At 44.4% G+C, this 285292-nt stretch overlaps 2 protein-coding genes and 1 pseudogene across 29 annotated transcripts; 2 read left to right on the top strand and 1 right to left on the bottom strand.

The window, feature by feature from the left end:
• Positions 1-63887: 63887 nt before the first annotated feature.
• SLC23A2 (solute carrier family 23 member 2) lies at positions 63888-199084 on the top strand. 26 transcript variants are annotated; one of them, XM_072736307.1, is made up of 18 exons: positions 64118-64376; positions 93405-93531; positions 123686-123746; positions 124996-125257; positions 140866-140964; positions 148532-148648; positions 150598-150755; positions 165957-166045; positions 167054-167124; positions 168048-168229; positions 176853-176973; positions 177742-177898; positions 181644-181791; positions 182930-183035; positions 188696-188825; positions 189700-189837; positions 192529-192624; positions 194402-199084. In XM_072736307.1, exons 4-18 carry the CDS (start codon positions 125150-125152, stop codon positions 194632-194634), a joined length of 1953 nt encoding a protein of 650 aa, XP_072592408.1. In that variant the 5' UTR covers positions 64118-64376; positions 93405-93531; positions 123686-123746; positions 124996-125149; the 3' UTR covers positions 194635-199084. The 26 variants fall into 26 exon arrangements, with proteins under 26 accessions (XP_072592427.1, XP_072592411.1, XP_072592408.1 ...); XM_072736304.1 differs by having other exon boundaries at positions 123686-123774; XM_072736313.1 differs by having other exon boundaries at positions 64131-64376; positions 93409-93531; positions 123686-123774.
• Positions 199085-227090: 28006 nt separating this feature from the next.
• On the top strand, positions 227091-270368 carry RASSF2 (Ras association domain family member 2). 3 transcript variants are annotated; one of them, XM_072736301.1, is made up of 12 exons: positions 227091-227171; positions 228338-228399; positions 252149-252239; positions 254821-254896; positions 256856-257007; positions 259438-259526; positions 260426-260586; positions 261382-261483; positions 262368-262419; positions 262893-263014; positions 264444-264541; positions 266389-270368. In XM_072736301.1, exons 3-12 carry the CDS (start codon positions 252181-252183, stop codon positions 266456-266458), a joined length of 981 nt encoding a protein of 326 aa, XP_072592402.1. In that variant the 5' UTR covers positions 227091-227171; positions 228338-228399; positions 252149-252180; the 3' UTR covers positions 266459-270368. The 3 variants fall into 3 exon arrangements, with proteins under 3 accessions (XP_072592402.1, XP_072592401.1, XP_025868112.1); XM_072736300.1 differs by lacking the exon at positions 227091-227171 and adding an exon at positions 227252-227412; XM_026012327.2 differs by lacking the exon at positions 227091-227171 and adding an exon at positions 227545-227563.
• LOC112930019 (F-box only protein 44-like) lies at positions 266799-278253 on the bottom strand (annotated as a pseudogene).
• Between the last annotated feature and the right edge of the window lie 7039 nt (positions 278254-285292).

Raw genomic sequence — 285292 nt, 5'->3', positions numbered from 1 at the left:
GCAAAGCAGGTGCTGCCTGAGAACCACCTGACTCCGTTATGGCTGGTACATTGTAATAGGAGGGGCCTGAGAGGGGATACAGGCAGGTGAGATCTTGGAGAGTCCTTTGTGCCAGGGGAAAGAGGGGAGCCTCCCATCTCTGACCCCAGATAGGGGTCCAGCCCTTCTCTTCACTCTCAGCTCATCTTCTAAATCTGGCAAATAACCCACAGAAAGTATGATGTTCCTTCTCTGAGGCTAGAAGATTAGAATAGAAAATCCCAGCTTTTGATCAAGCACATAAAACTCCTGACACTGGATAAAAATAGACTCTTTTAGGTAAAGATGAAAAGATTTGGGAACACAAAAGAAAATGGAGCGAGAAAATGAGAGGAACATTGCTTCCAGTAACAGGAAATGTATGCCAAGAGGAGTTTCATGTTTGTGGCGAGATTGGAGAGGACATCAGAGGGGCCACTTGGAGTCCAGGAATACTGCTTTCAGATGAACTCAGGACTCAGAGGTAAGCACTCAGAAAAGAGAATGTTAGGTATAACTTTTTATTTTAATTTTTTTTAAGATGTATTTATTCATGGGAGATACACAGAGAGAAAGGGAGAGACACAGGCAGAGGGAGAAGCAGGCTCCATGCAGGGAGCCCGATGTGGGACCCAATCCCGGATCCTGGGATCACATCCTGAGCCAAAGCAGACTTGAGCTCAACCGGTGAGCCACCCAGGCATCCCTTAATTTATTTTTTAGAATAGTCTCTTAAAAAAAAAAAAAGATTAGTCTCTTAATTATTAAAGAAGTCACAACCCCAAAGTCAAGAGTCACGTGTTCTACCAACTGAGCCAGCTAGGTGCCCCAAGAATGTTAGGTACAGCTTGATGTGAGATTTAAACATGAAAATGAAATATCCTTTTAGAATAAAATATAAGTTACTAAAATTGGGGGCACCTGGGTGGCTCAGTTGGTTAAGCATCTGACTTTGGCTCAGGTCATGATCCTGGGGTCCTGGGATAGAGCCTCTAGTGGGGTTCCCTGCTCAGTGGGAAGTTTCCTCCCTCTCCCTTTGCCCCTCGCCCTGCTCATGCGCTCTCTCTCTCTCTCTCTCTCTCAAATGGGTAACACTTCTAAAAATCTTCTTTTTAAAGTTACTAAAATTGACTCAAAAGGAAATGGAAAACCCGAATAAACCCACTAACTCTAGAGGACAGGAGGAAGGTCCTCAAAGGTCTTATTTACCCAAATTTTGGACCCAGACGGACAATAGTATGGAAATCTAGCTAATCTTCAAAAAGGCTGTTGATAATTTTTACATTCTAGAATCTAGAGCATGAGAAAATGTTATAAACCTAGTATAGGGATCCCTGGGTGTCTCAGCGGTTTAGCACCTGCCTTTGGCCCAGGGTGTGATCCTGGAGTCCCGGGATGGTCTCACGTCAGGCTCCCTGCATGGAGCTTGCTTCTCCTTCTGCCTATGTCTCTGCCTCTCTCTCTGTCTCTCATGAATAAATAATTAAAATCTTAAAAAAAATAAACCTAGTATAACCCCCTTATCACAGCTTGTCCAAATGAATGATTTTTTTAAAAAGATTTTGTCTATTTATTCATGAGAGACACAGAAAGAGAGAAGCAGAGACATAGGCAGAGGGAGAAGAGACTCCCTATGGGGGAGCCCAATGTAGGACTCAATCCCAGGATCCCGGGATCACGCCCTGAGCCGAAGGCAGACACTCAACCACTGAGTCACCCAGGTGTCCCCAAATGAATGTTTCTTTTAAAGATTTTATTTATTTATTCATGAGCAACACACAGAGAGAGGGAGAGACATAGGTAGAGGGAGGAGAAGTAAGCTCCCCACGGGAAGCTCAATGCGAGACTCGATTCCAGGACTCCAGGATCACACCCTGAGCCAAAGGCAGACGCTCAACTGCTGAGCCACCCAGGCGTCCCTGACTTCAACATCTATTCCTGACTTAATAACAAAACTCCAGAGCCATCTTCAAATAGATAAATCTTAACATTACAAAAAACTTTGAAGAGGAGGCACCGGACTGGCTCAGTGGGTAGAGCTCAGTGGGTAGAACTCACAACCCCTTTATCGCGGGGTTGTGAGTTCAAACCCCATGATAGACATAGAGATTACTTAAAAACAAGATCTTTGGGGCATCTGAGTGGGCTCAGTCAGTTAAGCATCTGCCTTTGGTTCGAGTCATGATGTCAGCATCCTAGGATCGAGCCTGGGCTCCCTGCTCGGGGGGATGGGGGGGGTTGCTTCTCTGTCCCTCTACTGCTCCCTCTGCTTATGATCTCTTGCCCTCTCTCAAATAAATAAATAAAATCTTTTTAAAAATCAAAAGATCTTTAAAGACATGAAGAATCAAATACCAAATGCCATACCATCAAATACCAGATTTATTCCCATTAAAATCAGGAGCAAGGGAGAGGTATCCACTAACACCTGTCATTGTGGTTAAACAAAATGAACATGGGCATGGATCTCCATCCATTGACTAAAGTTTGCAGGAAGTAGCATGCTCAATTTTTTTCTGCTTTTTAAATAATCCCCTTGAATTTTTGCAGTGAGTCCTCATTTCGCCAGGCAATTGAAGTTTACTCTTGGCCATTACGGGAGCCTCCTTGCTGCCAGCGTTTACCATCTCAGTTGCAGGAGGGGAGTGTCCAGAGGTGCCAAAGTCTCCGGGGAGGGGAAGCAGGTGGCCGGGGTTTCAACATAGTATCTGCGGAGATGTACTTTGGTCTAGTCATTAAGTGTTGGTCTCTACATGTAGCTGTGGTGTTGTCCGTTGTTCTTAGCTGCACATTTCCTTGCTTTTTTAAACTGAGGTGTAGTTGACACACAACGTTTCAGTTGTACAACATAGCAATTCAACAATTCTATGCATCATGCAATGCTTGCCGTGAATGTAGCGGCTGCATATTTTCTTTTTTAAGATTTTATTTATTTATCATGATAGACACAGAGAGAGCCAGAGATATAGTCAGAGGGAGAAGCAGGCTCCCAGCAGGACCGTCCTGTGGGACTCGATCCCAGGACCCTAGGATAATGATCTGAGTCGAAGGCAGATGCTTAAGTGACTGAGCCACCCAGGCACCCCAAGATCTTATTTTTAAGTAATCTCTACACCTATCATGGGGTTTGAACTCACAACCTCGAGATCAAGAGTTGCACGCTCTACCTACTGAGGTGCCCCTGCATATGTTCTTAAGGTCTCTGTCACTTAGCCCCTTCTGCACCCCATTTGGGCACATGAGGACATGAGGCGGCCCTGGTGCCTACCTAGTGGGAGTGTTCAAGGCTCTCCACTGCCTTTGGGCTCCTTCTGGACATACAGTAAATTATTCCCCTGCTCCCCGCGGCATGCTGGGGTGTGTGGGAACTGTATGGGCTGTCTCCAGTCCAACTGTCTGGCTCTGCTGAAAGCCCTTTCATTGCTCAAAGAAATGATAGAATCTTGCTGCTTCTCAGGCCCTCCTTAGAAAAGGGCAGGGGCCCCTTCCAATTCCAGCTGCCCAGGCTGTCAAGGATCTCCGTTGTTCTCCTGCTGGCAGCTTTCCTCTTCCACCCCCCTGCCCTCTACTGGGGGCAGTGCTTCTGGAGGTGGGGGTCAGATACAGCCACACACTGAGGCTCCAGACCCACTTGCTTCCCTCCAACTCTCCTCTTTTCTCTCCATCTGGAGCCTTTTGGTTAAAGAAACACTAAACTATAGCACATCAACTAAAGAAGCAAATCTAAAGAGCAACAACTCATGTTGAAGAATCTTTCTTTTTACTTCTGGGTGTCATGGATCAGTATTTGCCATCAACACACCGCTCAAGGAAGCCAGTGGTCTGGATCTGGGTATCGTGATGACATCAGATTGCTTTAAAAGTTTCTAAATGAAAAAAAATAAAAATAAAAATAAAAATAAAAGTTTCTAAATGATCTGTACTTAATTCATTGTGGGCCAGCGTCAACCAGCTCATGGGCCAGCAGTGCTCAGAAGCCTCTCTGAGGAACCTGGTATAAAGGCTTAGTTACCTCCTCCTCTGTTCTTCTAAATCTAGTCAAGACATTCAAAACAAAAATTCCAAAAACTTGGGGCCCCTGGGTGGCTCAGTTGGTTCGACTCTGGGATTCGGCTCAGGTCATGATCTTGGGGTCTGGGTCATGGGATCAAGCCCCAGGGAGTCTGCTTGTCTCTCTCCCTCTGCTCCTCCTCCTGCACTTATGCGCTCATGCACCCACGCTCTCTCTCTCTCTCTCTCTCTCAAATAAATAAAGTCTTAAAAAAATTCCAAGAACTTGACTTCCTTTTCCCGTGCATTCTGCTATGTCACCCATTCCCTAAGCCAATGGGCACAGAACACCCTAGCTGCTGCCAGGCTGGAGAGAAGTGCTCATAAGGTTACAGAAAATAGTGGAAACGAAAATTGCATCAGTTCATGCAGCAAATTTCTCTCTTGCTGCCAAAATGAGAAGGAAGATTGGGTTGTTGGTGGTGTTTTAATGAAGAAGTGAGAGATTAATCATAATTTATAAATAAACAGATTACAACCTACAAAACATTTGTAATAAAGTTCAATAGGATAAAATGGCTACAAAGAAGATCAAGATCAAGAGCCCTTCACCTGAGCTAGAATAATAATTAGAAAACAATATAGCAAGGGTCTTATTCACAGTAACTATAGAACAAAATGCTAAGAGGTCAAATTAGTAGGAAGTGACTGAATATTCTTGGGAAACATCATTAAGACCTTACTGAGACAGATTTTCTTACTAGTAACTCTATATTGTGAAGCGATGCAAATTTGTCTCCAATGCAATCCCTTTCTAATCAAAATCACACAGGAGGGGTAAAGAGGATTTGACAAAGGGATTCTCAACTCAGTCTAGAAATTAAAGGTTGACAATAGCCAGAAAAAATGTCAAAGGAGAACCTTGGAGAAGTACTTACCCTCTTTGATATTCAATGGCATTACAAAGCTATGGAAATTGAAACAGTACTCTGCGCAGCCATGGAAAGGGAAATCAGTGGAGCAGAAAGACAATCCAAAAAGAGGCCTGAAGATCAATAAAAATTTAGTATGTGATAAATAGACCATGAAAATTAAGAGAGAAAGGATGGATTATTTAATAAATGGTGTCCAAACAACAGATTAACAAATCTGCCTAATTCTCCTGGGTCCCTCCCTGTTTGGATTGGATTTCCTCTTCCCTTCAGGCTGGATGTTGTCATGTGATCAGCATTGGCCAATGAAATGTGAGTTTGAGTGATGGGTGTCACTTTTTGCTGGGAGGAGGAGGGGCAGAGAGAGAGGGAGAGAATCTTAAGCAGGCTCTATACACATCCAGCCGGGAGAGGATGTGGGGCTCCATCTCAGAAGATGGGTGTCACTTCTGAGAAGAAGTTGTAAGAGCCATTACATATTTTCCCATGTCTTCACTTTCCCTCTGCCCCAGTCGGGGAGTGAAGATGATACACAGCAGAGCCCCCAGCTGACCCACGAGGAGTACGTAGTGTGAGAGGGGAATAAACCTTTGCTGTTTAGGGACACATGGATGGCCCAGCGGTTGAGTGTCTGCCTTTGGACCAGGGCGTGATCCTGGGGTTCTGGGATCGAGTCCCGCATGGAGCCTGCTTCTCCTGTTGGATTCCTGCATGGAGCCTGCTGGGCTCCTGTTGGGTTCCTGCATGGAGCCTGCTTCTCCCTCTGCCTGTGTCTCTGCCTCTCTCTCTCTCTGTGTGTCTCTCATGGATAAATAAATAAAATCTTTAAAAACAAATAAATAAAGTGCTCTATACAGGGCCAGCTACATAATCCGTGCACCCCAGTGCAAAATGAAAATACAGGCCCCTTGAGGAGCACCTGGCTGGCTCAGTCAGAAGAACATGTGACTCTTGGCCTCAGAGTTGTGAGTTCAAGTCCCATGTTGAGTGTAGAGATGACTTAAAAATAAAATCTTAAAAAAAAAAAAAAAGAAAATACAGGAAAACACAGGTCCTGTATTGAAAAACTATTAAAAATGGTCAAGATGGTGACAGCAGAGCATTAAAGCATGCATGGGGTCCTTCTGAGCCTGGGTCCCTGTGTGGCTACACATGCACAGATCGCACACCCACGAAGCTTGTCCTGGCCCTATGTAACTGATGTTTCTGCATCCTCCCTTTCTTCCTGGAACAATTTCCTCCCTGCTCTGCCTCACATTACACTTCCACCATCTTGCAAAACTGAAACTCTAGACCCATTAAACACGATTTCCCTCCTTCCCCCAGGGGAAAGTTTTCTTCTACTTCACCCTTCAGAATGTGTAAGGAACTTCTAAATCTCAAAATAGGGCCACTTCCAGAAACAGTCAATGAATCATTAAGGTGCAAATAAGGGCTCTCAAGGATGCAAATAAAAGAAAAACAATCCAACTTAAATTGGCTAGATAGTAAAAAGAAATTTGGAGACTCCCTAACAGAACGTTCTTCTACGGGGGCTCTAATGATGTGACCTGACCTAGCTTCTCTTCCTTCACCTCTCAGCTCTGTCCCTGGGTGTTGGGTCCCTTCCTAGATAGGCAAGAGCACCACCAGCCCACCCTCTTTTTCTGGGCCTTGGGACAGGAACCTCTTCCTTCCTGGCAACCCAAGCAGATGCCTCCTCAGGTCCCCATTGGATCAGTTTGGGTTTCCTGCCCACAACAAAACTAATCTCTATAATTAGAAAATGGAGTAGGTTGATTATCTCAAACTAATTGGGGTCCATGTGGGAGCTCAGGTAGGGATTGATCCCCCAAAGCTGCATGCTTGAGAATGAGAGAGTGACAATTTAACCAAGGAAAATTGGGTGCAGGTGAAAAAGGGGGAATGTGGGCAGCCCAGGTGGTTCAGCAGTTTAGCACCGCCTTCGGCCCAGGGCATGATCCTGGAGACCCGGGCTCCCTGCACAGAGCCTGCTTCTCCTTCTGCCATGTCTCTGCCTGTCTCTCTGACTCTCGTGAATAAATAAATAAAATCTAAAAAAACAAAAAAGAAAAAGGGGGAATGTATGCTGGGGCAACACTGTGATGTCATCACTGACATCATTATATATCATCGGATCAGTCAATGATTCAGTATTCAGTGAGTTCCAGTAACAAAGTGAGCATCCTGATGAACCTTTGGATCAGGTCGATCCTGAATCAAGGATTCAGGTGCCAGTGATTTATGAAGAAGGTGCTCCCAGGAGAACCCTGTAAGGGGATGAGGTAGGGGGATCAAGACCGGGAAGGAGAGGAGGCCCAGCAAGGATGCCACTGGGGGACATTTCAGCCCCAGCCTGTTCCCTCCAGTACTGAGTATAAAGTTATACCCCCAAGAAAAGGAATTGAGCTGTCATCAGACTTTCACCCCAATCTGTAGCTACTTGGCCTTGGTGAAGGGAGATTTAAAGCTTTCAGATACTTTCCCGTCCTCCAAGCAATCAGGGAGGCTCCTATGCCCAAGGGTGGTGTTATGCAGTTTGCTGGTGGCAGCCCCCTCAGAAAAGCTGGCAAGATATGGATGCACAGAGCCCATCAAAGGTGGGCCTTCGACAGAGTCCACTGCAAAGCAGCTGTGACCAGGATCTGCTGTGAAAGCTGATGCCAGATGGACAGGGAGCCTGTGAGCGGGGCAGGGACAAGTGGTGTACTCTGAGGGCAGTTGCTGCCAGAAGCTCCACACGAAGCAGTAAGCTGCAGGTATGGCCAAGGACCACCCACTCTGGGCCTGGAAGAACGTAGCTATGGAAAGAAGATCAGGGATGCCCGGGTGGCTCAGCGGTTAACCTCTGCTTTCGGCTCTGGGCGAGATCCTGGAGTCCTGAAATCGGGTCCCGCATCGGGCTCCCCGCATGGGGCCTGCTTCTCCCTCTGCCTGTGTCTCTGTCTCTCTTTGTGTGTGTGTCTCTCATGAGTAAGTAGACAAAATCTTTTTTTTTTTTTTTAAAGGTTTTATTTATTCATGGGAGACACACAGAGAGGCAGAGGGAGAAGCAGGCTCCATGCGGGGAGCCCGACGTGGGACTCGATCCCGGGTCTCCAGGATCAGGTCCTGGGCCGAAGGTGGCGCTAAACTGCTGACCCACCCGGGCTGCCCCAATAGATAAAAATCTTTAGAAGGAAAAGAAAAAAAATCTCTAGTGCACACAGATCCTCATTTCTGGGGATGTTTCTGGGTAATCCGACCTAAATTGCTATGCCAGTTGGCCCAGGTTACTCAGGCCATCAGTCCCAGGAGGCTGGAACTAGATCTTTAGGAGGCTCCAAGTTCATGTGCTTACAGCCTCATGACCAGCAAAGAAAAAAGCTCTTCCCTGTCAGCTCCAAATAGAAAAATTCTAGAGAGAGTTCTGCTTGGCCAACATGGATCACGTGTCCATCCTGGCAACCATCACCATGGACAGGAAAATGGGGTTCTGCAAATTCCCCAAGAACTGAGTGGCTCAGTCAGTAGAGCAGCTGACTCTTGATTTCAGCTCAGGTCATGGTCTCAGGGTTGTGGGATTTAGCCCCGAGTCAGGCTTCCACACTCTGCATGTAGTCTGCTTGAGATTCTCTCTCCTTTTCCCTCTGCTCCCCTATTCTGTCTCTCTCTCTCTCTCATAAATAAATACAATCTTAAAAAAAAAATAATGAAGAAGCATTTCCTAAATGACAGAGATACTGTTCCAGTCACACAAAGCAATAAACAGTGATTGCATTTGTAAGAATATAGTTTGCGGGGGGGGGGGGGGGCATCTGGGTGGCTTAGTTGGTTAAATGTCTGGCTCTTAATTTCAGCTCAGGTCTTGATTTCAGGGTCCTGGGATTGAGCCCAGTGTTGGGCTCTATGCTCAATGGGGAGTCTGCCTGAGATTCTCTCCCCCTGCCTCTCACCCTTCTGTCTCCCTAAAATATATATAGGTTTGGTTGCATGTGACAGAGACCAAAAATAATACCACCTTACACAAGATAGAAACAGTTTTTTCCTCTCACATAGAGGTACAAGGTGGTCTAGCATCTTAGCTCAGTAATGCTGCCAGAAGCTTCGGCTCCTTCTGTCTTCCTGCTCTATGTTGCTTTTAACTGCATGATTCGATATGGTTCCTTATGCCTCTGCATTGCAATCACTGTGCAGGAGGAATGGGAAAAAAGAGGGGAGACCATATTCCTTTTCTTTGTGTGAATATAACCAGAAACCTACAACCTTTTCTCTCATGTTCCATACACCAGAACTTAATCCCATGGCCATATCTAGCCCCAAGGGAGGCTGAGCAGAGTCAATTTTATTTTTGACAGCCACGTGCCCAGCTAAAATATCATGATTCTGGAAGAAAGGGAAAAGAAACTTTGGGAGACAACTGGTCTTCCAAGACTCCCTTCAAATACTCTATTTACGGGCATATAAGAAAAAAGCGACTGAGACTTAAAAAACAAAACAAAACAAAACAAAAAATGGTGAGCAGGCCACCGTGAAAAAGGAACAACTTGAAAGAATGCTTCTCAGTCATTTTCTCCAAAACGTTTTTTAAAAAATTTTCCCCCAATGGATGCTGATGGGTGTAGCTGAAAATTGAAGTTCCCCAATCAAATGCATTTGGGATGTGCGGGGATAAATGCAAGATATTTTTGTAAGTTCTGTGGTTGTGCTTATTTTAAATCGCAGGACTTCTCAGAATTGGAAATGTGAGCATGCACTCTAGGACACTCCCACTCCCACAGGCGACACGGATGGCATTCACACCCTCTGACACTTCCGGGAGGGCGGAGTGTTTCAGGGAACCCATCAGAAATAGTACCTTCAACAGGTGTTATCTCTTCCTCAGCTCTCTCACTGGCATTTTTCTACCATAACCCCGTTTGCAAAGGTGTCTGCTATATATTTCACCATTCTTCAGTTTGTTTCTACTACAACTTTTGTCATAGGACCCAAACCCAGTCAGCTCTGGGGAAGCAGAGGGACCTGTGTCCTCACAGTCACAACATTGGGAGGCACTGACATTCACCTCTATGGGGTGTTGATTAGGTTGATTTGTGTGAAGTCAGGTAGCTAGAAAATTAGTGTCAGCTGATGACAGACTAGGAATAAAAAATTGACAATCCAGCAGGGGATGGGGAGTACTTAAAGGTTTTTGAAAGGGAAGCAACATAAATAAATGTGTATTTTAGCAAGAGTATTGCAAGATGGTAGGTATGACTAACTGGGGATGAGGAGAGGATATGAGATCAATGAAAGTCACGTTATTAATTTTTAAAAATATTTATTTATTTATTTATTCATGAGAGACACAGAGAAGCAAAGACATAGGCAGAGGGAGAAGCAGAGGGAGCCCAATGCGGACTCAATACCAGGATCCCAGGATCATGACCTGAGCCAAAGGCAGATGCTCAACCACTGAACTACCCAGACATCCAGTTTATTAATTTTTTAAAAGATTTTATTTATTATTTAATCATGAGAGACAGAGGAATAGAGAGAGGCAGAGACACAGGCAGAGGGAGAAGCAGGCTCCTCGCAGGGATCCCAGTGTGCGACTCGATCCCCTGAAAGTCACTTTAGAAGCCAACTAAGTCCCTGTGGTACAGTGGCCCAAATGTTTCTCTGTACCTTCCAGCAGTTCAGGCAGATTGGGGGGGAAGGGTGGGGCTTGAGCACAGGTGGCAATACAACTCAGCAGGTTCGAGCCACAGCCCTTTAAAAACATCCTCAGACAGGGATCCTGGGTGGCTCAGGGTGTGATCCTGGGGTCCAGGGATTGTCTCCTGCATCAAGCTCCCTGCGTGGAGCCTGCTTCTCCCTCTGCCTGTGTCTCTGCCTCTCTCTCTCTCTCTGTGTCTCTCATGAATAAATAAATAAAATCTTTAAAAAAAGAACATCCTCAGGCTTCTATCCCCTGGAATTAAAGTAGACCTCGGTCCTGTTCCTCCCACCATTCTTAGTCTCAGCTCCTACTCATAGCTCTGTCTCTGCAAGAACCCCAGGGCTCCACAAGGACGGGCAGCCCAAGAGCATCCTGGGCATGTAGATGCTCCCGGCATAGACCACAGAGGACCACGCTTCCTGGCTTTTCGCAGCCCAAGCAGGAGGCTGTCAGGCCTCCTTAAATGAGGGAGCAAGGGCATGAGTGAATCAGTTCTTTCTCGTGTTTACTTTCTGGCCTGGTTTCCTACAGAAGGACTCAGAGAACCTCCACATGGCCAGCATCCACACATCATGATGCTGAAGTTCTGCCAGTGAAATAAGAGGCCAATCCTAGTGTCCTTTCATCTTGAGACACCATAGAGGTAGCATCGAGGCAGGCCACTGTCCCTGCTTGTGAGCCAGCTTTTTATATTTCAATACTTAATTCTCCCTCCCTTTTCTTCTTGACTTTTCCTTTTCAAATGTTATTGAAAAATAGGACAGCCCGGGTGGCTCAGTGGTTGAGCGCCACCTTCAGCCCAGGGTGTGACCCTGGAGACCCAGGTGCGAGTCCCACATTGGGCTTCCTGCATGGAGCCTGCTTCTCCTTCTGCCTGTGTCTCTGCCTCTCTTTTTCTCTGTGTCTCTTAGGAATAAATAAATAAAATCTTTTTTATAAAGTTATTGAAAAAGAATGCAAACATAACATTAAAAAAATTATAAGTAATCCCCAACAACCCACTCCCTGAACCTGACCTTCATACATTTCACACACTTCATTCCAGATCTTGCCATTTCAGTATGAGGTTTTTGTATATAATTTGAATGCATTTTGTATGTAATTGTACACATGCTATTCTATATATCAATTTTCAAATTTGACGATAATTAATTTACAGGTTGTTTGACAGTTTTTATAACCCTAGTTTTTATTAATAAGATAACCTAACAACAATAATGAAATTTATAGGAATACTTTAAAAATGAGCAGCCCTCTTTGGGGCGCCTGAGTGGTTCAGTCAGTTAAGCATCTGCCTTCGGCTCAGGTCATGATCTCAGGAGCCTGGGATCAAGCCCCACGTCCATCCCAGCTCTCTGCTCAGTGGGGAGTCTGCTTCTCTCTCTGCTTCCTCCCCTCCCCTGCTCATCCTCCCTCTCTCTTTCTCTCTGAAATAAACAAAACCTTTAAAAAATTATAAAATGACCAACTCTCTTCATAGTCTAGCCCATCTTGTCTCACCAGGCTCAATAATTTATGTTCTAGAGTCAATTGTTCCATGCTTCAAATTCAGGATCTGCTGCTTAACTCTCGGTGTGAAGTTATAGAAATGACTTAAGATCAGATGTAAATTGGAGTAAAATTATGGTTGTAGTGAAGAGCAACTAAGATAACACACCTAAAGTATCTGGCACCTGCTCGGTCATCATAGATTTTCAAAAATATTAGTTCTTTTTCTTTATCCTTCCCCTACACCTATATTTCTGCCTAGTGACAATCATGGGGTGCTGTCTCCCCACTGAAATCATTTCTTTTTTTTTAAATTTTTTAATTTACTTATGATAGTCACAGAGAGAGAGAGAGAGGCAGAGACACAGGCAGAGGGAGAAGCAGGCTCCATGCACCGGGAGCCCGATGTGGGATTTGATCCTGGGTCTCCAGGATCGCACCCTGGGTCAAAGGCAGGCGCCAAACCGCTGCGCCACCCAGGGATCCCCCACTGAAATCATTTCAATAAGTAATCTCTGTTTCTGCGGTCTTCAGATTTATTATTTGGAAGTGGCAAGGCCACAGTTTGAAGTTAAACAATTCAAATCTTGCTGACAAGCAGTATTTGTCTCCACCCTTAATTTTTCCCCCCATCAAGTAATTTGGAAGTTGTATTTCTCATCCTGGTTTAAGTGTGACCCTTAATGTAGAGACATTTGAACTTACCTTCTTGACCAGATGTCATCAATGAAATCAAACCTATGGACTCCTATTTATTTTTTAAGGTAGTGGAAGGACAAGTTTTCTTTCTCCTCTCTCACCTTCCTGTTTCTATTTAATCATTTGAACTTTTAGATATTATTATTTGTAATGAGTTATTTTTATTTTTATTATTTAAATTTTATTTATTTAAGTCCCCTCCACACCCCATGTAGGGCTTAAACTCACGGTCCCCGAGATCAAGAGTTGCATGCTCCACCAACTGAGTCAGCTGGGAACCCCTGTAATGAGTTATTTTTAAATTCTAATTATTAAAAAAATAATAATAAATTCTAATTATTTTAGTAACTTTTTACATCAGTCATGTTTTGTAATAATATAAACAAGAATCACTTAGACTTAGTTTAAGATTTTATCAATTTCGGGATCCCTGGGTGGCGCAGCAGTTTGGCACCTGCCTTTGGCCCAGGGCGCGATCCTGGAGACCTGGGATCGAGTCCCACGTCGGGCTCCCAGTGCATGGAGCCTGCTTCTCCCTCTGCCTGTGTCTCTGACTCTCTCTCTCTGTGACTATGATAAATAAATAAATAGAAAAAAAATTAAAAAAAAAAAGATTTTATCAATTTCATTGCTCACCACTATTTTTTTTTCTTTTTCACTATGTCTTTTATACAACTTTTTCTTTTTTTCATTTTTAATCATGGGAAGATATCTGTAACATAAAATATGCCATCTTAACCATTTTTCAATATACAGTTCAGTGGTTTTAAGGACATTCACATTGTTGTTTTTAAAAAAAAAGATTTTATTTATTTATTCATGAGAGAGAGAGAGAGAGAGAGAGAGAGAGAAGCAGAGACACAGGCAGAGGGAGAAGCAGGCTCCAGGCAGGGAGCCCGACGCGGAACTCGATCTTGGGACTCCAGGATCAGGCCCTGGGCCTAGGGCAGGGCTAAACCGCTGAGCCACTCAGGGATCCCGAGGACATTCACGTGATTGTGCTCCCATCCTCACTGTCCGCCTCCAGAGATCTTTTTATCTTCAGTTGAAACTGCACCCACTGCGTACTAGTTCCCCAAGCCTCCCTTCCTCCAGCCCTGGCACCCACCACTTTGCCCTTTGGCTCTGTTACTTCCGCTGCTCTGAGTACCTCCTATTAGAGGAATCAGATAATACTGATCTTTCTGTGGCTGGCTTATGTCACTTAGCATAATGTCCTTAAGGTTTATCCTGTCATAGCATGTGTCAGAACTTCCTTCCTGTTTAAGGCTGAATAATATCCATTGCACACACACACACACACACACACATGTACCACATTTTGTTCATCCATGTACAACTCTTTCTTAAGCTCTTTCCTTTTTATTTATTTTTTTAAGATTTTATTTATTTATTCATAGAGACACACACAGAGAGAGGGAGAGAGAGAGAGAGAGAGAGAGGCAGAGACACAGGCAGAGGGAGAAGCAGGCTCCATGCAGGGAGCCCCACGTGGGACTCGATCCGAGACTCCAGGATCACACCTCAGGCTGCAGGCTGCGCCAAACCGCTGCGCCACGGGGGCTGCCCAAGCTCTTTCCTTTTTTAAAAAAGATTATTTATTTATTTATTTATTTATTTATTTATTTATTTATTTATTTATTTAGGGGGTGGTAAGGGCCAGAGGGAGAAGGTGTGAGAATCCCAAGCAGACTCCATGCCAGTGCAAAGCCCAACATGGGGCTCAATTCCAGGACCCTGAGATCATGACTGGAGCCAAAACCAAGAGTTGGAGGCTTAACCTACTGCACCACATAGGCACCCCAAGGTCTTTTTTTTTTAAACATAAATTTACGGGTGCCTGGGTGGCTCAATTGGTTAAGTGGCTGCCTTCAGCTCAGATCATGATCCCAGGGTCTTGGGATCAAGCCCCACATCGGGCTCCCTGCTCAGCGGGGAGTCTGCCTCTTCTCTTCCCCCTGCTCATGCTCTCTCTTGCTCTCTCTCTCAAATAAATAAATTTATCTGCTGAACTAATAGCAGACAAATACATTACTTAAAAAGTACAATTCATATTTAAATTATATGTAATATTCATAACTGACATTAATATTTAAATTATAACATATATTAAAGGTTTTTTTTAGATTTTATTTATTTATTTATTCATGAGAGACACAGAAAGAGAGGCAGAGACATAGGCAGAGGGAGGAGCAGGCTCCATGCAGGGAGCCCAATGTGGGACTCGGGGATCAGGCCCTGAGCCAAAGGCAGATGCTAAATCATTGACCCACCCAGGTGTTCCTACTTTAGGTTTTAACATTAGTTAACATGGGCGGGGGTTGGATTTTTTTAAAGATTTTATTTATTTATCCATTAGAGACAGAGAGAGAGAGAGGCAGAGACACAGGCAGAGACACAGGCAGAGGGAGAAGCAGGCTCCATGCAAGGAGCCCGACATGGGCCTCCATCACAGGTCTCCAAGGATCAGGCCCTGGGCCGAAGGTGGCGCTAAACTGCTGAGCCACCTGGGCTGCCCATATTAGTTAACATTGTTTTAATAATTTCTCTGTATGCTGGAAATAACACTCCAAGTTATGTTTTCCAGTGGGACATTTGATCCATCTTCAAGTGTCTATTTTATGCCAATAGTAGGCACAATTCTAAAGATGGAGTCTCTCCACATCACATTCTCACCTCTCATTAGCCAGACACTAACCTAGGTACTGCTGTCAAGGATTTTTGCAATTGTACTTAAAGTTCTTAGTCCATTGATGTTAACACATGGAGGTTCTCTGGGTTCGGCTGATCTAATCACCATGAGCGTATTGCAAAGCATCAGAAGAAGGCAGAAGATTCACAGCGGGAGAATGACTTGATATGTCATTCCTGGTGTGAAGATTCTGAGGACCCCATAAGAAGGGATGTGGGCAACATTAAGGAACCAGTAAGAGAGAGGCCTTCAGTCAATGGCCAGTGAGGAATGGGGTGCTCAGTCCTGCAACAAGAAGGAATTGAATTTTGCCGACACCTAGCAGGACCTGGAAGTAGATTCTGCCTCAGTAGAGCCTCCAGGGAGGAATGTATCCCTACCCATACTTTGATTTCAACCTTGTGAGACTCTAAGCAGAGGACCTGGCCAAGTGTCCCTGGATATCTGATCTCCAGAAGTATGAGATAATAAGTAGGTGTATTTGTGTGTTCGTTTTTTTAATTAAATGCTATGCCCAATGGGAGGCTCAAACTCCCAACTCCAAAATCAAGAGTTGCATGCTCCACGGACTGAGCCAGCCAGGTGTCCCTACCCAGGTGTAGTTATGAGCTGCTAAGTTTATGATAATTTTTACACAGCAACAAACAACGAATACAATGCCTCTCCTAAACTATCTCAGTCCCCACATATGGCTAGCAATAACTTTTGATGCTTCATCTTTCAAATCCTCTCTCAAAGAATGAAAGGTTGTTCACAATAAAATGAGTCTGTGTAATTATGGACATATTCATGTGATTTATTTAAAGGATGTGCCACAGGCTTTGAAAGCAATGTGCAAGTGAAAAGCTGTCGGGATCAGGAATACACACAAGGAATCACTACTGTCCTCCTCAAACAGCTGGGTTGCAAACTGGATATTCATCAAAGTCTGCTGCTTTGAAAGAAAGAAACATAGCCAGGAACATTATTAGCTGTTTGGACCATGGACATAGCTTTTGATTTTTTCCAGGGTAACTAATTCTCTCTTCTCCCTGATGCTGGAAACCCAATAGGCCTCAACACTAACTAGGTGGGAATAACTGAAAGTTATCCACCAGTCTGAAGCCTTCCTACAAGCTGTTTATACGTTTTCAATATCTTCAGTCTTAAAAAACAAAATCAAAACCTTCTTTTTGTACAAATGATGCAAGTTCATTTTGGAAAAAGCAGAATAGGGCACCCCGGTGGCTCAGCTGTTTAGCGCCGCCTTCAGCCCAGGGTGTGATCCTGGAGACCCAGGATTGAGTCCCGTGTTGGGCTCCCTGCGCGGAGCCTGCTTCTCCCTCTGCCTGTGTCTCTGCCTCTCTCTCCCTTTGTCTCTCATGAATAAATAAATTAAAAAAAAGGGGGGGGGGGGGAAAGCAGAATATATTAGATAAGCCAAAAGGAAAAACATCCATGAATCTCACCAGACACAGGTAAATAAACTCCTATATATTTGTAACACCTTTTTGTATTTTTCTGGGTATCTTTTCCTCTAAATGTGCATATTGGTGTCTTTATTCATCTTGTTATTTATGTCACTATAATTAAAAGCCTGTATTTCCGGGACACCTGGGTGGCTCAGCGGTTGATCATCTGCCTTTGGCTCCAGGCCTGATCCTGGAGTCCCAGGATCGAGTCCCGCATTGGGCTCCCTGCATGGAGCCTGCTTCTCCCTCTGCCTATGTCTTTGCCTCTCTCTGTGTCTTTCATAAATAAATAAAATCTAAAAAAAACAAAAACAACCCACAAAACCCTGTATTTCCTTATATGTATATTTATGTCCCATCTTTCTCCGGCTCCCCATATCCCCATACCCATATTGTTTCTGTCAGTGTGTTTGTGAATTTTTTTTTTTTAAGAGAAAGAGAGGTGGGGAAGGCCAGAAGGAGAGAGAGAGAAAGAATCTTAAGCAGGTTCTACATCCAGGGGAGAGCCTGATGTGGGGCTGGATCTCATGGCCCGGAGATCATGACCTGAGCTGAAATCGAAAGCCTGATGCTAAGCTGACTGAGCCACCCAGGCGCTCCTGTTTGTGTAATCTTGACTTGCCCCGGCCCTGCAATAAGCCACAGAGCACAGTGATGCATATTTCCTGAGCCCAGACAGTCACTAATGACTGGAATCAAATGCATTCCCACTCCCAAGTTTTCCTATCATTTCTGGGGCATCAAAGTATATGATCATCTGACTTTTGAGTACCTCCTGACAGCCACTCTGTTGCCATTCACTGAGGAACAGGGCACTGACGGCTCCTACCAAGTAAGAAAAAACAAACACAAACAAAAAAGTCCCCAGCATCTTCTGAGAAGCCTGTTTCTCTGTCCCCTGGCACAGTTCAGAGCAAACACCATCACCACCACCACTCACAGCAAACGGACAAAACCTCCTGGGTGATTTGCCCAGGATGAACAAAAATCCTTTATGCAAATATTTGTTGAGTCCTCTCCCACTCAATAATTAAATACTCCCTTCCACCTACACCTGGCTGAGTAGAACCACTGTGGCGGAAGGGTGCCACCTGCCACCTGCCGTGGCCCTTGGCTCCCCTGGAACGAGAGTGCAGTGTCGTGGGCAGCTGTGATTCTGCACCGGTGAGATTCCTAGGCATTCCTGGGTTCTCTTCCTTGGATTTCCTTCCTTGCATCACTTCCAAACTATGAGTACCCAGACTCTACCTCTGTTGGAACTCGAAGGAAGACCAGCTCAAATATTAGCTTCATGTGAGGTCAACGGGAACACCTAGCCACTGGAAACCGGGCCTCAGATCCGTAGGGGTTGGCAGCTGGGGACCCTGGTCGGGGGCAGAGATTGCAAACAAAGAAGTCACGGGGCGATGAGCACACTTGTGTGACGTTCCGTCTGATTCCAGAGACGTTCCTGGCGTAAGCTCCGTGAACCACAGGTGTTAGTAACACCGAAAGAAGGTTCTTTGGATATATTTGGGGTTTTGACATTTTTTGTTTTTAAAGAAAGGTTCTTTTCTCTACTGCCACCCTTGCCCCCTCTGGGATGCTTCCAGAACTCTAGGAGGACAGAGAAGCATTTCACATCCTCCAGGACAGAGAAGCATTTCACATCCTCCATTAGGGAAGGCAGTGTCCTTCAGGGAAGAGTGACTCCACCCTGACAGGCTGACGAAATGGCCCAAGGCCAGTACCCAGGACTTGGCTGGCCAGTCCCAGCCCAATGCAGGCGGCCTGCCAGTGTGGCAGTGATGCGTCACCTGCTTGGTGTGCTGGCCATGACTGGCTTGACCATGACTGGGCAAGTCTGTGAGGTTTTCCAGTCTGGGTCAGTGTGGGTGTGTGGAGGTAAGGGTGAGGGCAGAGGCCAAAGCCAGGAAACTTTGTAGGCTCCTTCCATTGCATGGCAGTTCCTCTCCCCCTTGCTCAGATCAGTTCCTGCTTCTCTGGTCCTCACAGGGATGGAGGTTTCCAGTGCAGCCCAGCCCTCATACTGGTTCTGCCCACCTCTGGTGCAACTCCAATCTGACCTACAATTGTGGTATCTTGCCTATCAGGGCGTGATCTGCATCCCACACAACCAGTGAGTCACAGCCTCTGTGGTCCAGTCTGTGGGCTGGTCACTTCCTGCCCTTCAGGCCAGAGCCCTGCTCCGGAGCCCAGTCATTACACAGGCCCTGACTTTAACCCAATTATTTCAGAAGCATCCCCACATGTGTCCTGGGAATCTGGGAAGCTGATGGTAGTAAGAGACCTCTGCTCTGGCCTCCTGGCCATACCCACTGCCTCACTGCTGCCTACTGGTCTCCGAGAGATTATCAGAACAACTCTGCTGCCCATAACAAGGGCCACTAGAAAAAACAACAAATGGTTAAGGGAAGTGGGTCATGCAAATCAAAGACACAGAGAATTCCCTGCTCTAGTCCCTGTTAACAGCACCAACTTCATCACTTCTGACAACTGGTCAACCTGTATCTAAGCCTAGGATATTCCCTTCCTAGAGACATAGGTCATGCCATTCATGGAGCATTCCAATTCATTGGGAAATTATTGCACATGATGAAACCAAACCTGCTTTCCGATATTTTCCATCTTTCATATGTTTATTGGATATTTGAATTTCATTCACAAAAATCATAGCTTTTGTCTAAATTTTCAAAATTATTGCCGTAGAGTTATACCTAATCTTTTTTTATTTTTTTAAGAGAAGACCTAAATCTTGCTTTCGTTTATTTATTCATGAGAGACACAGAGAGAGAGAGAGAGGCAGAGACACAGGCAGAGAGAGAAGCAGGCTCCACGCAGGAAACCTGATGTGGGACTCGATCCCAGGACTCCAGGATCATGCCCTGGGTCAAAAGCAAGCGCTAAACCACTGAGCCACACAGGGATCCCCCCTAATCCTTTTTTTAATTTATTCAAATGTCTAGGCTTTTTTGTTCTTATTACAAATGTTAATTTTTATTGTCTTTTTTTCTTTAATAGCGCTTTTTATCAAACTCATTGTTCTGCTTCATTTGTTTTTTCTTTTATTTATTTCTGCTTTTATCTTAAATAATTTCTGCTTATACTTCCTCTGGGTTTATTTTGCTGTTCACCTACTAGGTTTTTTTTGTTTTTTTTTAAGATTTATTCATTAGAGACACAGAGACAGAGAGAGAGAGAGAGAGAGAGAAATTGGAGAGAGAGGCAGAGACACAGGCAGAGGGAGAAGCAGGCTCCATGCAGGGAGCCCAACGTGGGACTCCATCCCGGGTCTCCAGGATCAGGCCCTGGCCGGAAGGCAGCGCTAAACCGCGAAGCCACCTGGGCTGCCGCCCGGCCTATCAGATTCTTAAGCTGAAACTCAATTGACTTAATATCAGTCTTTCAGGGATCCCTGGGTGGCGCAGTGGTTTGGCGCCTGCCTTTGGCCCAGGGCGCGACCCTGGAGACCCGGGATCGAATCCCACATCGGGCTCCCGGTGCATGGAGCCTGCTTCTCCCTCCGCCTGTGTCTCTGCCTCTCTCTCTCTCTCTCTCTGTGACTATCATAAATAAATAAAAAAAAAAATTTTTTTTTAAAAAAAAAAAAAAAAAAAAAATATCAGTCTTTCAGTTCTGTTTTCAGTGAACCTGTGGGTGTGCATTGTCCCGAGTGTGCTTTGAGCACATCTCCCAGATTTTGACATGTAGCTCTCTAATTATTATTTCTGAATAGTTTATAATTTTTTAAAATTTCCTTTTGAAACCAAGAATCATTTAGTAAGCTTTCATAAGATTTTTCAAGTTAACAAATTTTTGGTTAAATTTTTCTCATTATTTTGTAATGCTATTGCCTAGTGGTCGGAAGATACAACTTGTATGACTTTTCACTTTTCACTTAATTCTTATCTACCTGTCTCTGGTCTGTTCTCTGGTCTCTCTTAAAGACATTTTAATTCCTCTTTCACAAGATGCTCTAGTAAAAATTTGATAGCAGTTACTTAGCAATCCTCAGGAGGAAGGGGATCCCCCAGAGCAGTTCATCTTCTGGGAGCTTCTTAAGCTGTTCAGATGCCCTTGCCGTTCCGTCTCCCACCCTATCACTGTCATCATGTGTTGAGGCAGGAAAGGAAAATCTGCTCTGAGTTAGATATTCACAGTAGGACAGTTGTGGCCTGCCCATCCTGTCCTGGGGTTCATCTCTGGAGATGTTTGAACCTTTAGTGTCCCTCTTTAGCAAACCTTTGAAGTCAACATGGTGCTCATCAGACTGTAGGGAGCTGTGCACTTCCTCTCTCCCTGAAAGCATACTTCCCTTTGTGTGTTTCAAAGCCAGCTTTGTCTTTCTCACAGACTGTAAACTAAGCTCCAAACCAGAGTTTCCCATACTGGGTTCCATAGAACATCAATTCTGTAGGTATTAATAGGTGATACACAAGAAAGGTTCTGTTTGGGGACTGTTGAATTAAACAAAGAGAACTGATTGCTATGGCATCTCAGGGCCTCTGTATCTGCTAGTGTGTTAACTGACTTTATAAGAGGAGGGAAAAGCATGATTGTGTTCCGCAATCTAATCTGGAATGGAACACTTCTGTGGGACACAAAGTTAATGCTCCAGAACAGATACAATATGCCATGCTGCCCTTTCTCAATGTGCTCCTATGAAGGCTTTTGTCTTGGTCAAATTTTATTCTGCCTAATGGTTAGAGTCAGTCCTTCCTTTGACTTTTCAGTAAGTTTGTATTTTATTCTGCAATCCAGTGTTTCTTACCATCAGCAGATCAGAGCAGCCTTCCCCCTGTGTATTATGCCATGCAGATAAGTGCCTGGAAAGGACCAAAGACAGAGCCTTGAATTGTGCCTCTAGATTAGGGAGGACATATTTATTTCATCCAACAACTTTGACAGACGCTGCCTACCCTAGCCCATCTTAGGCTTCCTTGTGTAAGCAAACCACCTGGAAATATTGCTAAAATGCAGAATCTGATTCAGTGAATTTAAAGCAAGGTCTGAGATCCTGCATTTCCAACAAAAGCTCCCAAGTGATGCTGACGCTGCCAGTCCTGGAACTACATTTTGAGTAGGAAGGTATTAGAGCACTGTGCTGAGAAAGACTCTGAGGCCCCATTTGTGCTCAGTGGGAAAGAGTGCCATGATCAATTAGTAATGCCTGCCATGGGCAGAGGAGTGAGCTGTGAATACAGGCCATCTTTGCCCTATAAGTCTCTATGTAGAAAATTATTTATTATTTAAGACTAGAGAAAAAAGGATCATTTAAATGATAGAGTATTATAAAAGCATGAAAATGGATGCTATGTCTTCTATACGGCATAAATTCCAAGACATATTGTTATATTTTTAAAAAGATAAGGTTGGAGAATAAACTATATGCTACTCTACCATTTGTGTAAAATAATCAGTAATCATATACCCTGATAACCTCAAGACTTGATAAAGCTTTAGAAAACAAGAATGTTGTTGCATGGCTGGCGGGAATGTAAACAGGTATAACCGCTTTGGAAGATTGTGTGGCACTATAATTGGAATTGAGGACATCCAACTCTAGCACACTTACCTTCTTCTGGGCACACATATGAGAGAAACTCAGGTGCTCGTGCACTGAGACCCATGGACTGAAATATTCATAGCAGCATTTTATGTACTATCCCCAAATTGAAAACAACTCAAATATCTCTGAAGAGGAAAATGGGTAAATTGTGGCAAATTCCAAATGAAATACTATGTGATCATAGAAATAACAAAACTATAGGCATGTGCAGATAAATATCACAAACAAAATACTGACAAGCAAGACACAAAAGAGAATACATATATCCTTTTACTCCATAAGTTTCAGAAACAGGAAACACTAAATTATATCATTTAAGGACACTAAAGGTGTGAAAGCTTTTTTAAGTCTCTAGAAACACTTTATTTTTTTCTTTTCCACATTTAGATGACTTTTAAATTTATGATTTATTTTTTAAATTCTAGTATAATTAACATACAGTATTATATTAATTTCAGGTGTACAATATAGTGATTCAACAACTCTATACATTCCTCAGTGCTCATCACAATAATGCGTCCTCTTAATCCCCTTCACCTATTTCCCCCATCCTTTCATCCACCTCCCCTCAGGTAACCATCAGTTTGTTCTCCATATTTAAGAGTCTGTATTTTTAGTTTGTCTCTTTTTCCCTTTCTTTCTTTGTTCTGTTTCTTATATTCCACATATGAGTGAAATTATATGGTATTTGTCTTTCTCTGACTGACTTATTTCACTTAGCATTATAGCCTCTAGCTCCATCCATGTTGTTGCAATGACAAGATATCATTCTTTTTTATGGCTGAGTAACATCCCACTGTGTACATGGATATCATGTCTTCTTTATCATTCATCTATGGATGGACACTTGGGTTGCTTCCATCTTTGCTATTGTAAGCAATGTTACGATAAACATAAAAGTGCATATATCTTTTTGAATTAATGTTTTCATTTTCTTTGGGTAAATACCCACTAGTAGAGTTACTGGATCATACAGTATTTCTATTCTTAATTTTTTGAGAAACCTCGAAACTGTCTTTCACAGTGGCTGTATCAGTTTGCATTTCCACCAACGGAGCTTGAGGGTTTCTTTTTCTCCACATCCTTGCCAACACTTATTTCTTGTGTTTTTCTTTTTTTTAATTTTAGCCATTCTAACAGATGTGAAGTAATATCTAATCAGGCTCCTTCTCCCCCTAAGATATGTTCAGTTCAATTCATCAGAAATTTAGTGAGTACCTGCTGTTTGTCAGGCCCTGTGCTAGGTTCTGAGAGTTCAAGGACAAAATGTATTGCTTCTCCTCCTCCAAGAGCCCACATTTTAGCAGTAAAGGCTCACATACGAGTAACAGAGCAGTGAAGCGGAAGTTGCTGGTATGCTATGACAGTGGGAGGAGGGGGAACAGACAAGAGTGGGGGCACAAAGAGGTGGTGAGTCCTTGGAAACAAAGCAAAACTTTTCCCAGTGAGGATGCAAGGGTAGGAAAAAAGCATTCATTCTAGATAGAGAGGGCAGGTGACATGAATTAATACCACATCTGCTGAGTCTAGGGACTGGAAAGGTGAGGAGGGGTCAGCTGGGAAGAGCTTTGAAGGCTATGCTAAGGAATATGGACTCTCCTGTAGGCAGAAAAGGGTAAGTGATGGAGGGTGGTGTCAGGAGGAAGCTGGGTAGGTATTAAAAGGTTTTAAGCCAGACTAAAGTTAATCCTAATAGTTTTACAAAAACACACTCTGAAAAAAATATGCAGAAACAGAGGCAGGGAGCCTTGCTGTGAGCTATTGCCCTGGCAAGAGGTGACGATGCCCTGACTTAGGATAGTGGTTGTAGGAGTGAAGAGGAAAGGCCAGATTCAAGGTCCATTTCAAGGGCCATTCAAAGATGGAAGAGACAAAATACAGTGGCAGTTACTTCCATTTCCCATTCTTAGATTCTAGGGTTAAAATGGGAATAACCCTAAAGAAGATCTAAGGTAACACTGTCTTAAATCAAATCCCCTAGAAGCAGAGCCTGAGGCAGGGATTCAGGTATACATGATGACTGGAGGAGTGCTCCCAGAGGAAGAGGAGTGAGGGAAGCAGAATCGTGAGGAGGAAGAAGCTGGAAGGGTGTGTGTGGTTTCATACACAATGGTGTAACAATAACCACTCAGGAAGGGGACCCTGGTTGGCCAAAAGCAATTCTCTGGAGGAGACAGCTGTAGTTGTGAGCTGAATTGTATCCAGCCCTCAAGTTCATACACTCAAGCATGAACCCCCAGAACCTCAGAATGTGACTGTATTTAGAGATAGGGCCTATAAGGAGATGATTAAGCTAAAATAAGGCCAGTATTGTGGACCCTAGTCCAATCTGACTGGCATCCTGTTAAGAAGAGGAGACCAGGACCCTCAGAGAACACTGGGGACCTGCACATGTGGAGAGAAGGCCATTGTGAGAGCACGGTGGGAAGGCAGCCGTTGGCAAACCAAGGAGAAGAGGCCTCTGAAGAAACCACTCCTGCTTGATGTCAGACACCTTGATGTCAGACTTCCCAGCCTCCAGAGCTGTGAGAAAATACATTTCTATTGTTGAAGCCCCCGCCCCCCCCTCCCCCCAGCCTATGGTATTCTGTTATGGCTGCCCCAGAGAACTAAGAAGTAGGTAAGTGGGATAGGGATGGTGCCAGCAACATTCACTACATCTTCATTTACGCTCTTCACCCAAACCATCTCTCCTTTCCTTCCCCGCCTCCCTCCCCAGAACAGTTCATTTAGATCTGTCTTCCCTCTTCTCATTAAGAGCAACAGCACCATTGGCAAGAACCAGCTAATTTCCTGGATGGAATACTGGCCGCCTGCCCCAGACAGGAGTCGCCAGCACAGCCTCCCTAAAGTGGTTGTGACATCTCAGTGGAAACAGTGCAACCAGGTAGAGATTTATGGTCCTTCAGTTAAAATGAGCAATCGCATATGTTGCTATATTTCAGCCCTTAACCCACCATCAATATCCAGTGCCAATGAAAAGGGCGATCTGTGTGGTCCTACGTCATCTACGAAGAGCTAAAAGAATTGTTTCCAATATTTGCAGTGAACAGTGGAAAAGGGAGGAGGCTGAGCTGGTTAAGCTTCCTGAGATGAAACTTTAATTGATGTGACCATCAATTATATTAAGGTTAACATTTGTTGATGAGTAATTTTCCTTCCACCTCTGGATTTTTCCTGTGGCAACAGTAACCGTGTCGATCTTATTTCCATGTAACAATGGTAATTCCTCAGCCTTCCAGTTTGCTGAAAGGAGTTCCCAAGCAGTGGGCACCTAGTCTGGCAGATTTGTCATTTAGGGCTTGGTAGGTTTGAGGAAGACTTTTGACTTTTTCTCTAGGTGAGATCAGGAGCCATTCTCCAGTGGCATATTTGTTTGCTAGTTACCACAGCAAAGTATCACAGACTGGGGAGGTTAACAACAAAAATGAGTTTTCTCACAATTCTGGAGGCTGGAAGTCTGAGATCGAGGCGTAGGCTGGCTGGTTGTTCCCGAAGCCTCTTTCCTTGGCTTGCAGACGGCTGTCTTCTCACTGTGACTTCACATGGTCCTCTGTGTGTGTGTCCTTGTCCACATTTCCTCTTTCCACCCTAAGGACCACATTTTAACTTAATTACCTCTTTAACAGTCACATTCTGAGGCACTGGGGATTAGGGCTTCCATATAGGCACTTTAAAGAGACATAATTCAGCCTCTAACAGAGGATTTTAAACAGGAGAGAGATGGTATCTGATTTTTTTGAAGGGCCAGTATAGCTGGGTCCAGCAGGAGGCTCCGGCAATAATTGAGAGGACAGAAGAATGTGTCTCGGCTAGGGTGGTAGCAGTGGATTTGGTGAGGAAGGATCAGACCCAATATACTTTGAAGGTAGAGCTGAGAGGATTTGCTGATGGCCTAGAGGATGACGCAAAGAGAAATCCTTGAGAATCCTTCAGAATGCTGATAGATCGCCAAGCGCTCTGTGTGATTCACTTACCTAAAGATCCCCACCTGTCTTTTTCAAATGTATCAAATGTCAGAACTACTCAGATGGTTGTTAAAATACAGATTCCTGGGCACCTGAGTGGCTCAGTTGGTTAAGCGTCTGCCTTCGGCTCAGGTCATGATCCCAGAGCCCTAGGAGCCCCCCTACTCAGCTTCTTCCTCTCAGTGCTCTCTTTCTTTCTCTGTCAAATTAATTAATTAATATTTTTTTAAAAAACAGAGATTCCTGGAGTCTACTCTGAACCTGGTGTTCAAAAAGTAGTACAGAGAAAAGATTGCTGGGCCAATGAAAAATAAAACTGAGGAAAGGGAGTGACTTTGGGGGACTCACAAAAAGCATGACTGGAATTGGGCCCACCAGACAAAGGAAACTGCAATTGTGTTACACATTGTTCTGGTTGTAAACTTGAACAGCTTAAAGTAGGAAAGGAGTCTTTCCTGGGCATCTGGATTAATTCATTTGTGACATCTGAGGCCCCCCAGGATTTCTCAATAGAGGAAAGTATAAGAATACTAAGGATGACTGGCTGGCTCGGTGGGAGGAGCATGCAACTCTCCATCTCAGGATTGTGGGTTCGAGCCCCACGAAGGGTGTAGAGAATACTAAAAAATAAATAAATAAATACAACTTGAGTAAAAGAGAATATTATGCTAATATTCAGTGCAACCACATAAAACAAATTAAGAGTAGAAATGCATTTTTTAAATAACTTGTGGGTGAAAATGACATTATGTCTGACATTTGCTTTACAGTAATCTGGGGTGGAAGAGTCTATATGAAGCAAAATGGACCAGGAGTTAGTAATTGTTAAAGATAGATGATATGTACATGTGTACTCATTAAACTCATCTTTCACTTAAGAACAAAAACCTCACCATTTTATCTTTTCACACAAATCTGACAACTCCCCTCTAAAGGAAAGATTTTAATTTTGACAATGGAATTTGTACACAATTTCGACTAAAATCAAGTGTAACATCTTATAGTCATCACTAAACATAGCTGCAAATATATGTAAAAAACAAACTAGAAAACTCGACCTCATTCTACACTGCCCTTCCATACACCTCTGAACTAGTTGAAATCAAGAAAAAATTCATGAACAGAAAGATTTATTTAAGTGCTAAGTTATTTTGTTTTGTTTTGTTTTGTTTTGTTTTGGTTTTTGGTTTTTTTGATCCACAAATCAATATCAAGAAGGCACATGAATAGTAAGCTCTGGTGTTACAGTCAAGCACTATACACGTCGTATAGTACTTCAGGTCAAAAGCATTTAGGGAAGTCTACATCCCAGTTGCTATGGTTGTACCTCTAAATATTAATTGATATAAATATTTTATCCTCAAAAAATCTTTTAAAAAATCCTCAACATGGAGATCCCTGGGTGGCTCAGTGGTTTAGCACCTGCCTTTGGCCCAGGGCATGATCCTGGAGTCCCGGGATCGAGTCCCACATCAGGCTCCCTGCACAGAGCCTGCTTCTCCCTCTGCCTGTGTCTCAGCCTCTGTCTCTCTGTCTCTCGTGAATAAATAAATAAAATCTTAATAAATAAATAAGTAAGTAAGTAAATAAATAAATAAATAAATATCCTCAACATATAATTCAGTGCAAAAACAGCAATTATTAACCTTAGGTTGGTTTGGATTCAGCAAATTGTTTTTAATAATGTGTAAAAAACACAAGAAAAAATAATTTATGACAAGGGTCTGGAGTACATCTCTATAATAGAGAAATGCAGAAGTGTTCCAGGGCTGCAGGAGGCACTGGAATCAAGTAGTTGGACAAGTCAGGAATCGGGGCCAGCCCCCCCCCCCACACACACACAACTCTCTTCTTCACTTTTCTTTGCATTCTTGCTTTGTTCTCATTCTCCTTTTTCTCCTTTTCTTCCTCCTCCTTCTTCTCCCCCCTCATCCCTCCTCTTCCCCTGGTGATGGCAGACTGACCTTCTCTGCTTCCTGGGCCTGTGGCAGTGAATGGCTGTAGTGGGGTGCTGGAGCTGGCTCTCGGAGACTCTTGAAAACTGATTGTTGTTTGCAGGAATTTTGTTAGGCCAGCTGTTAAGCATGCCTATAATTAAAAATTGAATGATATAGGGATGCCTGGGTGCTGCAGTGGTTGAGTGTCTGCCTTCCACTCAGGTCATGATCCCAGGGTCCTAGGACTGAGTCCCACATCAGGCTCACTGTGGGGAGCCTGCTTCTCCCTCTGCCTATGTCTCTGCCTCTCTCTCTCTGTGTCTCTCATGAATAAATAAATAAAATCTTTTTAAAAAATGATATAAATTCAAGCTAAATAAATTATATTAAAACAGAGTAATAAGCACTCAAAACTAATCATTTTTAATTATGTATTTTACTACATTTTCTCTTATCTGGAGGCTGTGTATGTCGGTTGTGTCCATATGTTAGAAATACTGTCATTGTGCATCTCTTTCCAACTCTGCATTTGGTTACCTCATGTTGGGAGTTTGACCTCAGCCACGGTGGGAATATTTACACCACAGAAATTGGCAGATATTATGAGTCAAGGCTTGTTATTTTTTTGACCGTCCAAAATTTAAGAAAGTAATGGTGAAATCTCAATAATGCAGGGTAGACTTTAAAATACACCATAGCCTTTGCTTTGGGAATAGCACAAAAATTTGAGGAAACATTCAGTCCGTGTTCAAAAACTACTACCTTCTTCATCAAAGAAGTCCTCATACCATTGACTAACAAGAAAAGTTTTATTTATTTATTTATTTATTTATTTTTTAAATTTTATTTATGATAGTCACAGAGAAAGAGAGAGAGAGAGAGAGGCAGAGACACAGGCAGAGGGAGAAGCAGGCTCCATGCACCGGGAGCCCGATGTGGGATTCGATCCCGGGTCTCCAGGATCACGCCCTGGGCCAAAGGCAGGCACCAAACTGCTGCGCCACCCAGGGATCCCAACAAGAAAAGTTTTAATATATGCCTTTGTCGTTTTACTTTGGTCCTCCTAAGATAACAACATAAATGAGAATTTATGTTCATAACATTCATGGTGGAACTATCTTCAACTCATCATTTGTGACTGAAGTTTTGCTGTAAATACAGAAATTCAGCAAAAATCAACAAAGACTTTCCATTAGAATCAATTCACTACATGGGATTTGCAACAGAGTATTATATATTTTATTATATACAAATTGTATGCTACACATCAGTAAGATTGGTTATATATATATATATATATATATATATATATATATACCCGTTTACCCACTTGTTATATATATACATAACAAATTATATTTATATATAAAATATGTTATATATTTAAATATATATATATATAAATAGGTGTGTGTGTGTATATATATATATATATATATATATATATATATACCCACTTATTTTTCATGAAGAGTTGGCTGTTAAACAACTAAAAGCATCCCACTGGATGGTTGCCTCACACTCTTAAAATAGCATCTCTTTTTTTTCCCAACCAGATTAAAATACTGCTTTTAAATTCCAATTCTGCATTCCCAGGGGAGATCATCTAATCTGATAGCGTGCGTCAATTGGATGTCCTTGGTCCATTCAGCGAGAGCCAAGGATGCAGGATCACACAGTATTTAACTTGTCCTCCAAGGCCCAGGAGCCTATTCTTAGACAAGAGGGTAGGGCAATGGGCTGAGCAGGCATCCCAGAGAAGTGTCCACTATAATGATAGACGTGGAGAAACTATGGCTTCTTTGTTGTTTTTTTTTTTTAATTTAATTTTATTTATTTATGATAGGCACACAGTGAGAGAGAGAGAAAGGCAGAGACATAGGCAGAGGGAGAAGCAGGCTCCATGCACCGGGAGCCTGACGTGGGATTCGATCCCGAGTCTCCAGGATCGCGCCCTGGGCCAAAGGCAGGCGCCAAACCGCAGCACCACCCAGGGATCCCTGGCTTCTTTGAAAAGCAAGCAAAAAGTCACACAGAGAAAAGACCAAGATGAAAGAGTAGGAAGTTGGAAGGGAAAAAAATGAATGAGATCAGAGACTATGATAGAAAAATGAAAATTCAAGAACAGAATTAAAATCCATTTTGGAAGATGCCTTTTAAAAGTTCACCTAGAATGCAAAAAGAGACCCAGGAAGATGATAGCTACAAAGAATTAGAGGCCAGAGAACTCATGGCTGTACCGGAGGCACAATAGAACTATCCATGCTCTCCTTTTCTGTACTGACAAAGTCCTAGTTTTGTTGGAAGTGGCATTGAAAACAACATTCACCATCTCTCCTGCACATAAAAGTGGACTTGTGGGGGATCCCTGGGTGGCGCAGCGGTTTAGCGCCGCCTTTGGCCCAGGGAGCGATCCTGGAGACCCGGGATCGAATCCCACATCGGGCTCCCGGTGCATGGAGCCTGCTTCTCCCTCTGCCTGTGTCTCTGCTCCTCTCTCTCTCTCTCTCTCTCTCTGTGTGTGTGACTATCATAAAAAAAAAAAAAAAAAGTGGACTTGTGACATAGTTCTACCCAGTAGATATTAAGTTAAACTCTGCTGAGGATTGCTGGGACAGTTTTGTTTTTCTGATACAGGTGCCATCCTTTCCTCCCTCTGGCTTCTTTCACCTTTCTTTTCACTGGATCATGGATGCAATGGCTGGTGCTGGAACAGCCATATTTTGGTCATGAGGGAAAAGGGCAAGGAAATCAGGGCTTTAGATTCCAACATCCTTAAAACACTGAACCAAGACTAGTAACCTCCTATCCTTGGACATTTCATTATGTGAACAAAACAAACCTCTATTTTATTTAAGCCATTGAAAATCTGGGTTTTCTGAAATAAGAACCCCAGATCCCTAGCATGCGGGGCTAGCATGAGTATGATTAGTGTTTCTCAGGAGGAGAGCAGAATAAGTGAATTAGACCTAATAATTGAAGTTATATGAGAATAAAATTATCCTTAGATGAAAAAACATGCAGATAAAAATCCTTACTGTCTTCCGAATAGAATCAGCAAAAAGATCTAAAGACATCCCATTCAAGTACCTAAACTATGACGAAAAAGATAGGATCTAGATAGAAAACATGGGGATACTAACAAAGAAAGAAGGATCAACCTGGTCTTAATAGCAGCATCTATAGAGTTCTAGTAAGGAATACATTGGGACCCAAGGATTTCATATGTGTGGGAGGAAAAGAAAGACATTCTCGGACATGCCAGAGCTAAAAAATACACCATACCTAACATCCAGTGAAATGCTATGCAATTATTTTCTTGAAAAGAACATGGAAGTTTTCTCAGTAGCGATATGGAAAGACTATTGATCTATGAGAGAAGGAAATTGCTGAACAGTATTATAATATGCTACTTTAGGGGTTAAAATGGTAGGAAAATAAGAATCTGTATCAATATTGGCTCCTTTATTTGTAAAGAAGTAAAGGGAAACATAAGAAATTAGGAACTGTGGGTAATGGTTGTTGGGAGAGATTATACAGGGGGGTGGGGGACAAAAATGGGGAGAGCCTGAGTAATTCTTCATATATACTAATTTGGTTAAGCCATGTGAAAGTATTACCCATTGAAAAATTAAACTTGGGGCACCTGGGTGGCTCAGTGGTTGAGGTCTGCCCCCTTGCTCAGCATGGAATCTGCTTGAGATTCTTTCCCCCTCCTTCTCTCTCCTCCTCTGTGCTTCCCCTTGCCACTACTCCCCCCACCCACTCAAATAAATAAATAAATACAATCTTAAAAAAATTCAAAATCTTAAGAGAAAGTAAACAAAACAGATATTATAGGAATTTTATTTACTTTCAGTATTTACTTACCAAAGAGTTTAAGAAATAAATAACCCTAAAGAAGTTCTGAATAATATAATTAATAAAACTGATTTATTAATTTTAAATCAAAGCATATCCTCTAGAACATAGAATATACCATTATATTCTCAGCACTCAAAGGACACTGAAAACATGCGCTTTTTATTAAACTAAAAAAAAAAATGGAAAGAGATTAAAAAGTCCATATATTTGCCAAAGCAGAAAACATCCAGATCATTTTCTCTGACCATAATGCAATCAAATCTGCAGATGAAAAATAAAAGTTTAGGAACACCTCGGTAGCTCAGCGGTTGAGCGTCTGCCTTCAGCTCAGGTCGTGATCCTGGGTCCAGGGATCATATCCCACATCGGGTTCCCCAAAGGGAGCCTGCTTCTCCCTCTGCCTGTGTCTCTCATAAATAAGTAAATAAAATATTTTTCTTTTTAAAGAAAAGTTTAAATTAAAAAAATAAAAGTTAACTACTTGGGAAATTTTAGAAAGCACCCTTCTAAATAACACTAAAGACAACAAAGAAAAACCAAAACCACAACTTTGAGAAAATAAAAATGATAAAATTATCAAAATTTATGTGGTGGGGCCAAAGCTTTAGTTAGAGGAAAATTCATACCTTTATAAGTTTTCAACATTGACAAGACATAATAAAAATTAAGTAATATAATTCAAGAAGTTGAGAAAATTGCAATGAGATAAAACTAGGAAACACAAAGGAAATTGATCAGTTAAAAGCAACACCTAATAAAATAAGGCAGCACCTAATAAAAAAAAGCAACACCTAATAAAAAAAGAATTTTTAAGAATACAAAATAAATTTCTCATTACTGTTGATATTAATTTTTAAACAAAGGATCAAATTTGCCACTGTTAAATAATATTTATTATGATGGTGTTTTTCAGGGGCTCTGTGAGGAGTTATATGGCATGAGGTCACCAGGATAATCTGATTATCATTTACCTCACACTGGTCTGAATTAAGAATGAAGGCATGGTTGAGTCTACAGAACTTTTTACTAAAAAAAAATATTTTCAGGGGCACCTGGATGGCTCAGTGGTTGAGCATCTGCTTTTGGGTCAGGTTGTGATCCTGCTATTGAGTCTTGCTCCCTGTGGGGAGCCTGCTTCTCCCTCTGCCTATGTTTCTGCCTTTTTCTCTGTGTCTCTCATGAATAAATAAATAAAATATTTTTTTAAAAATGAAGCTTGTTAAACAAGTTAAAAAAAATAGATTATTTGAAGGGTGCCTGGCTGGCTCAGTGAGAAGAGCATACGACTCTAAATCTCAGAGTCATGAGCTCAAGTTTCACATTCGGCATAGAGATTAATAAAAAAAATAAACAAAATAGGGTAGCTCCGGTGGCTCAGCGGTTTAGCGCTGCCTTGGGCCCAGGGTGTGATCCCAGAGTGCCGTGTGGGGCTGCCTGATTGGAGCCTGTTTCTCCCTCTGCCTGTGATTGTTCCTCTCTCTCTCTGTGTCTCTCATGAAAGAATAAATAAAATCTTTTTTAAAATAAATAAATAAATAAATAAATAAATAAATAAATAAACTTTTAAAAAGGAATTATTTGAAGATATTAATGGAATAGACAAGTCTAACAAGTGTATCATTAAGGAGTAATCACATAAATATCCAAGACTTTAAGGATTAAAGGATTTAAAAGACCAGGGATTTATAAAAGAATTCACAGATTCAAAGAAGAATTTTTTTTAAATTAAGGAAATAACACATTCAACAAAATAACACAAAGAATAGAGAAGGATTTTTTAATAAATCACAGTAGGATAACTGATTAGTAATGCCGGGAATATATTTAATTTCTCCTTTCACATAATTCACCAAAAATCAATTTACAGCACATTATACATTCTCTCTAGGGTTGATTATTTAAGTTTTCTTTAAAATTTTTTCCTCTGTATCTGTTGGACACTTGGGTTGCTCCTATGTCTCTGTTTTAGCTATTATGAATAATGCTGCTATGAACATGGGTATAATAACTCTTCAAGACACCATTTTCAATTATTTTTGTTATATAGCCAGAAATGAAATGTCTAGATCCTTTTCTTTTTTAAGATTTTATTTATTTATTCATGAGAGACACAGAGACATAGGCAGAGGGAGAAGCACACTCTCCCTTGAGCAGGGAGCCTGATGCAGGACTCGATCCCAGAACCCTGGGATTACAACCTGAGCCAAAGGCAGAGGCTCAATGACTGACCAACCCAGGTGCCCCAAAATGGCTGGATGCTATGGTCATTTTATTTTTTAATTTTTTGAAGAGTCAATATAAAATTTTCCATGGTGGCTGCATCATTTTACATTTTCATCAATAATGCACAAGGGTTCAAGTTTCTCCACATCCTCACCAACACTTGTTTTCCATTTTTTATAGCCATCCCAGTGGGTGGGAAGTGGTATATCACTATGGTTTTGATTTCCATTTCCCTAGTGATTAGTGATGGTGAGCATCTTTTCATGTGCATATTCTAATGGCCATTTGTATATATTTTTTGGAGAGTGTTCAAGTTGGTTTTTTGTTGTGGAGTTGTTCCCTATATCTTCTGGGTATGAATCCTTTTCATATATGTGATTTTCAAATATCTTCACCTACCCTATGGGGTAGGTGATATAATATATATATATATATATTATTGTATTTATTTGAGAAAGACAGTGAAAACATAGACTGATGAGCAGAAGGGAGGGACAGAGGGAGAGGATCTCAAGCAGACTGCCCTCTGAGCTTAGAGCCCAACCTGTGGCTCATCTCACAACCCTAGATCTGAACCAAAATCAAGAATCTGATGCTTAAATGACTGAGCCACCCAGGTGCCCCCTTAGCTCTTTTTTTTTTTTTAAGATTTTTATTTATTTATTCATGAGAGACCCAGAGAGAGAGAGAGAGAGAGGCAGAGACATAGGCAGAGGCAGAAGCAGGCTCCATGTAGGGAGCTGGATGCAGGACTCGATTCTGGGTCTCCAGGATCATGCCCTGGGCTGAAGGCGGCGCTAAACTGCTGAGCCACCCAGGCTACCCACGCTTAGCTCTTATATTTGGGTCTCTGATCCACTTTGAGCTAATTTTTGTATATAGTGTTAGGTAAGGGTCTAACTTCATTTTTTGGCATGTGGTTATCCAGTTGTCCCAGCACCATATTTTGAAAAGACTGTCCTTCCCCCTTTGAATGGTCTTGGCACCCTTGTCAAAACCATTTGACTATATATGTGCGGGTCTATTTTCAGGCTCTCTCTTCACAATGGAATCATCACCTGTGGAGCTTTAAAAAACTGCTGAAGCCCGGGCCCCCATCCCCTGATCTAAGTGCAGCCTGAGCTCAGGGAGGTTTTAACCATCCACAAGTGCTTCTGGTGTGCACCCAAGGTTGAGTAATGAAGCGCTAACATTGGCTGAGCACTCATGCTGAGTCAAGATCCGTTCTACGTGTTTTATATCCTTGAAACCTCACATGATAACCTTATGAGATTGATCTATTTTTTTCCCATATAGAGAGGGGACAGTGAGTCACAAAGAGTTAAGTACTTGCCAAGAACACACAGGTCACAAGTGGTAGAGTCTCCACTTGAACTCGAGAGTCTGGGCCCCTTATTACTGTGCTGTGCTGCCAAGGGTCACATGCTGGTCTCAGCCATGATCCCTGCCTCAAGATTTCCCTGGGTGGAAAGAGGGATCATCATCTAAAAAGGCAGGGATATGTGCACCCCTGATAGACTAGTCTGGCAGCCAAGGTCACTAAAGAGAATCAGGAGAACCGTTTTATTTTATTTTTTTATTTTTTTTAAGATTTAATTTATTTATTCATGAGAGACACAGAAAGAAAGGCAGAGACACAGGCAGAGGGAGAAGCAGGCTCCATGCAGGGAGCCCAATGTGGGACTAGATCCCAGGACTCTGGTATCACAACCTGAGCCAAAGGCAGATGCTCAACCACTGAGCTACCCAGGCGCCCAGGAGAACTCTTTTAAATGCCTGAGGCCAACTCCTGCATAGACCGTTCCAGGATGTGACCCCAAGTCCCTGGGCTGCCTCCCAGATGTCTGAGCTGAGGTCCCTGGCTCCTCTCTGGTCCCTCTGGACTCTTACTACTGGCATCCCCGATTTAGCAACTCAACACTACTAAAAACATTCATTATCTCACATCGTTTCTTGGGTGGGTCAGGGATTTGGGGGCAGCTTACCTGGATATTTCTGCCTCAGTCTTTCAGGGGTCTGAAGAAGTCTTAGTGGAGCAGGAGGATCCACTTTCGTGGTTTACGTGGCAATTGGCACAAGGCCACAGTCCCCCAGGTCATGGCAGCTGGCTCCCTCCAGAGTGAGTGACACAAGGTGTCTGAGATGACATAAGCTGTCCGCCATCATTTTTGTAATGTCCTATTCCTTCCACAGGTCACCCCCACCCCATTCGATAGGAGGGACCGCACAGGACTGGAATTCCAGGAGGCAAGGATCACTGGGGACAATCTAGGTGCCATACTATATAAACACAAACAGGAGGTAATGTGTCTGTGGTGCTTATTCTGAGCAAGGCACTGTCCTCATGTAGTAACACATTTAATTCTCCTTCTAACCCTCTATGGTAAATAGGTTCTTATTCTTGTTTTACACGAGGAAACAGGCACAGAAAATTTCAGCCACTGGCCCAACGCTTCACAGCCAGTGGGGATGGAGGCAGAAATTGAACTCAAATAACCTGGTGCTGAAGTCACGCTGTCACCCCGTGTACCCCACTACCTCCATGGGGCACCGGTGGGTGGGCATGAAAAAAATGAGGATTAAATCAGAAGAGCTAGAGAGAAAAGGGAAACTAAAAAAAAAAAAAAAAAGAAAGAAAGAAATAGAGCAGGAAAAAGGAAGCTGGGAGTGGGGGAGAGAAAGCAGTGAGAATAAAGGGATAAAGTAGATCAATAAAACAGTGAGGTTTCAAATGGAAGCCAAGGAAGGCCAGGAAGGAAGACAAAGCCGGGTGAGACTAGAGTTTAAAATCCTGCAAAGTAAGATTAGGAGTTTTAAAAAAAGAACAATCAAGTGAGAAACACAAAGGTAAAGCACAATGAAAGGAGGGTTTACAAAGATATAAAAGAAACCGAAGCCAAACCCATGCATGAAAAAATAATCCATGAGCAGGTTAAAAAGAAGAGAGAGTGGAAAAATCTCACTGGAGGCAGCTGAGCAGAGATTGAAAGAGGGTTTTTAGGACACGTCAAGCTTCTAGCTTGTCCTAAAATAGGCAAGAAGGCCGCAGGCATCCTCTGCATCTGCAGCCTCTCATCTCTGGGCTGGGCCCCTCACTTCCACTTCAGGACACCTGGGGCAGAATTTTCTAGAACACCTCTTCTCAAAGTGGGGCCCTTGACCAGCAACACCCCATCACTGGAGCTTGTTAGGAAAGTAAGAACCTCAGGCCCCAACCCCAGGCCCACTGATTCAGCATCTGCATTTTAGCAAGATGGGGGCGGGGAGGGATTTTGAGTGCCTGTGAAAGATTGAGAAGTGCTGCTTTGCAAGAAATGTCACATTTCTTCCCTTGAGTTTTAGTTTATGAAGTATTTTAAATCTCCAAAGAAGTATAAAAATAATGCAGCAAGCACTTAAGAACATACAACTCAGATATAACAAATGTTAGCATATTGACAAATTTGCTTCATATCTATTTTTTTTTCCTAAAAAGAAAGGTTAAAAAAAAAAAAAAGAAAGGTATACTTTTTCCTCCCATGCCACCCCCTCACCTCCATTCTCTTCCCTTTCCCAGAGATAGCTGCTGCTATGAAATTAGTATTTCTGGGATCCCCGGGTGGCTCAGCGGTTGAGCACCTGCCTTCAGCCCAGGGAGTGATCCTGGAGTCACAGGATTGAGTCCCACATTGAGCTCCTTGCATGGAGCCTGCTTCTCCCTCTGCCTGTGTCTCTGCCTCTCTCTGTGTGTCTCATGAATAAATGAATAAAATCTTTGAAAAAAAAAAAAGCTGGTGTTTTCTCTCCTATATTTTATTTACACCTTTATTGCAGATGTAGGGATGCAGAAACAATTATTTTATGTGCATTTAATTTTACATGAATAGTATCATACCCTATGCATCTTTCTGCAACTTGCCTCTGTAATTCAGCATGGAGTCTTTTTTTTTTAAAGATTTATTTATTTAGGGGATCCCTGGGTGGCTCAGCGGTTTAGCGCCTGCCTTTGGCCCGGGGCGTGATCCTGGAGTCCCAGGATCAAGTCCCACATCAGGCTCCCGGCATGGAGCCTGCTTCTCCCTTGCATTTGTGCTCTCTCTCAAATAAGTAAAATCTTAAAAAAAAACCCAACTCAACATAGTGTGATACTATTTACATCCTCAGACTGGCAAAAACTAGCAAGCTTGACTGTATTAATCAGGAATGCATTAGGCTACAAGTAACAGAAGATCTAACAGTAACTCAGACAATTATGAGATTCTTTTTCTCATATAACAAGAAGTCTGGAGAAGTCTGGAGGTAACCAACTGTGGGCACCAGTTCAGTAGCTCAATTCCATGATTGTAAGGTAGCTCGTGTGCCTTCCGGCATTTCACCCAGTTTTGAAGCCAGAATCAAAGAAGAAAGAACAAAGCAAATCACTAATCCTCTGTCAGAAAAGCAAAAGCTTTAAAATCCATCCAGCCAACTTTTGCTGTATGAAGTATTTCAAACACCCACAAAAGAAGAGAGTGATGTGACAACACTTTTGCACCTGCAATCAATTCTTCATGTTGACATTTTGCCAATTTTGCTTCTTATTCTTTTCCTTTGATAAAGCATAGGAGGTATAGTGTCCAAAGCTATGTTCCATGGTCACCACAGACAAAAGGGTGTTGAGGAGGTGGGTATTTGGTTGTCTCATTTCTGCAATAGAGATAAAGCAGGTGGAAAGGGCTAGAACACTACTCGGTTAGCCAGCAACCAGTGTCCAAAACACCAACATAATCAAAGGTGGTGAGGACTTGAATACAGAAGAATGCTAGCACACAGTTGGCATGAGTGTGAACTAGCTCTGAAAACCCTCTCCTCGGTATATGCCTTGTGAAACACACCTGTACACAAAGACCTGCAAATGTTCATTTCAACTTTTCTTTGGGTCATAGCAAAAAATTGGAAAGAGGCTAAATGTTACTCAACAGGAGAGCAAATAAATACATTTCACAATATGCCATCAAAGGAATACAACACGGCTTTTAAAATGAGTGAACTCAGCCCCGGTCCGGTCAGTTAACACAGATCAACCCTTAAAACTCAATGCTGAGTTATAAGGGCATTGGGATGGCTCAGTGGATTGAGCATCAGACTCTTGATTCGGCTCAGATCATGATCTCAGAGTCGTGAGATGGAGCTGTATTGGGCTCCATGCTCAGCAGGAAGTCTACTTGAGATTCTCTCCCTCTCCCTCTGCCCTCCTCTGCCAACTCCTGCATAGACCGTTCCAGGATGTGACCCCAAGTCCTTGGGCTGCCTCCCAGATGTCTGAGCTGAGGTCCCTGGCTCCTCTCTGGTCCCTCTGGACTCTTACTACTGGCATCCCCGATTTAGCAACTCAACACTACTATACTAATATACTTCCTCACCCCATCCCCCTGCTCTCCTGCTCAAATAAATAAATAAATCTTTTTTTCTAAAGATTTGTTTGTTTGTTTGTTTGTTTGTTTGTTTATGATAGAGAGAGAGACAGAGACACAGGAGACAGGCTCCCTGTGGGGAGCATGATGCAGGACTCAATCCCTGGACCTGGGATCACTAACTGAGCCAAAGGCAGATGCTCAACTACTGAGCCACCCAGGTGTCCCGGTATTCAGGTCCGTATCAGTCCCCTCCTCTTCGGGGTGAGCTGGATGGAGTGACTCATTTGGAATGAATGGAAAATGGCAGTAATGAGAGTATGTCACTTTTGAAACTAGGTTATGATAAGAAGATTGTGGCTTTCATCTTGGCCTTTCTATCTTTCTCACTTTCTCAAATCACTCACTCTGAAGGAGGCCAGTTACCATGTTGTGTGAGCAGCCCTCTCTATGGGTAGCCCCATATGGTGAAAAACAGAAGCGTCTTGCCCATAACTATGTGAATAAGCTTAGAAGCAGATTTTCCTCCCTTCGTATTATTACAACCCTGGCCAACAACTAGCTTACAGCCTCAGGAAAGACCCTGAGCCAGGACCATTTTGTCACTCTGGACTGCTAATCTTCAGAAAGTGTATGAGATAATGAATGTTTGTGGTTTTAAACTGCTAAGGATTGGGATAATTTGTGACGCAGCATTACTTGAGTATTATCTGCAGATAGTAACAGATTTTTTTGTTTTCTTACCAATTCTTTCTCTTTTCTTCATTTTCTTTTTTTTAAGATTTGATTTATTTATTCATGAGAGACAGAGAGAGAGAGAGAGAGAGAGAGAGAGGCAGAGACACAGGCAGAGGGAGAAGCAGGCTCCATGCAGGGAGCCCAAAGTGGGACTCGATCCTGGGTCTCCAGGATCAGGCCCTGGGCTGAAGACAGCGCTAAACTGCTGAGCCACCGGGACTGCCCTGCTTGGCAAATTTCCTAACAACAAACAGGTTAAAGTAATTCTTTTCTTTAAAAAAATATACTTTTTTTTTTTTTTATTTTAGAGAGAGACAAGCAGGGACAAGCAGACTCTGCTGAGCACAGAGCCCAATGTGGGGCTCAATCCACGACCCTGAGACCATGACCCGAGCCGAAATCAAGAGTTGGCAGCGGTTTGGTGCCTGCTTTTGGCCCAGGGCGAGATCCTGGAGACCTGGGATGGAGTCCCACATTGGGCTCCCTGCAGGTAGCCTGCTTCTCCCTCTGCCTGTGTCTTTGCCCCACCCCCCCTCTTTCTCTCTCTCTCTCTCTCTCTGTGTGTCTCTCATGAATAAATAAATAAAATCTTAAAAAAAAAAAAAAAGAGTTGGCAGCTTGACCAACTGAACCACCCAGGAGCCCCAGAGTAATTCTCTTCTGAGTGCTGAGTGTGCCCCACCGGTATCTTAGATCCCCCTTTAGGATGACTGGACCCATATTCAAATGCCAGAATCCGCTTCTCTGGGCCAGAGGCCTCCTCTGATCCTCCCCAAACTGGAGAAGGCCACTGTGCTCCCAGTGAAGGGAAGGCTGAACACGCTGGGGAATCAAGAACTCCAGAGTCACTTCTCAGTAATGACTTTCTCTTGAGAACCAGAAAATAAATTCCCCAGCTCACTCACCCCTCTGCCCTCTGGTGGGATAATTGTGCGGGTCTGCTTCTAGGGGAACCCAGAAGAAGACTGTGCTTTCATAAAATGATTGTGGGACTTATCACTTATTTGTTTTTCTGAATCTATGGAGATGAGCAGATGGTTTTTGCTGCTTTAATCTATAGCAGTGTGAGCTATATTGCTATTTTTTAATGGTCAAATGACATCCTTTCTTCCTGGGATGAACACTACCTGGTAATGTTTTTTCCCACATTGCTGCATTCCATTAGGTAATGGATTTTTCATAATTGTTGCATCTATATACATGAAGTTAGACAATTTGCTACTTCCACTGTCCTTGCTGGCTTGGTGTCAGGGTTACACTGGCAGCAGCCAGTGACTAGCTTTGTACAAACTGATGAAGCTTGTTTCTGAGCTTGAGTGAGATAGAGGTTTTCTGCTCCCTGAGGGTCATGAAAATGCCTGCGAGGACAGGCAGGCCTGGTGCAGTATTTTGTAGAATTTTAAAATTTGGATTCAATCTTTACTATACAAGTATATTTGGGTTTTCGGTTTCTTGAACAATTTGGTAATTGATATTTTTCCAGATAATTGTCCATTTTCTCTCATTTTTCAAATGCATAGTTTAACATGCAAAGTTCAGAATTTGAGGTCACCTGTCTCTTCCCCACCCCTGCCCCTGACAAAATTGTGCAGACACAGAAAGGTACAAGGACCAAAGATACTTTCATTCACCCCTGATGACCGGAAAGCTTAAAAGAAATGGGGGAGGAGCTGATAATTTCTCTAAAGACTTTTCATCGTGATTTTTATTTTTATTATTTTTTATTTTTTTCATCATGATTTTTAAAAAGCTCATTGAATAACACAGATGTTCTTGGTGGGTAGCTTTACTCTCAGGGGCCCACAGGCTAGGCAAGAGCCCCAAAGGTGATTTCAGGTGAAGGTGAGAACCAATGGGGGGAAGAGGAAGCTTTCCTGGCACAGGCACCAGATAAGGCAAGAGGTTTATCTCACACCAAGCCTGTGGCCACATGATGGAGACCTGGAGGCTAAGCCAAGGAGGTAGAACTTTACCCTAAAGTCACCAGGTCTCCTGTCTTTTGCCAAATGCACCGTTTTGGAAAGAACTGCAGGGTGGGGGTGGGGACACAGACCTTTTCTTACTATTTTAAAGCCCTATTTTCAAAGACAGCTTGGGAGTGGAGGAGAGATAAGGCGGGAGAGGCTGAAGCTTAGAGGCGATGTCTCCCCACCCCCACTTCCACTTCCCCAGAGGAGAGGAGTCTCAGGCGTGACCAGGGCTAGAAAAGCCTGCAATCAGGTGGGATGATTTTGCCTGGTGTTGGGAGGAAAGGGTGTGAAAGTGGCCTTGGGACAAGAATGCACAGCGGTTGGGAAAATCCAGAGCTTTGCAGCTGTGTGACCTCGGGCAAGTTACTTAACTCCTACAGCCTTGGAACATCAGAAAATGGTCTCTGAGTAGCAACAGAATTTCCTGCAATTTTATATTTCTTTGGCTTAGCCACAAGGATCTGGGGATCCATGGAGTTTGGCTTGGCCACAATCTGGGGATCCATGGAGGAAACTTCAGGTCCTATTTTCCAAGGCCCTCTCTCCAACCTCAGTGACCCCTCTGTTCTATCTCCCCGGTATACTGTACACTGGGGACTGAGCGAGCGCTTTGTGCTGAGGAAGCCAAAATATTCTGTGGTTTAAAAAATTAAATAGTAGGGGTGTCGTGTCGGTGCCTGGGTGGCTCAGTCAGTTAAGTGTTTGACACTTGATCTCAGTTTGGGTCTCTGGGTCTTGGGTTTAAGCCTCATGTTGGGCTCCAAGCTGGACATGGAGCCTGCTTAAAAAAGAAAATCAAATAGTAAAAAGGACCTGTGTGGATATTCAACAACCACTGGGATTTGAACAGAGAAAAATAATGTTCAAAAAAAGAAATGCACAATGATGTGCAAAATGGACTGGGGAGAGACTAGACCCTTGGTCCTGAAGGAATGGTTTGTAGACTAGGAAATGTCAGCATCACCCCGAAGTTTGTCAGAACCGCAGAATCTCCAGCCCTGACTCAGACCTACTGAATCAGAATTTGCATTTTAACTTTAGGGGATTTAGAAGTACCTCAAGCCTGTGTCAGTGAGGGCCCAAACCAGGGGTTTCAAACCCAGTCACCCAAATAAATGAGCCCACTGTGAGGAGAGAGCAGATGGCAGAACGACCCTGCCTCTTCTTGCTCCCGTGGGGGCGGGACCCTCAGGTGCAGCCCTGAAGATTGTGGTCATGTCAGAACAGAGGCATTGCCAGGACTTCTGATTTGCCAAGAGAAGCGTGAGATCCAGAGTACAATGTGAAATCTCCTGACTTCTTAATCTGACAAGTTTTTAAATTGTGCTTAATTTTGAGAATTTTTTTTTAAGATTTTATTTATTTATTCATGAGAGACACAGAGAGAGGCAGAGACACAAGCAGAGGGAGAAGCAGGCTCCATGTAGGGAGCCCAATGCGGGACTCAATCCCAGGACTCCAGGATCACGCCTTGGGCTGAAGGCAGGCACTCAACCGCTGAGTCACCCAGGTGTCCTGAGAATTAAAAAATAAATAAATAAATAAAACAGAAAAAAAATAAAACAAGTCTTTTTTCCTCTAACCAGAGAGGAAAGGAAGGGAGGAAGGAAAGATGAAAAGAAGGAAGGAAAGAAAGAAAGAAAGAAAGAAAGAAAGAAAGAAAGAAAGAAAGAAAGAGAAAGAAAAAGAAAAGAAGAGAGGACTCTAGAACTCCATAGGCTAAAGCGGAAGCATCTGGGAGTAGCAATTTGTAGATCTGATAATTTATATATTATTATGGAGCAGCAGAGTGAGAGAGGGGTTAGGTTAGGACTGCCTCCCAGACTTTGGGAGCAGTGCCTGGGAGAATCATGGAAGCAGGAAAGAGTGGAGAGAGAGCAGGCCAGCCTCCAGAAAAGTTGGCTAGTCCTGTTTCTGATATGATGAGTTACTTGGAGGCTTCTCTTACCCATGGCCATGGAGGGGGATATACCATGTTGCCCTCAGTAAGAATGAGGAAGGCTTGGTGTACGTAGGGATATGGGACTATCTCCAGGTTATGTTCATCAAACCAAGCAGGCTATGAAATAGTGTGTATGGTATACTGTGGGTCTTGGTTGAGACAAGGACTTGAGAGCAGGTAGTTTGTTTGGGAAGTGAGCTAGAGACACTAGAAAAGTAATGAAGAAGTGAGACAGGGAAGAGCAGCCTATAATAAGTGGCTTATTCAACCAACTACTATTGCAGACAACTGAAGCTGAATCCTGCTGAGGAGCTCTGGAACCAGCGTAGAACTCCCACTCTGAATTATCCTACCAGATGGATGGGTGGAGAGTCAGTGTTAAGACTTTAATTCAAATCTAAGCATTAGGAAACATCAACAAACCCAAATAGAGGGACACTACAAAACAAGTGACTTGAATTCTTCAAACATATCCACAACATGAAAAATAAAAAGAGGCAAAGAACCTCCTCCAGATTGAGAGAGATTAAAGGGACGTGACATGCAAATGCAACTCCTGATCCTTAGTTGGACTCAGGATCAAAAAGAAAAAAATAGGGGTGCTTGGGTGGCTCAGTTGGTTGAGCACCCACCCGATTCTCCTCTCTGGGCTCTGGTATCTCAGAGTCAAGATGGAAAACACAATGCCAAAAAAAAAAAAAAAGAAAAGAAAAAGAAAAACACAATGCCTCCCTGCGGCGTGAGAGTGAGAAGCATGTGGCACAAAGAGCATCTGGCACCTGGTCAGAGACACACGTACATGTTCACTTGAACTTCAGTTTCACAATTTTGCCTTCAGCCAATATATACATGTGAGAAAGGAGTGGGTATCCAGAATATATGAAGAATTCTTTTTTTCTCACCATGATGAAATGCTTTTTATTATCATTGAAAACCACTTATTACTTGTCTATAGGCACATAGCATACATTTCCATATCTAAAGTTTATCTGTTGGGTATTTTACATGAAAAAGCTTTATTGATGGCCTACCTCCTAGGTTGTGGTGAGGATGAATGAGAATAACAATTGCAACCTCTTTGGAAGAAGCAGTATCTTTTTTTTTTTTTTTTTTTTAAAGATTTTATTTATTTATTCATGAGAGACACAGAGAGAGAGACAGAGACAAAGGGAGAGTGAGAAGCAGGCTCCATGCAGGTTATCCAATGTGGGACTTGATCCCGGGACCCGGGGACCATGACCTGAGCCAAAGGCAGATGCTCAACCACTGAGCCACCCAGGTACCCCTGGAACAAGCAGTGTCTTGAGAAGAGTGAAGTGCTCAGGAAATGTTACTACCCCTACTCTTATTTTTTCACTATTATTATAATGGACTCAGAGAGGTTAAGCAATTCTTCAAAGCTCACAGAGCTGGGTTTTTCCAGCCTGGCTCTGGGTGTGTATCCTCACTGCCTTGGCACTCATTACTTCTTATCCAGACTTTTCATCACCTTCTAAGTAGTCTTTCTCTCCATCTCTTTGCACACTGCTCCATCTTCCACACTTAGTGACAATGAGTTTCTTAACAAACATCTTAAAAATGCCCACATGGGGTATTAGTAGGCTCACTCAGTGAGCCACCCAGGGGCTCAAGAGTCCCATTGACTGCTTCTGTATGCCACTCACCTGGCTTCTCTGTGCTTTTGTTTCTAGTGGCCTATACTGCACAGCTGACCTTGGAAGGCACACATTGTCATTTCTTCAACATTTTTTGATTACATAGGTCTGCCCTATTCATTATGGGGGAGAACTACCCTGTAAACCATTGATCTACCTGTAAACCATTCCTAAGTGTGTGAATAACAGGAAATGAGATCATTGGGGGCCATAGAGAAGGTTGGCTATCACAATCCCCTTCCAGTCTTCTCTCTCATCTACTATTTTTCTCTCTTACTAAATATATTGTCTTTTGTAGGAAATGATACTGGTTGCTAACCCAACTGCCATTCCCCCTTGTTAAGAGAACACCAGTTCATTCAAATTTCATTATTCAGGATTCTTAGTGGCAGGCAACATAGTCTATACTCTAGCAGAAAATGATATGTATTGCTCACAGAATCATTGGCAGGGCTGAAGAAACATGATCTGTGCTAGTGGTGGGCAAATTATGGCCAGTACTAGATAGCTTTGTCGGTTAATCATCCGGTTCTTTTTCTTTTTTTTTGTAAAGATTTTATTTATTTATTCATGAGAGAGAGAGAGAGAGAGAGAGAGAGGCAGAGACACAGGCAGAGGGAGAAAGCAGGCTCCATGCAGAGAGCCTCATGTGGAACTCGATCTCAGGACTCTGGGATCATGCCCTGAGCCGAAGGCAGACACTCAACCACTGAGCCACCCAGGCATCCCATGAGCCATCCAGGTGTCCCAAGCATCTGGTTCTTGATTTCGGCTCGGGTCATGATCTCAGAGTCCTGAGATTGAGCCCTATATTGGACTCCACACTCAGTGAGGGGTTTGCTTGAGATTCACTACTTCTGCCCCTCTCCTCACTCATGTTCTCTCTCTGTCTCTCTCTAAATTAATAAATACAATATTTAAGAAAATGGTTAAGAGGGCAGCCCCGGTGGCACAGCGGTTTAGGGCTGCCTGCAGCCTGGGGTGTGATCCTGGAGACCCCGGATCGAGTCCCACATCGGGCTCCCTGCATGAAGCCTGTTTCTCCCTCTGCCTGTCTTTCTCTCTCTCTCTCTCTCTCTCTCTCTCTGAATAAATAAATAAATAATCTTTAAAAAAAGAAAAGAAAATGGTTAAGACGACAAATTTAATGCTGTGTGTTTTTTACTGCAATGAAAAAGAAGTTACAGAATGACCCCCCAGACCACACAGAACTGGGGTGCCAAGAGTTCTGTTGTCCTTGCCACAGTCAGGATGTTGCAAATGAAGAAGCTGCTGCCATACCTACCACCTCCAGGACCCCAACCTCAATGCCAAGTTCACACTAGCAAGTCACTATTCTCTGAGTATTGTCTCTCCTCCACGTGACTCAGCTTTCATAGAGAAAATCACATGAGCATTTTGACAGGTCGAAATGTTGTTTTAGCTTCCAGCCTTTGTCGTCCAGGAAGATGCACTAGAAAATGAATCCCGAAATCAACCAGCAAAAGGCATCTTTTCAGGTATTCCCAATGTAAGAGCAAATCCTGAATAGTCCAACTCCATGGTTTTCAAACATTATAATAACCCAGATGGTTTGTTAAAACACTGATTCCTGGGTCCCACCCCCAGAGTTTCAGAATTAGAAAATCTGGGGGTGGGGCCCACTCCACGGATTTGTCTTTTATTTTTATTTTTTTTTATTTTTTTAATTTAATTTTTTTTTTTTTTTTTTTTGGATTTGTCTTTTAAAACAATTCCCAGTTGATGCTGCTGGCTTAAGGATTACCCTTTGAGGGGCCTTTCTGATCAGTTGAGCTGATATATGAGGTTCTTCTTCTCCCTCTTTTTCCTCCTTTCCTCCCCCTCCTCCTCCCCCTCCTCCTTCTCCTCCTCCTCTCCACTTCTTCTTCTTCTTCTTCTTCTTCTTCTTCTTCTTCTTCTTCTTCTTCTTCTTCTTCTTCTTCTTCTTCCCTTTCTCCTTCTCCTCCTTCTCCTTCCCTCCTCCTCCTCCTCCTCCTCCTCTTTAAGATTTTGCTTTTTAGGGGCACCTGGGTGGCTCAGTGGTTGAGTGTCTGCCTTTGGCTCAGGTCATGATCCTGGAGTCCTGAGATCGAGTCCCCCATCAGGCTCTCCACAGGGAGCCTGCTTCTCCCTCTACCTATGTCTCTGTCTCTCTCTGTGTGTCTCATGAATAAATCAAAATAAAATCTTAAAAAAAAAAAAGATTTTAAATAATCTCTACCCCCACCACAGGGCTACTCATAACCCTGAGATCAAGAGTCGCAGGCTCCCCTGACTGAGCCAGCCAGGCATCCCTAGTTGTGAGGTTCTGGTGATGACCATTGGAAAAGAGTTCCTTGCTCCGAAAAAATAAAATGCATAGGATAAAATGGTCACTCTTCTTCGGTTGGGCATTGCTGTCACCTGCATATGACACTAGGAGCTGTGGAGCCATCTTGCAACCCTGAGGGGAGGTAGGCTGCTTTGTTGATGAGATGGGACAACAGATGAAAAGAACCTGGGTCTTTGAAGATGTCATCAAGCCACTCATCAGCACAAACCCATCCTTACCTCTGGGCTTCTGGCTGTCAGACAGAACACATTTTCCTTACCTTCTTATATTCATTATCTCTTCCACAGAAGTAGAACTCAGCATTCTGTGTGAGTTTCAGCCCAAAGCAATCTAGTACATATACATTTTAATCTACTTTTCACTTACATTCCGGGAACGCTTTTTCCTGTCATTTGCTATTTCTGTACATCATCAAACAGAATGGTTGTAGAACACTTGTGCTGCAATGTATTTAACAATTTTCTCTTATTAGACACTCGGGAGACTTCCAAATTTTTATCAGTATAAACCATGCTACGACAGACATCAATGGCCATAAATCTTTGCATACATCTCTAATGATTTCCTTAGGATAAAGTTCAATGAGTAGTCTTGAAAGATTAAAAGGCAGACATGTTTTCAAAGTTTTACAATGTGTATTACTAAGGTTTTCAGAAAGGTTGTACCAATTTAACACTATCATCAGGAATGTGGGAGAGTTTTCACCTCCTCTCATTGTCACCAGCACAATGTGTCGCGCTTTCGGACAGTTTTGCCGATTTGAGAGGCAAAACATGCTTCCTTGTTTTGATTTACATTTTCTATAACCAGTATTTGTCATGATATAAATTAAAGATAAAAAAGTTGTATCGGAAAAAAAAAAAAAAAAACTTTGAGAAAAAGGTTGTATCGGGATCCTTGGGTGGTGCAGCGGTTTGGTGCCTGCCTTTGGCCCAGGACGCGATCCTGGAGATCCGGGATCGAATCCCACGTCGGGCTCCGGGTGCATGGAGCTGCTTCTCCCTCTGCCTGTGTCTCTGCTTCTGTCTCTCTCTCTGTGTGACTATCATAAATAAATAAAAATTAAAAAAAAAAAAGTTGTATCTTGGGACACCTGAGTGGCTCAGCAGTTGAGCGTCTGCCTTCAGCTCAGGGCGTGATCCCAGGGTCCCTGCATGGAGCCTGCTTCTTCTTCTGCCTGTGTCTCTGCCTCTCTCTCTCTCTCTGTCTCTCATGAATAAATAAATAAAATCTTAAAAAAAAAAGTTGTATCTTAATTATCTATATCACTTCAAGTCTGTATTTAAAAAATTGATTTGTGGACTCTATTTTTATGCCCTGAATAAGCTGATAAGCTATTTCCACATATAATTTCCATTTAAAGAAATTAGGTAGGGAAGACATGATGGGGAGCAAATGGCAGGTAGCAGCTTGGGGACAGTATTTTGTTTTTATTTTTTATTTTTATTTATTTTATTTTTTATTTTTTGAGGGGACAGTATTTTGAAGTGTGGTGACAAGGGTTGCTCTAGCAGAGGCTGTCCTAAGAGGCTGTCTGCTTGTCCAAATAAGTGTCTGCAGAACTGTGGTGAGGCAGCCCCAAAGAGCAGGCACCTATAAACACCAGAAGAAGAAATAATCCATTTCAAAATCAGATTTTTCGGCAGTGATCAGCATTTTCTGACACACAGTTCCACACCTCTATATGTTGGATCTAGATTCTAGAAAAACTTGTTATTAGGGGATCCCTGGGTGGCTCAATGGTTTGGCGCCTGCCTTTGGCCCAGGGTGTGATCCTGGAGCCCTGGAGCCCCAGGATCGGGTCCCACGTCAGGCTCCCGGCATGGAGCCTGCTTCTCCCTCCCTCTGCCTCTCTCTCTCTATCATAAATAAATAAATCTTAAAAAAAACCAAACTTGTTATTAAAAGAAAATCAGAACAAGCAAATATAGATCCCACCTCTCCAGAGGATGGCCAACACTGGGCTAAATGCCTCAGAAGGTTTTTTTCCTTTGTTTTTAATTGAAGTATAGTTGACACACAATGTTACATGAGTTTAAGATGTACAACATAGTGATTTGACAGGTCTACATGTTATGCTGTGCTCTCCATAAGTATAACTCCTGTCTGTCACTGCACCATGCTACTGCAATACCATTGACTATATTCCCTATGCTGTACCAATTGTCTAATTGCAGTTAGACAGGAAAATGTTAAAATATTAAAATGAAAATAAAATTTTCCAACAAAGAGCTCAGTGATTAATATAACAAGATATGTGCTTGTTAGAAATAAAGCATATATAAGCCAAATTACCAAATAAAGCAATTTACTGCTGAGTTTTTATTCTAATTATAATGATTGATTTGTATTGACACCAAGGGTAGGTTTTTACATCAATTTGTAAACAGACAGCTAATTTTCACAAGAGGTTACGACTTAATTTTTAAATCCTATCCAAAATTTTTATGATTCTATGAGATTTAGAATTCAAACATTAGAGGCTAAGAAGATCTAGCACAGTCATACCCCCCCGCCCCCCCGGTTTGGCTTCATTTATAGACACTATGAATTTTAGCTAAAATGTTTGGAACAGTTTTTCTCCTTTATGATCATAACTAGCTCGGTCATGAAAATATAGATTACTAAAAAAAAAAAAAAAAGTCTTATTGACTTTTATGTCTTTTATGTCTTTTATGTCTTTTATGACTTATTAATTCCGTAACTGGGAGCCTGTATCTCCCACTGCCCTTCACCCATTTTTCCCATAAGCCTACCCTCTGGCAACCCCAGTTTTCCTCTGAATGAGTCTTCTATCTGTTTTGCTTGTTTGTTGTTTTGTCTTTTAGATTCCACATGTAAATTATATGGTACTTATTTCTCTCTGACTTATTTCACTTAGCATAATACCCTCAGTCTATCCATGTTTTCATGAATAGGAAGATCTCATCCTTTTTATGGCTGAGCAATATTCCATTGCATGTATATATCACATTTTCTTTATCCATTCATCTATTGATAGACACTTAGGTTGCTTCCATATCGTGGCTATTGTAAATAATGCTGCAATAAATGTAGGAGTGCATGTTATCTTTTTGTGTTTTTTTTTCTTGAGTGTCCTTTTTTTTTTTTTTTTAAGTTTTATTTATTTAGGTAATCTCTACACCCAACATGGGGCTTGAACTCATGACATCAAGAATACCAAGGGGCGGGCAGCCCCAGTGGCGCAGCGGTTTAGCACCGTCTGCAGCTCAGGGCGTGATCCTGGAGACCCTGGATCCAGTCCCACGTCCGGCTCTCCGCATGGGGCCTGCTTCTCCCTTTGCCTGTGTCTCTGCCTCTCATTCTCTCTCTGTGTTTCTATGAATAAATAAAATCTTAAAAAAAAAAAAAGAATAGCAAGGGGCAGGCACCCCTTTTTGTTTGTTTTTTCTTTAAAAAATTTTTAAATTCAATTAATTAACATAATGTATTATTGGTTTCAGAAGTAGAGGTTAATGAATCATCAGTCTTATATAATATCCAGTACTCATTATATCATGTGCCCTCCTTAATGTCCATCACCCAGTTACCCTATCCCCATCCCCTCCCCTGCATCAACCCTCTGTTTCCTATGAATAAGAGTCTCTTACAATTTGTCTCCCTCTCTGATTTTGTCTTATTTTTTCCTCTCTTCCCCTATGATCCTCTGTTTTGTTTCTTAAATTCCACATATGAGAGCTTGTGATAATTGTCTTTCTCTGATTGACTTATTTCACTTAGCATAATATCCTCTAGTTCCATTCATTTCACTGCAAATGGCAAGATTTCATTTTTTGATGGCAGAGTAGTATTCTATTGTGTATATATATATATACATACCACATTTTCTTTATCCATTCATCTGTCGAGGGACATCTGGGTTCTTTCCATAGTTTGGCTATTGCAGGCACCCTTTTTGAATTAGTTTTTAAATTTTCTTTGGGTAAAGATATCCAGGAGGCTTTTTTACATGGGAGATCTAGTTAGCATGAGTTCATGGGAGAGACACATCCAGGTGCACTCTTGTCCATTAAAAATATCTTATTAAAAACCTACCATATACAAAAATGAGGCCAGGTCTGACAGGGTTACCAGACTTAGTAAATAAAAATACATGATGCCCAATTAAATGTGAACTTCAGATATATAATGAATATTTTTTTAGTATATGGATGTTCCAAACATATATGGCAACTCTAGCTGGAAGGATTCCTTCTTTCTATCTCCTTGAGTTTTAACAAAACTCTTCTGGTACTTATCTGAGGCTATTCTTAGAACCACACAGAAACTTAAATGTAAACCTTTTACAAAATACTTGTATATAAATGCTCATAGCATAGAATATTCCCAACTGGGAGTAATCCCAATGTCCATCTGTGGCAGAAAGAGTAAATAAATGATGGTCTTCATGCAATAGAAGTCTGTGTGCAGCAGCGAAAAGGATTGAATTTCTGTCACTTTGAACAACGTGAATCAATGTCAGACATTATGTTGAGTTAAAGCCACCAGACACAAAAGAGGACATGCTGCACAATTCTGTATATACAAAGTTCAGGGCAGCCTGGATGGCTCAGCAGTTTAGTGCTGCCTTCAGCTCCGGGGCCTGATCCTGGAGACCTGGGATCGAGTCCCACGTTGGGCTCCCTGCATGGAGCCTGCTTCTCTGCCTGTGTCTCTGCCTCTCTGTGTGTGTGTGTGCCTCTCATGAATAAATAAATAAAATCTTAAAAAAAAAAATCTGGAAATAGCCTGTATATAGGAGGCTATTTCCAGACTCCTATAAAGTGTATCTGTGTATATAAATACATATATATTTACACACACACATATGTATATGTACATTTTAGCTTATACTTACACAAGTGCATATAGGTAGAAATTCATCAATCAGCTCACTAAGCTGTGTGCTCTATTGTAGGTATTATGCTCTAGTTTTGCTTTCTTTTAAAGCTCATTTATTGCATCAACATGGCCTTTTTTTTAACTGTCCATCTTAAGTCCCTTTTTAAAAATTGTATTTATTTATTTATTCAGGAAAGACAGAGACAGAGAGGCAAAGGAGAAGCGGGCTCCTTGTCCAAGCCCGATGAGGGACTCAATCCCAGGACCCTAGGAACATGCCCTGGTCTGAGGGCAAATGCTCAACCACTGAGCCACCCAGGCATCCCGATGCCCCATTTTTTTTAAAAAAGGATCTAACCCCCCTCAGACCAAGATCTCTGGTTTTCTCCAGGCCAATCTCATGCATGAACCTGTTTTGCATCATAATTTTCCTCTCTATGCCCTCCAACTGGGCTGAGTATGATTTATTAAGGGATGTGTTACTGCTGGGGGGTTCCCATCAACTATAAGACAATGTTCTGTGTCCTCTTCACCCGCTCTCTTCTCTTGCTTTAGATGCAGTCTCCTGTGCTGGAGGAGCCCCCAGGCCCCACTCCTACTCCTTTCCCTTTATGCTCTTTCCCTCCATGGTCCTAGTGAATCCATTGGCTTTAAATATCACATAGCACTGCTGGCTCGGATGTGCACAACTCCAGCCCTATCCTTCTCCTTGAGGCTAGTAAGGGAATCTGGAGGCAGCTATGCAACTGTTTCCTCTGGGGATGTCACAGATGGAAGTCTTTCCACCCCAGCCCCTCCTCCATCCATCCCCCATCGACAGAGTGGCCCTTCACCTATTGGCTGCCTAAGCTCCAAGCTCAGGCACCCCCTGATTCTACTCTTTCCTCTGTGCTCCATATGCAGCCCATTAGCAAGCCCCGTCACTTTTATATCCGAAGTATTTTGATCTGTTCCTCATCTCCATTTTTCCTGCTCTCATCCCAGGGCAAGCTACCATCTTCCACCTAAACTGTAATTCCTCCATGTTTGATTTGCTCAACACTTGGGCCTCCTATCCATTCTCCACAGGGCAGTGGAGTGATCTTAAAACAGAAATGAAAAAAATAATAATAAAATAAAATAAAATAGAACAGAAATGAGGTCATCAGGAGGTCTGGGTGGCTCAACGGTTAAGTGCCTGCCTTCAGCTCAGGTTGTGATCTTGGGGTCAGAGGATTGAGTCCTACATCAAGCTCCCTGTGTGGAGCCTGCTTCTCCCTCTGCCTGTGTCTCTGCCTCTCTCTCTCTCTGTGTATCTCATGAATAAATAAATAAAATCTTAAAAAAAAAAAAAAAGAAATGAGGTCGTGTCACTTTTGCTGGAACCCTCTGATGATTTCCCATCATACTTAGAAGGCCTGCTCCATCTAGCCCCCTCATGACCTCCTCTTCAATCTCATTCATTTCGTTTGTCCTCCTACTGTCCACATCCCAATCATATCAGTGGCTCCTCAGTTTCTCAAATGTGATAAGTTCTTTCCTGCCCTAGGACCTTTGTACTTGTTGCCTCCTCTTTCTGGAAAGTTCTTTTCCCAGCTCTTTGCATAATTGGCTTCTTCAAAGCTCAGGAATAATGTCTCCTTTTTAGTACTTCTTCATTACCTTACCTCTGATGTCACCCCAATCTGGATCATAGCTTTTTTTATGACTCCTTTTTAGCACTTACCACAGACATAATTAATTTTTATTTACTTATTTACTGGTTGCCATCTCATGTCTTTAAAAAAAGTCCACTGAACTGCAACCAGGAACCCAGCCAGACACTGGGCAGACGATTTCTCCTCTATTCTCCATACTTACCAGTATACAGAGTCACTTGGTGCAGGTGAGATGAATTTCCTATCTATCGTTCTGTCAATGGTGTCTAGCCCCATGCCTACCAGGCTACATGTGATCATCAGCATGTGATCAAGAATGGCTGTATGAACTTATATCAGATGAGTGAGTGGTGTAGCCAACAGTCTGGACACAAAGGACCTAAATTCCAAGTGAGCTTACATAGCTGGAGACCTTATCAAAAACAAAGAGAATGAAATTTCAAATAAATGAAGTGTAAACATACTCTAGGGAAAGATTGAGTGTGTGATTATGGGCTCAAAACCAACTGTGGACTCAGTCCTGCAACTAGATTAGGCCTCTTATACTAATACTTTGTATTTGTAAAGGGATATAGAAAACATTTGCAGAAAACATGTTCACAGTAATGATATCATTCAATGCTTATTCCAGCCGAGGTGGTGGATGGGGCAGACAGAATTATCTTGACTTTGCATATTGGGAGACCTACATATAGGCTGGTAAAATGATTTCCCCAAGGTCATCCGTAAGGCAAAGGTGGAGTTGGGACCCTGTGCCTTTCCAAGGCTGCGTGAGTTGTATGGCACGTTTGTTTGAAGATCAAAGGAATATTCTAAATTAAACCTTCACATCCCATAGTATATATGCATGTCTTTGTTTCCTAAAGTACACATTCCTGGCTACAGTAGCTTGGACCAATTCACCTCCCTGAGCCTCACTTTCCACCTCAGGGCCCGCTCTAGGTAGGGGCTTCATCTCCACTTTTCTTCTTTTCTTTTCTTTTCTTTTCTTTTCTTTTCTTTTCTTTTTTTTCATCTCCACTTTCTTCTGGAGATGGGCCATGTTATTTAAAACAGGCAGTACCCAATTTGGGATGCCTGGTGGCTCAGTGGTTGAGCATCTGCCTTTGGCTCAGGTCATGATCCCAGGGTCCTGGGATCAAGTCCCACCTGCTTCTCCCTCTGCCTATTTCTCTGCCTCTCCCTTTGTGTGTCTCATGAATAAATAAAATCTAAAACAAACAAACGAAACAAACAAACAAACAAAAAACCCCAAACACACCCTATGTATTGAACATAATTTTTTTCTGTCTAGTTATTGCACTTATTACTTAATAAAAATGCTTTGTAATAGACATACAGAAAAACACACATAAGTGTGCAGCCTAATGAAATCTCACAAAGTGAATATGGCTGCATGCCTAGTGCCCAGATCAAGGCATAGAACGTGATCAGCCCCTCAGAAGACCCTGTGGGGTCTCTCTCCTTAGTCTCTGTCCCCTGCACAGAGGTGACAGCATCCTGAATTCCAACAGCTTGGGTTAATTTTACCTCTTTCCTACTTTATGTAATTACTGATGGAATTTTGTCCCTTCACTTACCCTTCCCCTCCAGAGACTAAGACCATGAGGTTCTAGGCTCAAAAGACTCCTTTACTGAACAAAAGCATTTCCCCAGGCATTTGAGGCCTTTGTGTTTTGCCTCTCCCTCTTGGTTTCCAATTCTTCAGGAACCTAGAGTTAATCCTGAGACAAGCAGAGACAGAGGCAGAGGGAGAAGCAGACTCTCTGTGGGGAGCCCGATGTGGGACTCCATCCCAGGACCCCAAGATCAGAGCCACCCAGGCGACCCCATACTGCATCTTTCATCAGTGCTCAGGCCGGAGTGTTTCCCTCCAACAGCTGAAATCCTTACTACTTACTGAGCATCTACTATGTGGCAGGTATCAAGTGAGGAGCAGCATGCAGTTACACAAATCAAGATATCTGCCCTGGAGGAGCTATCAATTAGTGAGGCAGGGGAACAAGACAGGAAAACAAATTGTTTCAATATAGTTTCATTCTAAATCCCGGGAGGTATGCAGGGGTACATTTACACCAACCTAGGAGCTCAGGGGGTAGATTTCCAGGAGAGGCCAAGGTGGTGGGACTTAAACAATGGGCAAGAATGATCCTGAGGAAAGGTTAAGATGATCGAAGCAGAAGGAACAGCCAAGGCCCTAAAGGGATTTTTGAGGAGAAAACAGAAATGGACACACTCTCCCTCTCCTGACACACTCTCCCTCTCTTGTCCCTCCCCTGTCTGAAGGGATAGGAGGAATTGGAGTCTGAGAAGGAGGTGAGGGGACAATACATGACCAGAGACAGAAGAACCAGTAGGAAGTGCAGCCACAAAGCCAAGAGAGGAGAGGTTTTTCCTGACAGAACACAGCACCAGTTGTGCCAAATGCCTCCAGAAAGTTCCAGTAAGTTACACACAGAAAAGATGCCCTAGATTGTGCAATTTGGAGGAAATGGCTAGTTTACCTGTGTAGATTCAGAGGACAGAAGCCAGAGTGCCAGGAGAAGTGAGAGGACGTCAGGACTGAGACAGGGACTGGAGGTGGCTCTTCACTTCTAGAAGGTGAGTGGAGAAGGGGAGAGAGGTACTAGAATGGTTAGGATGTGGGCAGTAGAAAGGGTGGTGAGTGCTGAGATGCATAGGAGGCTGCCTGAGGGGGGGGCATCTCTGGGGAGGCTGGAAGGAGGAAGGGTCCCTCACTGGCAGGTGGGGCTGAGGGACCACATGGTTAGACAGGGACTTTGAGGTTATTGGTGGGGGTGGGGGAGTGCAGGTAGGAGAGGTCACTTGTGAAGGATAAATAAAGGGCAGAGGGCTGTTCAGATGGGAGACCCCTCTGGTGTCCTGGTGCAGGCCTTCGTGGCTGACCAGGCTGGGCTTCAGTTGGTTCAGGTGGGCCTGCACGGCTCAGCTAGAGCACAGTGAGAGGGTTGGGGAAAGAGAGCCAGGAGGCCAGGAATGGGCTGAGGAGTGAGGTCAGGGGGTATGGAGGAGGCTCAAGGGGCACAGAAGTTTGCTTCCTTGAGCACAATGTGCATAAAGCCCTGTGCTCTCCAATGTGGACTTGTGTCAGACCCATTCCCAGAACTGGTATTCTGGGGTAAGGGTGTGTACATTTATTTATTATTATTTTTACTAAAAAAATGTTATTCATTCATTCATGAGAGACACACAGAGAGAGGCAGAGACACTGGCAGAGGGAGAAGCAGGCTCCCCTCAGGAAGCCCGACGTGGGACTTGATCCTGGGACTCTGGGATCATGCCCTGGGCCCAAGGCAGACACTCAACCCCTGAGCCATCGGGGAATCCCTGGATATGTACATTTAAATAGACATTTTAGCAGATACAGGTTGTGCATTGAAACAGAGAGATATTGTGAAATTATATTCCCAAAAGATAGACCAACTTAGACTCCTTCCCACAGATTTTGAGAAAGTCTGCACATTGTGCTCTTACCAGCCTTGGATGTTATTAATTTGTTAGTGTTTCATGGGGACATAGTTTCAGTTTGGGATAATGAATTCATTCTGGAGGTAGATAGTGACAATGATTACGAAACAGTGTGAATGGACTTAATACCCCTGAACTGTATACTTCAATGGTTAAAATGGTAAATTTTATGTTACAGACACAAATATAAAAAGAAACAAGAGGTGCTTGGGTAGTGCAGTCATGTGAGTGTCAGACTCTTGGTTTCAGGTTGGGAAGTAATCTCAGCTAATCCAGCGGTTGCTGGGCCACCAGGGCTACCCAATAAATAATTTTTCAAAAAATATTTTATTGGGTAGCCTGGGTGGCTCAGCGGTTTAGCGCCTGCCTTCGGCCTGGGCCATGATCCTGGGAACCCAGGATCGAGTCCCATGTTGGGCTCCCAGGATGGAGCCTGCTTCTCCCTCTGCCTGTGTCTCTGACTCTCTCTCTCAAGAAAAAATAAATAAAAATCTTTAAAAAAAAAAGATTTTATTTATCAATTTGACAGAGCAAGAGCACAAGCAGGGGGAGCAGCAGAGGGAGAGGGAGAAGCAGGTTTGCCTTGGAGCAGGGAGCCTGATGCAGGGCTCAATCCCAGGTCCTTGGGATTACTACCTGAGTCAAAGGCAGATGCCTAACTGACTGAGCAACCTAGGCACCCCTGAATAAATAAATCTTAAAAAAAAAAAAATGAAAGAAAGTGTTGACACAGCTACAAATGCATGAACCTTGAAAACATTGTACTGGGTGAAAAAAGCTGATTGCAGAGGACCACATATTAATATGATTTTATTTATTCAATGCCCAGAATAGGCAAATCCATAGCAATAGAGTGTAGATTAGTGGCTGCCAGGGGCTGGAGGGAGGGGGAAAGTGGGGGTAAAATGCTAATAATAGGTATAAGGTTTCTTTTTGGGGTGATGAAATATTCTGAAGTTACATAGTGGTAACAGCCTTACAGCTTTGCCAATATAGTAAAAACCACTGAACTGTATACTTTAAATGGTGAATACTATGGTATGTGAATTATATCATAATTTTAAAAAGATCATGGACTCCTGAGTGGCTCAGTTTGTAAGCATCTGCCTTCAGCTCAGGTAGTGATGAGATCTAGCTCCATGTTGAGCTCCCTGCTCGGTGGAGAGCCTGCTTCTCCCTCTCCCTCTGCTGCTCCCCCTGCTTGTGCTTTCTCTCTCTCTCTCTCTCTCTCTGCCAAATGAATAAATGAAATTTTTAAAATAATAAAAATTAAAAAATTAAAAAATAGGAAAAACCCCGGGCTACAATGCTTATACTACAGTTTATTCAGCCATTCTTCAGTTTATGTACATTTGGGTTGTGTTTCTTTTTTTTAAATTTTATTTTTTTATTTTTTAAAAAAGATTTTTATTTATTTATTAATGAGAGACACAGAGACAGAGAGAGAGAGGCAGAGACACAGGCAGAGGGAGAAGCAGGCTCCATGCAAGGAGCCTGGCGTGGGACTTGATCTCAGGTCTCCAGGATCACGCCCTGGGCTTAAGGTGGCGCCAAACTGCTGAGCCACCCAGACTGCCCATTTTAATTTTATTTTCAAAAAGATTTTATTTGAGAGAGAGAAACGGATATAGTGACAGAGATAGTGAGAGAGAGAAGGAGCAGGCAAGAGAGGGAGAAGCAGGCTCTCCACTGAGCAGGGAGCCTGCCACGGGAGCCCCACTTGGAGCTCATCTCTAGGAGGCTCATCTAGGAGCTCAGAGGTGGGGCTCCATGCAGGGCTGGATCCCAGGACTCTGGGATCATGACCTGAGCTGAAAACAGATGTTTTACTGACTGAGCCACCCAGATGCCCCTGGGTTGTGTTTCAATTTTTTTTTTCCTATTTGAAACAATGCTGCAACGAACATCATTGAACGTGTGGGGAAAAAAGAGAGAGAGAGAGAGAGAGAGAGAGAATATTGAGGCCGATCTTGGGCTCTCCCAGGCTGCCTCATACCTGGGCATGTCCTAATGTGAGTCTGTTTTAGAAATTGTCAGTTCCTCTGACACCAAGACATGATGAAGCTTTTGCCCTCTGCTCCAAGCACTTTCTCAGAGTCAGAATAAAAGACTTTGAAAAGACCATCATTTTGCTTTTTTCTATCATTGAAGATCAATGATATCAGCCCTATATTACCCTGAAAACACAACCCCAGTGAGGGGAGTTATGGTTTAGATCAGGGGTCAGCAGACTATGACTCATGGCCTGTTTTTGTACCAGCTAAGAATTTTTTTTTTTTTTAAGATTTTGTTTATTTATTCATAGACACACACAGAGAGAGAGACAGAGGCAGAGACACAGGCAGAGGAGAAGCAGGCTCCATGCAGGGAGCCGGATGTGGGACTCGATCCTGGGTCTCCAGGATCACATCACAGCCAAACCGCTGTGCCACCGGGGCTGCCCTAAGAATAGTTTTTACAGATGGGCATTTGTGACCAACTTGGTGATAGGAGACACTAACTTTGAGCCCAAATTAAGCAAAATCTTATTCCCTCTTATACCCCAAACCTGTTCTCATTAGCAGACTTGTGCTACAAAAAGCTTATACTCAATTGCTCTTGTTATATTTTGAATTTCATCAATAAAAAACTTGTGGAAATTCATTTTCTCTCATTTTACAACCACCTATAGAATATCCTCGATTTTGCCTTTTGGCCCACAAAGCCTAAAACTTTCTCTATCAGGCCCTTTGTGGAAAGTTTGCCAATCTCGGTTCTATGCTCCCAAGAGATATCGGAAATAAATATTGTAAAGAAAAGAACTGCATAAAGATGGAATAGCCCCAAGCTACAATTACCTCTCAAAAATAACACAGCCTGGAAATGACAGAAATTTCAATCAAATTATCCAGGTCACAAAGCATTCTGCTGATTTAGTTTAGAGAAGTTAAAGGGAAAGAAAAAAACTCGGTTTGTATCTTCTATAATAGGAAAGGAAAGTGAATAGGAAAAAGAAAAATGAAATGAACAGGAAATTATTCATGTATTTTTTGAATTGGTGATGATATTTATATAAAAATAAGGACATAGATACACATGGACTCTGCAAGATATGTATTCCAGCACTGAATAAGCACTTTATATAAATGATCTTATTTAATCCTCACAAGAACCCTGCAAGTTGAAGTCAAGGTCATCCCCTGATACCAACTCCCGTCTGGCAGCAGCAAAAAGTAGTACTTTGTCCAGAAAAAAAAAAAAAAAAAAAGCAGCAGCTGGAGACTAGCTGGCAAAGGGCCTTGAATGCTGTCCTGGGAAATAGCCTATATTCTATTTCTTTACCAGGTTACTCTGTAGACCATGAGTCTCTCAGGAATTTCTAGAATGGGGGGAAGTGGTCAATTCTGTGTTTTGGGATGATAACAAGGATGGCTTTGGAGATAACTCTTGAGGCCAAGAGGCCAGAGAGAAACTTTTTCTAGCAGTCCAAGGAAGAGCCAGTGAGGGTCTGGGATGGTACATGCAGAGGAGAGAATACACTTCCTTGCTCTAATTGGCTCTAGTTTGACAGAATGGACATGAAGGCTGAAGGACAGGCAGTCACAGTCAACTTCAAAGTTTCTGGTGGCAAAATGAGAGAATCCAGATAAGAAACAAGTTTGTAGTAGGATAAAGAGGAATAGGTAAATGCCATATTTAAAATTCTTTGGTGTTATCTAGGAAGGTTGTCTAGGGCAATGGGAAATGTGTGTCTAGAAGTTCAAAAAGATATCCATCTAGGGGAGAGAGAGAGATTGGGAACTATGAGGAAATGGCTGCCTTTCAGAGGGGTTTGAGAAGGAGAGAGCAAGGGAAAAGATGGGAGAGAAAAGTAATGTTAGTAAAAACTAATCTTTTTAGGGGTGATCATGGGGCAAGTCTTACATCACTGAGAAGTGGAGGCTGTAGGACATGCAAGACTCAGTGGTATGATCCCTAAAAGGGTTTCAAAAAGGAGGCAGAAGTCAATGGAAGATTACAGAGTCCTCTCTGTAGAAAAGAAAGGCTCTAAACCGGCAATTGGATTTGGCCATTAGAAGGTCAATGGTGACATCTGACAAAGTGGGTAGTGACAGCAGTCCTGCCTAAGGAGTGATGGGGAGGAGGGGGAAGGAAGAGAGGCTGGGATGGTGGAAGTTTTTTTAGGATAGAGAAAATCTGTGAGGAAGAAAGAGACACTGAAGATGTACTGAAGAAGCTTTCCTTTTTCTTTCAGACCTCACATCCCTGGCTGAGCAGGACACATAACTGCTCCCCTCCCCTACCCCACCCCCAAAAGAAGTTTGCCTGGAAAGCACTCTCCCTGCTGGGGATGTTACCTGGAGAGAGGAGGTGAATTTTTCTCTAGGTGTTGGTCACAGAATCTTCATCTCTTATTTCCTCCATCTTTAATGAGGGGATCAGAACACCTGGCCTTCCAATGTATAAATGTTTTAAAATTCAAGTATAGTTGACATATAAGACAATATGTACTGAATTTTACCAGCCAACTCTTGTATTTTAAACGTACGAGTTATTAGAGAAATAAATATGATGACACATGATTGATTCTCCCAAACACAGACTATACTTCTCTATTTTATGAAATTCGTACTTGCTGGTCCTAGACCCCTCCCCCCCTCATTGATAGGTATGATACCTATAATATGGAGTTCCCCACATAGCACTCCCCAACCCCCCAAAATAAAGGTTGGCTGGAAAGCACTCTCCCTATTGGGGATGTTACCTGGAGAGGGGAGGTGAATTTTTTTCTAGGTGTTGGTCACAGAATCTCTCTCTCTCTCTTTTTAAAGATTTTATTTATTTATGCATGAGAGACAGAGAGAAACAGAGACTTAGAGGGAGAAATAGGCTCCCTGTGGGGAGCCTGATGCAGGACTTGACCCTAGAACCCTGGGATCTTGACCCGAGCCTAAGGCAGATGCTCAACCACTAAGCCACCCAGGTGCCCCAGAATCTGTGTCTCTTATTTCCTCCATCTTCAATGAGGATTAGAACACCTGGCCTTCCAATGTATAAGTTTTTTAAAATTCAAGTATAGTTGACATACAAGACAATATGTACTGAATTTTACCAGCCAACTCTTCTATTTTAAACACACAAGTTATTAGAGAAGTAAATATGATGACACACGATTGATTCTCACAAACACGGACTATACTTCTGTATTTTACGAAATTCCCACTTGCTGGTCACCTACCCCTCCCCCCTCATTGATACGTCTGCTACCTATAACATGGAGTTCCCCACACCGTGTGAAGCAGCCAGAAAATTCTGATGATAAAATCTGCCCCTCCCCACGCCAGGTCAAACAGGCCACAATTCTTCAGCTCTCTCGAGAGTTGCTCGGGGGAACTAGTCAGTTATTATTGGGTGGAAACAGCAACCCAGAGTGGTTTCAAGATGGAAGGTGCATGAGAGTGCTAATTATTAGTGTTTTCTGTTTGCTTCTGGCCATGTTATTTAGAGAGTCTTCAGCAGTGGCTCGCGAAGGGTGACAGCGGGCAGCAGCGGCGGCGGCATCACCCGGGAAGCTGTCAGAAACGCCAGTCCCTCCCCGCAGACCTCGGGCCGCAGCAGCCCGGGGGTGGGGCCCAACCACGTGCGTCTCGCCCCAGCGCTCCGGGCGGGGCTGCGCTGCGCTAAATTTTACCTGCGGGCTTTCCGCTGCGCGGCCGTCGCCGGGGGCGGGGGCGGGGGCGCTTTTTGGATCCGCGGACTCCCGGGCGGCACCCCGCACCCGCCGAGCCCAGCCCGCGGGGGGACGCGGTCCCCGGGGCGGCGTTCCCGCGTCCGCATGATGTAATGAGGACGTCTCCCCCCTAAGTCCAAGAACCTGGAGGCCTAACCCGAGAGACGGCGAAATTGCCGTAAGTCCTGCACCCCCGCCACCCCCGCCACCCCCGCCACCCCCGCGAGCCCCGCTCGCCGCCCGACTGCACCGCGATCTTCCCGCCGCGCTGACGGGTGCAGGGGGCAGCCACGGGGGAGCCTCGGGGCGCGCGCTCCGCGAGCCAGGTGGGCCCCGGAGCAGGTGTGGCGGGAGGGCGCGAGGCGGGGGGCGATTTCCACACGGGGAGGGAGCGGCCGGGGACGTTAGGCGGCGGTGCAGGGGACGCGGCGGGGGGTGGCGGCGGCCGGGCCGGGGCCCCGCGGGGGAGGGGGCAGCCCCTCGGGGGGCACGCGGCGGGCGGGGGTCGGGGGCGGAGAGGGAGGTGGGTCCCCGCCGGCGCGGGGGCGGGCGGCTCCGCGGCTCCCCGCCCCCGGCCCGCCCCTCCGCGGCGCCATTTTGCAGGCGGCTGTCGCGGGGACCGGAGGCGGCGGCGGCGGCGGGCACTGCGGCGCCGAGGCGCGGCGGCAGGACGGGAGCCCAGCGGGCTGCAGCCAGGTGAGAGCCGGGCCGCCGCGCCCCCCGCCCGGCCCGCGAGCCGCACCTGCCGGGCCGGGCCGCGAGGTGCTCGCCGCGCCCACGAGGCCGGCCTGGCACGGCCCCCGCGCGCTGTCACCCGCCCCGCGGCGCGGCCTGCGCCCCCCCGCCCCGGGCCGCCCCCGGGCGCCCGCCCCCGCCCCCGCCGGCCGGCCGGACCGCGGGGCCCCTGGATGCGCGGCGACCCCCGGCCTCCGCCCCCCCCGCCCGGGCCCGCCGGCTCCCGGGCGCTCGCGCTGCCCGCCGCGGGAGCCCAGCGCGCTCGGGCCCTCAGGCCGCGCCGCGGGAGGCGAGCGGGTCCCCGGGCCGGGCTGGCCGCCGCCGCCGGGCCTCGGGCCGCGCGTCCCGGGGTCGCCCGCCCCTCGCCCGGCTCCCGGGGCTGCGCGCGGACATCCCGAGCCCCGGAACTCGGCCACCGGCAGGGCGGCGGGGGGGTGCCTTGTACATTTTCCGCCTTCTCCTCCCCTACAAAGGCTGCGCCAAGTAATTTTAGAAGCCGCCGCTCCCACCCCGGGGCCTTTCTCCCCGGCCTGATCCGCGGGGGTCGCCGACTCCCCTTGTTGCTACCTTGCTGGGAGGAGACACGGACGTTTTCGAGTGTGACTACTTTAAGGGCTCGGGGTTTTCTCCTGCCGTTGGCTCTGGGTCCGCCCTGGAGTGGGCAGCCGACGGGAGCTCGGCCTTCAGGCTGGGGGCTTTAAGCGTGACGGATGTGAAATTCTCGATTGTCAGGGCAGAGGGTAAATGAGGGCGATTGCATGTGGGAGAGAGTCACCCATTAGGGATCTCTGGCTCTGGGGCGTCAGGAGCTGTTACTTTGATTCTTGCGATTCTGGAAGATGGGAGGGGGGAGATGCTCTCCCTGCTGACGTCTGGGTGTGCTGAGAAGGCCAGTGATGTGCGAGGACCTGGGACCGGAGTCCCGAGGACAGTCCCGAGGCTGCCTGGCTTGAGCTGTCATTAACTGGCCATGTGACTTCTCGCCGCCAGTTTCTTCCTCTCTAAAGCCGGAGACAAAAATCAGGGGTCGCTGAAGCTTCTTTTTTTTTTTCTTTTTTCTTTTTTTATGTGTTTGCATTTGAATAATGCTGTGGAGCTGGGGCCTCCCCCATTTGCACTTGTCTGCACCTGTCTTTTTCACCTTCGCACATGACTTTCCCTGGATAGTCTGGAAGGTGTCTGAATCTGGTGAGATTTATAAAGGGTCTTTTCAGCGCAGAGATTCCGAATTCTGTACTGGGTTATGGTTGACTCTACTAGGATCACTTGTGAACCTGTCACTAGTGGTTTCCTTTCACTTCTCCAGAATTAAATAGCTTTTGGGCACCTGCCTTTTAAAGTGGCCAGCAGTGGATGTGCAGCATAAGCCCACATGGCACGCCTGGTAGTTGAAAGAAGGTGAGCAGGTGTGTCCAGCCAGCCTACCTGTTTCACCTGACAGCCTGAGCGTGAGCTATCTGCTTTCTAGACCATTTCCTTTGTCAAAATGGCGACCAGCTTCTTTCTTTGAATTCCAGGGCATTTCTCTCTCTCTCTCTCTCTTTTTTTTTTTTGCTCTGAGTAGGGAGTGAAATTTTTTTTTTTTTAAGAAAAGTATTTCAAGAACTTTATATATTGACAGTTTTTTTTTTTTTCCCACATGGTCGCATGGTAGTTGTATTTTTCTGACTGTGACAAAGTTAATGAAGCTGAGTTCGAACATCTGTTAGGATGTTTTAAAAATGCTTAATGAAAGTACCTGGCTAGAATATTGTAGAGGGTTTTGCTAAGTTTCATGCCGGCCACACTGCCCATCATGTTTGTATAGCAAAGGCTAGAGGTCGTAGTAGTGCAGAAATTATTTAGGTGTCCCAGGAGCAAGCTCACATAACCTTTCATTAGTCCACCTGCTAATTTGGTGCCAGGTGCTGTTGAACAAATCATTGTTGAATAACCCTTAGTCTTTTGCCCTCAGGGAACCTAAGGTCTGGTATCTAGAAATCCTGTTCAGTGTCTCCAAAGACAAACCTGGGGTCCTTTTGGAGACTCCTTTCTGGCACCACTGATATCTTGAGGAATTTTCCCATTTTGCTTAGGGGAATTAAAAGTCAGCAGTCATACATAATTTGCAGTTATATAGTGCCTTGTACTTGTAAATGAAAGCTTTTTAAAAACTTATTTTTCTTTAATCCTCTTAGGCTTTTTTAATTTAAACATTTTACAGTCCCTCTCTGACCGGTTTCCAGGCCTTTCCTATAAAACTCCCAACACACTAGTCTGTTCCCAATGCCAGATAACCTCATTAATTCATTTTTACTCCCGCTGTTCTTCCAGTTATTCTCTCCTCAGAGGGCCGCCTGTCTGGGCTTTTATTCTTTTGCTAGGGAGCATTCCTGCTCCAGGTTAAGCTGTACATTACTGACACAGGATTTAAACGAGCCCTGTGTGTGCTTTAAGGCACCGTATGGCCGGCCGTCTCCTTTTTCCTCCCAGCTTTGCTATTTCTAGCCTGTAATTTTGTTGCAGGTTCTAGATTGTTGACTGTGGAATAATTGAGGTTGGCTTGCAGCTTATACTTTTCATAGGACTTTAATGCATTTCGTACATTTATTGAGGACCTGCTGTGTGCCAGGCAATGTTTTTCGTGCTCTGCATGCTGCATGGAGATTCTCTGTCCACATGGAGCTCGCACTCTGGTGAGGAGGCAGACAGTATTTCATGCCCTGAGGAAGAATCTGGCAGGATTGAGGGTATTAAGTGTTGGGGTAGGAGCTGAAATTTTAGAAAGGATAGATAGGGAAGGCCTGAGTCATCTTTGATTGGATATGTGAAGCAAGTGAGTCATATGGATATCTGGGGGAGGAACATTCCCAGTGGAGGAAGCAGCAGATGCAAAGGCCCTGAGGCAAGAGGAGAGCATTTGGTTTTGAGGTCAAAGAGGCAGTAGGCAGTAGGAGTTGAATCATGTAAGGCCATATGCTGTAAGGCCTATGGATTTTACTTTGAGGGGGAATGGGAGCTGATGGAGGGTTTTGAGTAGAGGGGTTGTGGACTGATTTAGCATTTAACAAGGACCTGCTGGTTATTGTTATTTGAGAATTAATTAGAAGCAGAGAGGGCAGGGCAGCAGGGTGACCTGCTGGGTGAGGGCTGTGGGTGGTGGTCAGACCAGGATGATGGAGGGTAACCAGGGAGGTGGTGAGAAGTGATGGGATTCTGAGTTGGGGCTGAGGAGATCACTGACAGACCAGTTATGGGAGGTGAGGAGGCAGTATAAAAAAAGAGTTGAGGGCAGTGTCCAAGTTTCTGGTCTGAGCACTTAGAATGAAAGGAACCCAAAACATCTGAGATGGTAGAAGAGCAAGTTTAGGGCATGTTAAGTTGTCATGCCAACCTGACAAACCCAAATGTAGTCATAAAGGGAAGGAGTGGGTGTTTTGGGGGAGCTCCTTCTCTGTGGAAATGTAAATCTTTCTGAGAACTTCTGTTGTCCTTAGCCTTCTCTTCTCTGATTTCAGCAAGTCCCTGACCTCAGGTGTAGGTGGCTTCTCAGGCCATCTGAAAATGTACTCCACGAAGGAGAGTTCTATCTACTCGTTTATTCACTAACCATTTCTTGCACTACTTCAGTGGGGTTGCTTGTTATGCAAGCTTAGACTCTAAAGATAGCACAAAAAGCAAAGAGCTGGATTAATCAAAAATGACCTTTGAAAATTCTTATATCCCAGGAAGTGTGGCAGGCATGATCTGCATATATACTCTATACAGAAACATCTAAGTATTCGAGTGTAATGGACACAGTAGTGAACAATGGATAATCCCCCAGAGGATCATACTCAGGACTTAAATCAAGTGTTCTCACTGCCGTGAGCTGTTTCAGTGGCTTTAGATGGCAGCCTCAAATCTTCCTCTTGGCCCTGGTCTTGCTCGGCTCCCATTCTTCCTTATTGTTTCTCTGCAGCCTCGGTGAGTCTTTCAGTGAGGAGTCAGAGTTGCCTTGGGCCGATGCTTCCCTGGCTGCCCCAGACCGTGGCTTTCTCTGGTCATTGGTCAGGAGAACCTTCTTTTACAGTTCTTGCCATAGATTTTGCCCAAAGTAGCCCCTTTGTGTCATTTGCCCGGGGCATCCCTGTGAGTGCCTGGTAGAGGCTTACCTCCCTTTCTTCACTCTCAACATGAATCTTGCAGAGCTGAGTTGAATGTGAGCACAGTTTCATAAAAAAGCATTTCTCCTCCCGGAGCCTCTCTAGGCTATAGAGCAGACCCAAGAAAGACTGGCCAGTGGGCCCCATAAGATAGGAGCTGTGTACATCGGCTCTGTGCTGAGCACTTGAGGTCATTGTTGTTAGTCCCAGCCACCGGCAGGCAGAGGTGTTCTGGGCTGTATTTTTATCATTGAAGAAACTGGAATGTGGTCAACTGATCTGAGTTAATAACTCTTGGGTCTTGATTCCTACTTTTAGTGATAGTAATACCCTTAGTGATAGAGTGCCCTTCCTAGGTCTTGCCTGGAGCTCTGGGTTTGTAAGCTCCTGTTGGCATAGAAGAGGGTAGAGAAGCTAGCACCTCCTGTGTCAGCCCTAGGGGTTGGGTATGATTCTGGTTCCCACCTTACAGCTGAGGGGGCTGCGGTCTGGATCCTTCTCATTTTTTCCCCACCTTCCTCTTACCTGGACTGCTTTTCATTCCTCTGAGTACCCTAGCTTGGTCCTTTGCTCCTTTTTTTTAAAAAATAGATTTTATTTTTTTAAGAGTATTTATCTATTCATAGAGACACAGAGAGGCAGAGACACAGGCAGAGGGAGAAGCCGACTCCATGCAGGCTCCATGGACCCTGATGTGGGACTCGATCCTGGGTCTCCAGGATCAGGCCCTGGGCTGAAGGCGGCGCTAAACTGCTGAGCCACCTGGGCTACCAGAGTTTATTATTTTTTTTTAAGGAACCTGTATACCCAATAAAAGGCTTGAACCCACAATGCTGGGATCAAGAGTCCCATGGTCCACTGACTGAGGCAGCCAGGCGCCTGGGTCCTTCTGTTCCTTCTGTTAGTGCCTTCTGGCATTTCCTGTAGGAATCTTCCACAACCTCCCCACCCCAACACATAGACCTTTCTTTTATGTGGTCTCCCTTTGAGATGGCGTCCCTTTGCCATCAGCTTTATTTAATTGGCATTAGTGTTTTGGTTCTGGACCATCCCTTCATCGAGGAGGCTGTGCTGTTAGGACTCTGGATGGTCTTCCTCACCCTTCTTGTGGAGAGCCCTGCTGGAAACGCTGTTCCTCATATATTGCTACTGTAGTTGGAATTTCAGCCTCAGATTGGTTTGGCTTTCTCGTCCCTTCTGCAGTGCTGGCTGAAATCCTTAGCTGTCTCCAAAGGCAAATCAGCTGGCCTAGGGGTATAGTCTCTTCCTTGTCTGATATGGTTGAACTCAAACTGGAGAGTTTCCCATTCAGAAGGTCTGGGGTGAGGCCCGATAATTTGCATTTCGGATGCTGCCAGTGGGATAACCCCTGGCACCTGTTCTTGTAAATCAAGTTTTATTGAAACACAGCCACGTGCATTCAAGATGCTTTATGACCTGCAGGCGTAAAATATTTGCTATCTGGCCCTTTATAGGAAGGGCACAGTAGTATGGATGAAATCAGTGCTGAACACTTTCTGTTGAATTCATATTTTATCATCAAGAACTCTTTATATATTGGGACACCTGGGTGGCTCAGCGGTTGAGTGTCTGCCTTTGGGTCAGGGCATGATTCTGGGATCCAGGATCAAGTCCCGCATCGGGCTCCCTGCATGGAGCCTGCTTCTCCCTCTGCCTGTGTCTCTGCTTCTCTCTCTCTCTCTCTCTCTCTCTCTCTCTCATGAATAAATAAAATCTTTTTTTTAAAACCTCTTTATATGTTAAGACACTGATTCACAAGTTATTCCACAGAAATATGGCATGGGGAATATATGTATTTTGAAGTGTTTGGGAGTATAACAAGCATGGCACTTCTTTTAAGTCTTCTGTTTTATCTAAAAATAATGTGAATTTTTTATTCTATTCCAGAAACATCAGTGCTTGGTTTAATATGAAACATTTTTTTCCCTTAATCTTTGAGTAAAGTTGATGCTACTGGATGTGTTATTTTAATTCTGCTTTCGCTCTGTTTGAGAAATAAGCCATTAAGATTTGCATTTTTTTTGTCATAAGTTACAAATATTTGTCTATGCTTTGAATTCAGATCTGTCAATCTTTTTCTTGTGCTTTCTCTACCCCAAGATTTTATTAATATTCCTTCATATGTTTCTTTGTCCTTTTAAAAAATATTTGGCTGTTATTTAAAGCTTTATTGGAGTGTGGCATGGAGTAAGGATTATATTTTCCCCTACATTTTTTCCAGCACCATTTATTCATTAGTTCATCCTTGTCTTGTTAAATTAAAATGACCCCTTAATCATATGCTGAATCCTTAGGTCTGTTGTGGCACTTACTGTTTTATTCCATTTATCTGTCTATTCTCTATTCCTTTGCTATGACTTTGCTATTTTCTTCATTATGGTCAGTCTATAGTAGGCTTTACTGCTCAGTTTTTTTCCCCCTGGCATTTTTCAGTTTAGGTTTCAAAATAACTTAATGGGAATTTTTATTAAATGTATAAAAATTAATTTGGGGAGACTGGTCATTTTTTTTAAAGCATTTTTTTATTTTTTTTAAATTTTTATTTATGATAGAGAGAGAGAGGCAGAGACACAGGCAGAGGGAGAAGCAGGCTCCATGCACTGGGAGCCCGATGTGGGATTCGATCCCGGGTCTCCAGGATCGTGCCCTGGGCCAAAGGCAGGTGCTAAACCGCTGCGCCACCCAGGGATCCCGAGACTTGTCATTTTTATAATGAATTGTTCTGTCCATGAACATAATGCAGATCTTTTTTTTTTTTTTTTTTTTAAGATTTTTATTTATTCATGAGAGAGGGAGAGGCAGAGACACAGGCAGAAGGAGAAGCGGGCTCCATGCAGGGACCCCGATGTGGGACTCGATCCTGGGACTCCAGGATCATGCCCTGGGCCGAAGGCAGGTGCCAAACTGCTGAGCTACCCAGGGTTCCCCATAATGCAGATCTTTTATAGCTTTCGTTTTTCTAGATTTTCTTCCTAATAAATGGTCTGCAGGTTTATTGCTCTTTATTTTATTTTTATTATTTTTAAAAATTTTTATTCTTTACAGATTTTATTTATTCATGAGAGACACAGAGACCTAGGCAGAGGGAGAAGCAGGCTCCCTGTGGAGAGCCTGATGCGGGACTTGATCCCAGGACCCTGAGATCATGACCTGAACCAAAAGCAGATGCTCAACCACCAAGCCACCCAGGTGCCCCAATTGCTCTTTATTTAAAAATATTTACTATTTAGAATGAAGTGATTTCCCTTTGCCCTTCCTTTCCTGGCAACATACACCATCATCCAGCTGGTAAAAAGAATAGAGAAAGTGATTGCGTCCATATCTTCTAGCCAATCACATGTATTACTCAGGGCAGTTACGCTAGTCAGAATCTGTATCCTAACAGAATAAAAAGTTATTTTTGTTTTAAAGATTTATTTATTTTAGAGAGTACACCGGAAGGAGGGCCAGAGGGAGAGAAAGAGAGAATCTCAAACAATCTCAATCCCTGCTGAGCCTGTTGCCCCGAGGTCATGACTTGAGTCAAAACCCAAGAGTGGGTTGCCCAACCAATTGGGCCACCCAGGTGTCCCTGGAAAAGTTATTTCTTGTTTATATTTTTTGACTAGTTCTCCTTAAGTGGCAAGTTGGGGATCTAGGCTCCTTCCATCTTACTGCTGCTGACTTTATAATGTGGTCTCTGTTTGCCATGGAATTTTGGCCTGGAAGATTGTTCCTATGGGCTTTGCTTGGAAGTAGCAGTATTTGCTCCCACAGTCTGTTGGCCCTGTCCTAGAGGCCGGGGGCGATTGGGGTGGTGGTGGTAGTGGTGGGAGACAAGTCATTTTGTGTATCTGAGAAGAAAATGAAATGGCAGTGTGTTTGCTATTCTGCTTACCTAACTGTTCTATTTTTCAGTTGATTGTCCTGAGTTTCTCAGATTTTGTCTATTTGAGAGAGAGAGAGAGAGAGAGAGAGAGAGAGAGAGAGAGAGAGAAAGAAAGAAAATGAGTGGGGAGGGGTAGAGGCGAAGGGGAGAGAAAGCAGATCCCCCGCTGAGCCTGATGTGATGCCAGGGCTTGATCCTATGACCCTGAGATCATGACCTGAGCTAAAGCCAGATGCCTTTTTTTTTTTTTTTTTAAATATTTTATTTTCTTATTTGAGAGAGAGTGCGCACTCGAGGGCACTCATGCACAAGCAGTGGGAGCAGGATAGGGAGAAGCAGGTTCCCTGCTGAGCAGGAGCCCCATGCAAGGCTGGATCCCAGGACCCTGAGATCATGACCTGAGCCAAAGGCAGACGCTTAACTGACAGGGTCACCCAGTTGCCCCCATTTGTGTGTCTGGTTTTTTTTTTTTTAATACATTTCTTTTTTCCATTTTCTTTTTTACACACACACAGGCACAGACACAGGCAGAGGGAGAAGCAGGCTCCATTCAGGGAGCCCAACGTGGGACCCGATCCTGGGTCTCCAGGATCACACCCTGGGCTGAAGGCAGCGCCAAACTGCTGAGCCACCCGGGCTGCCCTCCTTTTTTTTCTTTTTTTTTTTTATGGCTTCTTTCTTTTTTTTTTTTTAATTTTTATTTATTTATGATAGGCACACAGTGAGAGAGAGAGAGAGAGAGAGAGAGAGAGAGAGAGAGAGAGAGATTGGCAGAGACACAGGCAGAGGGAGAAGCAGGCTCCATGCACCGGGAGCCCGACGTGGGATTTGATCCCGGGTCTCCAGGATCGCGCCCTGGGCCAAAGGCAGGCGCCAAACCGCTGCGCCACCCAGGGATCCCCCTTTTTTTTCTTTTTTAAGGAGGCTCTGTGCCCATTGTGGGGCTTGAACTCACTACCCTGAGATCAAGAGTTGCACACTTTCCCAACTGAGCCAGTCAGGCACCCCATATGTTTCTTTTTCTTAATAAATTATAGAGTATTTATAGAACAGGGTTTTTTTTTTTTTAATTTTATTTATTTATTCATGAGAGACCAAGAGAGGCAGAGACACAGGCAGAGGGAGAAGCAGGCTTCATGCAGGGAGCCCGACATGGGACTCGATCCCAGGTCTCCAGGATCAGGCCCCAGGCTGAAGGCGGCGCTAAACCGCCAAGCCAGCCGGGCTGCCCTAGAACAGGGTTTTTAAAAACATTTTTTTAAAGAACAGATTTTAATGTAACAGTCCTTTTAGCCAGTTTTTCCTAGAATACATTATTGTATATAATCTTTAAATTTTTTTTTTAAGATTTTATTTATTCATGAGACACACACACACACACACACACACACAGACACACAGGAGTAGGGAGCAGAGACACAGGCAGAGGAAGGAGAAGCAGGCTTTATGCAGAGAGCCCGGGGCCTCTGGGATCACACCCTGAGCCAAAGGCAAATGATCAACCACTGAGCCACTCAGGGGTCTCAGTCTTTAATAATATTAAAGTAGTGTCCTCTTTTCAAGGTCTTTTTCACTAAATTGAAGTATTATATAGACATAATGTTTTTGAATGAACAAGGTCTGTCACCTTGACATTGACCCTGGAATTGGGTGTACCGCAAAAATCCTTGGTAGAAATCCTGTCCCTGTTATTGTGGTAATTTCTCCAAAGAAGTTCAGTTTCCCTGCTGATTTGAGGATGACCTCAGATTTCTTGCCAGGAAGAATTATAGGAGTTCTATCTTATCTTCAGGTTCATCCCAAGGGCTTCTATTTTCTGACCATGCCGTCGTATTGTGCAGCTGCTGGCGTCTTTTGTGTCCAGACTTCTGACCTATAGTCTGAAAATGTGCTCTCCCTCAGAGAAGTTTTTGTGGGTTGTTGTTTCCCTTCCTTTCTCTTTCATTCCTGTGAAGATAAACCCAATCTCGCTTTGCCTTTTCTGTTGAAGTTCTGCTTTTTGCACCTGCTTCCTGACACCCAGTGTGAGTTCAGGCCCTGCATGTCCAGGCTGCCTACCCTGCCCTTCCTCCAGCCTCTGTCATTCCCAGTTTCAAATGATGAGTTTGCACCCTCACCTTGTGAGCTCCCTGTGGGGTCTACTGTGGACTCCCCAACCAGATGCTGGTCTGCACCCTCTCAGAAGCCCTGGCAGGTGAATGGGATAGGGAATCTTTTATTATTACTTGGGCAGTAAAAGCAGATGGGGTCCAGGTCACTTTTCCTAGCATTTAGTTCATTGCTTAGGGCAGTGCTCCAAAGTGGAGCACTCAGTTTCTGTTTTCAATTATTAAGATCTCATGCTTAAAAAAACAAACAATCTCATACTTAGTACTGTTTTTTTTTTTTTTATAGGTGTCAGGTGTCAATCAAAAGCATTTCCAGACCTTGTTTGACTGACACACTTTAATTGATAAGTGTGTGTGTGTGTGTGTGTGTGTGTGTGTGTGTATAGGTCAAGCGTGCTTGTGTCCATCTCAAACAAGTTTCATAGAAACCATACACAACTTTGTATGCTGTGTATTTGGAAATCCTGTAGTCCCATTTCATGAAAAAATTAGTGTGATGCCCTGAATTGATTTTGTGATCTGGTCCTGGAGTTGATGTCTGGCTCTGTGAGTTGGAAAGATTATTTATCCATACTATCCTGTGGTAAAGGAACTGCATGAGGTTCTGAGGGAATGACAAGGAAGGACCTCTTGACACAGAATAACCTGCAAAAAGAAAAAACACTTTCCTGAGTTGTTATTCCATAAAACCCACCTTTTCAAAGGATGCTTTAGTTGTTTTAGTATATTCACTGAGTGGTAGCCACCACCACTGTCTCATTTCTGAACATTTTTATTAGCTCCAAAATAAACCTCATACCTATTAGTGGTCAGTCCCCATTCTTCCTTCTCCTCAGCCTCTGCCAGCCATTAACTTACCTCTGCTTCTGTGTATTTGCTTTATCTGTATATTTCATATAAGTGGAATCATACCATATGTGTTCTTTTGTGATGGGCTTTTATTTATTTTTAAAAATATTTATTCATGAGAGAGAGAGAGAGAGGCAGAGACACAGGCAGAGGGAGAAGCAGGCTCCATGCAGGGAGCACGACATGGGACTTGATCCTGGGACTCCAGGATCATGCCCTGGGCTGAAGGCAGCGCTAAAACCTCTGTGTCACCCAGGCGTCCCAGGACTCAGATGCTTAACCTAATGAATCACCCAGGCACCCAAAACACAAGTTTTTAATTTTGGGGACGTCTTACTTACCTATTTTGTTGTTGTTGCTTGTGCTTTTGATGTCATATCTAAGAAACCATTGCCTCACCCAAAGTCGCAAAGATTTACCTTATGTGTTGCCCCTATGTTTTCTGATATTCTTTATTTTTTTAAGAAGGCTCTATACCTGACTTGGGGCTCAAACTCAGGTACCCAAGATCAAGAGTCGCATGCCCTTCCAGCTGAGCTAGCCAGGTGTTCCTAAGAGTTGTATAGTTTTATCTTTTAGATTTAGGTCTGATTGGTTTTGAGTTAATTTTTGCATGTGGTGTGAGGTAGGGGTCCAGCTTCATTCCTTTATGTGCGATTTCCAGTTCTCTCAGCACATTTGTTGAAGACTATTTTTTCCTCATTGAATTGTCCTGGCACCCTTGTTGAAAATCACCTGATCATAAATGTTAAGGTTTAGGGATGCCTGGGTGGCTCAACAGTTGAGTGTCTGCCTTTGGCTCAGGGTGTAATAATCCCTGATTCTTCGGGTTTGAGTCTCTCATTGGGCTCCTTGCATGGAGCCTGCTTCTCTTTCCTCTGCCTGTGTCTCTGCCTCTCTTTCTGTGTCTCTTATAAGTAAATAAATAAAATCTTTTTTTTTTTTAAATAAAATCTTTAAAAACAACAAATAAAAGTTAAGGTTTATTTCTGGATTCTCTGTTCTATCCCATAGATCTATTTGTCCATCCTTATTACCAAGAAGTCTTAATTCCTATAGCTTTGTATTAAGTTTTGAAATTGGAAGGCATGAGTCCTCCAGTTTTGTTCTTTTTCTAGATTGTTTTGGCTATTCTAGGTCCTTTGCATTTTTATTTGAATTTTAGGATCATTTTGTCAGTTTTTGCCAGAAAGGCAGATGGGATTTTGATAGTGATTGCATTGAATCTGTAGTTTAGTCTCGGTAGTATTGCCAAGAACTACATATTTTTAACTGAAAAATTTCATGAGATAATATCTGTTTGCACTAGAAGCAATGCATTTATGTACTCTAGCCTATTCTAGTTTATTCTTTTATTTTTTAAATTAAAATAATTGCTGGCCCCAGCTCACTAAATTGATTTCTCTATTCATGTTCATGGGTAGTTATTTATTGTTTGAAAAACTTGCTTCAGGTCAGTGATCCTCAACCTTGACAGCAAATTGGAATCATCTGAGGAACTTTAAAAAAACTACAGCTGCCTAGTCTCATCCCAGAGATCAGGAGTACAGCCTGAGTGTTGGGGTTAAGAAGAAGAAGAAGAAGAAAAAAAGCCTCCCAGGTGATTCCAGTGCACAGTCAGGGTTGAGAACCATTGCCATAAGTGAACTCAAGCGCAGATATTTACCCACTTTTAAAGCCTGTGCAAAATTGACTGAACCTACTATGGGGTGGAAATGTGCATCCTACTAGCTGTAGAGCTCCATTTGTGAAACATTTGGTCACTTTGGTGAAGAATGTGTTAGAGAGGTCTCTGTACTTTTTCTTAATTTAATCTGACCACTGACAATGTTTGCCCAGGAAATAAAATTATTTTGCTTTTGATTTTCTCCTGGGTGTGTGTAGTGGTCTGTGGTCTGTATAGAGAGGAAGGATAGAGTAATCCGTGGGGAGTGTCGTTTCTCAGGAATTTTTGTGTTTTCTGCTTTTCTACCATAGGAAATGGACTGATTGAAGAAGAATATGCAGGAAATGCACAACTGTTTTAGAGATTGTTATATAAAGAATGCTGAAGCTATTGGTTAGAATTATTTAAGCATACGAAGCTATTGGTTGATCAGAATGAAGGTCAGAAATAATGGAAAAATATCTGGAAGTGAAACTGGTGACCTGTCTTAGAATATTAAGGAATATTAAGATGGTGTTGGAAACACATAAAATAGTTTATTTTACTCATCAAATGTTTTTTTCTGGTTTATTTGAAAGTAAATTTTTTTGTGTACATGCATTGTACACGCATGTATATTTGTATTTTAAAATAGATATAGGAGCTTTTTAAACCAATTTTAAAAAAATTTAGCAATGTACCTTAGGCATATGACTAAGTCATTAAATAGCCCTTTAAGACATGGCTTTTAACAGCTCATTTGTGCTGAATGCATCCTGTTTTGTTTGACAAATCCTTCTATTGTTGGGCATTTAGCTTATGAGCCGTTTTTTGCTGTGGTGAACATAATACAATAGTGAACAGCCTTGTATGGAAATCTGTGCATTTTTCAGCTTATTTCTTTAGACTTCTTTTTTGGAAGGGACACCATTTGCATTTTTAAGGCTTTGTTACATAAGGTATGTGCAGTATACTTACCGCATACAGGTTAACATACTGGGAATTATTATTAAAATTAAACTTTCCAGTTCTGTCCCCCCCCCCCTTTTTTTTATAAACCGATATGGGCAAAGAATAGAATCATTATGTTCTGCTTTTCTTTGATAACTAGTGAGTTTGAACACTTCTGAGTTTTTGTTTGGCTTACTTATTTCCTTTACCAATTTTTCTAGTTTTGTGTTTTTTCCTGGTGATTTTTTTTTTTAAATTTTTATTTATTTATGATAGTCACACACAGAGAGAGAGGGGGGGTGCAGAGACATAGGCAGAGGGAGAAGCAGGCTCCATGCACCGGGAGCCCGACGTGGGATTCGATCCTGGGTCTCCAGGATGGAGCCCTGGGCCAAAGGCAGGAGCTAAACCGCTGCGCCACCCAGGGATCCCTTTCCTGGTGATTTATAGCAGTTATTGTTACAGTAAGGATATTAGCACTGTAATAAATGTTAGAGATATGTTTCCCATTTTGTCTTGTAATTTTATGATGTAGCCAGGAATTTTATTTGTAGATCATTTTTAGGGCTTTAGTTTTCAAAATAAAAATCTCACTTTTCAGACTCTAAAGTTTTAAATGAAATGTTTTTCTTAAAGATGAATAAAAATCTGTCAGAATATGATTTTGCTTAAAAGGTTTTTTAGATTTCAAATCTGCTTGTCTTTTAAAGTGTGATGGGAATAATCAGCTGAATTTTAAAAAGTTAAATATAAACTTGAAGATTTTTCACCATCATCCCAATAACCAGGAACATGAATTGGGACCACCTGGAAGTTGATCAGCCAAAAGTAAGGCTAGATGCCATTTATATAAGCTTTCCACTCCAGTTTTAAATTTTGACACTTGTGGTTAGTCTGCTGTTCCTTTGGACCTGTATGATGTCTGTTTTGGGTTGATGGAGTTCTTGTGCTTTCATTCCTTATTTTTGCACTGGTACTGTTAAAAAATTGGGACTTGTGCATCATACTTCAGTAATAGCCTCAAGTAACTCTTTCTAATTATATCCTTTAGGCTTTTTCCAAAGTAGGGACTTCATCTGTACTCCAGGTCTCTGGAAACTCTTGTTCTAACTAGTTTTTAGTTTTGTTAACTCCTGAGATTGTGGGCAGGAATTTAATAACACATGTAGCACAGGACTTGGAGTAGGCGCTAGACACTCTCTGTGCCTATCCAGGCATTATTTTTTCCTCTTCAGAGTTTCTGGTTGGAATCTGTTCTGCTGCTTCTAAATGGACATGAGTCTCTGCTTCCTATCTGTGCCCCTTACTGCCTTTGGCGGGTGGGTCTTTGGGATTTCTAGTTTACCCTTCATATTCATTCTCCCACCCAGCCTTTATTGGGCAGGATAATGAGGTACATCTGGGGAGAAGTAGCCAGTATGGGACCCTGGCATGACCATCTCTAGGTCTTCCCTGGTTCTGAGTTCAAAATTCTGACTTTGAGCTACTTTAGTCTGATTACAGGTATTATCTAATTGTGATCATTTGTCGACAGTTTGGAAAAGTTTTAGGGAGTTCTGGGGTTAGCTTGTCCCTGGGGGATATTGTCATCCCTCTTCATACACTCCTATTCTACTCCAGAATTATTCCTGTCTTCCACAGTGATGAGGCCCCAGAAATGGGTACAAGATGGGAGGGATGGTTAGCAGGGGAGCCCCCTTGAGCCATGGAGTCTGGTGGGTCAAGGAGCACCCCGCACCAATAGGCAGAGAATGGGGCTGTTCAGAGAGAGAGATTGGGGCATTAAAGGATAAAAGCACAGCCAGTCAGATGGGGAAGCTTTTGAGGTTAGCTTTTCAGCTTAGTTGAACTCATCTGTGCTTGTTCACATGCTAAGGCACAGTTTATTAAGGAAAAATGGAACCGTTTGTGTTAGTTGAGCCTGACTTATTACCGCTGATAATTGTCATTGGGCTGTGTTTTTAATTTGGTCGTTTTGCCAGGAATATAAATCAGACCTTACTCCTTAGATCTTTGGGTAATTAGGAAGATTGGCAAGCCTCCATTTTTCTTGAATTAAGTCATTATTATCCTATTTGTAATATGGGATTAAGTGTGTTAAGTGAAGGAAAAGCATTTTTTTTTTTTTTTTTGAAAGAGTTGTGACTTAAGCATGTGGGCAAAATTCTTTTTAGTGGCTTGTTTTGCATATATATATTTATGAATTTTAAGCTTTTTTCTGATCACAAATACATGTTCATTAGTAATGTAATACAGAAAAGCATAAAGTGATAAGACCTCACATGCAATCTGACACCCAGAGAGGATCACAGTTAATATTTAGGTAAAGTATCTAGAGTGCGTGGTTTACCAATTAAGTGTAGTTTTTGTATGACAATTGGAGATGTTCTTGCCTGCCCCCCCCCCCCCCCCCATGGCTGTTTTCCTGAATGGCTTTGTAGTGTTTTATTGTAAAGCATTTTACTGTCATCATTTAGTTAACCAGCCTTAAATATTGGACATTGACTTGTTCTACAACTAAAGTGAATATAATTATACTCATTTGGTTATTTTCCTAGAACAATGATTTTGTTGGATATGCATTTTTAAAGGGATGGATGTTAAACATTTAAAAATTATTTTGACCAAAAACGTCTAGCTGAAAATGAAGGTGAATATTTCTCTGTTCTTGGAATGAGGAGGGACTTCCTAAGCATGAAAGTATTAGAAGCAATTGCAAAAAGGTAATAGATTTGACTTTAGAGTGATTACAAAAAATCCTTTAATTTCAAGTGCTATAAATTTTTTTTCTATTTATTTATTTATCATAGTCACAGAGAGAGAGTCAGAGACACAGGCAGAGGGAGAAGCAGGCTCCATGCACCGGGAGCCCGATGTGGGATTCGATCCCAGGTCTCCAGGATCGCGCCCTGGGCCAAAGGCAGGTGCCAGACCGCTGCGCCACCCAGGGGTCCCTCAAGTGCTATAAACAGGAAAAAGCAGTCATTTACTTTTTCTGGGGAAAATAGTTGCAACATGACAAAGGGTTAATGTCCTTAATGTGTAAGGAGCTCTTAGAAGTGAATTAAAAAAAAAAAAAACTACTGGAAAAAAAGGACAAAAGGCACTTTAACAGTTCATAAGAGAACTATAGATACATGGATCAAAGAAATCAAGATTGAAACCAGATGTCATTCTTTGCATGTCAAATTTGCAAAAGTCAAAAAAAAAAATCTAGGACTGGCAAGTGAAGTTAACATACAGTTTTCTTGTGCTTTCTTTGTTAGCTTGTCAGTTCTCAGAAGGAATTGGGAAGGTTTCCCATTTCCTATTTCTTTACCAGGAAAAGTTAGGATGTAAATGGCCTGTAAATTTGTCTTGAGCCTGGCATCTTTTTAAGCACGGTTCTTTGCTTCTGTAATTTTCTCTTATTTGTATACCATTATTTAGGATTAAAAAAATCGTTTTAAAAAATGGCCCATCTCATCTAGATTTTTGGGTACATACATGTGCTCCTTTGTTAAGTCCTTTAAAAAATGCAAATTCGGGACGCCTCGGTGGCTCAGCAGTTGAAGGCCTGCCTTCTGCCCAGTGTGTGATCCTGGAGTCCTGGGATCGAGTCCCACAGGCTCCCTGCGAGGAGCCAGCTTCTCCCTCTGCCTGTGTCTCTGCCTCTCTCTCTCTCTGTGTCTCTAATGAATAAATAAATCTTTTTTTTAAAAAAAAAAAAACAAAATGTAAAAGCATCAAGAGTATATAGTATCTTGTGTTTGCCTTTTTTTTTAAAAAAAAAAAAAAAAAAAAGATTTATTTATTTATTTATTCATGAGAGACAAAGACTGAGAGAGACAGGCAGAGGGAGGAGCAGGCTTCTCACAGGGAGCCGGATGATGGACTCCATCCCGGATCCTGGGATCACGACCTGAGCTAAAGGCAGGCGCCCAACTACTGAGCCACCCAGGAGTCCCAATTGCCCTTGTTTTCAGATGATATTCTTTGTCATATTCAGCAAGTATTTTAAGTTTCATCAAAGAGGTTTTGTGTTTGTTTTTTGAATGAGGAGTAAGTATTTTGTCAGCTTTTTTGGCATCTGCTTAATTGACAAAATGATTTGGTTCAGTTTCTGGCCTATGAATGGTGCTGGCCCCAGGGCTATATCCTTCCTGCTTCTGAAGTATTAACATCCTTTTTTAAGGAAATGGTAAAATACAAAGATGACAGTTCTATATAGATGTATGTTATTCCCCCTGCTCCCCCCCCAGTATTTTTACCCCCCAATTTTTTTTTGTTTTTTTTTTCTCTGTGAAATCAAAACCTGGAAACCATTTGCATACCGCAAGAAACTAGAGAAGCACTGTGAATATTTTCCTGTGTGTTCAAAGTGGCCTTTATGGGGGAAAGTCAGGTGGTGTGTCATTGAGCTTCAAGTGACGTTTCCTCTGAACTGCTCACAGGGGCCTGGGCTTTGATCTCAGCCTTGTTACCTTGTGTGCAAAGGGCAAGTCTTCATGTTTCCAGATTATGATGGCATACAAAGGGGAGGGGTGTTGGCTGGCGCTGGGACAGAAGTTCAAGGATGTGCACTGATAACTCAGTCTTGCTTTTGAGGAGCAGCTCCTCCTGCTTAATTCCTCTCTCAAAAGTACATTTGTATTTTTCCAGTATTAGAACTTCTGACCCAATACTGTGTTTTGGTCTCTGATCATCCAGTGGAGTAGAAAGCTAGTCCTTCCAAACACTGGTTTTACTAATCAGCTTTAAAAAATACTTTCCAAAAATAAATCTTCATGGGGTCATAGTACTTGGACTTGCCCTGTACAATTTTTCTTTGATTTTTAGCTAAAGTGACATTTTGTTAATTTGCAGCTTTGCCCTCATGGAAGCTTTTTTAATTAATATTTTTTAGCGTTTTAAGGGATTTACAAAGGAAGCATATACATGTTGGAAAATAATTCTAGCTTGTCAGAATTGGATAAAGCAAAATTTGAAAGTCACATGAGCCTCTTTTACCCCCTGTACTTCAAGGTGGTTTGATCTTTATCCTTTCCGGCCCTTTCTTGTGTCCACAAATATGTTCTATATAATTATACTTTTAATAAAAATGGGATTATACTATGCATAATGTATGACTTGCATCTCTCAGAGGATGAAATATATTTCAGTTTAACTGGAAAAAAGCTGTTCTTCTAAAGCATTTCTTTTGTTACTTTTTTCCATGTTATTTCCATTATTCCTCTTCTTGACTAATCTTCATTGATGGATGTTGCCTTTGTGCTTTTCTTCTGACTGTAGATTTTTAATAAACATAGCTTAGAATAGATTTATGGTTATGAAGATTTTATTTTGGGAAGTAAATTACCTTTTTTCCCTGCCTTGACTGCAGAATGTTCTAGCAAGAGTAAAACAGTTTCTCCATTTATATTCTCAATTAAAAGGAGTAATTTTTTCTTTGTCCCAGACTGCGAAAGACCAGTGTTTAAGTTTCTGAAATTAAAAAAAAAAAAAAAAAAAAAAAAAAAAGGATCACAGCATAACTGTTTCTTAACAAGAAACTGTTGGTATCTGGCTAAACCTGTATTTTTCTTTATAATGATGGGCCAGGCTCCTGACCTGGTACCTGGTGTTCCAGAGAAGCCACCAGGGTTAGGCTCTGGGTTGTTTTGTTGTGAAACATATGCATGGGTATAAGAGCATATAAAACACAATAAAATGAATATCTGTGTATCTGTTGATAACCTAGAGGGAGAAACAGCTTCCCCGCCAAGCAGGGACCCAGGATCATGGCCTTAGCCAAAGGCAGATGCTCAACCAGCTAAGCCATCTAGGTGTTCCAAGCCAGCTCTTTTACAAGCACCCTCCCAAGACATTTGTAAGAGGCTTTAAAAGTGATTTTTAGGTAATCTCTTGTTTTCCCCACAAACCAGCAGTCTATTGCCGTGGTGGCATTGAAAGCAGTGCAGAGTCGTGAAGCTCAGTTATCACAGGTGTGATTGGCTCTGACCCCTATTCTGTGACATCTCTTAGAAGCTCCGGGACCTGGATCAGGCCTTGCTCCTTTGGGGTTTTCTTACTTGTAAACTGTGGGTCCAGTAGTTTCCGAGGGTTGCTGTGAAGATGGAATTGCATGGGTATGATACAGTAACCTGAAAAATAGTTATTTTACCAGTAAAAATGGGCTTATTTGGGAATAACCGAGACTTGTAACTTTGGACGCACAAGCTATGACCAACAAAAAAGGAGAAAAAGGTTATTTTATGGGGAATGAGGAAGTCGGAAGGGGTTATTTTGAACAAAAGTCCTTTGGAAAAAGCAGGAGTTCAGGGTGATGGAGTTGTAAGGGTGGTTAATTTCTTACAGGAAACACTGTGTAAATTTCCCCCTTGAGGCCTGTTATTGATGATTCTTTGCTGTTGAAATTCTTCTGTTGGGGTTGTCACTGACAGTTCTTCCTGTAATTGGCATTCAGTGGTACTGGCTTCCCCTTCTAACCTTAGAGAGGTATTGTTTCATAAATTTTTACATTTTTTCCCTCTTTTGATCAAGATCTTCCCCAAAAACCTTACTGATCAACAATCAGATCCTTTTAATTCTGTGACCTTTTGTTCCTCAGTGCTAAAAAGGATCTTTCCTGGGTGTAAATGTCCCACATTGGGGGAAAAGTCTATAGATTGGAAACCTCCTGAGGTCACATTTGAGTAACGAGGGGGAGCACGGAGAACACTCAAGCATCTCCCACCTCTAGGGTACATTTATCAAGATTGTAAGTGTTGGAGATCGTCTCTTCATTAGGTACATCATTTTTAGAAAAGTTTGATAGGCAACAAGTATAGAGTCAAAAGTAACATAACAACTCTCAACTGTGTGATGTTTCTGAACCAGGATCCTAGATCTGAAGGCCATCTATGGGCACCTGGCTGGCCTAGTGGTGGAGAGTGCAACTCTCAATCTCGGGGTTTTGGGTTCAAGCCCCACGTGGGGTGTGGAGATTGCTTAAAAAGATAAAATCTTTGAAAGTAGCCAATTAAAAATATTAATTGGCATGGATTCCAATTTAGGGGAGAAAAGCTCCCTCTACAGGAGGCAGACCCAGAGTCCTGAATGCCTACTAGAAGTTGCCCCATTGAGCTGTCACGAAAGCAGAATAGTGCATGTGATAAGAGCATTCTAAGAATTAATGGAGTTCATTTGGGAAGGTATGAAGCAATAGCTGGTGGGCTTTTGGCAAAACAGCAAAACTTCAAAGACACTTTATTTTTTAAAAGATTTTATTTATTCAGGAGACACACACACACACACAGAGAGAGAGAGAGAGAGAGAGAGAGAGAGGGAAAAGCAGGCTCCATGTTGGGAGCCTGATGTGAAACTCGATTCCGGGATCGCGAGATCATGCCCTGAGACGCTCAACTGCTGAGCTACCCAGGCATTCCCAAAGACCCTTTTTTTTTTTTTTTTTAAATTTTTATTTATTTATGATAGTCACACAGAGAGCGAGAGAGAGGCAGAGGGAGAAGCAGGCTCCATGCACCGGGAGCCTGACGTGGGATTCGATCCCGGGTCTCCAGGATCGCGCCCTGGGCCAAAGGCAGGCGCCAAACCGCTGCGCCACCCAGGGATCCCCCAAAGACCCTTTTAAACAGTATTGTTATCTCAAGAGAACTGTTCTAATCAAATATGTTAAAAATAAAGTAGAAAATTCAGAAACCATGAGTTTTGGGATAAAAATCCAGAGTCAGTTAATAGTCCAGAGGAAAAAGACTGAATCCTGAACGTTCTAACAGACCTGGTCTGGACATCTTGTGGAAGCAACCTCTTCAGATATCATCTGCTTCAATTCCAGGAAGTCTTTTAGGTCACCAGATGGTGTGTAGGTCCAGTCAGGGTTTGCTTTAGACATGTCATGTGAATGCAAAAGTCTCTTGAGTTTGGCAGCACAAGGGTTGGTTTAGCAGTACATAGGAGGGGCCTTTAGGGTGAGGTCGCAGAGAGTCATTCCAGAGGTGTCTTTTCTTACAGATGAAATCTTTAGTTGCAAGGTGTGGTTCTTAAGTTTTCGTCTCTCAAGAATGCATGGTGAAAAGATTGCTCTACCAAAGCCTGGTTATTTTCATAGAAGCAGTTAGGCCTTTACAGTGGTGAAGTATATCTTTATCGATTGTGGGTCAAAGGAGGCAGGCAGGGTTCAATTGCATTGGATGTTCTCTGATTATTTTTGGAGGGTAAAAGTCTGAGTTCCAAGGGGATAGATCTGAGTTAAGGACCGATGGCCATGCTGTAGGCCAAGATAATACGGGAGGTCTCTCCACATTTTGCCAATTGAATCTTTTTTTTTTTTTTAATTTATTTATGATAGTCACAGAGAGAGAGAGAGAGAGAGAGAGGCAGAGACACAGGCAGAGGGAGAAGCAGGCTCCATGCACCGGGAGCCTGACGTGGGATTCGATCCCGGGTCTCCAGGATCGCGCCCTGTGCCAAAGGCAGGCGCAAAACCGCTGCGCCACTCAGGGATCCCCCAATTGAATCTTAATAGTGGCCTTAGTACATTGGACCAACCTGAGGATTGAGGATGGTATGCACAATGAAAGTGTTGTAAAACTGGCCAAACAGCACAGACGTTTTGAAGCACCTGCCTGTAAAATGGGTTCCTTGATAACTATGAAGTAAAGAGGGTTTCTCTATATTGGGGTAATTTTCTTCTAGCAGAATTTTAGCTATAGAAGCAGCAGTGACCTGTGCAAGAGAGAGCTTTGGTCCAGTGAGAAAACCTACAAACCATGACTAAAACATTTAAATCCATGAGGTGGGGGTAGCTGTATGTAATCCGTTTGCTTAACTTTGGCCCCTTAGGTAATGTAAAGTGAGCAGTGTGAGCATGTTTTTCTGCATTGTGTTTTGGACACATGGGACAAGCAAGGTGCAGTCACTTTGTGCGGCTTTATTTATATTTCCCCACCTGGATTGGTTCATGAATTGGGCCAAATTTGGTCCAAAATACAGTTCTTTTTATCAAACCAACAGTGATTAGGTTCCCAGTATTGTTTTTCCTTTTCTGGGGTCAGTTATCGGGTATCTCTTGTCAGTTTTTCCCAAATCATCATTTGGGAGAACATCCCTTTGGACTGTGACAGAAGTTTGGCTCTTGATTTCTTTGAGAGCAGTGTTTTGGTGGAAATATCAGCGAGGTGGTTTCCTCCAGAGAGTCAAGTCTGGAATGCCCAGGAACCTTAATAAAAGAGCAGCTGGCAGAGGTATAGCACTTAATGAATTTTGAGCCTACGAGCCATTTTTAATTTTATCCCCATGGAGGTAAAGGCACCACATTGTTGCCATAACATTCCAGAGTCCTGAGCTACCCAGAGGCATACCAGCTATGGGTATGTTTGTGGTTTTACCTTTGGCCAAAGTACAAACTTGACTGAGGGTGTGTAACTTCAGCCTGTTGGGCTGAAGTAGCTAAAGGTAAAAGTGCTTGCCTCAGTTACTTCTTAAGGAGCTGCGCTAGCATTCCCAGCACAGTATTTGTCATTTTTACCTTTTAAATAAGAACTATCAGTAAAACATGAGAAATCTGCCTCGGTTAGAGGATTTTTCTATGAATTGTCACATGGAATCAAGAGGTGATTTGTCTTACACAGTTGTGAGTGGTCTCCTCCGTGAAGGAGAGAAAATAGGCTTAATTAAGGTTTCTGCAGTGAGAAGGAGTTATATGAGAGCAGTTATTAGGGGATCTCTTAGGAAGTGAGGTGGGTGTTGAGTGTGGTCAGAATTTAGGGGGCCTTATGCTGCATGCAGCACAAGCTTCGCTCCAGGGGGTCCTATACTTTTCACTGGCCTTAGCCAGAGGGCAATGGCAGGAATGGTTCTGAGGTGGAGGATATCCCTGGTCACAGGCTCCAGTGGTTGGCTCTCATACCCTATGGGTCAATGAGGACCCCCCCCCCCCCATAGTTTTGGGCAAGTTCTTTCCAAACAACGAGGAAAAGGGAAGTTGATAATTAGGATATCTGAGGGCAGGTGGCTTTATTAGGGTTTTCTTTAAAGTCTCCAAAGCTTAGGTCTTCTTGATCTTTCCAAGTGACAGGGTCAGGTTTTTCATTTTTCTTTTTAAAGATTTTGTTTATTCATGAGCAACACAGAGAGAGGCAGAGACATAGGCAAAAGGAGAAGCAGGGAGCCAGATGTGGGACTCGATCCTAGGACCCCAGGGTCAAGCCCTGAGCCAAAGGCAGACCACTGCAGCACCCAGATGTCCCCAGGTTTGTAATTTTTAAGTAAAGCATATAGTGGTTGAGCCGTAAGAGAGAAGTTTGCAATCTCAATTTTGACAGTAGAGAGCCAGTCGGAGAAAGCTTCGTAATTGACACTTAGTTTTAGGTTTTGGGACGTTCAGGATGCCATGAAACCTACCTGGATTGAAATGTAGTCCTTGCCCTGAGATGAACCTGAGTTCGTGCAAACTGCAAGTTTTCTTTGAAGACTTTATGTCCTTTTAAGGACTTAGGTCCTTTTAAGACCCAAAGTTCTAACAGGTGAATGCTCTCTCCTGTGAAGAGATTTGAGAAAGGGAGCAGAGAAACAAACCATATACATATTGTAACCAACTAGAGCCTACAGAAAATTTTCTATCCTCCAATCAGCTTTTAAGGTTTATAAAGAGTTGAGAAGGATTGCCTGTGTAACCCTGGGACATTACTGTCCAGGTTTATTACTGTTTTTACCAAGTGAAAGCAAGAAGATACTGGCAATCCTTATCATCTGAAATATGAAAGGGCACTATATAGAACAATTTTAGTGAAGAAGAATTAGCCTTCATTGGGAATGGATGGCAGTATGTGGGGGTTAGGAACAACAGGGCCCCCGGGATAATGTCTTTTATTGCTCCAGGGTCCTTGACCAACCTCCATCGTTGGCTACTGGATCTTCTCACAGGTTAAATAGACGACCAGGGACTAGTGCAGGAGAAAATAAGACCCTGAGTCCTGTGATCCCCTATTACAGGCTTGGTGACTTAAAGAGCTTCATTATTTATAGGCTGTTAGTTCTGGGGAGAGGTTTTGAGGGATCTGTTTGAATCTTGATGGGAGGTGCACTGTGAATCCTGCCAATATCAGTTGAGGAATCTGCCCATGAAGAGGGTGGTAGCTGACCCAATAGGGACAAAAGATCAGTATCCTCAGGCTCCCCTATAGTGCCACCAGAGATGGAGCAAATAAAAGATGTTGAAGGGTCATTTAATTTGCCTGGTTGGCAATTTTGATTCTAGAGTTATTTATTTCCTTCCTTTGGGAGAAATTCTGGCATGATACTTTCCTGAGAAATCTTGGCCCAGTAAATGAATGCGGTGGAGAAACCAAGGAGAGAAGGGTAAGAATCTCTGAGGCCGAAACAAAAGGGAATAGGTGCAGAGACACAAACCTGTTGAGGTTTAGGAGAGACCCCCACTATTTAAGCTGTTTTCATTCCCTGATGCCTGCAGGACCTGCTTTCCAGGAGTGATGTTGAGCACCAAGAATGTAGCTCTGGGGTCAGTAAGACAAAGAGATTCTCAGTCTGGAGAGTGGTTTCTCTGAGCAGAGCTGATTAAGAGGGAGAACTGGGAAGAGAAGAGTCCCTGTAGGTCCTTGGAGCCCTGTCACTGGGGATTAGGAGGATGGAAAGACTGGCTAGAGGGCTTCTGGAATGCTTAATTTTCTAACAGTCTTTTTTTTCCAGAACCCTGGCCCTTTGCAGCACTAGCAGAAACCAGGAGGTTTTGGTCTGTTGAGGGACCTTCATTTGCCAGGTTTGAAATTGAGACTTTAGTGGTCTTTATTTCAGGTGACCCCTTCTAGAGTTTGAGTGAGCTGGTTTGCCAAGCTAGCTAAATGTAGAGTGGACGGTTTTCCCATTCTATGCCGGCCCTTCAACTAAAAGATCCTGGTTCATTCAGCCTGTTAGTAAACATAGAATTAAATGCTACCCAGATGGATTCGGGCTTTAGAAGAAGATCAGAATCTTCTTCAAAGACAGTTTGGAGTTGATAATAGAATGACCAGGTTCATTAGGTTTTTGTGTGCAAGCCAGAATTTTGTTCCAATCAACAGGCTTATTAGGAAAAGCTACTGTAATTGCCAAGTGGAGATTTCCAGTGAGTGTTCTAGGATCTTGCCAAAAGTTAGGGGTTTGTCATAAATCTTTTAGGATGTTCTCATGGGGCTAGTTTCATCCAGTGTTTGGGCTGGTCCTCACTGACAAGCACACGGCCTGGCTGATACGAGTCTGAGAAACCGGGATGGTAAGTTGGAATAAGTATGTTAAACTCTTCAGTAAACGTGAATTCTGAGTCACTTTATTAGGAAACTTTTCAGTTCTGGCTCGCAGTCTGCCCTTGGTCCAGGGAACATACGACATTTGGGGTTTATTCAGATCCTCAGAAGACTTAACTTTAAAAGGGCAGGTTTTATTAGGTTCAGGAAAGGAGGGAGTAGGGAGAGAGGTTCAGAGGAAAGGGGAAGTTCAGACCTGAACACAAGACAGCTGCTGCATATCCTGAGACATAGATGACAGGAAGGAAAAAGGCCTCAGAAGTCCTATTCCCCTTTTGTTTATGTCCAGTAGTCTAGAAATTGTATCTTGCAAACAGGCAATTTTAGATGCCTGGTAATGTTCAGAAGCTTAAATCCCACAGAAGGCATCCCATTCAGTTTTGACAATTTTAGGGCCATGGCTGTGCAATTAAGATTTGAGAAGAGTAAGTTTGGGGAGATGGCAAGTTCCCTGTAACGGCCATTGGAGTTCTAAATTACTATGTGCATAAAGAGGGACCACAGTTTTTAAACAGAAAACTGGCTAGGGTCCCAGAAGTGGGGACATCCTCAAAACATTTTGATGACTGGAATCATATTTCTTTGGTTTTTTTTTTTTCTTCCCCTAGAAGCAAGAAAGAAAACTTCTAAACAGTATGAACAATCTGGTTCTAAAAGGAATCAGAGCAAAAGCCAGCTCTGTTCCAGTAGGAACAACCCTGTTCCCAAGAAGTTGGGTGAAAGGCTAGCACAGTTTCAATAGGGGTAGCCTGGTTTGTAACAGGAGTTGGACCGAAGGCCTTGATAAGTATTCTCGTAAAGGACAAAGCTTTAAAACAGATCACGAATAATTCACGGAGAGCTTAAAACACAGAGTGGAGCTCAAAATCTGGTAGAAAAGTTACCTTCAGATTCTAGGGCTGGTCAGAAAGCAGTGAGCTCTGGTAGCTCTGTGAGTATGGGTACCTATTTGCTCACCAGCCTTGGAGCTGTTGGTGGCCTTGTGGACCCCACTTCTTTTTTTTTTTAATTTTTAATTTTTATTTATTTTTAAAAAATATTTTATTTATTCATGAGAGACACAGAGACGGGGGGGGGGGGGGGGGGCAGAGACACAGGCAGAGGGAGAAGCAGGCTCCATGCAGGGAGCCCGACGTGGGACTTGACCCCGGGACTCCAGGATCACACCCTGGACCGAAGGCAGGTGCCAAACCGCTGAGCCACCCAGAGATCCCCTCTTTTTTTTTTTTTTTTTTTTTTTAAGATTTTATTTATTCATGAGAGAGAGCGAGAGGCAGAGACACAGGCAGAGGGAGAAGCAGGCTCCATGCAGGAGCCCGATGTGGGACTCCATCCTGGGTCTCCTGGATCACGCCCTGGGCGGAGGGCAATGCTAAACCTCTAAGCCCCCTGGGCTGCACGTGGATCCCACTTCTAATCACCAAATAATGTTAACCTTAAAAATAGGTCATTATACCAGCAAAAATGAATTAATTTGGGGTATTGAACTATGGCCAAACCATAGGCAAGTCCAACAAAAGAGACGAAGGTTATTTTATGGAGAAGGAAAAAGTTGCGAGGGGTGGCTTTGAAGCAAAACCTATTGGAGGAGAATACTAGTTCAGGGTGATGGTAAATTGTCATTGGCTGAATTGGCAAGGGTAGCAGATTTCTTGTAGGAGCTGCAGTGTACATCTTTCCTGTTGGGGACTTATCATTGATTCTTTCCTATTGAGATTTTTCTGTTGTGCTCTATAATAGACAGTTCTTCCTGTAATTGACTGAGTGGTACTGGCTCCCCCTTCTAGTCTCTGCTGCTTTCTTCCCCACTCCACATTAGGTTTCCGTTTATTAATTTTAACAGGTACTGGAGTGCCTGGGTGGCTCAGTCTTTTGAGCATCTAACTCTTGGTTTCGCCTCAGGTCATGATCTCAGGGTTGTGGAATCGAGCCCTGCTTGGGCTCTCTGTGCTTGGTAGATTTGGCTTGTCCCTCCTCCTTTGCTTCTCCCCTGCTCTTTGAGCTCACTTGCTTTCTCAAATACATAAATACATACATACATAAATATTATCTTCAAAAAAACTTTAAGAGATGCTTAGTACAGTGCCTGGCACATAGTGAGCACTAGAGAATTATGTAAAAAAATTTTTTAGGGGATCCCTGGGTGGCTCAGCGGTTTAGCACCTGCCTTTGGCCCAGGGCATGATACTGGAGTCCCGGGATCGAGTCCCGCATTGGGCTTCCTCCATGGAGCCTGCCGCACCCACCCCCCCATGAATAAACAAAATCTTAAAAAATTTTTTAATATATTAAGATCTTATGCTAGGGAGTATGGAGTTTGAAAATTATCAAGGAGGAAACGCCAACTAAGTACGTAATTGCTGTTTCCAGGCATTCTAAAATACCATTTTACAAAGCATTCAGTGCAAATTAAGAGTCAATTTTGAAGGGAATGAATGAAGTTCCCATTTGTGATCCTGCCCAGGAGCTGGCTGGGGCCTCCTAGATGCTCCTCAAGAATGAAGGCATAACAGAGCAAGTTCTGGGATTGGGCACAGCTGAGTGAGAAGTAGACTCCATTCATGTGGAGAGCCTTCTGGTAGGTTTATTATTACTGTTTTTATTTACCATCTGTTTTTCTTCAGCTAGGTCTTGACTCTGCTAACCGGGACCCCCCTGTGGTTTCAAGCTTGGACCTCAGCAGCACGAGGAAATGTAGCTCAGCGGATTGTAACGGAAAGCATATGGACAGGTCCACGGCCCAGCATTTAGGTGCGTCTGAAACCCAGCCTTTTTTGTTCTGCATTTTGTGATGGAGTTGTGCTGACAGCCTTTTAGTGTTAGAATTCATTTGTGCTTGACCTTGCCCTTTGCACATGTCACGAACAGTCTGAATGCAATCCTGGGAATAATTAATTGTTCCATTAATGCTAATGATAAGGTAATGGACTGCTTTAGGCCAAATTCCTTGTAAGCAGATTACAGTAGAAAATAGGCAAAGTCTTGCCACTTAGGGGTAGTGATAAGGTAGGAAGTAAATATTTTCCTTTTCCTTTTTATGCTTTTGACATTATCAGTAAAAATTAGAGTACCTATTGCCAGTTGAGGCTCCTTGTCTGGGTCCCAGGTCTGAACCCTGGGGGTTAAGATTAAAGACCTCTTCCCTCTTTTTCAAGCATTCTGCAGTTTAAGTAGTGAGATTATCACATTGCATTCCTCCCTTCCCCCATCCCAAAGCTTGAGGGGCATTTTGGTTATTTTATTGTATTTTTTATTTTTTTAAAAGGTGGGTAGGTAGGTAATCCTTTATTATTATTATTATTTTTTAAAGATTTTACTTATTCAGAGAGAGAGAGAGAGAGAGAGAGAGAGAGAGGCAGAGACACAGGCAGAGGGAGAAGCAGGCTCCATGCAGGGAGCCTGATGTGGGACTTGATTCCGGGTCTCCAGGATCACACCCTAGGCTGCAGGCAGCGCTAAACCGCTGCACCAAAATAACCATTTTGGTTATTTTAAATTTTTTGCTGTTACAAATAATACTGCAGTGAAGTTTCTTATACTTATTTTAGGGAGAATACCCATAAGTAAATTTCTAGCAATAAAATTGTTGGGTACAGTGTTTAAGTTTTTTTTTTTTTTTTTTTTTTTAAGATTTTATTTGAGAAAGTGAGTTCGCATGAGAGCACAAGCAGAGGGGAGGGATAGAGGGAGAAGCAGGCTATCCTTGGAACAGGGAACCTGATTTGGGACTCTATCCTAGGACCCTGGGATCATGACCTGAGCCCAAGGCAGATGCTTAACCAATTGAGGCACCTAGGTGCCCAGTTTTTAGTTTTAAAATTATGACATATTGTCCTGTAGGGAAGCGGCAAGAATTTATACTCCTACTAATAAAGTCTCTCAAACAGGTTGTCTTGTCAAAACTAAATTTATTCAGTATAGTGGGTGTAGAATGTTATGTCAGTGGTACTTTTATTTATTTACTTTTAGTTTACATTAAAATTTACAGTTAGAGTTTTCACAGATGCTTAAAGGGGATCATTTTTAAAAGTTTTTTTTTTTTTTTTTTAAAGATTTTATTTATTTGACAGGGAACATAAGCAGGGGGAATAGCAGGCAGAGTGAGGGGGAGAAGCAGGCTTCCTGCTGAGCAGGGAGCTGGATGTGGGGTTTCATCCTAGTATCCTGGGATCATGACCTGAGCCGAAGGCAGATACTTAACTGACTGAGCCACCCAGGCACTTCTTAAAATTTTTTTTTCATTTTCATTTTTTTTTTTTAAAGGTTTAATTTATTCATGAGAGAGAGAGGGAGAGGCAGGCTCCATGCAGGACTCGATCCCGGGACTCCAGGATCACACCCTGGGCCGAAGGCAGACACTAAACCACTGAGCCACTCAGGGATCCCCCTTTTTCCATTTTCTAGTAGAAAGTCTGTACTTGCTATTTAAAACAAACAGGAAATTCCAAGAATTTAGGAGGAAGATTCTTGATCCTACCACCTAATGACTTCACCGTGAACATTTGTGGATTTCCCTCACTTTTTGTTTTCTATGCAGTTTTTTTTCTTAAGCCGGTATCATTATATTTAATACATTCTTAAAAGTAATGTTTATTAACCATGAGGAAGGTGAGGGGAAGACTGTTCTGTCTTTGGATACTTGCAAATACATGGTCTCTCAGGTCTTAAGAGTTTGTTACTGTCTTTCTATTTCAGTCCACACATCCCTTTCTCTGCTCTATTTGTGCATAGAGCTTCTGTTTGTGCATAGAGCTTCTGTCTCAAATCTCTGGCCTTCAGTGGGCTCTTGTCAAGTGTTAATGCCACTCCCAGCTCAAGTTCAGCATGTCCAAAAACTTTGTTCATTACTTACCTTGTCAGGCCCCTTTCCTTATTTAAAGGAGATACTCTTGTTCTTTTTTTTAGAAGTCCTCTTTGAAACCAAATCCCCCCCCCCCCTTTCAGATCTCTCCCTTTGTCTCTTCTACCATCCGAGTTGCCAAGATCCTCATACTTGGGTTAACACAGTAGCTTCTTAACTTTCCATCTTGAAATTTTTTTTAGCATAGACTCTTTCTGTTTTCCTCACCTGCCCAAAAACTCATGTTTCATAAAGCTGTGTTTCATTAATGTTGGATTTTTGAGACTCCTTTGACCCTGCAAGGTGTTTTTGTCTTCCACCTCCTCTCGTGTGCTGTGGCTAAGCTGTTTGCATGGCCTAGAGATTCCCCATACTTGGTTTCCATGGTGGCCTACCGCTCAGGACTCTCTCTCCTCCAAGGCTGACATCCAAACTCCACTTTCCCAAATTAATTTATGACTATTTCTGGCCCTTGTGAGTTCCTTTCTCCCAATTGTGCATGCACAGTTTAATAATTATCATTTCTCTCAAATTCACTTACTGTCCCAGTCCACTGAGATGGCAGGTGGCTTTACGTGTAATCCATTTCCATCAATGCTGGGATTTGTGGCGGCTCACGAAACTAGCCAAATGGTTGGTTCCCCCCCCCCCCCCCCTTTTTTTTTCCTCTACAGGTCCTAAATATTTAGCTTACAAAGCTGGGAAAAGCAAAGGCTTGCTTGGTTAGTATGTTATCGAGAGCATACACGTGATAGTTCACTGTCTGGGCATTCATAGCTGAGAACAGTGCCAGGAGCCTGTAGACTATGTGGCCGGTTCTGATTCAGGCACATTTTATAAGTTGATCCATAGACGTGGAAGGATTCAGATAGAAACTGGATTAAAGACTAGGAGCTGTGCGGAACCTTGTTTTATTGGTGGCTGACTTCCGAGAGGCTGTGTGTGGTAATTCTGGTGTTTTTGGTTTACAGACTGTGCTGTTGACATCAGTGCCCCACATTCTCATAACTAAACATGTTATATAAAATTTATTGTTGATAGTTTGATTGGTAGCAACAAGAGAATTAAATATTTACTGGAAAAAGCGGGTACTTTCAAAAACCTATGTAAACACTGATGATGATCAGGGAGCTTGCATAAGAAGGTAAGGAAGGAAGACGGTTACTATGGAACAGTTACTATGAAGGGACTCCAAGCATATTAGAAGAGTGTTGGCCTTTTCAGTGGGGTGTGTTATAAAATCAATGTGTTAGTGTTGAATTAAGACCAACTGTTGATAAATTGCCTAAGTCCTTGGCTGGCTTTCTCTTTGGTATGGAAAAATCTAATCAATAAATTTGTCCCATTCCTTCTAATGATAATTAAAAAAAAAAACAGGTATTATTTGGCTTTAGGTTTGCCATATAAAGTCAGAACTTGCAACTCAGTAGTTACAAGGGCCCTCTGGTTTTGAGCCCTTTGGATGGACCCTGTTAGTTTTATTTTACTTTTTTTTAAGATTTTATTTATTCATAGAGACACACACACACACACACACACACACACAGAGAGAGAGAGAGAGAAAGAGAGATTGAGGCAGAGACACAGGCAGAGGGAGAAGCAGACTCCATGCAGAGAGCCCGATGTGGGACTGGATCCAGGGTCTCCAGGATCACACCCTGGGCTGCAGGTGGCGCTAAACCGTTGGACCACTGGGGCTGCCCTGACCCTGTTAGTTTTATTTAGGTTTCTTGTGCTGGTTCTGAGCTTGCAGACTCCCCCTGCCCTGGCTCCCCATAGGACCTTTCAGCTAGCCTTGTTGTTAGCAAGTGGATTTACTCTTTGGCCTTTCTCACATCTGGCTCCCTCCCTCTTTCCAGTGCTGTGAGTGTGAGAAATTAGGTTATTTAGGTTTTGGCACCTGCTCTCCTCCATCAGAGTGCATGCTGCAGAGCTGATAGTGTAGCATAGTAATATAGGGTTTGTTCTGATGTCTGAGCTAGGAAACACAGCCATGCCTGTGTTACGTGTATATGCGCTTTGTAAAACCTAAGTATTGGAACATACTCTTGTGATGGAGTCTGATCACAATTACCGTGGTTGTGTACTTGCATAATTTTTCTCTTTTCCTGGTATCTTCTTTCTTTAGACCAGTGCTGTTCAATACAGTTACAATGGAAGTCACATATGTGATTTTCCAGTAGGTATATTAAATGAAGTAAAAAGGGGGTACAACTAATTTTAGTAATGTATTTTATAACATAATATATGAAAAGATTATAATTTCTTTTTTTTTTTAAATTTTTATTTATTTATGATAGAGAGAGAGAGAGGCAGAGACACAGGCAGAGGGAGAAGCAGGCTCCATGCACTGGGAGCCCGACGTGGGATTCGATCCCGGGTCTCCAGGATCGCGCCCTGGGCCAAAGGCAGGCACCAAACCGCTGCGCCACCCAGGGATCCCCAAAAGATTATAATTTCACGATTAATTATACGATTATAATTTCGTATAAAATTATTGATAGAGATATTTTTCTTTTTTCCTCCATAGTAAGTCTTTGGAGTTTCATGTGTATTTTACATGTAGCAGCACATCTCCTTTGGACTGACCACATTTCAAGTGCTCAGTAGTCATGTAGGGCTGTTGGCTCTTGCACTGGGTGGCACAGCTCAAGGCCCACATTGTTGTTCTGCACCACTAAATAATATGTTTTCAACTTGTAAGCTTTTGGATTTTGGGGTATTTCATAACATAAGCCACTGCATAATAGCATGTAATTATAATAGTTCATGGGCTGCCTAATAGAATGTACTCATTGTCAAATGATGCTTCTTTCAGCTTCCCTTTCTCATTTTTTTTTCCTGTCAAATTGAGAGATTTCCTGTTGGCTGGAAAATGCTTCTGAACTAGTTCTATAAGTAAATTGATTGATAGGCAGTATTTCTAGATAATTTCATTTATTCCCTGGCTTGAGAAGAAAAAAAATTTCAATGTATTTTAAATTTATATATTTTTTTGTATGTATAAATATTTATTTATTTATTTGTTTATTTATTTATTTATTTATTTATTTATGATAGTCACAGAGAGAGAGAGAGGCAGAGACATAGGCAGAGGGAGAAGCAGGCTCCATGCACCGGGAGCCTGACGTGGGATTTGATCCCGGGTCTCCAGTATCGCAACTTGGGCCAAAGGCAGGTGCTAAACCGCTGCGCCACCCAGGGATCCCTGTATATATAAATTTTTTAAACTAGTTTTTTTTTTTTTTTTTTTTTTTTTACTAGTTTTCTATTTTACCCAAGAGCCACAAATGTTTTGTAGCTTACAATTTTTACATATGATTGATTTTAATGAATTAATATGTATACATTAAAATTTATTTATTAAAAAATTTTTATTCATGAGAGACACAGAAAGAAAGGCAGAGACATAGGCAGAGGGAGAAGCAGGCTCCCTGTGGGGAACCAGATGTGGGATTCAATCCCAGGACCCCGGGATCAGGACCTGAGCCAAAGGCAGATGTTCAACCACTGAGCCACCCAGGGGCTCCTACAGGATCTTTTCTGGGAGTTTTACTTCCAGTTACTTCAGCTCTCCTGAACCTTGCCCTCTCCCACACAACACTTGTGGAATCTCTGCACACATCCTGTGCTTCCTAGGTCTCACTTGTTCTGTACTGTTTCTCCTCAGGCACTCTGGTGCCTTCTGGTTTCCTCTTCCCTTCCTCACCTTTTTTACCAGCTGTGGATGCCACAGGGAGTCATGTGATTACCCACTTACTGGCATCTTGGTTTCTTCACTGAACTGTCTGGGTGATTTACCAGCCTTCCGCAGTAGCACAGTTCTGCTATTTCAGTTTTTCCACAGTTTTTGTCCTGGTTACCCTCTGCTTGGAGAGAAACCAGGTATCAAAGTGACTTTCTCCATCACCCATTTACAAGTTCTGGGCTCAGCCCAGACCCTTGATTCTTTTTTTTTTTCTTCTTTTTTCTCCTTATGTGAATCTTTTCACTCTTCTTTTCTTCAGTGTCATCCTCTCTCCTCTTCACCATGACTTCCACTTCTTCATTAAGAAAACAAGTTACCAGGTAGATGTTCCCTCAACTTCTGCCCTCCTCCCTCATTAAGCATTGAGAAACAGTGACTATTTGTGTACACCTCTGCCCACTTTGTTCCACAGAGGATGTGAGGCAACCCCACAGGTGGTCTGTGTGGAACTGTTGTAACAGATCCTAGAAGTTTTCCTACCAGGGTCACAGGAGAACTGCTTCCTGGTCCCAGTGGCATCGTTAGGACTTCTGATCCCTGGTTTATGGAGACATGTTTGTATTTTCACAGAAAGTGGGGTCTTAGAAGTGGCACAACCCTCGGGCTGTGGCAGGTTTAATGCCCTCTTGAGATGACAGAGCCCATCTGGGGCACAGTCAGGGCTGGAAACTCCATCACCTCTTTTGTGGCCTTGCCTTATCTTAAATGAAAATACTTCAGATAGATATTTTTCCCCTGGGAGGGAGGTGGGATTGGAGGTGACAAGGAACTGAAATTTATTTGTAATTAAAGAAAAATAGATAGTGGATCTACATGGAACAAAGTCTAAGAGCTTCTGAGGACAGACCAAGCAATTGTCTCCTTCCTGTCTGATTGCAGATCCCCTCTCTGCAGGCAAGTACTTGTACCAGGTTTTATGTGTGTGTTCTGTGTATTCTTTTGGTAAGAGTTTGTTCTTTAATAGTGAAATTTCACATGTAAAGAAAATGAATGAATGAACACTCAGAGGCCACATACTCAGATTTAATAAATCTAAACATGCTGGTGTCTTTGTCTGTCTTTCTTTTAAATATTTTTTTTTATTTTTTTATTTATTTATGATAGTCACAGAGAGAGAGAGAGAGAGAGGCAGAGACATAGGCAGAGGAAGAAGCAGGCTCCATGCACCGGGAGCCCGACGTGGGATTCGATCCCAGGTCTCCAGGATCGCGCCCTGGGCCAAAGGCAGGCGCCAAACGGCTGCACCACCTAGGGATCCCTGTCTGTCTTTCTTTTAAAGGAAATAAAAACATTTTAGATAATCTGTTCTTTGCTAGTGTCCTCTCCTTCCCTTCTCTAGCAGAGGTAACTCTGCATTTATATTTTTACTTTTTTGGGGGGGAGGGTAGAGGGGAGGGAGAGGAAAGAGTATCTCATACAGGCTCCACACCTAGTGCAGAGCCCAATATGTGGGGCCCAGTCTCCCGACCCTGAGATCATGACCTGAGCTGAAATCAAGGGTCACATGCTCAACTGACTGAGCCACCCAGGCTCCTCTTGTATTTTTACTTTTGTATTACATGTTTATATACCCATAAACCCACATTCAGTGTTGACTGCATGATTTAAAACCTTAAGATATCTCATGTGGCATGTGCTCTTCAGCCTGCTTGCTCATTCAGGAATGTCGTAAGGCATGTTGACCCAAGGGGCTAGATAGAGTTAATTCATTTCAATTGTTCTTTTTTTATTCTATTTAAGCATCAGAACTTATATATTCTGGGATGCCTGGGTGGCTCAGCGGTTAAGTATCTGCCTTCAGCTCAGGGCATGATCCTGGAGACCCGGGATCGAGTCCTACCGGGCTCCCTGCATGGAGCCTACTTCTCCCTCTGCCTGTGTCTGCCTCTCTGTGTCTGTCATGAATAAATAAATAAAATCTTAAAATAATAATAGTATTAAAAAAGGTATGGCTCAGGCATTTCTAATATAACCAAATGTGAAACAGAAGCTTTTTTTCTCTGACATAACCTGGCTCCTTTTTTCTTACTGTTTCACCATTGTTAACATACTGATTTATTAATATGGCTCAAGATGTTTTCTTGCGGCCAGTTGGGAGGAGAGGACATACTTCCACTCACATCCCATGGGCCAGAACATAGTTGTGTGGCCACATCTAGCTGCAGGGGAGGCTGTGAAATGTTGCCTCAATTTCATTGGTTGTGCCCAGCCTAAAATCAAGAGTTTTTATAAAAACAGTAATTGAGTGAGGGAGGACTCTTGGAAATATATAGTGGTCTCTGACACTTCTGATAAAATATAGAAGCAGTCACACAAAATAATGCATAGTTGGAAATAAGTTGTATATGAAATGCATTTTATTTCTTTTTACTTTTCTGTTTCAAATTATTCAAAATATTTTTTTGAAACAAAGTTTTGTATTTACCAATTATTTTACCAAGTGTCAATTCAACATTGTAACACTAGGGGGTGGTGTTAGGCAGTGCATTTGCTGTTTGTGTTTCTAGAACTATTTTTTTCTCCCAGGTTGGGCTCATTATAGAATCAGAGCAGTTTTTGTCCAGTTGATAATCCTAAACTTTCTTTGTTGTCTTACTCAGTTTTTCAACATTTTTCAACATTGAAATGTCAATGTGTAACGTTTATTTGGAAAGATAGAAATAAGCACATATAAGAATGTTTCTCAAAAGTTTAGATTTTGTTTTTAAAAGGAAAACATAAACTGGATATTGCATTAATCAAATTATATATTTTCAAATGCTTAATTATTTCTTGGGACGCCTGGGTGGCTCAGCAGTTGAGTGTCTGCCTTTGGCTCAGGGCGTGACCCTGGGATACAGTATCGAGTCCTGCATCAGACTCCCTGCATGGAACCTGCTTCTCCCTCTGCCTGTGTCTCTGCATCTCTCTCTGTGTCTCTCATGAATAGCCTTTAAAATAATTATTTCTGAAGAGTTCAACATTTTTTTTTGTCTTAAGTTTAGCCTTTTAGTTGGCTTGCATCATTTTTTTGGTCCTAAATTTACCAACTTTATAGGTACTAAGATTTGAGCTACTTTTTTTTTTTTTTTTTTAAAGATTTTATTTATTTATTCATGAGAAACAGACCGAGAGGTAGAGACACAGGTAGAGGGAGAAGCAGGCTACAAACCAAACCGGGAGCCTGACATGGGACTTGACCCCGGGTCTCTAGGATCATGCCCTGGGCCAGAGACGGTGCTAAACCACTGAGCCATGCGGGCTGCCCGATTTGAGCTACTTCTAATTTGTCTCTTAATATAATGGGTGAGGCATAAAATGTAGAAAACCAGATGAACACAAAAAAGAAATACTCAGAATTCTGCTTTATAGAAATGACCACTGTAAAGAAATTGGTGTATTGCCATATACTTTCCTAGTATACTTGTCCGTGTATGTATACAATACTTTACAAAGAGGGGGGTTTATATATGAGTTAATGGTAGTGCTAAGGATTTTTTTTCTGTGTTCATTTAGTAACTACCTACTTTTCTGAAGTGTCTTATTCTAGATTTTTTAAAAATAAATTTAGTATTTTATTTTTTTATTTTTTAAAGATTTATTTTTATTTACGAGAGAGAGAGAGAGAGAGAGTGGCAGAGACACAGGCAGAGGGAGAAGCAGGCTCCATGCCGGGAGCCCGATGCGGGACTCGATCCCGGGTCTCCAGGATCGCGCCCTGGGCCAAAGGCAGGCGCGAAACCGCTGAGCCGCCCAGGGATCCCCTTATTCCAGATTTTTAAACTGATTTTCTGAGACCCATTACCTATGAATAATTATTTTCTTTTTCCAATATCAGAACTTTAAAACCTTTTTCCAATATTAGAGCTTTAAAACGCAGTAGTTAGGATAATTGTATTTTTTAAAAATATGTTATTTATTTATTTATATATTTATTTATTTATTTATTTATTTATTTATTTATTTATTTATTTAATTTATTTATTTATTACACCCAGAGAGAGGCAGAGTCCTAGGCAGAGGGAGAAGCAGGCTCCCTGCGGGGAGCCGGATAGGGGACTAGATCCCTGGACCCTGGGATCACGTCCTGAGCAAAGGGCAGACACTCAACCACTGAGCCAACCAAGCACCCCTGTTAGGACAGTCTTCTATACTGGAGGCTGTGAGACTCCTGTTCCTGGCTTTATGGGTACTCTGTGGGGTATTTCAGGGTAAGTATCTCATTGGTTATGTCATGAGATGGGGATGCTTTTTGAGCACCTTTTTTCCTTCTTTGTTGAATATGCTGAGTTTTATTTGAAAATTGATGCTGAGTTTTATCCCATGCCTTTTTGGTTTCTTCCTTTTACTTAGTTGTAGTACTAGCTTTCCCCTCCCTTTTCTTTGTCAAGTTTGTGATCAGGATGATGCTAAATTTCTAAAATGGTTAATTGGCCTCCCCCCCCCCCCCCCCCCCCTTCTGCAGTGCTCTGGAGCTGAGTAGCTTAGGAAGTTCCTATTTCTTAGTGCTTGGAGACATTTGCCTGGGAGGCTACCAGGGTCCATGTATTTTTGAGTAGAAGGTTTCTATCTTGCCTTGGCCTTGGGAGGCTTGTTTAAGAACCTTCTTGGATGTATTTATATTAATTTACTTTTTTTTTCTTGCCAATTTTTCTGTCTTTCTCTAATTTCTTATGTTTTCTTTAGGGTACTTTTATTACTCATTCTTTATTGTTGTAAGGGTGTTTTTACAGTTTCAGTTTCATCAGTTATTTGGGAGAAAGTTGAAGATTTTGAAGTTGTTGTGACTTTGTTGTTTAATCCTTTTGACATTATGGTCAGGCAGTGAGAAATAAATGCTCCTTTTCTTGGGGGCTGAACTTTTCATTTGGCATGATGACCAGTTTTAACAAATGTTCTGGAACCAATGAAAATAAAGCTCTGTGGGGTGCACAGTTTGGTACCTATTATGTTAGTTTTTATTTGTTATATTGGTCACATTTCCTAATCAATAAAAAATAAAGCCCACATGGAGATTGCGCCTGTGTCCCTGTCCCTTGACCCTTCTGCCCCCATCTTCTTGGAAACAGGTACGTTTATGAACTCGTGGTCCTTTCTTCCATATTGTTAGCCAGTGTGGACTTTATTTCAGTGAAATACTGTTTGGAACATAAAAACTGGCATAAGATTTCTGGTTTTTTATTTTAGCAATGTAAAGTTAGCCTTTTTCTCCCCCCATTTTATACTTCCTGGCATGATTTCATAGTGTCTGATATTTAAAAAAATGAGGCAGCATTAATGTTGCTTTATTCTTGTGTCACTTTAAGGTGTACATTTGGGCATTGTCATTTATATTGATACATACTTTGCATTTAAGTCATATTTAGTTTGTGTTTTAGTTTGTAATGTTCCCATTTTTTTTTAAAGATTTTATTTATTTATTCATGAGAGACACACAGAGAGGCAGAGACATAGGCAGAAGGAGAAGCAGGCTCCCTGCAGGGAGCCCAATAGGGGACTTGTTCCCTGGACCCTGGGATCGCTCCTTGAGCCCAAGGCAGATGCTCAACCATTGAGCCACCTAGGTGTCTTTCTGTTTCAGATTTTAATAGTGGTTTCCTTTAAGTAAAAAACACTTTTTAAAAGCTATCCAAAACATAAAAACCCCATTTCTCCAGTATTTATCCCTAAGATCCATTGGTATTTTAAAAGTCCTGCATGTTTGGGAGATAAGTTTAAGCATTATCTTATTGCCTATCTTCAGTCTTTAATAATGTCATCTTGCTCGACCTGCTTTATTAATTACATTTCCACATAACCTAGCATATTCTTGGAGAATAATTTGACCTATGCATTTTGTTTCATAATCAGGTTTATCTTCATTATTTAGTTTCGTCCTGACCTTGATGGTTTTGTTTGGCATATGTGAATAGTACCTCTGTATTTTAGGGACCTTTCTGAATTTTATATAGTTGGAAGAATAACCTTAACCTGTCCCTCCCCTTTCTGAGCCCCTGCACATCTGAGGTGGCATTTTTTGACTTTCCCACATGAAGGGTAGCTTTTCTGGATATAAATTCTTCGGGAAAACCTTTTTTTCAGTTCTGTCTTCATTTTCTATCGATTTCTGGCATTTTTATGCTGCCTTGGAAAATCCTGGGGTTCATCTTAATTATTGCTACTACTTAACCCAAATACTTTCTCCTTCTTCCTGGGTGTTTCTACAACTTTTTCTTCCTGTAGCTAAATTAGTTTGCCAGAGTGTGTCCAAGAACAGGTTTCTTCTCTCTGATTTTTGAATCTGGCTTACCTTTGTAATCTCTCTACTCAGATTTTTAATAGAGAATAAAAACCTTCTATTTTGATATCTTTTTATATCTTGAAGCCTGTTCCATTCGTTTTTTTTATGAAACCGTCTTATTGAGATAGATTTCACATGCCACAGAGTTCGCTCCTGTTTAACCTGCACAGAGCAGCAGCTTCCAGGGAATCAGAGACTTGTGTAACCGTCACTGTCAAGTTTGGAACATTTTCTTCATCCCATAAAGAAATGCCAAATTCATTAATAGTCACCTCCATTTCTGTACCCCATCTCCACCCCAGGCCCAGGCAACCACCAATCCACCTTCTGTTTCTGGATTTGCCGAGTCTGGACATTTCATGTGAACGGAGTCCTGCTACATGACTGGCTTCTTTGTTCTTTTTTTCTTTTTCTTTTTTTTAAAAGATTTTATTCATTCATGACAGAGAGAGAGAGAGAGAGAGAGAGAGAGAGAGGCAGAGACACAGGCAGAGGGAGAGAAGCAGGCTCCATGCAGGGATCCCGGGTCTCCAGCATCACACCCCAGGCTGAAGGCAGGCGCTAAACTGCTGAGCCACTGGGGCTGCCCTTCTTTGTTTTTTTTTTAAATCTAGTCAAGGAGCACTAATTTTCCATGTCTTGTATTTGCTGTTTGCTTTTGTCCGTCCACACTTCTCATCTGTGAACTGTTACGGCCTTTCTAGACTTTTCCTTGTCTCTCCGTGTTTCTCCGACTTGTCCTCCTTCACCTGCTTGTTTTCTGCTTTTTCCTTTGGTTTTCACTTCTCATTGTTGCTTCTTCACCACCCTGAGCTTGTCATCTCTTGGTCTGTGTCCATTTCCTTCACATAATTGTGTGATCCCATTTCCCTTTTTTAAAAATAGCAACTGTTTTTTTAATTCCTTTTTGTTCCAAATTGAAATTTTCTTCTGAGTCCTGCAGTTTAACCTTTTTGAGGTTAAGAGTCTTCACAGAACAGCCTGGGAATGATTATTATGTTCAGGATATGGAGACTGGATTATTTTGCCCACAGGCCGCATACTGGGTCCTTCTTTTCACTCACTTTGGAAGTTAAGGGGCCTTCTGGTCTATCTACCTGGGCATGTAGACCCGAGGTGTTGGCTGTGTCATATGTGACCCGGGCCCTAGGAACTTCTGTGACGAAGGTCCTGCTCCAGAACTGTTAAGGCTCTTGGCTCCCAGCCTTCTCCCCACTCCCACTGCAGCTTCTACTCCAGTCAGGTGGCACCTTTCTCTTGTGCCCACCACTGACTTCCCCTAAGATGATTCACGAGTGAGTAACCATCAGAGCTGCTGTTGTCCAGGCTGTCTTGTCTCTCCCTCTGCCTTTCTCATGTCTTCCAGGGTGTACTGTGCTGCTGGTGGGAACCCCTTCCTGCCTGAGCCATGTGGTCCCTGTGTGATGTTGGGGAAATAGAGGCAGGTTCTGGCCCTCTCACCATATCCCAGGGGCGCAGGTGCCCACCGCCCGGGTTTCTGGCAGGCCCTGGCCTGGAGCCAAGACTAAGAAAGACAAAAGTATGATGACAGGTGTGGCTTCTTCCCTCCTGTCGGTACTAGATTGTCAGTGTGTTTGCTCTCTTGCTTGTGTCTGCAGGCCCTTCCACTCCTCACTGGGGCCTCGGCAGTGGGGACCTGCACATCAGATGCCACACGCATCGCAACCCGCCTTCAGCGGTTGACTCTCAATATTGCAGTTAGTTGTTGCTTTTCTTACCATTTCAATGAAGAGATTGTGCTTTGAGATGTCTTTTTAATCTTTGAAAGTCTTTGAGCTTTGAAAACAATTGCTTTGGGGCCCCTACCCCAGTTGGGGAAATGAGAAATTACCAGGAAGTAAGAATTAATCGCTCCTTTCACTGAGCTTGAACACAGTTTGAGTGGACTTGTTCATCTGAACTGGAGTGTTTGGAAAGATAGGTTTTAATTTCCCTTATTTGTGTGGGTTTGAGAAATGTAATCCCAGCAACTGCTTGGTTTCCACAATAGAATATCCACCCGGCCACATAGAAACCTGCTCTGGATCGATGGTGAGCAGGCCATACCAGAAGCATGTAGTAACCGTTTGTAACCAGGTGGTGGCTGTTGTGTAATGTCTGACTAGGTGGTATGGTTATACAATTTTGGCGAGTCTGTGTGGGTTATAAAAGCCGAAATTCCTTCAGCACCTGAAACGGCTCATGCTGAGCATCAGGACGATCCGGCTCAGCACGGGTGCCTGCACAGAATTGGTGGGTTGGACACTGATTAACGAGTATTTTTGTGGAGAGGGTAAGATTTCTCTTTTCAGGTAAGACCATTTCTTGGTCCGTTAGCTCTGCTTTGGGGAATTAGTGTCTGTGTCTGTCTGTGTGTGCATCTGGGCCGGGTGTTTGCGTCTGCGGCCACATACCTTATCACTGTGTGTGCTCCTGTCTGTGGTTGAGTGGCTGGTTTTGTGCACATACGTGGCTATGTCTACGGGTGTCTCTGTGGGTGCGTGAGGAGCCCGTGACTCAAGTTTGCCCAGCTGAGTTACCAGAAAGTCTCCAAAGTCTGAGTTCTCTAGACTGTCAATATTTAAAAAAACAAACATTAGCATTTATGCAACTCTTAGAATTAGAAGGCAGTGCCCTTCATTAAACATGTGAGAGAGTGACCTTAAAACCTGATCTGCAGCAGTTGAAATGTCAGATGCTATGCTTTCACGTGCTCGTTTACCTTATTTTCTGAGTGAGGTCCAGTCCTGGGCCATCCAAGATTTTATGTGCTCTTTTATGCAGATTTTTAGGGCCTCAAGGAAAAGTAAGGAACACAGATTAAACTTCATGGAGAGCGGGAGTCTCTTATAGCTGAATACATCAATTTTTTAATCCTTTAAGGTTTGGGGATTATGAAAATGTTAGGTTCAGATGCTAAAGAAAGCTGTGCATCTGTGGCATAGGATTCTAAGTGACTGTAGTCTCTGTATTGAATGGATATGTTTTTTGTTTTTTTTTTTTTTAAATTGTTTTTAAATTTAAGTACTCTCTACACCCAGCGCGGGGCTCAGACTCCCCACCCGGAAATCAAGAGCGCTCACTCTTCCGACTGAGTCAGTCAGGTGCCCCTAAATGGCTGTTTTTGTTTTTGTTTTTTTTTTTAATGAATTAGGAAGAACATGTTCCTTTGCAGGGGAAAAAAACCCACAACCCAACTATATAACCTACTCCCAGGCATAAGATGTTTATTGACCGTCAGGAAACAGGCTCCCGTTTATCGAAGGTCAGGGAGAGCCTATTTGGATCACCGAGTACTTGGGGTTAACTTGGAGAAGAATTACAGTGTCCCAGCCCCAGGTAATTGCAGGGCAGTTGAGGCAAACCCATTATTCAGTCATCAGGTAATCCATCAGGGTAGGTGAAATTTCAGAGCGTGCTTTTCCTTATCTTGGGAAAGCGTATGAGGGAGGAGGAGGAGGAACTCTTGGGAAAGCAGGGGTTGGTGAGGAGGAAAAAAGATGTCACAGAAGAGATTTGTAGATGGAACAGATGACAGGTAGTGGAGAGGACTTAAGGAAGTGTGCTGCAAAACCCAGCAAGAATAAGTTAAGAAATGAAGGAACAATGGATGGAGTTTGACCTCTGTCTGCAGGTGAGAGAAGGAAATTTGGCTTTGGCACCGAGGACAGGAAGAACTGATAAGAACATTCCAAAGAGGAATGGTATGGTCTAAAGAGTAGTTCATGGTGAGGGCTGATAACTACAGGGAGCTTGAGGTGATGGAGTGAACTATCATTTGGAATGCTGCTGCAGGCACCTGTGCGCCCCCCCCCCCCCCCGCAGAGGCAGCAGGGCAGAGTAGTGAGAGGTGACTCCATGCTCTCCCAAGGCTTCCCCTGAGAAACAGGAGGCACGAATCCCCAGTTGTGCTGGAAAGGGAAGATGGAGCGGGAGCTGGAACAGTGCCAAGGGGTGCTCAGGGTTAGCAGGGGCCAGCCATCCCTGGAAGTTACCTGACCACGCAGGTTTGTTTTTGTACTGGGAAAGGGGCGGGGAGATAACAAATGACAAAGATCATTTGGAGGTGTGCAAGAGGAGGAAGCTTTCCTTGCATTCCTCAATAGCACCGGGGGTTTTTTTCAGCCTCGTCCAAAATGACCTCCGTTCATCTTTGGGCCCTGTTCTGTTAGTCTCTAAGGGAATTGAGAGCAGATATCACGCTCTCAGAATGGTTGTTGTGGCTGCCACTCGCACTTGGCTGTTGTCCAAGGGAAAAATCAGCCTCTCTGCTTCAGTTTTCTTAGTGGTGTGACATGTGATTAAGAATAGCTCTTCCCAGCATTGTTGCAAGGGTTAAGTGAAATCCTGTTTGTGTCTTGGATAGGATAGGCAGTCAGTTAAATCTGAATGTGTTTTTATCTTGTCATTAAAATTGCATATAAAATTAGCTTTCCAATGGCCCCCAAAATGATTAATACATTTAAGATAGTCTTTGTGAAAACACTATTGGTACAAAAATGGGATGTAAAGCATACAATAGGAATAAATGTAGTAAAACCAACCTTGGGATACCTGGGTAGCTCAATGATTGTCTGCCGTCAGCTCAGGGTGTGATTCTAGGGTCCTGGGATCAAGTCCCACATTGGGCTCCTTGCAGGGAACCTGCTTCTCCCTCTGCCTATGTCTCTGCCCCTCTCTGGGTGTGTCTCATGAATAAATAAATAAAATCTTGAAAAATTCTGGACTCTGTTTGAATTTTCTCAAATATACTTCTGTATTTTGATTTTGGCCTATAAGCTCTACCTTTTGCTCCATTACCTCCCCTTCTCCCCTCACTTGTCCAGGGCACATGCTTTCCCTGAATGAATATGGAGGGTGAGGATTAGGTTTTGTTTCAGATGTATCACTTACTGGCCCTGAAAATAAGTTTTCTTTAGATATTTGAATGCCTTCTGTGTGGTAGACACTGCCCCTGTCCCTATTCCTGCGTGGCCTGGGAGCTGGCCCAAGCCATGTGTTTAGAGGGACAGCTAACCCAGGAATGCTTCTTGGAGGAGGGAGGGGACTTCTTGAGCTTCATCCTGGGAACTGCAGGTTCATGTGGTCCATGTGGATGGTACCTGGGGCAGGAGAGTCATGGTTAGGATAATGAATCTTAAAATCTTGTCATAGTTTGGGGAAGAAACTTCTGCTGGATGAGATCAGCTCCAGAGGTGGCTGTATAGCATCTAGTACCTACAGCATTAGGTCAGAAACATGAAGATCAGTATGGATTTTAAAGTCCCCAAACCAGTGAAACGAGCTGCTTTGACCTTTTACTGTATGCTTGACTCTGTCTTCCCCTAGCTGAGCAGTCAGTGAGTCAGCATCTTGCCCTCTGGGTCCCATGACCATTGCTTTTCATGGCTCAGCTTGTATGTGAACTGACATCAGCAGAATAGCCCCTCTCTGACTGGATTTAAGTGCTCTCTTAGGATTTAGAGTTTAGTTTGGGTCTAGAGCTTACTCTGTACTAGGGCAGTTTGGGCCCTGTCTCCAAAAGAGATGGAAGGGGTCTTCTGCAGGCAGGGAGTATTCTTTAACATCTTCTGTTTTACCAATTTGTGAATTTTATGCTCCTTAAAATATTTGCTTTAAGTTAGGAATGATCCTCCCTCACCCCTCGACTTTCCAGGAGGATTTGCCGTGTCTACCCGGTGTTCCTGCAACCCACCCTTGCGGCCCCCTACTTCATTTCCAGGTGATACCCAAGTGGTCCAGATGCCTTTTCTTCCACCTTCAGAGTGGGGTGGTTGACATGGGGTGCCTCACGGGCCCTGGGGGGTGTGACCTCAAAAGTGCTGCTCCTCCTGGGGTGTCCTTAGCAGGTGTGTTTTTAAGAGGGAACCTGGCAGTGAACTCTGGTCTCTCATTCAGAAACCCAAGTTTTTTTTATCTGGCTGCTTTGAAGCTTTTCTTTCTCTCAAGAGAAAAGTTGACAAATCAAGACTGTGACAGAAGACTGACAGCTTGTTGGGTGGCATTGGAGATTTTTTTGATTGCAGTCATTGAGGTGGTTCAGTGTCAGGCTCTGGCAGATGTTAAAGAGAAGCCACTTGGAGGCCACAATTTTGGATACCCTCTACCCATGTAGCAAGGAGATATGATGATACTTTATTATCAGTGTTCTTATCTTGCACCATTTGAACAGACTTTTTCTTTTTTTTTTTTTCTTTGAACAGACTTTTTCTATGGGTATGTTACTTGAAGCCCAGCAAATAACCTGATCTAAATCGGGTACCTGGGGGACACCTGGGGTGGCTCAGTGGTTGAGCATCTGCCTTTGGCTCAGGGGGTAATCCTGGGATTCCAGGATCAAGTCCCACACTGGGTTCCCATGGAGAGCCTGCTTCCCCCTCGGCTTGAACTCTGCCCTTTTCTCTGTGCCTCTCATAAATAAATAAATAATCTTTAAAAATAATAAATTGGGTACCTGGAATATGCCTTTTTTGTCACTGGGTAGGGCTTTGGTTACATCAGTGACTTTTAGGCTTGTTTTTGTTGTTGGTTTTTAACTGAGCCACAGTAAGGTATTTTACCTTGAAACTAGATAGCCTTATCTTGTGAGGTGTACTCTGAAGTTTCTTGTCCTGTTAAATATCATTGTCTTAAAATTCTGGTTGAGATCCACTAGGTGGATATCATAGCCCGCTGCTAGTGGGTAGTAAATTGCAGTTTGAAAAATAAGAGCAAAAGTTGGAAGTGTTTTGGAAAGGCTGTAGGAGGATTTTTTCCCCCTCTGTTACACCCCATGACACTGTAACTGTCATCACAAGATCAAATAATCACCACCACTTACAGGTTCATTCATTGTTGCCTAAAGGAAATAATAATAAGTAGGATGAATGTCAGAATCGTAAACTTTCTAAAGCAAGACCCTATATATTCGGCAACCACTCAAGTCCTTTCATTTAAAGGGAGTTGAGCATGTGTAAATTGAGGTTATGTGTTCCAATAATCTTTTTTTGTCTTGGATTAAAAGCATTTAGGTCAAATGTTAGCATTTAACAATTTAATGGAGCAGTCACAGTTCAACTATAATCCTCTAATGATGGGATTTAAGCAGAGAGAGAGCCTCGGATTGGCTTTTAAAATGTGCTTTATCATTGAACCTGGCCAGCCCTGAAAGCTCTTGTTTGTACCTTGGTAGGAACCAAACTACAACGTGGCAAGTTGAGATTTTGAGTTTCTTTATCCTAAAGTTTTCCTTGTTAGTCATATTCTCAGCTGTCTGGATAGGTTTCTGCAGGCAGAGAAATTACCCCATCCCACGTTACCCATACAAAGGTGGGGGTGATCTGAGAATCACTAGCATCAGATGTTTGTGTGTTTGTTAAATTTATTTTTAATTTAATTTTTAAAAAATATTTTATTTATTCATGAGAGACACAGAAAAAGGCAGAGACACAGACAGGGCTCCTCCCTGCAAGGAGCCCGATGGGAGACTCAATTCCATTCCGGACCCTGGGACCACACACCCTGAGCCGAAGGCAGATGCTCAACTGCTGAGCCACTCAGGCATCCCTAGAAGCTTGGGAGTATAAAGATGAGTTGTACACAAGGAAGATTCTACTCTTCGGGAGGATTCTTAGTGGTTAGTTCATTCAGCTATTGAGTGCCTTGGACTAGGAACTGCTAAATGCTGAGAGGAAGACACGTTTTCTTTAGGATTTGGTTTTACCTCCAAGAAACACGAAAAGGCTTGGTTAGAAAATTCCAGGAGCAGTTCAGCCTTTAAATTCCATTTGGATAGTACCATCATTTAAAAAAAAATTTTTTTTTTTTAAAGATTTTTATTTATTCATGAGAGACACAGAGAGAGAGAGAGAGAGAGAGAGAAGCAGAGTCACAGGCAGAGGGAGAAGCAGGCTCCATGAAGGGAGCCTGACGTGGGACTAGATCCCGGGTCTCCAGGATTACACCCTGGAGCTGAAAGCAGATGCTAAACTGCTGCGCCACTGAGGCTGCCCAGTACCATCATTTTTCTAAATCAGGTAGCCATGGTAAGCCACAGTAGGGAGTTGACCCATGCCTGGACAGCAGAGAAATGGCCAGATAAAAAAAATTAAGTGCAGAAGATATGATGACTGGCTGAATAGTTGATCAAAGAAGTACTAATTCAAAGCTGTTACTCTGCATTTGTTCGTGATTATTGGTGGCTGGCAAGCTGGTGGTTCAATCCCTAGGGAATTGGAAGTTTACTAAAGACTTGAATATTTTACTTCCCTACTTGCTCATAGCAGAATTTGCTAAATTACTGTTTTTCTGCTCTGACAGGCGTAGATTTATTTTGAGGTTGAAAAAAGTTATTTTTTAGGAGACTGTAATGATTTCCTGCTTGCTTTAAGGTGGTGATTCTTAACCCTGGCCCCAGGGGAGCTTTATAAACCGAATGCTCAGGCTCCATAGGCCTATTCGCCGTTCTGTGGGTAGGGGACCCCAACATATAGTATTTTTAAAATTCATAAGTGGTTCCAACATGGAATCACAGTGGAGGACAGTTTCTTTGGGGGCAGCCTTGGTTATGGGTACACCTTTCAGTGTTAGTCTCCGCCCCCCTGCTTCCCAGCTAAGTGTAATTTATAGAACTTTAGCTTTTCTCCGTTTCTTTTCTGACAAGTTATTTTACAACTTGAAATCTAAGAACTTTATTCCATGTGACTTGTCACTCTAAGCCTGTGTCCTGACCACTCAACAGAAAGGAACAAACTGTTTTGTGTGGTCTTGTTATGAGGAACTGACCACGTTTCTGGATTTGATTCTGAACAGAGTGATGGAACCAGTTGCTGATGTGGGCATCATCAAGCTCTTCAGGGAAATAGAGGGGCAAACTTTTCACTGTTAAGTGTCTCTATTTTCTGAAGTTCTTTTACTTAAGTCTTTTGCCCCTAATCAGCATTTTCGTTGACCTTTTGGTGTGTGTATGTATGTATTTACACTTAACACACACACAGTGGTTTAGGTTAGTGCTCTATATAACCTTTCATCACTGTATGAATTGCCTTTAATTCTTTTCACTCATTGCCTGATTTTTAAAAATTGGTATTTTTTATTGTAAGAACATTCAGCCTAAGATCTACCCTCTTAACATCTTTTTTTTTTCCTCTTAACATCTTTAAATGTACAATACTGTATTGTTAACTGAACAGTGTTGTATAGCAGATCCCTAGAACTTACCTTTCTTTTTTTTTTTTAATTTTATTTATTTATTCATGAGAGACATACATAGAGAGGCAGAGACACAGGCAGAGGGAGAAGCAGGCTCCATGCGGGAGCCTGATGTGGGACTCCATCCTGGAACTCCAGGATCACACCCTGAGCCCAAGGCAGGCGCTTAACTGCTGAGCCACCCAGGTGCTTAACTGCCGAGCCACCCAGGCGTCCCTAGAACTTACCTTTCACAATAAACTTTGTACCTCTTGAATAGCACCTCCCTCCCAAGTCCCTGGCAACCACCATTGTATTCTCCGTTTCTGTGAGTTTGACTATCTTAGATACCTCCTATAGATGGAATCATGCCCTCTTTGTCCTTCTATGACTGGCTTATTTTACTTAGCATAGTGTTGTACATACTTTCTGTACCTAAGATAGGGTGAACATCTTTTCATGTCAATAAATATTTCTACGTCATCTTTTTAATGTCTACATGGTATTCCTTTGTGGGAACATACCATAATTTTGCCATTCAGTTCCCTAGTGTTGAGTATTAGATTTTTTGTGACTTTTGGTCTTATTAATAATGTTAACATGCACAATTTTGGAACTAAATCTTTGTGTCCTAATTAACAAGTATTAATATATCTATTAACAAATACTAGAAACGAACATGAGTATATCTCTTCTGATATGTATAACCAAATTGCCTCTCATTATCAGCAGACTTATTTTTCGTTAGGTGTGTGTGTGTTTTTGTATTTGTTTACTATCTTACAAATAAGCACATTAAAAACAAACCACATAGGGGTGCCTAGGTGGCTCAGTTGGTTAAGCATCAGCCTTCGGCTTAGGTCATGATTGCAGGGCCCTGAGATGCAGCCCCACTTTGGGCTCCCTGCTCAGTGGGGAGTCTGCTTCTCCCTCTCCCTCTGTGCCCCCGCACTTGTGGTGCTGTGTGTGCGTACTCTCTCTCTCAAATACATAAATTAAAAAAAAAAAAAGCCACGTAAGTTAAAAAAAAAAAAAAAAGTACCTCATTTTATTGTACATTTCATTTGATTTTGAACAAGGTTGGAACATTTATCTTGCTGTTTGTATTTGAGAGGGATTAAAGATTAGAAGCTCATATATTTTGCCCTTTTTTATTTTAAGGACTTTTGTTTCCTCTTTATTGATTTTTAAGAGCTCTTCAAATACTAAAGATATGAACACATGATCTTATATAGGGTATATTTTGCTTTTTAACTTTGTGTGATTTTTCTCCATACAGAAATCTAAAAAATTATATTGTCTAAACAGCCTCTGTCTCATTTTCATCTTTAATGACATGCTAAGAAGGGAGTCCTCCACCCTTACGTTATATAACCATTAGTGGCCCGCCCTTCCTTTCTTCCATTCGTCTTTTTTTTTTTTTTTTTTTGGTGTGTGTGCTGACCTTAGGACTTAGTTTTTCTGCATTTTATTACCTAGTAATGAGCTGGTTGTTTTGGCATGTTGTATTGAAAAATCCATACTTTGCCTTATGATTTGAAGTGCCTCCATATCATATATTTCTTGGTTTTGGAGGTTTCTCTTGCTTATTTGTTTTTGTGAACTCTTCTGTTTATTACAACTTTATTAGAGTTTCTTTCTGATAGAACACATGTTTATTTTTTCAGATATTTATGGCTATTTTTTCTTGCTATTTTTGCTTATCATTCTGCAGGAATTTTAGCAAGCCCCCTTTCTCTCCTTTTGGGGTATTAATTTTTATTAAATTTATACACACACACATATATATCATAAAGTGAATATTCTTATAGCAGCTCTCTTATTCCAGGATGTAGCCTGTTTCTCTGGTTATTTAGATCTGTTTTATGGCCCTTAGTAATAGTTCATTGTTTTATTCAGAAAGGCCTTGCACATTTTTTATGAAACCTAAGTAATGGCTGTCATTGCCATCTTAAACAGGATTCCTACATCCACCCTTATCTTTTGGGGCAGTAGACTTTTCTGTAGATAGCTCAGGTTTTGTGGCCCAGATATCCTGTCATATGTTATTCCTTGCTGTTGTTTACTATTTAAAAACGTAAAAACCACCCTTAGCTGGGGACACTACAAAACCAGGTTAGACAGTACTTTGCTTGGGGGTTGGGGGTGGGGACTGTAGCTCTCACTGTGTCATCCTTGTCATCTCCAGTGAGCCTCATCTCTCGTCTGACAGCTCCTCCTCACCCTTGTCACCGGATCAGGGGCAAGATAGCAGTGGTTTTGCTTAGTCTTTCTTTCCCAAGATGCTTGTTGCTGGCATTTGGGGAATGTTTTGAGTCCATCAGCACTGAAAGAGCTCTGCTAGTGTGTTTTGTACCTAGCCATCTATCTACTGGTAGGTTTGCTCAGATTTTCCTGCTTCTTGATAGTGGTTCTGATTTGGTCTTTTACTTGCAAATACTTCTCTGTCAGCTGAACGATCACAGTGATGTCAACACCCTGGCGTGTCCCTGACACCAGTGCATCTGGTGTGTCACAGATGTGGTTGATGTTGGCTGTTAACTTCCTTTTCCAATTTAGTGAGAGTATTAAGAATGAGTGTTATGTTTTATTGGTACTTTTATTTTTTAAACATCATTTATTCATCTCACAAGTCCTGGGAAACCTTCAGTACAGGTACCGAGTCCGAAACTGGGAACCAGGGATATGGGAGGTAGACTCTGCCCCTTGTTCTGACAGTGGTCTGGCTGGGCAGGCAGATGGATCTTCCCACAGTGTAGCCATCTTTGTTGTTCCCCCATGCCATGGTGATGTGTGGCAACCAGAGGATGCATGTGTGGGAATTACCCCAATGGAAAGGGGCGAGCGAGGTAAAGGGTGTTTATTTTGGAGGCACTGCACATGGAAGAGCCTGAGGAGCTAGTGGAGGACCCAGCACCTGAGGACCCAAAACAGAAATGACAGCATAGCGGGCCCAAGCTTCCCAGTAGGCGTCACTGTGACTCTATAGCCTTGCGGCAGAATTCGGCTGTCATTCTGAGATGCATCAGGACGCCAGCAAAGGGCACAATGGCTTCTGGTCATGCTGGCTGATTTGTATGGATAAGAGGAGTACTCGAGGTGGAACAGGACTGGGAGATCAGAGGTGGTAGGATGGTGTCAATGCTGCAGAGTGCACAGATTTGGGAGTTTTCCTGCTCTGGGAGATGTGGGCTTCAGCTTGGGAGAGGGAGCTCGGCAGTCCTTGCCCCTTGGGGCCCCCTCAGAAATCCCAGAGCCAATGGCACACAGCAAGTTGGGCAGAGACTGTGCTTCCAGGCCAGCTTGTATTATGTTCGCTCAGGGAGGTTGGCTGGAAACTGAGCATTCGAAGGACAGTCTTAGGTCTTGATTGTATAAACACTGTTAGGATGGGAATGCTCATTAAAGTTTGAATCGTGCTCCACTGTTTAAGGCTGTGTGTCCTTTGGCAAATTACCTCACTTCTTTGCAGCTCAGCTTACCCTTTTGTGAAGTGGGCACATGCTTGCAATACTGTGCTTACTTGGGAAAATGAGGTGCCACTGACACAGTGATGCAGGTACTTAGTGGTAGGGGACTGTAGCTGTTACTGTGTCATCCTCGTCCTTTTCATTTCCAGTGAGCCCCATCTCTCGTCCGACAGCTCCTCCTCACCCTTGTCATCGAATCAGGGGCAAGATAGAGGTCTTGCTTTCCCAAGGAGTCTTTCTTTCCCAAGGAGTAGGAAGAGGGGCAATGGATGGACTGAGGGTGGGCAGATCTTCCCTAGTGTGAGATTCCATGGGAGATCTTGTCTTTTGTTTCAATACAAACTCTAAACCAGACCTTAAACCCACCCCCACCCCCCTTTTATCTTTATCTGGGCCTTGGCATTACCCCACTCAAGTTCAGCCTGTGTGGATGAAGCACTCTGATCTCAGGTTGGTGCCCGGGTTTTTGGTCTTGAGGCTGTCTTCATAACTCTCAAGTATTTGGCTGTGGATGCTGTGTCATCTGGGGCCTTCCGAAGTACATTTCTGTGCTCGGTGTTCGCTGTCTCCTCCCTTCCTTCCACCCTGTGTTTGTCTTCCACTCTTCCCATGTCGTGGCACTCCCTGCCCCGAAGCCTCTCTCAGAGCATCATTGCCTTGCACTTTGTTTGGGCCCATCCCCTCTCGTGCTCACTTGTCTCCACGTCTTCAGGGCACTCCAAAGAGTGCTGTAAGAGATGGCAAAGGCAGTGGGTACGTCCCAGTAGCACTCATGAGGGCCAGTTAAACACTGGGTAGAGAGAAACAGAATACTTGATGGAGAGTGGTCTGGCCACAGTGGCACTGTCCCCCTTTGTTCCTGGTCATGAGGGCAGTGAGGAGGGCTGGTTGCTGCAGTGGATGATTGTGTCTGACATGAAGATACAGTTCAGCTAGGAGAATAAAAGCATTCTCTGGTAAAAAGCCCTGTCTTTTTCCCTGAGGTTAATGTGGGTGAGTGCGGGTTTGAGAGCACTGCCGGTCTGCTCATGGAGGTGGGGCTGCGTGTTTTACGAAGGGCTTATTTGGTCCTCCCGATAACTGCAGAGTGTAGTCTTGTAAAAACCTGGCAGTGGCTTATGGTCTTCTTTGCTGGTCCCCTCTTCTGTGAAACCTAAGCTTCTCACAGCTAAGGTGAAGGTCTGTCAGGGCTGCTTCAGGGATATTTTATTGTCATACTGTGTGTGTTTTTTTTTGTTTTGTTTTGTTTTGTTTTTAGATCTTGGGAAGCTAATGGGTGGTAAGAGCTAAGACAATGTAGAAAATTGATGGATTTGATTATAAAAATGAAAATAATTCTGAAAGATCATCCACAAAATTCATGAGCAAACAAGAAGCTGGGATAAGATATTTGGAACCAATAAAGCAGAGTATTAAAGGGTTTATGTCCTTAAAAAATAAAGATTTTTAAACACTATAGGCAAGGGGATATGAAGATAAGCCACAAAAGTCTCTGTACTTGCTAGCAGACATGAAAAACTCGTGAGTCAGTGCATCACAAAATCCTACCCACTGGTGCAGGTTTGTAGTAGAGTTCTCAAACTTTGATGAGATGGACCAATTCTTTGCTGGTGGTATTGCCAATTAGGAGAGTCTTCCTGGAAGATAATTTTATGTCTCAAAAGCCTCATACAGTTATCTCCGTAGTCCTCTTCAGGGACTCTGTTCCAGGGGACTGGGATGTGCAAAGGGTTTGTTACGCAGTACCATCACATTTCATTGTAATTATTTTAAGTATGGTCTCCCACATGGCCACCAGCAGAATTATAATTTCTACACTGGAACTTATCACTGTTACCATAGTTCTGAAGAGAATAATGAGATGTGTATATGCTAGAAAGGTAGTGGTGGGTTTTGAAGGGGGTGGTAAGATCACTGGGGGTTGTCTGGATGCAGAATTTTAGGGCTGCCTTCTTTCCTCTTGGAATACTGCCAGCATCACGTGGTGGTGGTGGTGGTCTTCGTCGTCTTTTTTTACTATTAAATGAGAAGTCTTATAAAAGACCATATATGGATCTTCCCTTAGTAAACAATCTTTTTGTTTGTATGTTTTTTCCTGACAAACAAAAACATCTTTCCTGTTGAGATTTTATATCTTCAGAATTTAGACATTTTACTGCGGTGTGTCCGTGGGGTCCTCTTTCAGTATTCTTCCCAGTCTAGCTCTTGAGATGTCTGGTGGATGTGAAGTCTTCCTTGGCTGTGAGGATATTTTTGTCTGTTACTTCTTTGACTCCTTATCCATCTCTTCTCTTATTGTCTCTGAACACTCCTCTGTGTATGTCTGTATTTCTTTATTGTGTGAGCTGGATGAGGGAGGGAGGGAGGGAGAGAGAGAGAGAGAGAGAGAGAGAGAAGGGGAATCTTAGTCGGGCTCCATGCTCAAGGTGGAGCTGGATGCAGGGCGGCTCGATCTCACGATCTTGAGATCATGACCTGAGCTGAAGTCAAGAATTGGACACTTAACTGTGAGTAAGCCACCCAGGTGCCCCTGGAAACTCCTCTTATATAGACAGACATTGGTTCTTCTGGTACTAACATCTTTTTGTGGAATAGTTCTGATAATTTATGAGCTTAGCTCCCAGTGTATCTACCAAGAGATTATTTTGGCAGTTATTTTTTAAAAAATTTTATTTTATTTTATGATAGGCACACAGTGAGAGAGAGAGAGAGAGAGAGAGAGAGAGAGGCAGAGACATAGGCAGGGGGAGAAGCAGGCTCCATGCACTGGGAGCCCGACGTGGGATTCGATCCCGGGTCTCCAGGATCGCGCCCTGGGCCAAAGGCAGGCTCTAAACCGCTGTTGGCAGTTATTTTTAACCTCCAAGAACTCTTTGGTCATTTAGTTCTATAGTTATTACTATTTTGTGAATCCCACTGAAGATATGAGTTAAAATTACTTTTAGGGTACTTTCCTGATTCTTGCCTTTTTTTTTTTTTTTTTTTTCTGCCTTGTCAGGCATTTAGTCTTTGTAGCTTGGTCTGATTTCTGCTTGTTTATTCCCCTCTGATGTCCCCTGACATGCCATCCCATCATTGGTGCTAGCACTGGGGCTGGCCCCTGTTTTGTGTACAAGGCTGCAGAGTGGTGGTCTCAACTGAGCTTTTTGAAGTCAAGCCCTCTGTTAGTTGCCAGATGGGTGTGCTGTGGGGATTGCAGAGTGGTTTTAAAATGTGATTTATGCTTTTGTATTTCCAAGAAGTCTCTGCAGTGTTTTTATAACCAGAAATAGTATTATATGTTATCACTATCTTGGACTCTCAGATTACAGACCCTGGTGCCATTTTGACTTTTTTTTTAAAGAATTTATTTATGTATTCATGAGACACAGAGGCAGAGGCACAGGCAGAGGGAAAAACAGGCTCCTCACAGGGAGCCCCATGCGGGACTCAATCCCTGGACCCTGGGATCATGCCCTGAGCCAAAGGCAGACGCTTAACTACTGAGCCACCCAGACGTCCCACCATTTTGACTCTTGCCCTGACCTGTGCACTTGACGTAGTGGGTGCTAGTTCTAGTTCTCTCCCAGTTTCTCTCCAACCACCTTTCTTCCTCTTCTGTTGCTGCTGCCCTGCAGCCCTCATCCCTTATCTGCACAGCCATTCCAGGCTTCTGATTGTCATCTCTACTTGTCTTCTACTGTGTCCACTGTGTACACAGTAGAGAAGTTCCTTCCCAAAGCACAGATCTGACCACTATCCTTATCCTCTTTGGGTCTCCCTATATTCTCTTCTTTTCCCCACTGAATTGAGTGGAACTTATTTAACTCAGCACGCTCCTGGTCCTAGCTAGTCCTTCTTAGCTGTGCATCCACCATCACCTGTGCAGTGAGCTGTTTGGTAACTAATCTTACTGCTTCTCTGATGTACCTTGGTACATGGTTGGGTTTGGTCTGCTTCACTTAGGTGGGCAGAGGCAGTCTGGAGGTGACAGGAAGCTGGCCTTATTGCACTCATCTATTGGTGGTGTCCCAGTGACCAGATGAGCAGCCTGAGCACTGTACCGGGCATAGAAGGCCCCAGATGAAGGGAGACAGAGAATCCGAGAGAGAATCACTGAAAGATGTATCCAAGGCTTCAAGAAGAGGACAAAGCATGCTGACTAAAGAGTGGAAGTATGTATGTGAGGAAAAGACCAGTAAATACATAAGGGTAGAGCTACTATAGTTCAAGAAAAGGTCTCTAATCTGCTCTAGGAACCTGAGCAGCCACATAAAGAAATAGCCTCACTGGTAGCCATAGAACAGGTGAACAATAGAAGAAGGGACACTCCTGCTTCTTTACAAACTTTGTTTTTCTAGGAATTCTTTGTTTTGTTTTTGAATTGTAAAACACTTTAAGTGAGAGCACAAGAAAAAGGTTAATTCTGAGTAAAATCTCTTGTTAGGGCCACAGGTAGAGCCTTCAGGGTTTTCAAAGCAATGTCCATAACTTCCCCTCTGAGTACAGAAAGTCCTCACTCTTTTTTTTCCCTCTCACTTTTATATATAGGAAACTACATAGTAAAATGGGTCCTCATATCCCCTACAGGCAGCAGAAATGAATAAGGAAAAATATAGCCCGTTCATCCCTGCTATAATAAAAGGAAAATTATTTAAAAAGTCACAGAATTGCAGTAAGTCTCATAGACTTACTCCTTTACAGAGTTCTGTCTGGGGATATACTTCCCAAACTGGAACATATATCTCTTGTTCTTGTGCTGAGGATCCACATGGCACATGGGGTATATCATTTTTGGAGGAGGGAGATTTATTTATTTATTTATTTATTTATTTATTTATTTATTTATTTATTTATTTATTTATTTATATTTTTATTTATTTTATTTATTTTATTTATTTTATTTATTTTATTTATTTATCTTTATTTATTTTTATTTATTTTTATTTATTTATTTATTTATTTATTTATTTGGGGGGGGGTGTTTTTAAACCAGGGTTTAAAACAGTATCAGCCTTGATACTATTCACATTTGTGGCCAGGTTGTTCTTTATTTTTTTTCAGGTTGTTCTTTATTGTGGAATCTATCCCATGCATTGTAGGATGTTTAGCAGCACTCCTGGTCTCTACCTGTTAGATCCTAGTAGCTCTTCCCTGATTTGATGACCAGAAATATCTCCAGGCTTTTCCAAATGTCCCCTGGAGGGAAAATCACTTCTGGTTGAGAGCTACTGCTTTAAACAGGCATGGGTATGATGTAACCAAGAATGCAAAATGCACATGAACATTAAACTAGAAGAGTCCATCAAAAATGTTTGATGTTCTACTTAAGGCAACATGATGTTTGGGCACCTGTTTCTTTCAGCTTCCCTTTTTGTGCTCTACCTACTGAACGCCCAAATTTTGTATAATTTCTTTTTTCTTATTTGTCTGTATTTCAGTTTCTCCTCTGGCTCATCCAGTCGTTGAATGAAAGAGTCCCTGGCAGACTTCCTCGAACAGGTTTCCTATTTGTATTTCTAAGCTTTGGGTAGGTCTATCTTCACACGTACAGGATAGCTTGGCTGGGTTATTCACTCTCAGTGGGACATTAATTGGTGCTGAGTTCCGACATCATTCTGATGAATGTTCTGTCCTTTCTCACCCCTACCTGCTTGTGGTATATATTTCTTTTTAATAAAACTTTGGGCATACTTAGGCATGTTTTATTGTACATGTGCCAACCCTTGTAGGGATCCTTTATGTCCTCTCATTTTTGGAAGCCAGAATTCCCCAAATGCTTATTAATTTTTGGGTGGATCTCTTTTATTGTCCAAGTCATACTTTTGTTTGAAATTGAGTTTTTAATTTTCTTCTTCACTGAAACTTGGTTGCATACTTCAGTAATTTCCTACTCCTGACTTTTGCTTAGAATTTCTCTTAGCTCGGAGCATTGCACTTTTCCTCATTGATGTCTTGGAGCATTCCAGATCCATTTTGTTCTCCTTCCCTCTCCCCCCTTATCTTTTGACATTTTACCCCCTTTTCTATTTTGTCTTTCTGGTTTCTTCTTTATGTTGTTATTTGATGAATACAGAATGTTTTGGCTTTATGTTTTGTGTGGCATTCTTCTAGCCCATTTAAAGGTCATTGTGACACATTCTAGGAACTTTGGTCATTTAATCCTAGGTTGGTTTTATTTATCTATTTTTTTTTAAATGTTCTTGAGTGCCTTCCCCTGCCTATAATTGGATACCTATAGGGAATTCAGAACTTTGATATCCGTGCAATCATAGTATATTAGCTATAACTGCACTCACTGTCTAATATGGTTACCGCGAGTCACATGTGACTATTTAAATTTAAATTAATTAAAATTAGATACAAGTAAAAATGGGTTTCCCCAACAGCCTCGTAGGTAGTGACGATTGGCTTGGACAGGGCAGATGCAGAACATTTTCATCTCTGCAGCAGGTTCTGCTGGAGAGTGCTGGGCTGTGAGAGCTGGACCCTAGTGCGTGTCAGAGAAATCCCTGTGTGGCCTTTCCATCCTTGTACTTGGGTATTGCTGATGGCCCAAGTCAGTGGTCCCCTTGAGGGGGCAGCTCAGAATCTGCATGATTAACCGGAGATGGGGGACTTAAAGTATGATTAAGTAATGTGCTTTCTTTGCTGTTTGGATGTAATGCATACTCTGACTTCTCCGCAGGAAATGCAGTGAACGTGTGTCCTGTGCTGTTTGTGGTGATTTGGCTGCTTCCTCTCTCTCTAGGTGCTGAGAGATGGCGCTTATGGGGTTCCTCTCTGCCTGAGCATCGGGCCCTCTGGGCACTGGAAGAGCCAGCTCAGATCCTGGGCTCTGCGCCTGCACAAGCCTTCTCCTCCAGCCACTTCAGTCCAGCGGCTGAACTGCTTGTTTCCTCTTAATGATGGGTATTGGTAAGAACACTACGTCCAAATCCATGGAGGCTGGAAGTTCAACTGAAGGCAAATACGAAGATGAAGCGAAGCACCCTGCTTTCTTTACTCTTCCGGTAATTCTGTTGTTCCCTTCTTTCTCTCCCCTTGACTCTCAAGTACTTTCCGTATCGAATCAACATAGGATTAGCTTTAATACTCCTCTGTTTTCCCTGAAGGTTAAGGCATCTGAGAACCAAATGCTTTTCACGGGAGCTAGTCTTTGGGAACCCTGTTGGCTGACTCTGGTTTTGGCTCTGCTGTGTGGAGTCACCTGATGGGATTAACTCCAGGAAGGAAACACACACTGTTGTGAATGTTGTAAAACCAGCCCCATGCTTACTGTGTACTGGAGGATGCTGAAAGCTTAATTCTCCCTCTAAAACTATGTTCTAATGAAATAACCAGAAACCCAACTTCAGACTTACCTTGCAAGGTAGAAGAATGAATGAATGAATGACTCACCACTTGGAACCCCAAAAGTCCATGGTTTATATTATGGCAGCAGCATCCAAAATGTAGTTTTACCTGAACAGGTGTTACCAGTTAGAGAAGGCTGATAACACACATTTGTTATAGTCAATGCTGATACTTTTCCAGATGCAGAATTATGATTTGATGTGTATAAAGTTACCTAAAGTGTTGGTTCAAAAAAGGAAAAAGCTCTTTAGAGAAAACATCCCTCCAGGTGTTTTTCTTTTAATACTGGAAATGAGGTTCAGGGCAAGAATATCATTCTAGGATTCCCTAAAGCATGGTCCTGGAATTTGCCTCACTGTGGCATTATTCTGGAAGAAGAGTGTGAACATGTATCCTTAAGTACATTGACTTGACTGGCATTCACATTTTGATTTTTTACCCTATTGATTCACAGAGAGGTGTCCCATTGGTTTTATAACTGGCATCACTGTTTTCTTTCTTCCTATAAAGTGAAATTTTTAAACTGGATTTTCTATTGTGTTGAAGGCTTAGGGTTACTATTTTCTGGAGGCAGAGGCAAATTGGTTTTCCAAGTTTAAATGAGATCATCTTTAAAGAGTGAAAAAGGAAGCCTTCATGCCTGAGGGTTGATTTGTCTGTCCTGCTGCCTGAGAGCCCAGCAGACCATTCCACCCTTACTGTCCACTTGACATGAACACGAGCTTGCCTTCTCCACCCCCCCCCCCTTGTAATTATGGGTAAGAGTTTTAGGTTGATTTGTTTTCATACTCAAATTACGAACTTTGCAGTTAGTTGAATCCACAGCATATACTGTACGTTTTCATATTTATTCCGTTTTGATTTCCTTCTACCTTCCTATTCCCTCACTTTTCATTAAAAAAAAAAAAACCCACACCACAAAAACCAAAACACTGGGGATCCCTGGGTGGCTGAGCAGTTTAGCACCTGCCTTTGGCCTGGGGTGTGATCCTGGAGTCCCAGAATCGAGTCCCGCGTCAGGCTCGCGGCATGGAGCCTGCTTCTCCCTCTGCCTGTGTCTCTGCGCCTCTCTCTCTCTCTCTCTCTCTCTCTCTCTCTCTCTCTGTCTATCATGAATAAATAAATAAAATCTTAAAAAACAAAACAAAACACTGTGTGTGAACGGTCACTACCTTTGTCTTTGTACATCTGAAAATAACTATTTTGCTGTCAACTATTGGGTGAACCTCTGTTAATTACACACTAGAGTTTTTCAGTATCTTTGTTTCTCTTTAACTGCTTTCTCATGGTTTGGGTATCTTTTTCTTTTTCTTTTTCTTTTTTTTTTTTTTCTTGGGTATCTTTTTCTAGTGCTAACTTCTGGATGGATTCCCTGGTGTTATTTTCCAGTTTATTAATTCCTGGTGGACAGTCATGTGTTTATGTTGAATTTTTGTTGCAGGGATTATAATTCTTATTTCTATTTGGTTCATGCCTGCCTATTTTTCGTTCTTAATTTCTATGTATGTGTTTGTGTTGTTTAAAAATGTTTCTTCATGTAAGTCACTGAGGGACCCTAGTACTTTTTTTTTTTTTTTTAGGATTTAAAAAAAAAATTATTCATGAGAGACATAGATGAGAGAGAGGCAGAGACATAGGCAGAGAGAGAGAAGCTGGCTCTGTGCCCGGAGCCCAATGTGGGACTTGATCCCGGGACTCCAGGATCATGCCCTGGGCCAAAGGCAGATGCTCAACAGCTGAGCCACCCAGGTATCCTTCTAGTACTTATTTTAAAGTAATTCTTCAATTGTTCTCTTTTTATCTGACAAATCTCTTCTGAGATTTTCTTCCCTCTGTATACCCCCCCACCCCCCATTCCCCCACTTGTGTTGCTGTGGTTTCTCATTCTCCCTTCCTGGTCCCAGTCCAGAACTGGGTTTTAACAGCAAAGATCTAACTCTCTGCCTCAGTGGTGTCAACCACGACATGACCTGCTGGACCCTAGCTCTGAGCACTGGACCTGGTTCTCATCCCTTTTGTTGGGGGTGGGGGCAAGTCCCTGTCTCCCCACTGGTGCTGAGGACTGCCTGACTAAGGCTGCCAGGCTCAGAGCCTCATGGGGCCCAGTGTCAGCCTATTTGTTGTTTCTTGTGACAAAGTTTTATCTGTTTTGGGGTTTCCTCCTCTACCATTATTTATAGGAGTGGGCTGGGAAGTACTGTTCCTCAAAGCATTAGCTTCCAGATCCATCTTCACTAGGAGTCCCTCCAAGTACATGGGAGCTGAGAACATGGACATGATGTGTAGTTGTGTGTAAATATAATGTGAATATAAAGTTGGTTTAACAGTACAGCGGTTTCTTTCGGGAATTTGCAGAATTTTTCGCCTTGTGTTGGGCTATAATGGTAAGCGTCAAAAAGGAGTGGGGAAAGAGTAATAGAGTTGGCCTCATGGGATCAAGTTGCCGGCAGGAGAGAAATGCCAGGGAAGGAGGCCAGGAAGGGTCAGCACATGAACCACCAGGGTGACTTGGAAGCAGGGATGTCAGGAAGTGTGTTCACACAAACTCCTGTGGAGCTTATGAGAAAGCAGACGGCAAGAAGGAAAACAGCAGAAGGAAAACAGATGAACAACAAAAGTCTGTCAAAGAATGTTTGTAAAGAAATAGTTGATGTGATTGAATTTGGGGTTATAGAAAGTTTTGATAGGAAATATTTTGTAATAAAAATAGGAACACTGTACTGCCCATATTTAATCAGTAGTGAGATTGCTGTCCCTCAGAAAACTTAGAGTGAGATAGAAGACCGTTTTTGCATGGCTTGCTTGTTAACAGGACAGTCTAGTGGCTAGAGAGGAGGTAGTCTCTCCACTGTCCAACTGGTAGGATTAGGCTGCCTCTCTGCTCTTGGGATGTTCATCTGTGTCTCCCTATTCCTCATTTGGCCCACGAGTCTAGACAGTAATTTCATAGAATGGCAACCTTAGAGCTAAAAGTAGCCATAGAACTCTCTTAGTGGTTCTGTGGGAAGGTGAAATGCACATAAGTGTTTAGTTCGTACTGTATGTTAAGTAAAGTTCACATCTGTTGGATCACACAGTCTCTTGGCCCAGCTAGCTCAGCTCTGGGTGAGTAAGGCAGGAGCTGCACACAGACAACACTGGTGACAGGTACAGTGTACATTGATCTTCTGAGTTTGACAGATGTTCCTGAGCATGGTCTTTAAAAAAAAAAAGAAAAAGGGAGTTGGGATGGGTGGTGATTGAGCTGTTGTAGCTGCTGCTCTGGTGGGAATAAAAAGTGGAAGAGGAGGCTTGGTGTCTTCTTGCCTCTAGCTCCTTGTCACTGTAAGCATCTGGTGACCTTGGTGATTCTTATTCTCTCTCTTTTTTTTTTTTTTTTTAAAAAAAGCTTTTATTTATTCATGAAAGATACACACACAGAGAGAGAGGGGCAGAGACACAGGCAGAGGGAGAAGCAGGCTCCATGCAGGGAGCCTGATGTAGGACTCCATCCCGGATCTCCAGGATCACACCCTGGGCCAAAGGCAGACACTAAACCACTGGGCCACCCAGGGATTCCTGACCTTGGTGATTCTGATTATGTTTTTGTTTTCTCTTGTCCTTAGAGCATGGCCCCTCAATGCACTGGAAAATGGTATTTCTTTTTCTCTAGAGCTGTGCTGCCTGATACGGTAGCTGCTAAGCCACATATGGCTACTTAAATTCATTAAAATGAAAATCTAAAATTCACTCCCTCAGTTGCACTGATCAAGTGCCCGATAGTCATACAAGGCAACTGGTTAGCCCATCTCTTTTTACTTGCTGGTCACGATCTTGCTAGATGCTAAGATGAAGGCTCTTATTTTCATATTTGCTTTGGAATTAGAAATTAGGGCTTAGGCTGTGGGCTATTATGGTGCTAGAGACTGGTGCTCTGGAGTGCAGGGAACTGGGACAGCAGGAATCAGCTGGCTGCTCCTCAAACCAGTTTTGGGAGAGGGTTTGCTGTTGCAGGTTGCCAAGGGTAGGAGGGTGGGTTTTGGTGGCCATGTGCTGGGGATTTTATCATTGGAGATCTTTTGCATCCTATGTTGGATGAGAACTTCCTCAAATGTGGCAGGAGCTGATTTTTTTTTTTTTTTTTTTTTTTTAAGAAACTCAGCATGGAAAGGGAGTCAGGATTTCTTCATCTTTTATTTATTTTTATTAGAGAGTGCATGCAAGTGTGTGAGTGGGCGTAGGGAGGGAAAGGGAGAGATACTATTAAGCAGGGTCCATGCCTAGTGCCATGCCTGATGACACAGGGCTTGATCTCAGGACCCTGAGATCATGACCTGAGCCAAAATCAAGAGTCGGACACTTAACCCACTGAGCCACTCAGGCATTCCTGAAGTTAGTTTCTTTGAACAAAGTAAAACAAAAATCCATGACAGTACTTTAAAAAGAAAAAGAATAAATTCATGTGTAGAAGAAGAGAGATGAATAGATCACATTTGAGAACAAGAGCTTTGCAAAGCTCTAGCATTCGCAGAAGTTAGATTGTGTGATCAGAGTTGATATTAAATAAGAGAAACATAACAAAAGATCTCCTTATCCCACAGGAATCTTGTTAGGCAAATTTGTGTGCTTTTAAAGGCAAATAGGAAATGCGTAATATGAGTGAAGGTCAGGTGGCAAGAAATTAGAACCAGAAAAATAGCAAAAAGTCTTGAAGAACTGTTATACCCAAAGTTCTTAGGCCAGGAAGGACAGCCAGAACAAGGTCTGCAGTTCTGTGTGGGGAGCTCTTGTGTCATCTGAACTTGGAGGGGGTGTCAGGGGAAACCAAGTTAATAGCCTGAACTTAATGTTGGCAGAGGTCCACCTATAGTACAGCCCGTTTCAGCACGTCGGCGTTGTAGTGCCAGGTTCATAGCTGGCAGTAGTGTTTAAGGTTCCTTAAGGTTTTGTGTCTTCCTCTTCTAATTGACCCTGTGAGACTATTGGGGTCTTCTCTCTTGAGGTTCCAAAAGTACATCCTTTAGTCTGGAGACATTAGGGGTCTGGACTGAGGAGTAGCTTCATTAGGTTCAGTTCTATGGAAGGGTGGGAGAAAAATTCCTCATTCATACAAATCCATAATTTGTTTCCCTTAGCTTATTTTCTTCAGAACTATATAATGGTTAGGAACCCATCATGCTCCCAGTGGGTGGGCACCACACAGACTTGGTAACAAGCTGCTACAGCCCAGTAGGAGAGAGATGGCAAGTCTGCAATCAAACCCTAAGTGTCAGGGTTTGAATTCAGCATGATGTGCTGTGAGAGCACCCTTGAGGGATCCCTGCCCAGCCATGTCTATAGGAGTGGGCCTGGCCTGTTGGAGATTCTCAGGGGAGATGACCTCAAGGTCCTGAAAAATGTTTCAGTAAAGCAGGTCAAGAGGAGGAAGACCTAGGGCCATTCAGCTGGAGAACAGCATGGCCATGTCCTCTTCTGTCAGCCAGGGCACAGGTCCTGCTGCATTAGTGCAGAGTGACTAGCTGAAATATGCTCTAAATGCTGTTTGGCGTTGGCATCTTGTAGCACAGAAAACCGTTTCCTAAGTTACTAGGTAGGAGAGGCTTGTAAGAGGGTCATGCACAGGTTCTCTAATGTTCAGGTTTGTGCTGGGGCAGTCCTGGCTTGGATCTCTTGTTCTGTATACACATCAATCCAGTTTCCCTGTACTCCTACAAGGGTCCTGGTTTGGATAATAAATCTTATGGTGACCTTGATTACAACCAAACATAACTATATCAAATAGCTGAAAACATTTTAGCTCTTTCAGAGAAACTTTTAGAAAAGTCTTCCATGTGGTTAGACTTTTTTGTGTGTTGTCTGAAAACACGAAAAACCCTGCTCATACATGTTCACATTAGGAAATGTGGAAAATAAAGCAAGGCATTTAAAAGGGAATATTTCTGAATTGGAAGGTTATGAAAGTGATCAGAAAATATAGTTGGGTTGCTTCCCTTCCACTTTGTAGTTAAAGTCAGTTTTTCTCTTCTGTAGATTTATGCCAGATTTGACCACTTCTGTAATCCAGCAAACTAGAAAAATGGAGGGCTTTCCTTATTGGCTATTGACTTGGGGGATTTTATCAGCATCAGTAAAGACATCATCCTTGTCTTTCAGGTTCTTGGTAAAGGAAGGAAAGTTTAAACCTTAAGTAGAAGAAGATGATGGATTGTGAGAAAGCCTATACATAAAAGAAAGGAGGTCATGATAGAGCAGTCCGATAAAGAGCCCTGGTCCAGCCAGACGTATTGGGTCAGGGGCCAGCAGCTCAGAGTCGAGCTGTGTAAGACTGCCACTCTTTTCTCTTTCCTGTTCCATCTCTCCTCCCTTTCCTCCCTTCTCTTGCCTCTTACTCTTGAAAAGAAAGGATCTTGGCAGACATGGGGAGGGGTGGGCAAAGAATTCATATAAGAGTAGCTGTGATGGGACACCTGGGTGGCTCAGCGGTTGGGCTCCTGCCTTGGGCTTGGGGCCTGATCCCTGGATCTGGGATCGAGTCCCACATGGGGCTCCCTGCAAGGAGCCTGCTTCTCCCTCTGCCTGTGTCTCTGCCTCTCTCTTTCAGTCTGTGTGTCTCATGAATTAATAAATAAATCTTTAAAAAAAAAAATGGCTGTGATTCCTCAAAGCCTCTGACCTTGTGATGGCAGATTTGAATAGGCTCACCTTCAGCAGTGAAAAGAAGGCAGAAGATTTGTTGCAAATGTTTCTGTTTAAAAGCCAGCATGGAAGCATAGAAGACATAAGAAGACTCATTCTTATGAGTTAAATGCCAGGTGCCATGGAGTCTCTTCTTGTGCATCCTAAAATAGAGGGCTCTGAGTCGTTAGATCTTAAAACCCAAAGTCTCAGCTGGATGGTAATAATAAGTATCTTAGGAAATGTTCTCTTTCTGAAGAATAATTAGATCTTGGGATCGACAACGTGTAATTCTGAGAATGGTCAGATGAGGAAGAGAGTGTTTGCTGCAGTTTCCCAGGAGAGTTGGTTTAATTCCATTCTTCTGTAGGAGCTTGAATCTACTGCAGAGTGGCCATGATTAGGGAGGGAATGCTCTTAACAGGTCAAAATTGAATAGCCAAGACAAGCAGCCTTTTTTGTTTAAAGTATCAGTTGGAAAGGGGGGATCAGTTGATACATGCTTTGAAGTAAAAACCCTGAAAAAATGCTGAAAAAATGGGATGCAAATTATTTTGATGCATGGTATGAGAGATTCCTTCCCTTCTTTCTTTCTAGAGTTTGTCTTAAAAATTAATTTAAAAGGGGCACTTGAGTGGCTCATTTGGTTAAGGGTCTGCCTTTGGGTCAGGTCATGATCTGGGTCTTGGGATTGATCCGGTGGCAGGCTCTCCTGGCGCAGTGGAGAGTAGGCTTCTCCCTCTCCCTCTGGCCCTTCCCCCGTTCATGCTTTCTCTCTCTCAAATAAATATTAAGAAAAATAATTTTAGGGATGCTTGCATGGCTCGGCGGTTGAGCATCTGTCTGCCTTTTGCTCAGGTTGTGATCCCAGGGTCCTGGGATTGAGTATTGGGCTCCCAGTAGGGGGTCTGCTTCTCTCTCTGCCTATGTCTCTGCCTCTCTCTGTGTCTCATGAATAAGTAAATAAAATATTTTAAATATTTATCTTAAAGGTTCTTATTTTTAAGTAATCTTTATACCCAAGGTGGAGCTCGAACTCACAGCCCTGAAAATAAGAGTTGCATATTCCATTGACTGAGCCAGCCAGGTGCCCTATTAAAAATTAATTTTTATGCTCTCGTTTCAGATAGTATTTAGTATTTCAACTTTTTTCTTTTTTTAAAGATTTTATTTATTTGAGATAGAGCACGTACTCATGAGTGGGGGGAGGGCAGGAGGAGGGGGAGAGGAAGACTCCCCGCTGAGCCTGGTGCAGGGCCTGCCTGGGCCTTGATCCCAGGACCCTGAGATCACTACCTGAGTGGAGGTCAGATGCTTAACCAACTGAGCCACCCAGACACCCCTAGTATCTTAGCGTTTAATTTAAATAAAACTTTGGTAGTTTATTTATTTATGAGAGTGCATGTGCTTGTGAGTTGCGGGGGAGGTGAAGATGGAGAGGGGAAGAGAATGTTAAGCAGGCTCCACACCCAACACCGGGCTTGATCTCTTGACCCTGAGATCACGAGCTGAGCTGAAATCAAGAGTTGGATGTTCAACCCACTGAGCCACCCAGGCACCCCTGAGCTTTGGTAGTTTTAAATGAGAGATGATCGTAATTAAAAAATTAGGACACAGTTTGGTATAAATGATGACAATAACAGAGTCGGTGCAGTCTCTTCCTAGAGAAGGTTTATGAAGTTGATGAGTGTTTCGGCTGATTGTCTCCTTTGTGTGTGGCCAGATCCACAGAATCTGGGCCTGAAAGCACACCCTGTCTATTCTGTTTTTTTATTTTTTTATTTTTTTTGAGGCTTGCTTTGTGCTCCAAGCTTTACCAGATGTGACAGGAGTGCAGCAGAAGCAGTTGCCCAGGCTCCCCTTTCCCCCTCCCCACCACCAGTGCCATCCCTGTGGCCACTGCGTTCTTCAGATCCTCACATCAGTCTGGGTCTTTGTTCTCCCTGCCTCCCGGCCTTGTTCCTTTCCAAGCCCTGTCTGTCATTCCTGCCCATGTCCTAGACTACTTAAGATTTTTTTTTTCTAGGCTCTTATACCTCCTGAACCTTTCACCTCTGAATTTTCTGTTCACTCCTAACCTGTATTTACCTAAGCTAGGTAGCCAGGATTCCTGGCTTTGACAATGAGAGGTAAGGTATTTCAGATTGATTTCTTTACTATAATCTAAGTCCATAATTCTGATGGAGAAAAGACTCCTTTCCTGTTAGGATTTGATACAGTACTTGAGGAGGAAGGTAAGCGATAGGAGGTTGACCCAGTGCTTCTTTTCCCCACTACCCTGATTTTACCTGTTTACCTGCATCCACGTTTCTCCTCAGGCTTCATGGTACAAATGTGATGTTGGAATAAAATGGAAGTAGCAAGAAAACCGAGGTGTTCTTTATCTTTTTTTATGGTTCACTTAGGTTTCTTTTCTGTCGTTTCATTATTTGTATAACTTCTTTATTTACAAGAGAAATATGTTCACTGTGGGATTAGAAACTATGGAATGATGTCATGAGAGGAAAAACAAACGCATGTAGAATCCTATCAACCAGAAAAACAGTATGCTATTTTGGTGTATTTCTTTCTAGAGATTTGAAACAAATAATTTGGGAGTTCTTTTACAAAATTCTGTTGTATGCACACACTGCTTTATAAAGTTCACTAACTTTGTATTCTATCCTGGCATATTGATGCCTTTGAACATAATTTGGAATTGTGACATAATAACAAATTGTGGATCTGACTTTTGCACCTTCATTGGGACCTTGGGTTGTTTCTCAGTGTTTGCCAGAGTAAATATTAGCTTAATTCATGTTAACATTATTGCAAAACATATTAGTTTTGAATATTAATGAAGTGGAACACTTTTTTCTTGTGTTCCTTGGCCGTTCACATTCTTTGTGAATCTGTCTACCCCACCCCTTTTATCTATGTTGAGCTATACCAATGGTCAGAAATGCCACATACCTATTAGAAGTCATGTCTAAACAATTGAGCCACATAGGCATCCTGATACCTCTGTTCTTTAAACACACTTTAATTGTAGAAATGGATACTAGAGGAAATAATCAAGTGTGTGTGTAGGAGGGTAAAAATCGTGCTACCCTCTTATTAAAAAAATAGATAACAGTTAATTTGGGGTACTTCATTTTTACTTTGAAAATAAGTATAAAATGGCTCCTTAGCTACTGGATGTATGAGAGTGGTGGGTGATTTATACCCCACCTCAGATAGGTTCTGAACCTCTGATCAGAGGCATGGGATTTTCCAGGTCCCTGTACCCTTCACCTTACTGGTGTCCACAGCTGCTGGTTCATACTGTCACTCTCATTCACTGACAGTTTAAACTGATATTGCTGCGATACTGACCCTCGTCATGACACTCTTCTGCTATTGTTCCTGTCTCTCCTGCTTCCTATATATTGGGCCATTTCAGGATTACTGTTTAGAAACCAGCATTTTAGCATTATTATCTTTGTTTACTGGAAATAAAACACATGAGTAAGAAAGATGTGTTTACTGAGCAGTGGACCTATCCTCCTACACAAAGACAACATGAGCCCTGCAAATTGGGAATAAGCCATCAGCTGGACAAATGTAGGCAGAGAAAAGCTGCTTGGTTCACAGCTGATGGAGTGATTATACGTTATTGGTTTGGCAGAAAAAAATTAAAGCCATCAAGTCTGTTTTCAGATAGTTTTGGGGGGGAGAAAGGACATCTTGTTCCCAAAAATAATGTGTGTTTTTTTTTTTTTTTTTAAATAAACACTAGATCAGTTTCCTAAGATGAAAGATTCCAAGATCCTGTTATCTGCCATGCTATTATTAACACAAAATAAAACCTGCCTTATTATATTTAAGAAGCTTTCCCAGTCATATTTTCTCAGTTGAAATAATAGAGATTCAAAAATATGAAGCTTTGATAGTATCAGCAACATTATTTTTATCCTTTTCTCTTAAAGTCAGTGCTTTTCCTGAAGAACAGATTTTAACGTCTAATTTTTAAAAATTTCCCGTTGAAAAAACATACAGATCATCAGAATAGCTAATTTAATAGACCAGAGGAAACAGTAAAACCAGTGTTGTTTTTTCAGTAGTGTTTGGTCATTTTCTGCACACACACACCGTGGAGGCAGCAGGTCAGAGGGCACCCTGGTGGGCATGTCCCCATCTCCTGTCAGCTTTGCTTCTCTGGTGCCAGATCCCCCTCTCCCTTCGGTAGGAACTTGGTTCATCCCCCGCTTGCTCCACAACACCCCCCTGCCTTCCAGGCTTGTTTACATTGCCCCAGGATGTTGTTGGAGTGCTGGAGCTAGACATGTTCTCCCTTTGGGGATGAGGGTGGCACAGGTAAAGGGCAGCAGTGCAACTCTGGAACAGGAAGCTGATGGGGATGGAAGGTGGGCTCTGAGGTCCCCGGGGATGGCTTGACCTGTGAAAATATGTTAGAGATCATGGTTAGGTTATTTAGGTCAATAATATTTATAGTTAAGTAAACATCTCGCACTGGCCTGGTAAAGGAAGTGATTGATTTTTGTGAATCAGACACCTTTGGATTGGCTTACAAATCCAAACTGGCCCTTGTACCAGTTTATTTCTCTGCCCTTCCCTGCACCAGTCTACTTGGGGACATTCACCCAGGCACCTAGGTAATTGAACTCACAGTAGCCTGGATACTTTCCCACCTGCCCGGCACCTACCCTGAGCAGCTGTGATGCTGTGCTCCCATCTGGGCAGGCTCCGGGGCCATTAGGGCCACATCCTTGCTCTCTCCTGAACCAGACTACCTTATCCAGAACACTGTCTTCAGTACCCAGTAGCAGCCTCTGTTCCTATCGCCGTGCCCTTTACTGCACCTCGCCCTTCCACTCTCCCATTGCCATCTGAGTGGCCTGTGCTTGGCGCTGCTCCGTGGCTCCCTGCTAGGGCCTTGTGTCCTGTCAGAATTTCTTAGCCTGACCCCCCACTCCAGGCAGCGCTCTTGGAGGAGGTGCAGGACTGCCTCTTCATTGCCTGGGCACAGCAGGTGCACCAATGGAGTTCATCAAGTGAATATGTGAGCCTTTGCCTGGGCTGGGAAGCATTCGCATCTTTTGGTACTTATCTCCTAGTGAGTGTGTATATGGAATAAGTCCAAAAGGGCGTGGGAATTAATAAATCCTGCCAAAGTCTCCTGTTCGGTGCCAGCATATGAATTTTAAAAAGTCATCGAGGTGAAATTCACACAAATTAGCCATTTTAAAGCGAACGATTCAGTGACATTTAACACATTCACAGTGTTGTGCAACCATCACCTCTGCCTAGTTCCAAAATCTTTTCATCACCCTGAAAAGAAGCCCTGCGCCCACGGAGCAGTTGTTCCCTGCGGCAGCTGGCTGTGAATGCAGATGAAGGTGAGTTCTAGCCAGGATAGGACTTTGGATCAGATCTGGGTTTCTTTGATGACTTAGTAACTGAGCATTATTGTTACAAGAGAGTTCATCCTGAGTGTGTGTACGTCTTGGCGTCTCTGTGGGCTGAGCACTGCTGTGCTAGGACTTGGAGCATGGTTCTAATAGTAAGTTAGAGTTTCCTGTTGTGGACCTGAACTTGGCTGGGAAAGTCCATCTTGCTGGCAGCTGGTTTTACGGGCAAACAAATGCCCCAAACCCAGGTAACTTGTGTAAAAAGCTATCACGTGACTTAAGAGGTAGTTCTGGAAATCTTTATCTGTAGAGCCACAAGGAAATACTGCCCTGGTAGAGCTCTCTGGCATACTTTAAAATTAGCCTCACACTTGGGTTATTAACCTGTATGAAAAGTTTAATTTTTCACTGATTTCTTCAACTGTTAAAAAACAAATGTATTGAAGGGTGTTTGGACCTCCTCAGTTTGAGCTATGCTGCTTATTATTAGATCTTTAGTCTTTATAATTTCTTCACCCTTGTAAAAAGAAGTTGTCCTCATTATAGGAAATTCCCAAAATAGAGAAGGAAAAAAAAGGTGAAAATGGCCTCACTGATTAAAGATAACCATGGTTAATATTCTGGTGGACACCTTTTTTATTGTTTGTTTAAAAAAGCAGCATACAGGGATCCCTGGGTGGCGCAGTGGTTTGGCGCTTGCCTTTGGCCCAGGGCGCGATCCTGGAGACCCGGGATCGAATCCCACATCGGGCTCCCGGTGCATGGAGCCTGTTTCTCCCTCTGCCTATGTCTCTGCCTCTCTCTCTGTCTCTCTGTGACTATCATAAATAAATTAAAAAAAAAAAAAAAAAAAGCAGCATACAAATAACATACAAACACATGCCGATTATAAAAGACCGAAATGTTAAAGGAGGATTGGGAGTGAAAAAATCAAAGGAGTGCTTGTACCTAGGGCAACCTTCCTATTCTTGGTCTGGGGCCTTTCTGCATCCTTTCCCAAGTGTTCAAACAGGCAGACTTAGAATTTTTTTTTTAAAGCATAGTTAGGATAATTCTAGACTTACTGTTTTATGACTTTTTCAAGAAAAAGTATTTTTTGGGAGTTCTTTCCTTGTCAGCAGGAAAGAACTTTTTTCTTTTTTAATGGCTTTTTAATCTTTTTCACTAACTTTTTTTTTTAAGATTCTATTTATTTATTCATGAGAGACACAGAGAGGCAGACACAGGCAGAGGGAGAAGCAGGCTCCATGCAGGGAGCCTGAAGTGGGACTTGATCCCAGGATCCTGGGATTCATGCCCTGAATCAAAGGCAGACGTTCAACCTGAGCCACCCAGGCGTCCCAACATTAATTTTGAAATGGATATTCCATAATCTCACAATGTTTGTATTTATTTTTTTCTTCATTGGTTTAATGTCTTTTTTTTTTTTAATTGTCTTTTTTTTTTTAATGAATGTTTGTTTCCAGGGATTCAGCATTTTAAGTATCAGTCATCAGTTTGTTTGTTTTTTTTTTTTATATCAGTTATCAGTCTTGAATGCATATACCATTTGCGTGCATATTCCTGGAAGATAAGTTTCTATGAGTGCTACTGCTTGATCCAAGAAAATGCCCCTTTTCTTCTGGTCCTAAATTACCCTCCACAAGGGGCCGCAAGGTAGCTTTCTCCCTACACCCTGGTCAACACTGGATTCATCTTTTAAGATATCCCCCTAATCTATGTTAAAAAAAATGAAAATTTCTAAAAATTTCCTTTCTATAATTTTAGATGAGGTTGAACAGCTTATCATGTGTTTTAGATATTTAAATTTTTTCCTGTGAGTTTGTAGACCTCTGTCATTTGCCCGTTTCCTGTGGATTGTTTTATTGATTTGTGGGTGTTCTTTATAAACTATTGATGCCGACCTTTGTGGCTAGACCTTCTTTTAAGCCATCACTCATCTTTTTCTTCTTTTCAGTATATTTTACAATACCAGATTTTAAACTATTTTTTAAGATTTATTTATTTATGATAGAGAGAGGCAGGCAGAGATACAGGAGGAGGGAGAAGCAGGCTCCATGCTGGGAGCCCGACGTAGGACTCGATCCCGGGACTCCAGGATCACGCCCTGGGCCAAAGGCAGGCGCCAAACCTCTGAGCCACCCAGGGATCCCCAGATTTTAAACTTTTTATGTACTTGTCGATTTTTCTCTGTACCTTAAAAATGCAGTTGTGCTATTATTCATGCATAGTTATTTTCAGCATTAATTTTTCAAGATGGGTTCCTTGAAATGGAGCCGTTTGGCTAAGAGTAAAATATTTTAAGATTTTTGCTCCAGGCTTCCAGGACCTAAGATGATTCCATGTGCCTCACCAGGGCACGCATAAGGGTTGGTAATCTGCAGGTTCCCAGGGGTTCGCCTCCACTCTTCAGAATGAGTTCTGCTTGGGCAGCCTTGGTGGCGCAGCGGTTTAGCCCTGCCTTCAGCCCAGGGCCTGATCCTGGAGACCTAGGATCAAATCCCACGTCAGGCTCCCTTCATGGAGCCTGCTTCTCCCTCTCTCCCTCTCTCCCCCTCCCCCTCCTCCTCTGTATCTCATGAATAAATAAATCTTTAAAAAAAAAAAAAAAGTTCTGCTCCTTACCTTGAGGGCCCAGAAACTAGATTGTGTCAGTATGAATAGCCCCAGGCCGCCTGTCCAGTGCCACCTGTTAATGCCTGCATGTACCAGGAGGCTAGTTTGTACAGTAACCAATGATGGGAAATGTCAGCATCTTAGGCGATCAGGATTGCGGAGTTGCAGGTGGGGAGGGGGGCGGGCAGACATGCCACAGCACAGAGTTGTCATGTGATTTGGGAGAGATCATGACCAAGGCAGCTCAGGATGCTTCTCCCTCCCTCAGACACAGCTTTGGCACCCAGCCAGGCCTCCTTGGCCTTGGAGGGTGCTGCAGGCCCTGCTTCCTTGCTTTCTGTGGGTGCTCCAGTTCGGGCCTCCCCTTGTGAGACTCGTGGTATATTTCTCCCCTGTCAGAAGCACACACACAGTTGCTGATACAGTGCACACGTGCCCAGAATTTCCTTTAAGAAAACTAGAAACTTGGCTGATTTGGTAGGCAAAAAATGCACAGCTTGTGTCTGTTAGAAAAATTACAGAAGGCGTCTGGGGAGAATGTTTCTGTGCAGTGCAGTGCATGATATACATTGAAACAGCCTGTAAATGATTTTGTTTCTCGGCAGGTGGTGATAAATGGAGGTGCCACGTCCAGCGGTGAGCAGGACAATGAAGACACTGAGCTCATGGCAATCTACACGACAGAAAATGGCATTGCAGAAAAGGTACCTCCTTGCTTCAGCCTCTCCTGTTTCCCAGGCCCCCTGCAGGGTGTGGCTATCCTTCCTGGGGGCTTGTGTCAACCCTCCTGAGTGGGTGTGTTCTCTTCATGGTGGAAATGGATGAGGAGTAGCAGTGACTAATTTATAATTGTCTTGATGGCAATTAAGGTGAGACCTATATAGAAGTCTTTTTTTTTTTAAAGGCCTCAGCCAGTATGCTGAGGGTGAGGTGGTTCAGAGTTGGATTCTGGACTCAGGTCTGGGTGCTAATGTGACCCAGATCCCGAGGGAGTTGCTTAAGCTCTCTGGGCATCAGTTGCCTCATCTCCAAAATGGGAGGAAAAAATTGTCGAGGTTTAAACAAAATAATAACAAAGGTAATATTAGTGTTGTGCCTTGTACGTACTCTGTTGCAGTGAATGAGAATAAAAGAAGCCAGTAGATAGCTTACTTAGACTGTGACAATGAACAGAAAGATGGAAATCGCATGCTGAGGTGGGAGAAGTGTTTGTTTTGTTTTGTTTTACTTTGTATCAATCACTATGCCTATTACATGAAAAGTTTGATTCTAGGGTATTTCTAGATTGCATGGCAGCTCTAATACTTCTCAATTTCATTTGAGTTTTATTTGATAGACTTTTATTATTTTTTAGAGAGAGAGGAGGGCAGGGCAGAGGGGGAAGGAGAGAGAGAATCTTAGGCTCCATGATTGATCAGTGTGGAGCCTGACTTGGGGCTCGATCCCACGACCCCAAGTCACTATCTGAGCTGAAATCAAGAGCTGGATGCTTAAAAAATTGGGCTACTAGGCCACTCCTATTTGGTAGACTTTTAAATTTTAAAGCACATTTTATTTTCACTGTGAAAATCTACTAATTTAATCAGTTTTTGTAATGAAGCATTATATTCTAGAACCACTGTGTTGTACTTTTTTTATAGTAAGCTCTATACCCACTGTGGGCTTGAACTCACAACCCTGAGATCAAGAACTGCATGCTCTACTGACTGAGCCAGCCAGGTGCCCCTGGTTGTACTTTAGTTAATGTGCACTAAATATTCTAGAAACAGACTATTAGAAAGTTGATACATGCAAATATAGTACCCAGCTTAGGAATTAGCACCATAAATTTATAGTGTAATCACTAAAATGATAAAGAACAAGGAGACTATATTGAAATTCTGGAATATGTCTGTGTGGTTTCTTTTTTTTCCCATTTTGGCCATCTTGACCAATATTGCTTTTTGGTTGAGGTATTATAAATTTGGTCAACTGATTATAAATTTTATGGAGGCCAATTAGACATGTTGAGATGTTAAAATTCCTGTGGTATTGGATTCTGAGGTTCTCCTCAGAGTGCAGGAATTGAAGTAGCGGCTTTTTTTTTATTTTTATTTTTTAAATTTATTTTTTTTTTTAATTTTTATTTATTTACGATAGTCACAGAGAGATAGAGAGGCAGAGACACAGGCAGAGGGAGAAGCAGGCTCCATGCACCGGGAGCCCGACGTGGGATTCGATCCCGGGTCTCCAGGATCGCGCCCTGGGCCAAAGGCAGGCGCCAAACCGCTGCGCCACCCAGGGATCCCAAGTAGCGGCTTTTGACATGTTGACATGTGAGTGCCTACCTCTGCAGCTGAGACACAGCCCACAGAGATGGATCTGGGCAGGGAGCGACCAACTTGCCTCCTTGGGTCTCAGCATCCGAGTGGTATATCTTGTAGTCCACTTCTGAATTCACAGCCTTGTTAGCAGTATCCAATTTATGCATACTGGGTCCTTTATCAGAATTTCCAGGGTATAGGCTGTCATGATTTTAGACTTCCATTATCCAGGAAATGATGATCATCTTTTGAAATGAATAGCAAGGAGCATTAACACTCAAGGCTTTTTAACATCTATAGCAGTACTTTTTACTGATGGCTAGTGAACTATTGTCTCGTTTATGCTAGACACTTACTTACCTGTTTGAAAATCTTTTTCACTGTCTAAACTTTGATACATTAGTATTTCCTTGGATGCTAGTGATATAGGATATCTTCCTGTTTAACTGGCTGATTTTATGAAATGACAAGTTTGGAGAGAAGAGCTAAATGATGTATTGAATGTATTGAATGATGCTAAATGGTCCAGGCTTTGGGCTGTATAATTCAAAGAGCGGGTCACATTTAGCCCTCACCGAAACCCGATTAGAGAGGTGCTACCACTGTCTCTGTTTTAGAGAAAAAGAAAATGAAATTTCGGTCTTCTGCTGTCTTGAATTCATGCAAAGAAAACTTCATGCTGCCCTTTGGGATCTTGCCCCCTTTTTTTAAAAAATTTTAATTTAATTGAGATAGAATGAGTGAGAGAGAAAGAGAGCGAGCAAGAGCGAGAGTGCACACACAAGCAGGGGGAGAGGGAAAAACCAGATCTCCATTGCAGGGAGCCTGATGTGGGGCTCAATCCCTGGACCTTGGGATCATGACTTGAGCTGAAGGTGAACATTTAACTGATTGAGCCACTCAGGCACCCCAGGGGTCTTGCTTTTTAGAGGGCATTGAAAGGCTGTCTCTGAATACCTGACTGAATTAACAATGAAACCTCGCAGGAGAGGAGGAGTAGGGGCCAGAGAAGGTCATCCCACATATATTCTCCATATTCATGTTTTCTTAATTATAGTGAGCTATTAGTTTTCAAATACTTATTTTATATAAAACTTCTGGTGTCTCGTAATACTCTTGAGCTCCTTATGATAAATGCTGGTTAATATGGTGTAAACTACAAGATACTCATCTTGGAATATAGTCAAAGGGATTTATTTCTGAAAGGACCAGAAGGATAATGCCTTGAGTCATGAACCATGAATCTGTAAGATAGCACTGGGACCCACGCCCAGTACATTCTGAACTTGACCTCAGTACTATTGGGATTCTTCAGTGAGGGATGCTGAGGGAATTGAACTTTGTTTATAGTGAGGGTATTTGGAACAAGGATGAAGTAACTACAAGTAAATGGTTTAGAAATATCAGCATTTTGTTGTTTTACAGATTCCCCACAAAATATGTTTACAGAATCATGTGAAGTAGTTGCAGTGGTATTGGCAAATCACTGTTAATCACAATTTCAGAAAGTCAGTTTCTGGTAATTTCTAAAGAGCAGCCCTGTTTTTCCTGGGAGGCCATGTAGCATGGTGGCAAATGTAGTCTTCGTGTTCAACTCTTGAGTCACTCACTCAGTCCCTCAGTGTCTCTACTCCCTCATCTGTAAAATGGGGTTATGACAACACGTAACTTCCCAGGGCCCTTGCACAGAGGACAGGAGAGTATAAAATAGCTTGAGGCTTTTAGGAAGCAGAGATTGCCAAAATGCGAAAACAGTCCCAAGTGAACTAGTTCACTTGCATAGTTCAATGTGTACCACTTGAATATCCCACCTGGCTTGGCACTGGGTTCTTTAGCTCCCCATTGTTTCAACAGCTGTCACCAAGTTTGTTAAATAGAAGATCAACTTATTTCCATAATGTTGAAATTTATTTATTTATTCATGAGAGAAACACAGAGAAGCAGAGACACAGGCAGAGGGAGAAGCAGGCTCCATGCAGGGAGCCCGACGTGGGACTTGATCCTGGGTCTCCAGGATCATGCCCTGGGCTAAAGGTGGCGCTAAACCACTGAGCCAGGGATCCCTGGGTGGCGCAGCGGTTTACCGCCTGCCTTTGGCCCAGGGCACGATCCTGGAGACCCGGGATCGAATCCCACATCGGGCTCCCGGTGCATGAAGCCTGCTTCTCCCTCTGCCTATGTCTCTCTCTCTCTCTCTCTCTCTCTCTCTCTCTGTGACTATCATAAAAAAAAAAAAAAAAAAAAAATCACTGAGCCATCCGGGCTGCCTTGTGTAATACAAACTTAAGAGAATAATTGAGACATACCTTTTTGTTGCTACTCTTTCATTCTCTGGTATTGATTGTGGCTTTGAAGAAATCAGGCCAGTTTTGTTTTCTTCTTTTTATCAGCACCTTGATCTTTTTGCCTGTATTTTGGATTCTTTATCTTTGATATTCAGTAACTTTACTTAGGTATGTTTTGATGTTGACCATTCTGGGTCAGGATTTTTTGGCACTTGGAGTATTTAGCATTAAAAGTCCAGTTACTCTAGGAAAGCTTTCTTGAATTCTGTCTTTATTTTTTGTTTTAATCTGTTCTTTTAGTTTTCTTATTTGGGGGCTCCAGTGAGATATATTTTGAATCTCCTTTGCTTGCCTTCTCTGGCTGTCCTTTATCTCTAATCTTTTTTTTCTCTTACATGGTTTGATACCCCTCCTCCCCTACTTCCAGCCTGTGACCCTTACTCTGTTTTCTCTTTATGTCTGTTTTCTCTTGTGCTCTTATCACTTCCACTATTTATTCCTTTTTTTTAAAAAAAAAATTCTATCCAAATTATGTCAACATATTCTATTTCCCTTTGCTCTTAAATTTGTCTTAAGGTTTTTTTTCTTTTTTCTTTTTTTTTTTAAGATTTTATTTATTATTCATGAGAGACACACTGAGAGAGAGAGTCAGAGACACAGGCAGAGGGAGAAGCAGACCCCATGCAGGCAGCCTGATGTAGGACTCGATCCGGGACTCTAGGATCACGCCCTGGGCTGACAGCGGGTGCTAAACCTCTGAGCCACCCAGGGATCCCATAGGTTTTTCTTAATACAGTTGATTGTTTTATTGAGTTTTGAAAATGTCCGAGTCTGAGCAACATTGGTGGAATGGTGGTAAGCATGACTGCCTTCCAAAATATCTGAATAGTTTTTCATCAATTCATTGAGTACTTTGTGGATCTTTTTTTTTTTTTTTTTTAAGATTTTATTTATTTATTCATGAGAGACACAGGCAGAGGGAGAAGCAGGTTCCATGCAGGGAGCCCGACGTGGGACTCCCTCCCGGATCTCCAGGATCAGGCCCCAGGCTCAAGGTGGCACTAAACTGTTGAGCCACCAAGGCTGCTCTTTGTGGGTCTTCTAATTTGCAAACATATACTTGAGTTTTTGGAATTTTTTCTTTTTGATTAATTCCTATATTTTCCTTGTACTGTTCTGACTTTTCAAAGCTTATTTCTTTTTAAAAGATTTATTTATTTGAGAGCGAGAGCTTGTGAGAGTTGTGGGGGGCAGTGCAGAGGGAGAGAGAATCTCAAGCAGACTTGGTGCTGAGCACAGAGCCCAACATGGGACATATCCCATGACCCATGAGATCATGACCTGAGCCCAAAGCAAGAGTCAGACGCTCAACTGAGCCACCCTGGCATCACTAGACACACTCTTAAGAACAGGATATTCCATGGCATCTGGGATATTCTATCAGAGCACTTGACTCTTGTTTTTGGCTTAAATAATGATCTCAGGGCTGTGATTCAGCCCTGTGTCGGGCTCTATGTTCAGCATGGAGTCTGTTTCTCCCCCCCGCCCCCATCTGCTCCTCCTTGCTCACTCTTCTCTCAAATAAATAAGTAAATAAAACTTTAAAAAACAGAAGAAAACAAGATATTCTAAGAACTCACAGGTTGTCTCCCAATTACCAGGCAAAGACTGGGCCATTTTTTGATGTGTGGGGGCTTGGACAACCCAGACTTGCTGAATTAATCTTTTCTTGCACACCAGTACATAACCACATTTTTCACACGCATGTATTTTCTCTACCATCCCTACAAATTTTTAAAAGGCATATGCAATCCATTTTAAGTCCTCCAGGAATGCAAACCCTCCAATATCCATTGTTTAGAATGGAAGAAAAAGTTTTCTGAAAAGGTCAGCCTCAGTTTTCATTTGGAATAGCTCAAATGTCAGCTTACATTGGACATTTACCTTTAGGCTTTAGAAGGTGAGGCTGTTGGAAGCCCGGGTGGCTCAGCGGTTTAGCACTGCCTTCAGCCCAGGGCGTGATCCTGGAGACCTGGGATAAAGTCCCACATTAGGCTCCCTGTGTGGAGCCTGCTTCTCCCTCTGCCTGTGTCCCTGCCTCTCTCTCTCTCTGTGTCTCTCATGAATAAATAAATAAAATCTTAAAAAAAAAAAAAAAGTGAGGCTGAATTGCGTCACTTCTTTTGTTCAAGGTGTTTGGCCCCCCAGATCCCCATCTCCGTCTGCACAGGAAGTCGATTGACAAACAGGGAGTCTGTGTCTTTCTGTGGACCATATCCATGGATAAGAGGGCATAAGTGGGGCTGGAGAAGTCAAAATGGTCATCATCCTTACCTCTTTTTTTGTAGCATCTTTTACTTTTGTTTCCTGTTAGGTATTTTTTTTTTTTTTTTAAGTTACAATAGACTTAAAAAAAATGTGCCTCTCAGAGTCTGAGAAATTGTTCATAGAGTTTTAGAACCTAGAGTAGTTTTGAAGGATTTGAGGTTACCTTGAGTTTTCTGTTTAGCTTAGAAGTAATGCAGATATTGGCTGAAAACATCCAGACTATAACCTAAAGTGTTCAGTCTTTGTGAAGATTTTGGCTCAAAAAGCATGCAACACAAAAGTCTGTAGTAATGGTTGGGGGAGAGAGAAAGAAAAAAAAAAAAACTGTCCCCTAAACTATAAATACATCTTTAGTCTTTTTTTTTTTTTTTTAAGATTTTATTTACTTATTCATGAGAGACACAGAGAAAGAGGCAGAGACATAGGCAGAGGGAGAAGCAAGCTCCCTGCAGGAAGCCCGATGCAGGACTTGATCCCATGACCTGAGCCAAAGGCAGACGCTCAACCACTGAGCCACCTAGATAGACATCCTGTTTATTAGTCTGTTTTTTTTTAAAAAAGATTTTATTTATTCATAGACACAGAGAGAGAGGCAGGGACACAGGGAGAGGGGGAAGCAGGCTCCATGCAGGGAGCCCGATGTGGGACTTGATACCGGGTCTCCAGGATCACACCCCAGGCTGCAGGCAGCACCAAACCTCTACGCTACCAGGGCTGCCTATTAGTCTGTTTTTTTTTTTTTTTTTTAATATTTTTTTTTATTATTTTTTTTAATTTTTTAATTTTTATTTTTTTATTTTTATTTTTTTTATATTTTTTTTTATTAGTCTGTTTTTAAACAAAATTGGAATCCTCATATCTGTGTCCTTTTTGAATTTGCTCTTTTCACTCACCATTGTGTCAGAGCATCAGTGCTTTGAATAGGAGGATGTAGGACTTTTTTTTTTTTTTTTTTTTTAAGATAGAGATCTTTCTCCTTGCAGGTATGGGGTGGAGCAGAAAGGGCAAATTAGTGCTCTCTGTTTGAAAGTGCTCAGCATTTTATCACATTTTTTCCTTTGGGGTGCCACTCAAGGACTGTCATGCTAGGGCATTTCTTTGTGGACACCCTTTCCATGTATGGTGTCCCCAGCAAGCTGGGTGCTCTTGCTGGTGGGTCAGTGACAAGGGATACTGAGCCCCCAAACTCTGAGGACAGATTGTCTAGCTGAGTGTGTTGAGCATTGTATCAGAGGCAGGCAAAGAGAGTGGCCCCCACTTTATAAAGTTTTTCAGTAACAGCCGCCTGTACTGAGCTGAGTTCATACTGGTTTTCACTTTTATTAAATAATTCCTTTTCTCCTTGTCGCTCTCAGAGCTCTCTTGCCGAAACCTTGGATAGCACTGGCAGTCTAGACCCCCAGAGATCGGACATGATTTACACCATAGAAGATGTCCCGCCCTGGTACCTGTGCATATTTCTGGGGTTACAGGTAAGATGGTTCCTTTAGGATGTAACCACCCAGCAGACGTTTGATTTGTCCAAATTCTTTAAAAATTCAGTTTCGATTTTTATTTATTGACGACTTTATTACAAATTATTCTTTTAAGAATGATAACTGGGACTTGCTAGCATTCATTTCATAGTAGCGAAAGGAAGAAAAGAACAGGAGGAAGAGGTTGACCTGGGAATAGAGGAAAGAAAATGTTCAAGGAACAAGCAAGATGAGTGATGAGGCAGGAAGGAGGAAGGACCATGGAGATACAGAAAGAGGAGAGGGAGGGAAGAGAAGTTTTGATCTTCATTCCTATTTCCGCAGTCCGGTCATGGTCAGTTCTTCTATGACACGTGGGTGACACCAAGAAGTGCCATGTTGGCCAGGATGTATGTGGGAGGTTTCAGCCTTATCTGTAAGAGAAGGGAGACATTGCTGTGGTAGAAGCTTTGTCTGCTGTGGATTGCAGTGGGAGCAGAGTGAGTAAGCCAGCAGACACGGGGGCACCAGGTGGGAGGTAACACAGGCTGACACAGAGCCCATGCATCTTGAGTATTTTCCTCCTCTCTCTCAGTACTTTTTGCCACTTAAGGATTGGAGTGGGGCCTTTGGAGAAGGGCATAAGTTGGGGGCCCCTTTCCTGTATCTGGTTGGTGGTTTTAGCCTGGACTCTCTTCTGAGGTTTGACTTGACTTCCCTTTTTCTTCCTTTCTCAAGTTGGAATGGGCTGTTCAACCTGAGGCATTTCAGATGCTGAGAAAATTGGTCCTATTACCCAGACAGGTGTAGTCACTTGGGGTGGGGCTGTACCTGGAGACCTTTGATGCTTCGGTCCAGTTTCCAATACTCTTCGCACCCCTGCTTGCACCTTCCACACAGGCCTCAAAGCACTTGGTCACCTGGACTGGAAGTTGTCTAATAAAGGAGGACTCAAATAGCCAAAGGAGTGAAGTGGTCTTTAGCTTGGGCTGAGTACCCTGAATCAGGTTCAGGAAACTCACCTTTAGAAATGTTTATATTATAGATAAAGAAGTATTCCCTGGTCAAGTGGGATCGGGAAATCTTGCATAAGTCATGCTTTTCTTGATGATATGGAGTCTTCTTAAGCTTGTGAGCAGTTCCCCACATGGAATAGTGTTGTATGGTTGAGCATCGGGCTGTAAGTAACCCATTTTGGCAAACATGAGCAGAGATGGGGAACTTGGGAAGGAAGGTAGGAAGTTTGCTGAACAGACAGAAGGAGTGTGACCAGTGAGTGCCAGGGATGTCCAACCAGGGCTGAAAAAGTTGGGGACCAGGCCCCAAAGGAGGAGTCGGGGATGGGTGCTTTCTGGAGCGTTCCCACAGCTACCATACACCCATAACCCTTCTCTGATGGTAAACAATGCCAGACCCTTAAAAAGATGGAAAACACCTTGAGCAATGAAGCATGTGTAACTTTAATCCACAGACCTGAGAGAATAAAAAAAAAAAAGGCCGGTTGATTGTCTCAAGAATATAGATGTAGAATTCCACATAAAATATTGACAAATCCCGGAAGAAAAAACTAGTGAGACTAACTAGGGTTTGTTTCAACAATGGTTCCATGAAATAAAATTCATGTCAACAGATTAAAGGAAAAAGATCTCAGATTTTAGCAATTGATGCTACAAAAGCATCTGAACAAAGCAGATATTCCCAGCCAGAGTTATGTAAATAAAACCTCACCTGTGCAGGCCTGAACTCAGGTGAGCTGAAAGACAGGAAAACATACCAGAAAGGAGAAACACTAAAGAAGAAAGAGGATTTGGCACAGGGTATGCTTGTGTGCCCCAAGAACCAGAGATCCTTCTGGTGGACCATTTTTAAAAAATAATGGTGGGGTGCGGGGTTGGGGTGGGGGGCAGTTCAGTTAGAATCAGAGACAAAGGGTTTCCTGTCTTCCTGACCACCTCCTTCATCCACAGCACTACCTGACGTGCTTCAGTGGCACCATTGCCGTGCCCTTTTTGCTGGCCGACGCCATGTGTGTGGGGTATGACCAGTGGGCCACTAGCCAGCTCATCGGGACCATTTTCTTCTGTGTGGGAATTACAACCTTACTGCAGACAACGTTTGGATGCAGGTGAGATTGGGATGCTGAATTGGGATACTAAAGCCCCCTGAGGCATGGAGCCAGGTCACTCACCCAGGGCTGCTCGGTAGAACTGGCTGGAGCTCGCAGGGGGGTGTCCTAGTGGCCACTGCCCCCCACCCCCCAACCTTGTGTTGGTTTCCTTGGTGGAGGGATCAGCCTCCCACTCAGGTGTGTAAGCTGGAGACTCAGACTCACTCTCATCTCCGTCCAGATTCCCAGTGGGCAAGTCTCATTCTCTCCAGGATCCCCTTCCTGTCCCCCTTCCTTTAGCTCAGATCTGGAGGCGCTCCACTCATGCCCCATGGGTTCTCTCCTCTCTGCTCTGTGGGGACACCATCTCCCCCAGGCAGTCTTGCTAACATTGTGTCTTCCTCTGTGCTGCTGGGCAGCAACCCCACTCTCTGTTCCAAAATCTGTCTGCCCGCCCCACCCTGTAGGCTTCTCCCTTGCTGTGTCCCACCATCCCCTGGGTGGGGCCCACCTCTGAGCCCCACACTCACCCTGGGCAGAGTTCCTCCCCGAGCCTGCTGTTGGAACCTCCTGTACTTGTGCTCCCTTAGCAACTGGTAAACCCTGCCTGTCCTCCCACCTTGTCCCTCCTGCTCTGTGAAGTATCCCTGTCTCCCCAAGGCTGCTGTCATGGCCTCCCCTGAATCCCCGCACATATATCTTATGTATAGTCTCCTAGTGTGGCTCTTATGCCATTTTGTCCTTTTTTGTTGTCATGTCTTTTCCCACTGGATTGTGCTCCCCTCATTAGTGCCAGGGCTCTGCTCTGGCTTGTCCACCTAGATCCGTCCTGGCCTGCCTCCTCCTGCAGGCTTCTCGTTCCTCTCCTTTCTCCTCTTCACCCTCTTCACAGTACAGCCTCCTTCTTTGTCCCCAGCTCTGCTCATGGTGTGGAGACTGCTGAGGCGGGACTGTCCCCAGGAGAGGGGGCAGCAGAGGACACTTGAGAGAGTTCTGTCCCTTGCCCCATTAGAGACAGCCTGAGGAGGCTTCTGCCTTTCCTGCTGGGGGAACAAGAGGGAGAAGTCACAGAAGGCAGCTTGGGAATCATGGACTACTCTGAGGAGTAAGAGTCCTCAGGGACCTCAGGAGGGCTGCCCTTACTTGGGCCAGGAGAAGTTCCGGAAGGGCTGTGAGTAGTGCTGAGGCATTCTGGTTGGCAGTGCCGGCACCAGCCTGGGAGGTGATGGGGTAGCTCCCTGGCAGGTCTGCTGATGGATGGAAGGCTGGGGGGCTGCCCAGCAGTTTGAGGGCAGGAGTTCTGCCCCTGCAGGACTGCCTGTAGCTGTTACTCTGAGCACATCCCTTACCTCAGAGGGTGAATCTCCTTAGAGGATCTGTGAGGGGAGGAGCAGGGTGTCATTGACCTGCTGTGGGGAGGGAATGCATTCTGGACATTCCACAGAGGACTTGAGTTATTGTCTCAGAGCCAGGTAGGGAAATCTGGCTGGGAACATCTTTCAGTCTTTTGATAAAGCATTTGAGGCTCTACATTTCAAGCCCAGAGTGTATTTAAAAAGCTTTTGTTGACTGACTCTGGAGCCTTACCTGGTACACAGTCCACTGGTTCTCTTGGGGTGGGGGGGGGGGGGGGGAGTTGTTCTTTTTCTAAACTGTTGATGCACTGGGGAGCTTGTAGCATAAACCATCTATAAATTGGGCAGTGCTCACAGTTGAGAATTGCTGGTCGATCTGAAGAGCAGAGGGAATGCATATGTCTGTTTTGTGGTAAAAAATGGACAGTTGGCTGCTCTGCCCTGGTCTCATGCCAAGGAGGCTAATCCTGACTGACGTTGAGCCTGGCAGCCACAGGCAACTGTGCTGGTGACATAGAAGGGAAGGTTGGGGTCTTTGGGTGAGGACCCTCATTTATGGGAGGGCACTCATTCAGGACCCTCTTGCCCATTCTCAGGGCATGAGAGACCTAAACAGAGCAGCTTGGATCTGTGCACTTCAACCCCACGGCCATGCCCCCCCACCGCCGCCCCCAGCAGTTGAGCAGAGAAAGAACAGGAGAGGGATTTGAAATACCTGCTGGAATGTCTCAAAGACCCAGCATGCAGAGCTGCAGTGTGTATGCACGTGCAGACGTTTGTGTGTGCAATGTGAGTACGTGTGTTACCCAAGGGGCTTGGTGAGTATAGCTTTCTTTGCTCTGTTTCGAGGGGCGTATCAGGGAAGCCCCACTTGTGTCCTTGTGTGAGAAGCAGCGGGTCCCATCCCCACTGTGGTATGGCCATTTGCTTAGCTATAAATTGGGAAGTGGGTGTACGTCTGCCAACCACATTAGTGAATACGTGCTGCTGGGGCAGGATGATGTGGGGCAGGCTTCCGTGTGGTTTTTGTCTTGGGATGTGGATTTTCTGTGGCTGTGTGTGGTGGTGTCCATACTTTTAACCTGGGAAAAGAGGGGGAGAAAACTCCTGACCTCCCACGGATTCGTAGCGAACACCCAGTAAGGTACTGGGTGACTGTGCCAGTTGTGGAGGTGTTGAAGTGAGCATGTGCTGTGGAGCAGAAAGGGCAGCCACCTGCACCCTTTACAGTGATGTCCTGGGGATTTGAAGGGAGAGTCCAGGGAAGGTGACAGCATGTGAGATAGGTCTTGAAGACTCAGAATAGGCTCCTGGCCCAGGAGGGTTGAAAGAACATTTTCTGTCCTGGGAAGGGCAAGGGCAAAGGCAGTAAGTCAGCCTTCTGAGTCCTCTCCCTCCACCGGAGGACAGGCTGTGGGCCAGTCTCTGATGCTTGGGCCTTGGGACGGGGCAGGGGAACTTGCTAGGGCTTTGTTGGCAAGACACTCACTACTGGGGCTTTGCCTTGAGAGACATTACCTGGGTGCAGTGTAGAGGGGGTGATGGGCCAGATTCAGGGGACAAGGGATATCTAAGAGAAAGGCAGTGGGGATCCGTGCAAGGATTAGGGAGGGGAAATAGGAATGAGGATGTTAGAGGTGATAGTCCCTGTGTGGGATGGTAGCTAGCGAGAAGGTGGTGGGGAGAGACGGATGGATGGAGGCAGAGTGAGAGAGAGAGAGTGTGTGTGTGGGGGGGGGGGGGGGGATTGAGTGATGAGTTCAGCTGTATCCTGCATTCTAGAAGTCCCTTCCTGCTTTTGATCCTAAGATGGAAAGAAAAACATTAGTGTACCTTGAGTGTTTTGATTAAAGGATATGATTGAATGAATTTGAGCAGCTGCCTTTGGGGCTGGGGAGTGTGGCAGAGCAGCCCACATGTCACCCCTCTTGGGTTCCTAGCCCTTCTTGCACTGAGCTAACTCTTGCTCTCCTTCTCTGTGCCAACAGCACTTTTTTCTTGCCTGGGATCCTTGCTTCCAGTGTTGTGGATTCCAACTCTGCAAAGCCTCAAGCTCTTATTGATAAATTCTTTTCAGTATTTGTCCACCGTATATTTGAGGGACTACTGAGCACGGGTGAACCAAGATGGTGAAGTGGATGAGGGGCACTCCCCTCCCTGCCTGGGTAGTCACCACCTCTGGGGTTGGTTTGCTGCACCTGGTTATTCCCGTGTTCCATCTCCCCACCCTTCACCCTTTCCAGTAGAGCTCTGAATTCCCTAACCCCTGCTCTTCCCCTCCTTCCACTGGGCCCCATTGGGCAGGGCTCCCCTCTCCAGTGGAACCACCTACTGTGCCGCTGGCTCGCTTCCTGTAGGTTGAGTGAGAGAAGAGCAGAAATCCCAAGAGTGGCCAGATACCTCACTGCCTCCCCTGCACACCCCCTCCTCCAGTATTTCCAGCAGAGCAAGGCTGGCGGTCAGATCTCAGAGTGAGGACCCATCCATGATGCTCTGAACACCTGGCTCCTACTCGGGATGGGGAAGCGGGTGCGTGTCCCAGGGTCTGTTCCAAAGGCTCACCAAGTCGATGTTGCCAGAGCTGCCTGCTTTGCCGGTGCTGGCTCAGATAGAGTCATGATGCGTGTGTTAGGTATTGGGTATGGTTAATTTGGCAGTGTAGTAATGTTGCTTTAATTATGAATAAACAGTAAAAATGAAATACTGTTTTAAGGAAGACTAATTTAGGATTGCAACAATAAAGGTAATGATGTATTTTTAAAAAGTCAAGTTGGATATTTTAATGAAAAACTATAATCCCATAGGGGGTCAGAACCTAAGTACCCAGTGTAAAGCATTAGCTGAAGGCATGTGGTCAATAATGGTTTCTTTTCCCTTCATACATGAGGGTTGCAGAGAGCCCAGGAAGTGAGAGGGACCTACTCAGCCCTCTGGCCTTGGGCAGATGACCTCCTAAGCTCTATTTCCATTTGTGAAAAATGAGAAGCTGGTCTTCTGAAGGTGTCCTGTCGATGACATTTTGCCATTATTGTGCATATAGATTATTGCAAGCTTCTATTACGTGCTTACGTTTGAGAAGTTGAGTATGAGTAAGAGTCACATAGAAATTCCTCTAGTTCTGCTGGATGCTAACGTGGACCTCATCATAGGCTGTGAATTACCACCATAACAGACTTGAACAGACTTGTGTTTTTGCTTCCTGATCACAATAGAATCAAATAGATCGAGCAGTTGGGGCAGAAGGGATGGCCAGGTTGGGACCATGTAGGAGGGAGGCCTGAGGGAGTGGGGAGAGGGGTTTATTCCCAGTGTCATAACTGTAAGGATGGTAGGTGGCCTGTGTGTGTGTGTATGTGTGTGTGTGCATGCATGTCTGTTTGCAGTTTAGTGCCCATTTCTTTAGGCTTACAGTAGCAAAAGGAATTTTGTGTTCAGCTGTCATGATTTCAGATCATGTAGTGTCTGAGTTCTGTAGTTTCTTTACGTATTTTCCCCACCTCCTACTGAGTACCCAGTACTCCATTGCACTGGATGCGGTGGGTGCTTGGAACCTAAAGACCTGCTGTGGTCTCTACCTGTGAGGAGTGGGCCCTTTCCTTTGAGGAAGCTGGGAGGACCACAGGTCTACAGCAGAAGAGGGAGGGAAGTGTCAACTTCCCTGACCTGTGGGCTGTGCCCAGGTCATCCCTCCTCATTTCATGTGGGCACCCTGCTGAAGAGTGGGGTGCTGTTCCTGGAAGCCTGTTTCATTCCATTAAAATAACCATAATTGGCAGGGAAACAATGGCAATGAAGCAGATGTGTGCTTCCACAGAACTGGGCATGAGCTAGGAGCACCAGCTTTGGGGTGCTACATCATGAAGTTTCCTTTGGGGGCGTTACCCCCGGTGGGCTGGTTGAGGCCACCCCATGTGTGCTGCAGACCCTTCTCCCTTCACTGCACACCTGCCCCTGCACGAAGTAGTGTCCTTTCCTCCAGGGACTATGACTGTTTTTGAAATAGTAGTTGTGGGTCTCAGCCCCTGACACTGTGTGACTGCTGTGGCTTTAGTGCTTCCCAGAGCCTCTGCCTGCTGGGGGCAAAAGTTCTGCAAAGGCTGCTGCTACCACCTCCCTCCTCCCCACTTGCCCTTTGACCTTGACCCCATGCACTTTGCTTTCAGCAAGGTCTTTATTGCTGAGTTTTCTCAAGTGAGGTTTCAACAATTCTCATTTTGGTTAGTTTGTGATGTCAATCCCAGGAATTCCTCAGGCGTGTTCCGAGAATTAATGCAAAGCTTTGAAATCCTAAGAAATCAGGGCAAGTTTGTTCAGATTCCCCCATGTACCCCCACCCCCATTCCAGTGTTAGCCAGCTGGCAGCAGTATTGCCTCCCCTAGCTTTGGGGAGGACTCAGCTGATGCATCACCTTGGCTGCTGTTGCCTCTTAAAACAGACGCCAAGTGTTGGTATATCTCTGAACTTCTCAGAGTCCTACCACCTCACTCCCAGGTGTCAGTGCAGAGCTGGGGGTGAAGGAGGACCCTTGAACCCTGCCCCTTATCTGCCACACCCACCCTTCTCCACTTCCCCGGAGGCATGGCAGGTGCCATGTCGGGGGTTCCTCAAGAGACGCCTGGGACAAAAGACTGGGAGACCTCACTCTGAGCTCTCCCACAAAAGAAAAGACTGCAGGTAGGGTGTACCCTTCCCAGAGGAACCCCTCCTGTTCATCACAGGCCTGCTGCAGGCATACACAGCTTTTCTTTGCTGAGAAATGGTAGGAATTGGACTGAGGGAGTCATAGTAGCTGGTGTGGCAACCCATTCTCTAACCTTGTCTGTCCTGAAGAGGGCACTCCCCTGTCTCTCACCTTCCTGAGTTCTTGGGGCCTGTATGTGGTATGTGCTTGCTGAGTACAGGGGTGGCTGTAGGATACCTCCAGCTTTCAGGTCTGGGGCTTTGAACTCGTGAAACTTATGAGGGTAGAGGGAAGCAGTGGGGGTGATTGGGCTGTCTCCTGCATTCTGTTTCTGTATATGCTTTTGGGGCATACATGCAGTTTTTTGAACCACTTGAGAGTAAAGTTGTAGATGGCATGTTGGCTCACCCATAATACTCTATTAGGACTGAGGGTCCCTTGTGTAACCATTTACCACACCTGAGAATATTGTCGTTCTACCGTATCATCTAACATGCAGGTTATCTAATATCCCGGGTTGTCCCTGAAATATCTTCCTTAGCTGTTCCTCCCACTTTGCTGAACCCGGATGCAACCAAGGTCATGTGGTATATTTGTTTATTATGTCTCTCTGATCTCTTAATAATGAGCTATTCTCACATCTTTCCTCCATAGTGTTGCCTTCCTAAGGTGCCCAGGCCATTGTCTTGTTGAGCATCCAGTGGCCTGAATTTGTCAGATTGTGTCCTCAGGATGGTATTTGATTTTTTTTTTTCTCCACAATCTCTCTTCTCTGTTGTAAACTAGGGGATGGAACCAGAGGTACATTTAGATTCAGGGTCAGTGGGTTTGCCAAAATTATCATAGGGATGATAGTCTGTCCATGAAGCCACACACAGTACCAGGTGGCAGGTTTTTTTCCCTAAATAAAAAAAAATTACTGTCCATTTAACTCAAATTTTGGGTGCTATGTTACAGAACTGGAAGCTTGTAAGAACTTGGAGGTAATGACCTTGGAGGGAACTTTGCCTTAGTCCCCTAACCAGCCGTATTGGAGAGCTTTGGCCTCAGCTGGCATCATGCCTCTCCCAGTTTTCCAGCCTTGTGACTGCACAAGCTATCTGGTCTCTCAAAGCCCCCTTCCCTCATCTGTAAAATGGTGATTAATAATGATGAAATTGTTAGCATCGAATGAGATAATGCTTGGAACCTGTCCACACCTGCCTGTTGGCTTATTATTTTAGTGCACCTTCTGAAAGGGAAAGAGGCAGGTGGGTGCAGGTGAGGCAGGAGTGCAGTGGGCAAGGGCTGGGCTGTCTGGCAGAGCAGCATGTCCTTGATGCATGTAGCAGGTGGCTGAGTGCACTGCTCACCACACTACCAGCATCCCCTGACCAAGGTGGGCCCCTGAATTTGTTTCAGGTGAACAGAAAATGGTTAGGTCTTTATCTAGCTTCTCCTGTGGCCTGAGCACCCACCACCACCTCTTAGCTGAGACTGTTCAAGGTTAGCTCCTTGAGCACCAGCTTTTCCAGGTGATTTCTCCTTCGGTTGACATGCTGTTTCTCTGTGAGTATTTCTGATGTTCCCAGGGAGGAGACTGGCAGAGTCCTCTTAGTACATGTGGGGTTAATGAGTTCAGTTCTCCATAAAAGTGTTTTAGGCTAACAAACCCTTTACTGGAAATAGTTGATACTATTATGCTTGACAAAGAGGTTATCAAAATTGCATCCAACTAGCCCTCCTAAATTCCTGTACTCTGTCTGGACAAAGCCTCTGGCTGTGAGCTGTGGCTTGGGAGGGAAGCTGGTTGGCTGCTTCCCGCCAAGGATCTCCAAGACTCTGTAATTGGAAGTGCTGATAGTTCATCTAATTTTTGCATTTGCCTGTAAAACCAGAATAGCATGAACTTGAAGATAAAAGGTTACACTTGTCTTTAGTGAGGTTTTTTTTTTTTTTTTTTGAATCAACTCAGAATGCATTAGAAATCCAAGTGCAAGAATCATGAAACTGTAACTATTAGAATAATACAAGGGTAAATTCTTTTATAACCTAGAAGTAGGGAAAGCCTTTTTTAAAAAAAATTTTAAACATTTTATTTATTTATTCATGAGAGACAGAGGCAGAGACATAGGCAGAGGGAGAAACAGGCCTCCTGCGGGGAGCCTGATGCAGGACTCGATTCCAGGACCCCGAGATCATGACCAGAGCTGAAGGCAGACGCCCAACCACTGAGCCACCCGGGAGCCCCTGGAAAGACTTTTAAACTAGGACTCAAACCCCAGAAACAATAAAAGGATCGTAAATCTGATGACTTTAAAACTTTAAAAATTTTAAACTTTATATTGTAAAAATATACCATGACCAAAAATGACAAACTAGGGATGCCTGGGTGGCTCAGTGGTTGAGCATCTATCTTTTTGGCTCAGGGTGTGATCCTGGAGTTCCGGGATCGAGTCCCACATCGGGCTCCCTGCATGGAGCCTGCTTTCTTTCTGCCTGTGTCTTTGCCTGTCTGTCTCTCATGAATAAATAAATAAAATCTTTAAAAAAAAATGACAAACTGGAGAAAGTATTTGTCAGGTATCAGAGATAAAGTCCAACATTTGTAATACTCTTGAAGTATTTTAAAAAGATACCAAAAATTATATAGAATAAGTAGAAGACATGAACAGATCACGGGAGTTATATAATAGTCCTTCTTCATATGTAAGAACATGTCAATTTATAATAACAGAATATAAACTAAAGCTGCCTTTGAGATACCATTTCTCATATTTGTCAGATTCACAAAAAGGTAAAAATTTTGATGAGCCAAGCCACTCTGATGGCGAGACTCTGTGAGAACAGGCATTTTTATACATTGCTGCCAAGAGTGAAAATAGTTCAACCCTTCTAAAGAATGTTACAATATCTTGAGTACATATGCATTTAACCATTTGATCCAGCAGTCCCACTTACAGAAATTTACTCTGAAGATACACTCCCACAAATGCAATATAATGCCCCAAAACTTACTAATTGCCATATAATCTCTACCAGCAAAATATTTAACAACTTAAATGCCCATCTGTAGGAGACTGGCTGCTATATGTATATTACACATTATAGTCCCGTGCAGCCTGAGAAAGAATGGGAAAGGCCTCTGAACTAGTATAGGATAGGTTCCAGGATATGTTGAAATAAATTGTTTAAAAAAAAAAAAAGTGAGTGCACACATGAAGGAATAAGGATAAATGAGGAATTAAGGAAAATGATTAACTATAGTGAGTAGCTGGGAATGGGGCGATGGGTGGGATGGTAGTGAGACTTTCCTGGTACAGCTCTCTATCTGGTTTGATTTTTTAAACTATACAAATATTCAACATATTCAAAACATAAAGTCTAAAAGGATGAAGAGCAAATCCTGAAATTGAATTACAGAAACATGAGAGCCTAGCTATATGTCAAATTGCTAACCATACAGAATTCATTCACAGACTTCAGAACATAGTGCTTTACATGCCCTGAATGGGATTTATTCTAAGGACAAAATAGAAATCTTAATAGGCTTAATTATCTTAGTCTTATTAGTAGTGATTTTGGTGTAATTCTGGGACTGTGCTATGATGTAATAGGATAAAACAAATGAATAGTATGTTGATGATGATGGAAATTGGGACAGTCAATGTAGCAAAAGGAGAGATACAAATACGGAAAGAAAGGTAATTCAGGGGTATTAGACTGAGCTAGAGGTGTCGTTATCATCCCATGATTCACAAATGAATCCTAGCTCTGTTCACTAACTAAATGCCACTCCAGGAACAGGAACAGTGAGACCACCTGGTATTTGATCTTGGTTTCTGAATCCTGCTCTGCACTAAAATGAACCTGGCCTTCCTCCAGGAGTAGACTCCAAGGCCAGGACTGAGAAAAGTGCAGGTTGACCCTGGAGCATCTTGTGCAGAAAACAAAGACTTGCTGGAAGAATAACAAAGACCCACCTGTGGTGGGTGGGGGGAGAGTCACGTCATAAAGAAGGGGAACCTGCTTGAACAGGCTGCTTTGGGCAAGTTTGGGACAGTCTATTAAGAAGAATCATCATAAAAGTGGATTATAAAACTGAATGAAAAAGGAATTCCTGCATCTACAATGACGTTCAAAACAGTAAAAGAAGGAGATAAGGTTGAACAAAAAAAAACTCCTTTATGAAAGGCTACTGGTTTAATGTGGATGGAATGACCAAATGGAAAAATTGTAGTTCTTAATCCTGCTATGTAAGAATGTTAGTAAGCTGGTGGGAGTGTAATATTCCCACAGTGGGGCACCTGATGTCCCGGGCAGGCGTCCTGATGGGATGCTTGAAGAAGTGCGTGGCACCCGAACAGTCTCCTTGCCAGAAGTGTTTAAGCCTGGGTCTGAATGTGACACAAGACACCCAAATGCAATATAGAAACTCTGATTGGATTTGGGGGAGCAGGGGCAGGTGTAAGCACTTTGATTAATACATGGATGCATTTAAATGTGGCCTGAATAGTAGATAACATCGTTCAATTAATGTCATCCTTGGATGTGACGTGGGAGAGTGATGGCTGTAGGAGGGTGTGTTTAATCTTAGGAGATTCAAGCTAGTTTCCAGATAGTGCAGCTGATAGAACATACATAAGAGAAACAATAGGAAAATGTTACCAGTTAGAGTTTCCTTTGACAAACTGTTTTGCTTTTCCTTAAGGGACTTAGGGTACACATTCCTGCTCGCAGATTCAATTTTGAAACTACGGCTCCTTGAACCAAAACCTGTTCTGTTTCTTAGAGATTATTTTAAAATTGTGCTGCCATTTAGACTCAAGTAAATATTTATCTAACAATGAAAGATTTTGCATGAACTGGATTGCTTTCTGGTAGATGGAGGAAGCCAGGCACAGAATGCACTTTCTGTGTTGACTGTATTGCTTTACTCATTTTCATTAAATGATTCAGTTCCAGGGAGGTAACATTTCCTACCTTCCAGGTGCTACTTGTAGGGCCCATCCCCTCTTTTAAACTTATTATTAAACTTATTAAAGACATTTCTCCTGATGACACCAGGGAAGATTGCTAGCCCCTGAGACCTGGGGGATTTGTCTGGAAAATTCATGGACGTTTGACTCTGTCCTCTTTATCCAGTGCTTTTAATCTTTACCCCTCCCCCCCGCTCCCGAAAAAAAGTCCTGTCCCTAATTTGCAGTTACAATCAATATGACAGACTTATTTCTAGTCTAATAAAATTCTTCTCAAAGAATAACATTTGTAAATAGTGCTTTAACTTCTTAATTAGCTGCTTGTGTGCACGTTGGTGCTGGGGACACGATGATGAGTAAAACGCCCCAGTTTCTGCTGTCAGGGCAGTTCCAGCCTTGTGGGGAGATGGTCAGGCCCACAGGCAGGGAGAGTGTCCATCTGTACAGATTGCTTAGATGTTCTGAGGGGGGCCCCATGGAGGCCAAGGTGCGTGCAGAGACCTGGGCTGGCAGGTCATTGGGGCCGACACGGCGGCAGAACGGGGTCAACAAGGCACAGACAACAAGTGGAGTCAGGCCACAGCCTGTTGGAGTGCCTTGTGAGAATGTTTGGGTTTCAGGTCAGCTTCCCTAGTTTCCTCAGAGCAGTCCTTTCCGAGCAAGGTCGCTCTTGCCTGCTGGCACAAAGTGGGGTGTTTGCCCCTGGTCTGCCCCGACCCTCACTACGTCAGCCCCTACCCCCAGTCAGGTGCCTGCAGTTCTCAGAGAATTCCTGGTGCTGCTGTGTGGCTCTCATTTGTGACTGTTCTTCTCTCTGCCTGGACTCTTCACAGCCCCTCCCCTACGTGTTACCCTGCTTCTTGCCCTTTAATCTAGGTGGGTGACTGCTCCTACAGACCTCCCCATCTGCATTACCACCGCCTTTGTGTGTGGCCACAGCTAGCTGTGTGCTTCACACAGCGGGAATCCTCGGCACCCAGGACTCGTTTTTTTCTGTCATTGTAAAACAGGAAATCCCTTCACTGGCACAGGAGTTGTCTGTGTTTGTGGTGCCTGGTGCCTCAGCTTCACCCAGAAGTGAGTGTTCACAATGCAAGATTGGAGGCCTCATCCGAGACTCTGATTAAGCAGGCCTGGGTGAGATGCAGGCATCTCCATTTTTTTAACTAGCACCTCAGGGAATCAAGAAGCAGCTTCCTGGCAACTTGTAGGGTGACTTGCAGAAATCACAGCCAGAAAGTCCTGAGTTGTCAGGGAACACAGTAGGACTGCAAAGAAGGAGATCCTGGAATGTTTCCTGGAGGAGGCAGTATTTTCTCTGTGCCTGGAATGAGGAATACAGATGGAACATTGGAAGTGAGTTGATGACCGAGAGAGCAAAGGCTCAGAGGCAAGATGCTGGAGTGCAGGTCTGTAACATGGGAGCATGTCATGACAACCATGCCTGCCTCTCTGCTCAGATTTTTTTCCCTCAGAACATCTAGTGACATGGTTAACCTTAAAAACTTATCTGCAAAAACCTACCACTTCTTCCTGTGTTTAAGATAATACTTTCTGTATGCGCTACGGCAGCAGATTTTCCCTGTAAAGGAACTAGCAGGAAATATTTTCGACTCTGGTCTTGTAACTACGGGACTCCACCACTGTAGCCCCAAAGCAGCTGCAGACAACTGGTGAAGATATGGGAGTGGCTGTGTCCTGAGAAAACGTTACTCACAAAGACGAGTCATGAGCCAGTCCCTAGTGTAAAGAGAGGCACAGTTTAATTAGGACAAAGTAAAAGAATAGACCGTCTTGTCTGCATGGGGAGCCCAAGGACCTGAAGTGGTTATAGGCATGTGACTGCAGTATAGAGAGTAGAGCCCTGGGATTGGTCAGCTGTATGCTGTGGAAGGACTTAAAAGAAAAAACCACTCATCAGATGACAGTATCTTTATCCTCCTCCATCTTTTTCTTAGAAAATTGGCTTTGTATTTAGGGAAGTTCTTGTTTGATGAAATAATATGTTTTTGTCACAACTTTACCTAAGAACACCTCCATTAAGCCGCTAATTTCTGCTTCCAGTTGTGGAGACCACCCTGGGGCACTTCTGCTGCTTGCTGTACAGTGTGGTCATGTATCCTCCTGCTCGTACTGCTTGTGGCAGATGGTGTGTGTGGCTGGACAGTGAACATGTGAGCTGGCATCTGTGGCCATTTCCAGAGCATCCTGGGAGACCAGGGCAACACATGTGCAGATTTTCTGTCACCACCTGCTTTCAAAGGAATTCAGGATCCCAGTGACTTGAAATGAGGGAACTTCTTGGTAGCTATGTTCTCAGGACTTTTGGTCAAAGTTAAGCTGTAAAACGTTTGCCCTAAACAGTGCCCAGATCCAGACAAGGTCAAGAAGAGTTCATGACATCAGGGGCGGAACCCAGAACCAGTCTTCACTTTCCTGTCCAGTGAGTCACCAGTGCAGTGTCGATTGCCCTGTTCCTAGGACAAGGCCTCTGAATGCAACCCACATAACGTGGCCCTGGGCTGTGTTGCTTGAAATCTGAGACAATAGTAAAGCAGATGTTATTTGGGCCATTTGAGACAACATCCATTCCTGATTAGATGTTGCCCTCCCTTTACCCTTTTAAGACATTTATGAAAAGTTACCAAATCAAACAGGATTTTTCTTTGATAAACATTCCCACTTCAGGTGACCTTCACTTCTACTTTTGATGCCTACTGTGCTCTGGGCTCAATTATAAATAGGCGGTTGGTGGAGGGCATGCCCATGTGAATGACTGCTAACAACACATCTGGTTTGTACTGTGTAGCCTGCCTCTATGCCCTAGAGCCAGCATCCTGCCTACTCTCAATTGATTTCCTTGCATGAGTAAAACAGCCAGGAGAACAAAAGAATCTTGACCCTGTATCTGGCACAGAGAGGTGTATGCTGCCTCTGGGCTTATAATGTGGCTGCTTATCCTTCAGCCAGAGCCACCTTCTCTCAGCCCATTTCCTGTCCCAATCTGGGCAGACTCGCTGTTGGAATGCAGAGAGGCGAGTGCTGAGTTCCCCGACTGCTGGCCAGGACACTGATTCAAGGCTGCCAGGGAGTATTTCAGAAGTATCTGGACATCTGGGAGTTCCCAGCCCTGCACACAGTTGTTTTTATATTTTACCTGGAAAATAGTGTTAAAAATAGCAGTGAAGTTCTTATGTTAGCCTGTAAAGCTACCTTTATACAGCTGTAGCTGAAATGCCTTCCACTTTCAAAGAAAATGGCAAATTTTTTGAATTTGAGTAGTTCAGATGTTTAGAAAGTCAGCATGAAGTATCTAAAATGTTATTGAATGGTGGCATTTGAGGATTGTAGGCAGGAGATTTAACATAGAGTCCATATGCTTCCTGGGTCTGCTTTATTAAAAAAAAATATTTATTTTGAGATAAAGCAAGGGGCAGAGGGAGAGGGAGAGAGAAATAAAGCAGACTCCTGGTGAGTGCATACACCCACGTGGGGCTTGATCCCAAGATACTGGGATCATGATGAGAGCCAAAATCAAGAAGTCTGATGCTTAACCGACTGTGCAACCCAGGTGACCCTGGGTCTGCTTTAAAAATAGGGTTTAAAATGCTTTTTGAGTATTGTTTGTGATTAAGCAGAATATTATGTCTACTGTTGATTTGTAAGTTATGGTTTTTCTTTCCTCAATAGCTCTAGATCACTAACACAATTATGATGCTTATCCTCTAAGATTTTAGGGCTGATTTGATTTACAAAATGGAATGACGGGAGAGATTTTTTTTTTTTTTCTGTGATAACCAATAAGGATATAAAGGCAGGGAGGAGGGGAGTGGTAAATGGAAGAGACACCGATGTTTAAGAAGGTGATCACAAACTCAGCAGGGAAGCGAGACACCCAAACACCTGACATCCTTTACTCCCAAGGGGGAAATGTGGTGATGGCAGGGCCTGGGCTTCGTGTTGGGGTGCTGGCGCTGACCACAGGGCTCCCCCAGGGCCCTTGCTGGGACTGTCTGTGGGGAGAGCAGCAGGAGGGGAAGACGGAGAAGCCAGCGGCCCTGGCTAAATGGTGGAGATCAGTGTGGACTGGGGTTCTTTCTCCCTCACATGCCTGCATTTACTCATGTGCTATGTTCTATGGAAAAGACTGTTAAGCTGTCAAATCGTGAACTACCTCGGTAGTTCCTGATGCCGTGATCATGGTTTTGGTCTCGTTTCTTTTAGGTTACCCCTGTTTCAGGCCAGTGCTTTTGCATTTCTGGCCCCTGCTCGAGCCATCCTGTCTTTAGATAAATGGAAATGTAACACCACAGGTAACTGCAGTTATTTCCACGTACGTCATTGGGGTCCCTTAGCACAGGTGATAGAAGGGAGGCCTGGATGTGCTGCCCTTGGCAGCCTTAAATCCTTTCTGGAATTGGGCACAGAACACACAAACCAACAAACCGCTTAGAACACTCCAGTCTGTGGATCGTGTTTCTGTCTGTCTCTCTCTCCCCACTTGTTCATCCCTAATCCCAGAGCAAGTAAGGACCAGAAAGGACCTCATTTCTCTATGCAAATGAAATTAATAAATATGGGAATAGACTAGAACAACATTGTGCTATTTTTCTGCCTCTTTCTTTCAGTGGATTTTATGAACCACCAATAATCACTCTCTTTGCTGCGTCAGCATCCCTTCTCTGAAACATCTCTGCTTTTTGAGGATCTGGCTGCTTTGGTTTTCTGCAAATGACTTTCAGTCCCTACCCCTTTGCCCTCTCCATTAGTGATTACAGAGATCCTTAAATAACCCGATACAGTCAGGGAAAAATGAGATAAGAGGTTTGAGAAAATCAGATAGACCTGTTGTACTCTCAAAATGCTGTTAGACTTTTCGGTTCTAGGAGCAAAGTTTTCCAACCTTTGTTTCCTTCCTTGCTCCTAGGAATTAGTTTGTGACCACTGATTGGATTTAGGAACTGGAAAAGGCCCTCTGTTTTAAAAACCTCAGTCAGGCCACCTTGCTCTTGGGCATTTCACTTAGCTGCTTGCAAAGGTTGGTCTTTGTGTGAGGCTGGCACTAGCAACATGCATCCCCAGTTAAGTCATCTTTTGAAGTGCTGGGAGCGCTCAGTCGATGAATAAATTTGCTTCCATTAGCTTTGGGGAATCTACCTTTCAGTATGGTAAAGCTATACTGTGGTAACTTGAATTTTAGGGAGGGGAACTTTATACATAAAACAGGGAGGAGATTTCTTCTTACAAAGAATAAAATGAATATATCCCGTGCAACATTAGTGTCACTCCAAAAAAATGTTGTCTTTGCTTTTGTTTTCAAGATGTTTCAGTGTCCAATGGAACCACAGAGCTGTTACACACAGAGCACATCTGGTATCCCCGGATACGCGAGGTAAAAGAGGAGCATTGTCCGCTTGTGGCTTCATTGTTGACTGTGTCCAAGAAATTGTAGTTACTTGCACTAAGCCCTCCTTTTCCTTTTCAGCTGCTGACATGTTTATTTCTGTTGTGAAACTAAATTTAGATGACGTCACCGTAAAACAAAGCATGCAGAAATGCTTTGTGCAACCAGACAGTATTGTTTCTTGCCCTTCATTCCTTTCCCCGTCTCCTCCTCCCCCACCCCTTGTGCCCCTCCAGTGTGACCAGCCGAGGGGCATGGCTCCCTTGGAAGGAGCTATAGAGACTTGCCTGGGGGCAGCAGAACTCTTCATCCCAGGCTGCATTTGTTTGTGTGTATGTGGAGAGAATTAAAGCTGCTTGTCTGCTGTGGTGCACTTGAATGAAACAGGGCATGGTAGTCCTCAGACATGAAGAATGGCTTACAGCTCATCTAGATCTTCTCAAACCTGGAAGATATTTATTTCACCGCTAGTTCAGAATGGGCACAGATACAGCTGTTATCCACAGTAGAAACATTCCTTTAGAATTTGTGTCAGTAACACTATCTTCTAAATGTCCCTCAGGGTCTCACTCTAGAGTCTGTGCTGTAGTGTCCCTCTGAGGCTGGGTTTGAATGTCCTATGTCTTGAGCGGGAGTGATAAATCTCTCTAGTCTGTGGGGAAGCAGGTTGGCTGTACATCAGTACCCATTTCTGTAATGTTTCTTTGTCAACCATGTCATTCATAGGTGGGCTAGACCCCATCTACCCTACTCGTTTCTTTTGGGGCCTCAGGAATATTCCATCTGTGTCATGCCTGTTAGGTAATAACTCGCTGCTTGGCAGAACTTTCCAGTGTGGTTGCGGGTGACATTTGAAGTCTGCGATCTATAGGCAGCTCACTCTCCTGTCCGTGTCCTCTCTCTCATTCTAGATACAGGGCGCCATCATCATGTCCTCGCTGATAGAAGTGGTCATTGGCCTCCTAGGCCTGCCCGGGGCTCTGCTGAAATATATTGGACCCTTGACTATCACACCAACGGTGGCTCTCATCGGGCTGTCGGGCTTCCAGGCAGCAGGAGAGAGAGCGGGGAAGCACTGGGGCATCGCCATGCTGTGAGTAATCTAGACCACTTAGCACAGACTGTCAGCACCTCCCCTTCCCCTTCCCACCACCCAGGGCAGCCTCTATTTTAAGCATTTACACAGACCTTAGGAGATAGTTTTGTTTTATTTGTTTTTTTAAAGTAAGAATAGTCTGGCAGTTTAATCTTGATTTATTTCTTTCCAGGAAGTTATTGAAGGGTTTAAGCCCCAGAGATTGGGAAGTGACATGCAGTCAAGGTATTCTAAAGACCTGTTTGGCAGTGATGTATATAGAGAGATTTGTAAGGTTTCAGACTTTAGGAAGTGTGTGTAAGATGGTGGTGGCATTAGTTTTTAACTTTTGAGGTCGTGCCAAGTCTCCTGCACATGAGAGGAAATATCGAGAAGCTGAATCCTTTAGATGAAAACTTGGGCGGGGGCGGAGGGGGGGGGGACCTTCTGGATTGGCAGGAGACCGAGATGCTGCAGGAGGGTCTGTTGGCATTGAAGGAAATGTGACTTCCCAGGCTTCTGCACACATCTGTGGGGAGGCCATGGCTCCTGCCAGAGTCCTGCCAGTGTCCTGCCAGTCATTGCTGGTCCTTCAGGATGGAACTTAGAGTCTATAAAATATGTCATTTACCCCTTTATATGTCGTCAGTAATGATATCGAGGACTTTGATAATATTTTAAGGTTAGTTTTTAGAGCCATGGAATTCTGTATACCACAAATAGAACCTCACATTCTTTTTGTGTTCCTGGAGAGTGTATATAAGAGTTGATCTTGTCACAGGGAAATGGTTCAAAACCTGGAATTTTGCCAACCAACAAAATTTCTAAAAGTAAATAATAATAGAAGGGAATTTCCAGTTGTTTTTGTTTTGTGAGGTCTTCTGTAATTATTAAACAATAAGCAGCACCTCTTGAGCCCATGCATTAGTAGTGCTTTGCCAAACACCCGTGCACACTGTAAATTAAGGTACATTGAATGTTATCCCCATTCAATAGCAAGAGGGGCAGAGGCACAAAGATGCACAGCTAGTAAGTGGTCAGCATGGCTTTCAGAACCCAAATAGTCTGACCAGAATTTACCCTGTAACACTTAAACCTGCCTATCTATTTTGGAACATGGTGAGCAAGTAAAATGCATCCTTGCATAGTTATAATCCATCTATCCTTACAAATTAAGGTATGTGAAAATGTCCAGGATTGTTCATGGGCGTGTAGAAGGGCATGGAAGAATGTTTGTTCGGGGAAATGCAGTAAGTTCCAAGAAGGAGAAAATGTAATTAGCATCATACAGTAAAATTAGAAGTCAGCAGAAAAAGGGTGAACAAACCCCCAGACTGCTAAGAAGTTGGAAAACACTATTATAAATGACTCTTAGAGGGGAGACTGAAACTTCACAATTACTGATAATGTAGAAGATGATGGTAAGAACTGACCAATCCCACAGAGCAGTCAGAAAAAGGTACAATTTGAACACCTGGGTGGCTCAGTCTGCTTGTCCCTCTCCCTCTGTTTCCCCTCAAGCTCTCTGTCTCTCAAATTAAAAAAAAATCTTTTTTTTAATAAAGATTTTATTTATTTATTCATGAGAGACACACAGAGAAAGGGAAAGGCAGAGACACAGGCAGAGGGAGAAGCAGGCTCCATGCATGGAGCCTGACGTGGGACTCGATCCCAGGTCTCTAGGATTACGCCCTGGGCTGAAGGTGGCACTAAACCGCTGAGCCACCCGGGCTGCCCACAAATAAAAAATCTTTAAACACACACACACACACACACACACACACACACACACACACACACCCATATAATCTTTAAAGCAAAGTACATGAAGAGCTTATCTTTAGAAACTTGAAAAACAGGATAAAAATGAGCCTAATAGAAGCAAGGGGTCAAAAATTAATACAAATACAAAAATATGAAACATATAGAAGTGAAAAATCCCAATGTTGTTTTTTTTGGAAAATAACATGTGAACACACTTTTAACAAGGTTAATTGAGCAGAGAAGGGAGTGAATGCACAGATGCAGGATAAAACCTTAGATCCAGAGAGGAAGGGTTATAGCTATGCTCCCTGTCCCCAGATTTAAAAACAGCAACAACAGCAACGGCAAATTAATAAAATGGGTGGTTTACAGAAAAGCATAAAAACCAAAAGGGACTCCTCCCCAATCACTGACCACTAAATGTTGGGTTTCCTCAGAACCTGATCCCAAGCAGCCTCCCCACCACATGCTTTTCCCCCAGGAGGCCTCATCTAGTGCATGGCCCCAGCAAACCTTTTACACTGGTGACTTCACAAGAGCCTGCAGCCCAGACTTCTGGACACCAGACTTAGAGTCCAAGCCCTGGCCCACACCCTCCAGTTGCTGTTACACAGGACACCTCAAACTTCAAAGGGAGAAAGCGTTAAGCTTTTGACTCTCTCCTTGCCCCTGAACCAGTGCCCTCCTCCTGCCATCCTGTTCTCAATAGAGGCCATGATCACATAGCCAGCTGATCAGCTGGAAATCCTGCTGGTGTCCCCGATTCTTGGCTTTCTTCCTCATGTGCAGGCCATCTTTCTGCCTCACCTCCAGAGTCAGTCCCCCACTTGACAATCTTCACTGTGGGTTGTTGCTTCCAAACTGGTCTCCAGCTTCTCTCTTGCTCCCTTCCTGCCTGTACACAGCCCCGTGAAGTACTAGGCCACTGTTTGCTCCTGTCTCCTCCTTTTGAAACTGCACTTGGACCCAAGCTAGAATTTTGGAGGCTTGTGGGTCTTCTCATTGTGTCTACAACCTCCCTTGCCATCCCTCATTCTATTTACATCTTGCACTGGGCACTTGGGGCCTTTTTACTCTGGAATGTCCAACTTTTGAGGGGTGGGGGCAGGTGGGGGAATGATCTTGAATTATTTCATGGATGCCTTCCTCCCTTCCATTCTTCTTGTCTCTTTCTGGAACTTCTAGAATATTGGACCTCCCAAATGCTTCCTCTGCTTTCCGTTTCTTCACGTTTTTCTCTCTTTGTGGGAAAATTCCTCAGTTGTATCTGTGCATCCTTCTGTCGAGCTTTTCTTTTCTGCTCTCATGTTTCTTAGTTTCCACCCTGCTTCTTTTGTACTTGAGACGCCATCTCTGTGAGGGCGAGGCTTCTGCTCAGTGCTAGTCTCTACGGTACCTCCAGCACCTGGCTCACCACCTGTCAAGAGCAAGTGTTCAATAAGCACCTCATAATAAGTGAGTGGGGGACAGGGGTATGTGAGTCCACCCCTGACCACAGGAAGAGTCAGGAATGCTGTCAGAGGATTTTATCCCTAAAAAAAGTTCTGAGCTACAGTTGTTAGTAAGTATATTATATTTCAAGGAAGAGAGAATTCATGCACTGGTGAAGCAGTTCTGGCACTTTAAGAAACAAGGGAAACTTCCCAGGCAATTTTATCTCAATGACAGATCCTGACAGAGCAAATACAAAAGGGAAAGCTTGGACCAACATTTACTTTCCTCCCTAGAGTTGGTCTAAAGCCCCAAGCTGAGTTCAGATATGTTTAGGTTAGTAGTATGCTAAGGCTCAGTGTCTTTCTCTACTTTAAGTCTCCTTGTGATCTTTTATTTTTTTAAAAAAGGTTTTATTTGGGAGAGAGAGAGTGCACATGGGCACACACACAAGCAAGGGAAGGGGCAGGGAGAGAGAGAGAGAGAAGCAGACTCCCTGTAGAGCAGAGAGTCCCCACTTGGGGCTCGATCCCGGGATCATGGCCTGAGCTGAAGGCAGGCATTTAACTGACTGAGCCACCCAGGCACCCCTCCTTGTGATCTTTCAAAATGTAAATGTGCAGAAGACTCTTCAGAAAAAGGCCTTAGTGTCTAGCCCTGTGCACACAATTTTTTCCGTGCCATATCTATTAACATATCTTGGAAGAATGTTCTTTGGAATATTGTTTGGAAAATGATGCTATAGATAATACTAAAAAAAGCCAACACATTATGTTTATCACTTTAGAAACTCAAGGATGATTAAATATTAGAAAATTTATTATTAAAATTCATTATGGGCCTATGATGGATTTAATTAATAAAAAACATAATGACAACTAAATCAGTCAAATTCAATCTGTATCTCAGCTTCCAACTGTTAACAGTATGGGAATAGAAGGATGTTTCATGAATAAGATTTTTAAGTGCCTTATCCTTTAATGATGAAAGACTTAAATATCAGGCCTGCCTGCTGAAATCAGAAACCAAGATAAGCATGTTTATTATTACCAGTATCATTTAAGGTTGTTCTGGATGTCCAAATCCTTGAATAAGAAAATGAAGTAATGTGGGTCATTCCCAGAAAGGTCAGAGAAAAGGGGAACGATAACTCTCCTATAAGAATTTAAATACATTTCAGAACCTAATAACAGCACTGTGGTCCTAGGACAGGATAGAGCAGAATGGGAGGGATAGAAACAGAACCAAGAAGAAATTAATATTTAGTGTATGATGGCAGTCATACTGGAAATCAGGGGGGAATAGAAGAATTACTTAAGAAAAACTAGATAATTATTTGGATAGAGTTTATATCAAATTACAATTTAAGTTGAATTAAAGACTGAAGTATAGAAAGTAAAACAATAAATGTGCCAGAAGAAAACCTACATAAATATTTAAACATAGGATGGGGTGGATCTTTCTTAAAGCAGATAATGAAAAGAAAGATTGATAGATTTTACTACTGGTGCATTTAAAACTCCTATCAAAACCTACTGAAGCTAAATTATAAATGAATTTGGGAAAATATTTATAACATGCCATTAAAAAGGCTAATGTCATTAATTTATAGTTTCATTAAAAGAGAGAGTCTTGTTGGAATAATGAGTGAATGATATGATATAAGCAGCCATTTAACGAAAAAGAAGCTGATTATCATGTAAAAAGGGTTACCCTCCCCAGTTCTCAAAGTACATATTCACAGGGATTTTTAAAAAAGATTTATTTATTTGAGAGAGAGAGACTGTGAGCACACATGTAGGGGAAGGAGTAGAGGGAGAGAGCATGATGAAGCCGACTCCCCACTGATTGTGGCGCCTGACACGGGGCTTGGTACCAGGACCCTGAAATCATAACCTGAGCCGAAATCAAGAGGCAGCTGCTTAGCCGACGAAGCCACTGAGTTGCCCCTTCATAGGGATTTTATTAGCATTGGGAGTAGTGGTGGTGGATCAGATTGTACTGACATGGGTTCTTAAGTCAGCCAAAAGAGGCACACTTAGAGACAGATTCTCAAGGGAGGGCAAATGGGGTAACATTTCCAAGCCCATGCATTGGTCCCGCCTGGGAACCATTTTTCTTGAGAAAACATTATTTTGATTACTTATGTACCAAATTTCGAACCTATTTAAGGATAGAACAGTGTAATGAACCTCCATGTACCATCACCACATACTCAAAGAAGTCTCGTTTCCTCTCTTCCCCCAAAATATATTAAAATTCTAGTTATTTGAAATTTAACAGTAATTAAACAGAGGAAATCTAAAGTAAGGTAATAGTTCCTCCCACCCACTGCCACCCCTCCAAAAAAAAAAAGTCATGATTAACTAGTGAAAAGTTAGTAATTGCCCTCTATGCATAAATACAGTGCATGTATGCAGCTTTACTGTGGTCATCTGCTTTTCACTCTAACAGTTTGTTGGGCTCATCTCTCCAAGACAATGTGTTTAGATCTATTACATTCTTTGTAAATTGAACAATGTTAAATAGTATGAAATGGTGTAAATTTATGAAAACATTCCTCACTTGATACTCATGTTTTTGAAATACTTGTGTTGTAAATAATGCTGAAATACATACTATTATGTGTCATGTAAGGAATGAATATTCAAATAAATGACTACAGTTTTTTAAATGGATGAAGTTGGTAGAGATTTAAAAGTATAAGATCCTATGGGGCACCTGGGGTGACTCCTTTGGTTAAGTGCCCAGACTCTTGATTTCTGGCTCAGGTCATGACCTCAGGGTCCTGGGATCCTTACTCAGCGGGGAGCCTGCTTGTTTTCCTTTTCCTGTGCCCCTCCCCCTACTTGCTCTCTCTCATTGTGTCTCTCAAATAAATAAATCTTAAAAGTGTAAGACCTTGTATTGCAGTGAGTAGCAAGTGGATGTGTTTGTCTCTGGGTGGGATTGTAAATTCATCCAACTTTTATATATTTGGCAGCTTGTATGAAAAGCTTTTCAATAAAGAAAGAAAAGCTTTTTAATAAGGTGTTTACTGTTTGACAGACCCATGCTAGTTCTAGGAACCTGCCACAGGGTGACGTATAGACAGGTACCAGGAAAGGGTAATCTATCACAGTTGTTTATGTTGTTCCTGCTGTCACACCATATGGAAATTGTGGAACAAGATGTGGTATGTCCATAAGATGGAATGCTAAGTAGCCACTAAGGTGCTGTTGCCCATTTCCATCTGTTGAGGTTGTGGCATTGCAGGGGCTATAAGCTAGTTGGGAAGTACATAGTGAAATGTGATTCCATTTTGGGTCAGATGATGACCTATTGGTGCTCCCAGGGCAAGGGTGACGTCAGGCAGTCCCATGTCCTTCTCTAACCCCAGTGCCCCAGACCTAGTGACGCCCTGTAAATATCCAGGGAATGAAAGCTATTCAGAATCTATAGACCAGAATGTTATATAGTATACACAGGGGTGGGATAATGTGTAATCTTCAAGATTTTATCTTTTTGCTTATCTGCCTTTTACAATTTTCCTACATTTTAGTCTGCATTGCTTGCATAATGTTCATAAGGTAAAAGGTCAACAAACCAGTGGTTGGACAGAACCCTGGCCTGAGGACATGAGGCTGGCTCATCCTTTCCCCATCTCTGAGCCTCTGCTGCTGCCTCTCTGCTATGGGACTGCCTGCCCTACCTGCCCCACAGGACTGTTAAGGATAAACAAACTAGAAGGGGGTGGGTTTTAGAGTGGCAAGAAGATGGAGTGTTCGCCTGCCTAGTCTACTTGCTTCATTTGTGCTGCCGGATTTGGCCTGAGGTCTGAGTGTCCTTCCTGGAATTCTGTGTGTGTTCCCCCTACCCTTGTAGATGTGCTTTGAAAAGTGAACACTGCAGCGCAGGTGATAACAGTCAGGTGGGGGTGTTGTCTGAAATAACGATAATAGACTTGGGGCCTTTTGGGATCTCATAGTATTCACTTTGAAATAAATCGGCATTTTTTGGAACTTGAAAATTCTATGTTGACCTAAATTTAAAGTACACCAGTTTTAGTACCTATCATTACCATAACCATCTTTTTGTTAAACTTCACCACCTGGAGGGGAATTGAAATAGCTTGGGCACCATGTATAAATTTCCAGCCTTGAGCTGGTAGTGGCTCAGTGACTTTGTGTTTGGGCTGAGACTCCCATCCCCAGGTGAGCAGAGCACTTGAGTAGGTGGGGAGAGGATGAAGCAGCATAGGCCTATTCTCCACCTGGCTGTAGACCACATGCCTTGTCAGGAATGTGACAGTGAAGCTGCACTTGACCGGCTGTCAGCGAAGCTGATAATTTCATCTCCACAGTTGGAGCTGTGCCCGGGAACAATTAAGCTGAGCTTTGACTGGAACCCATTCTTATGCCAACTCTCCCTCCCTCGGGTTGTAAGTGAAAGAGTGCTTCCCTGTGGGTGATGAAACACATCGTTGTACCTTCATTGTGTCAGCGATGGGAAGCCATCCCACACCTGCCACACTTGGTAGCAGACAGATGAGGACGTGTCAGGTCCTGCTACAGGGGAGTTACCTGACTTCGCTGACTCCCGTGGTCCTCAGTATAGTTGGGTCAGGAGTGTGGGACTCAAGGTAGAGAACCTTCTGAGTCAGCGCCAACATCCCTATCCTTACAGCAATGTGGCAGGGTAGTTCAGAGCCCAGGCTGTCGAGCTAGACCCCCTGGCCCACCTGCCCTGCAAACTCTGGCTGCATGATTTTGGACTACTGGCTTTGGGACATGGATGGTCATAGAAGCCACTCCTGCAGAAGCCTGGGATGATGGGCAGGGCAACCTTCACATAAGGTCTAACACAAGCCTCTCAGGGATGTTATTAATGTTGAATTCTCTACATAGCCTTCTCAAATAGTGAAGCTTTTTGAAAGCAGTTTATGCTTTTGATATGTAAATCAGAAAGTATGGAAAAATAGAAGAAAGTTCTCAAGACGTATTGTCACCTGCAGTCAATTCCTGTGAGCATTTTAGCCCCTATCCTCCTTACCTATTTGCATGCATGCATGCATGTGTGTGCATGCCCATGTAGCAATTGCTTGTTTTGTAGTTAATTCATAGTTGTGATTATAGTATGCATTGTCTTGTATGTGGTATCTTTTTCCCTTATGCAGTGTGTTCATCTCTCATGAGTATGTGCATTCTTTGGGTTTTCTTACTCTGTTAAGGAAAATTTAGCCAAGCATTATATGGCAATTTCACTTAGTATCAAGATATGCTTAGAACTATCTTTCCAAAAATGGCATTTCCAAAACATAGGATTTTCCAAATAACAGTTAAGAGGACTAGCAGCTTTGTAGAGAAATGAACATATATGGTCAGTTTTGTTGTTGAAGCATTGAGTATTATTTTAAAACACAGTCATAGATCCATTAACCTAGTTTATTTTCTCTTTCTCTCATCAGGACAATTTTCCTAGTATTACTATTTTCACAATATGCTAGAAATGTTAAATTTCCTCTCCCAATTTATAAATCCAAGAAAGGATGGACTGCATACAAGTTACAGCTTTTCAAAATGTTCCCTGTGAGTAGTCACTTTTGTTTTTCTGACAATATTGCCTTTGTTTACGTGAAAGGAAGTTTTAAGCAGATCTTCCTGGGGGAGCTGTGTCCAAGTGGTGACATCAGGGTACTAATAACAACCAAATTGTCATGGGTTAAGGTTTACCAGTGGTAGAAGATTTTGATTCTGAATTCCTTTCAGGAGTATGAAGGAGGACACTGTTCTTTTTTTTTTTTTTTTTTTTTTTTTTTAGATTGGAGTTCAATTGGCCAACATATAGCATAACACTCAGTGCTCATCCCATCAAGTGCCCCCACTCAGTGCCTGTCATGCAGTCACCCCAACCTCCCTCCCACATCCCTTTCTGCTACCTCTTGTTCATTTCCCAGAGTTAGGAGTCTCTCATGTTCAGTCATCCTCACTGATTTTTCCCACTCATTTTCTCTCCTTTCCCCTTTATTCCCTTTCACTATTTTTTATAGATGACACTGTTCTTGAGGCAGAGGGAGATCTGTGTTCTCATGGCTTCTGCAAGCGCATCATCCATTATTATTTTCTAGCCTGGCTGGGGATTAAATAACTTTACCTACATAAAACTGCTCTCTCTAAATGCGATTCCACTCAAAGAATAGGCTCTTAGCAGAATCTGTAAAGTGTTTTTTTTCCTGCAAAGTACTGTGAGTGGTGGAAGTTCTGGGGTATGATACTCAGAGCATAGGAAGGGGTGTGTTTTGCTAGCATCCACCACCTCTTTTGGCCTCATGGAGCTTTTCCCTTTGACCACTTTAGATCATCCTGGCCATCCTTGTGTCCTGGCTGCTGTGCTTCATCTTCACAGTGACAGATGTCTTCCCTCCTGACAGTACAAAGTATGGCTTCTACGCTCGAACAGACGCCAGGCAGGGCGTGCTCCTGGTAGCCCCGTGGTTTAAGGTCCCGTACCCGTGTAAGTATTCTGATGGCCAGAGGAAGAGGGGTCAGGACCTCACAGGAGCCCCATTTAGAGGAGCTGGAAGGTGACAAAAGATTCTGCAGCTTGAAAAGCCTTCTTTGTCCTAGAATGTCCCTTGAAGGTCTTACCATTTGAAGGGTTTGACAGCGGAAAAGGGGAAGGGCCCTGTCCTCAGAGGGCTGTCCTTAATGCTCAGAGACTAGCAAGTTCCTCTCTTAGATTAATTGGTTCTTTTGGTTCTACTGGGATGAAATCCTGGATAAGGAGTCTCTTGCCAGGGTTGAGGAGGGCAAGTATAGAGCTGCCTAGTACCTAAGCCGCCCACACTGAAAACAGGCTTGAGTGAGAGGGACCCGAAGATTAGCAAACTGACTGCTCAAGAATGATGGGATTTGTGTAATCTTTTAATGGGTAGCTATAATCTTTGTTTTTTATTTGGTCCCAGCTGTCAGAAGTAAACTAATACTCACCAATAGGTGGAAGATGGCTCTTAAGTTATAATTTAAGTGTTGGGTAACTCTTGGCAAGGTGTGTGGGGTGAGGGGTGCAGGCCCAAGCTGAGGTTATCACTTGGATTTACAAGTGATACTTTCTAGGCCCCAACCCCAAAAGTGACTTGAGTGAATCCAGTGGTTATTCATGCTTGGTTGTTCTTTTGTAAAGACACCATTTCTGGCACTTGGACCTTTTAATCAGAACCAAAACCTGGCTTTGGTCGGGTGGTGCTGATTAATTCTCCTGCTGCAACCACATCTTCACATTTTATGATAGTAAGGAGAAAAAGCTGAAAAAGCTGAGAATATTAAGATTGGGTCAAAGAAAACTGTTCTGAGCATGTTAAATGACCGTGATGTTGGTAGTTGTTCCTTCTATCATTGACATGTTTATACTTTAAAAAGCTTACTGTTTATAAAATAATGTTCTCGTCAGATCCTTTGGTCTAAGCATGTATTTATGTACACCTGTCCCTTTTCCCAAAAAAAGAATAAATGCATGGATTGTAAACAGACATATAATCTGAGATAAAATGAGATTAAATCAGTTGACCAGGCAGTTAAGGGGAGGTGTGGGAGAGCAGGTAGGAGGAAGCCCCATGGCACCTGCTGGGAGGGCTTCTCTGCTGTGCAGGCCGGTCCCAAGATGAACACAAATGAGGAACACAGGAAGAGTAGCTGTGCATGTGCTGGGAGACCAGAGATCTCCCGGGGCTCTCCCAAGCCCATGCATGAGGAGATGTGAGCGAGTGGACCAGGCACTTGGCGCCAGGATGGCAGCCATTCTGTCAGCCCTTAACTGCCATGAGCTGCTATATTGCCACAGTTTCCCAGACAGAAAGGCGCCTCCGGAGACCCAAGAGGGCGCATTCTCTGACAGTTTGGCTTAATCTGGAGACAGGTTTTCAGATGTCTGTGGCATCTTGGTCCTTAGTCTTTTGTATGATAAAAATTGTTAAAATACACATTTGAAGGCCCAAGATGTCAACAGTGCTGAGGCTGAGAAACTGCTGTAAAGTAACAATGTAAGTTAGGTGTTCTAGTTAAAAGGGGAAATGAAATAAGACAAAAGGCTGGAAGCCAGCAGGATTTATGCGCGTGCACGCGCACACACAGGCATGCAGGTAGCTGACTCTTGAACAGATGGGTGGTCGGGTGGGGAGGTGGTGCACCCCACCCCACAACTGAAAATCCGCATATAACTTCCTTCTCCCCAACTTCACTACTGAGAGTCTACTTTTGATCAGAAGCCTTACGAATAACATCAGCAGTCAATTAACACATTTTGTATGTTACATGTTTTATATACTGTATTCTTACAAAAAAGTAAGCTAGAGAAAAGAAAATGTTATTAAGAAAATCATAAGGGAGAGAAAATACATTTATACCACTGTACTGCATCTATTTGGAAAAACGTGCAAATAACTGAACTGGTACAGTTCAAACCTGTGTTGTTCAAAGGTCAGCTGTAGATAGAAACGATCTGAAGGAAGAGGGATCAAAAATGTAGAAGAGTACAATTTAAAATCTTGAAGTAGGGCAGCCCGGGTGGCTCAGCGGTTTAGCGCCACCTTTGGCCCAGGGTGTGATCCTGGAGACCCTGGATTGAGTCCCACGTCGGGCTCCCTGCGTGGAGCCTGCTTCTCCCTCTGCCTGTGTCTCTGCCTCTGTCTCTGTCTCTCTCGCTCACTCGCTGTCTCTCATGAATAAATAAATAAAATCTTAAAAAAAATAAAATCTTGAAGTAAAATAAAATAAAATCTTGAAGTAGATGGAGTAAAGATTTTAAAAATCAAAGTTAAGGGCTACAGGAAAAAGGGAAAAAATAAAACAGGAGACTAAGAAAATAAAAGGCAGTTTCTGAAGAAACAATAAATAGCAAAATAAGTATCCCTCCACCACCACCGCCGCCAACCAGCCAAATCAAGACACTAAAATGAAACCATAATGCTATGTCAGTAACAAGGTAACTCTATAAAAGATTATTTAGGAAATATGAAGACGATATATGAATATAAATATAAAGAAAATATAAAATGTTGCTGGATAAAGAAAAATATGCTCCTAACCCACCTGGGAATGCTGTGGTGACCAAGCACCCCTGTCTGCTCCCAGGCAGAAGCAGTTCTGCCCTCACACACTCCCAGGCTTGTCCTGTACACCTTACTTCATGTGTCTTCTTTCTCTTCCCAAACCCTGCATGTGGCTGCTCCTGTTACCTACGAAGACACCTACCTAGCTCCCACCCAGGTCCCCTGGTGTAGCTTGTGTGGCTTGCCCAGCCTCTCCTAAACCTGCCTTCTCCACGCTGTTCTCATCTTCTACTGATCACCAGCCTAGTCCTGTGCACCCTCCTGAGTCTCTCTGGACCAGAACGGAGCCTCTTCCTAACTTATCCTTGTGACCAGTGTGGGTTGCCTTCATTTAAAGTCTGTTGTGTTCTTCTAGATCTTTTGGTGTCCTGATCCCCAACTACTGCTGGCCTCTGTGCAAGATCATTTAACACATCTTTATTTGTCACTATGCTTTCTACTTAGTCACTGTGTGGTAGCTAATGGGTCAAGGAAAGAAGGCACATTATCAAAGAAGTCTCTTCTTTCTAACACTAAAAGTGCCTCATGCTATTTTTTATTAAATAACATCCATGGCCTTCAATGTCCAGACAGCTATTTAAAAAAAAAAGTGACCTAGGGACTTCTCTTTGCTTTCTTAAAGGAACCTATGTAATTTTCCATAACATGGTTTACTTAAAAATAGTGCTGATTTTACATAAGAGGGTTGTCTGTATCTTGTGGTTATGGAATGCTTTACTGCTGGAATTTAATTTTAGCTGGTGACTTTCACTGTTTTTTCATTTAATGCCACTCCCTGGGCAAGATCACCATTATTTTGTGCCATGCTTTGTGCAGCAGGGTTAAAAAAATCCTTCTGATACAAATATCCCATCCAAATAGGAATTTCTATCCCAGCAGTCTGTGTTAAATTGTAATTTAGTAGACCCCAAGCATGGCTTTAAAGCAGGAAGAGAAACACCCTCTTCTGACCACTTTTTTAATAAAGATGGGGAACAGACCAGTCCTGGTTATGGCCACCTTCATCCAACTCAGGAACTATCCCCAGGCATCTGTTGCACTGATGAGTGACATTTAAAAGAAGATTTTCCCTGAGCCTCAGAGTCTGAGTGCGTCATGTATTACTGTCTGATGTCCTGATTACTTTCGCCTGCCCTCTTTTGCCTTCCCTAGTTCAGTGGGGACTGCCCACCGTCACCGCAGCTGGTGTCATCGGCATGCTCAGCGCAGTTGTCGCCAGTATCATTGAGTCCATTGGGGACTATTATGCCTGTGCAAGGCTGTCCTGTGCCCCGCCGCCTCCCATCCACGCAATAAACAGGTACGTTCCTCAGAAAATGGAGTTCTTTCTTAGGCCCAATGCCTCATTACTTGGCTCTGGTCTGGTTAATCTTGGAGAAGAAAGCGAGTTTCAACATGGAAGCAGACAGGCAGCAGGGCTCTTTATTGGTTGTCTGTCTTTGGACAGGTCACTGCTCCCGTGTTGCTCTCATTTTCTCATCTGTAACATGGAGCGCACCTCCCACCCTCCTTCTGCCTTGACAGGCCTGTAAGATGCTCTCTGAGACCACGAAAACAGATGCAAGACACTGCCCTTCTTCTTTGCTTGGTTTGGGGTCGTGGATGGATGTCCCCTTTGATTTCTTGTCGTCTTTACTGTTCTTAGGGGTAAATGCTGTGTCATCTATTCACAGTTAAAATTCATATAGAGAAAGAGACAAGAAAAGCAGGAATAGGTAAAGTCTGCAGAAGCTACAGACTCATGGGCTGTGGGGTTTATCTTCTCAACACACCTGGTCTTCAGTTTCTGGATGCTGAGAGTGAATTGGACCTTGTGGAGGCCACAGAGAAGAGCGCAGATCAGCCCCCTTTGCTCAGCCAGCTGCTGCCCTTCTGGAAGGGATTGTGTGTGATGAGCTCCAGTGGGCTGGTGTCTTAGCATGTCTTGCTTTGGTTCTATTAGTGTTCACACTCCTGGTTTTTACAGCTTTCTCTAATGGGTGTTGCATATGATTGAGTTACTTATATATTGATCCTTTAAAAAAGCTCCAGTTTTGACCAAATTACAAAGCATTTCCTTCCTGATGAAACTATGTATTAATAGTAAAGGAATCAGATCAGCAGACAGCACATATTTGTCTTAGATCCCAACAAATGGCTCTGATTTCTGGCTGAAAGCCTTTAATTTGGAATGATTTTTTAAACACCTTTGTCTAATGTGTGGTTCACAGAAGTGCTTCTCACAGTTGAATGAGCATGAGGGATCCTGTTAAAATGCAGGTTCTATTTCAGCAGGTCTGGGGTGGGGCCCGAGACTATGCATTTCTAACCCTTCCCAGGAGTGTGGAGTCTCCCTGGCGGTGCATGGCACCTTTGGGCTGCGGCCACTTAGAGCATATTTTAGAGTGTTTCCCCCATTGAATGAATGTTTCTCTTTCCCCCATTCCTTTACATTTTAGGGGGATTTTCGTGGAGGGTCTCTCCTGTGTTCTCGATGGCATATTTGGTACTGGGAATGGCTCTACTTCATCCAGTCCTAACATTGGAGTTTTGGGAATTACTAAGGTACAGATATTTTTCTCATTAAATGGTTGGGCCTCTAAGTGTTGATCCCATTTTATCAATTGGTCTAACCACTTGTGAATTCTAAAAGGAAGGCTTCTGATTCTGAGATCATCTTCCCCCTCCATCTCCTTTTTCTCATTGATGGGTTTCTGGAATGCTGATGGGGAGATTTCCCTCCCGTGGCTGCCTGGATAGCTTCACTGCTTCATAGGCATTCCACAAATACTTAATAAGCACCAACCCTGTGCCAGGCTACTGTTCTAGGCACTTGGGATACATCAGTGAATAAAACTAAATTCCTGCTGTTGGAATTTATATTCTAGACAGAGGAGGACAAACAGTAAGCATAATAAATGTGAGAAAAACACAGGGCAGGAGGGGGTATCTAGAATAAGAGCTAGTAAGGTGTGAAATAGGATCAGGCTAAGCCACCCTGAGATGACCTTGTGCAAGGACATGAACAAGGCAGGTGGAGGGAGCTGTTCAGGCCAAGGACATAGCCAGTGTGAAGTTCTATCATGAAGATGTGTTGGGAGAGCAGGCCCGCATGCTGCCCATCAGCAAGGAGGCCAGTGGGGCAGGAGCAAAGTGTGGGGTGGGGGGACGTCCTTCAGGTAACTGAGGACCAGGTTACACTGACCCCATAAGCTGCCAGAGATAGAGGGAATGGGGATCCTCCAGGCTGTGGCTCCATGATGTTTTTTGTTTTGTTTTGTTTTGTTTTAGAGAGCATGTACACTTGCACACATGCACACACAAGTTGGTGGGGAGAAGCAGAGGGAGAGAGTGCATTTTAAGCAGGCTTTGTGCCCAGCACTGAGCCTGACATGGGGCTCCATCTCACCCTGAAATCATGACCTGAGCCTAACTGATTGAGCCACCCAGGTGTCCCTTCATCAGGGTATATTTTTAAGACTCATTTTAGCTGTTAATGAGAGTGGACCTTGGGGTCGGGGGAGGAGGTGGAAACGGGAGCAGAAGACAGCTCTAGTTTTAGATGTGAGATGATCCCGCTCCTTACAGGGAAACATCAATCTTTTTTTTTTTTGAAACATCAATCTTACAGTAAATGTGGTTTTCAAAGCAGCAGAGGCCTTCTCCTTCAGACAAAATCCTGTGCGGAGTTTTAGTGGATTTGACAAGCCACGGTGAATTACCCAGGTTGAGTAGGACCTGGATTCAGAGTCCTACCTACCAGGCTCCCACCACTTTCTAAACAGGCATGTGACCTGGGGTGGCCACACCCCACAGTCCAGCTTCTCTAAGGAACCTGCTCCTAGGCCTTCCAAAGTTGTTACTGAACTCTAGATCCCAATTGCCTTGGACCAGAGCACACTCTCTGCCAAGCTGGAAGGTGCTCCCCACCCCACCCCACCCCCGCCCCTGTTGCTGTACTCTGGGTAACTAGAGACACAGACTCTGCTTGCCATCTGGCATGGTCAGCTTGCGCCATAGGTCTCCTTCACCTGAGCCCTGTATCTTGAGAACTTAAGGGTGAGCTGCAGCCTTCTAGAGCTATGGGACTTCTGTAAAATTAGAAATACCCCTTCCACATCCCCCCAACCCCACTCTCTGCAAAACTCTATAACCAGATAAAAAGAAACTAGAGACTTAAGTTTGGTTAATCTTGACTGTGAATCCAGGTGAAAAGGGAGCGCAGTGCATACCTGACACGTTCATTTCCCTGAAAGTTGGGGCTGTCACAGAGCCCAGCATCCGGTACATACAGCCCTGCCTGGTGCTTCCGAGGGCCCTCACATGGTGTGTCCTCCAGTATCAGTGCTGGGTCCTATCACTGCCCACTGGGAGAAGCAGATGCCGAGCACACAGAGCTAAGGACTATGCCTCTTTAGCCAGTTTGCTGTCATGACCCTGTGGACAGATCTATAACTAATATGAAATACCATCATAGTAAAAGTGTTGTGGACAGAGGGACTCTTAGAGGAAAACAGTTTAACAAGCCAGCTCCTTTTCTGCACCCCTTTAAAACTGATCATCACATCACTTAACCAGGGTCACTAGGGAGTAGGTGGTTTCGCTCATGGAGGTTCCATTCTGAAATGCCACTGAGGTGGTTTGGGGAATAATAATCTTTATTACGAATTGAATGGTGCCAGTTTATTCTGAAAAGGCAACCTGTCAGCACTTTTTAATGAGCTAATTGATCTTTCCTCTGAACTCCTTTGGATTACTATCTTGAGGCAAAGGTGGCATCCATTCAGGGGCCTGGAATTGGTTTTCATTGCCCTGACTCACAGGAGGATATAATTGAGCCATCTACATAGCTGCCTTGGGGTGGGATGTGGGACTTAAAGCACAAATTTCTTTTTGGTCCCAGCCCTGTGGCCACTGGAAGGAGCCTATCCAGGAGAAAGGAGGCAGGAGTTGGAGGCTGTATTCTGACCCTCAACCAGTGGAAGGACTTGGAACTAGTCACTTTTCTGAGCAGAACTCTCAGCTCTGAAATCCGACGGTCTAAGACCTGGGTCTGTGCCGTCCAATTTGATAGTAGCTGCATGTGGCTCTTTTAAGTTTGTTAGTTAAAATGAAAAAATAAGTTCCTTTGTCGCACTAGCCACATTTCAAGGGCTCAGTAGTCAGATGTGGCTAGTGACTGTCAATGGGCAGCACAGATACAGGAGACTTCCATCCTTGTAGAAAGTTGTACAGGACAGCACTGGTCTGGGACATTGTGTCATTCCAGGGCCTGTAGAAAGAAGGTGATCTTTGGTTCTTCCCAAGGATCTGCCTCCATTTCTGGCAGCTCCAGTGCTTGTTACTCTTTATCGGGGTCTGACCTTTTCTATACCTGGAGATTGTTTCCTATTTGATCAGGAGTTGAGGCTGCCAGCTACCCTGTTGTGTGTTTGGAAGCCCTCAGGTGGGATTCCATGTGCAGGACTTCTTTTCTAAGTGTGTTCCAGGGTCTGTCCCACAAGGAGGGATGGCATAATGGGGTGGGGGAGGTGGCTTTTTGGAATTCCAGCCCTGGTGCCCTAACCCTCTCCCAGTCTGACTGTGGACAGGTTACATTACCTCTCTGAGTCTTTATAAAGACAGCTTGCCAGACATTGAAATTAATAAATTGATGTAATGCACTTAGCAGAATCTGGTATGTAGATACAGAGTAAGCACTAGGTAGCGTCCCTGCTTGACAGCCCTCAGTTTATTTCTAGGGACAATACCCACCACTTCCCCTGACAGTGCAGTCTCTTCAGAGAAGGGTCATTTTTCCTCTGCTGCATTCCACACTCTTGAAGACTTCAGAAAGTCAGAAATGCGATGTGTCAGGTTTTTGGTGGCCCTGGAAGCAGGGGCAGAGTTCGAGAAGGAGGCCAGAACAGAGGCAGGGAAGAGACTCTAGAAAGTGGGCAGCAGGAGAGGAGGGGCAAAGGCTCCACCCACGTAAGCACTGGGAGGACAAGGATTAGGGCTGTGTTTCTGGTGTTTCAAACAGAAATGGAGAAGAGGTACTCAGTTAATAGTCCTCGACCTGAAGAATGGCTTAGTTGCTGCTTGTTTGGTTGTTTTGAGCATCTAAGGCAGATCAGCCTTCCACACATCATCTGCATATAAGCTTTATTGTTTCAAGCATCCCTGGGGCCAGCCTTGCCTTCCCCCTTGCACATCTAATCTCCTGGGACGTGGGCTTTGCACAGATGGTTCCCTGTGCCTGGACACTCTTCTTCCAGGGAACGCTTACTTATCCCTCCAGATCAGCTCTGTGGGACTATCCCCACCTCCTCAGAGCTCTTCCTCGTGCTGGGTGCCCACACGCCCTAACAGTTACAGCAGTACAGTGATTGGATCAGGAGGTTGTGGCTTACTCATCTTTGTGTTCCCTTCCCCCTCCAGTCTCACAAGTGCTAGTCACAGAGTAGGTTCCTAAAAATGTTTGCTGAAAATGGCAGGCTTCCTTATCACGTAAGGCAACCCAGCAGAAATCGTCTTTGCTCCATTCTCCAGTTTGTGTACCCATTTTCACTGCTTCCCTGCACTTGATATGTGGGGGTTAAGGTGGATTGTAATAGCAAGCCTGGGCTTCAGGGTCAGCCATCTCTTCGCTGTCTCAGTAAGATTATACTCTGATTCCTAACCAAATGACTTCCGGGTCCTTTGAGATGCTGTTGGAAGCACCAGGCCGCAGGAGCATTCTGCTGTGGTGGACACAGTCTGCATACACCTGTGCTGCTGCTCTGTGTAGGAGCCATAGCTACGTGATCCTGTTGAGCACTTGAAACAACGGCTGGTGCAACTGATGGGCTAAAGCTTAAATTTCATTTCATTTTAATTAAAGTTAAGTAGCCATCTTCTAACTGCAGGTCATAATGAAAGCCGTGTAGGCACTCCCCAGGTGCTTCTGGAAACTCTTCTACTCAGCTTATATCTTCAAGGTATTTTCCTAGAAGAGGCAGCACATAGTAAGGGCCAATGGGGCAGGATTCTTGAGCTTGGTGCCCACTCCACATTCCACTGCCTGGGTGACAGCAGGCTAGACGCAAGTTTCTAGAAGTTGGAGATGAGGTTGAACAGATAAAGATGAGACCACATGGAAAGTATTATCCTGGTTCTACAGAGGCCTAATGTGAGAAAGCAGAGCCTTGGAATCAAGGAAGACTCTTTTTTAAGAAGAGGTAGCATTTGGGTAGTGTTTTGAAGGATGTATCTGGAACCAGCAGAATGGGAGATGTAGGAAAAAATGTTCTGGGTAGACAGGCTCAGGGATGCCTGAGAAGGTTTTATTTCATGAGCACCAGAGGATTTAAGGGGGGCAGAGGGGTACTGACCTCCTAAATCACTGTGTTTGAAAGGTCACTCTACCACAGGACAGAGAGGCAGAGGAAAGGCCTGAGTCAGCAAGCCCAGGTGGAAGACAGTTGTCATAGCCCTATGCTTGCTCCAGGCACTGTTCACACTGTTTTACACTTTGTTTTGTTTAACCCCTAAAGCAAAACCTCATGGTTTATCACCATATAAACAAGAATCCCACCACCCAGAGAGGTCAAGTGACTCATGTGACCACAGTTAGAGTAGGGTGGAGTACAAACCAGGCAGGGGTGCTGAGAATCCACCCTCCTTGGCCTCTTGGCTGTGCCACCTCTCACAGGCAAGACACCCTAGGAGAGGAGGTTCCAGAAATATTTGGGACTCTTGTCTGATTCAGGGTGTGGGGAAGATGGGAGATGAAAGTGAATTGTTTTGGGGTAGGTTAACTTGGTAAAAGGTGACTCCAAGAGCCTAGAAGAAAAACACAGATGAAGCAGGGTTTTGATGTTAGAAGGTCATCCCCACTGCTGATACTTAAGGGAACTCAAAACTCTGGACTCGAGAGTTGGAGCAAGACCATGCCGAATTGACATCACCCAGGGCATCGAGAAGCAGAGGCTGAGCCCTGGTGCTGACTTCCTCAAAGGAGGAAGGGACGGGATGAGAAAGAGGAGAGGTGGTGGGAATCTCTTTCCTCTGGCTGTCTTTATAGTAATTGTACCCCAAGATCAGTCCTCAATTGTATAATGAGACCTCTCTCTTAATTAAAAGTTTTAAGAATAATCTAGATGTTGTCTGGGGCTTTTGTCACATTTGCCTGGGGTTGGGCGTAGCTGGATGAGAATTTGTGCAGAACGAGCAGTAATGGCACCTGCCTTTGGTGTGTCCCACAGGTGGGCAGTCGCCGGGTGATCCAGTACGGCGCAGCCCTCATGCTGGCGCTGGGCATGATTGGGAAGTTCAGCGCCCTCTTCGCCTCCCTCCCGGATCCGGTGCTTGGCGCCCTCTTCTGTACTCTCTTTGGTAAAATCCCATATCCTTGATAGCCTGACCTCTCTCCTTCTCTTCATTTTTGCTAACAAATACCTTCAGTAAGATGGAAGGTGATCATAAATACAAAGGGGATACACCTTCAGAACATAAAAACCCACATCCATCCCTGGGTTGAATTTATGTTAAAAGTAGGACCAAATGTAGGAAACTTGTGCTAGGAAAAATAAGATGACCTTAATCTTTAATTGTTATATCTAACTGATTTAACTTGAATATCTTCTCCCCTGAATCGCCATTTAAAATTGATCATTTTGGGGATCCCTGGGTGGCGCAGCGGTTTGGCACCTGCCTTTGGCCCAGGGCGCGATCCTGGGGACCCGGGATCGAGTCCCACATCGGGCTCCCGGTGCATGGAGCCTGCTTCTCCCTCTGCCTGTGTCTCTGCCTCTCTCTCTCTCTCTGTGACTATCATAAATAAAAAAAATTAAAAAAAAATATTTTAAAATTGATCATTTTTACCCGGAACTTGCCATGCATGATCTTTGTGCCATCCGTGGTGATCAGGGCCCAGATCTTTGGGTGGGTTTCCCAGCTTAACCAAAATGTTTGTGCATAGGTTTTAAGGGGCAGCCGATGTCCTTAGTTGTCTGCTTGGTCTAAAGAAAGTGCAATGTGATATTTGTGTTCTTCTGTAAGCCCATATGATGCTTAGGCTAAGTAAGAGTCATTTGGATCAGAGAGCCAGGTGGTCACATTCTGACCCCATCCTGTCACACTGTTCTGTCTCCCACCTTGCTTCTGGTGAGACAGAGAAGGGACAATGTGGGGAGTCTGTGTGTCTCCTGTATCCATCCATACAGAATAGTGAGCTCAGTGCAACTTGCCATCTGATGTTTCTCTCCAGGAATGATTACAGCTGTTGGACTCTCCAACCTGCAGTTCATCGACTTAAATTCTTCCCGGAATCTCTTTGTGCTTGGATTTTCAATCTTCTTTGGCCTCGTCCTTCCAAGTTACCTCAGACAGAACCCACTTGTCACAGGTAAGGAAAACTGGCCATGAATCTTGGTAATAGTTGGAACCACAGCCACAAGTTTGCAAATAGCCCATCCCCAATTAGAGAGGATTTTGGAACTTCAAGAGTTGTCTCTCTGAACAGCTGTCTACGTATTCGAGACTCACTCTGCGCCGCTTACCTGGAAATCCCTTGAACATCCAGCATGAGCTGGTCTCTGCACATGACATATGCACATTAAGGTCTCTTTATTTCCTGGAACCCTGTCTTTTGAGAGGATACCAGTGTATAAGACCTTTTGATTCCTCAGACTAATGCTTTATGAAAATTTATAGTTTAAGACTCAGCTTCATAGATTTTCAAATACATGTCTTTCTACTGGGATTACAACTACCTTGAATTCAAGATTAACCTTTTTAACACCTTATTATTTTAATAACCTGATGTCATGAAGAATGAACAAAAGGGAACCTTTTTTTTTTTTTTTTTTTTTTTTTTTTGTGGGGAGGGCAGAGGAAGAGAAAGAATCTCAAGCAGACTCCATGCCTAGTGTGGAGCCCAGTGTGGAGCCCAGTGTGGATCTTGCTCTCACAACCGTGAGATCGTGACCTAGGCAGAAATCGAGTTGGATGCTCAACCAGCTGGGACATCAGGTGCCCCCAAGGAGAAACCGTCTTAAGAAATAGCGATTGCTGTTGACATTTTATGCAGAATTGGGGACCATTTGATTTTTTTTTTTTGAGGTAAAATTTATATAATGTGAAATTATTTTAAAGTGAATGGTTCAATGCCATCTTAGTACATTTACAGTGTCTTGTAACCACCACCTGTATTTAGTTTCCAAAACTATCTCCTCACCCCAAAGTAGAATTCCACACCCATTAAGTGGTTAATCCTATTATCTCCCTTCACCCAGCCTCTGGCAACTACCAATTTACTTTCTGTTTCTGTGGATTTACCTATTCTGGATATTTCACAGAAATGAAATCATACAATATGTGATCTCTGGCTTCACATACAATATGTGATCTCTGGCTTCTTTCACTTAGCATAATATTTTTGAGATTTATATAAGAATATTTTATTCTTATTCTTATTTCATTCCTTTTTATGGCTAATAATATTCCATTGTATGTATATACTGTAATCTGCTTATCCATTTGTCCGGTAATGGACATTGGGTTGTTCCTACCCTTTGACAGTTGTGAGCAGTGCTGCTACGAGCATTGTTGTATAAGTACAATCAGTCCTCATTCATGGTAGCTGTGTCCTGGAAAGTCACCGTGAGCATGGAATTAGCAAATCCTGACCCATCCCTTCTAGGGGAACCATAGCCAAGAGCAGTGTATATATAATTCATCTAACACATGTATTTTTCTTCCTGAGGCACAGCACAGTCTTCCTGCACTTAGGAACAGTAGACAGCACTTCAATACAGCACTTGGAGGCCATTTTAAACAATGAAATCACCAACCAAAAACACAGAATTGGGGGAAAAAGTGGTGTTAGACAGCTGCAAGCACACTGGAGATGAGCTATGAGAGCTGAGACAAGAAGGCAGAGTGTAATCTTGTTTGACCTCTGCTGGGAACATACATGTTAGGTGGACCCAAAGTTTATGCTGCTCTGTGAATGACCATGAAAGCCAGGAGTATTCATTTTGGGTTTACAGATAAATTTTAGGGTGTAGGTAAATTCACAAATACAGAAGCTGTCTGCCATAATGAGGATCAGCTGTATTTGTATCTCTGTGCTCAGTTCTCTTGGCTATATACCGAGGAGTAGAATTGCTGGACGGTAGGGTAATTCTAGGTTTTAACTTTTTGAGGAACTGCCAAACTGATTCCCACCAGCTAAGCTCAGGGGCTTCTCTTTCTCCACATTCTTACCAACACTTGTTATTTTCTGTTAAGGATCATGTATTTTAAATATTTTATTTATTTTATTTTAGAGAGAGTGAGCAAGCATGTGTGCACACATGTGTGGAAGGGGGGCAGAGAGAGAGAGAGAGAGAGAGACCAAGACAGAGGCTGACTCCCCGCTGAGCCCAGAGTCCAGCAACAGGGCTTGATCTCAGGATGCTGAGATCATGACCTGAGCTGCAACCAAGAGTTAGATACTCAACCGACTAAGCCACCCAGGCGCTCCTAAGGGTCATATATTTTAAATACAGAAAGTGTGAGAGCTTCTAATAACAGAGATTCTTGCTGCTTTTTTACGTTTTACTGTATCACATTCATGTGAGTTCATTTATATGCATCCAATTGCTCCTGATTAAAAGCAGCTAAGCACAAATCAGTGACCCAGGATTCTGAAACCCTTTATGTGTTTGTAAATACCACCAATATTTTCATTGTATTCTTACTTTGTAATATTTTCAGCCTTACAACAGCCATCTTTTTATTAATTTTTTTCCTTAATATGTAAACCATGTTCCAGTGGCTTCTTAGTTCATTCTAGGGTGAGCTTCACTATTAGGTTTCTCTTCTATGGACCATTGTTGGGAAGTTTTCTTTTAGGGATAACCTCTTGATTATTGTTGAAATTATTTATAGTGGCTTCAAATGTTACTGGCAAAAATGTATCTACTCAGGTACAATAGAAATTTATACTTTCGTCTATAAATTTCACATTAACTGGTAATTGGTGCCCACCCCAGTGCTCCTTCCTAGCCATCCTGGCTGTGGCAGTGACCCTATGGCTGTGTTCTCTTTCTAGGGATAACAGGAATTGATCAGGTGTTGAACGTTCTTCTCACAACTGCTATGTTTGTAGGAGGCTGTGTGGCTTTTATTTTGGATAACACCATCCCAGGTATGTGGTATATATGAAACATGCTTGTTCCATATTTGAGTTATTTGTTTTACAAAATAAATGAGGAAGCAGGCAGAGTGAACCCGTTCAAAAGCCATCGCTGGTTAAAATAGTCTTTTCTGAAGTGGTTAAGATGACACTCCCAGCCTCCTTTTATGAATCAGCTTCTTGCTGATAAACCTAGTGGGGATTTTTTTTCTCCCCACTGAGTTAGGAGAAAGCAGGTAAGGCCCTTGCCCATGGTCAGGTGCCTTGGGCACACTCCAGGCTGCCGCTGCCTGCAGAGCTATGCTTAGTACCTGCAGTGGCTCTCATCAGCTCATTCAGACACTCCTCCCAGCTGGCTGCTCACAGCCTCTAGGATTTCTCCTCCTTCCTGAGGCAGGCCCCTCTACCAACTAAAAGCAAAAGAGAGTGAGTATGGTGGGTACAGGCAGTTGACAGGATCAGTGACTGAGGGATTGATGGAAGCAGGGGTTTCCCATTGCCCGTAACCCCTTCTCCTCAGCTGGGTGCACTGTATGCTAAGTGCTAGGTGATGGGTGAGGCTGTGATGTGGGCCCTGCTTCACAGTCTTCCCAGCTTCCCAGAGTAGCGTGCCAGTACTATTGGAAAGTGCTGCCACAGACACACTGGAAGATTCACCTCCTGTCAAGGAAGGGTGATGCTTGTTTTGAGCTTGAAGGTTTTGTTAAGATTTTTTACCCTTAAAGGCAGCATACCTCCAAAAAGCCTCAATCAAGAGGTTGCTGGGAAATCCAGGGATGAACACATCAGGCAGAAGGAATCACATGCATGAATATGTGGAAGGTGTTAGATTTGTGGACGTCAATAACTAACACACACTTTTAGAGCTAATGGAGAGGCACAGGAGCCAGATATATGGAAATGAAAGTTAGCTTTGTTACAAAAACACTGAGGGAAGGGCATGGTTTAGATGTAAGAAAATAATGATGTTCCTTATACTATACCATGGACTTGAACTCGTTGTCTAGGTTTGGGCAGAGAAGTATGTTGTCCAGTATCACATGTAGCCAAGGGCAGGTGCCAGTCTGCCTCTCTTCACTGGGAAAATTGAGGAAAAAATAATTCAGGGCTCCGATCTTTCTCCCTGACTGCTGTATCAGGGTACAGAGAGGCCTAGAGTGTTAATACCAATGGAAGTTCTTCCTCACAAAAGGAGCATGAGGTGGGGAATACATAGCAAGTGGCACCCCTTTCCATTCCCCTCTCCACACAGATAGAGCAGAGCAGGGCAAAACTTGGTGTGCCTGGATGGGGGATGGTTTGCCCTGACCAATTGTTGAAGGCATTACATATGGTATAATAAAGACCGAATCCCATTTTGCAGAGATCACACTTGCAATTTAGAAGTTTTTTTTGTTTTTTGAGAACGGATTTGGAGAAGGAGATGGTGAGATGGAAGAGCAGGCAGCCAGTTAGGGGACTGTTATGATGACCCCAGAAAGCAAGTCACATGGCATGGGCCAGACCTCAACAGTGACGATTGAGAATATAGGTCACATGGAAGGACAGGAAGGAGGCATAGCCATCTGATCGCCTGAACGGGGAACACAGGGAATGAGGATGGATTAGCCATTCTTAGATTGCTGGCTCAGGCACCTGGATGGCTGAGTGCCATCAGCTCCTCCTCACAGGCTCCTTGCTGTCATCCTGGCAGGTTCCATATACGGAACAGCACGTTGGCCATCTGAACTCTTGGTGGAACTGTCACACTAAACATTCCATTATATTGTTTTGTGCGTGTGTGTATTAGGTACTCCAGAGGAAAGAGGCATCAGGAAATGGAAGAAGGGCGTGGGCAAAGGAAGCAAGTCGCTCGATGGCATGGAATCCTACGATTTGCCATTTGGCATGAACATTATTAAAAAATACAGATGCTTCAGCTATTTACCCATCAGCCCAACCTTTGTGGGCTACACGTGGAAAGGCCTCGGGAAGAGTGCCACCAGCCGGAGTTCAGATGAGGACTCACAGGCCACGGTATAGCTGTAGCTCACCCTGTGGCCCGGCCGCAGTGAGGCATGAATCTGTAGTTCCTTCCTGAATAACAAGCAGTAACATATATGTTTGTATATCTGCATTTACATTCTGCACCCAGAGCTAAGATGATTACAAATAGCTTTTTTGTTGTGGGTGGTGATTGTGTCTAATATCGTGTCTCACCTGTCTCCTTATTTAAGCCCTACCCTTTGCCCTTGAGAGTGTTCATTGAACTTGAAGTTCCTATCCTCATATGGGAGTGGGTGTTTGAAATCCACAGCAGTTCCTTGGTTTGGGTCTCCTTCCACCACCGTGGGCTAGCTTTCCCACAGGCTGCCTCGGTGGCCCAGGGGCTTTCTGTCCTAGAAGCCCCTGGACCTGCCTCTGTTTTATTTGACCTCAGCCTACAACCTGCAGAGACCTCCCTCTAGTCCAGGGGCACCACTATTCACACACTGTCACAGCTGACTGGTCAAATGTGATTCTGTGTTTCCTGATACTCCTGAGGAAGGAAGCTCTTGACCTGGTTGAAAACAGTGAAATGGTTACCCCATGCTTGGGTGAGGTTTGTACAGGTATTCTTAGAATTGAAATATGTTGTTTGAGGGATTGGAGGGGAAGGAACTTACCTTGAAGTCCTATCTGATTCTCAACTGCTCTTTCTTGGTAACACCCTAGCCCACACTGGGCCAGCACATTTCATACTGGCTTCTTTTCACTATAATTGAGACACTCTGACATTTATCACTCTGGGCTGGTGTGATGGGTATAGAGTGCCACACAGGGCACTAAGCAGATGTTTATGGGAGTCTTGACTCTGCTGTCATGTGGATGTCAGTTACTGTTGCGCGTATCTATAAATTACGAGATTTTATTCCTATTTAATGTTATTGACTATAGCAGATTTTTGAAATCAGTGTTTTTCCATGTGACCCTCTTACCTTGCATCCCTGTTACTTATCTCCCACCCCTCACCTCCCATTAAGAAAAGAACCAGCATTTGTAAAGCTGTGGACACCATCAGGGAAGCTTGTCGTCATGGCTTTTGAAGGCCAGTAATCATTATTGTGGTTGTGTTTTGTATTGCTTGATACCATGAAAATGTAAATACTGTAATGCCTAATCTATTTATCAAAACTGACTACTGGACCAGAGCCCAGAAACCATGGGTTAAGTTATACGTGAATTTGTTTTGTGAAGAAGGGAAGCTGGGAGCAGATAATCAACAGAGCAACCATATTGAGTGGTCGGACATCTTGGTAACTTCATCACTGCAGTTGTGAGTGTTTTCTGAACTTAAGACTTAAGGAGACTTTGTGTGGGTTGCCACATTGTGTGTCCACTGGATCTTGATTTTGCAAAGGGGAGGATTAGACCCCCTGGCCAAATGCACCTTTATTAAGTCCTTGCGAGGTGGTGAGAAAAGCAGTTGGCAGGGCCTCTTCTGTTGAGTTCTCGTTAATAACACTAAATCCTTTCTGAAAAAATGACTTCTGTGGAATTTGGTTTGAAATTTTTCAGCCAAAGGAAAACCCTCAAACATGAAGTAGCAACCCAGCCACGTGAGGTGGTGCTTCTTAGGTGGTTTGTTGACCTGGTTGACCCTTGTACGGCCTCGGGTATTCCTATCTCAGACAGCAGGGCATGGTTCTCAGCAGCCTTGTGTCCACTGGGTGCGTTTTCTTGCCCCCATAGCTGGCTCCGCGCCACTGCGTTGGGATATCCTTGGCAGCATTACTGTGTCACTACAGCCTCCCTGACTCCTGGGAATTTTTGGGCTTCGCAGCAGATTGTGGCAGGAACGGTTCAGAGCTACTGCATTGTTTTGGCCAAGATCTAGTTGAAGATTAAGTAAAAAAAATTAGATTCTAAATTACATTTAATTCTGTATGTTGTTTTTAAAAATTTATCTGATGCATCATTAACTTTAGAAGCACACTGGTTAACGACTCTTATCCCTTTAACTTGGTAAGCACTTGATGCCTAAGGCCATCCTGCACCGACCTGCTCTCAGTTTCCATTTGCATTTTTGCTCAGTGTCTTTAATTTTTCTGCTCTGAAAAATGGGGAAGACTGTTAAACATGCCAGAGATTCTAGCTCTCTAGAAGAGCAGAAGGACCAAATATCCAAATAAAAGCATCTGAACCATTGGATAATCTTAACTTTCAGCTGAACGTGACCGGGCATCTTCCCTCCCAGTGAGTGACACTCAGAATATGTGCTTCAAACATCCCTCCTTGGGCTGGGTTGTATTGGGAGATTCCAAATCTGCTGGTCTGGGGGCTGTAAGCTTTTAAATGTGGAGGGAAGCCCTATACCCCCATCTTCTGTTAGAAATGAGGGGTTTGTCCTTCTTGTTCCACTGGGGCCAACTTTAGATCCCCTAAGGTTGGGTGGGGGAAGGGACAGGAGGTGGGGAAGAACGAGGGCAGCTTGACTAGAGTTCTCAATGAGTCTGATACTTTCTGTACAGTGTGAAACTCACCTTAAGTGTTTGGAGTCTCTATGATTTAGACAGTGGTCCTCCTGCTGGCAAATATGTTACAGAATGAGTCAGTAACAAAGAGAAAAATGTATTCATCTGCTCCTTAGGCTTAAGCACAAACCTGAAAAGGAGGTTTCGGGGAATGCAGTGGCAGTGCATAGTCCGTTCCTGTGCACTTCCCACTTATGTTGTTGGCCTGCATTGCTGGGGCTGCATACCCACCATGCTTTGTTTGGCCAAAAGAATGTTTTAAAGTGTTTTGGATATAAATGTCCTTGGGCATGGCATTCAGACTCCAATTTCCGTAGTGAGCACCTACTCACCATCTTTACATTTACCTTGGCGATCTTGATGTGAGAAGTACCAGGTATTTATACGGACAGTAAATGCTGTCTTATCATGGTGGGTGGCAAGGGAGATCCCACCACTGGTTTGAATAAAATACCTAACATGATTGACATAATAATGGGAAATGGCTCCAGTCTTTGTCACATTAGGGAATTAAATTTAGATTCATTCATACCAACCCTTTAAGAGGATTTCAGATGTTAACTTTTAAGTTTCTGGTGATTGGTGAAGGCAAGAGAAGTGGCTTAACCAGGCCAGCTAGAATGAAGCGTCACGAGTCCTGATGGTTTCCCATTTTCATGGTAACAAATTCACACACAGGATTTGCTTTATACTGTAGAATACTGACTTTCATGATGACGACTTGGTTTATGCATGAATATTGCAGTATTTCCATATAGTAAAATAACATTTCTACCCAGGATAATAGTCACAGTTTTCCAGGGAGGGAATGATACAATTTTCATGACAATGTCATGTGATAATAGAATTTCTCCATTGATGAATCTCTAGTACGTGTGTATACTTTATTTACCCATGCGTCTATTTTATCACCATGAGCTAAGTTGGTATTTCTTTAGTTCGCGGCCCTGCTGAAATACTGGTACTGGCAACTTAGACTTGAAGTTGGTAACTATAATCTTCCAATACCGATGCCACAAGAGTGGCCAGGCCAGGTAGAAGGTGAATAATAGGGAGCTGTGGCAGATGTCTCCTTCTGGAACGTGTCTGACAGTGAGCAGCAGTGTCTGCGTAGGCGCCGCGCTCGGGCTGGACCCCGAAGCCACAGCCCCCAGGCACCCTGGCCAGCTGTGGCTGTGCTCTCACTGCCCAAGGGCCTGAAACTTCACTTGGCAGGGCCCACCTCTCAGGGGAGCCGCCCTTTGCCTCTGAGGAGCGCCTGGGGTTTTCACATGCTGTGCGTGTGGTGCTCTGTCCCCTGATGATTCAGACACCCGCCACTTCATCTGCAGTCACATCCCGAGTAGCGCAAGAAGACTGCCCATTGTTGCCGGCATTTGGCCTCAACCAGTGGACATGGAGAGCATGTTAGCGCTGGGCACCCCTCATTCAGCAGCCTCATACACATTCCTGTCCTTTTAGGTTGTTCTTGACTGTGCCTCGTCATCACTCCACAGAAGTCACATCCAGCATCCTTAGACTTGCTGTGTCTATTTCCTGGCACTTAGAGCACCCTCACCAGTGTTGCTGTCTCACTGACCCCTCAATCTAATCCCCTTTTCTGTTCGTTTGTAACAACCTTTGTGGGACACATTAATAAATTTGACTGTTCTCAAAGCAGTGGGGATGCCTATATTTTCCTTGAGTTTTTGTGACTGACTTTGGCTATATATACCTTTCTGGGATTTTTTGTTTTTTATTTTTATTTTGCATACTGAGGGTATTTGGGGGTGGGGTTGTTTTTTGAGATGTGTAATTCTTTTATGGAGTTTTTAAAAAGAATTTTCATATTGTTTTTCTAACATGGCTTCATTAAACGTTTAAGTATTTTAAAAATATGTAATATTTGGACCAGATGTTGTGAATAATAGTAGAGATAAAGCTATTTTATTCTGTATTTTTAAAACCGTTCCGTACAAATAAAAGCTCTCCTGGACCCAGTTCTCCATTCGTGTGCCTCTTCTTTTCCCTGGTCTTTAAAAAATTTGTCATTAATTAAAAGTCATCACCTAGAGGAGGGAAATCAACAAATTAAAAAACTCAATCCAGCAAGCCTCAGATGTTACCATTGTCAGGGTCCTGGAAGACTTGAAAGCAGGAACCAGAGTGTCATCTGTTCCCATGACCAGAGAACCACAGCAGGCTCATTGGGGATTTCCTGAGTGAGCCTTCCATTACAGGATGCGACCTGCCAGGCTGTGGCTGAAATTGTGAAGCTCTTGTTAAGTCGGCGACATCTGGAGGCTGGCTGGTCAGAGAAGCTGTCTGTCCCCACGGTGCAATCAGAGGCTCCCAGAGTATTCAGCCTGACTGAGTATTGATGCTGGGGCAAGAAATGCTGGGTCGTGGGCGCCATAAAGGCCTGGAACTGAGCTTGAGAGCAGCTGGTGACAGCTCATTCCATCAGGCCTGGTGGCGGGGTGTGAAGATGGGCACAGAGGTAATCGATGTATTTCTTAATTCGGAGCAACTTTGGAGTTCCCCCATTCCCATCTCCATCCCTGGTTCATTTCGGGCAGTTTGGAGCACGAGTGGTCCCCACGGCTGTTCCCATAGGGCATGTACCCTGCTGCCTCTTGTTCCCAGTATCTTGACCTGTGAGCCGCTGCTGGGCAACCAGTCACAAGGTGCAATGTTTACACTCGACATGCAGAAAACATGTACAAGGTATTAAAATAATAGAATGCCCATGTTCCCTGGACTCCTGGGTGACTCAGTGGTTGGGCATCTGCCTTCAGCTCAGGGCATGATCCTGGGATCTCATGATCGAGTCCCACATCGGGCTCCCTGCATGGACCCTGCTTCTCTGCCTATGTCTCTGCTTCTCTGTGTCTCTCATGAATAAATCTTAAAAAAAAAAAGCCCATATTCCCATCCCCACCCCCCTGTACCCCATTCGCTAAGAGAGAGAACCACTGGTTGGATTTGGGGTTGATCCTGTCCTTCACAATCTTGCCATGTATATGCCTTCCTAAACAATTTACTATTTAGTCTGTTTTGCATGTTTTTTTAACATTATGTAAAAAAATTTGCTATATGTGTTACCGCATTTCATTCACTGTTGTGAAATTCTTTCATGTTGGTATGTGTCTATAATGGAGTTCATCTCTTCACTCCTGGGTAGTAAAATTGAGGATAAGCAAAGAAAAGATCATTCTGAAAGCTTCTGGAGACCATGAAGCCTAGAGAGCCAGGATCAATGGATGTCATATATTCCAGCAGCAACCCTGTGTGTGGAGTTAACATTTTTAAGGACTGAAGGAAAAGAACTTTGCACTTAGAATTTCAGATCTTGCCACCCAGATGACCCCATTTAAATACTTTAGATGTAGTACTTGAGTATGAGGAGAAAACAAACCCAGAAGGTGCTGTAGGAGATGATAGGGGCAAGGTGAGCAGTAAATACCTTCACAAGCACTCCAGGATATTTCTGAAAACTTATTCTAGGAATCAAAACAAGCCTCAAAAAAAATTTCCAAGAATCGGTATAATGCAGAGCATAGTTCCCTAACTATGTGCAATTAAGTTGGAAGGTAATAAAAAGTTGTTTACAAGTCTGCATATTTGGATGTCTAAAATACTGCTAAATAACTCCGTGGTTAAGGAAGAAACCAATAGCAGAAATGTTCTTTAATGAAGTGTATTGTGTGTCCTCTGGTTCTGTACATGCCTCCTTCCAGAATTCTGATTTTATGTCAACTCTGCATCTCTAGTTTCACTCATGCTGTCTTTTTCTATTTCCTCTTAAGTTCTGGGAGAAGTTCCTGAGGAACGATCTAGATTACTAACTGGGTTTTCTAGAATACTCAACCTCTTGCTCATGTCTTCTAGTGCAATTTTTAACAATCTATTTTGGGTCGTTGTCGAACATATGCAAAAGCAGATAATAGCATAACCACTCCCCACATGCCTACCACCCAGCTTAACAGATACCGATTCCTGGCCAGTCTTGTTTCGTCTACACCCCCTCCACTTACGTCCTCCACTGTTCTGATCAAATCCCAGACATCTCACTTCATCTATAAATATTTCAGCAGTTACCACTAAAAGGTTTTTTAAAAAGCTATTATGTCTTTAAAAGATTAACAGTAATTAATATCAAATATTCAGTGATCAAGTTTGCAATTGTCTCATGTGTTTGAATTGTTGATACTTGGTCATTGGTATTGGTGGAAAAATCTCTCTCTGTGTTGCAGTTTATTTGTTGAACAATTTATTTGTCCTGCAATTTCCTACAGAAGTACTGAGTGCAGCCTCTTAAACATGTTCTTTTGCCTAAGTCCGGGTTCAGGGAGCACTGCTAAGTGTTCCTTCTATGAGGCAGCACATAGTCTCTCTTTTACAGTCATTGGTACTCAGTTCCCAGATAACAGTGGTTTACTGGGGAAATTGCATTTTTTTATTTGGCTCTGTAGTTGCATTTCAAATTAAAACACTTCCATGATGAGATATTTTCATGGGTGCAATTAACTCTCAAGTCCCACTGAAAATATCTTAGGGACTTTGCTTTAAAGTTTTCTCTCACTTCATACATTTCGTTGGGAAGTGTTTGTTCCAGTGGCCTTGAATATACCTTTCTTTGTGTCTACTGAATTTTTTCATGTTATCTGGTGTGGTTTTTTTTATTTTCTCTGACTGCTTATGCTAAAAAAAGGAGGTCTGTGTTTGTTCAACAATAGGATTTATGATGTGGTTGATTACTTTTCCCCCAAAGCTTGTGAGTTGAAATTAAAATCCTTTAGACCTTTTGAGTTGGCCTCTCCTTGGACTTGAGGTTGGTTCCATCTGCATCCATTTACCAGACTCTTGTTTATTCAGCAATAACTCATCATAGGTTTCTTCTAACATTTTGATTTTATTACAAATATCCTCATATTTATGTGAACGTGTGCTGAATGGAAAGTAATGATCTTAAGATCTTTTATTATCTTTGGGAATTGGGTTTATAGGTTACATTTATTCTGTTTTTTTTTTTTTACTGCCTTAATTTTTTTGTGTGTTTTAAACTATTTTAAATACAAATGACTCAAATCTTTTTTTCAAAGAAGATAAAAATTGTATTATAAAAACTTAGTAATATCACACTTTAAGAAATAGGAAAGTCCCTGTACTTTTCTAATACAAATATAACATTGTCCTATATAGGAAGATTTTGCCTTATAAATGACATGGCTTGGTGGATAAAATCTTCCAGAACATTCCACCCTTAGGAATTGGAGGATGAATTGGTTGGGGAGGACACTGCTGGATTTGAAAACACAGGCTCCAGCTGAATGACTCTCAGATGGTGGATTTAGGCATTTGCCTCTCAGCTGTGCCCAGAGGTCTGTAGTGACCACTCCCACACCATGCCCTGTCCCCACAACACACCAAGGCAGCCCTGGTCTGAACTGGGCTGTTGTGATCTCTGAACACATGCCTAGGCAGAGGGACAAGAAAACTTCTGTTGCAGCCCCAACCTTCCAACCACTATGGAGATGCTGAGCCTCAAATTCCCAATTTAACTCAACTATGAAGCAACTGTCCTTGGAGAATCAAAGATGTCAGAGGGCCTTTTATATATTTGTGTGTCTATACATATGTGAACACACAGTTTGTTTTGTTTTTACCTCTTGGGCAGTAAGTGATCCACTGTGGTCTCAGGAAAATTATGAGAATGAATTAGAAGCGGGAAGAATCACCCTCAGAGTGATTTAGGAATGAGCCTCTTGCACAACAAAAGGCTTTTTAAAAATAAAAATATTTCACCTGGAGTAGCAGCCTAAACCATTTTTATTGTGGTTCAGTGATCAGATAATGAGCCTTGCAGGTATACAGATCCATGTTCAGATCTCAAAAGTCCTCTTCCTACTGGAGCAGACACTGCCAAGTGTCCCCCAGAATCTATTCCCTTATTCTTCCGCAGTGATGCACAAGACTACACTTCCCAACCTTGCTTGTAGCTCAGTATGACCATGTGACCAGTCTTGGGCATGTGACAGGTAAATAAGGCTGAAGGTACAACTTGTGGGTTGTGTTGTTAAAGGCTAGATGTTTACCCTCATGCTTGCCTTCCCCCACAACTCCCACTCCCTGCTGGAAGGCCGAGGTAGTGGCCTACCAACATGGTCCATTTCAACAAGAACACCTGAGATGGCAAGAAAATACAAAAGAAGGGACCTGAACTCTTGATGACAGAGAGCAACCCAATTTTGATGTCGAGAGAAACTCACTCATCTCAACCATTATTACTTGTGTATCTGTCATAGCAACCAAGAACTGTGCCCTATTGGAGGTCAAAAACCACTTATATATATATATATATATATTTTTTTTATATATATATATTTTAAAGATTTTATTTACTCAGAGAGAGAGGCAGAGACACAGGCAGAGGGAGAAGCAGGCCCCATGCAGAGAGCCTGATGTGGGACTCGATCCAGGGTCTCCAGGATCACGCCCTGGGCTGCAGGCAGCGCTAAACCGCTGTGCCACCAGGGCTACCCTCAAAAGCCATTTAATGTTGGATTATCACTTCATATGTTTCCACCTACAATTGACCAGCTATATAGTCTTGAGCGTGCTATTTAACTTATTCTCTATAAAACCAGTAATACTCATCCAGAGTATTAGGATTACTTTGATTAAAATATAAAGCTTCAACAGGCTAGGTTCTATTCCTCTTCAACTCCTCTCCATGTCTTGTAGGCACACACAGATATTTTTATAGTCACAATCTTGGAAGACTTAGCCAGGCCAGCACTGAGACTTTGGATATGTTGATCTGTAGAACTGTGGGTCCCATCCTGAATTCCTCTGTGTTCTCCAGACTACCCAAGTCCTTAAGTGGCTCCTAATTTTCCAAGAGCCTCATAGATACCCAGACACATTCCCTGAATTTGATTACCACCCAAGATCTTGTGGAAGGTAACCTCGAGTCGCCTTAACAAATGGGACTCCAATATCTACATACATATGAGATGGAGTGAGACTGGATGTGGGGAGCTGGGCTACATCCAAAACCAGATGTTCAGGGGCAAATGAAGATGGAAAGAGAAAGAAACCTGTCATTACTTGAGTTTTTCTTTCTCCATTGAAGTTTGAAACTGTCAAAGTAATACATACTAACCGTGACCAGTGAAACAGTTCAATCAATACAAAGATGTGAAAAGTGAAAACTATTCCCTCTGCCCCAACCCAGTCCTACCCGACCATGCATAACCATCATCCCCCATCTGGTGTATCCTCTCACAGTTCTCTTTGTTCAATGAATGCATATAATCATAAATAGACATACACAAGGGTTGTGCTTGTAGATGTGTTTTTATTGAAGTAGAATGGTGGCAAACTACATTCTGAAACTCCCCTTTTTCATTTTATAGTGTAGCATGGGCATTCCTACAAGTGGGAAGGTGTAGATATATCTTTTTCCTGATATTTTATGCACTGAGGTACAATTTAACATAAGATTTATACACACTGATTTTAGTGCAGCCTTCTTTTCCATCATTTTTGTTCACTTCTTCCATTCCCTTCTCCCTCTCCCCATCCTTCTGCATTGCTCTAGTTATCCATGTCAGCAACTTGCTTGGTAGCATTCATACATTTCTCCATGTTCACACAACCATGTAAGCTATCTACCTATGAACACCACACCTATATATTCATTCATGTTTTATTGGGTTTTGCTCTATGGAAAAAAAAGGATCCACTTATACACACTTTTCTGTACTTTCCATTGTTCTCTCGACAATATCTTATGGAAATCTCTATAAGTCAGTTGCCATCACTCAGATTCATTTTTTCATAAAGATTTCATAATATTATTTGCTGAGGATTCACTGTAGTTTATTAAGAGTTAATATTGGTATTCTTCATTTTTAGCCACCATACATAGCTATATTAAACATTTTTGTACCTAGGTTTTAACAAATGATAAAATACATTCCCACAACTAGGATTGGTAGGCTAAAGAGTATGTGTATTTTTTTTTAATTTTTTATTTATGATAGTCACGGAGAGAGAGAGAGGCAGAGACACAGGCAGAGGGAGAAGCAGGCTCCATGCACCGGGAGCCCGACGTGGGATTCGATCCCGGGTCTCCAGGATCGCGCCCTGGGCCAAAGGCAGGCGCCAAACCGCTGCGCCACCCAGGGATCCCTGTATTTTATTTTTTAAAGATTTTATTTACTCATGAGAGACACCAAGAGAGAGGCAGAGACACAGACAGAGGGAGAAGCAGGTTTCCCGAAAGGAGCCTGATGTGGGACTCCATCCTGGACCCCGGGATCACATCCTAAGCCACAGGCAGACACTCAACTGCTGAGCCACCCAGGTGTCCTAAGTATGTGTATTTTAAATGCTAAGGGACCTTACTAGATTGCTTTCTAAAAGCAATAATAATTCTATTTCCATCAGCAAGGTAGGGCGAGACCTCACCCCTGTACCTCTGCCAGCAATGGTGTTACCTTTCTCTTAATGTCAGTTTAACAACAATAACATAGCATCTCCTCGGACTTTAGCTTACCTTTCCTTGACCACTGGTAGGTTTGAACAGTTTTTGTTTTATATTTCTCAGCCATTTCAATTTTCGGTTCTATGAATGGATTATTCATAGTCTGCTCATTTTTCATTTAGGTTATCTTTTATTTTGTGAGTTTTCTGTGTATTATGATATTTAACCCTTCATCTGTATTGCAAATTTTCCCCCCAAATATATTTGTTTTACTGTTTCTTGGCAAGAAATACCAGAAACAATGTTAATAGACAAATAGATTTGGGGAAAAAAAATTTCACAATACAGATAAATACCCATAATACATAAATATCCACAATACATAAAGATTTTATTAATGTTTATATAGTTATTATCTATGTCTGTGTCTGCAGAGCAAGTGTGTTTCCTGTTTTAAGACAATCTCCCCACACCTAGATTACATGTATAGAGTCCAAGATTTCATTCTTGGTATTTATTATTTAATGTTTTATATTTAAATATTTAATGCTTCTGGAGGTTATTTTTATGACTGGCTATTATACTATCTGTTCCTATTACAATAAGAAGGCAAATCCATGCTTACTATTCTTTTCCTTATATTTTTTATTTCTTCTCAGGCTTTTATTTTATTTTTAAAAACTATATTGCTTATTACTACCAGCAGGAGTGGCCTGCATGAGGCAGTGGAAGCGCTGGGCTCAGGGTATGTTTAAACTGTGAGATGTTGGTTGGGAAGCTGGAAAGAAAGAGGGTAGATTTGGAGGCCAGGCCCGCGGGTTCCTGAGATTAGTTTATGGGAATGGGTAGCCATGGCTGTGATAAAGGAGTTGTGACAAGCCAGAGCCATTCTGCCAAGAAGATTGAGAACTTTTTGGAAATCTAGCAGCCCTTCACAGTTGAGGTTCCATTTTTGCATCATGTGGCCAAGGACACAGGGTCCTTCTGGCTCTTTATGAAGGCAGCCAGTCTCGGTTCATGAAGCTTAGGAACTCACTCTTAGAGAGTCTGCAGTTATTACCATTCTTCCCAGCGTACTTCTGGAACACAGCAATCAGGGACTCAATGCACGACTCAGTCTCTGTAGAGCTGAAGATTTTTGCCTTCTTGGAGTTGAACCAGAGGCTGTGACTGGGGAGTGGCTCAGAGAGCTCTGGGCAGCCTCAGGCATTTCTTGTTTATTAACATTGTCTTCATTAAGTCATCCAAATCTCTAAGCCTTGTTAAGATTCTAACTAGAATTACATTATATATTAATCCCCAATAAAGTATGTGATACTTCCTTTCATTTGTTTAGAATCTTGTTTTTAAGGACTTTAAAAAGATTTTATAGTTTTTCATATATGTCTTATGCCTCTCATTAGATTTATTCATTAGAAGTTAACAATTTTATTGCTATTGTGTATGGGACATTTATCCAGTACCTATTCTCTACATGTATTGTACAAATAAAATATTAGTTTTTATATATTTATCTTATATATACAGCCAGCTTACTAACTTATTAATCCTTTTAGTTTTCTCTTATTGGGCAGATTCTGAATTCAAACAGTTTGTGTTGTTGGCAAAAATAAGATTGTTTCTGCTTTACTTGTCCAATGTTCTGATTCTTTTATATTTTTCTGATCATATTGTAATTATTAGAGCTCCAAGACAAGGTTGAATAATAATGACAATGTCAGGCATCCTGTGCAGTTGCTGATTTAGGTTGAGTGTCCTTTTAGGGTATTTGCTACTAGGTCTTAGTAAATAGACTTCATTATATATTTAAGCAGTTGTCAATTTTATTTAGCATTTTAAATGAGTGCCTGCGGATTTTATTAGATGGCTTTTTAGCATTGAATTATTTTATTAGATGATTTTGTCTTTTCATTTATTGTAATGATTACATTGCCAGAGTTCCTGATTTTAAGCCAGATTTGCATCTTGGAATATGGCACACATGGCCACAGTGTCATGCTCTTAGGTACACGACTGGGTTCTGTTTGCTAACAATTGATATGAAATTTTACAGCCATATCTATAAGGGCAATTGATTATAGTTTTCTGGCATTACAAAATGCCATATCGGAATTTAGAGTTCAAGTTATCATGGCTCCATTAAAGAGATTAGGAAGCTTTAAATCACTTATCCATTTTTTAAAATAATTTAAATAACATTAGAATTGTTCCTCCTTTGGAGAAGAGTAGAACATGTCTGTGAACCTATCTAGTTCTGGTGCTTGTTTTTCAGTGGCTGTTGTTTAAACACCTACTCTTTTTTTGTTATAATTACTCTATTCAAATCTCCACTTTTGGAAAATTTTGCTAGAAAATTAACTGTTTTCTGTAAGCTTCAAATATACTTATATAGAGTTGGGTAAGTATTCTTGATAATTTTTATTTTATACTTTGCTGCATCTCCTTTATTAATCAACTTTAAAAAATTAATTTCCTCTTCCTATTTTCTTTTGCTTTAATTTTTCACTCTTTTTCTAATTTCTAAAAACTGAGCATTAAATTCCCTTTTTTTTATAATGAAATTTAAGGCTATACATTTTATATTTTCCTCTGAATACAGTTTTTGCTAATAGGTTTGATATAAATTGTTCTTCTCTTCATTGCTTTCTAGACGGTTTTCAGTGCTACTCTGATTTCTTTGGATATTCAGAAATTGCTTCCTTAACTTCCAAATAGTAAAGTTTTTTTTGTTACTTAATTATTTTTAACTTTACTGAATTATGATTAGAAAATGTAGCCATTTGCATGGTCAGTTTTTTTTTTTAAATTAAAATATCTTACTTATTGTAGAGAGAGAGAGGGAGCAAACACAAGCAGAGGAGGAACAGAGGGAGGAGATAATCTCCAGCAGACTCAGTGCTGAGTGCAGAGCCCAACACAGGGCTCAACCCTACCACCCTGAGATCATGACCTGAGACGAAGCAAAGAGTCAAATGCTTAACTGACTGAGCCACCCAAACACCCCGTGATCAATTTTTAACATGAATCATAGGTACATTAAAAAATACATTCTCTACTTGAAAAAATGTAAGTATGTTGGTTGTATTATACAATTATTCTATCACCTTTAGTTTACATTTAGTAGACATGTCAGAATAAAAAGTTGTATTTAAATCTCTTAGCAACTTTTAAAATGAAATTCTTCTTATATTTCTAAGAATTTTTGCTTTTTATATTTAGTTTCCTTTTTAGAAAAAAAAGTGATCTCTACACCCAGATTGGGCTCAAACTCAATGTGGGGCTCAAACTCCTGATCCCAAGATCAGGAGTCACACTCTGTACTGACTGAGCCAGCCAGGCACCCCAGTTCCCATATTGTTTTGTGTTTACATGTTTATAGTTGTTATATCTTCTTCTTATGCTGTGACACTTATCATGACCCTCCTTCTTCTATTTAGTGCTTTAAAATTGTAAATTTCATATTGTTTAATATCAAAATTACCACACTTTTTTTTTTTAATTTTTATTTATTTATGATAGTCACACACAGAGAGAGAGAGAGAGGCAGAGACACGGGCAGAGGGAGAAGCAGGCTCCATGCACCGGGAGCCTGACGTGGGATTCGATCCCGGGTCTCCAGGATCGCACCCTGGGCCAAAGGCAGGCGCCAAACCGCTGCGCCACCCAGGGATCCCCCACACTTTATTAATAGTAATAGCTATAGTAGGAGGAGGAGGAGGAGTATTTGTATCTATTGAATATCTCTTTGCCCATCCCTTTATTGCAGTCATTCTTTAACATTATATGTCAACTATGGTTTTTGTACATAGCATATAGCTAGGTTTCTCGTTTTAACTTTGGCATTTCTGTCTTTTATTGGTATAATTCTGTTTGAACTTACTGTACTGACATTCTTGATTTTATTCTATCTTCATTTTACATATTACTTTGCATCTAGTTTACTTTTTAAAATTTTTTATGAATTTGATGAAATTGTGTTCATTGGTGATCCTTGGGTGGCTCAGTGGTTTGGCGCCTGCCTTTGGCCCAGGGAGTGATCCTGGAGTCCCGGGATCGAGTCCCACGTCGGGCTCCCGGCATGGAGCCTGCTTCTCCCTTTGCCTGTGTCTCTGCCTCTCTCTCTCTCTCTCTCTATGTCTATCATAAAAAAATAAATAAATAAATTTTAAAAAATTGTGTTCATTTACTCATTCCTTTCCCTTCTCTGCCCAGTTAGGTAGTGAATATCATTGAACTTTCCCCAGATTTCACAATTAAACAAATATAATTCTATTTTAAAAACAAGACACCAGCCATTTCTCTCACTAGTCCCATCCTTTCCCCTCAGTAAGTTGAGACAAGCGTAAAACTTTCATTTTTTTATCTTTTTAGATGATATTCAGAAAGCTTCTACTTCCCAACCACTCATTGCTCTTAAATTTTGCAGAGTTTAATACTCTTCATTCCAGCTGATTACTTGAATTTCTCTTACAGTATGTCTCTTCTATGCATAAGTCCTTGTTGAATATTTATACCACATAATTCCACACCGTGTATTACACTGTTTAACAGCATGCATTTCTAGAAGGCCACTGCTTGCCACTGTTTCCTCTTTTCTTTACCCTCTCTCAACTTGAAATCTCTGTTCTGGGTCATATGTTTTTGGACAGAGTTCTTTCTTGAGAATTTCCCTAAGGAACAGTACATTCTGATGCCTATCATATCCACAAATATCTTCCTTTTACCCTGACATGTCAGCAAAATCTTGGTTGAGTAGAGGATTCTTGGGTTGCTGTTTTTTCCTCTTAAATTTTTTTTTAAGATTTTATTTATTTATTTATTTATTTATTTATTTATTTATTTATTTTATGAGAAACACAGAGAGAGGCAGAGACATAGGCAGAGGGAGAAGCAGGTTCCCTGCGGGAAGCCTGATGTGGTACTTGATCCCCAGCCCTGAGGATCATGCCCTGAGCCGAAGGCAGACACTCAACTGCTGAGCCACCCAGGTGTCCCTGGTTTTTTACTTTTTGATCAGCACCCATTATTCCACTGTCCATTAACTTCCTGTGTTGCAGAGTAAAAGTCTGATGCCAGTTTATTTCTCCTATGTAACTATCTAGTTCTTTCTTTTCTTTCTTTTTTTTTTTTTTTTAGTTTTTTCTTTCAGCTCTTTCAAGTCTCAACATCAGCCATCCTTTCCTTCAGTTCATTTCCTGAATGGTTTAATTTAAAAGCTACATTTTTATAATTGTGATTAGATGGTAAGATGCCCCCCCCCCTTTTTGAGAATTGGCTTTCAAATACTTTTGCAAGGTAGGAAAGTAGGTAAGGCAAGTGTTAAATTGGGGTGAGAAGAGAGTGAGTATGTATTTTTTTAGAGCTGGATACTGAAGAATGTAGGGAAGATAGGACATGATGTTTGGAATTGGCTTTAAAATGCTTAATGGAAGAAAAAGAGGTAGATGGGGGAATCCCTGGGTGGCTCAGTGGTTTAGCGCCTGCCTTTGGCCCAGGGCATGATCCTGGAGTCCCTGGATCGAGTCCCACATCAGGCTCCTGCAGGGAGCCTGCTTCTCCCTCTGCCTGTGTCTCTGCCTCTCTCTCTGTCATTCATGAATAAATAAATAAATCTTAAAAAAAAAAAAAGAGGTAGATGAAGCCTGTGGCAAAATCTTTATAGTTGTTGAATCTAGGTGATAGGCATGTGGGAATTCACAGTACTTTCTACCTGGTAGTGTAAATATTCATAATAAGGCTCCAATAATATTTTAGTTCCACATTTTTTGTTCTGCTCTTATATCTTGCTAGGTACTGTTACTAATTATTTGCTCATATTGGGGTGTGATAGCTAACTAAGCAAAGTCATGGAAGAAAGAAACAAGAGAGCGGTTGTAGAGAATGACAAGCACTTCAGTATTGTTGGAGCATAAAGCGTGAGCCAGAGAGAAGTCAGTCATCAAAGTGGCACCGTAGGTAAGAACTAGTTCATGGACAGCCTAGTAGGCTGGAGTAGATGATGTTGATGCTTCATTCCCTACCCCTCTGGGTTACCCGTATTCACCTGCAGCTACAGAGAAAGACAGCTTCCAGCACACTGACAGCTTCCTACCTCAAGCAAATGGATGTTTTGCTTTTTCTTTGCATAAAGCTTGGGCATTACAGGAGTTTGCTCAGTTGAAGGCAAGTGTACCCAGAAGTGGAAAATGCAGGGATTTAACCTTAACCAGTGCATGACTGGTAAAGGTGGGCCATGCCCCAGACTTCCAGATGATTCTAAGGCATGTTGCACACAGTGTTTCAGAGAAGTCACAGGATTGCCTACAGCAGTCACAGTTGCCTACAGCAACAAACTGTTCATCGTTACACTTTTAATTCACCTTCCTCCTTTCCTTGTGCCACTTCCTCTCTCCCTCACTATTGAATCCAAAGATTACTTCCTAAATAAAGTATGTGGTGTTTTCAAAATATATTCACCAATTCTTTGACACTCCTTCCTTCCAAAGGTGGAGCTAATTTCCCTCCCCTTGAGAGTGATGGCTTTCATAACGTCTTTCTAATGAACAGAACATAGCAATCACAATGTGTGCCTTCAGGTCCAAGTCATACAAGATATGATGACTTCCACTTTGTTCTCCTGCATCATTTGCTCTGGGGGAAACCAGTCACCATGTTGTGAGGACAGTTGAACAACCTTATTAAGAGGTCCATGTTGCCCAGCAGAACTGAGGCCTCCTGACCACACCTGCATGCATGAACCACCTTGGAAGTGGATTCTCCCACCCCAGTCAAGCCTTCAGATGACTGTAGTCCATGTAAGAGATCCTGAGGCAGAACCATTCAGCTAAGTCAGAGTGAATGTATGAAATAACTAGCCTGTATTATTGTTTTAAGCTAACTTTGGGGGTAATTTGTTATATAGCAATAGTTAATTAATATACAGATTCTGCTTTGGGGTTAAAACCAAACTAAAACATGCGAGGCTTCAGGACCTAATCCTATAAGTGTATGAAGTTGTGAAAGGATTTTAAGGGGGAAGCCCCCAGCTCCAACTAGCAGATCCCACCTTGAGTCTTTTCTCTCCCTGGGATGTCTGCTCTCACCTGCTGCCATGGCTTGGATTATCATCCAATATGACACACACAAATCAGATCTCTTCACAAATGAAACCTTTCTGACTGATTTTCTTGACTCTGAGACCCATCGAAATTTTCTGTTGGTCCTCTCTAGTACAAGCAGTCCTGTAGGTGACTTTATTCCTGCCCAGGATCTGGAAGGCACAGCTCCTTTGCGGGCTGCTATGCAGCTTCTTCCCCGTCACTTGCCATCTCCAGACTTCAGGGCCACAGCACAGTGCCTGGGGGGCCATGTCCCTGTCTGACCGTGTTCTCAGACTCCTGACTACTTTTGCTTCTCCACTGCTGATGTCCAGGTGGACATCTCTCTGCACACCAGAGCCTCTTCAACTGCCTCTCTCATACAAGATGTCTAAGGACTGTACATCCTTGCATGGGATGCTTCCCCCAGAACCTAAGCCATGTCACTTCCCCCTTTCCTGTTAGGTAAACTGTGACCCGAGTTCTTGAAATGGTCCCCTGAGGTGATCAGCTTGCCATCCCAGGTGGTATCCACGGCTCCCAGAAGCCCTAGAAGTGGTCTATCTTTCCTGCCAACACCTATAGGCATGTTGCAGGGAGGAAGCCTGCCTTTCTGTGTGCTCCATATGATGGACAGAATGATAGCTTTCTCTGCTATGGGACATGCTCTCAGTGTCCACTCAGGTCCTTGAGGCATTTGGCACTATTCAACCGATGCTGCTCTCTGGGAACCTTTCAAGCAAGCAGGAAGTGCCAGGGGGATAACACCCACAGGAGAAGCTCTCAGCCAATGGCTGAAGGGAATCAGTAGCCAGCTTCCTCCTCCCTTGGGTGGGTAGCGGAGGTGTGTTCTACGCTTTCTCCCAGAATCCCCAGTAGGACCGAGCCCCAGTTACCCATAGTAGTTAACGTGCTCCACCTGCCCCACGGTGGGGTCCTTCCCTTCCCCACTCCCCACCTAAGCCTTCCCCACTCCCCACCTAAGCAACTCGCACCTGTCTCGGGGTGTGCATTTGAGGGGACCCAAATTCTGACACCCACCCATGGTTATCACTGAACTTCATAGGTGCCTCATCTTGGAAGTGGGAAAAGGGGGAGGTTGTATAGACTCTGAAGCTTCTACAAATGATTTTCTCAAAATAAATAAACTAGAACAAAAATCCTCTTTCCAGTCCCATGCAGAATGTATATCTTTCTTTTACCTTCTCTGAACCTGACAGAAAATCGCCCTCTCCTGTCGCAGCATGGTGCCCCTTGACTCAGTCACCTGGGGTCTGATGTCTTCAGGGGTGGTGGGATTGGGGAAAGGAGAACAGATCTCCCACAGCATCACAGATTATGGCTACAACAAAAACCTACTGGTAGGCTTTGGTAAGTCGATGACTGGCCATTCTAAATCTTTCCCCAGACCTCATCTTCAAGTTCCTGCCTCTAGAGCCAAGTGCTTACTTAACATAACCACAGGATGCATCTCAAACCGGGAGGCACCACCTTTCCTCTCCATCAAATATGCTTCTCTTCCAGCTTCACTGCACTCACTTGCAACTCCTCCACTCTCCTGTATCCAGTCTGTCACTAACCCCTGTAGAGTCCTGCCTTGCAACCATCTCCTGAATCTGACCTCTCCTCTGCACACCCACTGTCGCCTCTGTCACACTGATTAGTGCTATGTGGTATTACCACTGGTAACACTGAAAAGTGATTATATTTGAATCTGCCCAGAGTCCACATCCTTTGGCAGATGACTGTGGTTTCTCTCACTAGAGGTGGGGTGTTCTTCCCATGCCTTGACTTTGGGCTTGGCCATGTGACCTCATTTGGCCAATGAGATGTTTTAAAGACTTAAAATGTGTTTGTGCGGTGAAACTTACTATCTTGTGCCTCAGCTATCGCTGTGTGAAGAACAGACCCTGGCTAGCCTACTGGTCTCTGGAAGATGAGAGAATGCAGAGCAGAGCTTCAGGCCTGCACAGGAAGCAGAGCTGTCCCAAAGGTCCCCCACAAATGAGAAGTGTTTTTAGCCATTGGTTTCAGGGCCATTCATTGCACTGCGGTATTGGCAATAGATGACTGACACACCACTGTAGTTTATGTGATCACAATTTTGTTCCTTAACTGCCATAATATCCTCTTGACTGCTTTCCGTGTGCTAATCTTACCCTTTGCTAATCTAGTCTCTAAACAGTAGCCTGAATACAGAAGTGATAGCCTTTCATAAAGTTCATCATTTTCCCTGTTCTGTGGTTTTGGCTTGTGCCTTTTCTGATCTCTCAACCATCTTCTTCCAGATGTTACCTCACCAACGGCTCCCACAGGGGAGGTAAGGTCCAATGGCTCTATGAAATCCATGTTTGCAGGTTCTCACTGCAATCCAGATGAAGCCCCAGCTCCTCACTGGGCCTGCCGTTCGAGGCATGACCTGGCCTCCACCCATCTCCCCGCACCCTCTCTCTGCTCATCTGCACGCTTCGTTCATCATTCCCTCACAACAAGAGCCAACTGACTGGGTGGCGGAAGTTGCCTTGTCTGTCTAGTCACTCAGATGCTTCAAGACCCTGCTCCCCATCCCTTCCCTGAGGCTCTGGGGAAGAAGAGGTTAAGGTTGTTGGAAGGCCTGGGCAGCCAGGCCTGTTCTCAATCAAGGCACAGCAGGAAGGCGTGGGGCTGCTTGCTGGGTCGAGGAAGTCTCCATAGCGGAGAGATTAGGTGGAGTGTGGGAGAGAACATGCTGAATGTTCGTCTGTGCACAGCAGAGGGTGGGCTGGGCCAGGGCCAGCAGTGAGGAGCCGTCAAGGCCTCAACGTGGTAAAAGCCCTGAGAGTTGGCTTTGTGACTGCAGAGACTCGGCCAGCTCTGGGCGGAGGGTCAGTGTCTCACACAGGCCAGGAGAGGCCCATGAATTGGTCCTGCTGGCTGAGCTGTCCTGCCCTCCCCTCTTTGGCTCCTTCCAGAGGTTTCTTGGCCCAGAAAGCATGTTTGTCCTCCAAGAAACTTCCCCCAGCTGGCTCTTCTCCGTGGGTCTGCATCTCCACGAGAGAGGTGGCGTCAGCTCCCACTCTGGCCCTGCAATTTGAACAATGCTCAAGCCTAGGGGCAGGGGAGCCGTGTTCCCGAAACACCACAGGAGCCAGTGACCTCCACTCATCTTGAACTTGGTTTCTTGGCCGTGTAAGTGGAACATAAAATACATCTCACCTCTCACCTTCTGTCCCAGCCACACCAGACCACACATGGCTCTCTGACATGGCGAGACTTTACACTGCTTGGAACCGGCTGTAGCTCTGCCTGGAGTGCCCTTTGCCACCTAAGGACTCCTAATCATCCTTTCAGACTCAACCCAGAAGTCACCTACTTCCTGAGGTTCCCCCTTCATATACCCAGTCCTGTCTTTCTAGGCCCTTCCATGGAGCTCCTGAAACTGTCAAAGCAGAGGCCTCTACTATTAGCATCCACCCAGAGCACCTGATCCTGTTATGAAAACTGAACGTGGCCTGAGGCCTGGTTCTGTATTTATCGTCAACTCCTAGGTGGGGCTGGTGCTGCTGGTCCACAGACCACACTCTTGAGAAGCAAAGATTTAAAGCATGTATCTCATTCTCTCACTTGTCTGACGTGCTACACAGCAAACTGTTAAATAATACAGCTTAGGGGCACCTGGGTGGCTCAGTGGTTGGTCGTCTGCCTTCGGCTCAAGGCATGATCCAGGGGTCCTGGGATTGAGTCCCACATTGGACTCCTTGCATGGAGTCTGCTTCTCCCTCTGCCTGTGTCTCTGCCTCTCTCTCTCTGTGTGTGTGTGTCTCTCATGAATAAATAAATAAAATCTTAAAAAATAAAAAATACAACTTAGCCTCTACTTTGCACTCCCATTCAGCTAGTAGCAGAAAACATGCTGGTTAATTTCTGGTACACTTGGTCATTCCAGGTTAAATCTGGTTAATTCTAAAATTTTCCTTCCTTTCTCCTTACTCCCACATTCTTTCTAGAATTTCATCTCAATTTTGCTGCTGCTGCTGCTGCTACTGCTGCGGGGGGTGGTGGTGGTGGTGGGCTTATGTAGCATCTTGGCAGTGGGGGGCTGGGAGGAGGCATCTGATGCTGGGTGGATGTCATGCTGAGTGTGGGGACAGCATCCATCCACCCTGGCTCCCCCAACTGTGAGCTATCCTCAGGGTCCCTCAGCTTTCTCCTGTCTGGCTTCCACGCCCTTCTCTGGGGGCAAGGGGAATGTCGCTTATCTCCCCCCCTCAGTGGCACCCAGAAGCTTTCTGTACCTGTGTAGGTCTCTCCCCTCCTGAAAATGCCCCAGGCAGCCCCCGTGTCATGGGTACCAGCTTACTCCATGTGTCTGAAGGGAAGTGGCACAGTCTCTCCCCACTTTCAGGTCCCAAACTGGTCCGAAATCTGAGGGTCTTCTTGTCCACTCCCCCATCCTTCTGGATATAACCCTAGAGAGGAGGCCACTCATGGAGAGCTCAGAAATCCCCACCAGCTACTAACTAACTTGCTTAACCGCCAGCTCGTTTTCCCTCCCAGCTCCCTGCCTCCCATAGGGCTGTTTAATTTGTCATTTTTTTGATTAGTTAATATATGCATATGGAAGAAATAATTCACATAGTACAAAAGAGCACTCAACTTGTTACGCAATTTGTTTAATCTTCTTATCTAAGGCAATATTATTCAAGTCTTTACCCCAGCAATGGCAAAATCCCCATGCTTCTACTTCATCCCAGCTTTTCTCTCCTCTCCTCTCCTCTCCTCTCCTCTCCTCTCCTCTCCTCTCCTCTCCTCTCCTCTCCTCTCCTCTCCTCTCCTCTCCTTTCCTCTCCTCAGTTCTGGTTGGTTGTTACTATTGGTTCTAGGGCTTTATTTCTCCGTGGGGATGAATTAATGTGTTTCTAGGAGACAGATATTCTTTGTGCAAGACAGTCGAGCATATCACAGTTTGCTCATAAGCTTTGCTCCCAACACCCTGGATGGTGTGAGTGCTACTCAAGCACCGGGACCACTGAAGATGCAGACACTGCTCCTTGCTGAGAACTGCCCTCCCTGGACACTTGGACACCTCTCCCTGTAGCTCTATGATCTAGGCTATCTGCTTGCAACATATCTTTTCATTCCCTTGCTATAAAAAAAAAAAAGAAGAAGAAGAAGAAATCAGGATACTTTAACAAATGCCTACCTCTATTGATTTTATAGTTTCTATTTTATAACAGGGTATAACATTTATATAGTGTTTTGGAACCATAATCCCCTAAATTGTTTTAGCTTTAATCCCAACATCAGTATATTCAGTGCTCCCTTTGGGTGTTTTTACCTCTGTTTCTCTATCCATTTGCTTAGCAGACTTAGTCATTGAGTATTTTCTTCAAGATGGCTGAAGTTTCATAGTTTTGAAATATTTGCATGTTTTATATTTTGGTTACAGTTTAGGTTGATATGAGTTCTTGGGTCATGTTTTCTTTCTCTGTGGACACTGTGGTATCCATTCATCAGATATGTGTTTAGTGCTCACAAGAGGTACATGATTGCTTCATGGTTTTTTAGCTTTGAATGTTGCTGTGCTGCTGTTTGTAGCCAGCCTAACCTTTTCTCCCCCCCCGCCAAAGATGATTTACTTATTTATTTAAGAGAGAAGCAGTGCAAGAGAGCACAAGGAGAGCCACAGAGGGAGAGGGAAAGAGAGGCTCCCCACTGAGCAGGGAGCCTGAGAACTTGAGGCCTCTGGACTCCATCCCAGGACCCCAGGATCATGACCTGAGCTGAAGGCAGACACTTAACTGCCTGAGCCGCCCAGGCACCCTGAACTTTCTTTTTAACGTGGGTGGTTTGACATTACTGCTGGGTAAGTAGGGGAATCTTTATCTTTGAAGTACAGTAACATTAATAAGACTTATTGGTGTTAGGGTGTTAGTTGGTCTATTCCTTTAGGAATTTACTCAATCAATGCTGTTGGGGGTCTCAGGTGCCAGGCATGATTTTAAACATTGGGGACACAGGCGTGGATGGAAAGGACAAGAGTCCGTGTCCCTACACTTCATGAAACTTATATTTTGGTGTAAAACTTAGGAAAGAAAACTATATCCATTTTCTCATAACATACATGCCCTTTAAATCAATAAACTCAAGTTTTTGTTTAGGGAAGTTTTCTCAATTCATATATTTGGATGCCAGTATACATGTGTTGGATTTCCTTGCTTTTGTTCCGTATTTATTATTCTTGTCCTTTTAAAATTCAGTGTCTGGGGTTTTAAAATATTTTTTATTTTGGAAGAGTGGCACAGAGAGAGAGAGGGGCTCTTAAGCAAACTCCATGCCCAGCACAGAGCCTGACTGGGGCTCAAGCTCATGACCCTGAGATCATGACCTGAGCCAAAATCAAGAGATAGACATTCACTTAACCAACTGAGCCATCCAGGTGCCCCTAAAATTCATTGTTATTCTCCATGTTATTGTGTTCATTTTTCTAGAATTCATTTTTGATGTTCAGAGCTGAATTTTTCCTATTGTTTTCATTCTTCTCTGGGTCTTTTGTTTTTGTGATGATTTTATTTTTCTCTTTTACTTCTTTCCTAAGTCTTGGCAGCTTATATTTCTCTTCTTTCTTTTGTCTTAAATTTCCTCTTGTGTGCTTGTAACTTTTCTTTGCATTATCGTTTATAGGTGATGTCTTTCATTATGTTATTGAGTTTATGAGAAAATCTTTTTTTTTTAAGATTTTATTTATTTATTCATGAGAGAGAGGCAGAGACACAGGCAGAGGGAGAAGCAGGCTCCATGCAGGGAACCTAACATGGGACCTGATCCCAGGTCTCCAGGATCACACCCTGGGCTGAAGGCAGATACCAAACCACTGAATCACCCGGGCTGCTCATGAGAAAATCTTCATGGCAATTTCTATCTATCCAAGACAAAGTTTTTCTTAAGTGGTAGCAAGGAGTCTTCCTCTCTGGCTCATTGGAAAGCTCTGAACAACACAGGTGTGTGTGTGTGTGTGTGTGTGTGTGTGTGTGCATGTGTGTAATAAATAGAATACTAATAGAGATATATATATATATAAACAATAGTATTAACAGTAGTATTCATATATATTTACTTCTTATTTACTTCTTTCATTACACTATAGTAACTTCACAAGCCTTTTTCTCCTGCTTGTTGAGAACACTTACAGCATTGTTCATATTTATTTGAATGATTGTTGAATGAATCAGTGATTGACAGAGCCTTCTATGTCATAATGAAAGAGAAAATAGGAGTGTAGGGTAGGAAAGGAAGACAGGAGAGTGAGGGCAGGGTGCAAGGCCAACTTCTGCTGATTTCACAATGTTTCCAAGAGCGGATGAACATTGTGCTCTCACCCCCAAGAATTCTGAGGTGATGCTTCTTTTGCTCCCAATGCCCAGCCCTTAGAGACTGCAAAGAAGCAATAACTTGACTTTTTCTATTCTCACCCCCAGGATATATACCAACCTCAGTTTCCTCATTTGATTTCAGGTTTTAATGGAGGCTAGCAGGGTGAGGATCAGTAGGTGTCATTCTGTACCTGGCTCAGGGGGCTGAGGTGGCAGAAAGCACAAAGGCTGAAAGACACTTTTGATAGGCCGCTTAGGTTCATATCCTAGCTCTGACTCTTATTGCTAAGAGCTTGGGAAAGTTATCTAACCCACTCCTTGCCTCAGTTACCTTTTCTTTAAGAATGAAGATATAATAATATCCCCTACCAGGCTTATATGAGAATTAAATGAGCTAAAGCTTGTGGCAAGTAATGTGGCAAATAATGTGATCGGATTCATTTTTTCGTTTCCTTCTTCATCAGATATGTGTTGAATGCTCAGAGTATGGCAGATGGAGATGATAAGCTGATAAACAGGACGCCATCTTGGCTGTTGGGCTGGTTGACTGGAGGAAGCGCTCACTATAGATGCTTTGAAATGTTGCTGTTAGAGCACTGAAGAAGTGATGGAATGGGTGGGGAAAGGCTTTTCAGGGACGGTTTCCCAAAAGTAGTGACCTTTGAGCCAAGTTTTGGAGAGTGAGCAGTCATGAAGAGTAGCTCCAGAATATGGGAAGGAAAGTTAAGTAGAGTTCTAATTGGGCTGTGGAATGTAGGAGAGGGAGCAGATGTTATGATCAACTGCTCTTTTACTTTGGTCACATGTTTAAATTGGGAAGATGAAGGGTGGAGAGCCTCAAGGATAATGGGAGAAATAGTCCAGCAGAGAAGGGGAGGAAAGAGCATCCAGGAGAAGGGAAATGCTTGAGCTGATTAATGGAGGTGTGAGAAGGCATGGGAACCCACCATTCAGGAAACCCACCATGCAGGATCTCTCAAGGGTGCCCAGGGGCCGGGGTCCCAAGGAGAGGAGCCATCCTGCCTGGCCATGGACCTGGGCTGCCAGAGATGAAAGGGCCAACAGGTGGGAGATGAAGAGACTATGTAATCACTCAGAGAGAGACTCCAAGCAAGCATTTTCCCCCTCTGCCCACCTGTTCCCTTTCTGAGATCACTGATCCATCTTACCTGCCCACCCTACCCAGGTGCAAGCCACAGCTGATGATACCCAGAGACTGTGTGAGCTGATGGTGGGCACAGGATCTCTAAGTACATGTAGACTTTGGGATCAAGGCTGCTATCTGGGCAGAAGTTAGAGTAGATATAAGGGAGAAGGCAATACAAGAAGTAGGGAGCAAGGGAGGGAAGGAAGGAGGAAGACAGAGAGGTGGGAGGCAAGAATGAGAGAAGACTGTAGGTCATAGTCTAGCCTCTCTTGGTACTGGCTCACTTCCTTCCCCTGAGTTCTGTGAGAAACTTTAGTTCTTTATTTTTAAAAGAGTCATTCATTCATTCATTCATTCGAGACACAGAGAGAGACAGAAACATAGGCAGAGGGGGAAGTAGGCTCCCTATAGGGAGCCTGATGCAGGACTCAATCCCAGGAACCCGGGATCACATCCTGAGCTGAAGGCAGACACTCAACCACTGAGCCACCCAGGCATCCCAACTTTTATTCTTTAAAATCAGTCTCTCTTTACTTAGGCTGGCTCCAATGGCTTGTTTCTTGCAACCAAAGGGTGCGGTGTGTTGATTTCTCTAAGTCTCAATTTCTGAGCCGGCCTAAGCGTTGTTGGACTAGATGCTGTTTAATAGGTTTTTTTTTCTGGCTCCCTGATTCTTATATTTCTTCGATTTCACCATGCCTAACACCTTACACACCATGGATGTCTAGTAAATATCTATCAACATAATTTTGACTGTGTACTGCATTATGACAGGATAACATTTTCACACCAAGTAATTAGTACTTCAATACATCCAAGAATGGAGGGGGAGCTTTGATGGAATGTAACCTTTGGGTTAAGGAAACTTGAATAGATTCCTAGAAAAATTATGTGAAATCTCCCATCTAATATGAAACACGGTTCCGTTACCAAATTCTGTTTATAAGCACTTTGTTTAGAGGGATAGCTGCTCAGAGAACTTCGCCTTATGGCTCTCTACCAAATAAATACTTACTGGGAAAAGATGCATATTTGCAAGAAATGAACTGAGTCTAAGCTATATACTCTGAATCCTTTTCTTTCTTTTTCCCCCTCTCACAAGTGAGGGAAAAATCTAGTAAGGTAAGTCTCCTATCTGGGGCCCAAGACTCGAGCACTAAAGCCTACTTAGGTGCCAACTGTGTGAGAGCTTTAATCTACCCTCCAATCTCCAAGGATGAGAGTCCAGACACTGTTCAGTATAAATATTTAAGATGCTATGGAAATTTCTTAGTGGTGGATAAGGTGGACTCTTTTAATTAAGATAGCCCTTCTCCATGAAAGACAAACCTGTGGGGTTCAGTGACAAAGTCTGTGTTACTCAAATTTCCGTAGATCTCTCCACTTTATGAAAACAAATAGTCACATTAACAGCCATAAATAGAAATTTCACCAGCTCACTGAGACTTCAGCCATCTATAACTCTATACTGTTTTTGGAAGTGGGGTGTCTGTAGGGGAAGAATTCCCAGAAAGCATCTCTCACAAGCTTGTAAACAAAGCCAGGAGGCTCCAGACTTGTATCCACCAATATTCTGGTTGTGTCTGCCTTGCCCATTTTATCTTATTAAGCTTTTTCTTCCTTTGTATTAAAGGTTTTTATTTTTTGTGTTTTCCCCTCCGGCTTTATTGAGATATAATTGACATACAACACTAATGTAAGCTTAAGGAGTACAGCATGATGATTTGATACATGTGAGTATTGCAAAACAATTACTCCAATAAGATTAGTTAACACATCCATCACTGCCCATAGTTACTATTTTTTAATCCTGTTAAGTTCTTTAATAGCCACTGCTGTATGATGAACAATCTGGACCTTAGTGGCTTAAGATGACAACCATCTGTTTTGCTCGTGCTTTTACTGCTTGGTTACCTAGGCTAGACTCAGCTGAACTCCTTCACACAGCAGTGGTCAACTCTGGATTAGGTAGGGGGCTTTACAGATTTTGGCTGGGTCTTTCACATGTCTGGGGCCTTGGCTGGGACAGCTGGGTTGCCTTGGCTCTGGGTCATGAGATCTCTCACCTACCAGCAGGCTAGCTCAGGCTTACTCATAGGGCAGAGTAATGTTCCAATGGAGAGAGAAGAATGCAAGTCTTCTTGAGGTCACGCTCCGAAAAGGTACTGTTCAGTACCTGCCACATTCTATTGGCTGAAGCAATAGTGTCAACCCAGATTCAAGGTGGGGAAGTAGGTTCTCCTTTTTGTGGGAGGAACTGCAAAATGTTTTCAGGAAGGGGAATAATTGTGACTATTTCGGCAATTCATCTACTACTTTCTAGGTAATGTCAAGATCCCAAGCTCTTGAAATGGAGAAGCTGAGTAGAAAGTAGGTCCCTGAAATGTTACTTAGCAAGAGGGTCCCCAAAGCATTCTTCTATCTTCCTAGGATCCCTGGTGTGTCCAGAGGGCCAAGTTGGGGGCAGAGGTGAGTGACAATTTCATCTTCCTTCTGTCAACTAAAACTTTGTTACCGGACCAAACCAAACATGGTTTCTTCTTTCCTTGGAATTAAAATGATCTCCCAGGAGGACTTTTTTTTTTCCCCCTCTCAAGCAAAGCAAATAGATTTCCAGCCAGCCCACTGTGCTGTGCCAGACATGTCCAGGTATATTTGGGTCCCAGTGGCAGACCTTGCTTAGTCTTCATTATTTCTCTATAACTCGTTAGATATTCTATTGTAAATTCTCACCTCCTGGGTGGCACAGGGGAAAAAACGGGATCTGAGGCAATAATTCAAACAGTCTCTCTGGTCTCCTTCAAAACTTCCCACGTTTCTCCTGTGGTGGCATGTGAGATGATGCCTCTGGGTCTCCCCTGGGCCTCCAGTAAATCTGCTCTGGATCATCCCTTGAAAGCAGAATGCTGAGGGGTCATGGCTTCATTCCGAGTGTTCAGCTGCTGATGCCTGAGGCTCATGTACCTCATGGTCTGGGTGTTCCATGCTCCTTCAGAGCCCTGCAGTAGCCCCTGACCTCCTCAGTGATGTTAACCAATGTTCCCTCACCAATGTTCCCTCTGAGTCCCCCTCGTGTCCTCCCGTCAGCCCCTGACCTAGCCTCCAGGATCAACTAGCTCCTGTCCATGCTGGGTCTCAGAGCAGATGATTTGCATGTTCTGTGTCACAACCCCTCAGCTCCCCTCTCACCCCAGCAGAGCTGTGGTGGACAGCTTTGTGCATGATGACTCATCCCACTCATCCCCGCAAGTGACAAAGGCAGTGGCTCCTGCTTTTCTGCCTTAGATATTTCCATGAGACCAAAGAAGTCCACACAACCAGGGAGTAAGAAGAAGTAAGCTTTCCTGGGAGTAATCCTCAACTGGTGGGAGTTGAGGTAAATGCCCCAGTCCCCCGACCTTCAGAGAGGATAGTTCTGAGGCACGTCTTATACAGTTCCTTAGAGGGGCCCCAGTTGTAGACCGCTTGCTAGCTTCTCTTGTCCCCCTGCCTTACTTCCCTGCTATCTGGGATCAACTCCAAGTAAGTAGCCTGCTCCTGTCTTTATCTCAGGTTCTGTTTTTGAGAGAACTCAAACTAAGATAGGCTCTATAGGAAGCCTGGGACTCACAAGTTAGCTTTCTTCTAAGGCCTGTGGTCCTCGGGAGCAGGTGGAACTTTGGCATCTTGTCTGCTGGCACCACAGCAATTGTGGGTGGCTCCAGAAAGCTAAACCCAGGCCCTACCTCTGCATAACTCATAAGTAGTGTCTTTATATTGTTTGCATGTTTAAATGGTAATATTTTGAATATATTGAGTTAAATAAAATATATTATTAAAATTAATTTCACTAGGATTTTTTAAAAAATATTTTTTATGTAGCTAGACAGCTGTAATTGCACCTCGGCTTGCACTGTTTCTGTTGGAGAACAGGTTCTAGACAATGCTTACCTGCTGCTTCCCTGGAGTCATGTAGTTCATAGGCCAGTCCCCAGGAGTGGATGGTGGCAAGAAAACGTGGTTTGAAGGTGGACTTTCATGTATCAGTTTAATATTTGCAAAGTATTAAACCTGTTACAGATGTATTGTCCCTGCACCCCCTGGAAGGATAAGAACCCTTTCCTTTCTCTTCTGCGGCTTCCATATGGGGAAATTGATGAAAAGAAAGATGTTTTCTGGTGTCTTGAACTAATCAATCAATTTATTCACCAAGACAAAAAATATAAGTAGAGGGGAAAGGCTTATGTGTTTTTTAAAGATTTATTTTTTTTGGGGGGGGGATGGTGCAGAGAGGGAGAGAGATAATCTCCAGCAGACTCTCCACTGAGCATGGAAGCCAAATGGGCTTGATCCCAGGACCCTGAGATCATGACCTCAGCCTAAACCAAAAGTCTGATGCTTAACTCACTGAGCCAACCAGGCGCCCCAGGCCCCGAGTGAGTTTTAAATCAGGCCTAAGGGCAGGGTCCCTGGCAGCCCAGTTTGTAAGTTGATTGGTCATCGGATGGTCACCTGACCTGAGCTGGGCCCAGGAGCTGCTCTTTTGGGAGACTGGCCCACAGACTTTAAGGGATTCCAGCTCTAACAGGCTACTGTCTTCAGTAGGAGAGCTCCAAGACCCAGCAATGGAAAAGGCCACCCTTTGTCATGTGTCTAGGGTGCAGGGAAGGCCATTCTAAGATGAAAGGGAAGAGCTGGCCTCTCAGAGAAGACTTCCTGGGTTACTGGAAGCTCTCCAGGCTCTGGATTTGCTTATTACTGAGCTCTCTCTGCAGTTCTGACCTCCAGGTCATAGAGAAACATCATGTCCTCAGAATACATTCCCCTGATGGTGTTCATGTTACCTGCAAAGGAGAGAAGCTTACCAATACAGACTAGTGGCTGAGGGGTGGGGGGAGAATATTAATGGGAGAGTTTTGTATTTATAGGTCAAGGGGAAAGTACAAGTAGATAATTTTTTTTTTCCCTACAGAAAATGCTGATCAGTGGCCTTCTTGTTCCAGGGTAGCTGACACAGTTTTCAGCACCACCCTACAGCTGCATTTTGGGTTCAAAGGCTTTTGTGGCTGGACTGGGAAGCACATCACCATTTATAACATTGTTTCTAAGGGAGACACATTCCAAGATCCAAACAATGAATTTAGTAAAGAATGTTTGGCTTTCAGGAGGGATGAGCAGAGCCGGCTGTACCCTGGGGGTTAGCTACCCATTAACCATTAGGCTCCCTTCCCTTTAGACAGGGAGACTCACACTGCAGGGTTGAGGCATGTGAGTGTGAGAGCGGGTGTGCTGGCTGGCGCGCTCGTGTATGTGTGTGTGTGGGTGGGTGGGTGGGGGGGTTATGATAAAAGGAAGGAAATAGATAAAGGGCCCGCACCTGGGATGCTCTAAGGCATCCTCTGCTCTGAGAGCCCCTAGAGTCCAGGGATGGATGCGAGAGAGGTGAGAAGTGGACAAAGAAACTTGGCCTCCTTCACTCACTGTCAAGTCTGCCCACCGGCCTGTCGAAGGGGGCTTGCCTGGGCCCTGCTCAGCTCAAACCCTTTTTGGAATAAGGCAGGGTGTTAGAAAATGAATCCCGCATCCTCTGCCGGGGGAATCCGGGGCGCTGGAGGTGGGCTCCGCGGGGCAGCGTGACTGTTCCCCGGGAGTGGCCGCCACAGCGCGGGCCGAGCTCAGGGGCTTGGGCCAAGACTCCATCCGGCTGGAAGAGGGCAGCGGCGAATGGGGTGAGGGGATCCAGACCATCCTCCGTACCCCCTGCACTCCTCCCCTCCCCTCGCCCCCCTCGCCCCCCCACCCCCCTCCTCCCCCCCTCCAGCCCGGAAGAGGCGCTGGCAGCCGAAGCCCCGACTCGCAGGAGGGGAAGAAGGGGACGCGCAGCCCCAGCATTGTCTGGGAGGGAGGGGAGAAGCTCCGCCCCCCAGGGGGAGGGGAGGGGAGGGGGAAAGGGAGGGAGGGGAGGAAGAAAGGCGCGGGGAGAGGGGCGGGGGAGAGATGGAGAGCTAGAGAAAGCCGGGGAGACGCCGAGCGGACGCGGTAGGGACGGATAAAGGCGGGGGGGGGGGGGCGGGAGGGGAGGGGGGAGGCGAGGAGGGCGGGGCGCCCGACCCCCAATCGCGCGGCCGCCGCCTGCGCTGCGGGGCTGGGATTGAGCCGCGCCCGCCGCTGGCTGACCCGGGCGCGGGCTGGAGCACGCCCCGCGCCCCCCGCCCCCCGCCCCCGAGGCACCCGCTTTCCAACCCCGCGGGCGATGCCGCGGGCTCGGGACGCAGGCAAGGTGCGGGGTGCGGGGTGCGGGGCGCGGGGCGCGGGGTGCGGGATGCGGGGCGCGGGGCGCAAGGTGCCGGGCGCGGGCCGGCCTCTCTCCCCAGCCTCCCTCCCTCCGGCCTCGCCGAAAGTTTTCCCGCGGTGTCCCCGGCCCGGTCCAGGTCAGCGCCTCAGCCCTCGCCGGCCGCGGTCCCCGCCTCGTCTCCGGGCCGCGGGGGGTTCCCGGGCGTGCGGACCCCGCCACCCCTGCGCTCCCGGCTTCTGGCCGGAGAAAGTTGTGCCTCCAAGCTCGTCTTCCCTCCGCGACCCCTTGGGGTCCCTCCTGCCCTCCGCGCCCAGGGCGGCGACAGGAAGGCGCCCCCGCCCCATCCCTGGGGTTCCCGGGACTCTCCTGGCGAGCTGGGACCCGGTAGCAGGTGCAGGAATGGGAGGCCCGGACGGCTCTGGGGAGGGCCCGACCCCCGCCGGTCCCCGGCTCTCTGCCCTGCGGACGGTCCCCCAGGGGCGGGTTCCAGCCCCCGGCGCGGGCAGGAGGCGCGCGGGAGGCTCCTTCCGACCGGCGCGGGGGCGCGGGGGCGCGGGGGCGCGGGGGCGCGGGGTCCTCGTGGCACTTCCCCTCCTCTGCTGTCTCCCCGCCCGCCCGGAGCCAGTGCCTGCAGAGCTGGGGCGAGGTCAGCTCCGCGTCCCCTCTCGCCCGAGGGGGCAGGCTCCTCGGGCGACCCAGCCACTTCTGCATTTTGGGGCTCCTGCTCTGCGTTCAGCTCTTAGGCTGGGAGAAGCCTGGGGACGGCTCGGAGCGGCGCGGTGGCCCGACCGCGAGACCGAGGGCCCCATCTTACTGTGGGGCTCTGTCCTGGGCTGTTCACGGCTAATGCCACGCGGTGACAGCAGGAGCAGAGCGCTGCTGCTCAGTGCCGCATGTACTTTATTCCCAGGTGTCCGGAACCCGGGTTCTCCCAGAGGACAGAGGCCGTGACTAGTGCTGGCCAGGTTTATAGTAAGTACTTGAACGGAATGAATGAAAGTTTGAATCAGTGAGCTGCCAAGTAACAATTCATCCTGGAGTGGGACTCTGTTCCTGTCACAGTTGATCTGGGTACAATGGGAGGAAAGAATTAGAAACAATGATTCTTTTTAAACAGCTGGGATTCAGAGCCAGGGGCCTTCTTTCTAGAGCATCTGGAAGAGGAATCTGGGGCTGGATTTATTTTACTTATCAATCCACATTTATTTACTGAGAACTTTTTCTGCAGGTGGTCTGAGGAATTAAAGAAACTTCTCACGGCTAAGATGTATTGGTTGTTTGAGGAGAGGTGGTTTTGATTGTTGTTGTTTTTAGCTTGTGTCCAAAGGCGGTGTCCCAGGGACTGAGTGTGGAGCCAGCCTGGGAGGTGCCCACTTGGGATCAGAGACCTTGGACTGGGGTGGTGAGTGTGGGCACCAGCTGTGCTTTCTCCTCTGGAACTGGCAGCCTGATGCCTGTGAGCCGCTGCAGTCCCCAGGGCCTTCGCAGGCTAAAAGAGGGCCTCACATGGTGGCTGAGCTTGGAGAGGTGGGGTTGTTGGGGAAGGGTGGCAGGTGGTTCTTGCCCTGGCAGAAGAAGAGGAAGCCCGCCTGGGCACCTGGGAGTGCGGGCTGGCACAGTTGGGGATCCCCCGTGCTGGAGAGGCTGAGGGGTGAGTCCCGCCCCTCCTTCAGAAGACAGGAGAGCAGGGGTGGCGTATTGGGATGGGAGACAGGATAATCTATCTGGGGTACTGTTGAGATATATCCCTTGCTCCTTGCCCTCATTTTTGTGCTGGTGAAATCCAGTTAGAATGAAGGGCATCTTCAGGGAGGGGCTGAAAGAAGGCCAGGTGACGGGGGCAGGGGGTGGGCACTGAGGCATGCCCCTCTCCAGGGCAAGGGATGTGCCCTTTGCACCTGACTACAGGGCCAAGCCATATGCACCTGTGCCTCCCGGGGCAGCATCCCCCCCCTTCCTGAGGGGCATCTCCTCCTGCCCCGCCCCCCGGGCTCCAGAACCCACCCCTCTGCATTTCTGCACAGCGTCTGACTGGGGCTGCAGGCCCTCTCTCCAGTGTGTGCTTAGAGGTCAGCTAGCGGGGCAGTGCCCTACACCACTTTTTCAGTCCCCCAGTCCTTCCTTTTTTTTTTAAAGATTTATTTATTTATTTATTTATTTTTGATAGACATAGAGAGAGAGAGAGAGAGAGAGAGGCAGAGACACAGGAGGAGGGAGAAGCAGGCTCCATGCCCGGAGCCCGACGTGGGACTCGATCCCGGGACTCCAGGATCGCGCCCTGGGCCAAAGGCAGGGGCTAAACCGCTGAGCCACCCAGGGATCCCCCCCCCAGTCCTTCCTATTCTCAGCTGTGCTGTCCTACCCGGGACCTTTCAGTCACCCACTAGTTTTGCTTTGATTTCTTGGTCTATTTCCTGGGGCCCCGGAGCCAAGCTTCGTGTCTGCCTTCTGTGCGTGAGCTGCTTAGGAATGGCCAAGAGACTTGGCTGGAGAGGTGCCCAGGACTGCACATCCTGGCACCTCCGCTGGAGTGCCGATGGCTGTCCCAAAGCACAAAAGAACATTGGCCTGGGTATTGCCTTCAGTCCTCCCTACCATCCTGGGGCAGGAAGTGCCCTCACTGAGAGGTGGTTTACAGGCAGGACCAGATTGCCAGAAAATCCTGCTGAGAGGCCTGGGACTTGCCCATGTCCCCTCTCCCCCAGGCTGAGGAGCTGGGCAGGTCTCAGCAGAGTCCTTGGAACAGAGCAAGACGTCCAGTCTCTGTCTTTAAGACACAGCTGCTGAGAGCTGCTGCCACTGCGTTTGTGAAGCTAGGGCCGTGGTCCCCTTCTGCCACTTCCCTGTTTCTCCCACCACTCTACTATACGGTCCAGCGATTTACCCTAATGACCTGCTGTCCTCTTTAAACACTTCCCTGCATCTCCAGAAGAATTTGAAATAAGTCCTTAAGGTGGGGTAAGCTCCTGCAGGCCTGTGATTGCTGGGTTTGTTTCTTTGGCCTGCTTGTGGGTTCCCATGGAGGAGGTGTCTCGTGAGGATGAGGGGAGAGGGGAGGGCAGCAGACACTGGGAAGCAGGGCACTGTAAACAGGGGCACCCTCCAGACTCGGCCGGCTGGGTGTCCAGTGGGTCATTTTTGATCATCCCTGGGGTGGCAGGCAGACTCTGGAGCCTGTAATCACAGGTTGATGCCGCTGCTTAGGATGACAGCTTGAGGCTGTAGCACTCTTCCCACGTCAGCTGTGGCTGAATCAAAGGGAAACCTTACGCCCCCGAAGTAGGGGGCAGGGAAGCGCTCTTGGCTCGTTCCCGTTGGATGAGCAGAGTGACTTAGGAGGGCTTTTCCTATTCATTCTGCTGATAAAACTTGAAAAAAAGATCTTGTGCCATCCTTGGACATCTCAACCCAAAGTGATTTGGCAGGGTGGGCTGACTTCACCAGCATGGTGCTTTCCCCATAGTTGACACTCAGCTAAGTGTTTGATTAACTGCTTGTTTCTAGAAGAGTAACGTAGAGTATTGGATAGAAGTGGGTATTGCGATGGCCCATGAATGGCCGGTTATAATGCTTTGGAGAGAGGCTGTCCTTAGCTAGGTGAGAAAACTGAGTTCACCTGCTCATGGCTTTCGCATCTAGGCTGTGACCAGTGATAAATGTTGAACAACTGGCTCTACAGGGGTTGGGGGGGGAAGCCCTGCTTTGTGATACTTATTGATTTCTATAGTGTAAATAGTCCCATCATAGCTGATTTCAAGCTACCAACATGGCACCATGAACACTGAGTCAGGAAGAGATGTGCTTAGTCAGCCCTTGTGAGCCAGTAGGAGCAGCTCCAGTACGTAGCTGACCATGATTGAGCTGGGATGTGACGTCAGTGAGCTTAATTTCCAGATTTTGTAGACTGAGGAGGATAAGAACTGTATGAGGCATCTAAAATTTGGGGTACGTTGAAGCTCTGACCTTGAACAGCCAGCCTAATCACTGTGTGCGATGCTTCTGGGATTTATTTAGACACTATTGAAATGTTGATGCTACAGTCTTTTTGGGTCTCAGTTTTCCCATCTCCAAGGCAAGGGATTGAATGATTCCACTAGACCCTTCTAGCACCGAGTCTCTTTAGGAAGAGTCTACTGCATTCTTCTTACGTCTACTCAGGAACAAGACTTTTAACAAAAGAAAGTCTTTCACATGTCCACACTTAAACGTTGTCCACCACAGGGCACCCAGCCCTGGGCCATCCTGGAATTTTGCTGTAGTCTTTCCTGCTACTTAAAGGGAATTTAGTAGCTATTAGCCCAGCCACTTTCTGCCTTCTTTGTGTAGCGGTTTCTCTTCCTGACACAGGCCTGGTGTGTCCCCTGAGGAGGCCAGGGCAATGGGGAGGGAGGAACTGATTTCTTATGGAAGGGATGGTCCCTACTTCCCTGAACTGCGATGCTTTGTCACAGACACCCAGGTGAAAGCCAAGAAAAGCCCATGCGGAGAAAGAGACTTTAAAAAAAAAAAGATTTTATTTATTTATTCATGAGAGACACACAGAGAGAGGCAGAGACATAAGCAGGCTCCCTGTGGGGAGCCCGATGCGGGACTCCATCCCAGGACCCCAGGATCATGACCTGTGCTGAAGACAGACGCTCAACCACTGAGCCACCCAGCTGCCCCGAAAGAGGCTTTTATACGACAAAATTCAACATCCCCACTGTGATTTTACTCATAAGGGCTCTGTTGACAGTCCTCCCAGGGGAGTCCCTGACTCAGCAATTGCACCGGTAGGAAATCTTATCCTAAGGATATAATTGGACAAGTGCAGAAAAATATGTGCACAGGGATGTCCCTTGCAGTATTATTTGTAATAATAACAGCAACCAAAATGGAGGCTAAATCCCAACAAAAGCAAACTTGTTAATTATGGTACAGGTGTCCGTCAGTGTTCCAAAGTGGTTTGCCTTATGCTGCTTGGCTTTTATGAAAGACCTACGTTTGTACCTCTTTTGCTAACAGAAAGAAATCCGAAGAGGATTTTCATTTTTATGGAAAAAAAAGGCAAAAAGCAAAAATAGTGTTCAGTATTTGTTTTGCAGCGAGCCCTTACAGAGGCCACACACACCCCAGTGCTGAGAGCGGGCCCCACCAAGCTCCTTCCCCGGGACCTACATTCAGCATCGCAGCATCCAGCTGCTACAACTGTGTCTGTGGGCATCTGTGCTTTATCTCAATTTATTTTGTGTATCCATTAGCAAGATGTATCCTGAGGTATCAGAAAAACCTAAGACATGTTAATTTTTGGATCTGGGAACGCTCAAAAATTTTCCCATATAAATTAATGGTGATTGCTTCTTTGCTTTATGCCACTTGGGCTCATGAAAAGTTTCATAGGAATACTCCACTTTTGGGTGGCAGGGAAGGCCTGCTATACACTGGACTATACACTGGACTACCATGGGGCTACAAAAAAAATATAAGGTAGAGATGTGCGTCTATTACCATGGAAAAACATGATATTTCTCAAAATCAGGTTACCAAACTGTGCTATTTGTTTTTGTGTTTGGTTTAAGATTTTATTTATTTATTCATGAGAGACACAGAGAGAGGCAGAGACAAAGGCAGAGGGAGAAGCAGGCTGGATGTGGGACTTGATCTCAGGACCTCCAGGATCATGACCTGAGCCACAGGCAGACGTTCAACCATGGAACCACCCAGGTGCCCCTCTGTGGGGTGTCTTATAAGGGCACTAATCCCATTTGTGAAGGTAGAGCCATCCTCATGAATCATGCCCAAAGACCCCACTTTCTAATGCCATCACATTTCAGGTTAGGATTTTAACATATGAATTTGGGGAGACACAATCATTCAGACCGCAGCAGTGACATTAAGTGTACTCACAGCGTTGTACAACCATCACTAGTACTGTCTCCAGGACTTTCCCATCATCCCACACAAAGACTCTACCCGTTAGACATTAACTTTCCATTCCTGACCCTCGAGCCTCTGGTAACCTCAATTCCACGTACTGTCTGTGTGAATATGCCTATTTTAGGTATCTCATAGAAGTGGAATCCTTCGATAACTGTCCTTTTTTTGGAATAATTTTTTTGCTTATCTATGTTTTAAAAATAAAAAAAATGTTTGTTTTACTTAGGTCATAGAAAGGAAAGAAAGAGAAAGCCCTGTGATGGAGTGGTGGGCGTGTTTTGGTCCCAGTGGTTTCTTTTCTTCTTTTTTTTTTAAGATTTTATTTATTTATTCATGAGAATACACAGAGAGAGACAGAGGCAGAGACACAGGCAGAGGGAGAAGCAGGCTCCATGCAGGGAGCCTGATGTGGGACCGGATCCCAGATCTCCAGGATCACGCCCTGGGCTGAAGGCGGCGCTGAACCCCTGAGCCACCCGGGCTGCCCAGGTCCCAGTGGTTTCATTCCAGGCAGGGCCGCGTGGTCCCGGCCACCGTTCACGCCCCTGCCATCCTCACTTGGGGTGGGGGCTGGGGTCTGGCCTCCGCGTCAGCCTGGCAGGGCAGGCCGGCGACCAGGCACTGACGAATGCCGCCTCCTGGCCTCGGAGCTGACCGCAGGTGGCTTGCTGGTTGCTGGCAGTTGGGCCCCAGGCCTCAGGCAGTGGCTTCTGTGGTGGGTTTGCGTGGGAGCGCTTGGGGTTCACCGTGCCTTGAACCTCAGAGCTGTCCTGCAGTGAGTGAGGTCCAAATCACGTAGAGGTGGCTTGTTGAGACCATCTTTCTTGAAGAGACTGAGAATAACATCCTCAGTATTTCAATTTCAAGCATCCTTTGTGTGTTCCAGATCCTGGGGCTCAACTGGCCCTGCTAAATCCTCACCATGGAGGCCGTGGGTATGGCTCCCGAATATTCTGTCCACAGGCAGAGTGGCCCGGCTGGCATGCAGGGTGGACTTCAGCTGGTGGGGTTCATGAGGCCTCAAGTGCTCCGGAGAGACGGGTGGTATCCTGAGGTAGTTGGCACCCTCTTCCTGAAGCTCCAGATGGGATCTCACAGTTGATCATAACAGACATTTGAGACAACGGATGCTTTCTTGTGTACATGACAAGATTACCCGGGACACGGTGCAGTGGGCTGGGGGGCAGGGGAGACTGTGTGTATGCTTCAGGTTGAGTCTGAGGTAAAAGGGGGTTGGGAAGTTTCGGGACCCAGAAGTAGGAGACCGGGTTGTGTGGCTCTGACGTCACGGGAGTGGATCAAGTGGCTTCTCAATGGGACACCTTGTTCTGTGAGAAAAGCTTTACATTCCTTGGAAGGGGAGCTCCCAGAAGGGCCTCTCCAGCGAGTCAGTGTGAGGATTTAGGTGTGGGAGGGACAGACTCGCCCACTGGACTCTGGAAGTTTCTTTACCTGGCTCTGCCTGTTTTCTCTCTGTCCAGTGGGAGGCTGCTCTTTTAATTCTAGACAGTCGGCGAAGTGTAAAGATGTTACAGAAATGGCCTTTGAAGCCCATTTTGAGAAGTTCTGTGTTTCATGGGGCTGATTTTTCTTTAGGGTCAGTCGGCTGGTTGCAGGGCAGGCAGAGGAGGGTGTGGACGTGGTTTTGTTCAAAACTCCCTCAGCCTCCTGGAAATGCTCTGGAAACCCCCAAATGAGCAGCCTCCCCTAGGAAGGGCCTGAGATCTGCTGTGTGGGGGTGAATTCTTCCACACATGGGGTGTTAAGGAAATGAAAGGAGGATGGTTGTAAGATGCCCCCCAATGGCTGCCCCAGGGGAGGGCTGAGTGCACGCTAGATCCTTCCTTTCCTCTCCCTTCCTGACTGCTTCTAAAGTGCAAGGAACCTGTTCATCTTGGCTGGGAGTAGGAGTGGGGAAGGGGTGGGTGGGATGGGGGTGGGGGATGCCTGTGAACCTGGCTCTCGGGGTTTCCAGTCCTGGCCCCAGGTAGCCAGGAGCAGAAACCCCAAGATCTCTGCACACAAAGCTCGATCTTAGCCTATAGCACCAAAAAAGGAAGAGCTGCTGGGGTTCCCTGAGGAAGGGGAAGTGAGGTCAGAGATGAGTCTCGGAGAAATCACTCAGTAAACAGGAAGAGTGGCCAGAAAGAAGCCTGTGCTTGTAGGAAGTGGGGAGCTGGAGGCAGCCCCCCTCACCTGCCTGGCTAGGTCAGTATGTCCCCTGCAGAGTTGAGACTGACTCCAGACCGCATAGGCACTGATACAGGCCTTGGGGCCTCCCTGTGGAATGGGGCTTCACCTAGATCCCATAATTATTGGGCTGGAGGAAAGCTGAATTTGCCCTTCCCAAGGTAGACCATGAAACTGACCTATAAAATAGCCCTGGTTTCGAGAGATGCAGGTCAAGAAATGCTTCCTCTTGTTTGCCTTACTAGGGCCACTGTGGCTTCCACCTACTTCCCACTGCTTCCTCAGGCCAGCTCAGCCATACAGAAGTTTGCACATTGCTGAACTTTAGCCCATGGGTGGGGGGAGTAGTCTTGGCAAGAACTCTCTGGTTGAAGGTGTTGAAGAGGCTGCTATAGGGAGGCAGGGCCTTCCTTGGTGGATCTGTTGAATTGGAAGATTGGCTTTCTATACCTCTGGTTCCTCTGAGCCAGAGTCTAAATTCTACACATAGATACACACACACACACACACACACACACACACACACACACACACAGAGCTTTTTCTGTCTGGAGTGTTTTTACTTCCTTAATGCCTTATTATTATTGTTTTTTGTCCTGCTCCAACACCCTAGTTCTCTGATATGAGATTAAGGGCCTTTAGGTTTCTTTCTAAACATCCATCCAGAAGGTCAAAAACTTGTGGACACTGGTGGGACTTTTCTGTAAACAAGGAGTGGCTCATCCGGGCCTGTGAAGTGATTGGGTGAGTACTAGTGGTGATTTCCCAGGTCACTCACCTGGCCACCACCCGCTGGTGGCGAGTGGGAGGCATGCCCCTTCTGGGGGGAATCCTAGGACCAGTTCCTCAGAATGGCCCCAGCCATACTGGGGGCTCAGATCTGTGCACAGAAGGCCTGAGCAGAACGGGCCAGGGTCCCAGTTTGGCAGTGGAAGAGCCAGGGCTTGTCAGATCAAGCTGCCTGCAGGGAGCCTGGCGTGGCTGGAATCTCGGCTCCGCATCTGGATGGTCCAGGCAGGGGCTGCCTCCTGGGATGGGTGTCAGCAGGGGCCGCGTGCCTGTCATCAGTCAGGCCCCAGGCTTTTTCTGGGTTGGGGGAGCAGGTGGTCTGTGGGACCACTGAGCGTGAGGGGTGGGTAGCTCATTCTTTGGACAGAGGGTAGATATGACTTGTGGTGTGTGGCACGGTGACATTGCAAGTGCCTGGGTCCATGGCCAGAGTCTCTATCCCTGGCCCCTGCAGGGTCTGCTCTATGGACATCCTGTCCGTGCAGCCATTCACTCACTTGCCTTCCTTCCCCAGACTCCCCAGGGCCCGCTGGGGCTGGCAGCCGAAGCCTGCCTGTTCCTGCCTGCCCTGCTCAGGGTCCCCCATATCCAGTGCTTGGCCAGGGCACCACAGACAGGGCAGTGGGCTTCATGTCGGCTCTGTGACCTGGGACAAGTTGCCTAACCTCTGGGACCTTCTGTTTCCTCATCTGTCAAATGGTGAAGATAAAGCATTCCCCATGGGTTCTTTCTTGTAAGGGACAAAGAAAAGCTTCTAGAGCCTGGTTACTGGCACTGCCAGCCTCACTTGGGAGCTTGCTTGTTAGGAATGCACATCCTCAGCCCTCATCCAAAAGGATGAATCAGAAGCTGGGGGAGGGGGCGGTTGTGGGGGGGGAGGAATATGTACCTAATGAGCCCTCCAGGGGCTTCTGGACTCCAGTATGAGAACCACTCCTCTAGGATATGGCTGGGTCAGTTGAGTTTTAGCTGAAAACTTTTTTTTTTTTTAAAGATTTTATTTATTTATTCATGAGAGACACAGAGACATAGGCAGAGGGAGAAGCAGGCTTCCTGCGGGGAGCCTGATGTGGGACTCGATCTCAGGACCCCGGGATCATGACCTGAACCGAAAGCAGATGCTCAGCTTCTGAGCCACCCAGGTGCCCCATTAAAACTCTTTTTTCCCCCTTCAAAGCAGAGGGTTCTGCTTTGCAAGGATTCGCAGGGTCCCAGGTTTGACCCCAGCACCACCTGCTCCAGACTGTGTATTTTGGGACAGTTCTTTGGCTTGCTTGTGCCTCATTTGCTTCATCTGCAAAAATGGGGATATTAAGGTTTCTCCATAGGTTTGTTGTAAATAAGCCAAAGCAGATATTAGGTCGCCCACAGTAAACTCTCATTTATGGTAGCTGTTATTCACTTCCGGTGTTTTATTATTAGCACAGTGATAATTTTGTGATTGCTCTGTTCCTGGTTTGTGGGGGCAACAGGTGTCAAAGTGCCTCCTGAGACTAGACTTCTGCTAGTTCTCTTGAGCTATGCTCTTTCATTTTTTTTTAAAGATTTTGTTTATTTATTCATGAGAGACACGCACAGAGGCAGAGACACAGGCAGAGGGAGAAGCAGGCTCCAGAAGGGAGCCCGATGCAGAACTCGATCCTGGGACTCCAGGATCACGCCCTGGGCTGAAGGCAGGTGCTAAACCGCTGAGCCACCCAGGGATCCCCGAGCTATGCTCTTTTCCACCTGCCAACCTCTTACCAAGTAAGAGGTTCCACTCCCCCTTTCCTGATGCTTAGCATGCTTTTTGGGTGGGGATTAGCAAAGCCTTTTATTCACAGTTAAATGTAAAGCTGAGAAAGAACAGCATACACTCAGGACACTTGACCTTAGCTCCCCTTTTGGTGGTGTTTGGTGCCAGATGCTTTCTGAGTGGAGTGACTGGGGGAGCTGTGTGGCTGGGTCACTGGGGGTCAGAGGAGGTACATTCAGGAAAGGGAGGATCAGTGAGGTGAACAGGTCCCACAGAGGACCTGGGCCTTGCCAACCAGCAGACCTTTTATTGAATAAAGGTGGAAGGTAAAGTGTGCCATTTCCTTTCTCGGCAGCCTGAATTTTGCCCATGTCTGGGACAGGTTCAGGTTCAGGAACCAGGAGGTGGTATCTCTGGTAATCTCTAGAACTTGGCAGGGTCCCAGGCCACAGCTCTAGTCTCCTTCCTCGTGTGGCGCAATAGGGCTGGGGTTTCCTGTTTGCCATCGACGCTCCTTCCTGCCCCTATACCAAGGGGCTGAAGTACACAGGGGTCAGCCCTATCTCCTCTGTCACTGCTTGGTTACAAAGCAGAGTCCCTCAGGAGACCTGATGAGGTAGTCTTTAGCACTATAGTATGAAGCACTGTATAGGATAACTTTCTACTCCAACCCAGGAGCTCCAGATTATTCCGTGCCTCCCCCCCCCCACCCCCCAACACTGACAGCAGTGGCAGAGCAGGATTCAGAGAAGTGGGGACAGGCCCCAAAAGGGGAAGCTGTGGGCCTCCAGTGAGCATTTCCTTTGTTTCTGGGGCCCTGGGCTGGCTTCCTGGCTTCTGTGGTGTGGTGGTGTCCTGGTTTGCATGATGGAGGCCCTTTGCATCAGCTAGCTCTGTCCTTGCGTTCACTGACCCTTTGGGATGCTCTCCACTGCCCTCTCACCCCTTTAAAATATTAGTATTGGGGAGGGGGTTGCTGAAGACCCGGCTCAGTTTGCTTTTAGAAAATTCTATTCCGGGCAGCCCAGGTGGCTCAGTGGTTTAGGGCTGCCTTCAGCCCAGGGTATGATCCTGGAGTCCCAGGATCGGGTCCCGCATCCGGCTCCCTGCATGGAGCCTGCTTCTCCCTCTGCCTCTGCCTCTGTCTCTGCCTCAATCTCTCTCTGTCTCTCATGAATAAATAAATAAAATCTTAAAAAAAAAGAAAGAAAGAAAATTCTATTCCTTCCATCCCTGAAAGGCTGCTTTGAGATGAATTTGAGGGCACCTGAGTTACTCAGTCACCTGAGTTACGAGATGAATCCCTATCAGATCTCTAGGTCCTTCTCAGCTCTGATTGTATTTTGGCACCACCTGGGAAGGCCATAAAAATGCTCCTGCCTGGGCCCCTTCCAGAGGGTCTGATGTAAGGGGTAGGGGTTGCAGTTTGGACATCAGGAATCTTAAACCAACCCCTCTCACCCTCCTCCTCCCCCACCCGTCCTCACCCAGGGAGAGTCTGATGAGCATCTAGAATTAGAACCTCTGAGCTGTTGGGTGTCTCGAGGCCAGTTGCTTCTCCTTCCCGCTCTGGTTTCTGCTGAGGCCTTGCAGACTGCATGTCCCTCCCATTGGTCAGAGGGTGGCTCTGTGGGGTTTGCCCCTCTGGGAATTTGTGGAAAGCCTCCCTTCCCTGAACCTGCTTTGTTTTCCTAACTGAACTTAGGGACTGGGGCTGCCTGGGTCCTGTCAACTGGCTGTTGCCCCCGAACCTTCCCATCCCACCCCTGTTGCCGAGGTCAAGTCTGGCTCCCGCTGGGCCACCAGGAAGACCGTGTAGACCGTGAAACAAAGTGGGGTTCTTGGTGTCCTCTGGACTTTCCTGCCAGGGTGTTGCCAACCTTTCTGTCCTGTGTTTGCCCTTCTCCCTCTGGGGACTTACCAGTTGATTCATAAGATGAGAGCCTCGGCCCTGCAGGCTGGAACAGGAACTGTAGGGAATAGCCGGCATCCCAGGGCTGCTGAGGCCACATGTACCTTGGGGTGCTCTCCAGGCACACAGAAAGGGAGGAGGGCACTGGAGTTTGGAGGAGCCCAAAGCCCAGAACATAGGAGATTTTGTCCTCTTTGAAGGGAGCTTTGAATGCCACCTCCCACCTCCTTGAACTTCTAGAGTGCCTAATATTTGCCTTCCTCCCCGGAAGCCAGGCTGGTGACTTCCAAGGGCTTGCGTGGCCCCTCATTTATTCTTGGGGGGGGATTGCTGGAGACACTGAGAGGGAGAGGGTCTGTGGGAGGGAAGAGGGAGGGGTCCCTTCATGCCACAGCTGCAGGGCTCTGATTGGACCAGGGCTCTGGCACAGCTGCTTCTCCCGGCTGGAGGGTGGGTGGGAGAAAGTGGATTGCTTGTGAATCTTTTTTTTTTTTTTTAAGATTTTATTTATTTACTCATCAGAGACACACAGAGAGAGGCAGAGACACAGACAGAGGGAGGAGCAGGCTCCCTGTGGGGAGCCTGATGCCGGACTTGATCCCAGGAGCTTGGGATCACGCCCTGAGCCAAAGGCAGATGCTCAACCACTGAGCCACCCAGGTGTCCCTGCTTAGTTGCTCCTGAGTCCAGAGAAGAGTCTCCGTGGGACAACGCCTGGGAAATTCAACTCCCACCTCCCCCGGGGCAGCTCTCAGCCCCAGACAGCCTAGATGGGGGTACAGAGGCAGGCCAGCCTGTCTGAAGGGGGGACAACTCTGTGGAGTTACCCCCACCGCAGAGCCCCCCAGGATCAGGCTGTGGCTGGACTCCCACAGAACCCTGCTCACTGAGCACCGTCCTGCTTCCCTCACTTGCTTACACATTTCTCTTGAAGATGCTTCCTCAGTAACTCAGGTGTCCCCAAAAATCCTTGTTTGGGGCCTGCTTCTAGGAATCCTTTTGCCTGAGACATCAGTAATCCACTCCCTCCCTTGAGAATGTAGTGATAATGGGAAGATTCATAGGAGAGAGGCACAGGCTGGGGGCTGGGGTCCAGAAAGGGGACGCTCCAGGCCCAGGAGGTGAAAGAAACACCAGAGGGATGGTTTCTGCGTGGTGCTAAGTGCTGTGAAGGACAGGCTGAGTGTGAGCACCTGTCCCCTGACACTGCCCAGGGGCAGCGGGGATACTTTGAAGGGGTGGCTAAGTTTTGGATAAGGGTCTAGGGAGCATGTGAGTTTGCTTGGGTCTGTAGAGGAGCACAGGTGTACTCACAGAGCTTGAAAAGCAGGCCCAGAAAGTTCTCTGTGGCTGGGATGTCATCACCTCCAATGGCTTTTAGGAACCTTCCCATTGTCAAAACGTTGTCTTGGATCTTAGGGAAGGTTGTACAAGCAGGAAGTAATGGAGGGGTCTTCCCGTGAAACACACTAGGTTCCACTAGCAAGGCACATGGTACTGCCCAGGCATTTGATGGAGCCAAGGAGAGCCTTGAACATTCTGCCAAGGCATGAAGTCAGTGCCAGAAGGAAAGACTGACTAGCTGGTGGCCCCAGTGGGTCTCCAACGTGACTGAGGCCTGGGAGGCCCATGTCCCAACCTGGCAAGCCCAATGACACACACATCTCCAGACATTTTAGCAGACATGCTTCCATATATATTTTGCCTCTCAAAGTCTTTTTCTTTTTTTTTTTTTTTTTTAATTTTTATTTATTTATTATAGTCACAGAGAGAGAGAGAGGCAGAGACATAGGCAGAGGGAGAGAAGCAGGCTCCATGCACAGGGAGCCCGACGTGGGATTCGATCCCGGGTCTCCAGGATCGCGCCCTGGGCCAAAGGCAGGCGCCAAACCGCTGCGCCACCCAGGGATCCCTCAAAGTCTTTTTCTACAGGAAAGTTGTACTGATTTAGAATTCTTGAGGGGTGAAGGACTGTGTTCCTATGGGGTAGGAAGGTTTAAATATGATACAGGCTTCCAAAAAGCAGCTCCACGTTAAAAATTATTTTTTATGAATAATTAATAATTATTTTTCTATAAAATGTGTGTCTCGTGTCAAAGTCATCCTTTCATTTGGGTCCCTTTCTCTCCCTTCTTTTTGAGTGGGGAGCTGTGAGCTGTTTCAGTTCTGTGTCTGAGATGCTGGCCCACAAGGGAAGCCCCACCTGCTCTCTCTTCCTTAAAGAGTTGGTACCACTTTCGGTGTTCTCAAGGCACCGTGGAAGCGTTGCTTGTAAATGATTCTCACAAGGCATTTTGGAGTCTCGGAGTCCTCCATAGATTCTTTTTTTTTTTTTTTTAAGATTTTATTTATTCATGAGAGACACACACACACACACAGAGGCAGAGACAGAGGCAGAGGGAGAAGCAGGCTCCATGCAGGGAGCCCGAGGTGGGACTCGATCCCGGGTCTCCAGGATCACGCCCTGGGCTGAAGGCGGTGCTAAACCGCTGAGCCACCCGGGCTGCCCTCCTCCATAAATTCTTGATAATATCAGAGAAGGCAGAAGAGTTGGAACCAGCCATCTGAACAAATCCCTCACTCCAAGGCTGCAGATTTTGGCACGCGCCCTGGGAGGAAGTGTCCCACGGAATGTACATTCCGGCCCCATCAACCATCTTCCTCTGACCCTTCCTTATGTGAGGAACAATACTCTGTTTAAGGAATATCAGACTGAACTCTAAATTTCCGGCCCTTTGTTAGCTTTGCTGCTGTGTTTGCCTTAAAGTGAATGTCCATTTAGCTGGTTCCCCTGCCCCCCCGCCGCCCAATTGTACCCCACCCCCCAAACCCCAACTGATTGGAAGTAGCCCGTGATTTGTGGTGCTGGTTGGAAAATTTCTGAAGAGAGATGCAGATGTTTTCCTTGAGACAGACAAAGAGGGGATTGGGTCCTAGAATCAGTTACCTATAGTTTTAATTCAACAATGTGGTAGGCTTTAAGTATTTTTCCTAAGACTCCTAACTCAAGATTTGAAAAAGTAAGAAAAAAAGTGGGGAGAAGTTCAGGTTGGAGATAAAGATTGGACAACATGAGCCAGTAGGTCTGATACATAGTGATGGCCTTGCTAAGATCACCCGACAGGTAGCGATGGAACCTTGGAAGATCCTCACGTTTGGGCCATCAGACTACTTGAGTTATACCAATCTGGCAAGAAAAAAAAAAAAAAGTGATTAAGGAGGTTGGACATCTTTTCATAAGTCTATTAACTATTTGTATTTATTTTTCTGTGAATTAACTGTTCATATTCTTTGCCCAATTTCCTATTGGGTCTAGAATCTTTTTCTTAGGGATTTATTAATTTTACAAATTAGGGGATCCCTAGGTGACTCAGTGGTTTGGTGCCTGCCTTTGGCCCAGGGTGTGATCCTGGAGTCCCGAGATCGAGTCCCACATCAGGCTCCTGGCATGGAGCCTGCTTCTCCCCCTGCCTGTGTCTCTGCCTCTCTCTCTCTCCCTCTCTATCATGAATAAATAAATAAAATCTTAAAAAAAAATTTTTTTTACAAATTAGTGGCCTTAGCCCTTTGTCATATATATTATAAATGTTTTCTCCCAAAACACATTTCTCCCAAAAAACATTTCTCCCAAAAGTCATTGACTTTTGACTTTGGATAGGGAAAAATTTTATTTCTAAACAGAAGTTGGAAATTTTTATAGATTGGTTCCATTTCTTTTTTTTTTTTCAATTGTGCATTCTGGATTTTGGGTCTTTCATAGGAAAATTTTTCCCACTTCAAGTTTATATATATCCTGTGTTTCCTTCAAGCATTTTATGTTTTAATGTTTAAATTTTTTATTCATCTATGATATTTTTTGGTGGAAGGAGTAAGGGACCTAGCTTCCCCAGCTTCCCCTTTCCAAAGGCCATTCATTTGTCCAACAACATTTAAAATAAGATTTTATTTATTTATTCCTGAGAGAGAGAGAGAGAGAGAGAGGCAGAGACACAGGCAGAGGGAGAAGCAGGCTCCATTCAGGGAGCCTGATGCAGGACTCGATCCCGGGACTCCAGGATCATGACCTGAGCCAAAGGCAGAGCTCAACCACTGAGCTACCCAGGTGTCCCTCCAGCAACATTTTAAAAATTAATCTGTCTTTCTCTTACTATTTAGAAATGCACCCCACATTCTATGTTCCCAAATATATTTGGGTCTATTTCTGTATACCATATTGTTTCATTGATTTGCCTATTTTTTCTCAAGTACCAACTAGTTTTAATAACTGTAGAGAAGACTTAAATTCTCTAATTGGCATGCTCAGTAGATTTAAGAGGGCGTGCTATCAAAGGGAATTGTCTTAAGAACAGGACAGACTGCTTTCAGATGCAAAACAAAATTACTAAATTATAGCTTACGATGGAGGCAGTGAACAAAAGAGAGAGTCCTGCAGAAAATCTGATCTGTGAATTAGAAGATTAGCTGCAGAATTAGAAGGAAAAGAAGGAGATGGAAGATTATGAATAAAAGTGATGTGATTCTTGGGGGATGGGAGCAGGGATGGAAGGACGGATGGGTAGATGGACAGACATAGGCCGGGCACTGCTAATCTGATTTCTGCACCAGCCAGGCTGTGGAATTGAATTGGCTGAGGTTCCCCCATGACTCTCACAGGTTGCTCCGGGTTTTCTTCCTTGGGCTCCTACCACCAGCTCCTGGTTCTGTTGACCAGCCTCCTTTTCAAGGCACCTTATTCTCTTGGCTTCCAGGGCAGCGTGTCTCCCTCCTCTTCCAGGGACTTTTATTCCTCTGCCCATCACGGACCTACTGGACGCATGAGAGCCCTGCTCCCTCAGCCCTCTATGCTGTCCTACCTCCCTCGCTGGGAGCTCCATGCTGTCACCTTCCTGGGCCACAGACCTGGCTGGGCTTGTTGTCATCTGCACCAGAGGGTTCCATGGGTATGTCTCAAAGCCAGCCCATGTTCCTCAACTTGGCACGTGTGAACGTGGCACTACTCCCGTGTCGCTGTCCTCGCCGGCAGCAGCCTGGGCAGCATCCTGGGCTCTGCTTCTAACCCCACAGCGAACCTGGCAGCAGGCCCTTTCCCAAACCTTTTTATTGGTGCATCACAACTTTTCCCTCCATCTCTTTAAACCCTGCAGACATGTGACTCTGCCCCATCGCCCCCTCCCTGGGTCAGGCCCCTGCCTGCCTCTGTTCTCTTCCACAATCCTTTCTCAAAGTAGGCAGGATGGGGCAACCGGTCTGAAGTTCAAGTGCGGTCACACTCTCCTCTTGTTTCCGTGTGGCCACTGTAAAAGTGATGCTAGACGGGGTGGTTTAAAACAACAAATTGATTCTCACATTCTGGAGGCCAGAGGTCTGATGTCGGTTGGTTTCCTGGGGCCCAAACCCTGGTGTCAGGAGGGCCTTGAGGGGAAAATCATTTGCTTGCCCTTCTGACCAGGCGAGCCTTGTTCCTTAGCTCATGGCCCCTCTCTGCATCCCCATCCAGCATGGTACCTCCCCGCGCCCCCCAGCTGGGGTCAGTGTGCCAGAAACTCCCTCTGCCTCTCTTACAAGGACACTTGTAATTACATTTCGGGCCCGCCCAGGTAACCTAGGATCATCTCCCCATTTCAAGGACCTCAATTTAATCACACCCAAGGGGGGCCCTGTACCATATAAGGTAACACTCAGACTCCAGGCGTAGGACCCTAGTATCTTTGGGACCTTTATTCAGCCTACCACACCTCCCATGGTACCTCAAACTCCTCGACGTGGTCAAGGTCCCAGAAGGGCCCCGCCGCATCTTGCACAGCTCTGGGGTGCATGCTTCTTCCAGCTTGACTACTCTGCCCTGCACTTTTCCAGCTCCACCTCATCCCTGAGGTCTCAGCCTAGAGCTTACTTCCTCCAGCATGCCCCTGGGACCACCCCGCCCCCAAGTCCAGATTAGGTGTCCTTCTGTGTGCTGTCATAGCACCTGCTTTCCTTGCTAGAACAATCTCCTCTCCATCTCTTATTACATTTTGAGGGCAGGGCTGTGCCTGGTCATTTTGCTGTTGAATCACCATCAGTAAATGCAAACGTGGCACGTTAGGCACACAATAAATGTTAAATGTGGAAATTTAAAGATACATAGAAAGGGTACTTTCTTTTTTAAAATTTAAATTCAATTTACTAACATAATCTGTATTATTAGTTTCAGGGGTAGAGTTTAGTGATTCGTCAGTTGCACACAACACCCAGTGCTCCTTATATCATGTGCCCTCCTTAATGCCCATCACCCAGTTACCCCATCTCCCCACCCCCTGCAACCCTCAGTTTGTTTCCTAGAGTTAAGAGTCTCTTATGGTTTGCCTCCCTTTTGTTTTGGTCTTAGAAAGGGTACTTTATTTTTTTATTTTTTTTTTAAATTTTTTTATTTATTTATGATAGGCACACAGTGAGAGAGAGAGAGAGAGGCAGAGACACAGGCAGAGGGAGAAGCAGGCTCCATGCACCGGGAGCCTGATGTGGGATTCGATCCCGGGTCTCCAGGATCGCGCCCTGGGCCAAAGGCAGGCGCTAAACCGCTGCACCACCCAGGGATAGAAAGGGTACTTTAAAAAAAAAATGGGTACTCATCAGTTATGGGTAATTGTTATTTAAAAAAAAAAAAAAAAAGCAACTTTCTCACCAGTCTGATTCTCTTTCCTTTTTCCTCCTCCTCCTCCTTTTTTTTTTTTTTTTTTTGCAGGGATCCCTGGGTGGCTCAACCGTTTGGTGCCAGGGCATGGTCTTGGAGTCCCGGGATTGAGTCCCACATTGGGCTCCCTGCATGGAGTCTGCTTCTCCCTCTGCCTCTGTCTCTGCCCCCCACCCCCACCTCTCTCTGTGTGTCTCTCATGAATAAATAAATGGAATCTTTAAAAAAAAACCACATACATTTATTATCTTAGGGTTCTGTAGGTCAGTAGCTATGGGGGTCTCACTGGAATAAAATCAAGGTGTCAGCAGGGCTTTGTTCTTTTCTAAAAAACCCAGGGAAAAATACATTTGCTTGTCCTTTTAAGCTTCTAGAGGCCACCACATTCCCTGGGTTGTGCCCCTCTTCCTCTAGCTTCAAAGCCAGCAAAGCCAGCAACAGCAGATTGTTTCCTTTTCATGTTGTATCACCATCACACTGGCTTTTCTGCCTCCCTCTTCCATTTTCTTTTATATCATGGCGAAATACACATAAAATATGTATCAACTTCATCATTTTTAAGTGCACAGTTCAGTGGCATTAAAGATATTCGCATTGTTGTCCTAGCAACCCCCCATCCATCCACAGAACTCTTAAGGTTGCAAAATGAAAACTCTACTTGTTGAACACTAATTCTCCCTCTGCTCCAGCCTTGGCAACCAACTTTCTACTTTATGCTTCTATGATGTTGATGCTTTGAAGACTTCCTATTAGTGGAATCATACAGTATTTGTCCTTTTGTTGCCAGCTGATTTCACTTAGCAGAATGTCCTCAAGGTTCTTCCATGTTGTAGCACATGTCAGAATTCCCTTCTTTTTTAAGGCTGCATAATATTCCATGGGATGTGTCTACCATACATTGTTACTCCATTCATCTGTTGATGGAGACTTGAATGGCTTCTACATTTTGGCTATTGTGATTAATGCTACTATGGACATGGATGTATAAATATCTCTTCAATATCCTACTTTCAATTCTTTTGGATACATATCCAGAAGTGGAATTGCTAGATCATATGGTATTTCTATTTTTAACTCTTTGAGGAGCTGCCATTCTGTTGTTCACAGTGGCAACACCATCTTACATTCCCACCAATAGTGCACAAGGGTTCCAATCTTTCCACATCCTTATTGACACTTGTTATCTCATGTCTTTTTATTGTTAAACATTCTAACAAAAATATGATGGTATCTCATTGTGGATTTGACTTGCATTTCCCTAATGATTCTGATACTGAGCATATTTTCATGTGCCTGTTGATCATTTGTATGTCTTCTTTGGTAAGATGTCTACTTAGGTCCCCTGCCCATTTATTAATTGGATTATTTGGTTTCCTTTGCTATGGAGTTCTATGTGTTCCACATATAATTTGGATATTTTTTTATTAATTTTTTTATTTATTTATGATAGTCACACAGAGAGAGAGAGAGAGGCAGAGACACAGGCAGAGGGAGAAACAGGCTCCATGCACCGGGAGCCCAACGTGGGATTCGATCCCGGGTCTCCAGGATTGCGCCCTGGGCCAAAGGCAGGCACCAAACCGCTGCTCCACCCAGGGATCCCTATAATTTGGATATTAACCCATTATCAGATGTATGGTTTGCGAATATTTTCTCCCATTCTGTAGGTTGCCTTTTCATTTTGCTGATTGTTTCCTTTGTTGTACAGAAGCTTTTTAGTTTTATGTAGTCCCATTTATTTATTTCTACTTTTGTTGCTCATGATTTGGGTGTCATATACAAAAAATTGTTGCCAAGACCAATGCCAAGGAAATCTTGTTCTGTTTTCTTCTTCAGAGTTTTACAGTTTCAGGTTTTACATTTAAGTCTAATTCATTTCAAGTTAATTTTTAAAAAGGTAGGCTGCATACCCAACATGGGGCTTTAACTCATGATCTCAAGAGTCACATGCTATACCAGCTGAGCCAGCCAGGTGCCCCTCAAGTTAATTTTTGTGATTGGTGTAAGGTAAGGGTCAAATGTCATTCTTTTGCATGTGAGTTTCCAATTTTTCCAAAATTCATTGAAGAGACTGTTCTTCCCCAATTGAATATTCTTGGCTTTCTTGTCAAATATTAATTATATGTGCATGGGTTTATTTCTGGGCTCTAAATTCTGTTCCATTGGTCTATGTGCCAGCGTCATACTGTTGTGGTTGCTAAAGCTTTGTAGTACAGTTTGTAATCAGGAAGTGTGATGCCTCCAGCTTTGTTCTTTCTCAGGATTGGTTTGGCTATTTGAATTCTTTTGTTGTTCCATATAAATTTCAGGATTATTTTTTCTGTTTCTGTGAAAAATGCCACTGGAATTTTGATTATGGGATTATGTTGATTAAGAGATGACGTTGGGTAGCATGGACATTTTAACAATGGTTTTCTGATCCATGAACATGGGATATCTTTCCATTTATTTGTATTTTTTTCAATTTCTCTCATCACTGTCATTTAACTTCCAGCGTACAGATCTATCACAAACTTGGTTAAATTAATCCTATTTGGGCAGCCTGGGTGGCTCAGCAGTTTAGTGCCGCCTTCGGCCCAGGACCTGACAATGTTACTTTCTTTCCTTTTATTTACTTTTACTGTCTGATTGCTCTGGCAAAGATTTTCAGTACTGTGTTGAGTAGGAGCAGTGAGAGTGGGCACCCTTGTCTTGCTCCTGGTCTCAGAAGAAAAGTTTTGTTTTTCACCATTGAATATGATGTTAGCTGTGGGCTTGCCATATCTGGCTCTGTGTTATGATTAAGGTACATTCCTTCCATACTTAACTGGTTTGAGTTTTTGTTGAAAGGATGTTGAATTTTGTCAAATGCTTTTTCTGCATCTGCTGAGGTGATCATCTGTGATTTCCATGTGTGGAACTATCCTTGTATCCCAGGGATAAATCCCACTTGATCATGTTGTATGATCTTTTTCATGCACTGTTGAATTTGATTTGTTGAGAATTTTTACATTTACACTCATCAGGTATATTGGCCCGTGGTTTTCTTTTCTGGTAGTATGTTTACCTGGTTATAAGGATATCAGAACAACGCTGGCCTCATAAAATGAATTTGGGAATGTCCTCCCTCTTCAGTTTTTTGAAAATGTTTGAGAAGGACTGGTATTGATTCTTCTTTAATGGTTGGTAGAATTCACCACTGAAGCCATCTAGTCCTGGGCTTTGCTTTGCTTTTCAAAACCTGTGAGGTTTTTGATTACTAATTCAACCTTACTCATTATTGGTCTATTAGATTTTTTTTTTTCTTGATGACTCAGTCTTGGTAAGTTATATGTTTCTAGGAACTTATTTTTCTAGGTTATCCAATTTGTTAGCATTTAATTGTTCATAGTAGTCTCTTAAGGTCCTTTTTATTTCTCTAGTGTCAGTTACAATGTCTCCTTTTCATGTCTAATTTTGTTCATTTGCGTTTTCTCTTAATCTAGCTAAAGGTTTGTCAATTTTGTTTATCTTTTCTAAAAACCAGCTAGGGGATCCCTGGGTGGCTCAGAGGTTTAGTGCCTGCCTTCGGCTCAGGGCATGATCCTGGAGGCCTGGGATCAAGTTCCACATCAGACTCCCTGCATGGAGCCTGCTTCTCCTTCTCCTTCTACCTCTGTCTCTGCCTCTCTCTCTCTCTCTCTCTCTCTCTCTCTGTGTGTGTGTGTGTGTCTCTCATGAATAAATAAATAAAATCTTAAAAAAAACAGCTTAGTTTCATTTATCCTCTCTATTGTTTTCCTGGTCCCTCATTTATTTCTGCTCTGATCTTTGTTATTTCCTTCCTTCTTCTAATTTTGGGCTTAATTTATTCTTTTTCTAGTTCCTTGAAGTTGTTTATTTGGGATCTTTCTTTTTTCTTAATGTGGGTATTTATTGCTATAAAAGTTCCCTCTTAGAACTGCTCTTGTTGTATCTTATAACTTTTGGTGTATTTCCATTTTTGTTTGTTTCCGGATATTTTTTGCTTTAATTTTGATTTTCTTTTTGAACCATTGGTTGTTTAGGAGTGTGTTGTTCAATTTCCACATATTCATTGATTTTCCAGTTTTCCTCCAACTGTTGATTTCTAGTTTCATACCATTGTGGTCAGAGAAGACACTTGATATGGTTTCAATCTTCTTAAATTATGAAACTTTTCTGTGTAATTTATTTTGAAATGCATAAAAAATAAGGTGGATTGGGGCAGCCTCGGTGGCTCAGCAGTTTAGCGCCACCTTCAGCCCAGGCTGTGATCCTGGAGACCCAGGATCGAGTCCCACGTCAGGCTCCCTGCATGGAGCCTGCTTCTCCCTCTCTCTGTGTGAGGCAGAGCCTGTGTCTCTGCCTCTCTCTCTCTCTGTCTCTCATGAATAAATAAATAAAATCTTAAAAAAAAAAAGTGGATTGTTGACTAGATAAAGGAGTGTAGAGCTGGACGGATGTGTGATAAAGAAAAATAATAGTAAGCGTTAAGGGTAGAATAGCCATACACACATGGCTGTTCATTGTGTTATTCTTCATCTTTACATTTGAAAATTCTCATAATAAAATGTTGGAAAAAACTTTTGGGTAATGCTATTACCCAAAGAAAGCCGATCCTTCATTCATTAATATACAGATATACATATGCCCGAGGTTCTTAACTGGGGGCAGTTTAGCCCATAGGGGATGCTGGGTAATGTCCAAAGACATTTTTGATTGTCATGACTGGGTGGTGCTGCTGGCATCTAGTGGGTAGAGGCCAGGGTGCTGCTAAATATCCTCCAATGCACAGGACAGCCCCCACAACAAAGAATGATTTACTCCCAAATGTCAGTAGTGCTGAGGTTAAGAAACCCTGACATATATATTTGAATATCTGAATATATATATCCATTCATATAAATGTATGTATATGCATATTTTATACTTACATATATATATTTTTGCTTACATACATTTTAAACAAAATTGAACTCATAAAAACAAAAAAACAAAAAAACAAAATTGAACTCATGGTTTTTGTAATGTATTATCATTTTCCCAGGTAATTAATTGCCTTTTTAACATGATTATATTTTAATGGTGATTATAGATGTATATGCTTGATTTATTGAGCCCAGCTCTATTTGGGCATTTTTAGGTGGTTGACCAATCTTTAGTGTACTGTAGTCAAATTTGAACCTTCCCAGTCAGACAAATCTCTATTCTGTGTTGTGAAGATCTCTTCAGGGAAGAATCATTGGTCACCCTTGGGACCACCTTGGGTTTCAATATTCTTTGTGACTGGAGTATTTGTTCTGGGGCTGTCCAAGGGTTGTCATCTCTCTTTTGGGTGTTTTTCCCCCAGAGGCTGTGGTAAGCAGAGAAAGCAGCCAGCAGTGTGATATCTCACCAACCCTGGGTCAGCCCAAGCTGCGGATCTGGGGTGGCAACAGAGAGTCATGTGTCCCCTCCCCTGGCCCAAGTTCTGCTGAGTTCCTTAGGACCCAACTTGACTTTGACCTGTGTCTTTTTTCAAATATAGGTCTCCCCTTCTGATGAAAAGAGAACAGAAGAATGGACTATAGTCACCAAACCTCCCTAGTCCCATGTGGACAAGATAAATACATCTCCAAGTAAGATTTTTTACTTTAGTCTTATGTCCTCAGTGGCCAGTCCCACGTGGATGGAAGCCCCTGGCAGAGGAGCTTCTTCTGTACCTGGCTGACAGGGGCTTCTGTGTGTGAGAAGTAGTGAAGCAGCTGAGTGTGAACCAGTGAAAGCATAGCAGGGTTGGTGTTGTAGATAAAAACACGACCCCAGAGACTGGCCAGGGACAGCAAATAAAGGGGACCTTCAAGACACAGCACTTTTGGGGGCTCAAGAGAGATGGTGTCCTAGAGGACTTGCAAGAAGAGGAAGTAGTGGCGGCTGCCCACTGTGCTGTCTATTGGTGTCCCCTGAGGGAGTCCCAGCTGACTTGTGTCCCTGTGCTGCTGGGGTCCTGACTAAAATGGGCACAGGTGCCCCTGAATAGGAGACAGTTTCATTGCTTTATATGCACTAAAATCTCTTGAGCTCATATTTTTTGCCAATGTGAGCCAAAATGGATGTTTTCAAATGATAAGTTTGAGGACATATTTTTATGTCCAGAAGAGAGATTTGTTCATACTGACTGCTCTCTATCTGAACTGAATGTTTAACTTATCTGAGACCAAATTGTTTTAATTCCTTTACACATATTTGGCCATATACAGACACACAGTTGTGTGAACTATGGATCGTTCCTATCTCTTCATTGAGGGATTGCCCCGGCGACCTCCACTGGCCAGTAATTTTAGATCTGTGTGTTCAAAAGTACCAAACAGCTTTTGTGTTAAATTATTTGGAGTCACATTTTTCACTAATTCATTTAGGCTTGCATAGAATTACTCTGATTCTTCTAGGTTTAACTTGTCAGGAGCTTCTTGGAATTTCAAGCCCGCGTTGACCTCTCGTGTGGCCCCAAATTGCTGCATTGAGTGGCTGGATTCAGAGAAACCAAGCTTTGTGGCCTCTTGCCTGAACATAGGCAAGAGCACATGGCGACCTCTTCAAGGCCCTCGTTTCCTGGCTCTCTTGTGCTAGCATGCACTTTCAGATAAAACTTGAGCAGTTTTTTCTTAGGTTTGATGAGGGCTTCTCCTGATCACAAAGGTGGGAAGTCCTTGCTCCCTCTTGTTCAGTAGAGGTGTGTTTCCAAGGCCCCACCTGGCAACCAGGGGATTTAACAGCTAAGGAGACCTGATACAAGGCTTCAGAGGGACGTTTGCAAATTAAGAAATTTTTAAAATTTTATTTATTTATTTTAAAGATTTACTTATTTGGCAGAGAAAGAGAAAGAGAGAGAGAGAGAGAAAGAGAGAGAATAAGCAGGGGGAGTGGCAGGCAGAGGAAGAGGGAGAAGCAGGCTTCCCACTGAGCAGAGAGCCCAATAGGGGGCTCGATCCGAGGACCCTGAGATCATGACATCTGAGCCAAAGAAGATACTTAACTGATTGAGCCACCTAGGTGCCTCTAAGGTTTATTTATTTAAGCACCCAACATGGGGCTTGAACTCATCACCTTGAGATCAAGAGTCACATGCCCCTCCCACTGAACCAGCCAGGCATAACCCCCCCCAATTTTTTTTTAAATAAACTGAAAGAGCACTTAGAATAGAATAAAGAGATAAAAAGTCGTAGAACAGCATATTGCCAGGGCCCAGAATCCCCTCATATTCCTTTGTGGTACTGTTCCCAAGGTGAGCTGCTATCCTGAATTCGAGCACCCATTTTAACTTGATATAAAAGACATCATATAATACATGGCCTTTGGTCTCAGGCTTCTTTTACTCAACATAATGTCTGTGAGTGTCATACGTGTTGTGTGCCACTCATTCATATTCTTGTTGCTGTGTAATATTCCACTGTGTGGCTACAGCTCCCTTTATTCGTCCGCTCCACTGTCGATGGAAGTTTGTAAGTTTTTTTTTTTTTGAGATTTTATTTACTTATTCATGAGAGACACACAGAGAGAGGCAGAGACATAGAGGAAGAAGTAGGCTCCCTGTAGGGAGCCCGATGGGGGACTTGATCCCAGGACCCCAAGATCACGACCTGAGCCAAAGGCAGACACTCAACCACTGAGCCACCCAGGTGCCTGAGTTTGTAAGTTTTTTAACATGCCATAAGGTCATGTCTATGAAGCATAAGTCAATAGGTCCAGACGACCTGTCCCTTTTAAATTTCTGAACAGCTAGAAGTCTCATGAAAGCCTGCAATTGTCCTGATCTGACTCACAGCACCCGTGACAGAGAAAAGAGTGTCGAGGCTAGAGAAACCTTGTCTGTGGACTTAATAGTGTGTTTACCTCTAGGAATCTGTGCCTTATTGAGGATTGTGTATGTGGCTTGAGTTTGGAGAGTGTTGTCAGAGCTGCCAGCCTTTGTTGGCTGGCATGGCCTGCCTTGCTTTGCTGGAGGTGTTCCTTACACTCAGTCTGTTCTAGGTGGGGTCTATTCTTGACCTGGATCCTGGGGAAAGATGAGGCTGTGTGTGTGTACGTGTGTGTATACATACGTGTGAGCAGACACCCGGGCTGGGTGAGAGGTCAGGTTAAAGGTGAGAAAAGAGGGAACAGCTGCATTACAAGTGGCTTCAGCTGAGAATGTTACACCTGTTGTATTTTTCCCCTTAGGAACGAACTTCTCCTGCACCTGAAGACCTACAATTTGTACTATGAAGGCCAGAATTTGCAACTCCGACACCGTGAGGTAAGGAGTCCCTGGGGAAGGCCTGTAGGCTGGCCCAGTCTGTGTCCATGTCTCCAGGGTCTAGGGGTTCCTGCTTGTCCTGTCCCCTGAGTGGCCCCTCATTTAAGGTGTTAGCGGGAGTCCCTGGAGTTCTTTGGAAGGAGATCCTAGGCTCATTTCATTCTAAAGAGGTTGAGCTTTTCTGTTCCAGAGACATTCCTGGGGATGTGAAGCTGGGCTAGCATCTGCTTCAGAGGGGGTCCTCCCCTCCCGTGGCTCTCAAACAGGCTTCTTCTTGGGCAATTCAGGAATCTTACCCAGGCCTCTGTGTTTACACATTTGGGCCCACGTCTGATAGCTGCAGCAAATGGGCAAGTCGTGTCAGCTTTGTGTGGAAACACTTGGCCCCTCCCCAAAGCAGTGGTCTTCCGAGGGTCCCTTCTTGGGATGCTCTTTACTCTCCATGCAGTTTTCCCCAGCCCCCATCCCGAGTCTAACTTACTCATCCCATATCCATTTCTATAAAGCCTGTTATCAGGTAGATGGTGAGTTACATAGGAGCCAGGTAGGGTAATTTATACTCAAGTGTTCTAGACTGATAAGATATGTGTAATACCCTTCCAAACACATTTTCACATTATCAAGCCATGGTGATTTAATCCATAGAAACAGATATCAGATGGTAGAATTTCAGCTACTCAGGCAGGCTGGTTGGGGAGAGTATGTGAGACGCAGTGGCTTTCTCTGTGTCCCTCAAACCAGTCCATGTAGACAAAGTCCTACTTTGGGTCAAATTCTGTCCTAAAATTATGTGATGTAAAAGTAGTGATGCTAGGCTTAACCAGCCTAGAAGACCATATATATATAACCTGTTCTTAAATAAAGCCTTTCCCCCTAAAATCCCCACATGCCTGAAAGTTCTTCTACTCCTCTCCTGCCTTCTTTTGTTCTCCCCTCCCTTGCTGGGAATAATCCTGGGATCCCAGTCCATTGTTCATTGGGCAGGTGTCATCTTGATCCATACGGCTGTCCTGAAGACGTGGCTGTGGCCCAGGTCTAACGTCTGTGGGTTTTTCTGAGACTTGAGAAAGAAGGCCTGACCCTTTTAGGCATTGTCCTTAAAGCTTCTCCTAATGAGTGGCTGGGCCATTCAAAAGATTTTGGTCCTTGGACAGCTTTTCTGCCATGTGTCCTATAGAATAAATTTTCAGAATGCTCCAGGATTAAATAGAGACTCATTATAATAAATGAGACTCATTTCTTTGAGATAAGACATGCAGATACCCTTAGAAGGGTCTGACATTTAACTTGTTAGCAATCAACAACCCTTGAGTATAAATTTGGAATTCTTGGAGGATTTATTCACCTCTTGGAGAGCCATAATGTAGCACATTAGCTAATTAAAGGCTCTGGAAAGTTGTGCTGGTAAGAAATCTGATTAACATATCATCTCCCAATTCATGATCGACTTGATACCCTTTTTAAGGTAACAGTTGATCTGCTCGAGGAGCTAGTATTCTGTAGGATAAACTTGGGGAAATGTTACTTGAAGTCTCCTTCAGCCAGCAGGTCAGATTGCTAAACATATGTTATAGCTTAAGACATACCACTTTCTGTGGTAGGGGAGGGGAAGGTAGCTAATTCAAGCATTTAACTCCGGTTTCTGTTAGCAAGGCTAGTCTCCCTTCCTCTAAGAGATGTATTTTTCTTCCTTTAAAGTAGAAAACCAAAAAGCCCTATTTTTATAATTTACACACATGTACTTGGTTTTCAAAGCAACTTCTGTGTTGACCTGTGAGGTTGTCTTCAGGGCAGTCGGGGTAGTTGGCAATGGGATGTGTCTGGGAGCTGGGCTGTGTGTATAACTAGGGTGCGCCCAGCCAGGATATGTCACAGGAGTTGTCAGTTGTCCCCCAGCGCAGTGCTGGCTTCTGCAGGGTCTTCTGGGCTGGCTCACCATGCTGACTGCTTTGTGGGCAGGAGGAAGATGAGTTCATCGTGGAGGGGCTGCTGAACATCTCCTGGGGGCTGCGCCGGCCCATCCGTCTACAGATGCAGGATGACAATGAACGCATTCGCCCCCCACCATCCTCTTCCTCCTGGCACTCTGGCTGTAACTTGGGGGCTCATGGGTGAGTGAGGAGAGACGGGACTGGGGGTGACTGGGAGTGTTTGGTGGTCCTGTTCTTAAATGACCCTGAGCAGGTATATGCCACTTCCTTCCAGCAAGCCTTGACTCGAGCTCCCGTTCTCCCCACCTGCGCTGTGCACCTGTTCTGGGCTTAGGAGGAGGAGGAGGGAGCAGATGTGGGTGTGATTGGGCCACCATGCCTGTCACTGCAATCATGGGGCGGGGGGGAGAGTCAGAGGGGAGAAGCGCCAAGACCTGGCTGCAGCGCGTCCTCCCTCATGGAAAATTCCCAAGTCTCTCAGGGGTATCACTAGTGGCCAACCAGGCCTCGTCTGAATATTTCTAGTGGGAGTTTTTTTTTTTTAAGTTTTATTTATTTATTCATGATAGACACACACAGAGAGGCAGAGACACAGGCAGAGGGAGAAGCAGGCTCCCTGTGGGGAGCCCGATTTGGGACTCAATCCCAGGACCCCAGGGTCATGTCCTGAGCCAAAGCCAGATGCTCAACCACTGAGCCACCCAGGCGCCCCTAAAGCCCTCCATATCCTGGGGAAATCTGGAAGAAGAAAAGGAATCTGGAAGAAGAAAAGGTCCAAACCACTCAAATGGGGTCAGCCAGGGGGCTGCTTCCCTCAGGCCACACTTGGAGCTTGGTGGCAGCGTGACAGTCCGCAGTCTGGGAGGCTCCTTTCCAACTGCAAGGTCTGTGAAGACCTAGCCTGTTCGTCCCCTCCCTCTGGCGCCACATAAGTAGCCAAGTGCAGCTAGTGAGGCCTGACCTCTTTCCTGGGACTGCTTTCAGGGACTTCAGTTCTTGGTATCCAGTGACCAGCTGGTTCATCCTGAATCTTGCTGGTGCTGCCCTGAGGCCAGATTGTGGGTGGGATGTCCTGACCTCTCAGCCAAAACCACAGTGCTGGGTTTTCTGTTTTAAACCAGAACCAAGCCCTCTCTGCTGGACACACTGAACATTCTGTTATTCTCCGCAGACAAATCAATCTTCCTCTGTAGTTGAGAGAAACCTATGCTGTGGCCAAACCCTAGAGCTCATCTGCTCTCTTTCCCAGGGAATTTTAGGAGGGTGGTCATTGCCTGACCTATCAGACGCTGCGATGCCTGGTCAAGAAGGTTCTCTGGCTTCATGTACTTTGCTAGGTTCATACTCTGCTTTGATTTCAGCCCTTTCACGATATTGGATTTCCTGTGGGCCAAACCCTTTCCACAGGCAATATCACGTGCTTGGACTGTGCTCCCTTGCATCCCCTATGTGAAAGGATTTTTTAGAATTCCATTCAACTGTGTGATTTTGGGCTGAGCCTGCTAAAGGGTCCTTTACTCTGCACGCTGTTTCTTCTCCCTCCCCTGCAACTTCAAGCTAATCTTGGCTGGTTCTTGAAGCCTGCCAGTACTTTGTCAAGAAGGGTAAATGATGTTATTTCTGATGCTTTTTCTAATAAAGTGAATACCCGAACCACTATGTTGAGAAGTATGCTGAGACCACGTTCTGCTTCGGTGGGGGAAGGGGGCGGTGGTCGCTGTGAGCGCCAAATGTTCACCAATCCTTAAGCGGCTCTGTCCAGTTCCCTTCTGGGGTCAGAAGTCCAGATTTATACTACAATGGGAAGTTCCTTCAGATTTTCAGTTTTCATTGTCTTTCCTTAAAACTGTCATGCCTGGACCATAAGTCCCATCTCTATCGGGTCTGAGGGAGCCCACAGTCTTCTCCTTATGGGATGGTCCTAATTGGTGAAATACGATTCTCCTTTCTGGTCAGATCTTCTGTTGATTTTGGAGGAGCTACTGGCATTATCCATTTTGGCTTATAAGGGTGTCATTTGCCAATTATTCTAGGACTCCACTCAGACTGCCTGCTTATGGTCCAGCTTGGCTGAGCATCCCATCTGGCAACCCCAAGAACGTTATCATCAGTGGCCCTTCCTATGCTGCCCTGACCCTCGTGGCAGCCAACCTATTACTTCCATTCCTTTTAGATGCCAGAAGCAATCCCTGAATTACTCCTCCGACAGAAAAGGATCTGAACTGGAATCTTGCCTAGAGAAACAAATGCCCATTATTAGGGTTTTTCCAAATAAGCTATAGAACCTGTACGTGCTTAGAAACTCAGTGCAGACAACACACGGATTTTGTTCTGTGGCGTTCTCCATCCTGGGCTTGATGAATTGGGTGCTTGTGTTGCTGCAGAGGCTGGGAATGAGCCTCTTCTCCTCCAAAATACCCCCTCCCCATCCAGTGCTCAGCCATGGAGCGGGGCCAGCCTCATGTGACAGTCTGTACAGGCCGCCCACATGGGTGTGAGCTGGTCCCCATCCTGGCACAGCCCGGCACAGGTAAAGTGCTCTGCTTGCAGGAGGGGGAGTGTTCCCCTGCAGGAGCTGAGCAGCCTCCCTGTGGTTTTCTGTCTCCCCAGCACCATCCTGAAGCCCCTTACCATGCCCAACATTCAGATCTCAGAAGTGGATGCCCCACCCGAGAGTGAACAGACATCGAGCCCCACAGGTACGTGTGTGGTGGGAAGAGCTCCTGCTTTGGGCTCACCTATGTGAAGCCTGATGTGATATAGATGTTGTAAATTGAATACATAAAATTCAATGGTTCAAGATTCAAAGGGTATTCAAAGAAACAATAGAAAGTTCTCGCTTTTCCTCTATCCACCATAGTGGTTCCCTCCCTAGAAAAAGCTTGAAGGAATTCTTTCCAAGATATTCTATACAGATACAAGCAAATACACAGCAACATACCTTTATGGTTGGAGGTCGTTTCTTCTCCTCCCCTTTCTGCATAAGCGGTAGCATTTTGCACATCTCCGTTTCTGTTAGTTGACTCGCTCCTTACTGATGGACGTTGGAGTCATTTCAGCCTTTTGCTGTGACAAACCAGGTTGCTGTTAGTGGCTCTGGACACGTGTCATTTCACACATCTGTCAGTGTCCATAGGATTCTTTCAAGTGGAATTTCTGGGCCTGAGGCAATGTGCATTTGTAATTTTGCTGTCAGTCTGCAGTATTTTGCAAATCTTATGTCATGCTTATCCTGTGCCAAGCGCTATTCTAAATGCTTTGCGTGAATTAATTCAGTAAACCTTCACAACAGTTCCCTGCTGGGGGTGCTGTTTTATGCCTATTTTAAATTATGCCCATTTTATAGATGAGAGAACTGAGACATTAGAAGGGTTAGTGAAACATGGCGATGGTGGAGCTGGGATTGGGCCCTGGGAACCTGGCTCTGAAGTCTCTGCTCTGTGTTGCTTCTCAGTAAACTATACCACATGTTTTCTCCCAGCAGGAAATACTGTTTTTATGGCGGGTACTGTAGCATTGGCCACAAAGAGGGTACTGCGTGCAAACTGCCACATTCCCAGTTCAGGCAGACAGAGCTCATCTTCCCCTTTCTTCTTAGACTCCAGGGGCCTGAAGCCCCTGCAGGAAGACACCCCACAGCTGATGCGCACACGCAGCGATGTTGGGGTGCGTCGCCGTGGCAATGTGAGGACACCCAGTGACCAAAGGCGAATCAGACGCCACCGCTTCTCCATCAATGGCCATTTCTACAACCACAAGGTAGAGAGGATGAGGGACGGGGGGGCCAGGGGTAGCCCCAAGGGAATAAGGCTTCTTCTTGGGCAGCTGTTACGTCAAAGCTACAGACATGTGGGAAGCCAAGTGTTTGCCATTCTGTCTTTGGGTCATGGGTGGGCTTCAGGCTCTGTGAGGGATGAGCGACCCCAGATCAGGAGCCCCCTTAGGGTGGTGCGTGAAGTGACCTCACAAACATCAGAGCTGTCCCCCCTCCTTGGAAAATCCACACATTACCCTCTTCCTATGTGCATCTCAGCTGCTGTGTGGTCTCATTTTCTGTGAGCTAAGGGCTACCCCCGAAACAGAGCTGAAGGACTCAAATCAGGGGGTGTCCATGCCCTACCTGCCTCACCCAAAGCCAGCTGTTGCTCTTTCCTTCCTAGTGCCTGGTCTAAATCCAGCCTCAGGAGTAAGTGCATCATGGGAGAGTGGTCTGAGACCTTGTGTTGAAATCATAGTGGAAGGAGCCTTTTGTGTATTCTGTGTGGAGAGAGGGCCTCCTTCCTTATCTGGTTCGACTCCTCCCCTCCACCCCCTGCCCCCCCTCCCCGCCCAAGCTCTGACCACCAGCCTCCCACTGGGAATTCCTGAGTTAGGAAAAGCCCAGGGCTGCCTTACTGACATCAAAGCTCACTGTTGGGCAGGCTGTCAGGGTGCACGGGGTGAGTGCCATTGTCACTGTGCCCTTTACCCCAGGTTATGGGGCTGGGACACCTGGGTTTTAGTGCCTAGGTCTTGTCCCTACTGCCACCCTGAGTGGGACCCCTCTATTGACAGACGTCCGTGTTCACGCCAGCCTATGGCTCTGTCACCAACGTCCGCATCAACAGCACCATGACTACCCCACAGGTCCTGAAGCTGCTCCTCAATAAATTTAAGGCAAGTTCCCTCTGCTGGCTGGCCTGGGGTGCCCCCGAGGTGGAAAGGGGGATTGTGGAGAGTGTGCAGTAAGGGGGGCCCTGGGTAGGGACTTGGGTTCTGCAGACCCCATGGCATCAGCATCCCATGGGAGCCAGTTAGCAAAGCAGCTTCTCAGGTCCTAGCCCAGAATCAGACCTGCTAAATCCGAAGCTCGAAGGTCTCAGGGGTTCAGTAGCTTGCAGGGGATCTGGGTGCCACTGAATTCTGAGAAGCACCGGCCCTCAGACCCCCAGGCTGGTGACTGGTTTGGGACACTGTGCATAGGCTGATTACTGAAACATCTTTGGGGAACCTACTCTGAAAAATGAACTTCAACACATGTGCAAGTTTTAGTGCATGAGTGTTTTTAAAGTCCCATTACTCTGTTTTCCACAGTCCCTTTAATCAGAAATCTTTTTGGAGACAAGACTCCTATTTATCACTGAGGCCAGTGCCACTTAGTGGCCTATGGGCATGGGCTCTGGGTTCAAATCCCTACCCCTCACCTGCTGATTGGATGAGCTGAGCGAGCTACTGAAGCTCCCTGTGCCTCTGTGTCATCTTCTGTAAAACAAGGATTAGTGGGACCCTGTTCAGGGGCTGTCGGGAGCATGAGCTATATTAACATGTGCAAAGTGTGTAGCATGGTGCTCTGCAGGGTGCAAGAAATGTTAGTTCTTCTTATCAACCATTATTGATAACATTACCTGCCTGCCCCCCTCCCTCCCATCACTTCTGAGAGCTGGAAAGAGCTCCCCCTGAGAAGTGCCCAAAATCCATTTAGCTTTGCATGTTCAAGGAGTGGCTTACAGATGGGCTGTGTAAATATGTGCTTTCTTCAATATCTCTCGTTTCTGATTCAGATCGAGAATTCCGCAGAGGAGTTTGCTTTGTATGTGGTGCATACCAGCGGTGGTAAGTCTGAAAAACACAGTGTACTTGACAATTTGTACTTTACTCCAAACAGCAAGTTGGAAAACAATACCTCTGCCTCACTTGCTTGTTGTTTGGCTTTTGGAAACTTCCAAATGTTGTTTGCCTCTGAAGCTAGTGGGATCACTGGCTGAGTCCACTGGGGAATGCCCGATGTGGCCTAAAACCTAACTGCTTATTTAAAAGGGAACCCGATTTTCTCAAGAGGAAGATAAAACCAATTCCTCTGATGCAGCATCTTCCAACGGGTTTGGGGCCTGGTAGTTTTGTCAGGGAGAGTTGGGAGGGAACAGTTGCTTTGAACAGGAATTGACCATTCACAGTTGAGTCTCCTGACTTACCTGGCCGCATCTTCTAAGGTGTCTGGGCCATATGGGGCCCTGAGTGGGCCACTACTAGTGGTGAGCAAGGCCTCAGGCCAAACTCAGGGCTGTTCTGGCTGTGTGTGGTTTCAGAGAAACAGAAGCTGAAGAACACCGATTACCCTCTGGTTGCCCGAATCCTCCAGGGACCATGTGAGCAGGTCTCCAAAGTGTTTCTTATGGAGAAGGACCAGGTGGAGGAAGTCACCTATGACGTGAGTCCCCTTTTGGTTGGTCTCTCCTCAGGAAGGCGGTGATTTGGTTGGGTTACCTTCAATGAGGGTATAGGCTGACTTTTTTTTTTTTAAAGCTTTTATTCATTTATTCATGAGAAACACGCAGAGAGAGGCAGAGACACAGGCAGAGGGATGAGCAGGCTCCCTGTAGGGAGCCTGATGTGAGACTCGATCTCAGGACCCTGGGATCACCACCTGAGCCAAAGACAAACGCTCAACTACTGAGCCACCCCAGGCATCACATAGTTTGACTTTCTGGCCAAGGGCAATGCCCCATTTTGCTACCATTCTGCAATACCAGGTTTGCTTGAAGGAAGAATGGCTAGGAAGCAGGGAGAGTGATACGGAGACTAGACTGAGGGTATGACCTAGGGAGGTGGTTGGAGGAATGCTCAGCCTCCAGATGGTTTACATAGAAATAGTCAATCTTCCATCTTTCTAGAGTCCTGTAAGAGGGCTAACAAGTTTCTGCAGTTGTCTCCTAGCAATGTCAAGTTGTTTGCAATAATTTTGCCTGATGTTATGTATTAGCCGGCTCTTGCTATAGTAACAAACATCCCCAAATCTTAGCTGCTTGCAACAGCAAACATTTACTTTCTTGCTTTGGATGCTGCAGGCTGGTAGCCCCAGCTTGGCTCTAGGCTGTGGGTTGAGTTCAGGTATGTGTTGCATGTCTCTTACTCAGAGACCCAGGCCTAAGGGGGTAGTGGCTTCCTAGGGTACACTTCCCATGGCAGTTGGCTGGAGTGCAAGAAGCCAGGCCAAACCTTGTAAACTCATCTGAAACTTCCACTCAAATGTACCTTATGTCATGTCCACGCACATTCCATTGACCAAAGCAAGTCACACGTCACATAGAAGGTTAATATTAATAGGCTTTCCCATGGAAAAGAGTTGATAGAGTAGGGTGGGGATTCTTGTGTAGGAGGAGGGAGGGCTGTTTAACTTCAGCTCACTTAGGGGCCACCCTCACCCCCACAGCCTCTCCCAAGTTAAGTTCCCATTGGGATGCCCTCTTGAGACTCTAGATGTAAGCCATCATCCTAAGCCATGGTTCCCTGAATCCTCTTAGGGGAGAACAGAGAGGTTTATTGAATATTGTGGGTTTGGGTCTTCCTCTGCATGACTGCCTCAAGAGAAAGTGCTTTCCCCTGTTTGGTATCACCTTGTTGTGCATTGGATATACGGGACAAGAAATGAGAAGTTCGGAGATATGTGTCATGTATAGGGAGTGACTGCAGCCTTGAGAAGAATGAGGCTTGGCTACTGCCTTTAAAGAAATCCTGGATCAGTGCAGAAATCGGGTGTCCTGTGCCTTGGTGCCTTTCATGAGAGAGACACCAAAAGGAATTGGAATAAGGTTGGGAGGGGGCATGCATGCACCCCAGACTCACTGCTTCCTCTCCAGGTGGCCCAGTACATAAAGTTTGAGATGCCTGTCCTTAAAAGCTTTATTCAGAAGCTCCAAGAGGAAGAAGATCGGGAAGTCAAGAAGCTGATGCGCAAGTATGTGTGGCCCCAGGGCAACTGGTTGGGCTCCTGCCAGGGCCTCAGTGAGCTGGCTCTTTGTTCGGGTGCCTTGTAGGGATGTGCTGAGTGGTTGTGTGTGGGCCTGGGTCCTGTGGTCCTTCTTCCAGGGCCTTCCCATGACAAATTTAGATCTCAGATGGGGACACAAAGCTGAAGAGTGTTGGTTTCTTTGTTGCTTCTTCTTCTTCTTCTTTTTTTTTTTTTTTTTTTTAAGATTTTATTTATTTGATAGAGAGTGAGAGAACAAGCAGGGGGAGCAGCTGGCAGAGGGAGAGGGAGAATCAGGCTCCCTGCTGAGCAGGGAGCTGACCGTGGGGCTCATCTCAGGCCTCTGGGATCATGACCTGAGCCAAAGGCAGACCTTAACCGTCTGAGCCACCCAGGCACTCCGGTCTCTTTGCTTCTTGTGTCAGCTTCTCACTTTGATATGGGACGTGAAGTGTTCCAGGGATTTCAGGAAGGTTGTCTTGGCAGTGGAAAGTAGTCAAAGCAACCTATCTCTGGAATCCTTTCCTCCTACCCTTCTCCCTTCTTAACATTTCTCTTCTGGGAATTACATTTGGCTTGAAAAGTCCAGGAAAGCATCTCTCTGTGGAGGATTTAAAAAAAATTATGATTGAAGTATAGTCAACATACAGTGTTATATTTGTTTCAGGCGTCTGGCACAGCGATCCAACAGTTCTATACATTATTCAGTGCTCGCCATGATAAGCATAGTCCCCATCTGTCACCTTACAATGTGATTACAATTTTTTGACTATATTCCCTATGCTCTACTTTTCATCCCTGTGACTTTTTATTTACAACTGGAAGTTTGCACCTCTTAATCCCCTTCACCTATTTCACCCTATTTCTCTGGGAAGAATTTTTTTTTTTTTGCCACGTTTAGTCATAAAGTGGACTGCTTTTCATGGCTGTGGTGGAACAAACGATTAATTTCTGCCACCGGAGAATAGCGCCAATGCTATATTTGCCCTATCAATGGAAGAGCTAGTAGGAAAGCAGTTAGCGTTTTCTGAATGCTTGCTACATGCCAAACTTTATTTTTTATTTTTTAAAGATTTATTTATTTATTTATTCATGAGATACACAGAGAGAGAGAGGCAGAGACATAGGCAGAGGGAGAAGCAGGCTCCCTGCAGGGAGCCCGATGTGGGACTTGATCCCGAGTCTCCAGGATCATGCTCTGGGCTGAAGGCGGCGCTAAACCACTGAGCCACCCAGGCTGCCCCATGCCAAACTTTAAAGACAGCTTTTGCCATGCCGGGCAAAGCCCTGGGCATGAGGAATGTCCTCGTTAGCCCTGCATGGAGGCACCCAGCGTCTGCACTCCCTCAGTTCAGGGAAGGGGTGGGGACCCACTCGCATCAAGCCGTGGATCCCCATGCCTGGTAGTCGCTCTGGCCTGTTCTGTAAAAACTGCAGGGACTGGTATTAGCTTGAAGCATATGAAGCTGCTGTTCTTGTAGGCCCCTCAGAATGGTCAAATGATGGCCATGTCAGATGGTCCAGCGCAGGTGAAGGCCCCGTGCTACTCTGGTGGTGCCTTGGGCAGAGTGAGCACTCGGAACCCTTCCTGTTGGAGCTGCTCTCTCGCCCTCCCATCCTTTTTTTGCCAGAATTTCTAGCAATAGTCAAATCGCCTGGTTTGGATTTGGTCTGTTCGGTTCCTCTCATCGGGTGTGGAAATGAACAGAAGCCACAAAGTGGCTGATGGCTGGGCCGGTGATAGAAGCAGAGGGACCGACAGGCCGCCCCTGGGACCCAGGCGGTGGGGGTGTGTGTTGGTGCCTGCTGCCCTCCGCAGCTGTGTCTGTCCCCAGGTACACCGTGCTCCGGCTGATGATCCGGCAGAGGCTGGAGGAGATGGCCGAGACCCCAGCAACCATCTGAGCCACACGAGGGAGGGGATCCAGATGCCACGGGGGCCGCCGCTGACACGAGCAGACGCACAGGAAGCTGGGTACCTTCCTTCCACGGAAACGTGTAGATACAGACCTCACCAGCTCCCACCGAGCTACCATCTGTTGCCCAGAGCGGCTGGCGAAGCCAGCAGACAACTCCCCATCCTTGGATCCCCAGCTCCATTCCTTTCTTTCACTCACAGGACTTTTGAATTTTGTTATAAGGACTGAAAATGTGTGTGTATGTGTGTGTGTATGCACATGAGCACACGTGTGCACATGTAAGCGTGTGTGCACACATGGTACATATCCACGTGCCTACCTGAGATTCACATGGAATGGAATTCCAGGCAACCAGCACAAGCGCCCCGGGGCTTGCAGGTGTGCTGCTCGGGGGCAGGAGCATCGGGGGAGTCGCCAATCTGAGGGGCTGAAGTTGGAGAAATGATTTCTTCCCTCAAGTACCTGGGAGTGGCCACACATGTTCAGAGGGGAAGGGGTCTCAGCAAGCTCACCATTTGGGGTATTTATGTATTGGTAGAGACTCCCCTGTACATGCAGAGGGCTTGGGGATTGGAAATTAATGAAATAGCAGCCCCATAGAAATAGACCTCCTTGGGGGAGGTCCGGTGGAAAGAGGAAGATAAATCGTCTGTGGGGTAGATGCAATAAGCCCACAAGTTTTTACACTGGAAACTTTGATTGTTTTAAATAACAAAGACGTATATGATGATCCACGTGGATTCTGCCTCTGTCCTCACCTCCATGGCCACTTCCAGGAGAGCGGGGAGGAGCTTGCTGCTTTGCTCAGCCTGCCAACCCCATGCCATGGAAGCCAACCCCAACTCTTTGGTGCCTCCTTGAGTTGAAGAAAGGGTCTCACCGGTTTATTCCTGGTCAACTGGTGGCCCAGGCCTGGCCTTGTCCTGGGGTGGTGGCCAGAGTTTCCATCTTTAGGGACCCGTAGAGGTTCCTTGCAGAAATTACAAATGCTTGGGAAGCCAGCCCATTTTTCATCATCAAGGGTCTCCCTGCACTTGGATCTGAGGCCATGTGTTTGAAGTCAAGGCTTTATTCTTTCCAGCCATGGTATTCTTGCAAGTTGCCCTTGCCCTGTGCCTGGAGACAGACTCCAAGCATGAGGACCTTGCTACTGACCGAGCTTGGGGCTCAGGGAAGCTCTTCGGGTTGCCCTGTGATGGTGCATAGGGAGGGTGGAGGAGCTTCTCTTTCCGCTTCTCTGGGCAGCCACCTGGGTGATCTTTAGAACAGACCCCAATGGGGGGAAGGAGGGGCAGTCTGGCCCCTGTGGCTCCCATCAGGAAGACTGCTGGGTAGCTAGGCACCGGTGTGGCTGACAGACTTCGAAGAGGGACAGACAGGGTGCCTGGCTGTGGAGATAAACCAAGCAAAGCTGGGAGCTCCTAACAGCAGGTGTCTCAGCCTTGTTGGGGTGGGGTCTCCCCATCTCTTCACTTCCTCTTCAAGAAAGGTTTGGGGAGCTGGGCAGTTGGCGGAAGGAGTGCAAGGAAGGTGGATGTTTGCAGCAGAGCCCTTCCTGTCCTCCCAACTTCTGCTCTCCTCTGTGGCTTCCCTGGCCTCTTTAGGTGGCTCACAGCTGTGATCTTATTGTTGACTTTCCAAAAGATGGCATGCTGCCACCTGGCATTTTGCCGGGGGTCTCTTAGCAAGGCAACCTCTTTGGGGACAGCACCACCAGCCCTGTGGGGCGTGGACTGGAAATCCGGAGGCCCTGGTCTCAATCATACACCTTGGTAGGGCTCTGCAGAGAAAACCCCGGGGGGCTGGGGTAGGGGTGGGGGGCGGCTAGAGGCTTCCTTTGTTACAGATGGGAGAGAGAGCTCCGGTTTGTGAATGCAAACACACTTCCTGAGTTTTGCATTTGAGAAAATGGCTTAAGAAACTTCTCTTCCAGCTACTTTTTATTTTGACTGTTCCAAGCCTGCATTGGCACCAGTGGTTCTCCTTGGTGGGTGAAGCAGAAACATTTCCACAAAGCAAATGTGCTAACCGCTAACTTTTGTTGAACAGCTATTTCTGGTTTATAAAAGTTCTCTTTGATTTGCACTAGCACTATGAGAGGTTAAATATGGAAATGTTGCAAAACGTCAGGTTTGCCAGAGCCCTTTCCAAGGCAGGCCTGGCTTTTTAAAGATGGGGATGGGGGTGGGGGTCAGGGTAGAAGTCAGGGGAAATCGCATCTGACAGGATACATTCCACTTCACGCGGGCCGGACTTTCCCATTGTGGCCCACCCTGTTTAGAGATCGTTTCTCACGTCCTAATAACCGGATCAGGAATTTTGGAAAGGTCCTTTGAAATAGCAGTGGCTGAAACAGAGACACTTCTCCACGGTGTGGAGCCGGATTTTCTCACTGGTATCACATGGCTTGGCAGCTTTGAATTCCTCCACTGATTTATGTGGGTTTATGTAATTTCGTGCGATGAACCTGAAATTGTGTGAAGAACAAAAGGCCAATTTATGGGGTTATTTTCCTAACTTGTGAAAAAGCAGTAGAGCCACATCTGGCTTTCTTTTTCTAGGGGCTTGTGTTACAAGGTGATCAAATGAAGGAAAAGCCTGAGTCCATCTGGCTGGGAAGGGGGTCTGTTCCCCCAGGTGATGGTGGAATTAAGCACAAGGTCACATTCTCGGTGATCACATGAGTGGGCAGGTGATGAGTTAAAGACAGGGGCGGGGGCGGCGGGGTGGGGGGGTGGGGGTGGGGTGGGGAGCTGTCTTGCAAAGGGAGTAGAAGCACAGACTTCAGGCTTGCCAGAGCAGGCTGGAGAGGAATGTGTGTCCTGGGGTCCAGGCTGCTGGAATTGAATTCTTCAAATGAGGTTGGGGAGGGAGGAGCTCAGATTAGCCACCCACCTGTGGGAAAAATGCTGGGACCAGAAACTGAGGCTTTGGGCTGAGACTTCAAGGAGAAATATCTGCACCCTTCACTCCTCCCTACCAGAAAGAAAACAATACTCTCTCCTGGAGATCCCCAGATAAAGCCATTTTATCACCATTGTAGATAAGATTTTGAAATATAATGACAAGCACAAATCTGTTCCCAGATGCAAAACACCTTGGCACGAATTTTTTTCTGCAGGTTGAGGGTGGTTGTCTCAGAGTGTCAGGAGCATTGGGTCCCAGAAGAACAAGAGAAGCTCTCATCCAAGAAAGAAAAAAAAAAAAAAAAAGACCAAGCTCCATAGTATGGAGAATATGGTGCCATAGATAGGCCAAGAGAAAAATTTTAGACGAACAAGGGATTTTTAGGGTCTCGTGGCCAAACCATGATGTGGGGGCTAAAATAATAAGTAGAGGAAGTCTCCAGCATCCTTGAGGCAGCAGCACACGTGTTTGAGTTGCTACTTAAGTTGTTTTATATGAAGTCTTGCTTGGGTCAGATGAGATGAGAAATGATCTCCGAGAAAGAGGTAGAGATACAAATGAATGTGGCGCCCCTTCTTGCAGGCGGAACTGATAAGCATTTACCCTGTCTCGGGAGGTTACAGCACCCCCTGTGTTTGAACCAAGCACAAGATGTGGACAAATCTCAGTTTGCCCTTAGAATCTTCCCAGCGGATTGCAGACCTCTTCCCAGGCTGATGGCTTCTGGTGTGTTCCTGCTAGTATTTCTTCAAGGTTTTCCCACTTGTGTTACATTCGTGAAGTGTTCTTTTCTCAACCATAACTTGCCTTCATCCATGGTACTTGACCTGGTTCAGTGTTTGTTTCTGAACTTACAAACTGTTGCATCTGGGTATCATAACATAATTTGACAAGGCCCCAGTAGGGAGCCATAAATGTCTGTAACATTTTGATATGTTTTAATGCACCTAACTTAGATCTTGTTGAAATAAAGCACTTTTCAAAGAGAAGTCCCTCTGTGGAAAGGTCCATGTGTGGGTGCCACGTGGGGAGCCCTGCCTTGTGGGAGCGCTGGGGATGGGAATGTGAAGGCACATCCAGGAAATAGGTTGACTTTTTTCCCTCAGAGTTTATGGTTTGAATGGGCTCAGACTTGGCTATAAGATTCCAAACAGAGAGTGCAATGAGAATGTCCCCTATGAGTCTTGAGTTCAGGTCCTGCTGGAGCCAAGAGTTGTGGTGGAAAGAGCTGGGAACTACCATTTGATGAGACTGGATTTTGTCCTGACTCTACCCCAGGCCTGTTTGGATCCTGCGGCCAGTTTGTGGAAATGTTTGCAAGGACTTGGTTTGCCCATCTCTAAAATGGCCAAGCCACCTTGTAGGGATGTGAGGACCTGGGCTTGCCTCTGTTGGAGGCAGCTTCCCTTGGGTTGCCAAATGTAAAACCTCAGACGAAGGCCCAAATTCTACCCTATGTGAGAGGCCAGTGTGATGATTAATTTTGTGTCAACTCGGCTAGGCCATGGTGCCCAGATAATTGGTCAAACACTAGTCTAGGTGTTGCAGTGAAGGTGTTTTTTAGATGAGGTTAAGGTTTACATCAGTAGACTCTGAATAAAGCAGATCACCTTTCATAATGTGGGTGGGCCTCATCCAGTCAGTTGAAGGCCTTACAGGAAAAATAGTACCTCTCCTGAAGGAGAGAATTCTGTCTCCAGATTGCCTTTGGACTTGAGCTGCAACACTGGCTCTTCCTTGGTCTCCAGACGGTCAGCCCACCCTGCAGATTTTGGACTTGTCACCCCTCAATTGCATGAGTCAAAATAAATCTCTGTGTATACATGTCCTGTTGGTTCTGTTTTTCTGGAGAACTCTAACACAGAGGGGTTATATGGTTGGTTCACAGCATTTGAATATATGATTGATGATTGTCTTCCTAAGAGCATAAATAGTGACCAACATAATTTGGCCTCTCAAAAAAGCTAACAACCAAGATAAGATTTTTAACAATGTCCTCAAATAATACTTACATGTTTCTTTTAAAAGAGAAAGAAAGGGGTGCCCACCCAGGTGGCTCAGTTGGTTAAGCATCCAACTCTTGATTTTGGCTCAGGTCATGATCTCAGGGCCCTGGGATCAGCCCTGTGTTGTGCTCCAAATCCAGCTCCATACTCAGCAGAGAGTCTGCTTGGGATTCTTTCTCCCATCTCCTTCTACCCCTCCCCTGCTCATACTTTCTATAATAAATAAAATATTTAAAAAGCATTTAAAAAATTAAGGAGAGAGAAGAATTTGGATGAATCAACTCTCCCTTTAAGTGTTACTTTGATTTTTTATATTTAGAATTTTCACTCTGAGCAGTAGCTTTTTAGTTGCTGAATTAACTAAGCTGGGTGAAACAGACGAACAGACAGTTAACACTTCCAAGGCAGTGAGGTTTTTGTACTGTTCAGACAGTGCATGTAAGTGACAAAGACAAAAGATAAACAGTCTGTCTGTGGTCCCCCCCAACACCCCAAGTTAGGCAGTAAGCCTTACAGGAGTTAAGAGTACTGAAAACTACCCAGCAAATACTAATAACCTTTCCCCAAGGAGCCATCAGTTCTTGGCTTTCTTTATGGAAACAGATTTAATGAAATAATTTGGTTTTGTCTATTTTAGGTAATGAAGCTAGGACTGAATGGAGTTTGCCGTGAGCATAAGACAGAACTGTGAAGTTTTGAATACATTTGAATAGGTTTTGCTAAGATGCTTAGATGCAAGCAAACCTAATGAAAATTGAACTTGGATAAAATCGACATTGCTCTTTTCATTTTAAAACTATGCAAAATCAAAATGATTACTTATGATTTAAGGGATGCCTGGGTGGCTCAGTTGGTTAAGCTGTCAACTCATGATCTCAGCTCAAGTTTTGATCTCAAGATAAAACCATTTAAGTTGGGACTTAAGTTTAAATTTTATGATAGAACTGAAATCTAAACACGTGTTTTGGTGAAAGGCCAAATACAATATGGATATTTTCTTTTTAAATATTTATTTATTTATTTATTTATTTATTTATTTATTTAGGGGGAGGGGCAAGGATTAGAAAGGAGCACCAACAGACTACCTGCTGAGTGCAGATGGGGAGGTGGCTCCATCTCAAGACCCTGAGATCATGCCCTGAGCAGAGATCAAGAGGGGATGCTTAACCATCTGAGCCACCTAGGCCCCCCAGTGTAGATAATTTATGTATCAATATTTTGATAACACTGATTTAAATGTTCTTGTATTATAGTGAGATCCATTTTTCCTAAAGGAGTTTTTGCATTAATTAGCATTAATTCATGCTTGGAATGTCACTCTGCCCATGACTGCAGAGCCATCTAAGGGGTGAGCAGCACCCAGATTTAGGTCTCTTACAATATCCTCCACTGAGAGAAATCTGAGCTCCCAGGAGGGTAGCAAGTGCCAAAGACTAGGGCAGAAGGTGCAGGACAGTGTGGGTATGTCTTGCTAATGGGAAGTAATTATGTCTCAGAGATGTCTGGAGTGTCATTTAGAGAACAAACTGACGAGAACTACCACAGGTACCAAGTATTGGATGTCTGGGCTATGAAAAACCTTGAGTCCAAAATGATTCCAAAGAAAGATTCTTAAAGGTAAGGCACATAGTTACAGAAATGCAACATATTACCCAACTTAAGTTGTTAAAGTTCCTTAGCCAAATTTTATCTATAACACAAGTCACAAAAATACATTTGAGTGGTTTGCCTAAAAACTCTTGAGTTATCTAAGCAAAAAGAACAAATTACAATGTCCATGACCAGCAAGGGAAAGCTGAATTTAAAATGGTCATAATAATCTAGAAATTATTTGGAAGTACTAAATGAATCTGTGAGGCTGCCAAAACAATGAATATATACACATTTATTTTATTTCTGTGTATCAGCAATAAGAGATTAGAAAATAAAATTTAAAAATGGAAAGGTATACCTCATTTATGGATCGGAAAGACAGCAGCTCTCCCTAATGATCTAAATAATTCCAATGAAAGCCAAGTAGTGGGGATCCCTGGGTGGCTCAGTGGTTAAATGCCTGCCTTTGGCCCAGGGTGTGATCCTGGAGTCCTAGGATCAAGTCCCACATGGGGCTCCCTGTGTGGGGCCTGCTTCTCCCTCTGCCTGTGTCTCTGCCTTTCTCTCTCTCTCTCTCTCTCTCTCTCACTGTGTCTCATGAATAAATAAATAAAATCTTAAAAAAAAAAGAAAAGAAAGCCAAGTAGGACTTTTTCTTCCTTTTTTCTGTGATAATGTTGCAGATAAAATAGAAACCATAAACAAGAATATGATTCAGCCATTAAAGGTATAATTATGGAATTTTTGTAGAAACATGAAAAATATTATTACCCAAAGTGAATAAAATAGCATATTCAATATGACGTCAGGCTTCTACTTAACACCTATGAAAAAAATTACCTTGGGGTGGTAGGATTATGTTTTCTTTGTGTTTCTGTTACATTGGCTTTTAGGTTAACATTTCCTGCTGGTATGTCCAAAAGTAGTGAGGGTCCAGAAGCACATATACTATACAAAAAACACACACAAAAACACAAGCAGTGGCCAGAACATGAAAGGCAGCTAGGCTCTCGTCTCCCTGCTGGGGGGCGGGGGTCAGTTTTCTCCAAATGCAGGACTTCGAAGTCCTTGTTATATACAAAGAGGCCCATCATGCAATCGAAATGCAGTCCCTGTGTGCCAAAACCATATACGTGTGTGCATGTAAGAGACATTGCATGCATGCATACTAATGTAACAACACAGACACACACATACACACGACAGAAAGGAAGAATCACATCCGTAATTCTAGGGTCTTTGAGAAAACCAGCCATCCTGATGTCTTGCGAGTCTGAAGGATGCAATCTGTGTGTGAGAAACTGGGGAATTCTTTGTGTTTAGGCTCAGTCACCCTGGACACCAAGTCCACTTTGTAATCGCACTCTCAATGCTTCTTTTAGGAATTAGAAAAGCAACAGCTTTCAAAAGTGAAAAACCCCTTCTTATAAATTCTGGAAACCTGAGGTCATCCAGAATATGCTGTTGGACTGTTCTACTTTCAGTTTCTGACACTCTGAGGTTCTCTTTATTAAGAACTGAGTACCAGAAGCAGTGCCTGATTGGCTAACCAAGGCCTTGAACGGTGGATTCTGGATAATGTACACTTCCGCCCACATGCAAACAGGACATCCCCATTCCTCTCTTAGGGCCCTGGAGGTTTGATCCAGGAGCTCAGGAACTGCTCTGACTTATCTCCCCACAGAGCAGGGGCTCACCTTCTCCAAGGGCTTTAGGGAAGAAGATGTCCAGGGACAATGGCACTGAAGATTACTTTTGGGGATTCAGGGAATTATCAAATAAACCTAATTTGAAAATAATTACCTTAGGTGTTTACCAGGGCCCTACAAAGATACGCATACTAAGCCAACAATAAAGAAGCCTAAACTAACCCAAATGACGTAAGTGATCCTAAAATGCCCTTAGAATCTTCCACCCTAAAAAACTTCAGGGATCCTGAAGATTCTTGTAAACTCTGTGCCAATAGAGTTTTGAACTTCAGAATCAGAATCACCTGGGGAACTTATTAAACTAGAACGCTGGGTTCCACCCCCAGAGTTCTTCATTCCACAGATGGTGTTGGGGCCAAGAATTTGCATCTCTGACAAGTTCTCCCATGACGCTGAGGCTGCTGGTCCATGTAAGTAGCTCTATTCTAACCCAGTATAAAGTGTTGGCTCTCAACCTGGCCATACACCACAGTCACCTGGGGAGTTTTAAAATGCCTGCATTTTCTAGCAAGGGATTCTGATTTCATTCATTCATTCATTCATCTTCTTCTTTTTTTAAAAGATTTTATTTATTTACTCATGAGAGAGGCAGAGATATAGGTAGAGGGAGAAACGGGCTCCCTGCAGGGAGCCCGATGTGGGACTCGATCCTGGGACTCCTGGGACTCCGGGATCACACCCTGAGCCGAGGGCAGATGCCCAAACGCTGAGCCACCCAAGCATCCCAAAACGCTAAATCTTAAATAACTCTAAACACTCTAACGTTTCTCAAATGATGCTTAAAACTCTAAGTCCTGAATTATCCCACATGACCCTAAACTAACTCAGACAATTCTGAATGACCCTACGGATCACAATAGAGTTTAAAGGATCTTAAACCTTGCATCTCCCTAAATGCCTTAAAAATTCAAATTTACTTTAAATGACTCTAAACCCTTACAGTCCAAAAGATCCTAAAAGACCCAAGAAAGCCTAATTACACCTAGAATCCCAGACTGTCTAAACAACTCTAATTGGTCCAAAATTGTTCTAAACCCAAATTGACCTTAAATAGTTTAAATGGAGATTAGATCTAATGAGCCTGACTTTCCCACTCTCAGCGACATTAGTGCTAACAACTTCAATGAACTTGACATTAATGACGCAGCGATCTTAAAACCCTAAGATAAGGAATGAAACAGACACTTTGTCAATGGCCTGTCCTGACCCTGATTGCCCCACATCCCAATGACTCAACATCTATGTTCCAAAGAGCAGGGTTCTGTTTATATACCTTGACTTTAACCTTGACCCAGGGAGGCCATTCATGCTGAACCCAAAGACTGAGTTCTAGATGACAGTGGATTGATGTATGGTTGACTCTGACTCTCTCTGACACTGACAACCCCAATGCCTGATTAACATAAACTAATAATCCTGAAAGGCAGACTAGAGCAGACCGATATATACCCTGGCCACACAACTCTAACCCTATACTCTTCCCCCTAATGATGCTATGCCTTCATCCTAATCATCCAAATGGTGTGAGAACTGTGACAGAGGGTACCCCCCCGTGAGGCCTACCTGGACCTGAATGTGACTTTGCCTTTGAAACGCAGAGCCCTAAACCTTAATAACTCTGGCCTTAAACCCTAAATATTGAAAAACAAGAAAGCAATATTTAGATAGACTAATTTTCCTGATGTGGCATATCATAGACCCTCTCACTGCAGCACTCCTTACCCCGAGTTCCATGTATATGTCCATCACTCATGGATCTAGTTAAAAAATAAGATGAATAAGATGAAATAATACTTTTTAGAAGTTCATCCCACTTTTGAGCTGGGGCCCAAAAATCCATCTGAGAATCATGCACCATGTTCTTCTCAAATGTAATCACTAAAACATACCTGAATTAAGATGAAAATAATGCAGACTTTAAGCTTTATAAGGCTAAATTTAAGTTGCCCTTATGGTCACAAATTCCTTTTCAGGCCAGTGTGACATTTGGCATGGTGAAGGGGGAGAAAACAAAACCTCAGGAATCACTCAAAGGATGAGCTGGCCACAAGAATCCACATAGGATATTGTAAATGGACCCTGCTGGGTGGCCATGACTTAAATTGCTTTATCCCCCTGAAGGAAGGTGCTCCAAAAATGCATCCCCCAGAAGATCAAGATCTCTAATACTATCTTTCTTGGGAGACATACTGAAAGCTAATAATTTGGTTTCAATGAAACCTGGTGATAAAGATTTGTTTCACAGTGTGTGATACTTGCCTGGCTCAGAATTTGTAGAGAAAGAATGTTAAAGTCTACAGATGTAGCACAAAATCAATTTCACCATCTGAAAGTAGATACCAAGACAGAATGTTAGTGAAAATAGCTAATTGGTGGGGCACCTGGGTGGCTCAGTGGTTGAATGTCTGCCTTTGGCTCAGGGTGTGATCCCAGGGTCCTGGGATCGAGTCCCACATCGGGCTCCCTGCATGGAGCCTGCTTCTCCCTCTGTCTCTGCCTCTCTCTGTGTCTCTCAGGAATAAATAAATAAAATCTTTAAAAAGATTAGAAAAAAAGAAACAGCTAGTTGGTAAGAGATGCGTCTGCATCTTCCATCTTTTTTGTTTTGTTTTGTTTTTATAAATAAAGTTTTATTGGAGCACAGCCGGGTCCATAAAACTGCGTTCGCTGCACAATGGCAGCGTCGAAGAGCTGAGTCGCGGTGACAGAGACAGCCGGTCTAGAGAGTAGTAAGAGCCGACGTTCGTGACCAGGAAGGGTCAACCGTCTCGGACATGGATTTACCAGCATCTTTTCAGAGCTCGGGCGGCGGAGGCCCGGGTGAGAAGCAGCAGAGCTGGGATGTGAACCCAGGCCTGTGTGACTGCAGTCTCGGCCGTGGGCGATATGCCACCTGCCCTCTCCCTGGCTCACACACCTCCCTCCACTTGGCATCGCTCTTCTGCTGGATGGTTGCCGGGTCTGGCTGGAAGCTCCCCAGGGGTGCGTGTGCTGACGACAGGAGCTGAACGCACAGCTGGTACTTGGACCCGCAGTCCGGCCTGGCTGCGAACCAGTCTTTGACCTCGATGTCCGGCCGTGTGGTGTCCATCAGCTCCTCCCAATACCCTTCGGCCTTGAGGTCCACCACCTGGGACTTGAGGCAGGTGCTGGTCATTGGGGAATTCCTTCCTCTGGTCTCCAGAGAGATCCTCCACCTTCCACTCATCACCTCCATTCACGTCCAGACTCCAGAATTCAAAGCCCTCTTCAGCACGCGGGTTGTGCAGCAGGTTCCTGTGGAGGCTGCGTAGGAAGTAGAAGATCTTCCAGTCGGCCACAGGCTGGTCCCAGTCCTCGGTGATGAAGCCCTCCCGCAGGCACTTGCGCTTCCAGAGGGTCACCAGGTCGATGAGGTCCCGCCAGAGGCTGCAGACCGGGCGGCAGCGCAGCAGCAGCTGGCGGGCTGGGATGTGCGTGAACAGCTCCAGCAGGATGCTCTCGGGCAGCTCGTTGATGTTCCCCACGGCCATGGCGCGTGGCTTCTGGACGCCCCCCTGCGCTCGGCCCCGCTGCGGGTCTGCTACTAATGTATCACATACACACACACACACACACACACACACACACACACAAATACTTCACATATCAACATGTGTTATCAATTAAGTTACCACTCTAGGCAACTAGAGCTCCATCCACCTGAGACCCCTGAAAGCCAGGACAGAGCCTACCTCAGAGGGATGAGGGAGCTGGGGTACTGACACACCCACTTCCACCAGGCATTGGTAGGGAGGGGGCTTCTCTTGGAGGTGGGAGATGCAATAATTTCCTGGCACGTCTGGCTTTCAGGGTACACAGGCCCTGATGGCCAAAGAAAGTCCATAGGCAGGTGACACAAGTGCTGGCCATTAGAGGTCAGGAGTATGTGCAGAAATGGCAAGTGGATATGGATGATGTTTGCTACACGAACTTGTTGTATCTGTATGTGTTAAAAGCAGCAATTTGTTAGATATAGATCTTTAAACTACTCCACACTTTTGTAAACTTGTTTCCCATTTTTTCAGCTTGCAGTTCTCTGAATGCCCCAGAAAGAAAGGTTTCTCTCCTCCATCCCAGGTGACACTCCAGAAATGTATTTATGGCCTACCTAAACAATCCATCAAATTTCTCTTTCTCAAAAAACTTAAGTTAATCACATTTGCAAAGATCCCTTTTCTAAAAGGTAATATTTACAGGTTCCTGGTATCTTTGGGGGCCATTTCCCAGCCTACCCATACTATAGAAAACCTGAATTAGTTTGGGAAAAGTGAAGTTAGATCAAAGAAGTGCCTCCAGGGCAGCCCCGGTGGCGCAGCGGTTTAGCGCCGCCTGCAGCCCAGGGCCTGATCCAGGAGACCCTGGATCAGAGTCCCATGTCGGGCTCTCTGCATGGAGCCTGCTTCTCCCTCTGCCTGTGTCTCTGCATCTCTATGAATGAATAAATAAAAATCTTTAAAAAAAAAAAAAAAAAACCAAAGAAGTGCCTCCAGTCTTTTGGATGGCTCTGTTAGAAGACCAGGAAATACAGACCAGTGGAAGCTCGGAACATCACTCAGTCAGGAAAAACAAAGTTAAGTGAAATGAGGCCATTTCACCCTAGGCCGCCCAGCCCAACACCCTGCTTTACAGGGATTACTCTCTTCTTGTAACCATCTCAAGGACACCACATATTTATGGGTAGTTCCCAAAGCACCAAGTGATCTTGGGAAGCTTGGTTCTTTCCCCCTGTCATTCATTGAACACTGGAAACCAGTAAGATCCCAATATAACACTGAGAGCCAAGAAAGAGGGTGTTTCATCTCTCAACAGACAGCCCATCCCAAGAAAGAGACTGCTGGTAATTCAGAAGGCCAAGCCCTCCTCCGTGTAAGCTTTAACGACATGCTGAAATTGTCCCTCTGTTTTCTCCATGCCCAAATGATTTGCTCCAACTTATCCCAACTTGGGTCAGGTCATCTCCATTCTCGGGTGACAGCAGATAGCCCCAACTCAGATAGTCAACTTAGCTTTTCCTTTCCTAAGGAGTCCAGGCCACTGGGTATTTAGGGGCAACTTTGAGCTGATTTCCTTCATTCATCTCAGCATGCAGATGTCAAGAATTGGTAATATTCTGCTGAGTTTCCAGCCACTTGCCCAAATTACAGAAACCCTTTGCCCTACAGACTCAGGGATTAATTATACACCATGTGGACCAACCAGGCATTTGTTCCCTGGAACATAAGGCTTCCTTAGGCTATGAGCACAGGATGGCCTGTACACTCCTACAGGGGGGCATTTATGGAGCTCAGGACAGTGGTTGGGGAGTGTCTTTCCTGCTGATGGCATTTGACCTTGTCCTTTTTCAACTGATTCAACTTTTGGCTGTTTTCCTGGCCTCATTTTTGGAGTATACATTGGTGTCAACTTGTTGATCAGTCCAGGCCTTGGGACCTCTCCAACACATTCTCTACTTGGGCCCTTTGAATGGGTTCTTCCTCTTGCAGCATCTTGGGGGGAAGAGACACTAGATCATGGCATGGAAAACTTATTCTAACTCATTCTCATTGTTCAAATCTCCACTCAAATGTCCACCCCGCAAAGAGGCCATCTCCATCACTCTAGCTGATGTCTTCCTTCCCAGCACTTTTTTCATTTACTAAAAGTTTTTAAATGAGATAAAATCGACATACAATGAAATGAACCTATCTTATCTTATGTGTACGGTTTGGAGAATTTGAACAGTTGCATTGTACACCTGTGTAGCAATATCCTAATCAAGATACAAACTTTCCCTGTATCTTGTTATCACATTGCCTTGTTTCATGACTATACTCAGCGCTGTAGGACATTGTCTTGTTCATTTATCTGTTTCCACCTCTATGGGGGAACAACCCAGAAATAGGTCTGATCCATCTGTTTAGTTCACTGTTATCTTCTTCATGTTCAGGACATCCTTTTTGCTGGCACCAAACAAATGAATGGTCTTTGTCATTTGTGTGAGCATGTTCCCCCTGGCTTTAAATGTTGCAAACTCATTCCAGGTATTCTGTGGGATCAGGTGTTGCCCTTCCCTTGGTGGAACTGAATTCAAGATGCAGGTTCCCTAGGGTGAACTTCCCTCTCCCTTGAGCTCTACCTCACCACGTCCTCACCCCACGCCTGCCCGGTCTGAGAGTGCCATCTTGGACAGTCATGGTCAGGCTGATCAAACGCAGTCCAAAAGCCAACTGTATGCATGTTAACCTGGGAACATGTGGATGATGCATGAGTGCGTAAGCTGGAGTTCCCGTAGGGAGAGGCTTCTTTCAAAATCCATTTCTGTTTGGGCAGAATGTCCTGCTGGAGCTTGCCCCTAAAATCAAGAAGATCTTTAAAAACTTGTCTCTGGGACGTGGCACATGTGGAGGCAGAGGACGAGGGCGGCATCTCCAGGTGGCCCTTCCGGGCTCTGCGACTCCCTGAGGACTTCGTGGTCGTGCCCCATCTGGTGTTAGCTGAGCGCCACAGCGCCGCTCCCCGTCCTGGGCTCAGCCCCGAGAAGGATCGGGGGCTAGGAAGGCACGCCCACCGGTCACAGCGGGAGAGCCCGATGGTTGATGAGCACGTGAAGAGAGAAATCTGCAGAAAGTCTCGGTCTAGGCCTTCAGGTTGCCCGCGCTCCTGGCAGGCGCCGCCCCCTCGCCGGGGTCAGCGGTGTTGGAGCGCCCCCCGGTGGTCCAGACGCGGGGCCACTCTCACTGCCCCACCTCTTCTGAGCAGGGGCCGCCAGCGGGGGGCCGGCAAGAAAAGACGACCACAGCTATTTTAACTGCAATAATTGGATGTTTTAGGGCAGCCCCCGTGGCGCAGCAGGTTTAGCACCACCTGCAGCCCAGGGCGTGATCCTGGAGACCCTGGATCGAGTCCCACGTCAGGCTCCCTGTATGATGCCTGCTTCTCCCTCTGCCTGTGTCTCTGCCTCTCTCTGTCTCTATGAATAAATCAAATCTTTAAAATAAAAAAAATAATTGGATGTTTTAAATCTTGAAAGTAGCGATGTGTTGGCCCTGGCACCCTTCTGTAGCTTGTGTGTCAGCTCGATATCACGTTGTGTAACATAAAAGTGGAAGGGGCACCCTGGGGGCACAGAATGAGCCCCATACCTTGGAGGTCTGCTGGTGAGCCCTCCCTGGGCTCGGTGTTTGGGACATAAAGATTTTGACACATCCCTGATGCGTTCTGATGCTTTCTGCACCATGCCGCTCGGGTTCAAACCCTTGTCCCACTGTCATGAGCCTTTGACGGCTCTCTGCTCACCTCCGTTTCTCCATTAATGCAGTGGCTGCGGGGGTGAATGCCTTTAAAACACTTAGCAAAGCGCCTTGGTGGGCACCGTATGAGTGGCAACAACTACTACTTTTTAGTTTTACTTAAGCTAAAGTCCTCACAAAAATCCTAAGGGGCAAAAAACATAGATCAAAGATAATATGAGGAGGGGGGTCCTGGTTGGCTCAGTTGGTTAAGCTTCTGACTCTTGGTTTTGGCTCAGGTCGTGATCTCAGGTTTGTGGAATCAAGCCCCACATTGTGGCTCCAAGCTTTAGATTCTCTCCCTCTCCCACTGCCCCTCCCCTTGCTCTTTCTCTCTCTCAAATACATAAATAAATCTTAAGATAATTTGAAGAATGTAAATACAGAAGATGGGTCACTAAAATGAGTGATACTTAAAAGTACATGGGTATACTTAATAAGTAAGAATGAGCACATATGAAGAATGCCACTGGGTGATGTCCACCGTAAAAAGCTCAGGGAGCACTGTTTGAAAACCCTAGATGAAAGATGCCCAGCAGAGGCATGGGCTTCACCCTGCACGTCTCCCTTCATTTGCTCAGCAGCCTTGTTCAGAGTTACATGGGGTTTGGTGGTTTGATGGTATAGCAGCGAGCACTCTGGACTCTGAATCCAGAGTTCCTGAGTGTGCTCACTGGCTGAGCTGGGCATCCTCATGGCAAAGGCTGCTTGTTTTCACGCTCCTGGGTGCTTGCCACAACAGTTTAACTTCTTGTCTGCCCCACTCTCCTTGGAGGCACATGGGGAGGACCATAAGCCTCTGTAACTTACCCTCTGTCTACCTTTTGCCCACTCTCTGCTCCAAAGGATAAGCAGGTTTGAGGCCAGGGTAGTTTGGGGCCAGGTCCTGCTCTGAATTTTATCAGTCTGCTGTGTCTGGGGCAGAGGATGCCTGGCATGGTCTTTGTCCTGGTCAGGGCCATTTTCATGGGCTTTTCCTGCCATTCTGAACATAGGGTAGCTGTTGTAATTCTCGGGCCATGTCCAAAACAATTGTTAACAAGTAGGTATGAAATTGCGTGTGATTAATGAAAGTCTCATTGTTAAGCAAAAGTTTGTCTGTGCTCGAGTCAATCTCCCACAGAGCCATTTCTGAAAATCCATCTGTCAGGACAGCTTTACAGACAATTGCTTGGACTTCAACATGGATTTTTTTTCAGGGGTTTATTCAGATGTGTAATAAAAGATTGCTGAACATCTGTCACATGCCAGACACTGCTTCAGGTACTGGAGAGACCAGGTAAAGATACGTAAGATAAACAAGTTCCTTGATTGCTCAGAGCTCACATTCCAGTGGAGAAAGGAGGAAAGAGACCAATCACAAATCACAAATGGTGGCAGTTGAATGATTGCCCTGATTTCTCTCCCTCCCTGTGTCTGTGTGCCTGCTTTGCCTCCTTATGAGTGGAGGATGTTTCTCTACTCCTTGACTTTGGGATTAATAACAAGGCTTTCTTGCCCAGTGGAATGTGGAGAGAAGTGATTGTCAGTTTTGAGTTGAGATCTTAAGAGATGTCCCACATTTCTGCTCTATTGTTCCTGTACCACTGCCATGAGAAAATGTGCCCAGTGTGGTTCCAGTAGGAGGATGAGGGACAGATGGAGCAAAGCTGTCCTCAGCCCACTCATAGCCCTCCCACGGGGAGCACAGCTGTCCAGCTGGGCCCAGGCTAGTGGTTGAACCCCAGCTAACGCACAGGAGTCTGGCTTTAAGCCCTGAAGTTTAGAGGTGGTTTGTTACATAGCAGTAGCTAGCTGATACAGTGGCTAGCTTAGAAGGGAGTAAGAGGCTAGGATAGATGAGGATACAGCAGAAGGAAACTGCTTCTGGCAGGGTGGCCTGGGAAGGTCTGGTCAGGGGCTGCTACTTAAGCTGAGGCTTGAAGGTTAAGAAGGAGCTTTCCACACAGTGAGAGGAATGGGTGAAAACAGGTAAGTTCCTGAGGCTGGAAAGAACTAGTGTCTCAGGAGCAGCCCGGGTGGCTCAGCGGTTTAGTGCCACCTTCAGCCCAGGGCATGATCCTGGAGACCTAGGATCGAGTCCCACATCAGGCTCCCTGCATGGAGCCTGCTTCTCTTCTTCCTCTGTCTGTGTCTGCCACTCTCTGTGTCTCCCATGAATAAATAAATAAAATCTTTAAAGAAAAAAAAGAACTAGTGCTTCAGGAACTGACAGGAGGCCTGAGTGGCCAAAACAGAGTCAGTCTGAGAAAAGGGGCCAAGTGAGGTTAGAGAGAGGTATGGAGCTTTTGAAGTCCGTGTGAGGAGTTTGGTCTTTATTCTCAATACCATGGGAAGACTTTGAAAGGCCTTAGGGAGACAGAGAGAGAAAAGGCTTTCTGTTTTTAATAGACCGCCCTTGTTCCTGTGTGAGCAGGAGCGGCAATGCCAGTTAGGAGGCCACTGCAGACAGCCACATCCAGATGAGGCGAGGGGCACCTGCACCAGGTGGTGACGACGGCATTGCTGGAAAGTGAGTGGATTAATAATGCATTTCAGAGAAGACATCAGGGGACCAAGCCTTCTGGTTTGGGGTGTGATGGAAAACTATGACCAGCTCCCAATCCCCGCCAAAAAACCATTCCTGGAAATGCAGGGGAGAGAAAGGACCCATGGGTAGGCCATGGGTATGTTTGTGGCATCTGAATGAAAGTGCAGAAATCATGGCCATGGTGCAGTTACTAATATTTGTTGAGCACTTCTATGCTCTAGGCACTGCCCTAAGCACTTGACAGACTCACACCAACCCCACAAAGTAGGTCATTATCCTACCTTATGGATGAGGAGATGGAGACACCACAAGGATGGGTGACCGACTCAAGGGGCACACTCAGCTGGCAAGAGGAGCAGAGTGCTCTGGGGGTCTGTGCTGGAGCTTGCCTTTGCAAGGCTTTCAGAGGTCATCTATTCAGATCTGAGCAATGCCTCCCAACTCTGGGGCACCACGGCCAGATACCTGGATGCTTGAGGCCCCCGAGCCCCTCTCACATATTGTTTTGTGGCATAAACCTCTTGGGATCCTTGTTTACCCAAATTTGCTCCCATCCCTGGTGGCTAATTCACCTGAGAAGCTTTTTTTTGGCTGATAATGTTAATTACCCAGAGTTAACCTTTGCTTTTTATTTATTTTTTTTTAATTTTTATTTACTTATGATAGGCACACAGTGAGAGAGAGAGAGAGGCAGAGACACAGGCAGAGGGAGAAGCAGGCTCCATGCACCGGATCCCGACGTGGGATTCGATCCCGGATCTCCAGGATCACGCCCTGGGCCAAAGG

Source organism: Vulpes vulpes, chromosome 14, assembly GCF_048418805.1.
Source record: "Vulpes vulpes isolate BD-2025 chromosome 14, VulVul3, whole genome shotgun sequence".
Lineage (NCBI taxonomy): Eukaryota > Metazoa > Chordata > Mammalia > Carnivora > Canidae > Vulpes > Vulpes vulpes.
Note: the sequence above shows the minus strand (reverse complement) of the source record. Positions and strands in the feature narration are given on the sequence as shown.

Bases quoted from the DNA above. Each gene is read 5' to 3' on its own strand.
- SLC23A2 (XM_072736326.1), top strand. From the start codon at position 125,150: ATGATGGGTATTGGTAAGAACACTACGTCCAAATCCATGGAGGCTGGA. The intron at 166,046-167,053 runs GTAACTGCAGTT...TTTGTTTTCAAG, and splicing joins ATGGAAATGTAACACCACAG to ATGTTTCAGTGTCCAATGGA. The intron at 181,792-182,929 runs GTACGTTCCTCA...TTTACATTTTAG, and splicing joins CCCATCCACGCAATAAACAG to GGGGATTTTCGTGGAGGGTC.
- RASSF2 (XM_072736301.1), top strand. From the start codon at position 252,181: ATGGACTATAGTCACCAAACCTCCCTAGTCCCATGTGGACAAGATAAA. The intron at 257,008-259,437 runs GTGAGTGAGGAG...CTGTCTCCCCAG, and splicing joins TGTAACTTGGGGGCTCATGG to CACCATCCTGAAGCCCCTTA. The intron at 263,015-264,443 runs GTGAGTCCCCTT...CTTCCTCTCCAG, and splicing joins TGGAGGAAGTCACCTATGAC to GTGGCCCAGTACATAAAGTT.